General features: G+C 41.8%; 4 protein-coding genes across 4 annotated transcripts; 3 read left to right on the forward strand and 1 right to left on the reverse strand.

Annotated features, from left to right (window-relative positions):
* Positions 1-75,436: 75,436 nt before the first annotated feature.
* LOC135873072 (G-protein coupled receptor 183-like) lies at positions 75,437-76,504 on the forward strand. The gene has a single exon (XM_065397545.1). The coding sequence runs from the start codon at positions 75,437-75,439 to the stop codon at positions 76,502-76,504; it is 1,068 nt and encodes a 355-aa protein (XP_065253617.1).
* Positions 76,505-96,289: 19,785 nt separating this feature from the next.
* On the reverse strand, positions 96,290-239,211 carry UBAC2 (UBA domain containing 2). Its single transcript, XM_065419733.1, has 9 exons — positions 239,131-239,211; positions 210,395-210,522; positions 207,707-207,826; positions 206,968-207,074; positions 141,467-141,590; positions 138,760-138,807; positions 120,050-120,295; positions 100,378-100,500; positions 96,290-96,592 (listed from the first exon to the last, which is right to left on the reverse strand). Exons 1-9 carry the CDS (start codon positions 239,159-239,161, stop codon positions 96,485-96,487), a joined length of 1,035 nt encoding a protein of 344 aa, XP_065275805.1. The 5' UTR covers positions 239,162-239,211; the 3' UTR covers positions 96,290-96,484.
* LOC135895550 (G-protein coupled receptor 183-like) lies at positions 167,986-169,086 on the forward strand. The gene has a single exon (XM_065423666.1). The coding sequence runs from the start codon at positions 167,986-167,988 to the stop codon at positions 169,084-169,086; it is 1,101 nt and encodes a 366-aa protein (XP_065279738.1).
* GPR18 (G protein-coupled receptor 18) lies at positions 203,942-205,313 on the forward strand. The gene has a single exon (XM_065423790.1). It carries the CDS (start codon positions 203,942-203,944, stop codon positions 204,932-204,934), a length of 993 nt encoding a protein of 330 aa, XP_065279862.1. The 3' UTR covers positions 204,935-205,313.
* Positions 239,212-243,793: the final 4,582 nt, after the last annotated feature.

Consider the following 243,793-nt stretch of genomic DNA (forward strand, 5'->3'; position numbering starts at 1 on the left):
GCCCACAAGCATAGCATATCATCAACTCGGCCTCCTACCTCTTAGGCCCTGGAGGAGTTTCTGTGGCTCTTCCTGTAGTTTGCCCCAGCAACTCTGTCTTTTCCCCTGGTTCACCCAGGAGGCAAGCCCTACTTAATGTCCCCTCTGTCCACAATCATAACATCTCCTTGGCCGGGCCTCAGTCCTTCAGCCCACTGAAACCCTCTTATCTATCCCGTACCTATAACCATTGCTGCTGCTTCTTTCCTGCAGAATCTGTAACAGGCACTGCTGCTTTTCCTTTAGCCTGGCAAGCCACTGTTGCAGTTCTAGGCTCACCCACAAGCTGCCACCCCTTGGCGGGACCATCCCACCCCTTCCTTTTTGATGTCTATGACGGTCATGCTTAGTTGGATGCTGTTGTGGTTCCAGGCTTGAGGTGGGTGTTTCTGGAGCTGTTGCTGCTGCAGCGGAAGAACCGCCTGCTGTTGTTGGGAACTCAGCTGGGCCTCTTGTTGCCTTTCTGCTAGTACCCTCTGGGTTTCAGCAGAGCTATGCTGCAGCTGGGCTAGCAGAGTCTTCTTAACCCCTCCATTGTCCTCCAACAAAGAAACTGTTGATCATGTTCCATGGCATTGTGGGCAATATTCTATGGAAAAGAATGTTTATATTTGAAAAATTGAGTTGGCTTGGAATCAAAGATTTTTCCCTAAAACGACTTGTGAGAATGTCAGGAAAATGGAATAGTGCAAAAAGATCCTTGCTACATTTCCTTAAGGATACTAAACTAAGTGAAAGGATATTAAATAATAATAATAAATGTAACCCTTCTGCCCATCAGAGTTAGCAGCAACAAGGGCCGGGTTCAGTATCTAGGAGTTCCTTTTCAATAACACAATGCAAAACCGGCTCGAGCCCCCACCCAGTGACCTGGGATAATTACATACCACTCCCTGGGCACCTCTAAGAGGCAATACTTCCCCTCTCGCAAGCACAGAGTCTGAGTGTAGCAAAAGCCTTTTAATAAAGGAGGAAAACAATGTGGCATTATGTGGGGAAACACCACAAACCATGAGCAAAAGACCCACCCCCCAAGTAAATTTGGCAGTGTCCCTTTCCCCTCAGGGTCTTAAATCCAGCAACCCAACAGTCACCCCACCCATGGTTTCTGCCCTTGGTCAGTGCAGCCCCAGAGTGGTTCTTGAGTCCAGCAACCCAAAAGTCACCCCTCCCACAGGTTCTGTCCTTGGTCAGTGCAGCCCCAGAGTTCAGAAGTTCATCTGCAGAGTTTACCTCCCAGCCCAAGTGGAAGGGCGGGAGGTATGGGGGCACCTTACATGCTCCGCTGCTCGGGTCGATGGCTGATTGCCACATCTCTCTGTAGGGTTCTGCTGCAGTCTTCACCGCCAGCCGCTCCTCTCCGCAAGCCGTCCTGCTAGCCACACCTCTCCAGCAACTGTCCTGCTAGCCGCTCCTCTCTGCCAGCCATCCTGCTAGCTACTCACCAACATGTCTTCAGGGCTCCCCACTTAACACAGCTCTCAGCTCTTAAGTGATTTCAGCTGTTAATAGGGGAGCCTCAGTGCTAGCACACTCAGAACCACTAGCCTAAAGTAGGTCTAATACTTAGACCTAGGAATCAGTGATTTCAGCTCTGCAGTACATAATAAGACTCCCAATAGAATCAAAATTAGCTGTTATTATATCATAGAGAGCTCAAACTGATGTTTGGGGCCTATCCTAGCAAGTACACATACCTGCCCCCAGCTTCTCTCAATTCATTGGGCTTTGGAACCCATGTCCCTTGCCTAGCGAGTGCTACTTAGTTGAGGGTGAATCCCTCCATCATAAAATGCCAGGTACAGTTCTACTGTCCTTGATTCACATAACCAGGATAACAACACTTTATTACTCCTGCCCCAATAACTGGGGATCCCACAGCAGCCAAAGTGACCATTTGGGCAAGCAGTCCATCGTGCTGGGCAGGGTGGGTGTGCCCATGCAAACGAGATCAGCCCCTGAAGTCCTTTTCCACAATTCATCACCAGATGTCAGGATAGAGCTCATTCTGATTCTGCTTACATAAATAATCATCATTATCTTGGCTAAAATGAATGAAGAAAGTGCTGGTCATAGCCTCATATGATGAGGCTGCTGTGCGAAAAAAACAAAGAAAAAAGAGGAGCTACAGGGAATGGGTCTGCAATCGCTCTCTAGAGAGAAAGGGAGGTGGTCAGGGACAAGGAGGAAGTTCAGGGGAAGAGTAAGCCCTGGGATCCTGCCCTATATTAAGGAGTCTGGTAAGAGACTGAGGGGGGCTAAAATAGGCATGGAGGGCAGAGGACGCTCCAGGAGTAAATGGAGAGCTGGAGAGGTGGGGTAGGAAGGAGTCCAGGGAAACAGCAACAGAGAGTGAGCTCAGCTGGATTGCTAGTCATAGGGTCCCTGGGCTGGAACCCGGAATTGTGAGTGGGCCTGGGTTTCCCTACCAGCCACTGGGAAGTGGCACAGGAGCTAGAGGCAGAATGCAAGATCTTCTGAGGTGGCATCTGGACAGCTTCTCTGGTGGAACTTTGATACTCTGGATGAGGGGACTGTATAGTGACCTGGCTGGACAGCTGAGTCACCAAGAGGGAGCACTTAGACTTGTGAAGAGAGAAAGGGACCACAGCGTGAGCAACCAACAAGAGGGATACCATATGGGATGAAAGTTAATTCCCAGACCTCACCACAAGAAGGCACACTTATGGTGAATGGAGCTCTTTACATCCAGATTCACCTACATGCTTCAGCTGCTTTGCCTTTCAAAGACAGACGTACAGCATTTGCTGAAGGTCACATGGCAAACTAGTTGCAGAGGTGGGAGTAGAATCCAGGTTTCCTGACTTCCTGTCTCTAAGCAGATAAGGCTGCCTCTGCTTACACTGGTCTACAGTTTTTGAGAAGTCGTCTGCTTCAGAGATAAAATGTGCTATTTATTATGTATTTTGATGTGCTGAATTCAAATATGACAATTAAAACAACTGATTGGCTACTGTTTCTAAGATATTTAAGTTTTTACATTTTATGTCTATGTATATTGTGTAGATAGTAGAGTTTTAATCATAAATTGTAAACCTAGGTCTTTTCATGTGTTTATGGTTGCTTTACATGATAATATTTCACCTGTCCTGTTTATGTAACACTTTAAAAATCAGCAAAAGGGTTATATAAATACAATTTATTATGAAACAAAAGGCAAAAAACTATTATGTACATAGTTTAGTCCTATTCAGTGTCTACTCGGCGCTTCTTGGCTTGTCTCTTGTATTCATTAAATGGAGCATCTCTTGTCACTGTCCAGCAATAGTCTGCAAGCATTGATGGGCTCCATTTGCCCTGATAGCGTTTCTCCATTGTTGCAATGTCCTGGTGAAATCACTCGCCGTGCTCGTCGCTCACTGCTCCGCAGTTCGGTGGAAAAAAATCTAGATGAGAGTGCAAAAAATGTATCTTTCGTGACATGTTGCAACCAAGGCTTTTGTATGCCTTGAGGAGGTTTTCCACCAACAACCTGTAGTTGTCTGCCTTGTTGTTTCCGAGAAAATTTATTGCCACTAACTGGAAGGCTTTCCATGCCGTCTTTTCCTTGCCACACAGTGCATGGTCAAATGCATCATCTCGAAGAAGTTCACGAATCTGAGGACCAACAAAGACACCTTTCTTTATCTTAGCTTCACTTAACCTTGGAAATTTTCCACAGAGGTACTTGAAAGCTGCTTGTGTTTTGTCAATAGCCTTGACAAAGTTCTTCATCAGACCCAGCTTGATGTGTAAGGGTGGTAACAAAATCTTCCTTGATTCAACAAGTGGTGGATGCTGAACACTTTTCCTCCCAGGCTCCAATGACTGTCAGAGTGGCCAATCTTTCTTGATGTAGTGGGAATCTCTTGCACGACTATCCCATTCGCAGAGAAAACAGCAGCACTTTGTGTATCCAGTCTGCAGACCAAGCAAGAGAGCAACAACCTTCAAATTGCCACAAAGCTGCCACTGATGTTGGTCATAGTTAAAAGTTGTTTCATGTTGTCATAGGTTTCCTTCATATGGACTGCATGACCAACTGGAATTGATGGCAAAACATTGCCATTATGCAGTAAAACAGCTTTAAGACTCGTCTTCGATGAATCAATGAACAGTCTCCACTCATCTGGATCGTGAACGATGTTGAGGGCTGCCATCACACCATCGATGTTGTTGCAGGCTACAAGATCACCTTCCATGAAGAAGAATGGGACAAGATCCTTTTGACGGTCACGGAACATGGAAACCCTAACATCACCTGCCAGGAGATTCCACTGCTGTAGTCTGGAGCCCAACAGCTCTGCCTTACTCTTGGGTAGTTCCAAATCCCTGACAAGGTCATTCAGTTCACCTTGTGTTATGAGGTGTGGTTCAGAGGAGGAGGATGGGAGAAAATGTGGGTCCTGTGACATTGATGGTTCAGGACCAGAAGTTTCATCCTCTTCCTCTTCCTCGTCTGACTCAAGTGAGAGTGATTCTGGTGCATCAGGAACCGGCAGTCCTTCTACGTGGGGTACTGGGCGTATAGCTGATGGAATGTTTGGATAATGCACAGTCCACTTTTTCTTCTTTGACACACCTTTCCCAACTGGAGGCACCATGCAGAAGTAACAATTGCTGGTATGATCTGTTGGCTGTCTCCAAATCATTGGCACTGCAAAAGGCATAGATTTCCTTTTCCTGTTCAACCACTGGCGAAGATTTGTTGCACAAGTGTTGCAGCATATGTGTGGGGCCCACCTCTTGTCCTGATCTCCAATTTTGCAGCCAAAAGAAAGGTGATAGGCTTTCTTAACCATAGTGGTTATACTGCGCTTTTGTGATGCAAAAGTCACTTCACCACAAACATAGCAGAAGTTATCTCACTGTTCACACAAGTACGAGGCATCTCTGCTCACTTTGGCTAAACAGAAATGTGTCCCTTTGCAAAATCAAACACTGACAAATAAGAGAGCACGACACTGTATGATTTCTAGAGCTGATATAGGGCAATTTGTTCAGCAGAGTGATGTAAGCTTCGTTATGATTGCATCATCCATGACTTCTAGGAATAACATGATGCAATTCATATCATGTATGACGCAATACCAGCTTCAGATTGCGTCATTCATTGTTTCGCCTAAAAAGCAAGTACTGTCCAAACCCAGTCATAGATTTATTCATAGATCCAGTCAAAGATGTATTTTAGTCATTTCTGGTTTAAATTGAGATCCCTTCCCTTTATAACTCACTTATCCTCCACCATTCCCAAGTCAAGGGTCGTATATACTGACCCAATAGCATATCTTGAAAACTAGAGCCAATCAACAATTTTAAGCATCATTTTCGTTCTCAGTGACCCAGAATTAGTAAAGTTTGACTACATTTATTTCAGAAGCATTTTGGCTGTAGAGCAGTGTACTCTCTCTTTGATTTCTCCCCTCTAAGGTTTTTGCTAAGGACAGCAGATAGGGTTGTTTAGAAACTGAGTACCAGTCAAGAGTCATTTGTGATGGTCACAAATTAAATTAAGCCAATGGTAGGCTAGGTAGTTAAATACCCAGTCTAGCAGTGGACATCTATTTAATACTTAATATTCAGAGCAACCAGGACGACTCATTTCTAGTTACTGTCTATTACTCTATAGTAAAATAATGGTTTCTGTATTATACATTATCTGGTCAAAGACCTGGAATCCCAAGGATATTACTGCAAGGAATAAAGTTTACAATTTCACAAAATAATCGCAGTGCTTTGATAAAGATTACTTTACAACAGGAAGCTGTAAAGTAAGAGAGCGGATTTTATTGACTTCCTGTTCAATATAATGCGTCTTTCTGAATGGGTGTGGTTCCCACACAGTACATCCAGAAAGTTTTTATTGAAAATTCTTCTATTTTCTGGGCTTTCCTTATAGCTTTAGAAATAAAAAAAGTAACAACTCTAAGGGAGAACCATATGTACAAACAGGGAACCCAGGCCATTACCCGATTTTTTTTTCTGGCTGGTTTACTCCCAGAACCTCTTCTGTTCCCTTCCTCGAGCTCTTTCTCCTACTTCATAAAGCCAATCAGCCTTTTATCTCAGTGAAATAGCTGCAATGTGATGTAAACAGCAGGATAACTTTGTGCCACCACAGAAGGTCCTAAAGTCTGAGATGCTATGACACAGTCTCATACATAAGTCTTATGAGCACCTACAGAAAAATATTCCAAGAAAAATGTACAGAAAAGATCATACTTGTATGATATTTTCACAGAAACTTTCTTTATGTGAATATAGTGCTTTTGAAAGGAACTGTCTTGACAGCCCTGGTGATTAAAGGCTTCTTTTCCCATCAAATAAATGTTGTACCAACAACAGCCATGCAAGCCTCCACACATTATCCCACTAATGAATCCCACTATTTCTCTGTATGAAAGGATATTTCAAACTCTATGCCCATTTAGTCCTTGGCCTTGCCACTGACACTGCCAACAGGTGTGCCTATTAATGGCTACTGTGGTGTGTTTTGTGATTTAATTAGGGCCAAATCCTACCACTTCCTTTACCACTGCAAAAGGCCCTGAACCGAGAAGAACCTGTAAATTTCTGCTGTGAAAGAAGGGTCAGGATTTGGAGACCCAGTAAAAAGGTGTCATGTTTTCCATGAACATTATGCTGAACATCAGAACCCGCCTCCTCTGGTTCTGTGAAGTTGATGCAGAATTCATGGGTTACATTATGTTTTTCAATACAGCCACTCTCCCCTGGGCAGCCACACCATGGGAATCCCTAGTAGTGCAACTCCAATAGATGACCCTGGCCCTCAGAATCCTCAGGTTGCCTGGGTGGCTCTGTCTACAGCTTATTCTGTTAAGGGTCAAACCGGTCTTCCCGCATGGAACAATTAGTGTGGATCTGCACAGGGAATTCTCTTGATGATTTTTCCTTCAGAGTCCCCAGTTGTAGGTTTCACAACAGAGGTTATGATGTAGTCCAAAGTCTGTAGGAGTTTTTATAGAACAAACAGAACAAGCCTCACAGGCTTTACCAGGAGAGACTTTAAGGTTATACAAAACAGCATGAAATAAAAACACAGAAAATTTTACTGTTTCAAAATGGAAGAAATCAGCAGAAGCTAATGTAAAAGAACGACCTGAGATTTATTCTTGAGACATCCTTGTAATAAAATACATAAAAAAATACAGCGGCCAAAAAAACTGAAAAAAGAATTCAGCTAATTGAAAATGTTTTAGTGTTTACCCTTTTATTATTATAAACTCTTCTGATCGACTTTTACTATTACTATTCCTTTTTTGCTAAGCCATTTCAATTACCTCCTGATTTATTGGTTTACACGTACCTTGGGAGTCACTGACCCCAGTCTCTCCATGGGAAACAAATTTTAATTTAGTTAATATGGCAATAAAAGACATATAAAGAACTAAAAAACCTCAACAATATTAGAAGTTGTACCCCATTAGTAATGGGCAAGTCATAAGATTTTTTTTATGACCTACTGGTTTTATTTGCTGCTTACAAAAGATGTCAGCTGTCTAGCTGCAGTACAAACACTGCAGGTTCAGTTTCTAAGAAAGAAGTTTATATAAGTATAAGGAGAACAATAAAGAAAACAATGCAAAATAAAGCTCAAAGTCAAAGTACTTTTACAAACTATAAAATTTCCTCATTTCTTCCGTTTAGTTCTCGGGCGGTGCTACAATTTTGCTGCATAATAGCTTGAAATCTTTGACTGTCCTGATGGTTTTAGAAGAGAATTCCTGCCAAACTTATGCATTCTATCAAGCAAATTCACCATTCCCTAAAAAAGGAGCACAGCCAAACCTTCTGTTCCATTAGCAGCTCATTGAACAACTGACTTAACATACTGCAGAGCATCTGGCTACAGCATCTTGCAAGCTTGAGAGGTTTTTGAGGTCTTCTAGACAGAGCATTGGGTCCATCTTCATATTCAGTTCTTGTTTTTCCTTTAAATAGTTCAGAATGCCCATCTACCACAGATGGGGATTACCCAAATTCTATGCATTAGGTCATCTTCTGAATACCCCTTCATTTTAGGAGTTTCAGAAAGGCCCATAACAGGGTTATCCCCTTTGGTTATTATTTCAGGAGTCAAACATCTGTGTAAAAATCTACAGTTGTCTGGTTTTATTTTGAGTTGTCAGGTTACATGGATTTTAGGGCTTCATCAGTTTGCATCTGCAGGAATATGTACACTAACGTATATACTTGATTTAGGGATATATCCAAAGCCCACTGAAGTTAACAGCGAGACTCCTATTGACTTCAGTAGGCTTTGGAACAGGCTCTTAATTAGGTGGTGGTAAGATTAGGTTAGGTATAAAGTCCCTGAAACTTCTTATCATACAAACATAGGGCCACATTGAGAGCTAGTGCAGCTTCGTGCACCTTCTGGCATATGTTCATGTAGGTGGGGCCAAGGTATAAAAAGAGGATTCAGAACTGACATAACTGGGATAAGGATGGGATAAGCCCATATCACAGGAAGCGTGTAAGTGGTGTGAATGGAAATGGAATAATTAGAGGTAGTGCATGATGGCAGAAAAGTGTCTATCAGTTGGTATAAAATAAAACCGCCCCAAGCTGATTTAACTTTGGCAGAGACTACTCCAACCATCCCTCTTCTTCTCAGCAAATACTGCAAAGCTATCACATATCTATATCTGACTATACCATACACAGGATGGAAAGAGAATTATAATCCCTAAACTCCAACAGAAAGAAAATGAGGAGAGCAGAAGAATATAAGAGATTCAATTAATGTGAACTTGTAACCTTGCTCATCTCCTTGAAATGTAAACAGTACTACCAGCCCCAAGAATTCCAAAATCATGAGTCAAAACCTCAAAAAATCACCAGATTGGTTCCATACCTATGATATTTTAAAAACAATAAATATTGGGTTCTTTTAATTTGCCTTCTGGTTTTTCAACCTTCAGAACACCCATGGTTCATGTTTTTCAGCTTTTCTCTGCAACCAGGAGGGCTAGAAACTTACTTTTTCTTTTAAATGAAAGCTGAGATACTCATGACTCCAAGATCTGGGACTTACAGTAAAACACCAAATATTGCAAGACTCTTCATAAAATCACAAGAGCTGACGACACTGTACAAGTTTGGTAGAGTAAGGAATACAAAGCCAGGCTCTCCTAACAAATAGGGTTTGTCTACATTGGAAAATTACATCATGTTAGGATGCAATCTTGAGGAGTAGTGGTAACTAACACAATGTTAGAGAGAATGGAGCTCTCAGTCATGAGCTCTAGGGTCAGCCACATGACCTGGTGACATGATGTTAAACATGACAGTCCCTGTCTACCCTGAGTGTTTAATTTAATGTTAGTTACTATGACTGCTCAAGTCTGTGTTCTAATATAATGTAATTTTTCAGTGTAATTTCTCCTGGGTCTGTTCAGGAGTTTTGTGGTTAAATGAGAAATGAACTCATGACAAAAATCAGATTGAGATCCCTGATCATTGATCAGTTCAGATAATGAAGGTTGAATGGCTGAGGTCAGAAAATGAGGTTATGGGCCTACATTCCTCTTGGCATGTCCAACAGCTGCTCAGAAGAGTCCATGAGGATAGTTGCCAATAGGCTGTGGAATCAAACCCTCACAGCTTATTGCATGGTGGCATTTGGTAACTACAGAATGAGGTGGCTTGTGGTGAAAATTATCAGTTATCAGTTTTCTGGAAATACAATACTGTTGGCAAACAGCAGAAGTAAACTGGATGTATTCTAATTACAAATCTGTACAAATCATCCCATACACTGGACCCACTGGCCTTTCTGTAAAGGTACTGAGGCAGGGCACATTAATGATGATCAAAATCAGGCACTTAGAGACATTGTTTCTCAGTTTCACTGAAGTGCTCTTGGCAGTGGAACTGATGTAGTTCTGCTGCATATAGAACTTGTGGGGAGCTCCGCTGTGTGGTGGCTTTCTGCACATCAGGTAGCAGCAGTGCCAGAGAATCTGCTGCTACACAGATCCTATTGTCCTTGTCCCACACACACAACAAGCAAAGGGACAAGTGTTAGGCTATTGCAGCCTCCACATTGCAACTCCACATCCTCTCTGCTGGTTTTGATGGAGGGTAAGTATTCCTTCTCCTTATATATTGCTCTAACTGACGTCAGGCATCAATCTCTGATACAGTATTATACCTTAATGGAGGACTGGAATTTAACACTGTCAGAGTGCAGGAATATGTTGCATTTATTTTGCAGGAAAATTTTAACACTGAAAATTAAAGCAACAATTCATACATTCCACAAACATGAAACTCCAGTTTCCCATGTAGTCTACAAGAACTTCATTTGGAGTTGAGGTTACATAGCACCTCACAGGATAAGGTTCCAAAGGCTCAAAAGAGAATCCCCAAGCAGTGGAAAGCAATGATTACAAAATAAAGAAGTGGTAGCTGAAAGGCTACATGTCTTTTTTTGCTTTTAAGTGTAACGTTGTCATTGCTATAGTATTCAAAGCTGCTTAGGGGAAGCATGTCCTTTTGAATAGAAGCACTTCGCATTCACTCAGTAGATAAATATTAGTTGTGCCCAGTTGGATGAATCAGGCAGCATACAGATACCAAACTGGTAATGTCACTCTTCTTAGCGTAGTTTTATGGCATTCACCATTGGTTTATGAATCCTTGTTCAGTTGGATGATTCAGAATCTCTGTAAGTTATGACTGACTTCAAATTAATATTTAACCTAGTTACTTATGTTTAGTTTTGGATGTGAGTAGACTAAAGCAGAGGGCTATTTCCTATTTTATATTACTTCATGCAGCTCTAGAATTCTGTAATACATCTGAGCGTCTGACATGCCAAATGTAGAAGAGAAGAAAACAGAAATTACTATCTAAATAAAACAGACAAAGCAAACTATGTGCTGCTGTACTGGGTGAAGCCTGCTGCTAAATTACATCCAAGAAGATGAAAAAGGTGATAAAGAGATTAAACTGCCATTGCTGTATATTTATGGCTAAATTCACCCCAGAGCCTATGCTGGCTTCCTGTCGTGGAGTTGATGGTTCAGAGTCCCCAAAGCACAAAGTCACATGTCAAAGGGGAAGTTGAAATGACGTGAAAAAGCTACAGTGACTGCTCGTACAGGGCAGAGGAGAAAAGCTATACAACTTAGTCCAGACCAAAAAATAGTGACTCTGGCTGGAGAATAGTCATCTTCACACGATGTGCTGAATTAATGCATCATCTAAGCAGCTTCTACTTGAAGGGTTTCTGTGGAGTCTCTGGGGGATTTTAAACCTGCCATCGCCACCATAGAACAAGAAGGGAAGATGGCTGTAATGTTGCTTGTCCTGCTTGATTCTCCCCATACTCTGGAGATAGTTTAGCTCAGGGCATGTTAATTATATTATATTATAATTATATTTTTATTAGCATTAATAGCAGCAGTATGAGACTGAAATAAAGAAACCTTTTTTACAGGGGAAAGTGGAGTCTTTTTTTGGCTGAGACAAAGGGGAAAGGTTTCTTTTCTCCAGGCCTTAAAACAATCCAAAATTAGTTGCCATTTGTTAACTCTTTAGCAGTCTATGTGACATGAATGGAATAGTCTCAGTTCATTTCGCAGTGTACAAGTGTCCAAAAACCTACTATCACAATTAACATTATCTAAGAGGCTAATTGTTATGTTTCATGGCATACAAACAGGGAAGTTAGATTTTAAAAAAAACCCATAAAATACTCTTGCTGGAAGGTTGCAATGTAATACTACATTGTTTCTTAGAATTCAGAATGATAATCCATAAGAATCCCAAAACAGAGAGAGATAAAGCAGGCTATGCCCTAAAACACACAACGCACCCCCCCCCACCTTACTCTAAACTGGCTGTCTGCAGACTCACTCTGCTAGGCCGAGATTAAGTGTTTCACTACAGAGTGCCCTAGCCTGCAGGCAAGACCAGGAAAACTCCCTGAGCATTTAAAGTAATATTTATCATTTTAATCCAGATTTCAATGCACCATATTAAAGTGACCTGGAAACTGACCTATTCTATAAACTCTAGGGGTTGGCCCCAAAATTATTGTTGAGGCACATTGTTCGGACAGTAAACAGGAAGGTTGCTCAGCCAGTGCCCATACAGTACCTGTTAGATGTCTAATCCAAAACATATATCCCCCTTTCTTTGGTGGAATTGTACACCTAAAATTAAGTTTCAGTGGACTACCAAAACGCATTTTATGTTAAAATTAAGATATGAACACATGGTCATAATTAGAAGAGGGAGTACAGTTTCCTCCACTTTCAGCTAAGTAGGGACAACAATGTCTTTGCCTCTGATGGAATTGCCAGATAAGACATTCCTTTTTACTAGTTTCCTACAGCCAACATTTTCAGAAGCATTCACTAATTTTGAAGTCCTCAGTTTTTTGGTGCCAAACTTGCAAAAAATGTGTGTGTGATTTTCCGAGATGTCAAGGATCCGCAGTTCCCATTGACTTCAGTGATAGGCACCCAAAGTTTGGCATCCAGAAACTAAAACGCCCAAAATTAGATACATCTGCATATTTGACTCCATGTTACTTAAGTAATTGTCTATTGGATGCCAGTTGAAGGGTGAGTTACACCTATGTGTCCCTACTGAGGGAACAGAGACAATCAAAATTGGGGTGGTGTGCGTTTTGCAAAATTTGATTGGTTTACTTTTAGTTAGCAAAATCAACAGCAAGGATGGTTCAAATGTGGTTTCATTTTATCTAAACCTTCAAAGTTTCAAAGTTAGGGGAACAGATTGTATAAATAACTGGCTTTAATAACTGGTTTTAGCCCATCACTAATTTACAGGTATTTTCATATATTGGTCAGTGTGCAGTGCATTACTAAGCATAATGCAAACTGTAAGAACAAATTTCTCTTCCTGAAATCAGAGTGATATAGGGTGGAATTTTCAAACACACTCAGTGTTGGCATAACTCTACTTCCATTGAATTCAATGTATGCCATGTCAATGGTAAATTGAATTAAATGGGAGACTTAGGTCAAACTGAACACTTTTGAGAATTCCACTCATAATGTTTGTAAAGAATTATTGCTTAGGTATATTAACTGTCTCTGGGGTCTGTCTGAAATGTTATACATTAAGAGAAAAGTGCCTATACTGAAAGTTAGGGCTTGTGCCACTAAAGGAACTGCATATAGAAGATTTATGTTTAGCAAAATCTAACAGATAAATGCTATTCTTCTTTTAAACATTTGAAATAGTATCTTAAAGCTCTTACCTGACAAAAATGGGTAAGTTTGTAAGACTCTTATGTGTTGTGTGCTGAGGATTTTATTTGCTAGGTGGTGAATCTTAAACATCTATTATTATCTGGGTCACAGTCCTGAGCACGAAAAGCTCAAGAGGTTAATCAGGTCCTCAAGGAAAATGGTGAGTTTGCCATGCACAGATACATGCACTCAGAATGTCAGGAGATTATCTTCCAAATTAGCCATGATAACAGTGCAGCCCAAAGCAGGAACAGCTCACCAACCTGTGCTGGATCCATGCCTTGACACCGGCTGGAATGGACAGAAGTAAGGAACATGCAGAGCTGGAAGTGCCTCAGTTGAATATGTTGGTGGACTAGGAACACTTCTGCACAGGAAGGACAGACCAGTTCTTCCACAACACACTGTGAAACAATTCTTAGGGTGGCTCAGGTAAGTGATGTTAAGAACTCTAGGATACACCTCCAGAAATCCTAATGCCAAACCTGGGTAACTGCAGCACCAGTGTGGACACCACTATGCAGTAATGAGTCATGTGTGGCACTACAGTGTGGATGTTCCCAGATGGGCCTGGAAAGCCTGGGTGCCCATGTCTGGGCACCCAGACCCAAGTACACTCTGCAGTGAAGACATACCCTATAGGACTAGAAGTGAGACTAGAGCTGCCTGCTACTACCAGGAGCCATCTACACCAGAGGAGGTAGGAGTTGACAATGAGACCAGAGCCACCAGTGGGACAGCAATGTCAAGGGAAGTGGGTAGTAGGGAACTAGGCAGCTGAGAGGCTGAGCAATTTGTGCATGGGGGGGGGGGGAGAGAAACCAGCCACCAGTGGGACAGCAATGTCAAGGGAAGTGGGTAGTAGGGAACTAGGCAGCTGAGAGGCTGAGCAATTTGTGCATGGGGGGAGGAGGGAGGAAGAGAAACCAGAGGAACGTGGTAGGGGAGTATGGGCAGGAATAATGGGGAGAAAGAGACCAGGAAGCAGACAAGCATGTGGAAGGGACAGAGGAGGAGAGAGAAACAGAACAGATGGGCAAGGGAAGATGAAATGAAGACAAAAAGGAGATAGTGTGATTTTTTTCCCCAAAGGGCAAAACACTTATCATAGTTAACAATAAATACATCAATATTTGCCTAATGTTTATGTGAAACAATAACAATTGTGTGACTGTGAATGGGAGTTTGGGAAGGAAGCAAGACAATTAAATAATAATAATAATATTTATTATTATTAATTAATTAATTAATTAATAATAATTAATAATAATTAATAATTATTAATAGTGGGGATTTCAATTATCCCCATATTGACTGGGAACATTTCACTTCAGGACGAAATGCAGAGATAAAATTTCTCGATACTTTAAATGACTGCTTCATGGAGCAGCTGGTACGGGAACCCACAAGGGGAGAGGCGACTCTAGATTTAATTCTGAGTGGAGCGCAGGAGCTGGTCCAAGAGGTAACTATAGCGGGAATGCTTGGAAATAGTGACCATAATACAATAGCATTCAACATCCCTGTGATGGGAAGAACACCTCAACTGCCCAACACTGTGGCCTTTAATTTCAAAAGGGGGAACTATACAAAAATGAGGGGGTTAGTTAGACAAAAGTTAAAAGGTTCAGTGACTAAAGTGAAATCCCTGCAAGTTGCGTGGGCCCTTTTTAAAGACACCATAATAGAGGCTCAACTTCAATGTATACCCCAAATTAAGAAAAACAATAAAAGAACTAAAAAAGAGCCACCGTGGCTTAACAACCATGTAAAAGAAGCAGTGAGAGATAAAAAGACTTCCTTTAAAAAGTGGAAGTCAAATCCTAGTGAGGCAAATAGAAAGGAGCACAAACACTGCCAACTTAAGTGCAAGAGTGTAATAAGAAAAGCCAAAGAGGAGTTTGAAGAACGGCTAGCCAAAAACTCCAAAGGTAATAACAAAATGTTTTTTAAGTACATCAGAAGCAGGAAGCCTGCTAAACAACCAGTGGGGCCCCTTGACGATGAAAATACAAAAGGAGCGCTTAAAGATGATAAAGTCATTGCGGAGAAACTAAATGGATTCTTTGCTTCAGTCTTCACGGCTGAGGATGTTAGGGAGATTCCCAAACCTGAGCTGGCTTTTGTAGGTGACAAATCTGAGGAACTGTCACAGATTGAAGTATCACTAGAGGAGGTTTTGGAATTAATTGATAAACTCAACATTAACAAGTCACCGGGACCAGATGGCATTCACCCAAGAGTTCTGAAAGAACTCAAATGTGAAGTTGCGGAACTATTAACTAAGGTTTGTAACCTGTCCTTTAAATCGGCTTCGGTACCCAATGACTGGAAGTTAGCTAATGTAACGCCAATATTTAAAAAGGGCTCTAGGGGTGATCCCGGCAATTACAGACCGGTAAGTCTAACGTCGGTACCGGGCAAATTAGTTGAAACAATAGTAAAGAACAAAATTGTCAGACACATAGAAAAACATAAACTCTTGAGCAATAGTCAACATGGTTTCTGTAAAGGGAAATCGTGTCTTACTAATCTATTAGAGTTCTTTGAAGGGGTCAACAAACATGTGGACAAGGGGGATCCGGTGGACATAGTGTACTTAGATTTCCAGAAAGCCTTTGACAAGGTCCCTCACCAAAGGCTCTTACGTAAATTAAGCTGTCATGGGATAAAAGGGAAGGTCCTTTCATGGATTGAGAACTGGTTAAAGGACAGGGAACAAAGGGTAGGAATTAATGGTAAATTCTCAGAATGGAGAGGGGTAACTAGTGGTGTTCCCCAAGGGTCAGTCCTAGGACCTATCCTATTCAATTTATTCATAAATGATCTGGAGAAAGGTGTAAACAGTGAGGTGGCAAAGTTTGCAGATGATACTAAACTACTCAAGATAGTTAAGACCAAAGCAGACTGTGAAGAACTTCAAAAAGATCTCACAAAACTAAGTGATTGGGCAACAAAATGGCAAATGAAATTTAATGTGGATAAATGTAAAGTAATGCACATTGGAAAAAATAACCCCAACTATACATACAACATGATGGGGGCTAATTTAGCTACAACGAGTCAGGAAAAAGATCTTGGCGTCATCGTGGATAGTTCTCTAAAGATGTCCACGCAGTGTGCAGAGGCGGTCAAAAAAGCAAACAGGATGTTAGGAATCATTAAAAAGGGGATAGAGAATAAGACTGCATTTCTGACTTCTTGTTAGCCAGTGTGGTAAGACAGAAGTTTACTTTTGTTGTTGGTTTGGTATATCTTATGGGAGAATAACCACCAATTTTGCGGTGTGTCTGCCCTATTTCTCAGCAGCTTGTCCCGAATTTGATATTCTCAGTTGTGACCCACTGAGGCACAGTAACAAGGCCACATCCACATTTACATAAGAACATAAGAAAGGCCGTACTGGGTCAGACCAAAGGTCCATCTAGCCCAGTATCTGTCTACCGACAGTGGCCAATGCCAGGTGCCCCAGAGGGAGTGAACCTAACAGGCAATGATCAAGTGATCTCTCTCCTGCCATCCATCTCCATCCTCTGACGAACAGAGGCTAGGGACACCATTCTTACCCATCCTGGCTAATAGCCATTTATGGACTTAGCCACCATGAATTTATCCAGTCCCCTTTTAAACATTGTTATAGTCCTAGCCTTCACAACCTCCTCAGGTAAGGAGTTCCACAAGTTGACTGTGCGCTGCGTGAAGAAGAACTTCCTTTTATTTGTTTTAAACCTGCTGCCTATTAATTTCATTTGGTGACCCCTAGTTCTTGTATTATGGGAATAAGTAAATAACTTTTCCTTATCCACTTTCTCAACATCACTCATGATTTTATATACCTCTATCATGTCCCCCCTTAGTCTTCTCTTTTCCAAACTGAAGAGTCCTAGCCTCTTTAATCTTTCCTCATATGGGACCCTCTCTAAACCCTTAATCATTTTAGTTGCTCTTTTCTGAACCTTTTCTAGTGCTAGAATATCTTTTTTGAGGTGAGGAGACCACATCTGTACACAGTATTCGAGATGTGGGCGTACCATGGATTTATAGAAGGGCAATAATATATTCTCAGTCTTATTCTCTATCCCCTTTTTAATGATTCCTAACATCCTGTTTGCTTTTTTGACCGCCTCTGCACACTGCGTGGACATCTTTAGAGAACTATCCACGATGACGCCAAGATCTTTTTCCTGACTCGTTGTAGCTAAATTAGCCCCCATCATGTTGTATGTAGTATGTATAGTTGGGGTTATTTTTTCCAATGTGCATTACTTTTACATTTATCCACATTAAATTTCATTTGCCATTTTGCTGCCCAATCACTTAGTTTTGTGAGATCTTTTTGAAGTTCTTCACAATCTGCTTTGGTCTTAACTATCTTGAGTAGTTTAGTATCATCTGCAAACTTTGTCACCTCACTGTTTACCCCTTTCTCTAGATCATTTATGAATAAATTGAATAGGATTGGTCCTAGGACTGACCCTTGGGGAACACCACTAGTTACCCCTCTCCATTCTGAGAATTTACCATTAATTCCTACCCTTTGTTCCCTGTCCTTTAACCAGTTCTCAATCCATGAAAGGACCTTCCCTTTTATCCCATGACAGCTTAATTTACGTAAGAGCCTTTGGTGAGGGACCTTGTCAAAGGCTTTCTGGAAATCTAAGTACACTATGTCCACCGGATCCCCCTTGTCCACATGTTTGTTGACCCCTTCAAAGAACTCTAATAGATTAGTAAGACACGATTTCCCTTTACAGAAACCATGTTGACTATTGCTCAAGAGTTTATGTTTTTCTATGTGTCTGACAATTTTGTTCTTTACTATTGTTTCAACTAATTTGCCCGGTACCGACGTTAGACTTACCGGTCTGTAATTGCCGGGATCACCCCTAGAGCCCTTTTTAAATATTGGCGTTACATTAGCTAACTTCCAGTCATTGGGTACAGAAGCCGATTTAAAGGACAGGTTACAAACCTTAGTTAATAGTTCCGCAACTTCACATTTGAGTTCTTTCAGAACTCTTGGGTGAATGCCATCTGGTCCCGGTGACTTGTTAATGTTGAGTTTATCAATTAATTCCAAAACCTCCTCTAGTGATACTTCAATCTGTGACAGTTCCTCAGATTTGTCACCTACAAAAGCCAGCTCAGGTTTGGGAATCTCCCTAACATCCTCAGCCGTGAAGACTGAAGCAAAGAATCCATTTAGTTTCTCCGCAATGACTTTATCATCTTTAAGCGCTCCTTTTGTATTTTCATCGTCAAGGGGCCCCACTGGTTGTTTAGCAGGCTTCCTGCTTCTGATGTACTTAAAAAACATTTTGTTATTGCCTTTGGAGTTTCTGGCTAGCCGTTCTTCAAACTCCTCTTTGGCTTTTCTTATTACACTCTTGCACTTAAGTTGGCAAGTTTTAACTAAAGAAATTCATTGCAAACCAAAGTGATCTTGGAAACCTTTGCAGACTTTTAAAATATAGGACTAAATTGTGTGCTGATTTACGCCAGATGTAACCCCACAAAGTCAGATTGTGCAGGTTATAAATAAACAGAATTTGACCCTTTGGAGAGGATTGGCCCGGGGGAGGGTGATTAGAGCGGGGAGGGAGAATGAGTGTGGGGTATTTAAATAAGACAGGGAAGGGAGGCACACACCACAAAATGCTGCCAACACTATGGAAAACTTTTGGGTAAGTTACGGTGAGGGGATATTGCAACATGATAACGGAGATAACTCTTATTCTGAAAAATAAAGTAAATCTGGGGATTCTGCTTACACATGATGCATGATGGGTAGAAGAAGCAGAAAATAGAGGCTGTAGTTTAAAAAAATCTCACATGATCCTTTAATTTGTTTGTATACTACTAGCCCGACAAATCTCAAGATGTGTAAAAGGATAATCTTGTGGTTTAAAAACTCTCTCATGTAAGGTTGAGATCTGTAAAAGTTACCCTGAACAGACCAGAAAGAGAAAACCGTATTTGCCACTTTTACTGTCACATGAACAGAAATGTCATGTGGTACAATGAGATAAGGAAAGAACAAACTGAAGGCTATCTGTTCCAGAATTTTTGCAAGTTAGCAGCATTTTTCAGGCTAGACAGCGTCTTCCGGGTGTAACTTTGTAATGTACAAAACATTCTTGTATTTTTGCTCCATTTTTGTCTGGTATTAAAAAAACTGTGAAGTACACCTCTACCTCGATATAACCCTGTCCTCGGAAGCCAAAAAATCTTACCGTGTTATAGGTGAAACTGCATTATATCGAACTTGCTTTGATCCACCGGAGTGCGCAGCCCCCCCCCCCCCCCCCGAAGCACTGCTTTACCGTGTTATATCCGAATTTGTGTTATATCAGGTCGCGTTATATCGGGGTAGAGGTGTATAATTACTGCTGATGAAAGGGATGGACTGACAATTCTGAATACTAAAAGTAGCGTGTAGCCACAGCAGCATGAAAGGCTAGCCACCCCTAGGATGACCAGACGTCCCGATATTATCGGGACAGTCCCGATTTTAGGGGACTTGTCCCATGTCCCGACCTTACATCGGTCGGGACGCACTTTATGTCCCGATATTGGGGGACCGCGGCAAGCCAGCGCCGCTCCCCGCTTCTTCCGGGCCCTGGGGCAGCGCAGCTAAGCTTCCGGCGCTGGCTGGCCGGCAGGAGCCTGCAGAGTGCTGCAGCCCCACTCCCCAGACACTCAGAGAGGCAGGGGCGGGGCTTGTAGGCACCGGCAGCCTGCAGCGGGCAGAGAGGGCCCCTGCCCCTGCCCAGTGGAGGGAGCTCTTTGGGGGGCGGCTCTGGTTGCTGGGTGGGGGGCAGGGATGGTAGCCCGGCTCAACTTGTAGCTGAGCAGCAGCAGCTCGCTTTGCTCCTGAGCCACCGGCCACTCGCTCTAGGTAACTGCTCGCCTGCTCAGCCCCCTTTCCTCTGGCTCCCCGGTTCCAAAAGCCTCCAGTCCGGGACAGGGTTTAAAGGAGCAGCCCCCTAATCCTCTGGGGGCGGAGGAGCTCTCTGGAGTTAGGGCAGTCTTGCAGACCCAGCAATCGCTGTTTCCAGAGCCGAAGTCTCTTCCCCTGGAAGGGAGGGGATCTGGGTGGAAGGAGGCATTTGTAAATGCACCATAGATTGAGTGGCTCTTGTTGATATACACAAGTACTACTGTGTGCTCTCTTGAACGGAGTGTGTGTGTGTTGGGCTTTGGTTTCTGCTCTCTGCTAAACAACGAAGGCTTAAAAATGTGAAGAGGAGGACCAGAGGAGAGGAGGACCAGTCTGAGGGGAGCAGAGTCTCAGCCATAGGTGTGTTGGGGTATATGTTAGGTTGAAAAGTACCTCCCGAGTCCCACTATACAAAGAGAATTGTGGGTTTGTTGTTGCTGGCTGCCGCGCCTCCCCGGCCCGCCCCCGCCAATTTTTCCTCCTATGCTCCAGCGGCGTTTTTTTTTTTTGCTCCGTCCCCCCGCGTCCCGATATTTCACTTCTGTCATCTGGTCACCCTAGCCACCCCAAGTACATGCCTGGGGTCTCAGATGGGTAGGTACTCAGAGCGGCTAACCCATCCCACCACTTGTGCTGTCATGGCTAACTTTATTTTTAGCACACTAGAAAGATGAGAGCTAGCTCAATCTGTCTCCTTGAGCTGGGAGATTCCCAGCTCTAAGTGTAGATATGCACATATGTAAGAGGAGCTGAAAGAGGAGCTTGGGTTGATTTCCATGGTCATTCAACTTAGTCTCTCATCTGCATTGTCATTTAAAGCTACCACTTTGCACCTTTTGGACACAACTCAAAGAAATAGGCCATGTCTACACTACGGGGCTTATAGGGGCATAGTTACAGCATCATAGCTATGCTGGCATAACCCCATTGCATAAATGCAGAACGCAGTGGTAGAAGGGGTTTTTCTGTTGGTGTAGAAACACCACCTCCCTAAGTGGCAGCAGCTAAACTACATCTACACCGAGAGTTAGGTCGGCATAGCTACGGCGGTGGATTTTTCACACACTGACTGCCGTAGCTATGTTGACCTCAATTTTAAGTGTAGACCAAGCCCTAGACTCCAAACTCATTTCTCAGAGAGTGCCACACTGCCAGTAAATAATAGTGACTTTCAGGCCCCTCTTTGTTGGTCAGGGGTATGAAAAATCCGTATCCCTGACCGACATAGATGTGTCTACGCTGGGGGTTAGGTTGGCCTAGCTATGTTGATGGAATAATGCTCCCGCAGACTTAACTAGTGTTGTTTGGGTAGATGATATGCCTGCACCGACAGGAAAACCCCTTCTGTCAGTGTAGGTGGCATCTACACCATGGGGTTATGCTAGCATAGCTACGGCATCATCTCCTAACCTCAAGTCTGGTCTACGCTTAAAACATGGGTCGACATAGCTATGGTGCTCAGCGGTGTGTGTGACATTCCCGAGTACCGTAGCTATGTTGACCTGACCTCTGGTGTGGAATGCTTCTGTCGACCTAGCTATCGTCACCTGAGGTAAAAAAAACCCTTTCAGCACTGTATGCTGTGACTATGCTGTCAGTTTACAGCAGCATAACAACAGCACCATAGCTAAGCCACTATAGCACCTGTAGTGTAGACATGGCCTCAGACACCCACAGCCTGGGCCACGTTTAAACCAGTTACTTAATAAATAAAAGTAATACAGGATAGCTCTTTACACACATTAACGAAACTTCACAACACCCCATAGGCCAGCAGGCATTGGTGTCTTTGTTTACACTTGCCTAAGGCCACACAGCAAGCAGTGAGAAAGCCAGGATTTGGGCATACCTGGCTCTAGGTCTGAGCTCAGTTCCTTAGAATGTGCTGCTTCTCAGACTTGAAAGGGATTTCTCAGTGAGGTAGGGCATCTGAACCAGCTAGCGTGCCACTTACGTCATTGTTTAATGTAAAAATTATTGTTAATTAAAAAAATAACTGGGGGAAAAAACCTTGACATTTATAGAGTTAATTTAGGGCCTGTTCTGGGAAATCCCTCCTACTGAAGTCAGAGGAGCTATTTGTGTGACTCACGTGAATAAGGACTTCAATAATGAGTCCTTATTTTTTAAAAAAGCCAGGAGGATTGGTCCATAGAAACTTGAAAACTCAGTGGTAAAATATCAAAGGCATCATTACAGGTGTTTGTTTTGAGGTCTTGATGCTTTATTTTAGTGCAAACTTATTCCTGTTTTAAATGGCTCTGAAAAATAATATTCAGGTGTCAGATTTATTACCCTGATCTCATACCAGCATAAATCAGTAGTAACTCTGCAGAAGTCAATGGGCCTGCGCATCGGCTCCATTAAGGTATTGGCACAAGGCAGTCTTAGCATGCATAGGGGAATCCCCAGGTGGTATAGGACTAGCAGCTCCTGTGTTACCCCTCCCAGCTCTCCCTGGTGTAGGGGGACACAGACAGAGCATCTTTGAGCTCCAGCTATTCTAGCTGTAGGAGTTGTCCTTGGGAACATTGGGAGCTCATAAACCTGTACAACCCCTAGCCCATCAAATTTGCTCACGAGGACTGGATCAGCAGCTGGGGGGTTTGGCGTCAAAGGGGAAAGAGGGCAGCTTTCTCTCCTCCCACCTCCCCTGAGCTCAGATGGATTCTAAACAGCTGGTCCTGAGTTGATATTGGTGTGAGATTAGAATCAGGCTCTTAATAGTGCTGCAGAGAAAGAAGCTCAGCATTTAAGCCCAGAACAGATGTTTCCAGAAAGGACAAGTTTCTCACCATTAGAAATTCTAGATCAAAATTCTAGATTAAAAACAAATCTCATTTGGTTTGATAACTAAGAAACATCAGACTAAACAAAGATTTTAAAGTTTTTAAATAGTTCTTTTTCTTTTTTCATCTAGCCAAGAACATGGAATGAACATGAGCAAGTTATGAAGACCCGATTTATGCTAATAGAAAAACCAGGTGAGAACATATCCGAGCACCTATGCTGGGTTCCCGTTTGTGAAAAGTAATCTTTAAAAATCTGGTGTGTACTATGTTTTCAATTGATAAATTAAATGTATTTAAAATTTATGGACTTTGACTGCATGAGCAACTACTTCCCTAGACTTTAAAGCCAAATGTTTCCTTGTTTTTTTTCCTCTGGATAAAGTAAACCACATTTCTAATAAACATGGAAAGAGCTTTCCAGATAAAGTCACTATTTTTATGTAAAGTACCCTCCAGACTCATTATAAAAAAGTTTACAACCTAAATTGTGCAAGTATTTTGTAATTGTTAAACTTATATAACCTGTACTATAAAAAAAAAAACAGCCTATTGTAACATGTACACCTCAACATCAATGAGCAACATACAGTAAAAGTTGAACTATAAAGGAAATTAGCACATAAAACTATGTGTTTCAGTTAAGCTGAGCATCTAACACAGGGGTCGGCAACCTTTCAGAAGTGGTGTGCCGAGTCTTCATTTATTCACTTTAATTTAAGGTTTCACGTGCCAGTAATACATTTTAACGTTTTTAGAAGGTCTCTTTCTATAAGTCTATAATATATAACTAAATTATTGTTGTATGTAAAGTAAATAAGGTTTTTAAAATGTTTAAGAAACTTCATTTAAAATTAAATTAAAATGCAGAGCCCCCCGGACCGGTGGCCAGGACCCAGGCAGTATGAGTGCCACTGAAAATCAGCGTTTCACTCTGCCATTAACTCTCCCCAATATATATATATTCAGATACCTAGAGGAAAGATCTAATCTATTTCAGGGTGTTTCTGTTCACCACTGCAGCACAGGAGCATTTGGGGAAATCAGTGGTATTAAAAGTTACAGTGAAGTCCAGCAGTATGGATGTACACAAAATTGAGTATACAAATTTAGAGATTGTTTTGAAAATGTGGCCTTTATGGCAGTAGCATTTCCCCTAGGAGCAGGCATGAAATCTAGGGGTTTTATTTCAAATATTTGTATTCACATTGTTTCATGGACTTTTAATGCTTCAAGTGGTCAGTTATGGAACTGAAATAATACAAGATCTAGTCTTACCACAATATTTAAATGCCTGGAGTAAAAATTCCATAGCAAGTCCATATCTAAGGTTATTTTAACTTTGTAATTTGCCCATCAAACCATCAATAAGCCTATGAAAAATGCAGACACAAATGCAAGAATATTCAGCTTTATTTGGGTTTACTCAAATACAGGTAATTTGGGGGTCAAGTGTGGTTCTGTGTAACGCTCAGTCAATTACATGGAATGCTTACAAACACTGTGGAAGACAATGGAAAGGCAAACACATATGTTATAATTACTGGGATTGATCTTTATGTGAAGCATTTGTTAGTTTAATCTCTAGATGGTGCCAAATATGTATTTATATCTTCTCAGGTGATGGAATTTCTCTTCATGTGGATCCGAGCTTCACCTTTGTCAGAAAAACCTCTTTCCTCAGCTTTTGCCCCTGTGGCCTCAGCAAATTCACCCCCAATTACCCTTGGCCAAGGTTTGCTGGGTGAGTCCTTTTGACCTCTTCAAAATCACTCCATGTTGGGCCATAAGAATTGCTCAGAATAACACAGGAAATCTGATTTAATGACTTTCTCACATGACACTAAGCAGCACTAACCACTGAACAAAGCGTGAAAAACTGCAGCAATCCTATATTTGCAAGGGATAGGCTGTGAACTAATAGATCTTTTCCATCTCTAACTTCTATGATTCAATGACCATGTGGGCCACAAGGCTGGTTCTCACTCTCTGAAGTTTTGTCTTTTAGGTATATATTAAACGTTCCTTTAAAAAAAAAAAAGCAAGCAAACTCACTAAATGAAACAAGTAGGTAAAGTCATGCTGCATATGGTACTAGTAAAAATGTAATAGTAAGAGTTGGCTACAGCCAAGCAGCCTTTGTATTACTTCTCTGGAGCTTAGAATATAGTCTAATGTAATTACCTGCTCTACTTTTTAACATTTTATGAGAAAAGTGTGTGTTTTAAAAAGTTATATTTCCATATAAAACATAAAACAGACAGGTCTGGAGTAGACAAAGGTCCTGATTCTGTTCTCATTGAAGTCAATGGCAAAACTTCCATTGACATAAATGAGAGCAAACCCATGAAATAAAAGTGAATTTATCAATGTTCTTTTTTAATTTGGTGACCAGAGAATCAGGTTTTATTAATAAGGTTTCTCTAATTTATGGTTTCTCTATGTTTTCCCCCTACCCACAACCCCCAGATAACCCACTTTTTTCTTTTGTGATCACAAACCACCCTATATTTTCTTCTGCAACCCAATATGCCAGATTCTTGGATGTCTCTATCCCAGAATCTCTTGCATTGTTTCAGTCAAAAAAAATTAAAATATAAATACATTTAAAATTATCAATTTTTAAAAGTGCATTTTGACATAGATTGCCAAAGGAGGAATTTACATTCATACATTCTTATTGAAAAATGTCATGAACTGCACATTCCCTGGCACAATAGATTCAAAAACCCTAATGACTGAAGCGCTTTTCATTTGGAAAGGTATCTGTGCAAGCAAAAGGGGTGGAATGCTTCTTTCTTTCTTTCTTTCTTTCTTTCTGTGTGTAATAAATGGAAGTTTAGATTTTATAGAGACGTTGGTGATCCCTAAAAAATAGTCTTCTGACCTGCGCTGGGGTCGTCATCCCGAAGGTTGAGAACAATGGCTCATACTGAATTGTTTGTTTCTCTTAGCATGGGTCATGCAAGGAAGGAACTTCTCCTGCCAGCTGCCTCACCTCATTAGTGACATGTTCCCAGCACATTGCTCTTTCTATATGATGATGGTATTTCTAGCATTTTTATTACATACATTTTCTTTGACCAGTTTGTAATTTCAGGGTTTTTTGAAAATATTTCGCATTACACCTAGACTAAAGGTTTCCAGGTTTTACTTTAAAGTCTTGAAAGGTAGAAAACATACAAACGCTCTCCCTCACCTCTCCTTTCTTTAATCTTACCACACTGCTTGTCAGTGTCATGGCCAGGAGTGAAACAAAGCTGAAAGTGAGAAGCGTGCAGAGCCTGGCTCTACATGAACACTTGCTGAAAAATACTCCCCCAAATCATGCCTTGTTATACTTCAACCAGGGTGTGAAAGAGACCTGATGTATCCATTTTGTGCCAGAAGAAATCTTATGTCAGTAACAATTCATCCTCTCAGACAATTTCTATGCGAAATACATTTTCCACACGTTCTGTCCTCTTGTTTATTTTCAGGTGTTTACAGTCTCTAATAAACACCTACCTTTACCATACTGGAGTGTGTCCCCCAGTTGTGCTAGGTTTTTCATTCCTAGTTCTTCTAGCCTGCTTTTCATCTACTTAGTCATGTCTTTAGAAGGAGATTAAAAACAGATCTTATTAAATTGACATAAAATTCAATAAAGCTGCACTAAATTGTTTATTCCTATCAGATTCAGTGTTTATTATCAAGGTTTGCTTATTGAGTCTCTGTGGGAGACTTTTAAGCATGGAAGGCGGGATAAAATGTGGTCTGCTGCTCACAACAGGCGGCTGGAGGTCAAGACTTCTGGGTTCTATTCACACTTCTGACACTGAATCTGCGTGACCTTAACCAAGTCACTTACAGCCAGATTCTGCCACCATTATTCACTTTAGGTAGCACCCACTCAATGAGCAGTCCCATTGAAACCAACAGGACTAAAGCCCCAATTCAGCAAAGCATTTAAGCACATATTTAAGTACTTGGATGCAGGGCCGGCTCTAGGTTTTTTGCTGCCCCCCCGCCCCCCCAGCTCTGGGCTCTCTCTCCCCCCCCCACCCACAACTGCACCCTCCTGCCGCCCCAGCCCTGGGTCACTGGTAACTCGCTCCCAGGGCGGATCATTCAGCAGGAATTTTGGATGTGCACAGAACACAGATAGGATTGGTTCCCATATGGTTACAGAACTGCAGTAAAGTGGAACAATTTTCAGCTTGTGTGACTGGAGGATATCTGGATGCATATTATAAGATTGTCCTACATAAATGAGGAAAAGTTGAGGTGCCTTTATTATTCTTTTGTTCCATTCTTTGTTTCTATGGGGAATTTGCCAATGCAATATCACTGTCTTCCTTTTAAACAACTAAAACTAAAAAAAAAACCAAAACAATGGCTGTTGAAAATAGCAATTCTAGTCCTAATAACCACTGGGAAGCATTTCTTGCTCAATTTATTCTACTTTTTCTACAGCAAGTTACAGTGGATCAGTATATTTGGTTTGGGGGAAATGAAGTAACAGCTGCCCAAATTGAGCTTGAGCACTCCTGAATTTTGAGGGTGTTCAAATCTGGAAGGCAGGTGCTAGATTCCCTTTCTGAATATTAGCTAAATCTGGAAAAGAAAAGTCAGTTTCTGCTTCCATTGCTCAGAAGTGTAAATCCTCCTATGTGCCTGGTACTGTATCTAAAGCTGCCCAGGTCCTAGTAGAGCCTCCCCTCCCTTACTTTTCATTTTAAATTCTAGTGGGATCCACATACCTCCCTTGCTAGGCTTCAGATAGAGAGGTGCACTGTCCATTTAGTCCACCCAATTCTTTCTTTGGGGGAGAGCCCAGGGCTGGGGCGGCAGGAGGTGCAGGTGGGGGCCAGAGCTGGGGCAGCAGGGGGTGCGGGTGTGCGGGGGGGAAGAGCCCAGGGCTGGGGCGGCAGGAGATGCGGGTGGGGGGAGAGCCCAGGGCTGGGGCGGCAGGAGATGCGGGTGGGGGGAGAGCCCACGGCTGGGGCAGCGGGGGGGTGCAGGTGGGGGCCAGAGCTGGGGCAGCAGGGGGTGTGGGCGGGGGAGAGTCCAGGGCTGGGGCGGCAGGAGGTGCAGGTGGGGGCCAGAGCTGGGGCAGCAGGGGGTGCGGGTGTGTGGGGGGGGAAGAGCCCAGGGCTGGGGCGGCAGGAGATGCGGGTGGGGGGAGAGCCCAGGGCTGGGGCAGCAGGGGGGTGCAGGTGGGGGCCAGAGCTGGGGCAGCAGGGGGTGTGGGCGGGGGAGAGTCCAGGGCTGGGGCAACACGGGGGAGCGGGGGAGAGTCCAGGGCTGGGGTGGGTGGCGGCAAAAAACCTAGAGCTGGCTCTGTCCCTACCATTCACAGGAAGCTGCAGCATGAGGTTTCAGTTCCACTCCTTGCCCCTCCCTTTCCTGTTAATTGCGGCCAAGGGAATGCTGGGAAATGTAGTTCTTTCCCTGCTCCAGGGCTGGCTCTATAGGCAGGGAGCTAACCAAGGAACTACAGCTCCCAGGGCCCCCTGTTGGTTCTCAGCTCCCATGCTGGATTCTTGCGCCCCTGCAAATTTGCCGCCCCAAGCAACTGCTTGCTTTGCTGGTGCCTAGAGCCGACCCTGCTTGGATGAATACAGATGGACTTCTGAATTGGGACCTAATTGCTGAATAAAATATTATTCAACATGTGAGAAAGGAAGATTCTAGGCTTTAATCTCTCCATGCATTAAATTTCCCATCTGTAAAATGGACATAATTAATACTTCATGAGGATTGCAAAATGTCTTGAGAGCCTAGAATGAAATTGTATTGTATTTATTGTAATTGTAAACTTTTATTTTTAAGATCACGTGAATTCTGAAAATGGATGAGTATTCACATAACACGCTGACGTACTGAAAGCATCTGGCTTGTCAATAGGACTATATTTCTTTCAACTTACAGCCTACGCTACTGCTTTCATCTTTGCAAGACTGAAAACCTCTAATACTACTTAATAGAAAGTGCATCACTTCTGAAAACATCAACAGCTTTTTGTTTACCCGGAAGTAGCAAATAAAACCTTCCCACAATAACAACCAAGATAATATCTGGGCAAATACTGCAAAAAAGTAAAGTGTGACTAAAAACCATGAATTCATTTCAGAGATATTCACAACCCATTTTTTGGTTTTCCGGACCATTTGTACAAGTGATTGTTTGTTTGCTAGAATGTGTTCAGAAAGCAAAAGGCTCACGAATACATGTGCGAATACTTTTGCAAATTAATGCTGGAAGCATTTGCAGAGTCCAGGGGACGCTTGTTGTTTCGTAGTTAGGGTTCAGATCCAAGGCATATTTTAGGCCGGATAAAAGCCAGCTGTGATTTTTTAAGCATCTGTTCTGATAACGTTTATCAGCTTAAGCTTAAATAGAACTGTGCGTATGTAAGAAATTGCAGAGTAATCATGTTTGTGGGGAAAACGAAAAGATCAAGTAATCATAAAGCTAAACTTGTTTTGAACGAACACAAAACTTACCTATTGACAGGTGGAGAAGTGATATGAAAATGAGAAACTAATCTATATGAATGAGAAAAGATAACAAAAAAGTTATAAATAGATCAGCCTAAACTAAGGGAAGCTGAAGCAGTGTGTTGTCCGCTGCTGGAGGTGACTGTGTGGTGACCATCCTGATGAGTGTCTTACTTCTGAGTAACTGATCACTACTTGCTGAGCATTGTGCCTTACTAAATATTTGTTAGACCAATCTGCTGAGCAGTGAATTTCAGTCCCAAGAGTTAGTGCCAAGGGAGTGAGGACTACCATACTCTGAGCTCTTCTAATCCAGGTTGACCCTCTCCCCCAGTGTGGGAACTGTATGACCTTGGCCAGTCAGTTGGCCTTATCCTAGTCTGATCAAGTCAACTCAGCTGAGAAACTAGGTGAAAAACAAAGATATCAATGTCAACCAAACGCTGCAGCTGAGTTAAGCTTTTCTGAATAAAAAAATATTTGCTAAATTAAAGAACTCACGCCCTTTAAATGCTCTGCTGTGATGCAAGCAGTGCAACTTCTTAATGGGCCACATAACAGGGAAAATGATTTATGCATCCCAAAGCTAGGGTCTTGCTTGCCAGCACTGCAGATATTAGCATTTACCTACAGAACCCAGCCAAGTTTCTGTAGCAATTTTGTATGCAGGATTAGGAAAGGACCCTCATGAGAGACTTCTTACAGGTAGAGAACTCCTTAACTGCACACTGATTTAGTCAGTTCACTGCCAGCTTCCCACTGTTCATATCATATAAACTAGTTCTTGCTCATTTGTCCCCAACTCTCCTTGTTCTTTGTCTTTCTGGAGTGCTCCCTGGTTTCTCAGCAGTCCTGGTTATTCCCTCAACTCTCTCAGACACTGCCCAAACCAGTCCACTCTTTTCTGTTCCCATTGCTCTTCAAGCATCCCCTAGCCTCCCAGACATTTCTTGGAGATGATCTTTAATTCTACACTTTCATAAAGAAGTTCTTGTGTGAGAAAGAGACCACTCGATATTACCAAGCAGAAAACCAGCTCCTGCACTATTACGAGAGAGAAAGAGAATGAATATATAGAAAATGAGTATGTGGTTTAAGCGTGAAGATCAAATTTTGTTGACATTTCCACTACAGTAAATGTGGAGTAAGCCTACTGCAAACAGATTCTGATCTCAGTTCTACCACTGAAGTTAATGGAGCTACTCCAGATTTACACTGACAGCAGGATTTGGCCCTCACCCTTTATGTATTAGGAATAATTTTGTTCTAGTAATGAGCAGAGCTGTGTGAAAGTCCGAGGTTTAAGTTCATTGGGGTTAGTCCACATTTTTTCTCAGTTTCGCTTTGAGTTCATTTGACCTAACCCTGAAATTCAAAGTGGAAACTTGCCTGAAACTATTACGGTCACTTAAAAAAATTTTTTTTTACTTGTACACTACCCAAAACATGTGAGGCATTTTACAGAATAAGGAAATATCAGGTCCCTGCCCCAAAGAGATTACAGCCTAAATTTTAGGCACAAAAGTAAGGGGGGAAGTGATAAGGTAAAACAAAACTAACAACATGATCACACATTTACCCCCTTTAAGCAGGTGCATATCTTAATGACTGTATTGCTTTCATTTATTTTAACTCACTCCTTGTATAGTAAGGGGCAGGGTGCTTAAGGGAAGTGGCCAGATTTCCGTAAGTGCTCAGTGCCCATTGTTGTCAATTAAAACTGATGAACACTGAGCAATTTTGAAACGCTGGTAACTCCATTATGTGCTTAGGCTGTTTAGTACTCAGCCTTTTTGAAAAGCTGATGATGCTAGGTGCTGTGGCAGAAGAAGAGTTTTATTGGCTTTCCTCCACAAACCACAAAATAGCCTAGCTTCATTCATAAATTGGCCCAGGCTTGAGAAGTTCAGAGAATCTGGTTTGTGTTTTGAATCTGTAACAAAATCTCCAACCAGGGGAGTGGAATTAGGTTTTGTTTGTTTGCACAGCTCTATTAATGACTGTTAATTGTTGAGCACAAATCATAGTAGGCTCTGTAAAGAACAATGAGGAGATAAGGCCCCTGGGCTCAAATAAATTTACAATATAAAGGCTCAGTTCTGCCTCCCTTAATCATACTGAGTAATAACTTACTCCCCATGTTTATTTAAATGGCCCAGTCACAGAGTAAGTATTTGTAAAGATTGGGGATATGCCCCTACTTGTTAAAAGTCCTGCACTTAAACATAGAAGAGATTCTATATTTTACAGATTTTATTTCTTTCCTGCTGTTATAGATGTTTTTTCTTTGTATTTCTGTAGACTTAGTCCTGTAAAAAGGGTGGAACCAAGTGCAAAATTTCACTCACAATAATTTGTTTAAATGCTGAGCTCTGTTGGCATTAGGGAAGAGCTTTACCTTTACTTTTTCTGCCCAAAAGTTGAGAGACGAAATATTATGCTGAAATGGTCACACAACTTACTGAACAATTTGTTGTATTTATAGACACAAAACAATGTAAGATAATGATAAAGTACAGATGAGAAGTGAATGGTTTTGTTATGTGTTACAGTAAAGAAAACATGTCATAGGGGGATCAGTTGACCAAGATCTGGGTCTCTAGTCTCCTGGCTCAGGATATAAGTACCTGTACAGTAATGGAAGTTACTGGTATTCTGTGGCAGGCGAATCAGGCCCTTGGATGGTTTACTCATGAATCAAATATTACACTTCCAGTAGCTGGAGGTTAACAACATTCAGACATGTGCAATCAAAAGAGTCCAAGGGTCAGATTCCTTTGCCAGATTCCTTTGATTACATGTTTATGGAAAATTATTTTTTTTCAAAAACATGTACAATAAACATGTCATCTACCATTAGGGATTTTACATATTTGAAATGTTAATTTAAAAGTAACATCTGATGTTTAATTAACACTTCTTTGTTGTCTTTATCAGTTGCCACAAGTGGTGCTGGAACAATTGTTATAGTAGGGGTGATGTAAACCCTGTATATAATGGAAATCACTTCAAGCTAGGGGGTGTGGCAGCACCCCTACTTCCTGCACCTGTGACTGCCACAGATTTTTATAGCAGCACTGGATGTACCACAATACTACACTATAAAGCAGGGGGTCAGCAACCTTTCAGAAGTGGTGTGCCGAGTCTTCATTTATTCACTCTAATTTAAGGTTTTGCGTGCCAGTCATACATTTTAACGTTTTTAGAAGGTCTCTTTCTCTAAGTCTATAATATATAACTAAACTATTGTTGTATGTAAAGTAAATAAGGTTTTTAAAATGTTTAAGAAGCTTCATTTAAAATTAAATTAAAATGCAGAGCCCCCCGGACCAGTGGCCAGGACCTGGGCAGTGTGAGTGCCACTGAAAATCAGCTCGCGTGCCGCCTTCGGCACACGTGCCATAGGTTGCCTACCCCTGCTGTAAAGCCTTTGTGTGTGGGTGGGGTGTGGGTGTGGGTGCGGGTGGATGGTCTCAAGCCTGTGTAAATGACCCCACTGGAGGGCAGCGCTGCGAGTGCTGTGGTACACCAGTCCCCTCGCTATCTAGTACCACTCTGGATGTACCACACACTCAGAGGCAAGCAGTGTAGGTGCTTCAAGCACTAGGCCTTGCAGGCTGTAGCCCTTGGTGGGTTTCCATACACACTCATTGCAGCGGAATAACAAGGATTGCTTTAGTAGCCCTGCCAGGAAGAAACATTGCAGATACCCAGGGCAAGATGACTTTAAATGATGAACCAACGGTTCCTAACTCAGCCCGTAGGGCCAGTTCAGGACAGGAGTATGAAGACAGAGCTCCTCAGACCTAGTGCCAGTGATAGGCACTCCAAGCCACCCCTCTCCCACAGGCAATCATGCACTGCCCTGCAGATCCCCAGCCAGAGTCAAGTTCCCATGTCTGGCACCTGTAGTCTCATTCAGCCCTCCTGTTTGCAGCCTACTCCTGACAGTTCATCAGCCATGGCTGCCAGTGGCTCCCTTGCAAGCAACAGGCTGCTTCCCATCTCTCAGCTCTTCAGTCCACACTCCTAAACTGCTCAGTCTTTTTTCCCTCCAGTCAACTCCCAGGCTGCTATCTCTGGCCTGTTGCTCCTGCTCACCAGCAACCTACCCTGCATGTCCCCAGTCATGTGCTTCAGGAGGTGAGGGCAGCCCTGCCACCTGCTTCTCTTGCTTTCCTCAAGCAGGTACCGTGGGAGGGTGCTCCCTGCCCACCCCTAGCCCTGGCCCTCTAGGGCTCGTCATTAGGCCCCTGCCTCACAAACCTCCCTGGCTACCCCTGACACACCACATGAACTGACTGCATGACATCCAGTGGGTCCGCCTCTGAAGCACACCCAGACAACATCTGTACATGCTTGTTCTGCATACCAGCCCTTTCCTCACCCTCATGTTGTGTCCTGACACCAAGTGGTGGGACCAGCTACCACCTCAGGAGGGCAAGGACCCCCAGTAGGCCAGCCTGTATTCCTCTCTGGTTCCACAGCCCACAGGGGATATTAGTTGGCAGCTCCTCCATGCAGCCGTGAGCACAGGTGTGTACCTGGCACGGTTCATGAACTCCCCCGACAGCTGTCCCTTTTGCAGCAAGGAGACCCTGGCACACGTCTACCTACGTAGGGTGTGTCAAGTTGCATCCACTCTTCCAGCTCCTCCAGAACCTCTCACTGAGCCTCTGTCTGTGCTTTACCCCACACCTCCTGATCCTAGCGCACCCCAGTCATGGCCCCACAAAGTCCGGGGGCCTCCTCGTCAACCTCCTCCGGCTCTGGCCAAGAGGAGGCCAGCCATCATACCAGGAGGAGGAAGCTGGATGAGGGGGTGGGGTGTTCTGCAACTATGGGGTCTATTCCCATTCCCTGGTTCAGTCACATCTCCAGGCAGCGTTCCTCTGGGCATTATCCACTGACTCCTTCGATGGCTTTGAGGAACAGTGGGCGCTGTCTGGGGTTCTCTGCTTGGTGCCCCGGTCTGGCTACCTCATTTTTAATCCCTGACCTCACTCCAGCCCCTGTTTTTTCATGTACTGTCCCAAGAACTTAATTATAATCTGGGTTTTGTGGTTCCTCCCCCAGCTGAGGGGGTAGGGCCTTTAGTTATGGGATGCCTAGATCACCTGTCCCAGATAGTACCAGCAGCCTCGAGCTCCCTCTTGAGAGGGGTCCCCCTCACCTCTGGCAGTACTTCCCTTTCTTATGCTGGAGAGAGATTACAGAACTCTCTGATGGCTGGGTTTTGCACGGGGGAGGGCGGGGATGTAACACAGTACCCAGTAAAAAGCCACCAGGATCATTTACACCTGGTTCAAATCCTCAGCTAACATGGGATAATTCTTTTCCACAAAACTGGTTTGGCTCGTTTAATTTTGGTCCATTGACTTCCCCTCCCCGTACATTTCTAAAGTGCCCATCTTGTGCTACTTCACTACAGAATTATACAATTGACCTGCAGAGGATCATTGACAGTTCAAAGAAACCACTTCCTCTCCCCACTGTCAACATGAATCTGCAAAAAGGAATGTTGACAGCAGCTTGTTATAACACCCAAACAAAAACAAGTCGAGCAAAAGTAACGGTCATAAGAAACATGGATTTGTTTCAGCAAACTACTTAAGCACATGCTTAACTTTGAGCATGTCAGTAGTCCCATTGACTTTAATGCGACCACTCACATGCTCAGAGTTAAGCAGGTGTGTAAGCTTTTTGCTGGATCAGGACTTGAAGCTGTTAGTTATCATACAATCTGCACAAAGTTGTAATAGCCATTGATGAAGGAGCCAACTTTTCATTGTCTGGTGGGTACTCAGGTGCAATATACACAAGAAGGCCAGGTGCACAAGGATGGCACAGTATTGCCACCTCTCTCAAAGCATGTGATTTTGTCCCCTATTTTAGCAGCTCTCTTAATGTCAGGAAGAGCACCTGCACACACATGATTTGGGAGGAGGTAGCTGCATGCTCCTCTCACCCACTTCCAGCAACCACCTGATTCCCCTCTGCCTGTTTACAAAAGCCACCTGCTCTCCTCCTCCTCCCTGCTCCTAGGGGGTAGCTGCTTCCTGCCTCTTTCCTTGCCCCCAGCTCACCCTACTCATGGCTCCCTTGAGTTCCTTCTCTCCCTAGTCCTCTCACTGCACTCCAGCCCCAGCTGGTACTGGCTATGTGGTCTCTTCCCTCCAGCTCCCAAGCACTCCTGCTTCTCTCCTCTCCCTTCCATCTCACTGACCCAGCCCAGGAAGGTGCCTGCAACCTGGCCCCTAAATTCCATCCTCTCTCTCCCACAGCTCCAAGACCTCCCTGCTTGCAACTTCCAGCCCTGACAGATACCTACTACCTTCCCCTCCCTCGACCCCAAGTCACACCGATTCCCGATTTTCAGTTTCTGCTCTCCAACGCTCTCCGCCCTCACCACTCTCCACCAGCTCCCTACTACCCAGATCCTTCCCTCCTCACTCTGGGTTCCAGGAAGGTACTTGCTGCCCTGAGCCCTCCCCACCTCCTGCAGCCACTAACCCCTCAGAGCGTCTGCCCTGCCCCATTCCCACCAGCTCCCCGCTGCCCCACCTCCCAAACTGCTCCTGCCATTCACTAGAGCCATCTTGGAGGGGGCCTGTTGGTACTGACATGCTCCCCTCCTCTCTGTATGCTTCTGGGAGTGACTAGCTGGCCTATGCCCATCTTTCTGTGAGGGGGCACCTGCAGGGCTGTAACCAGGCGGGGCAAGCAGCGCAGTGGGGGTTGGTCGGACCAGCCTCACACAGCAGGATGGTGGTGCTTGGTGGGGCCAGGCAGCCCCACATGGCAGGGCTTGGGGCAGGAGCACTACTTCCACCCCCTGGCTCACCTCAGTAGGCCACTCAGCCTGTCTGGCTTAGGGGAGGTACAACCAAAAAATCCCTGCCCCACACATCGCCTCTAGTAGGGGGTGCAAATATGCTTGCTCGCCCCAGGCAACCAAAATGCCTAGTTATGGCTCTGCATCAAGGGGAACCACTGACCCTCCTCCCTCCCCCAGCCGATATACAGTAGAACCTCAGAGTTACAAACACCAGAGTTACAAACTGACCGGTCAACCACACACCTCATTTGGAACCGGAAGTATGCAGTCAGGCAGCATAGACCAAAAAAAAAAAAAAAAAAAAAAAAAAGTGTACAGCACAGTACTGTGTTAAACAAACTATTAAAAAATGAAGGGAACGTTTAAAAAAAAAGATTTGATAAGGTAAGGAAACTGTTTCTGTGCTTGTTTCATTTAAATTAAGCTGGTTAAAAGCAGCATTTTTCTTCTGTATAGTAAAGTGTCAAAGCTGTATTAAGTCACTGTTCAGTTGTAAACTTTTGAAAGAATAACCATAACGTTTTGTTCAGAGTTACGAACAACCTCCGTTCCCGAGGTGTTCGAAACTCTGAGGTTCTACTGTAGTACCTCTGTTATCAGGGGAGTGGCCCTTCCCCACTTGCTGGGACAGTACAACCAGCCCCCACTCTGACCCAGCTGAGCTCTAGACCGCAGCCTGCTAAAGGCAGAGCCAGGAAAGCCCAATCTTAGCAGTGTGGGGATTCCCTCCAGGAGAAACCCATATATGCTCTGGGGGAATCCCCTGACACTGACTTTCCTAGCTGACTGACCAAGGGCTTCTTCAGTGGTTTCCCCAGGAATTGAAATTGGGGGGGTGTTCGAATTTACAGGGGGGGGTTGTCAGGGCCCATGAGATATATAAAAGAGATATGAAGAAAGTACATTTTTTGTTAGGATAATGCAAGTTACACCAAAACACATAACAGGTCTAGATTTCTAAAAAAATACAATTTAAAAAAAAAAATGTATTTAATTTAAATTGACTTTTGAAAAGTAAGCCATCATGGGATAAGAGGGAAGTCCTCTCATGGATCAGTAACTGGTTAAAAGATGGGAAACAAAGGGTGGGAATAATCAGTTTTCAGAATGGAGAGAGATAAATAGTGGCATCCCTGAGGGGTCGGTACTGGGACCATTATTGTTCAACATACTCATAAATGATCTGGAAAAATGTGTAAATAGTGAGGTGGCAAAATTTGCAGATGATACAAAACTATTCAAGATAGTTGTGGAGGAAAAGACACCCCCCCTCCCCCAATTACATAGGCCTTGATTTGTTAACATGGGCGCAGCAGCGGATTTACCATGGAGCCACTGGCGCCATGGAGCCGGGCCCACACTCCAGGGGGGCCCCGACCAGGCCCACTCTTCTCCACCCCCCGCTCTCTCCTGCGGGGGGCAGAAGCTTGGTGCTCCTGGCAGTGAGGCTCCTGCTGCAGTACAAGCTCCCCCTCCCCTGCCTCTTCTCACAGCTTGCTCCCTTCCCACCCTCCCCCTCCCTGCCGCCGATCAGCTGTTTGCCGGCAGGAGGGTGGGGGAGGAGCACAGCCACAGCATGCTCACCTGGGGAGCGGAGGCAGAGAAGAGGCGGGGGTATCCCTTGGGGAGGGGGGTGGAACAAGCATACCTACTCTGACTGCAGAGCTGCACAGCCAGGCTGAAAAAAGAAGGTGCTGCTCAGCTCCTGGGACTTTGCAGCTGGCCACCACCTTCTGGGTCCTAGTGCTGGTTGAGCTCCCTTCTGTGTGCTGGGAGCCATCCTTCGTCTTGTACAACAGTGAGTGCCCGTGGTGGGTCAGGCAGGGCAGGGGGACAGAGGCAGTGGGGAAGGAAGGGGGTGGGATGGGGAGGAGATGGAGTGGTGAGAAAGGGGCATGGGATGGGGAAGAGAAGGGGATAGGGCAGGGATCGGCAACCTTCGACATGCGGCCTGCCAGGGTAAGCCCCCTGGTGAGCCGGGCCAGTTTGTTTACCTGCCACATCCACAGGTTTGGCCGATCATGGCTCCAGGCAAATGGGGGGCTGCAGGACGAGGGATGTGCTGGCCGCGGCTTCTTGCAGCCTCCATTGTCCTGGAGCGGCAAACCACAACCAGTGGAAGCCGCAATCGGCCGAACCTGTGGATGCGGCAAGTAAACAAACTGGCTTGGCCCGCTAGGGGGCTTACCCTGGTGGGCCACGTGCCGAAGGTTACCGATCCCTGGGATAGGGGAAACAGGGGCCTGGGATGCGGATCCCCTTGGCAGCACTGGGGCTCCCCTGTTAAGCAGGCCCATCAAACCCTCATCCTGACAAGCCCCACCTCCCCTGCATCTGTACCACCCCGATGAGCCCCCCAGACACCCTCCCCACTGAGCCCCGACCACCTACACCTAGACCCCCACGCAAATGAACCCTGTAGATAAATCTCTGTATTAAGCATCTTCACGTAACTTTCATATGACTTTGTATTATGCCTCTTCATATAACCCTGTATTAAGCTATTTTCATACAACTTTGAATCAAGTCCTTTGATATAGGAACTTTGTATCAGATCCCTATGTTGAAAAACTTATAGAAAACTTTGTGTTAAGCCTTGGTATAATGTTATAGCCCCCAAGGATAGTTAAAGTAGAAGAAAAATGTCTTTTTGCTAGGAGTAGAATAAGATTCCCCCCCTCCCCACACTTCCTTAATCAATTGGCATGTTGAATGAATGAGGTGTGAATGAGCAAGGCGTGGAAGGCAAGCACCTCCAGATAGCTAGTTGGAGAGGGGATGGAAGCCAGACCCAAGGACAATCAAACTTGTCAAGTGGGCTCACTAAAGAAGAGCAGACATATTGATGGCCTCGGGGGGGAGGGGGGGGTTAGAATCAAGCACCTTCTTTTGGAAACACCCTCTTTGAACAGTATTGGGACAACACCCAGAAGGAAGCAGCACAAAGGACCAACGGACACAGATTTTGAATCTGGTATAGATTTGCATGAGAGGGAAGCTGCTATAAATGTGAGATGTCTTGCAGAGGACCCTGGGTCTTGTCAACATGGGAGCATTGATCCAGATCGGCAGAAGCCCGGCTCCACCCCTCCCCTAACTCACTCACCTGGCCAGTGAAGTTAAGGGGAGCAACTAGTTGGTAACAACAACAAGACGGAGTGTGTTTATGTGAGTGCATGAGTGTAATATAGATCATATGCATATGATACAGTGTTGATTGATGCATGTATTACCAATGAATGTGGCGTTTGCCTTATTCCCCCTGAAAAGATCCTGTGCAGTACTTTAAGTACAACAACCCCACCTCCCCTGCACCCAGACACCCCCCCACACTGAGCTCCAACCACTTTCACTTGGTCCCCCCTGCAGACTCCCATTGCCCCTGCACCTGGCACCTCCCTGTGCATCCAGATCCCCCATTGAGCTGCCTGCACCCAGACTGCCCCACACAGAACCCTCTTACCCCCATCTGGATACCCCCACACTAAGTCTCTCTGCACTTGGATCCTGCTGCTGGGCTGAGCCTCCCTGCCCACATCTGGTGCGCCTGGCACAAAAGGGGCAGGGCCCCAGGGTGTTTCTGTGGCAGGCCTGGCCCTTGTGCTGTGTCAGGGTCAGGTTCAGTCTCACTGTCAAGTCCCTGTCCCAGGGGAGGGGGGCGGCTGCAGGGTATTCTCCCACCTCCATGCAGCCAGTGGCCTGTGCTCCCCACTGCCATGGTGGAGCTTCCACATTTATTTATTATAAAAAAAAAATCAGAATTTTAAAATATTATGCACAGAATTTGATGCAGAATTCCCTCAGGAATATGGGGCGTTGTACAGCTGTGATGGTGGGACTGTGAAGGGGGTGCTGGACAGTAGGGGATCTGTGGGTGTGGGAGCTGGGCAGGGGGTATGGTGTGCAGGGTGCTGTGTAGTTGTGGTGGGATGTCAGCAGGAGGGGTTTCTAGGCAGCGGGTGCTGGGCATAGGGATCTGTGGGGGAAGTCTCTAGGTGAGGGGGCACTGGCATAAGGACAGGGCACTGGGCAGGGGGCAGTGTGGAAGGGGCACGCTGGCAGCGCAGGGCTAGGCGGGCCAGTGTGCGTCGAGCAGTTTTGGGTTTGTAAACAGTGCCCTTGTGCTGGGCTGAGTGGGGCCACTCCTGCTGCACTGCGTCTCATTGCCCCCAACCGGCCCCGCGCTCTGCGGACCACTCCCAATCACATGCCCTATTTCCCCAATGGGGGCCCACAAATATGTTTGGCACCGGGCCCACAAAAAGTTAATCCGTCCCTGAATGGGCCTGTCTTGTTTCTAACAGGCCCTAAGCCTGAACCAAAACAGCTGTGTCCCCTGGCTGCGGGGGGAGGGGTGGGGGGTGTGTGCAATAGAAAGCCCCAGAAGCAGGAACTATTTGTAATATGTGCCTAATGCTTATAAAATATAACAACTGCTTGTGTGAGATAAGATTGTAACCAATAAGTGTGAAGCATTTGTAACGGTAACCTTTACGATTAAGCAATGTGTAACTGTAACCCATGCCCTCCCTTACGCCTGCTGTGTAACTACCCTGTGAAATTGCTGTACCTCGTGACATGCTTGGTGTAATGGTACCCCATAAAAGGAATGGTTGCTAAACACTGGAAAGTACCAGCCGAGACCCTAACCCTTATTACTTCCATAAAAGGTATGTGAGCAACCACATTGGAAAGTACCAGAAAGACCCAAGAAGACCCTAACCCCTGTCAGGTGTTAATTCCAAATAAGGGCAATTATTACTTAAATGTATGACGTATTTGTGGTTTTCAGCTTTATATACTCGGGTGATGCTTCGTATCGAGGGGCGCAGTATCCAATCTGCTACCCCCCAACGCGTTGGTGTGTGTTCAATAAACGGGCCTCAGGCTTGAGTCTCTGAGCAAATTACTGCCTGGGTGGCTTTTTCCACGACAGTTTGGGGGCTTGTCCGGGATACACGTCGCCCCACCGGACTGGAGGACTGCGGACCGTTTTCACACCGATCCCAGGCGCCAGGTCAGAGACCGTTGTCTCTATTTGGGCTTCGGTGGGAAGCTGCCCGTAGGCTCTGGGTTTAGGTGAGGACGTGTTGTATCTGAACCTTTGTTGCTAGACTAATTTGCCTGACGCTTGTTCGTCTTGTGTGTGTTAAGGTCTGTTTGTTTGTTGACCCGGGGGGAAGCAAGCACCCTGGTTGAGACCTGGGCAAGACCCCAGTTGAGAGTAAGACCGGCCGAAAGGGCCATTGAGTAAGACCGGCTGTTGAGTAGGACCGGCCGAAAGGGCCGTTGAGACCAGGGGAGTAAAGACAACCCCTGTTGTTGGTTGGCCAGCGAAAGCTGCCGTCAGTACTAGGCTGGCGGTGAGTGCCAGGTAGGGTTGTGTGCCAACGAACGGAATGAGTGAGGGTCGCAGGATTCCCTTCCCTGTTTCCCTCTTGGAGCCCTAGGTTCCCTCCCTTGCTCGGAGAGCAGGGGAGTCCCGGGAAACCGCCCACGAACTCCTAGGTTGTAGGGTATCCTACCCCGTTCTCTTGAAGGCGGGCTGGTGCCCTCTGCTGGGGGAGGGGTGTGCGGGGACCAAGCCCTTCCTTGACCCTCCTGTTGTGTGCCCTGTGACCGAATTTCCTCCCCAACCGGAGTGCCGGTCCCACCCGGGAGCCTGGAGCTTTAGGCTCCCTCCCCCGCTCGGAGAGAGGGGGAGCCCCAGGAAACTGCCCGCCGTACCAGAGGCAATAGGGTATCCTACCCCGTTCTCTTGAAGACGGGCCGGTGCTCTTTGCCAGAAGGGGTGTGTGCGGCGACCGCCTCTTTTTCCCTGACCCTTTCTGGTGTGAATGTTGGGATGAGGGCATGCAAGAAGAGCACACGGTAAATGTTATATGTTTTGTCCACTGTATTAGCCAGTTTGTTAAGTGTTTTGTGTTTAGTCCTTTGTGTATGCCTGTCCACCCGGCTGTGGTTGTCTAAGATGTCCATAATGGGGACAGGGGAGTCTGGGCAAATTCCCATGCCAGAGAAGGGCATTCCTGCCGCGTACATGTACTCTGCTCCAGCACAATCTATACAAGCAGCTGCTGAGGCAGGTCGCCCAAACGAAACTTCGTGGGAAGCTGCTGCCCAGCCCCCACCGGCCCCAAGGGCAAGAAACATTAAGCGCCTTAAGTATCAAAAGCCCTTACACGTACCCCTCAGACAGTGCCAGGACATGCACTGCGGGGGGGAGGGATAGCTCAGTGGTTTGAGCATTGGCCTGCTAAACCCAGGGTTGTGAGTTCAATCCTTGAGGGGGCCACTTGGGGATCTGGGGCAAAATCAGTACTTGGTCCTGCTAGTGAAGGCAGGGGGCTGGACTTGATGACCTTTCAAGGTCCCTTCCAGTTCTAGGAGATGGGATATCTCCATTAATTATTATTATTATTATGCAGAGGGGGAGAAGGGAAAAGCCAAACGAAGGTCCCCACCGTCCACCTCCCCGGGGATCCAGTAAGAACGCGTGTCACTATTGTAAACAGATGGGCCATTGGAAAAGGAAATGTCCCTACTGCCCTGGCCGCTCCCCAAGCGGTAGGGGTGGGCAGCATTCTTGCTCCCCACCCCGTCTTTTCACCTCTGACCATTTCTGTCGGTCCTCTGCCTAACTATCATGCTTTCCTCCTCAGTTCTTGTTTACTTGATGACCTTTTGGGAAAAGATTTGCTGTATAAATTAAATTGTACAATCTGCTGTACCCCAAATGGTGTGTATCTGGATGTGCCTGATCCAGCTCACAATAAGGTCCTGGCAGTTTTGCAGAAGGACACTCGAAAGGAGGAGACTGACCCCAGCCCTTCCTCGTTGCAACAGGAACTGCTGGCTGAGGTCCCCCCTCCCCTTATTGTGGGCTGATCATGCCAACCCGGTTGGGCACATCGCGTCTGTCCAACTGGCTGAAATTCGCCTAAACTCAGCAAAACTCCTTCCTAAAGTGCAGTAAAACCCTCTCTCAAACTAGACCAAGAAACAAATTTAACCTGCAATTACCTCCTTAATTCAACAAGAAGTCATTATTCCTACGGTCAGTAAGTTTTACCGTGCTGTTCATGCTCTTGTTCTTCCTTCCTTTCCCATTGTCCCTAGTCCTGCTACCATTCTTTCCTACAATGCACCGGTGCTGAGGGGTTGTTACCTCCTCAAGAAAAAAAATTGTATTAAGTCCAGACATAAAAAAAAAAAATTAAGGTTATTGTTAAATAAGATGCATCTAAATATAAAAAATAAATGTGTGTATGTAAATAGGTGTGTATAAATGAATAAAAGGGGGGTTAGCCAAAAAGCCCACCCTCCTTGCTTACAAGGTTGATCCAAAAAAAAAAAAAAAGAGGGATGGGGGGGGGGAATTACGCTTAGAAAACTGTTGTGGAAAAAGCCACCCAGGCAGTAATTTGATCAGAGACTCAAGCCTGAGGCCTGTTTATTGAACACACACCAACGCGTTGGGGGGTAGCAGACTGGATACTGCGCCCCTCGATACGAAGCATCACCCGAGGATATAAAGTAATAATTGCCCTTATTTGGAATTAACACCTGACAGGGGTTAGGGTCTTCTTGGGTCTTTCTGGTACTTTCCAATGTGGTTGCTCACATACCTTTTATGGAAGTAATAAGGGTTAGGGTCTCGGCTGGTACTTTCCAGTGTTTAGCAACCATTCCTTTTATGGGGTACCATTACACCAAGCATGTCATGGGGTACAGCAATATCACGGAGTAGTTACACAACAGGCATAAGGGAGGGCATGGGGTACAGTTACACATTTCTTAAGCTTAAAGGTTACCATTACAAATGCTTCACACTTATTGGTTACAATCTTATCTCACACAAGCAGTTGTTATATTTCATAAGCATTAGGCACATATTATAAATAGTTCCTGCTTCTGGGGCTTTCCATTGCCCCCCGCCCCCGCAGCCAGGGGACACAGCTAGTTTGGTTCAGGCTTAGGGCCTGTTAGAAACAAGACAGGCCCATGTTAACAAATCAAGGCCTATGTAATTAGTCCATCGCTGGTAATTAGTATCAATGGTCAATGTGGGTCTGGCTGGAGAATCTTGCCCGCATGCTCGGGGTTCTGCTGATCTCCATATTTGGGGTCGGGAAGGAATTTTCCTCCAGGGTAGATTGGCAGAGGCCCTGGAGGTTTTTCGCCTTCCTCCGCAGCATGGGGCAGGGGTCGCTTGCTGGAGGATTCTCTGCGACTTGAAGTCTTTAAATCATGATTTGGGGACTTCAACAGCTGAGTCAAGGGAGAGAATTATTCCAGGAGTGGGTGGGTCAGATTTTGTGGCCTGCATCATGCGGGAGGTCAGACTAGATGATCATAATGGTCCCTTCTGACCTTAAAGTCTATGAGTCTATGAGTCTATAATTGGGGGGGGGGGTCTTTTCCTCCACAATCCCCCCATCTGATGCCGTTTAGGCATCACTAAGACCACCCTCATCAAGGTCTATGTTACTGAGATCCGTTTTTATGGGGTGCATAGGGCAGTAACCGTTGCTGGACACTGAGGCGGACTGCAAGCTAGCCTGTTTAGGAGTGTTGGGGTCGGTGTTGACACGCTCAAGGGTGTTGATACTAGCAACTACTAACAGAGGTGCTTTCACGTGAGTACACCTCCCAGGTGGGGGACAAGAAGGCACCTTGCTCGTTCCTCCAGCTGCTCACTGTTCGCTCTGGCCACTGATGTTTGTTGTGCCACCGTTCACTCCACCACTCTGTTGCCAATGGCCCTTCACAGTCACCTTCTACTGCCACCTGGCACTGTGACCTCTGCGAGTTGGTCTCTTGAGGTTCCACCAGCTCTCAGTGATTTCAGCTGAGCTCTCAGTGGGGGAACCTCGCTGCTAGTGCAGTCTGGGCCGTCTCTTCCACAGAAACACTGTCCCCACAGCAGGACTAAGCACTTAGACCTGATTATCAGTGATTTCAGCTGCAGTGGTCACTTAACAGAACAAAAGACTATCTATGGAGACTAATCAGCTCTGTCTTTAAACAGTGGAGAGGGACAGGTCCCCACCCTCTCTCTTGATGCCCTCAATCAGCACAGGCTAAGTACAGTTCTACTGCCCTTTACTCATACAATAAGAACAACATTTCATTCCCTTCCCCCCCCCCACCCACCCCCCGCATTCAAGTGATTTGTAACCCAACCCCAGCCAAAATCTATCACTTGGGCAACACAACTCTGTTTGCTGGATACCTAGGTAGATCAGGACCAGATTGTATTTACATTCACACCTAAAGCCTTTCCCCCCAGCCCCCAGCTCATCACTAGCTGTCAGAGAGAGCTCATTTAGGCTTTGCTTACAAATCATCATTTGAAATTATTAGGTTGGCCAACATCACCGAAATGAATGCACTGACATTGTCATAAAAAACAACAGCTGTATAAGGAAGCTAGTCTATGTTTATACTTTTCAAAATCTATTATACTTTTTCAGATACACGTGTTTTATCATACACTGTATATGCTTTTAAAGTGTGTATTAATGTTTCAATTTCAATTCAAATTTCCAAACAGTCACTAAATTGGCATGTTTCAGAGTAGCAGCCGTGTTAGTCTGTATCCGCAAAAAGAACAGGAGTACTTGTGGCACCTTAGAGACTAACAAATTTATTTGAGCATAAGCTTTCGTGGGCTACAGCCCACTTCATCAGATGCATAGAACGGAACATATAGTAAGAAGATATATATACATACAGAACATGAAAAGGTGGAAGTTGCCATACCAACTGCCCATTTAAGACAGTTTGACAAGAAGGTGTGAGGATACTTAACATGGGGAAATAGATTCAATGTGCGTAATGGCTCAGCCATTCCCAGTCTCTATTTAAGCCTGAATTGATTGTATCTAGTTTTCATATTAATTCAAGTTCAGCAGTTTCTCGATGGAGTCTGTTTTTGAAGCTTTTCTGTTGCAAAATTGCCACCTTTAAATCTGTTACTGAATGGCCAGAGGTCGAAGTGTTCTCCTACTGGTTTTTGAATGTTATGATTCCTGATGTCAGATTTGTGTCCATTAATTCTTTTGCATAGAGACTGTCCGGTTTGGCCAATGTACATGGCAGAGGGGCATTGCTGGCACATGATGGCATATATCACATTGGTAGATGTGCAGGTGAACGAGCCCCTGATGGCATGGCTGATGTGATTAGGTCCTATGATGGTGTCACTTGAATAGATATGTGGACAGAGTTAGCATCGAGCTTTGTTGCAAGGATAGGTTCCTGGGTTAGTGTTTTTGTTCTGTGGTGTGTGGTTGCTGGTGAGTATTTGCTTCAGGTTGGGGGCCTGTCTGTAAGCAAGGACAGGTCTGTCTCCCAAGATCTGTGAGAGTGAGGGATCATCTTTCAGGATAGGTTGTAGATCTTTGGTGATGCGCTGGAGAGGTTTTAGTTGGGGGCTGAAGGTGACGGCTAGTGGCATTCTGTTATTTTCTATGTTGGGCCTGTCTTGTAGTAGGTGACTTCTGCGTACTCGTCTGGCTCTGTCAATCTGTTTTTTCACTTCAGCAGGTGGGTATTGTAGTTTTAAGAATGCTTGATAGAGATCTTGTAGGTGTTTGTCTTTGTCTGAGGGATTGGAGCAAATGCGGTTGTATCTTAGAACTTGGCTGTAGACAATGGATCGTGTGGTGTGTCCTGGATGGAAGCTGGAGGCATGTAGGTAAGTATAGCGGTCCATAGGTTTCCAGTATAGGGTGGTGTTTATGTGACGATCGCTTATTAGCACTGTAGTGTCCAGGAAGTGGATCTCTTGTGTGGACTGGTCCAGGCTGAGGTTGATGGTGGAATGGAAATTGTTGAAATCATGGTGGAATTCCTCAAGGGCTTCTTTTCCATGGGTCCAGATGATGAAGATGTCATCAATGTAGCACAAGTAGAGTAGGGGCGTTAGGGGACGAGAGCTGAGGAAGCGTTGTTCTAAGTCAGCCATAAAAATGTTTGCAAACTGTGGGGCCATGCGGGTACCCATAGCAGTGCCGCTGACTTGAAGGTATACATTGTCCCCAAATGTGAAATAGTTGTGGGTGAGGACAAAGTCGCAAAGTTCAGCCACCAGGTTTGGCATGTAACTAGTTCACAAAACTGGGGGAGGGTGTTGGGGAAATTCAGGGGGGGTGTAGGGAAATCACTGGGCTTCTTGCAGGAGACCAGCAGGCTCAGGAACAGAAGCAGAGCCCACAGAAGATAGGGGGACACTAATTGTTTTTTTGGAGGGAAAGGGGTACCAGTAGCCATTGACTTTTGGGAGGAGTGAAGTTTTGTGCAGCTCCGTGTGTGATGTGTTCCTCATCTCTAAGGGCTTGTGTACACAGGAAGTTCCTGGGGATGGTAAAACAAAATATCTAGGCTGTGAATTTAAAGTACAATAGCTATTCTGTGCTAGCTCCCTATTTGGACACTCTTATTCCTCACTAAGCGTGCCCATGTGCAGTTTAGTGTAATCCACTGTCAGAATGGATGAACCTAATCTATACAAGGGCATGGGCAGTGGCTATCATAGGCTGGGGAAAGCTGTGCCTTCCCAAGCAGCCAGGCGTGGCCCCCGCCCACACTCCACCCCCAGACCCCCTCCTGCAGTGCTTCCCACTCTGGCCCACTCTTCCCAGTTCCCCTGTGCAGTGGCCCCGGCTCGGGCTGGCACTGGGGCCAGGCGTACCGCCCACCCACCTGCCTGGTGCTCTCGGGCTGGGGCCGTGCCACCCCTCCTCCCGGCACTTCAGGGCTCAGGCTGCTCCGGGGCTGGGGGCACTAGCCTGGGGCAGTGGCCGGCAGCTGCAGTCGGGGGCTCTGGGCTGCGGTGGGGAGGTGGAAGGGGCGGGGCTTTGGCCAGAAGGGGCCGAGCTAGTTAGTGCAGAATAAGTGTCCTCATAGAGAGCTAGTATGGACTAGCTATTCTGCATTAGCTATTCCAGGCTTTATCCCCATGTAGCCAAGCCCTAATTGTCACACTTATGCACTGGCCTGGGCAGGGGGAGTGCAGAAGTAAAAAAAAAACAGACTAAAAACCACAATATCATATTTTTGTAAACAAAATTCTCATGATTTTGAGGGGATCTCATTAATGATCTTTTGAGGTTGGCAATATTGATGTCAGGAGGGAGGAAATATGGCTTTCCCCTTATAAGCTAATATGCCTCTTACTATATGGTGTAAATCAGGAATAACTCCATTGAAATCCCTGGAGGTGATACTATGTGATATTCAGTGATCACTTGGTGCATTGCTTAAGGAGCTTGCAAGATAGCTGGTTTATTCTGTGTATGGTTTCAACCAGCTGTGCATAGCAACACCACCAGCTTCATAGCACCCTGCCCAGACTCTGGCTGGGAAACTTAGCCCTGAAAGGCACAATCCCCACTACCGCACACTCCTATAAAACTAGTGTGACAGGAGAATGAGATCTCTACATTTTAAATGCCTGATGGCAGTGACTGTTTTAATATTTGTCATGGTTACAGGCTACTTGCATTTCTGTCCCCTGTCTGATCTCCCTGAGTGCACGTGCTTAGGGGTTAGGTGTTCTCTGTCTTGGGGTGGGTTTTTTCTGTTCTCCCACTCTCAGACCAGGATCTGGGTACAACACCCCCTCTATACCAACCACTTGGTACTGTGCAGAGCCAACTTGACACCCACATTTCTTCCCTTCAGGAGCCAGTGACCAGAGCTATATAGTGATGAACAGCCTTCTAATACGTATGTTTATTAGTAAAGGGAACAGAGCATTAGAGAAAATGATTTAAAAAACAAACAGCCTACATGCATGTTTAGACTAATCTAATCTTACATTTTACCATGTGCTTAGTTAGCGTTGGAGATGAAAAAGTGCTGCTAGACCCCTGGGTCCATCTCCCTTCATATGCAGGATATACAGCACCATAGAGAGGCTATCAAACTGATAGTACTGGAAAATAAAGTAGAAAGGGATTTAGTGGACTGGGAGTCTTGCTGCCTGGTTTCTATTCCTGGCTCTGCAATTAACCTGCTGTTTGACTTTTGACAAGTCACTTAACTTCTTTGTGCCGCTCTATCTGTGTATAGAGCCTAGGCAATGGGACTCTAGGTATGGTCTGGCTGTCCCAGGACAACCTTATAGGTTATATCAGCAGGGTGGGCAGAGAAGAGGAGAAAATAAAATGAGTTTCAGGTAGGCCTTATTTTGATTGCAAATATTCAACTGCAAAGTCAAAGAAGGGGATATAATAAGCATCTTTATCTAGCCCCTCCATATAGCAGCAAAAACTAGCTATCAAACCATTGAAATCTACAGTTATCTCCATTCTAGTAAATGCTAATCTTACTGATTTGCAGGAGTTGGTATTTAAGTCAGATCCATTGAGGAGAATGAATCTATAGTTACAGTTAACTCAATTGAATGTTTTCTTTTAAATCTAATAAGATCATGACAATTGGGTCATCTCTAGTGAAACTGATTAAATAAATGATTTTTTAAGGTCAGTTCAAATAGTCAGATGACTAGTGCACTGAAGAGATGGGAAATTTCTGGGGCTTTTGCATTTACCTCAACCTGTGAAAGCATTACCCTTCTTGTCCTTTTGTATTCCCATTTTCTATGAGATAATTATGACTCATTCCAACACTGACTAATAAGGACATCTGGATACTCCAGAGTGAGTACATCTTTTTATAAATGGTGAAAAGAAGTTTGGACAGTAATAATACACACTTTTAATAAAGGTTTCTAAATATAATATGAGAGTTACTAGCCAAATATTATTTAAATGTATTTGAGGTTGATCAACAATGTAAGTTACTATACCAAATACAGAAGTGTTACATCACATTAAATATGATTGTAGTAAGGAATTGTTTTTGTAGAGAAAATACAAGAAAGATAGAAACAGAACTAGATGTGAAGGGGTGGGTCTGTACGTCAAGAGTATTTACAATGTCAGCAAGCTATGGAGAATCTGGTGGTGAAATTCTTTGAATAAAATACGAGTGAAAAATAAAGCAGAAACAACCATCTGATTGAATATTTCTTAGGTATGCATCACTATAGTAGCCAAGCAACCATGGACTTCTGCTACAGAATATGAATGTTGGCAGACAGCAAGAACACAAAATTCCTGGACTAATTTCCATGGTGCTCTAAACCACAGGACATGGGGCTAATGGGAGAGTTTAATGGACCGTGGTATCTGTTGAATAACAAATACATAGAAAAACATCTCTTCAAAAAAGTTTCTAAATCACTCAATAGGACCAATTCTTTGTTCTATCTATTACTTGAAACCTAAATCCTACTTTTTATACTTAATAAAATCACTTTTGTTTATTAGTAAACCCAGAGTAAGTGATTAATACTGTGCATATCTCTCTATCAGTGTTATAGAGGGTGGACAATTTATAAGTTTACCCTGTATAAGCTTTATACAGAGTAAAACTGATTTATTTGGGGTTTGGATCCCATTGGTGGCTGGGTGCTGGAGTCAAGTAACCTGCTGAGCAGTTTTTAGTTAAAAGTCTGCAGCTTTGGGGGTGTGGACCAGATCTGGGTCTGTGTTGCAGCAGGCTAGCATGTCTGGCTCAACAAGACAGAGTTCTGGAGTCCCAAGCGGGCAGGGAAAATGGGCTCAGAGGTAGTCTTAGCATGTTAGGTGCGGTGCCAAGGGGGTCTCTGTGACCAAACCCGTCACAGATACGATGCTGATGAATGCCATATAAGTACTTAGGCAGGTTGATGTAAATATTCTTTACCCATGTGAGTAGTGTCATTGAAGTCATTTGCAATTATCACATAATAAGCAGTACTTATGTAAGTATAGGCTTGCCAGAACAAGGTCAGTGTCAGTATTCTGAGCTGAGTTTTTTAGAGCGACAAGGTTGGTGGGGCTGGGGGTGATTATTTTATTGGACCAACTTCTGTTTCTATGCTTGAAAGCGTGCCTCTTTCACCAACATAATTTGGTCCAATAATAGATATTACCTCCCTCAGCTTGTCTCTCTAATGTCCTGGGACTAAGGTGACCATATTTCCTAAAGGGAAAACGGGACACCCCCAGCTGCTTGCCTGAGTGCCCCCTCTCCTACGTGAGGCTGTTGACAGTCACTGGAACCCTGCCAGCCCCCCGCATGCTGGAACCCTACCTCGCCACCAAGTCCTGTCTCCCCCCCACCCTCTTTTGAAAAAAGAAGTTGTGACAGACGGGACAGTGTTTAAAAAAAACGGGACTGTCCCGGCCAAAATGGGACATATGGTCACCCTACCTGGGACGGACACAACACTGAGTGTTTTAAACATTGAGTCTGACTCTGCAACTGCTCCGTGCTCATAGCTCCCACTGAAGTCAATGGATGTTCAGCTTGCATAGCCACTGCAGCATCAGGCTTGCAGCTTTTCATTGTTGCTGAATGGGATGTGGGTTCCTTGTTTTATTGTGTTGTGTGGTTTTGATTTCTGCGTGCTGCTCCACTTCTCTGAACATAGGCTCATGCAACCAAGAAAAGCTTAATTTTGCATTCTTCTTTAGAACCATCTCTCTCAACTGTCACATGTTCGGAAAATGCCGATGCAGGGGCTCTTACAATTTTCTTCTGTAGTTTTGATGGGGCGTTCTTAAATGTCTTTGCTTGGCATTACAGTAATATGAGAGTTCCCTTTTGGTGCAGTACTGTTTATTGACAAAGAATGTCCAAAGTCCAGCGTCCTTGAACACAGGAGGAACCAGAACAAAGAGAGAGAGGTTCTTTGCTTACAGCCCCAAGCCTCTTTAGCCAGCACCAGATTCAGAAGCCCCTTCACCAGGCTTCTCTCACGTCACACACCATGCGTGTCCGCATTGCATCTGTATCTATCTCAGTCTGTCTTGCTTCTGTCTACACTTTCAGTCACTTCTTTACAGTCAACCTCAGTAAAAGGTCTGGTTTAGCCCACCCCATAATAACAAGGTTTAACCCAACCCACAACAATAATAATATGGGGCTAAGATTTGGCCACCCTATATGAGTGCACTAGAAGTGACTACTTTCCCCCCGGGAACCTAGGCAGAAACAGCCATAATTTGGTTGCTAAAGCTCTGGGAGTATTAGGAGGGAGACCAACAAACACTCCAGGCCCCAGAACACAAGAGTGGGGAAGTAAAGACATGTCTTAACATAATATTTAGCCAAATTACCATAACATCCCTGGATATTTAATATAGTTAAAATCCCACTGAAGCCATTTTTATGTATGAGCCCTAAATGGCATAGTTTGTTATAATGTTTGCTAAAACAGTACAATACAGTAATTTAAAGCATCGCTTTTTAATGGTTTGTATTCAGTAAATCATATCCCAGTCCTTGGCCTTGTGTGTACAAGAAAGTTGCACCAGTTCAACTAAACTGATTTTAGGTACAAGCTTCCTATGTAGGTGCTCTGAAATCACTTAACCCTTACTTAGGCTGGTTTACCTTGTGTTGGTAAAATATGGAATTAAAGTACATTGATTATAAGCCAGGGTCAAACCAGTTGCACTGGTTTAACTAGATTAAGTTGAAATGGATTTACTTAAATTGATGCAATGTGTTTCATGTAGACAAGCCCCTGGTGTTAGCTACCAGAAGATGGCTATAGTAAATGAACATTTAATAATGACAACCTTAAGGAACCAGTTGATGTTTAAAAGCCTGAAATGTACAGCTATAGGTAATTCATTCAAAGCTCAGAGTAAGTGCAGTTAGCGCAGTGCAGGAAGGGGGTTGATAAGTCAGGAGTGTATATGTATTTGTGCATCCATATGCTTGAAATAGCAGCTGGTGGGGAGCGGGAGGGTTGGTGATTGCAATGGAACAAGGAGCTAAACTCCAGTAACAACTTGGAGGAGGGGAGAGATATTATGTGGAAAAAAGTGGAAGGAGAGTGAGATGAGGTGGCAGCTGGGAACCACAGAGGAAGGGGTGGAAGGGATGGGAAGTGAAATTCAAGTGGGAAGCTGGGGAGAGTTGGATGGGGAACGGGCAACCTGGAGAAGGGGGTCAAGTGTGACTGCTGTTTGGCAGTGGGGAAAGAGGAGGATTCAGATGGAGCTGTAAACCATGGGAGGTTGTGGGGAGAGTTCGGTGGCGCATGATGCTAGGGTGAAATGAGCATCAGGGATAGGAGGGAGCTGGAGGAAGATACAGATCATTGGGACCTAAAGCAAGAGGTAGGAGAAAACACCAGAACAAAGGTTCTGCCAGAAAAAAAAATGATAGGATTGGCTCAGAGAGGAGTGGGGGATGTGGAAGAACAAGGGACCATGAAGAAGAGACAACTACTAATCAGGGCGTCTGTTAAAAAGACTTTGGCACCATCAGGAATGCTAAACATTTTGATCTCAGTTGCTCACTGCAGTAGTGAATAGGAATAAGGAGTGGTAAAATGTAACTTTTCCTAGTCACAAAGGAATATCAACCTACTTAGGGTTTATTGGAAAAAATATTAAATTAAACAAAATAAAACCAATATTCCCAGAAAAGTCACACTGCAGAACTGCCAAGTAGTTTCTTTGCAGTCTTGAGGTAATTTTTTTGTATGAATTGCAAAGCAAAAATGAAAAGTGAGAGATTTCTGAGCTGTAGTTTCTTAGCCATTTAGCACAGAACAATATTTTAATTCCAGTTTTTCCTTGCAAAATCCTTTTGGTACCTAGAGAACTTTGTGTCTAACTGGATTTTCAGTTTGCTTCAGTTCACTTTTAAAATGGTGGATTCTGTTTCATTTCCAACATACGCTTAGGGCTTGTCTAGAGTAGGGAAATTTATCCCCATGTAGATATAGCAGTGTAAATCCCTATTGTAGATGCACTGCTCCTGGACAAAATGGTGTTTGCTCCAGGTAAGTCATGTTTGGGCATGCCCCATTTTACTCTGGTGAGCATTATAGTTGGCACTAATAGCATCACCTATTGTTAAGGTTGCACAACACTTTCCATTAGAAGAACCTGTTTTCAGTTGTGTCTAACTTTGCCAAACTTTGACTGCATGTGCTGAAATTTTCTGGGCTGGGTGTATGCCTGAGGGTGAATGTTTTTGAAAAGTTTCACTAAAATGATTTATCATTTCTGAGACCAAGATTAGGGAGAAATACAATGTTTTATCCAGGTTAAAAAATCTGTACAACCATTTTTTGAGAAAATATTGCACCTCCATGCTTTGATGCAGGGACTTGACTCCCCTGGTGTTAGGGATCTGTTTTTTGCTGCCCAAACATGGCCAAGAAATAAGGCTCACAAAAATTGCTTGGCACAGTTTGTTAAAGTTTGGCAGCTTAACTCCCCAAAGATTCCACCTGTAAAGTCAAGCTCCATCCCAGAGCTTCAGAGGTTGAGCAGGACTTTCAGCATGATTGCCAGGGCAGGAGGGGGCAGCTGTGGTTTGATGCCAGGCACAGGAATTGAGAGCAAGGACACTCTCTCTCTTGTGCTTCTCCTGCTGCTGCTCAGGCAGCTTGGAAGCAATGGAAAAAACAGCCTCGTTGAAATGCAGACACACGAGAAATCAGGTAGGGGCCCAGACATATATGTTTGCCCGTGACGGGTTAATCCGGCCTTGCTGAGCACTCATAATTGCAACTGAAATCGATTGGAGTTATGCATATAAAGTGGTATAAAAATGCTAAGTACTCTGGAATATCCTACTCTAGGGGTCTCAAACTGGACAATCAAAATTAGTGGACACATCTTGATCTTCATCTCTCTGTGCTTCAGTTCCTCAGATGTAAAATGGGAATAATCCCACCTGCAGATTCCCATCTCACAGGGAAGACCTTAATACTGGCATTTTGAATTCTTGCCTTTGCATCCTGGGATTGCTTTTAAAGAAGTTTTTTGGATGTAATATATACATATAGGGCACACAGCACCGGTGCAAAAAAAAAAAAAAAAAAAATCCCCTAGTATAAACAGAGCCTCAATCCTCCACCGTTGATAAGCATTTAACTGTCTTTGTCAGAAGGGTTCAACTATTTTTTATACCACAGGGATCAGATAATGAGAAACTTTCATCTTATTTCTATAGAATCAAAACTGAGTGTCTAAGTATTATTGCAGTTCAGGAATGACTAACTTTCGTGCTCACAGGAAGAAGTTATTTCATAACATGAATTTCTTTGGTATTTCTACAACTGGGGTGCCCAAACTTTGCTTAACTAAGGGCTGCCACTAATTTGCATAACATGGAGCCAACTGCAGCCACGTTTATCTAATACAGAGGCAAGGAGATCACAAGTCCCAGTATGCAATATGGCCTATCTGCTAATGCTCAGGTAGAGCACAGACCTCTATTCTCTGCAGCCCACACAGCTGTATTAAAGGTCAGAGAGACCAAGGGCCTCATTGTAAAACTGTTTGAGTTGCACTGCAGCAGCCTTTAATTTTCAAGAGACAAGGTCGGTGAAGTAATATCTCTTTCACCCACAGAAGTTGGTCCAATAAGAGACTTGCCTTCAAGCTTACACAGCGCTCTTCCTCAGGTCTGGGAAACATACTCAATTTTCAACAGCTTGTGCGGGAACATTTTGGAATTAAAATAAAATCAGCTACATCACTACCTTGCAGCATTGCCAGATCTTGCAATGTCTTTGTGAATCTTATGATTTTGATCACAATTTTCAGTCTTGCTGCAAACACAAAGAAAGGATGGATAGAAACAACTTTTAAAACTTTATTTTAGATGTTTTATTCCTAAATGGTCTAAGGCTACGATGTTTGGATTTGGATCCAGATTAGGTTTCAATGGTGCCAAAATCTCAGGAGCTGTTCGAGTGCGTTTTTTTCTCAGCAAATGGCAACGAGAGCTGCTGTTCCTGGGAGATTTCCACTATCTTGAGCCAAAATCTCTCAGATACTGTCCTCCCAAGATTTCTGCAACTAGATCTGAAAATCGGCTGCCTTCGAGTTTTGATTTTGTCACAGATCCAGAGTTTCAAATCTGATAAACCCTTGTCCTTTCCCTTCGAAATTTAAAGTATTTGGATTTGAGATTCCGATTCTGGCCAGTCTCCAGGTTTACTGCAAAAGCTTTTTGTTAGAAGTAAAAAAGTGAAAGAGGAAGAGAAAGAAGAGATGAGGCTAAGATGGAAAATATCTTGTACAAACTTCCAGCTGTCTCTTGTACACAGTATTACTGCAGTATTTGACAAGTTAGCTAGAGATGAGTATGAGCCAGCTCCCCCAGATCCAAAATACCCCTGAGTTTTGGGGAATCCTGTTTGATCTGAACTAATTCACTGTGGTCTGAATCAAAATCCTGGGTCAAAACACACCCAAATGTAGGGTGAGTCTTTATCTGTTTCTCAACATGGTACCTTGGACCAACTCTGATATTAGCAATCACAGCCTGGAACCACTTGTACAATAAAGCTAATCTTATATTTACATATAGTCTTCAGTACACATGGATCTCAAAGCACTTTATATATTTTTCTAGCTGATTATACAAACCCTCTTCATCCACCAATAAAGTACAGCCACCGGCGATGAACAATAGCAACTGTTAATATTGCATTATGTTATGTTCACAGCATACACACAGAGAAAACAGAACAAAGTACTCTTCTGGAAGGCTGCAACATAGCATTACTTTATTTCTTAGAATCCTGGACCCTAGCCCACAGCAACCACAACAAAGAGACAGACATAGCTGGCTGCTGCCTAAAGCAGATAGGCACAACTCAACTCACCTTGCTCCAGACTGGCTATTTCCAGCCTGCCCAAGCCCCAGACAGATACAGATCACACGGCTTTCCCAGAATTCCATAGTCTGCAAACTGGACTCTTACAAATTAAAGTCATAGCTTATACTTTTAACACAGTGTTCAATACACCACACACTAAACTGAAACAACAAAAAATGTAGCTAGCAGAACGTAACTGTCTTACACAAGTTCAGAGAAGGGCTAAAAAATCAGATCAGAGTAATTGAAACATGGATAAAACTAGTTGGAGGCAAAAGGTTCAGATCACTAACAGTCAGACCATTGCGTAATACCCTCGTACATGGCCATCATCTTGAGCCATATCCCATCAACTCCACTGAAGTTCTTTTAATGATAAATTGGTATTAATTGGTTGGAAACTGACTTATAGTGTCCGCCATAGGACTTCTCACAGTCTAATAAATGGTATCACTTTTCAGTGAGACTGGTACCACCACAAGCAAGAGGGTCAGAAATGCAAATAGCTGTTCCAAAAGTCAGACAGTGTTATTGAACCTTTTTACACCAGGTCCGAATCTGGCCCTTTTGTAATATATCTCAAAGTTTATTCATAATGAGACATGCTCCTTACTTTATGAACTTTGGCGAGGCTGCCGCAAATAGGTGGAGCTTACTTTCACTATTATAACAAAGTACCTGTTGATCGGCACATAGGACCATGTTTTGTTCAAAAGAAGAAGCCACTTCCTTTGACTTGCTTTATTTTTTTTAATAAAGCAGAAAAGATTTTTTTATTTTTTTTTTTGCAATTCCTCTTTTACTCCAGTGCCTGGCAACATTGTATGTGTACATGCTTGTGAACAGTTCCTTCTGCTCATCATTTAGTTCTTTATTCTACTTTCTAGGTTGAGTTTTCCCAAACATATGAGCCTTAGGGCCTTCCTTGCCCTTGACAAAGGCGCTCCCATACCATCTGACACAGGGATAACTTGTTTTGCTCCTGCACCTGTTGAAAGGAAAGCATTTCACAAACACAGGCTAAAACCACAATTTCATCTCTGCTCTCTTATCTTCATCTGATTTCTGATCTGAGGCACACTGCTCCATAACAAAGGTACTACAGAGCATAATGTTCACAGTGGTGTTCAGCAAGCACAAAGGGGCATTTTTTCAGTAATCATTGATTGTGGGACTAAACAATACCACTAGCAGCATAGATCAAAGTTTCATAGATTCCAAGGCTAGAAGGGACCATTATGATCATTTAGTCTGACCTCCAGCCATATAACACAAGCCATCGAACTTCACCAAAATAATTCCTAGAGCATAGCTATTAGAAAAATATCCAATACGGATTTAAAAATTGTCAGTGATGGAGAATCCACTACAACTCTTGGTAAATTGTTCCAATGGCCATTTACATTCACTGTCAAAAATTTACCCTTATTTCCAATCTGAATTTATGTAGCTTCAACTTCCAACCATTGGATCATGTTACATTTTTGCTAGATTGAAGAGCCCATTATTAAATATTTGTTCCCATGCAAATATTTATAGATTGTAATCAAGTCATCCCTTATCCTTTTTTTTTTTGTTAAACTAAATAGATTGAGCTCTTTGAATCTATCAATGTAAGGCATGTTTTCTAATCCCTTAATCATTCTCATGGCTCTTTTCTGAACCCTCTACAATTTATCAACCTCCTTCCTCAATTGTGGATACCAGAACTGGACACAGGTTTCAGAGGGGTAGCCGTGTTAGTCTGTAGCAGCAAAAAGAACAGGAGTACTTGTGGCACCTTAGAGACTAACAAATTTATTTGAGCATAAGCTTTCGTGGGCTAAAACCCACTTAATCGGATGCATGCAGTGGAAAATACAGTAGGAAGATATATATACACAGAGGACATGAAAAAATGGGTGTTGCCATACTAACTATAACTAAAATAATCAGTTAAGGTGGGATATTATCAGCAGGAGAAAATACATTTTTGTAGTGATAATCAGGACGGCCCATTTCCAACAGTTGACAAGAAGGTGTGAGTAATAGTAGGGGGGGGAAATTAGCATGGGGAAATAGGTTTTACTTTGTGTAATGACCCATCCACTCCCAGTCTTTATTCAAGCCTAATTTAATGGTGTCCAGTTTGCAAATTAATTCCAATTCTGCAGTTTCTTGTTGGAGTCTGTTTTTGAAGTTTTTTTGTTGGAGTATTGCCACTTTGAGGTCTGTAATCGAGTGACCAGGGAGACTGAAGTGTTCTCCAACTGGATTTTGAATGTTATAATTCTTGACGTCTAATTTGTGTCCATTTATTCTTTTGCGTAGAGACTGTCCGGTTTGGCCAATGTACATGGCAGAGGGGCATTGCTGGCACATGATGGCATATATCACATTGGTAGATGTGCAGGTGAACGAGCCTCTGATAGTGTGCCTGATGTGATTAGGTCTTAGGATGGTGTCCCCTGAATAGATCCTGGACACAGTATTCCAGCATTGGTTGCATCAGTGCCAAATACAGAGGTAAAATAACCTCTCTACTCCTACTCAAGATTCCCCTGTTTATGCATCCCAGGGTCTCATTAGCTCTTTTCACCACAGCACATTGTTGGGAGCTCATGTTCAGCTGATTATACACCACGACCCACAAATCTTTTTCAGAGTCACTGCTTTCCAGGATAGAGTCCTCCATCCCGTAAGAATGGACTACATTCTTTGTTCCTAGATGTATACATTTACATTTAGCCCGATTAAAAATCATATTGTTTGCTTGCGTCGTTTACCAAATGATCCAAATCGCTCTGAGTCAGTGACTTGTCTTCTTCATTATTTACAAACTTTTGTATCAACTGCAAATTTGCCAGTGATGATTTTATGTTTTCTTCCAGCTCATTGATAAAAATGTTAAATAACGTAGGGCCAAGAACCAATCCTTACAGGACCCCACTGGAAACTCACCCACTCAATGATGGTTCCTCATTTACAGTTACATTTAGCCAGGTTTTAATCCATTTAATGTGTGCCATGTTAATTTTATATCATTCTAGTTTTGTAATCAAAATGTTGTGTGGCACCTTCTCAAACTCTTTACAGAAGTCTAAGTATATTACATCAACACTATTACTTTTATCAACCAAACTTGTAGTCTCATAAAAAAAAAGATATCTAGTTAGTTTTACATGACCTATTTTCAATATACCCATGTTGATTTGCATTTATTTCATTACCCTCCTCTACTCCTTTATTAATTGAGTCTCGTATCAGTCGCTCCACTATTTTGCCCAGGATTGATGTCAGACTGACAGGCCTATAATTACCCAGATCATCCTGTTTACCCTTTTTAAAAATTGGCACAACATTAGCTTTTTTCCAGTCTTCTGGAACTTCCCCAGTGTTCCAAGACTTGTTGAAAATCAACACTAATGGTCCGTAATCTCCTCAATCAGCTCTTTTAAAACTCTTGGATGCAAGTTATCTGGACCTGCTAATTTAAATATGTCTGACTTTACGAGCTTTTGTTTAACATCCCGTTTAACATCAACATTGTTAAAATTTCAGCAGGTCTTCCAGGTCACAGGTTTGTAGCAATCTTTTATTAAAAACATATTTTGTTATATTAGTTGTGCACAGAATAACTGAATTATAACAACAAGGAGTCCGGTGGCACCTTATGCCCAAATAAATCTGTTAGTTTTTAAGGTGCCACTGGACTCCTCATTGTTTTTGTGAATACAGACTAACACAGCTACCCCCTGATACTTGAATTATAACAGGAAGGTTTCATATGTCAAGCAAGTTCCTACTATGAATTACCGCTGCACAGTATCACACAATGAAAGTTATATATTCTAGAGAGAGCAAGAGAAATCATGCTGTCGTTACTCAAAGTTTAATCTTGCAAGGTACTGAGCAACTTTTGTAAACTGCTGAGACTCTCTGTCTCCCATTGATGTATGGAACCAAACCTTCTCTTTACTCCATCAATGTTAACTGCCTGAGTAAGGAAAGCACAATTTATGCTGTGAAATGTGGGTGAAATCCTGGCTGTATCAAAGTCAATGGCAAAACCCACACTGACTTCAGTGGCGCCAGAATTTCAACTTTTTAAAAACACATTATGTGAACAAAATATTAAGGCTTCACAATTAATCACTTGATAATCAGTAAGTGCCAACGTTATGGTTTCAAGTGCACCCTAGCTCTGTTTCTTGATGGGTGTGTATGGTATAAAATAGACTTTAGTTATATCATCACAGATTTCTTCTGAAATATAATCTAATAGATCATTTATTGTACAACATTCTTGTAATTTTTATGCTTCTATTCTTACAGTATTTTCATTGCCATGTAAAGTGTCTCTCACATAATGCAGCACTGTACAAATAAAAACAATAATATATTTACTGACAGAATTTGTATATGGTAAGTTTCCTTCTCACTAAGATATGGGTTTTTCAGAATTTAGTCAGCAGTTAATCAACCACCAGCAGACTCTTTCTTAGATTCAATACCATGATGAGGCATTTAACTACAAAAACATCTTCGTTAGGAAGATGCAGTAAATGGCATATACACTGCAGCAAATTTTCGATATTACTCTGAGTGGTAATATGTAACCTGCATTGTATTAATTTGTGTTGAATACCATTAACTGTTCAGTTTTTATATAAATGACTCATGGATCCGGTCATAGACAGAGTAGTACGTGGTAGTAAAAGATGTTACATATAGGCATCTAAGTTTGTACATAAAATGATATATTGTATTTCAGAAGCGCTATGTGGCGCATGTAATTAACAACTGTATCATGCTGTATGTGCACAAAGGGGCAGAATTGAGGTTGCATTTGTAATCTTCACTTTGACATTTCATGACTCGAGTATTTATTATGCAGCCATAATGTTCTCTCCATGTAATTTTTTGTCTAGAATTTCCTGCTTTGCAGGGAGGATTTTAAAGACAAAGAACAGAAATAAGACAAACATAAAGAGAAGGAGTTTTACTCTTTTTAATTTCAAAGTTCTGCTGACTTGCCAAAAATTCTAGAAGCGCAGTATTTCGCTAGCCATCACACGAATGCCCGACTCGCATGCACCTTAGCATAACCATGGGGGAGATTTCTTCTCCTGCAAACTTTCAGAGGTATGCAACTGTGGAAAGTGCTCTCCTCAGCTACAAAGTTCCTAAGCTGCCTCAGGTTCCTAAGATGTCTCCCTTCAGCCTGCCTTATAAATGGTACAGGAATCCTCTCCCTTGCCCCTTAAAAGATATGCAGTTCCTAAAGATAGCATTCCTGAAGTGCCCTCAGAGCTCACACCTCAGCTTCCACCCACCTTATACAATGTGCAGCAGCCCCTCCAACCCCTCATTCTTTTAATTTTCACTACACCGATAAGTTAGCCACAAGCCTGGGTGCAGTGAGACAGTGATTAATAAAGCAACAAGCCCTGCTCCAAATTATTTTGATTTTTTTGTATTATGGCAGCACCTAGAGATCCAGGCCCTGTTGTGCTAGGTCTTGTACAAAAGAACACAGAGACAGTTCCTGTCTCAAAAAGCTTACAATCTAAATAGGCAAGTCAGACTAAGTGTGGGAAGGAAAATAGCCAGAGGTGCAGTGATTTACCCAAGCTCAAACAGCAGTTCAGTAGAACACCCAGGAATACATCCCAAGTCTCCTGACTTCCAGTCTAATGTATTAGCCACTAGACCATTCTGTCACTCATACATGCAAATGTTCTGCTCCTATGCAGAATAGAACTGTCAAATCAAAGTCAATTTTCCATTGGAACACAAAAGCAAGAATTACCACTCATCACAGTTATTTATTCTGTGTGAACAGGCCAGTGCAGTGCCCACTTAGTGCTGTGGGAAGTTTCCTCTCCATTTGCACGGCCTCTTGCAGCTGCTTCTTTCTCTTTTCTCTAACATATTTTGCTGTGTGTCATTCTGAACGTGCCGGTTGCGTTGGTCTGTTGATGACACACACTTCCTAAAATAATAAAATTAATAATACCCAGCATGTATCTAGCACTTTTCATCAGTCGTTTTCAAAGCGCTTTGCAAAGGGGTCAGGATTATTATCCCCAGTTTACAGTTGGGGAAACTGAAGCACTAATTAGCTTCACTATAATTAGGAGTAACCACAACTGGACTAGAATAACTGAAGGAAGTAGCCTCATGTCAAGGCTTACTTAGCAGATAAATCCCACTGAAACCCTATTTTGAAGGCTTAAATGGGACTTAGGTAGTACACAAGTCTTGTGCTGATATTTCCACAGGTATACATTTCACCGTAAGAATGGGAAGCGATGCTATGATCCCCTAATATTCAACAGTTGGTCAGTATTTCCATTACAAATTCTCTTTCAGGAGTTTGCAATTTGCTAAAAATATTCTCCAGGCTGAAACTTGGCATGCAAAAATTCTCAGCCATTCATTTATGTTTATTAAATTTTTCAAAAATATTTTGACTGGTTTTTAACACATTTTCATTGTTCAATCCCCAGACATGTACTCAAAAAGGGGCAGATCCTCCAGAGAGCGTTGAGAGTTTATTCCAGCTGAGAGTTTACTCAAAACTGTCTTCCTTTTTAAATTAAATGTTGTAGTTGAATAAGCTGTAAAAAACCATTATTAACCTTCCATAACTGTTGTTCTTTGAAATGTGTTGCTCATTTCCATTCCCATGTAGGTGTGTGCATGCCATGTGCACTGCTGCCGGAAAGTTTTCCCTCGGTGTCATCTGACGGGTTGGCTCTGGTGCCCCCTGGAGTCGTGCCCTTATAGCACCGGTATATAGGGCCACGCCGACCCACCTCCCCCTCAGTTCCTTTTTGCTGGCTAACTCCAAAGGGGGGAGGGTGGGGTTGGAATGGACTTGAGCAACACATCTCAAAGAACAACATTAACGGACAGTTAGTAACTGTTTTTTCTTCTTCAAGTGCTTGCTCATGTCCATGCAAATGTAGGTGACTCTCAAGCAGATGTCTGAGGAGAGTTCAGAGTTCATTAATGAGCAGACTGTAGCACTGCTCTGCCAAATCCAGCATTGTCTCTGACCTGCTGAGTGATGGCATAGTGCAATGCAAAAGTGTGGACTGGCGACCACGTAGCCACTCTACAGATGCCCTGGATTGGGACCTGTGCCAGGAATGCAGCTGAAGATGCTTGTGGCCTTGTGGAATGTGTCGTTAGGGATGGGGCAGGGACCTTTGCTAGGTCGTAGCATGTGCGGATACAAGAAGTGATCCACAATGAGATTCTCTGGGCTGATATTGGAAGACCTTTCATCCTGTCCGCCACCACCATAAAGAGTTGAGTAGTTTTCCAAAACGATTTAGTCCTTTTTATGTAGAAGTCAAGCACCCACCTGACATCTAGTGAGTGAAGTCTCTGTTCATGGCTATTGGCATGTGGTTTCGGATAGAAGACCAGAATAAAAATGTCCTGGTTACAATGGAATTGTGAAACCACCTTCAGGAGGAAGGCTGGGTGAGGACCCAACTGGACCTTGTCCTTGAAGAATACCATGTAAGGAGGTTCTGAAGAAAGGGCCTTAATCTCCGAGACCCTTCTAGCCAAAGTAATGGCCACCAGAAAGGCCACCTTCCAGACGAGTAGAGGAGAGAGCACATTGGCAAGGGTTTGAATGGCAGACCCTTGAGCCTGGATAATACCAGAATTGGTTGCCGTACTTGGGGGTACAGCCTGTCCTGGCCTTTGAGGAAATGACTACAGATTGAACACCAACAGCTCTTGCTGCTTGAGGTGAAGTAAGTAGTCCAGAATGAATGACACTGATGACCACGTGGGTGAAACACCTCTCTGTGCTGACCAGATCAAGAACCTGCTCCCTAAAAGGACCCCTCAAACCATGGACCATCCAGGCCATGAGATAAATGGACTCATGACAGATGAGGTTCAGGTGACGTAGGCAGCCATGATCTGAGAGATCAGATCTGGAAATGGAGATAGGCTGATTGGTGTTTCCACCGAGAGATCCAGAAGGGTGGTGAACCAATGCTGACCTGGTCAGGCCAGGGCTATCATGATCAGGCTTGTTCCTTCCTTCTGACCTTCAGCAGGATCTTGTGTAAAAGCGGAATGGGAGGGAATGCATAAAAGAGATGGTCCTTCCAAGAGAGAAGAGATGTGTCTCTGAGCGAGCCCGGGGTGTGATTCAGGAAGGAGCAGAACTGCAGATACTTCCTGTTGTGCCTCGTCATGAACAAGTCTATCTGGGGAGCTCCCCACCTCTGGAAAACATCCTTCACGATGTCTGAGTGAATAGACTACTTATGATTGGAGAAGGATCTGCTGAGACGATCCACTAATTCATTCTGTGCCCCCAGAAGATTGAGTGGGTTATGCAGAATTCCCACTGGTGAAGGGCTTCGTGGCACAGGTGAGAGGAGCACGCTCCACCCTGTCTGTTTATATAGAACATTGCTGCCATGTTGTCAGTAAGCACCGACACGCACTTGCCTTCCAGTTGGGGCTGGAACGCTTGACAGGCAAGGTGCACTGCTCTGAATTTCCTCACATTGATGTGTAGCGAGAGCTCTGCCTGGGACCAGAGGCCCTGGGTTTTGAGTATCCCCAGATGAGCCCCTCCAACCCAGAGCAGATGTGTCGGTGACTAGAGATATTGATGGATGTGGTCTTGAGAATGGGACACTTGCATCAACAGTCCTCAGGTCCAACCACCAAAGGAGTGTGGTGATCACCAAAGGGGGAAATGTGACAACCATGTCCAAGGGATCCCGACCAGGCTGGTACACTGACACTAGCCAGTTCTGGAGAGATCTGAGTCATAATCTCGCATGCTGCACCACGTAAGTGCATGAGGACATGTGCCCCAGGAATTTTAGGTGGTTTCCAGCCGTGGTGGTGGGGTGGTTTCTGAGACTCTCTATGAACATGCCTAGGGCCCGGAACTGGGTCTCCAGAAAGAAGGCTCGGGCCCGGACCAAGTTGAGGACCTCCTCTATAAATGCAATTCTTTGAACAGGTGAGAGTGTCGATTTCTAAATGTTTATCAACAGGCCTAGCTTCTTGAAGGTTGACAGTATTAAACTTACATATGCCTCCACTTGGGTCTTGGTTTGATCGTAGGCACTTATTCCATGGGTGCTCCAGGGCTGGAGCACCCATGGGGAAAAAATGGTGGGTGCTGAGCAGTGTTCCCACTGACTTTTCCCACCCATGTGCGGAATGAATTTTGTTATGTGCACCAATATGGAGGTGATGTGTGACAAATCATCTTTATATTGGTGCACATAACAAAATTCATGTGGTGGAGGTGGGGCCGAGGGATTCGTAGTGTGGGAGGGGGCTCAGAGCTGGGGCAGAGGGTTGGGGTGCAGAGGTGTGAGGGCTCCGGCTGGAGGAGTGGGTGTGGGATCAGGGGTGGGGCTGGGGATAAGGGGCTCAGGGCTGGGGCAAAGTGTTGGGTGGAGGAGATGAGGGCTCCAGCTGGGGGTGCAGACTCTGGGGTGGGGCTGGGAATGAGGGGCTCAGGGCTGGGGCAGAGGGTTGGGGTGCAGGGTTGTGAGGGCTATGGCTGGGGGAGTGGGCTCTGCGGTGGGGCCGGGGATGAGGGGCTCAGGGCTGGGGCAGAGGGTTGGGGTGCAGGGGTGTGAAGGCTCTGGCTGGGGGTGTGGGATTGGGGGTGGGGCTGGGGATAAGGGGCTCAGGGCTGGGGCAGAGGATTGGGTGCAGGGGGTGAGGGCTCCGTGCAGACTCTGGGGTGGTGCTGGGGATGAGGGGTTTGGGGTGAAAGAGGGTGGTCTGGAGCTATGGCGGGGAAAGAGGACTCCCCCAAGCGCTCTCTCCCCACAGCAGCACTTGGGAGGAGTGCCTCTCCCTGCTGCGGGAGCTCTGGGGCTGCAGGATAGGTACCCCTCTCCCAGCCCCAGCAGGTCTTGGCTGGGGGAGGGCCACCCCGGCCGTGCCTGGGTCCGGGCCGGGCTGCTCCAGGGTCGAGACAGGCTGCGCTGCCCCGACCACGCCTGGGTCCGGGCCGTGGCTGCGCCGTCCCGTGGCAGCTTGGGGGCTGGGCCAGGTGGGGGCTTCCCCGGGCGGGTTCCCTTAGAGCCTGCATTGCGCTAAATAGGCTGCTGCACGGTTGCCCAGATTACAGGGAATTTAGGTGTTGAGCACCCACTGGCAGCCCCCGTATCAGCATCTCCTCCTCCCCCCAGCACCTCCTGCCCACCGGTGGGCCCTGCCGATCAGCAACTCCCTCTCCCTCCCAGCGCCTCCCACCCATTGCAATCAGCTGTTTCGTGGCATGCAGGAGGCTGGGGAGCGAGGGGCAGGAGTGAGAATGCGGCGCGCTCGGGGGAGGAGACAGAATGGGGCAGGAAGAGGCGGGACGGGGGTATGGTGGGGGTGTGGCAGTGAGGGAACAGGTGGAGTGAGGGTGGGGTCTGGAGCAGAGCCGGGGGGTTGATTACCCTCCGGCACAATGAAAAGTCGGTGCCTGTGGGTCTGACCCTTGATCAGCCAGTCATTGAGATAAAGATAAACCTGAACCTTTTGCTTCCTAAAGATGGTTGTGACAACTGCAGGCTGAATGGGAGCAGGGCAAACTGGTAGTGTACCTGGTTCACAATGAATCGGAGGAATTTCCAGTGACCTTGGAAGATTGAGATATGAAAGTAAGTGTCCTTCAAGTTGAGGGTAGTATACCAGCCTCCTGGATCCAGGGAAGGGATAATGGAGGTCAAGTAGACCATGTGGAAATTCAGCTTCTTCATGAATCTGTTGAGGTTTCGCACGTCCAGGATGGGTCTGAGACCACCACGGGCCTTCAGGATTAGGAAATAGTGGGAGTAGAATCCTCTGCCCCCTTAGCTCCAGAGGAACCTCCTCTACCACTCCCATTTGCAGGAGTGTTTGCACCTCCTGGATTAGAAGTTGCTTGTGAAAAGGGTCCCTGAAGAGGGACGGGGAGGGAGGGTGGGAAGGAGAAGAAGAACTGAATTGCAGGGTGTACCCTAGTCCTATCATGTGTAGACCCAGTGGTCTGAGATGATATGGGCCCACACCCAATAGAAGCGTGATAACTGGTCCACAAAAATTGGGGAAGGTGGATCCAGACACTGTCCAGGTATGCTGTCCTTGAGCATACCCTCAAAAGCTTTTTTAGACCCCCAACGATTGTCTGGCGGGGCCAGTCCCATGAGCCGATGAGAACTGGGGAGGAGGCCTCCGTATAGCTCCTGCCCTGCCTCTTATTGTAGTCTTGCTTTGACTGAGGCTGGTAGAAATGGGGCAATGGTTGGGGCTTAAAATTCTTCCTCATAGGAGCCGGTGTGTGCAACCCTAGGGATTTTAGGGTAGTCCTAGAGTCCTGTAAGCTATGGAGCTTTGAATCTGTTTGCTCTGAAAAGAGTGATGTGCCCTCAAAAGGGAGGTCCTGGGCAGTTTGCTGAACCTCCTAAGGGAGGCCCGAGGCCTGTAGCTATGAGCTTCTTCTCATGTCCACAGTGGAAGCCACAGTTTGAGCAGTAGAGTCCGCTATGTCCAAGGCTACTTGATGGGATGCTTTTGTCACCGCTCTCCCTTCCTCTACTAGAGCCGAGAATTTGGCCCTGGACTCCTGTGGTAACAACTCTTTGAACTTGGACATCACGCCCGAAAAGTTGAAGTAGTAGCAGCTCAGGAGCACCTGTTGGTTGGCAATCTGGAGTTGGAGCCCTCCTGGTAGAGTATACATTCCTGCCTAGAGATCCAACTTTTTGGCATCTTTGGCCTTGGGGGAAAGTCCTTGCTGCCCTTGTCTCTCCCGTTTGTTGGCCGCTGACACCACTAGCGACCCCAGCGGAGGATGAATATATAAAAATTCGAACCCTTTTGTAGAGACAAAGTACTTTTTCTCCATCCTCTTTGCTGTGGGTTGCAGCAAGGCTGGAGTCTTCCAGAGGGCTTCAATGAGTTCTAGAATGGCATCATTCAGGGGCAATGCCACTCATGACAGACTGGAAGAGGCCATGATGTCCATCAAGGCATGGGAGGTTTGAGATATTCTCTGCCTGGACCCCCAGGCTTTGAGCAACTATTCTGAGGAGCTCCTGGTGAGCCCCATAATCGTCCTGAGAGGGCTCAATTGAGTCCCTGCTACCGTCTCATCAGGTGAGGAAGATGAAGATGCCTGCATGGGTACAAGGCCTCGTTCTCCCTTGGCCCTAGAAGGATCTCGCGGAACTGGGTCCTGGGGTCCCTTGCTGGGCCTGGTACCGGCTTGAGGTTTCTGCACCAAGGATGGTAGCGAGGGAAGCTCAAAACAATAGAGAGTATGATCTCCTCCACTGTGACCCCTCGACTGGTTGAAATGCTTAGGGCTTCAAGAAGGGCCACATTGCACCAGCATTTGCCACTGTGCTGGCCAGGCCATTGGCGGGAACCCTTGGCTCATGTCAGCCATCAGGTAATGGCAGTTGGATCAAAGCTGGCTCCTGTGGGAAGTATAAGACTCCACCTCGGTGGACCAGTACTGACCCGTGCCAGAGAGCAGAGGACGGCAACCGGCTCTGTGCCATCATTGCTGGTTTCCCTTTCAGAGGCACCTGAGGCCTCTGTGCCGCAGGAGCTCTTGCCTCTGGTGCCAGTTCACGCCTGGGGGATAACGGTACCGGGTGTGATAGTAGCTTCTTTAGTAGCTGCCTCGATTGCCTCTGGCGTAGATGGTAGTGCCAGAGCTGTATCCCGATGGCTCGGGCCCTTCCTGGGGCCAGAGTGAAAGGTACTATGCTGGCAGCTGTTGAGTCTGAGTGGCCTGGCATGGATCGCACTCTGCTGACTTCCCTGTGAGCAGCAGACCTTGGAGTTGGTGAGCGCCCCCCATCCATCTTCCACTGCCTCCTCCTCGGCACCAATGATTGGGAGCAGGCTGAGAGTCCCGTTGAGGTGTGGACCTCCTCTGCACCGGAGATGCCTGATGGTGCTGAGAGTCCCAGGATGCAGAAGAAGAGTCCTTTCTCGGTCCCGGATTGGCAGAGCTGCGCTGTCTGTCCCTCAGAGAAACCAGAGAGCTTCTCACCAAGGTGGAGGTGCTCAGTGCAGAGTCAGCATGGCTTGGCTCTGACGGGGGACAGAGAGCTGCCTCCATAGGAAGTAATTTGAGTCTTTGATCCCTGTCCTTGGTATGGGGCTTGAACTCCTTACAGATCCTGCAGCGTGCTGGTCAATGAGACTCCAAGGCAGCTAGAATGGGATCACTAATGGGCATGGGCATGGGCTTGTGGCAAGCCACACACAGCTTAAACTCTGGGGACCAAGGCATGCCCCAATGCTGGGTAAGGGGGAACCCCAGTAAGCAGGGTTCCAATCTACTAAACGAACTAAATTCTAAATTCCAACCACTATAGTTAACTATATACAAGTAGAGAAAACTAAAGTCCACTGAGAGAAATACTTGTGTGAATGCAAGGACAAGCTGAAGTTCCAGCGACCCTCACGGGCAGCAAAAAGGAACTGACGGGGAGGCAGGTCTGCAGGGCTATATATACCAGCGCTATGAGGGCGTGACTCCACAGGGCACCAAAACCAAATCAATGGATACCAATGAGGGAAAACTTTCTAATGTGTGCACACCTACACTGGAATGGACACGAGCAAGCACTTGAAGAAGAACAGCGTTGACATCCTTTGGTTTTTTCAAAATAAAAGATGGCTAAGATGTACAGATTTTAAAAGCCACTACAGGGCAAGCACAGTTATTTCCCAAAAAATTGTTCATGTCAAGAACACTACACCATTTGCAGCTAAATGCCTGTCGCACTGTGTAGTAAGTTAATACAGACTGCACACTTTTATTAGTACAAAGAATGGACCATGTAGTGGTCTTGTGCTATGAACGAATAGTCAGGAAAATTACTAACATACTTGAATCCCTTGAAAGAACCTCAAACCCAATTGCATCTGAAGGACATGCACATGTGCTCACGCACACACACCTTGCTTCTTCCATTTTTTCAGATTAAACCCGAGCTACTGATCCCGATTCTCAATTCACACAGGTTTTGCATTGGTGTAACACTAGAGTTTTCGACTGACTCACAGTCCTAATGGCATCTCACAGCAGTGTCGGGGAATCAGGGAATTCTTGGGGCAATCACATTTAAGGGTGTGATTTAAGAACACAACTATCCGAAAATTCAGCATAAAGGCACAAATTACACCTTTAACTCACTTCATTGATCTTCTAAGTACAGCACATGTCTCCAATCATTGTCTTACACAGCACACATGCAAGCAAAACCCAAGCACAGTGTTATAGATAATATATAGTATTTTAGTCTTTCCTCACTTTGGTGAGTTTAGAGCCTTTAACAATACATGCTTGTGGTTTAGTGTTCTGGTATAAATCACTTCCTTAACTAGTGAGCAAGAATGAAATCTATTTCTTGTAATAAAAGAAAAAGGAGGTGGGGGGGGGGAAGAATGATGAAATCTTCAAAATATTCAGCTTGGGGAATTTGCTGGGTTTTTTTCATTCCTTTCTCACCAATTGCAAACAAAGAACTGCATAAATGTGATTGTGCTTCAAAGAGAAGCCAGATGAAAGAGCACCATCTTGTCTCATAAGGCTCAGCCATGTGTGCATGAAGCGGAAGGGGAGTACAAAGAACCATTTACCTGCTTTCTCCAGCAAAAAGTATCTCACTGCTGACAAGTGATACATGGACCGTTTGGCTCTCTTTCAGTCACCACCCAGATGATGATGACTAGATTAGGAAAGGCAGAGCATTCTTCGTTTTTGGTCTTCTCTCTCTCTGTTTCTGCTCGCTGCAAGGCACAGAAGGGTTTTTACTGAAGCACTAGAAGGGGACTTTTTCAGGGACTATTAGAAGAATATTACATTTAATAAATGTACCACTAATATAGCACAGGAGAAAGAGCTGAGACAAGAACTTCTCAACAGCCACCACCTCTTGGCCATCAGCCCCTGGTAAGCCACCTCTCCTTGTCTTATTTTCTTACCGGTATTGTACTTTCAGAGACTGACTTGGGCAGTGCAAGGAAAAAAATGACTAAGTGGTTTTTTAAATAGGACCTTATCAGAAAAGCATCTCTAACTAACTAATTGTATTTTAGCTTCTTTGGGAACAGACAGCGGTCCAGTTTAAATAAGCCAGAGTGTCTATTTTCTGCAGAATGACTGTCTTTAAACAAGTTTTCTACTAGGCTGTACTGTAACCATCGTGATTAAGAGGTAAATTTACCTACAAAATTACTTATGTAACACCGCTGGAAAGTTTCATCTGCTGAATTTGCACAGGCTAGACTACAAGGGATTTTCGTAGAGCATTTCTCCCAGTTTGATCTTGGCTTGGAGAGGGTGTGTGTGTGTGTGTGTGTGTGTACATGCTATTCCACAATGCTAGTGAATTACTGTACAGCACTGCTCCTCCCAAGTAACCAGGAACGTGTCAACTCTGATTTGCCATGTTTTCAAAATGTTTCAGGGAATTTTTAGTAGGCTTTGGAGGCCTATACAGGGTTCCATCTCAGGATGGGCCGAACATTTGTCCACACCTCACAACCATCGAGTTTGATAGCCTTCAGCACGATTCACCAGCTCTGCTCTGGAGAGGCTGTTGCTTTGGCAGAGCGGTGTGGTTAGTTTGCAGAGTGCCTACCTTTGCTATGCCTAGCCACTGTTACATAACCACCTACTCACTATTGATTGAATTGAGGCATCTACGTGTGGAGTCAGGCTAGGAGCGGGGGGAGAAGGTGCACTGTCCGAGTGGCAGTGGCAGCAGCAGGCATCCTGGCTGCAGACGTGCTCCCCAGCAGCCCCCTGCAGCACCATTAGTAAGTGATGAAAACCAAACCACAAGTGTGGCATGATAAAAGGATCTAATTTAATCCCAGCAAAGTCAGGAAATGGTCACATTCTGTGTATTGTCTAACACTGGGCTCATGTTTTCCTTCACAGACCCTCTGTGACAAGACACAGTTTCTAAAGACACATGCTATTGTAAAGCCATTGTGCTTTGGCACAATGAGGGAGGTGAAGGGTGAAATTCAAGTTTAAAGATGCATTTCTCTGACATCGACTTCTTGTTTGGCTTTGGGCAAGTTTGTGTACCTCAGTTTCCCCATGTGGAAACTGGAAATAATACTTATCTACCTCAGAGGGATGTTGTGATCATTATTATGTAACATGCCAGATAAATATTGAGGAGACAACATTTAAATATATAAAAAGGCAGAAGAGAGAGAATAAAATGAAGGGTAAATACAAACAAAATAGTGGTGCCTAAGAGTTCCCTGTTTAAAAGGAGAAAGATAAGGAAATAGAGCTAAAGCAAGAGAAGGAACCAAAGAAACAGCCCTTCTCCCACCCATGGAGCCGCTCAGAAAGATGATTTATTTTTCGTATGTATTTGTATTACAGTAGTGTTTAGAGATCCAACTGAGATCCATTGTGCTAGGCACTGGCCCAAAGACACTGAGGTCATGATAACAGACAGGCCATGATAACAGACATGATAGCAGACAGGCCAAACCAATGCTGGGAGGAGATACAGACACGTAGGGCAGTGAAGTGACCCACTTCCGCAAGGTCTGGAAACAGGTCACTGGAAGAGCCAAGAAAAGAACTCAGGTAGAAAGACTCCCCATCCTGTGCCCTATACACTTGATCATGCTGCCTCCTGTTGCAGTAACAACAGTAAACAAAACAATATTAATGCCTCACATTTGCTCCCATAAAATTAGAGATTGGTGGAACTTACAAAACTGGGATCTGGATTTACAACCTTCAGAGTTCGGGGTGCATGGATCTGGAGTTTTGAGCTAGCACGCTACTAAGATAAAAGAGGTGTGAAAAATCTGGGTTCAGATTCTGAACACTGCTGACCCAAAATTCAGGGGGAGGAGGGGGCTAGCTGTAGGTTTTCGGTTCAATCCCCTCTCTGCCTACTGAGGACACAAGGAAAAAGGACATGCAGTAGAAGGTATTGTGTTCAATGACAGATTTGCGATGTAGATCTTTCCAGTGGGCTTGGGACCCAATCAATTGTTAAGAACCAAAAAAATACATATCCCTGCAGTATGACAATTACAGTACCCTGTAATTATATTTTAGCAGCAATACACAAAGAATAATAGCAGTGTGGAGACATGACTTCCCATTACAGAGACCCTCACAATAAGCAGATAGAAGGCAACTTTCTCAGTGTGTTGGTTAAAAGGCAGGTAAGGACCCATCCTATTTCAGAAGCATCTATTGTGAGAGGAAACCACAACAAAAAAGAGGGAGTGCCAGGTTCATTTTATAATGTGTGCAAATAAACAGCCTTACTTCTGTAGTGCAAACAAAGGAGACTGGCTGTAACCAACGTTTGAATTTGTCTCCTAACCTTTATGTGTTGGCAAAATGATACCAACTAGTTTTATTTGGCACCTAAGTATAGGTAGGAGCTACTGACTTCCAAGCCAACCTTAAACCCTTGTGTATTAGAGCAGCAAATGGAAAATCAGGGACTGTACTAAAGAGAGAACAACATTATTGTCTTGGGGTGCTTGGGTGAGTAAGGACCACATTCAAACTGAGTGGAGAACCCAGGATTTGGCCATATACGCTCATCTCAGGAATAGGGTTGATATAATCTATAGGTATTACAGTTTGTAATAGTAAAAGGTTTTTAAACAGCCACAAATAAATGTGGAGATATGTAAAAAGCAACAGAGGGTCCTGTGGCACCTTTGAGACTAACAGAAGTATTGGGAGCATAAGCTTTTGTGGGTAAGAACCTCACTTCGGTGTGAGTTCTCAATACTTCTGTTAGTTTCAAAGGTGCCACACCCTCTGTTGCTTTTTACAGATTCAGACTAACACGGCTACCCCTCTGTAGAGATATGGTTCTTCAAATGGATATTTTTCTCCTTGCTCCCTTTTCTGGCACAGGCTGTCAAAATGAAAGAAAGTTATATTTTATTGACCTTCCCCTTCTAAATTTCCCCTCCTCTATCATGTAATTTTCTATTTGAAATTCCACAACTCCCTCTCTATAATGATACCATGTCTCGTCCACCAAACATGTTTAACAGGCAGCAACAATTTCTGACACACTATGACACAACACCCCCTGCTATTGGTTTCCAAGATAAAGAGTTTTGAAGAAAAAAATAAGTCACAGTCTTTGTTCAGAATGTTACATTAAGATCACTAGGAACTGAGTTTCCCAAATGACTAAACCTGCTCATCATGGCTCAGAACGTACTCAGCGTGTGGAAATTCGCTGTTCAAATGAGAACTCTCACTTCTTTTAGTATGAGAGTCTACTAAAGTGCAAAGCCTAAGTAGTTTTGTTATCTGTCAAAACAGATAGTGCACATTATTAGTAAGCTGCTAATGTCATGTCTTTTCTTCTGCCAAGGAGAAGTCCACAGAATGGCTGCCAGTGCTGCTACAGCTGCATCTCAGCTAACTGTCTTCACTTACAGCAATGAAAGCAGCTGCGACGTGTATAACCACCATTTTGCATCAAAAGTAATTTTTTCATTCTTTTACACTGTTCTGCTGGTCTTTGGCTCTTGTGGAAACGTCCTTGCCCTTTATGTCACCTTCCACCGAGGGAAGAAAATCAACTCAACTGATCTCTACTTAATCAACCTTGCTGTGTCAGATGCCCTTTTCACACTTGCTCTGCCTGGAAGAATTACTTATTACATCTTAGAATTCAACTGGCCTTTTGGAGACTGGTTCTGCAGGGTGACGGCATTCATCTTTTACATGAACACCTATGTGGGCATCTACTTTATGACATGTGTGAGTGTCGACCGCTACATCGCCGTGGTCCACACTCGACGGCTTGGCAGATTCAGAAAAGTGAGCCGAGTGAAGTATATCTGCATGCTGATATGGTTCATTGTGTTCCTGCAGACAATATCATTGCTCTTCAGGCCCATGACCAAGAAGATAGGAGATAAGCTGACCTGCATGGAATATTTCAACTTTGAAGAAATTCCTAAGCTGCCATTTATCCTTCTGGGCGCTTGCATGATTGGATTCTGCCTACCAGTGGGGATTATATTAGTTTGTTATGTGCAGATCAACCTAAAACTATGCAGAGCAGCCAAAGAAAACCCTCTGACGGATAAGAATGGGCACCACAGAAAGGCTTTCACAATCATACTGGTTGTGCTCCTTGCAGTTTTGATCTGCTTTAGTCCTTACCATTTAAATATCATTCAGTTCATGATCAGAAAGATACTGTACCAGCCATCTTGCTCAGCACAGAAAGCCTTCAAGATGTCGCTTCAAATCACAGTGGCTTTTATGAACATGAACTGTTGCATTGATCCAATAATTTACTTCTTTGCATTTAGAGGGTATAAGAGAAGACTCCTAAGACTATTTAAAACCAGTGGCTCAGCTCCATCCTCCTCCACTGGAAAGTCATATTCAGAAAGCAATAGCAACAGCCACAACCAAGGAGTTTGCTCATCCTCAGCTTAGCTATAACATTTTCAATTTGTCCACGTGTACTCAGAGCTCTTATCTTAAAATTACCCATTGTTGCACTGGAGAAATTCCATAGGTGGCAGCAAAGGTGGGAGCATAAGTATAGACAAGTTGCTGGTGTCTTTGCCACTGTATCATCTAACACTCGCCAGAACAAGATGGCATGGTAGTAAAACCACCAGCACCTCTTCCACACTTATATTCCCTCCATTCAATGGAGCTGACCCAGTGGCAGGAGAAGGGTGGAAGTCTTAAGAAAAGAGCTGGGTATCGACAAGGTCTTAGACCAAGATACATATTTTTACACACACACACACACACACACACACACACACACACACACACACACACACACACACACACACAATATCAGAAGTCTGAGCAGTCACCATTTTATGATTTCTGAAACTTGTTATAACAGCATGGTATTAGAAATTCATTACAATTTGAACATGTATTTCTTATAGAAGTTTATGGCTTGGAATTCAGTAGATGTACAAACTGTACAAACAAATGGACAGAGTGAGATCCTCATCTTCTCAGTAGTCGTTAAAATAAACAATTAAAACATATTCACAGTCCTTTGGAAATGGCACGCACAAAACTGTGCTTTATATAGAGCACAGCTTCTTGAAAATGGTCAAAAGTTTGTATGTTTGTTAAATCTGGAATGATGCTCTGAAATAGTAAATATTCGGGTATTAATCCAGTTAAATTAAAGTGATGAAGCAGTACTATGAAACAAGTAATCACACCCAGTGTTCTACAGATATTTGACATGAAGCCAGTCTTCCATTTTCCTGTCTTGTGATTGAAATTTTACTTATTAGCATCCACTGGACCCTGGGAGATGGTTAAAATCAGTAGCAGGAATGTCCCTCTTTCAAAAGTCTGACCTCATCTGTATAATCCCAGAGTATCTACAATATATTTTAAAACTGAAACTGACTCAAAAATTTCTCAGATGATCTAGTGACTTGATATGTCTGTACTGTGGAAAAAGACAAAACAGAACTGCAACTGGCCACAACAATTCCTGTAACAAGTGAATGTAATCTAATAATTAGCAGTGGTGAGCTGCTAAAAAAAGAAGTTTGGACATGAGGGGAGCTAAATGTTTTCATTCTACTTTCAAATTTAAGATTGTAAATTTATTTTGAAGATTAAGGGCTAAGCATATGTTGGATTGTCAAGTGTGGAATATTTTAACAAAACTTAAAGGTTTTCAGAAAAAAATAGGTCCCTATTTCTGCCCCATTCAAAATGGTCAAAAGCAGTTTCATTGTCTCAAATTATTCTAGACAAACCATATGTGATAGGAGGTAACATAGTGCAATACTCTGAAGAATGTAGATTTTATAAATTATTTGGGGTCACGGATTCATCAAAGATAGGAGCTCACCTTACAGAATACACAAACAGAACTTTCCATTCTGTTTGATGTAAAACTGGCCAGCTAATTTTGTTGGAAGCTATTTTAAGCTATAGATGTCTTTGCAAATGAGAGTCATGACAAAGAGATAGAGACAAAGAGTTTATGGGTTACATATGGTTCTAGATGTATATAATCATTGACAGTAGAATAATAAAAATGTAGATCTGGAAGTGACTTGGTGAGGCCAGCCCACAGGACCTAAGTACCTAAGAGGCAGGACTAAGTATACCTAGACTACCCCGACGGAAGTTTGTCTAACCTGTTCTTAAAAAACTCCAGTGATGGAGATTCCACAACCTCCCTAGTAACCTCTTCCAGTGCTTAACTATCCTTATAGTTGAAAGTTTTTCCTAATGTCTAACCTCAATCTCCCTTGCTGCAGATTAAACAGATTACTTCTTGTCCAACCTTCAGTGGACATGGAAGACAACTGTTCACTGTGCTCTTTATGACAGCCTTTTAACATATCTGAAGACTGTTATCAGGTCTCCGCTCAGTCTTCTTTTCCCAAGACTAAACTAATCCAGTTAAAATGCCCATTATGAGGATAAGATCCCTAGAAAGACTTTGGCCCAATCTCAGAATCTGAACAAAGGAGGATAGGTAGTAGTGTATGCTTTGCACATTGCCGGTCTTTAACCTTTTTAAGGAGGAGGGTGATTGAGATCTTTGAAGTTCCTCCATAGAGTTAATTTATGGCCATTCTCCTGAGGAGGTGGAAGGGTAACATTACAATTTTTATCAAACATCAATATTTTAAAAATGTATATGTCTAGCTGCTTTTCAAGACTTTACATTAGAAATGTCAGATTCTGTATAAGATCCAGTGTCTAAATTACTTTGGAAATCCATTCAAATAGTTGTGTACAACAGAGAGCACAAAACAATGTGCACATTTTCTCTCATACACACACACACTAACTATAAGAAGCCTGAGGGAATAAAGAGTCTTAAAAATTCTTGGAAAACCTCACACACACTTTGCTTTGTCAAACAAGATTTTTGCCCCATGATTCTTAGCGATGAGCAAGATAATATTTCCGCCCCTCCTCCCCAAAGAAGCCTTGCTTTTCAGACTGGCTCTGTTCTTCATTGCATTTTCTTCTTCAAATAAAAACTTGGTTTTGTGAATTGCAAACTTTATTTTTGCATGTAATAAAGCTTCCAGGTGTTCTTAAAACGATCTCAGTTGTTGGAACAGTAGTTAGATCTGATGTCCACGTATTGCTCTTGCACAAAAATCCTCCTTAAAATGCACTTCTTCCACCGAACCTACTAAATTTAATCCCTTTAAATTAGAAGCACTATTACACTTTTTTTTAAAAATTGCAATCAGCACCTAAGAGGCTCATGATCTAAATGACGAACCAAACCAAACCGAGGTGATGATTACCCTGTGCAAGGGGCACTCTCTATTCTCACTGAAGTCAACGGGAAGTGAAGCGAACAGCACCTTGCAAGACTGAGCCCTCAGCTCGTAAAATCAGTGAGGTAAGGACAGCACTTTCCTCTGTGTTTTGTACCTTGCTGATGGAGTCATTGGAGTTTTGTTACAGCTGAATGCCCTGTTTTGGAGCAAACACTTATGAGATTACAACACACCTGTGATGGGTTGGGTCACAGAAACCCCCTTGGGACTGCCACCTGATGTGCTGGAACCACCCCTGAGCCCGTCTTCCCTGGCAGCTTGGAACTTCAGTACCCTGTCTTGTTGAGCCAGACACACTAGCCTGCTGCAAACACAGACCGAGGTCTAAACCATGTCCCCCACAAGCTGCAGGCTTAACTGAAAACAGCTTAAGAAGTGCTCCTGTCTCCAGCACCCAGATACCCAGTTCCCAATGGGGTCCAACCCCAAATAAATCTGTTTTTCTCTGCTTCCACAACTCTGTATAAAGCTCATACAGGGTAAACTCATAAATTGTTCACCTTCTATAACACTGATAGAGAGATATGCACAGCTGCTTACTCCCCCAGGTATTAATACTTGCTCTGGGTTAATTACTAAGCAAAAAGTGATTTTATTAAATATAAAAAGTAGGATTTAAGTGGTTCCAAGTAATAACAGACAGAACAAAGTAAATTACCAAGCAAAATAAAAAAAAAAACACACACGCAAGTCTAAGCCTAATACAGTAGGAAACTAAATGCAGGTAAATCTCACCCTCAGAGATGTTCCAATAAGCTTCTTTCACAGACTAGACTCCTTCCTAGTCTGGGTGCAGCAATCACTCACACCCCCATAGTTACTGTCCTTTGTTCAAGTTTCTTTCAGGCATCTCTTTGGGGTGGAGAGGCTATCTTTTGAGCCAGCTGAAGACAAAATGGACGGGTTTCCTTGGCCTTTTATATTCTCTCTCTTGTGGGTGGAAACCCCTTTTTTTCCTGTGCAGAATCACAGCTACAAGATGGAGTTTGGAGTCACATGGGCAAGTCACATGTCCATGCATGACTCAGTTCTTTACAGGCCGACACCATTGTTTACATGTTAGTTTGAACGTTCCCAGGAAAGCTCAGATATGGATTGGCGTCTCCCAAAGTTCATTATCAGTTAAGTGTTTCTTGATTGGGCCCTTACTGAGAATAGTCCTTTCTCAAGAAGCTGACCAAATGCTTCTCTGAGTCTACTTAGAATCAAAACACATTGAGATACAAGTACATAGCAAATATTCATAACTTCAACTACAAAAATGATACACACATACAGATAGCATAATCATAACCAGCAAATCATAACCTTTCCATAGACACCTCACCTGACAACCTTTGTACAATATTCGCTGCAAATATATAACAGTGGTTGCAACAATGATCTATATGATCAGAGTTTATGTCAATAACGTCACAACACCTATTTATTATTTATTTCTGCCCCAAAGAGCTCAGATTCAAACAGACAAAAGGAAAGGGATAGGAATTTTTTACCCCAGATGGGACATGACCCCACAATCTCTGGTTTAGGAAGCCAATGCCTTATCCGTTAGGCCACTGGGGTGCTATACTACATATACTACATGTCAAGTGTTCAAGGTACTAAATTGGCCAAATTAAGTAACATAATGGTGTGATAACACAATTAATTGTCCTGTCCTATTGTAAATATAAAGATTATCCCAGGGTAATCACAATTTAATCCTAGGGCTTGATTCAAAGCTCACTGAAATCTATGGAAAGATTGGCTTTGGATCAGTTCCATAAATCATTCTGTTTTTAGACAGTAAAATACTCTGAGAAAAGGCACAAATTTCAAGAGCCAGTTCTGTTTAGATTGTACAAGCTTTGGGATGCATGCTGGGTCTTCCTTTTTCATTTGTAAAGATGTAACGCAAAAACACTTTGCTGAGAAGCAGTCAAGATGGCTACGTGCACAACATACCTGACATAAACCCACAAACCCAAAAAATGTTACACCATTCAACCCTACATATCCTCTACTCCACCCACAGACATACTTCTTACCATTACCACAACGACCATACACCAAAGAGCATGCAGCACAACCTCTCAATTCTGCAGGCCTCCTGCACACTTCCGTTTACCAAACTACGCCCTTCCGGCACTAATAGTTGTAGATCTTTTGTATCTTGGAATAGGGTAGTTTGGTAGAGGACATGATGAAAAGCTGTCATCACTAGAGGTGTGTATTAATTTCCTATGGTGTCTACAAATGCCTTGTGGGGGACTCGACAAAGGACCCTGGGACCCTGGAGGTTGGTTCTGAAGCTGTGCCACGGAAGTACAGCATCATAGAAGTGTAGGGCTGGAAAGGACCTTGAGAAGCCATCAAGTCCACTCTTCTGTGCTGAGGCAGGACCAAGTAAACCAAGAACATCCCTGGCAGGTGTTTATCCAGCCTATTCTTAAAAACCTCCCTTGAAATTCCATAACCTCCCTTGGAAGCCTATTCCAGAGCTTAACTACTCTTATAGTTAGACAGTTTTCCTAAACCTAAATCTCTCTTGCTGCCAATTAAGCCCATTACTTCTCGTCCTACCCTCAGAAGACATGGAGAACAATCGATAACTGTCCTCTTTATAACAGCCTTTTACATATTTGAAGACTGTGACTGGGTTCACCCTCAGTCTTCTTTTCTCAAGACTAAACAAAAACAGGTTTTTTTAACTTTTCTTCCTAGACCACGTTTTCTAAACCTTTGATCATTTTTGTTGCTCTCCTCTAGCTATTCTGTTTTATCCAACTCAAGTTCTTTTATTGCTCTCATAATTGGGGTATCTGAACACCTTCAGAAATGACTTGATCAATGTAACTAACATCTGTTACTTGTGGTTTGTCCTTTCTCCCATCCTCTGCCTAGGAGGAAAAGTGTGTGAGCTGATGGAAAAAAAGACATTATCCATCAGCAGCTGCACTTCTTTGACAACTAAAATCTCCTTTGTCAGAAGTTGAAAATAAAACGTCTTGTTGTTGAATAAAATTCGACAGAAGAATGCAGCTTTTATGATGTTATGCACTGGGTGCTCAGGGTGCATAAGTTTTCAGTGGTTGAATAACAGCAAAAAAAGGCATTTAATTTCTAACAATTTCTACTCAAAGACTACAGAGTGTACCAGATCTACTCAAGGTTCTTTTGTATGTCCATTTGTATGCAGTTTTTTAGAATATATCAGTTGATAAAAAAGTGGGGGGAAAGGATCAACCTGACATGGACAAATTTCAACAGCAGACCAAATTCAAACAGATCTTATTAAAAGTTTATGAAAAGAAATCAAACAAACAATACTTGGAAAATTGAAAGGGCATAAACGCTAACACTGGGTGAAATTTCACACTGAAGGGCTACCTACATGTAAAGAAAAACAGGCATTTAAAATTATGACCCATGTTAAGCCCATCTCAGGACACAACCCTAACTAAGGAGCCACAGTAAATGCCTCTATAATAATGAACTAATAATTATGTTAAATGCCTCCCTGAGTGAGGGATCAATTTCCTATACCACACAATAGCAGTTCAGTGTCAGTTAAGTAAAAGACTGGGAGGTTTACATTTTGATACTTATATGGTAAACTTTTTGCATTCTAGTCATGTATCCTCCATGTCCAGAAGTTATAGATTTCACACGGGAAAGCAGAAAATATCTAATGAGGTACTTATCCAGTCTCCATCTGCATAGCAACTAACTCCTCCCAACTACTGAAATGCATAAATGAGAAATCACCATCTCTCTCTCTCTCTCTCTCTCTCTTTCCCTCCCACTCCTTAGAAGAGAGAGATTGATTAGTGTATGGATTTTGTGAATAAATTGGTATGTTGTGTGCCTGTGTGTGTGTGTGTGTCTCTGTGTGTGTGTGTGTGTACATACGTAAAGAACTTAGTGGAGGAAAGCTAAGTTGAAGAAATGTGTTTTCCATTGAATTCTGATAGAGGTAGTTGCTCCTCTGTGACTCTTGTAGGAATGAGTCCCATGGTCCTAGCTGTGAAAGTTCTGTGTTTTGCTCCATTGCAGTTGATCTTTATGGAGAAAGAGAACAAAACCTCCTTGTAGTTAGTGGTGCTAGATCAGAGGTGGGCTAACTACGGCTACGTCTTCACTACCCGCCTGAATCGGCGGGTAGAAATCGATCTCTCGTTGATCGAATTATCGCGTCTCGTCGGGACGCGACAATCGATCCCCAAATCGATGCTTGTACTCCATCAGCGCAGGTAGGAGTAAGCGCCGTCAACGGGGGAGCCACGGAGGTCGATTTGCCGCCGTCCTCACAGCGGGGTAAGTCGGCTCGGATACGTCGAATTATCTTAAATCGACACCCCCCCCCCCCCCCCGCAGTGAAGACATAGCCTATGGCCTGTGGGCCATATCTGGCCTGCAGGACCATCCTGCCTGGCCCTTGAGCTCCCGGCCGGGGAGGCTAGCCCCCGCCCATCCCCTGCTGTCCCCCCTTCCCTGCAGCCTCAGCTCGCCGTGCCGCCAGTTCTCTGGGTGGCGGGGCTGCAAGCTCCTGCCAGGAGCTGCGGGCGTGATTTAAAGGTCTCTGGCTCCCCTCCCAGAGCTCTTTAAATCCCCGCCGCGGAAGCCGGTGCAGTCCGGCACGGTGTACTGGCTCTTGCCGGTACGCTGTACCGGACCGGACCGGACCAGCTTACTTTCACCTCTGCAGGTAAATATGCCCAATGGCCTGTGATGGGATGTTAGGTGGGGTGGGATCTGAGTTACTACAGAGAATTCTTTCCTGGGTGCTGGCTGGTGAGTCTTGCCCACATGCTCAGGGTTTAACTGATCTCCATATTTGGGGTCGGGAAGGAATTTTCCTCCAGGGCAGATTGGCAGAGGCCCTGGAGGTTTTTCTCCTTCCTCTGCAGCGTGGGGCACGGGTCACTTGCTGGAGGATTCTCTGCACCTTGAGGTCTTTAAACCACGATTTGAGGACTTCAATAACTCAGACATAGGTTAGGGGTTTGTTACAGGAGCGGGTGGGTGAGATTCTGTGGCCTGTGTTGTGCAGGAGGTCAGACTAGATGATCATAATGGTCCCTTCTGACCTTAAAGTCTATGAGTAACACATTAGCACAACAGTTATTCTGTGGAAATCTATTTCCTGCTATTCAGTTTGTATGCTAAGTATATTTACTAAGAATTGACTTAATCCCTATTCTTATCAGCCACTATATGTAACTGAATCTCTTCTGCTTTTGCTCTGAGCCTGACATTTTTCAGTGCAAACATACCTTAAATTACCATCGAGATTCTGAGATTAGATATAGGATACCTGCACAGGGACACATACAAAGGCACTCATACTAAAGCAGCACAGAGATAACATCTGAAGAACAATGTTCGGAATTTGTAAACCACAGGGTTATATGTATAGTGTGCATATATAAAAACTCCACACTTGCAGGGAAAAAAATTAAGTTTTTTTAAAACAAGATACATACCGTACTTGTAGAGTCTAAATACCTGTGCCCAGCCACCTTACTCACTATGTGACTTTATAAACTGTCAGTCTAATCCTCCACCAATAATTTTTACATTCCTATGCTGTGGTTTGACGGAGGTAGAGAAAAATTTCTTCTCTATAAGCATCCTTTCTGTAAAATCAGTACGAATAGAGCATTTTATTATCTTATTTGCAAAGGTTTGAAGCAATGTGTAAAGGCAAATGGGGAGTGGAAGGCTGAAAGAGCTAATTAAAACCTAATATAGATATCACTTTACCTTTAAAACCTTGTTTCTTCTAGGTAGTGAACCTGAAATAGAAGTGCAACTATTATTTGTGTTTCAATGTCGCCAGAACTAAGCCCTAAAACAGTATTGCCACCTAGTGGTCATGCTTGAATCTTTTAAGTAACAGCATAGTACAGTAGACTTCTTTAACTGGAGAATGTAGGGTACATTTTCTTTTACCATTTTTTAATTGCTAATTTATAGTTAATCATAGCAATCTGACAGAAAAATAGGTTCTTACCAAAACCATGATAACTACTTAGTATGAATTGAAAATATCTTAAACATGATTTTCATGGACTGCAAAATTTACTTGTAAGGAACCCTGGTCTCATATAAAAAAAATACCCCAATTATATCAACTTCATATTTTTGCTGGATAAGAATTAATCAAAAAAAGTAAGAGTTTTAAAAGGCATGCCATCAGCATGAAATCTAGCCAATGAAATAAAAAAAGAAAGAGAGAAAAGGTAGATTGAGATATTAGACCTTTCACCTGCTAAATTTGTGATTTTACAACCGCTTTCCTTATTTGGGAGGGTTATAAATATTTCCCTATTGAAAATCTTCCGACAGAAAGTGATTTTTAAAGTTGACAGTGTCCCTTTAATTTTAAAAAATACTAGTCTATATTCAAAAAGTATTAACAATTATAAATGATGACTTTCATATTAAGATTAATTTACAATTTTAATTTATAAAGTCATATTGCAGTTGGACATTTCTAAACTAACTTGTTAGGATCTAACCTATTGTAATACTAAATTGTGTTTTAATAGAAAGAAGGAAAAAATTTTAGTTTTTCAAATTAGGTTAGAGCATAGACTTTTGGGTGTGTGTATACATATATATAATTGTATATATTTTATATGCACACATTGTGCAAATTGATATTTCCTTTAGCAAATTTGTGGAGTGAGAGTCCAACTGCATGACTCGTATGCACCAACAACTTCCAACACAACATAAATCTAACTGTTTCCTGATTTTTTTCCTGCACTTGACGCACCCATGACAGCAAAGCAGGTAAGAAACTGTCAACTGGTAAGTTGCTTGGAGGCAGATCCAGTTTGGGTTTCCTACTGGTCTTTTTAGACACCAATCAGAACAGACTTTAAGACAGGGAGATGTAGTATTTGTGCTGTTTTTGACCCAGACTCTCAGTATTCACAGGATGAAATTGAAAATGAGGAGGAGTCAAATGCATTGGACGAATTCAAGAGGCATTTCAGCGTTACATGATTTGTACTGCTTTGATATAGTTAAAATTAAAGATGACTTAAGGAACTCATGCACGGTAGACTGGCAGATGAATAGAGCAATAGCATCAGTGGGTACTACTGAGGGTGAGTACCATACTTGAAGCAAAAGGAGTTTTTTAAAAGAGGAAAAAGAAGTTGGGACCCTCCAAAGTCTTTGTGGTCATGGAGGGAAATATAAAAGTGAGGGCTACCTAAGGAGGAATTACAATGGAAAGAAGTAATTTGCAGTACCACAGGGCCTCCAAGAGGGGGTTATAGATGTTTAGGCAGAAGGCTGAAGGAAGAGAGTGTCTTTTTTGTCATCTGATCAAATTAATTTAGGGCTGGGATGTTTCACTAGTGACTGACAGACAGGCAGTTGATTTTTATACGATACACATGAGAACTCTGTTATCCTGTTTAGGTGAGGAAGCAAAGGTGACTAGTTAATGGAGATGGGTAGGGTTCAAACTGGGCCGTTATGCAGTGGTGTAGCATATTGACTCCTCTCCCACGCTGCAATTTTGTGCTTCAGAATCTCAGAGGTGTAATAATAATAATATATAATAGTTTTAATAGTAAGTCTCTAGCTGTTATGATTGCAAAGAAAACCTTGAAAATGTGAACCAAGTGTAACTAATGAAACAACATCTTCCTGAGTCTAGAAAAATAGTTCAGTGATGAGAACTGCACCATGAGGTGTGAGTTAATAATGTTGACATTTAAATCATCATCTCTGGGCATTTGAATTATTTTATTGCTCATGAAAGGAAGTAAGGAAGGAGAGGATCATAGATCTGCACCAGAATATCTTATTTTGTCACCATGAGTGGGTGACATTTTGGAGATAACACCAACTTCCCTACAGTCAAAGCCCAAGTGACTTAGCAAAGCATAGTGGAGCATCTAAGACTAACCAAGGGAGAGCCAAGCCCCGCCTGGAACCCAGCGGAGCACTGACAGCATGCACAATCATGTCTGAACATCTGCACAACATCTGAACCCATTCCTCACTCTGGCAGCTCGCATGGGTAGAACTTAGAGAAGTACGACCACCTTTCAACCCTGCCCCCTTCCCAATTTTAGCCTTGGAGATGGTTCATGCTATCAGCTGAGAGCACAGCTTGAACAGGGAGGTCTGGGGATGAGACAACATTATCTGCTGGAAAAATAACTTCTGTACAACACCCACTTATCCCACTATTTCAGATGTTTTGAATTAAAAATGTTTAATTTAGAGCAGGGGTTCTCAAATTTCATTGCACCATGACTCCCTTCTGATAACAAAAATTACTACACGACCCCATGAGGGGGAACCAAAGCCTGAGCCTGCCCAAGCCCCGCCGCCCAGGGTCGGGGAGGCCAAAGCCAAAGGGCTTCATCCCCAGGCAGGGTGCCTGTAACCTGAAGCCTAAGCCAAGGTGGTGGGGCTCAGGCTTCGGCTTTCGCTCCGGATCCCAGCCAGTCTAACGCCAGCCCTGGTGACCCCATTAAAACAGGGTCACAACCCACTTTGGGATCCTGACCCACAGTTTGAGAATCGCTGATTTAGAGACACCACATTTCTTGTGAGATGACAATAAAATGCTGCCATCTAAAAACACACAGCTACACACAATGTTTGTTCCTCATCACCAACTAACGAGCCCCTATGCTACTATTCTGGGCAGGTGAGTGGGGGCGACTGAAGGAAATATTTCCAGTTTTTCTGAGGTACATATGAAAGTGGCAAAGGTGGCAGCCTCTCACCCTACACTCCAAACAAATCCTCTGAAACAGCCAGGGACAAAAGAGTAGGTCTTCTGTGTCCTTTGTATAGGAAATTTGCTCCAAAACAAAGCTAGCACTTTAGTTCCCTCTGATCATATATGGACTGAGAAATCTGCCACATTTCTGCAGGAAGAACGTTGGCTTGGAGGAGTGGCCTCAGGCCATCTATGTAACGGGCCTCTCTCCCTTCAGTCTGGGATAGAGTGCCATAAAAGTACCCACGCTGGTAAGGGTAACAACACAGTAGAAAACCTAAGTTTTTTTTGTTTTTTTTTTACTTTCTTTTTGCTACTGAACCCTGTGATGGGTCTAGCCTTTGTTTTATTGTGGAACAGTGTAAGTTGTGATTTCTCTGTTCATTATCTTCTGGTTAACCCTTAGCATCCCTTATACAAAGTAATGGCATTTGAAACTGACATCATGAATAGGTTGGAATATGAATGACAGGCGTCTAGGCAGCTCTCTAACACCACATTCTACAGGCCATTACCCTCTGATCCCACTGACGGTTACCAAAAGAAACTACACCATCTGCTCAAGAAACTCCCTGAAAAAGAACAGGAACAAATCTGCACAGTCACACCCCTAGAATCCCGACCAGGGGTATTCTATCTGCTATCCAGATACAATACCCCTATCTGGTAGAAGGTAGAAGCTCTCTACACCAACATTCCACACAAAGATGGACTACAAGCCATCAGGAACAGCATCCCCAGTAATGTCACAGCAAACGTGGTGGCTGAACTTTGTGACTTTGTCCTCACCCACAACTATTTCACATTTGGGGACAATATATACCTTCAAGTCAGCGGCACTGCTATGGGTACCCGCATCACCCCACAGTATGCTGCCAACATTTTTATGGCTGACTTAGAACAACGCTTCCTCAGCTCTCGTCCTCTAACTTCCCTACTCTACTTGTGCTACATTGATGACATCTTCATCATCTGGACCCATGGAAAAGAAGCCCTTGAGGAATTCCACCATGATTTCAACAATTTCCATTCCATCATCAACCTCAGCCTGGACCAGTCCACACAAGAGATCCACTTCCTGGACACTACAGTGCTAATAAGCGATGGTCACATAAACACCACCCTATACCGGAAACCTACTGACCACTATACTTACCTACATGCCTCTAGCTTTCATCCAGGCTACATCACATGATCCATTGTCTACAGCCAAGCTCTAAGATACAACCGCATTTGCTCCAATCCCTCAGACAAAGACAAACACCTACAAGATCTCTATCAAGCGTTCTTAAAAACTACAATACCCACCTGCTGAAGTGAAGAAACAGATTGACAGAGCCAGAAGAATACCCAGAAGTCACCTACTACAGGACAGGCCCAACAAAGAAAGTAACATAACCCCACTAGCCGTCACCTTCAGCCCCCAACTAAAACCTCTCCAGCGCATCATCAAGGATCTATAACCTATCCTGAAGGACGATCCCTCACTCTCACAGATCTTGGGAGACAGGCCAGTCCTTGCTTACAGACAGCCCCCCAAACTGAAGCAAATACTCACCAGCAACCACACACCACAGAACAAAAACACTAACCCAGGAACCTATCCTTGCAACAAAGCCTGTTGCCAACTCTGTCCACATATCTATTCAAGGGACACCATCATAGAACCTAACCATATCAGCCACACCATCAGGGGCTCGTTCACATGCACATCTACCAATGTGATATATGACATCATGTGCCAGCAATGCCCCTCTGCCATGTACATTGGCCAAACCGGACAGTCTCTACACAAAAGAATAAATGGACACAAATCAGAGGTCAAGAATTATAACATTCAAAAACCAGTCGGAGAACACTTCAAGCTCCCCGGACACGCAATTACAGACCTAAAAGTCGCAATTCTTCAACGAAAAAAATTAAAAAACAGACTCCAACAAGAAACTGCAGCACTGGAATTAATTTGCAAACTGGACACCATTAAATTAGGCTTGAATAAGGACTAGGAGTGGATGGGTCATTACACAAACTAAAAACTATTCCCCCATGCTAATTTTCCCTTACCGTTACTCACACCTTCTTGTCAACTGTTTGAAATGGGCCATCCTGATTATCACTACAAAAGTTTTTTTTCTCCTGCGGATAATAGCCCACCTTAATTGATTACCCTTGTTAGAGTTGGTATGGCAACCGCCATTTTTTCATTTTCTCTGTATATATATATCTTCCTACTGTATTTTCCACTCCATGCATCTGATGAAGTAGGTTTTAGCCCACGAAAGCTTATGCCCAAATAAATTTGTTAGTCTCTAAGGTGCCACAAGTACTCCTGGTTCTTATTCCTCTGTCAGACATCTCTGAATTAACAAGAGAGGGCTCCTCTTGAACACTGAATTAGCCACAGTGTTACATCTTACCAATTCTTATTGACAAACAAGATTTAGCTTTGAACTTCTGTAATTTAATAGCTTGTCTTTGAATAAGGGGCTATACTTTGAGGTCTTCAGCTGTTTGATTTTGCAACCACAATCAAAGCAGTTTTCAAAATGAGAAATATTTGGCTGCAACTCTTTAGACCAAGAGTAGAAATCCATTTTCTAAAGCTAAAATACATTTTATAATTTAATCCTTACAAAAAGTAAACTTGAAGTGTTAATGTATACAATAAACACTAATATACCAACTACTACCAGATAACTGAAAATGTATGAAATAAAGAGCTTGATGGGAAATTCTTGTCCCATTGTGAAAAATTTTTGAGATTTAAAAGCTTTTTGTCCCAATTGGGATGAGAAAAAGTCAAAATCATGAAAATGTTCAGAAACTAGAATAAATAAATTTGGGGCCAACAAAATGTTTCATTTCTACCAATTTGAAATGTAATGTTTCAATTTTGACCTTTTCATATTTTTAACTTTATTTTTTAATACAAATCACTTAAATTTAAAAACAAAATGTGATCTTGAACAAAAAATTGAACTTTTCATTTGGAAAATTTTGAAATGGGGTATTTTGACACTTTTGAAACTTTCCTTTACAAATGACTTTTTAAATGGGAAATGTGTTAAACTGACTCTTCCCTGCAAAAAGTTTTGGTTTTGACAAATCTAACTTGAGGAAAAATGTTTTGTTGAAAAATTCTTGATGGACTCTAATAAAATATTAGTCCAAGTGTAAGAGGGAGAACGGTCCCGCTATTGTGGGGAACTTTCCTGGCTTATACACTACCCGGTGAAGTGGGCTAGCGAAAGGATCTGAGTCCTCGCTCCCACTTCCTTTACCCTGAGGCCTGCCTGACCTCGAGGGCTCCCCTTCCACTCTCCTGTGTGGCAGAGTCCTCATAACCCCAACAAGGCTGGGCCCAGGACTCCTGGGGAGCTCGACCCCCAGCCTTGTCGTGGCCACTTAGGGCATGGGCTAGGGTGTCCCCACTCCGGGATGCTCTCTCCACACTGGATGCTTCCCTGACCCATTGATCATTACATACAGTTCAAAGCAAATACAATTTATTACACAGCAATCAAATTTTAAAAATAAGGAAAAAATGGGAAAGGTTAAAGGAAAACACAGAACCCCCCTCTTTGGCATGGGGACATCACAACCAGCGTCTCTGGAATGTAAGGGAAGTTCAGGCTGTTTGTCACAAGTACCAGGCCTTCTTCTCAGACCCTGGCTGTACTGCAGGGATGCTGCGGGTCGGACACTTGCTCTGTTGGTGGCCACGCGCCCTCAGGCTCTAGGTGGCAGGGCCCTTCTTACCAGCGTTGCCCCCACCCATCGGGGTTACGATCCCCCTCCAAGTCTGGCCTGCCAGGCGTCTTGGTTGGGGGCATCTCCCTGCGCTGGGCCTGCTGTGCAGAGTTTCCCTCGCTTTCCCCAGCTGCTCACCACACCCGGCTCTGGACTGCTCCAGCCCCATCCCGCCTCAGCTCCAGCTCCACTCTGCCTCAGCTCTGCTGCTGCTCTGCCTCCAGCTCCCTGGGCTGCTTCTCTGGCCCCTCTGGCTCTGATTTCTACAGCTCTTCTCCCAGCACAGGTCTGCTCTGTGGGCTGCTTCTGTGACTCTGCTCCCAGGGCTCATTTTCTGGCCCCTCTGGCTGGCACGGCTCTGCTCCCCAGCTCAGCTTGGGCCCCTGCTTTCTCCTTAGTTCGGCCCCACTCTGTCTGCCCCAGGCAATTCCAGCTCACACGGAGGACAGGACCCCCCTTGTCTCCTGACTCTCTGATTAGCCTGCCTGCCCTGTCAATCAGAGTGACCTGAAGCATTGACCTCTCCCCATTGTTCCTGGGGACTGTCAGTCTCAGGGTTCTGATTTTCCATTGATCCCTTCCCCTTTCTTTTGGTACTGGGAGCTAGCCAACCAAAACACCACCACTGAGTTTTAGTGTCCCCTTACACAAGGGCCATCTCTCCCTGAAATTATATGGTAAAATCAAGCTAATCAATACCAGATTTTTCTCTCTAGTGAACTGGCAATTGATTTCTATTCATTTATCAAGGTAGGTACAAATACAAAAAAATATTGTGCATATTCATAGACAAACTAGATTGCAAAGTGCCAATCGTGGTTCCTAGTGCTGTAAAGTTTGGACACCTCTGATATATAGTTAAACATAAGTACAATAAATGCGCACACGCACTAAAAGAGAGAGGATTCCTGGAATGTATCTTTTTAATTTTCTTTTAACAAACCCATATTATAGCCACAATGAGACTTTCCAGAGTTATATACAGCATCATAACCACATGTAAGATGGCTGAGTATTTTGCCAAGTGTCTTGACACTCCTAGGATGTATTTTGCTTGTTTTTGTACAAAAATAACTGCACATAATCTTTTGCTTAAATAATTAGTTCCTTAAGGCATCAATAGGCACTATATACCACATCTATGTATATAAGAAGCTAAATGTTACTGTAAATTTAATCATTTGAGAGGTAGCAATCTCTGTCCCCTATGCTGTGAGAGGAGGACATTTCTGACAAGTACAATGTCTTCTGTAAAGAGCTCCACCATATTGCACCTTAAAAGAAAGGGAAGACCCTGGGAACCTGCCGTTCCCACTGTAGAGTTCTGCAGTCATCCCATGGAAAGCTCTGTGCATTTCCCAAATACCATACAACAATTAAAGATCTCACTCTGATAAATTATTCTGCTCAACAGAAGCTTCATCATTAAAGAATGTTCTTAGCCTTATTGAAATCTGTAATAGCAACCACTACTTGAGACTCTTAGTCTATATGTCTATACTGCAGCTGAGAGAAAGCCTCCTAGCCCAGGTGGTGGACTCATGTTAGCAGGACTCAAGTTGGTGCACTAACAGCAGCAGCATGGACATCGAGGCTTGGACGGCACTCAGGCTCCCAACCCACCCAACACCCTGGGTCTGAGCTCGGGTGGCTAGCCCATCTCTGCCAGAGCCATGTCCACCCTGCTATTTTTAGCATGCTAGCTCAAGTGAATCTAGTGCAAGTCTGTCTACCTGGGCTGGGAGGCTCTTAGCTGCAGTGAAGACATATCCTCCGGGTGAGACTATGGCTTTAATAAAGTCAATGACAATTTTGCCACTGACTTCAACAGGGCCCGGATTTCATCCTTGCAGCCTTTCCCTATAGAAAACTGATTTGTATTCTGCTAAAGGGAAAGGGCAGACACTTTCTTTTGCCTCTTCAAAAAATGTCTGGAGTGCACTCCACATGGAAACCAATTCCATTTCTGAGACATTTAAAATTAGACTGGACAAAGCACTAGTAAATATGCTCTAAGGAACTATCTTGCACATACATCATGGAGATGGTCTACAGCAGGTGACCCAACAGATTTTTTCCAGCTCTAATTTCTACAAGTCCCACTTTGCTGAATGAATCACCTTGAAAACTTCTTCAGTAGTGTCTGGGATCAAAAAGAAAAAAAAGTTTTTGTCTGAAGACTCTAGAAGACTGCAAGCATTTCAAGACAGGGACCATGGGTGAAATCTGGCCCCTTTGAAGTCAAATGGGAGTTTTGCCGTTGACTTCAGTGAGGCTAGGACTTCATCCAATATGTTTGTACATTCTTAGAGTGCCTACCACAATGGGCCTAGGTCTGAACTGGGACACCTGGATACCACTGCAACACAAAACAACAAAAATAAAATATTTAGACCTACAGAATATTAATCTGCAAATACTCTAGTAATGTCCTGAATTGCACTCTTAATTACATACTTGCAAATTCTGAGTGTAAAATCTGTATGGAATCTGGATGCAGCTCTATTGGCCCTTGTTTCTATAGTAGGACAGTATCTGGAAGTGTATCTGTTATATTTAATTTTTTACTTTTACTGGGTAAGATATAAATAAATAATTCTGTACATGGGTAACTGATTCTATCTGTAATTATTTATCACCCTCTATGGCCACCTATTATACAATTATTCTGATAGTGATGGGGAGACTTTACACGTATTTTAAAATAAAAAAGTATGACCTCTTAGACGTATACTCCAAAAGTTTTAACTGAGCTGCAAATCATCATACCATTTTTGAACAGATTCTTTTTAAGGTTCCAGGGCTTCTCTTTGTGATCCAGTCAGTTTTCAGACTTAACTGACTCCAGACATCTCCTTAACCCATGCAGGAAAAATGTCAGTCATCTTTATGTGAACAAAACAATCTTTCACTTAAAAATGCAGGAAGAGTCTACAAAAAGACTGTAGCTGCATGCAAATACCTCACGTTACAATGTTGACAAGCTAAAATAATGGCCTCTCATTTCAAATCTCTTAACCAGTCCAATGGAAATTAAGACATGAGCACAATAATCTGTATTATTGTAAGTACATTATGTACCTAAACGTGAACAAAATCTGATATTATTTTCTGTTCATTTTGCAGAATACAGTAAAGCTGCCATTTTTAGAAATCCCAATTGTCCCCTCATTTTGATTTCTAAAATATAGTTCTCCCTCCTCTCTCTCCCCTCTGTTCCCTTCTTTCCTTCCAACTTCTTACTCCTCCCACTTCATTCTCCCCGACATCTTCAGTCCGGTTTTCAATCATATATGTATAATACACATACCATGCACATATATAAAATAAATGTATAATATATACATGTGTAACATGTAAGTGCAAAACTCAACTTAACTTTAATTATGGAGCCAGAACTGGCACCTCCATAACAACTGGCTTGATTTGCAGAGGTGCTGAGTACCCAGAAACTCCCAAGCTGGGAGGCACAGCACTTCTGAAAAAGAGGTGAAATAGGTAGATTTATCATTTTAAACTCTAAAACCCATTTCTTGCTCCCCTGCCATTAGACTCCGGTTGGCTTGAGTCAATCCTTCCAAAGGCTAGCCTTCCAGTCAGTGACTGACATTAAGTGCAGCCTCCAACAGTACACCGAGGGTGGTCTGTATCTATAACAGCGGAAAACTAAGACCAGACAGAACCAGAAGAACGGTCTTTTCCTCTGCCTGGTTTGTATTTTTCTTTTAAAGAAATGTATAGGCTGCTCAAAAAACCAAAACTAACACACAGCATACTAAACACATCCATCATGTTACCATGGAAATGTTCCCAAATCAGATTGATGATGTAAGGCCTGATTTTATTGTAATCAGCAAATTCCCTTTTACTGCTTCCATTCAAGTATTTTCATGCTGTCTGATCTGTAAAGTCATCTACACAATTTGTATAGTTTAAATTTATACCAGTCACTTAATGTAACCTGCAATACGCACATAACAGTTCTGGTATCCTACATGAATTATGGTACTGAATTACAACTTCTATTTAAAAAGGATTTTGAGAGAGATAAAATATTACAAACATTAATAAAACTTATTGATGAATGACATGTTAGTCCCATAATTCTTTATGGAAATGACATTACCCACCACATCTGAACATTTTCTCATTACTGTGATCAAAAATCAAAATACTGTAAAATAATGTAGAGTTACAGTTTTAGAGCAAAGAAACTGAGAAAAAAATAGAAATATAATTTTTCCTGATAGGTAAATTTAACTGTTTGCAGTAGTTTGAGTTGCTTCTGTATTTCCTAGTTATTAGGAATGATAATATGTCTAATACTGATTTAAAAGAGAAAGACACCAATTTTTTTAAAATAAATTTTGATGATATCATATAACATATAGAGATAAAAGTTACTTTTAAAGAATAACCAGAACAGTAACCACCACTTTATTTGGGGGTTTAGGAACAGTCAGTGTCATCCATTAACACTACTTTGAAACATCGCGTATAGTAGACATTTCTTCTTCTTGGCTTTTGCTCTTTATGAGTCTATCCAGCAGGTGGCTTTGATCCTCTTGCTGATGGTAGATAAACATATCAACTAAAGTTTTTCATCACAGACAATCATCAGTGCTGCAGTAGGAAGTTGGTAGCTACATTAAGGTCATTATTTGAAGCTCTCAGAGCTTCCAAAGCATCTACCCTGGAAAATCCCATTTCCATAAGTCGTGCAACCTGTAGGAGAAATAGAAAAAAACACCTTTAATCACAGTTTTATTCATTTTTCCTTTTAGAGTTATCATATAGCAGCAAAACCGTTCGGTTTATTACTGAACACTCTGTGCAATGGTATATCTTTTTTTTTTAAACATTAAACACTTATCTGATCTGGTGTGGTTGGATAAGCCAGAAAACATTACTGCAGTTGAGAAAATACAGTTTGCAATAAAACAGTAATTCCAGTGGTCAGTATGTACTTGAGAAGCATCTTTCACATGTTACAATATAATTTTGATGGTTAACTTTTTGTCTGCATGCCAACTTTCTTTTACACATGCTGACTCAAACAGTACTGCATTTAAATCCAATTTTGTTTTATGTTATAACACAGTGTGCCAGCTTCAATACCCAAATGGATAAATCATACCAATTTCAAGCCGGAGTAATTGTAAAACCTACATTTTTTTTTAATTGTGTTTAGTTATAAGTGAAAATCTGACTGATTTCTTTTGAAATAGTTTTATTTTTATTCCAATCACAGCTGACAGTAAATTAAAATTTTTGGCAAAATTCACCAAATAGTCATGGCAGCAGAAGCACTTACTATTACCCCCTTACTGGGGGATAAGGTCTGAAACCAGACACCATAGCCCCAGAAGTGGGCAGCCATGAGCAGGCTGGGAGATACTTTGATTCTTCCTCCTCCACTGGCAGGTCCCTAATGAAGCCTGCAGTGAAGATTAAAACTGCCCTTCCCCAAAAGGAAACATTGAGAGAAGGGTAGATATCAATACAACTGCCTGTTCCCTCTAGGGCACAACGGCAAATATGCATTTTCCTGCGTCACAAGATTAATAGATTTCCAAGGGACATTGTGGTCTCTAGTCTGACCTCATGTATAACACAGGCCACAGAACTTCCCCAAAATAATTCCTTTTTAACTAGAGCATATTTTAACAAAAAAAATCCAATCTTGATATAAAAATTGCCAGTGATAAAGAATCCACCATGACCCTTGGTAAGTTGTTCCAATAGTTAATTACCCTCATTTTAAATATTTATGTCTTATTTCTAGTCTGAATTTGTCTTATTTCAACTTCCAGCCATTGGATTTTGTTATACATTTCTGTTAGACTGAAGAGGTCTTTAATAAATATTTGTATCTAGTCACTGCTTAACTTTCTCTTTGTTAAACTAAATAGATGGAGCTCCTTGAATCTACTGTATCACCATCTAATCTTTTAATCATTCTTATGGCTCTTCTCTGAATCCCTCCAATTTATCAACCTCCTTCTTGAATTGTGGGCCCCAGAACTGCACACTGCATTTCAACAGCAGTCCCCACAGTGCCAAATACAGAGGTAAAAATAACCTCTTTCCTCCTACTCGATATTCCCCTGCTTATGCATCTAACAATCACATCAAGCCCTTTTGGCCACTGTGTTGCACTGGGAGCTCATGTTCAGCTGATTATCCACCATTACTCCCCAATTTGTTCAGAGTTACTGCTTCCCAGGACCCGCCATCATGGTAGTACGGCCTACAGTCTTTGTTCCTAGATGTGTATTTTTAGCCATATGAAAATGCAAATTATTTGCTTGTGCCCAGTTTACAAAGTTATCCAGACCTGTCCTCTTCATTACTGATCACTTCCCCAACCTTTATGCTGTCTGAAAACTTTATCAGTAATAATTTTATGTTTTCTTCAGGTCATTGATAAAAATGTTAAATAGTGTAAATAGAGTGAATCTAGCATTTGTATCTGGAAACGTAGACTGTGCATATTCTGAACATAGTTTTGACTGGACGTTGGCAAGAAAGCTGCATTTTGTTTTTTTGGTAGTACTTTCAATATTGTAACATTTATCCTGGATTTCAAAAATCTTTTTCTCTGATTTAATCTATGCATATATTACTCAAGGTTTTGAAAACTAATACATTGTCAGGTTGTCAAATAGGATACTGATCATTTTTGTGTGGGTTTCCCTTTTAAATCCAACGTTTATGTCTCATCTTTATGGGAAGAATGAATTATGCTACTTTTGACATCTTTGCAACAATAGTCTCACATCAAACTAGATTTCATAACCAGCGGCATCTAAAAGTTCCTGTGCAGGGAAAGGTGACCAGATAGCAAGTGTGAAAAATCAGGATACTTTTCCCCCCCCAGATTGGGTGTGTGTGTGTGTGTGTGTGTGTGTGTGTGTAATAGTTGCCTATATAAGAAAAACCCGTAATATTGATCAGGACGGGATAATATCAGGACGTCTGGTCACCCTAGATGGGGTTTAACAGGTCTTTGTGACCCCCTGCTGGAGCATCCACTGCTCTGCTACATCCACCCCAGGAAAAAGCTTTCTGAGAGGAAAAGGGCAACAATTATTAGACCTCTGGGCATAGGCACCAACTTTTACGTTTCCCAGGAAGTGCTCAACCCCCACTGTGCCCCAAAGCCCTGCTCCCACCTCGCCCCTTCCCCCAAGACCCCACCTTCTCTCCACCTCTTCCCGCCCCACTCCCCCGAGGCCCCACCCTCACTCCACCTCCCGCCCCCAAGGCCCTGCCCTTGCTCCGCCTCTTCCGGCCCCCACTCCACCCCCTCCCTGAGGCCTTTGCCCACCCACCGCTCACTGCTCTCCGCAATCCCCAAGCCGCCAAACAGCTCGGAAGCACGCACAGAGTTGGTGCCTATGCCTCTGGGCTTGCTTAGAGAAGCATCCCAGGAGCAGCCATTTTGGGAACCACTGAGATCTGGTCCTCCAGCAACTAGAAGGGCAAGGATCAGCAACAGCCAATCAAGGCCCAGCAGGCTGAAATAAAGCGAGCTACCTGCTACTACCAAGGCAGTTCTGGGCTGGAGCTTGTGGAGTGAGGAGAGATGCTCCCTAGGCCAAAAGCCAAAGGAACCAGGTCAGGTCAGGGCCTATTGCTGGCCATGATCAGTGACAGGAGTAACCTTGCTGATTTATTTCTGGAAAGGGAGTTAAACCCAAGCAGGGTAAAGAAACTATTTTATTTATAATGGCCCAGAACGGTCAGGTACTTCTTCTATTTGACTTTGTTGTACCCCAGAAGGGGTTTGAACTGACCCATCCAGAAGGCTAAGCCATGGAAGACCCACAGAGGCAGTCTGACAGCCTGCAGGAGGCACTGGGAGCTAAAGAAAGCAGCAGCACCATGTCCGGACACTGGGGAAGAGGGAACTAAAAACTGGTGAATGCAATACAACCAGTTCTTACTTTTTCATTGGAGATTGGTCCAATAGGCAGGAAGAGAACATAGCAATTCCTGTCTTATGTTAATGAAACAGAACTGTATTTACTGAGTTTTATACTGCGCATGTGTAGCCATTCACAGCTGGCATAAAATTTTTATTTGTGTTATTTATGTGGCTTGATGTGTATATATGATGGAGTGTGGAAACTTTAGAGGGCAAACTCAATGAAAGAATCAAAACTTCCATAATAACAGCTCCACCCATATTCAACATGAATAATGCAAACTATTTGCCAGTCTCCATTTGTTTACCATATTTTAATAGTAAAACTAGCTGGTTGTTTTTAAAAAAAAGCTATATACAAAGCCAGAAATTCTAAAATAAATTTGCAGCTCTAATCCATAAATGCAATTGCATTAGTTCAATCTGTCTTCATGTTGTAACTGTCATTTAGTATTCTAGTTTGAGCTACCAACATATTAACTGTATAGAAGGTTACCACAGGTTACAGATTATGATAAATAGTACACGTAGCCAACCCCTCATCCATTTAAATTATGTTTTAAAATACAAAAATATTTACCTGTTCCTCAGAAACCTCAGCAGGTGGAGGTGCCTCTTGCTCAGACTGGCCATTATCTTGATCATTTGCATTATGTCTACGACGTAAAGGAGGAAAGAGTCGATTCCAGTTAATCACCCTGCCCTGAAACCAGATATTTATTATTATTAGTTCTTTAACCCAAAAAGGATATCAAAAACTGACAGTTTTGTATAAATTGTATTATAAGTAAAATGTTTATTTCAAACAATAATTTCTATAATATCATAGTCTTTAATGATTACAGTACTCAAAAGGGTATATTTTCTTGCTTTACTAATTAATCAAAATGTTTTTGCTACATTAAGGAAACATATACTAATAAATAGGAGCTATTTGTCATATTTATTTCCTGTTTAAGCCTCATGTTAGTGTTCCATATGTGTTGAAGGAGGTGCAGCCCACTACCATGAAGGAGAGCAACTTTGAGTTCTGGTCTCTTGTTCCCCAAGTACACAGAGGTTTGACTGCTTCTGTTGCAACAGACATAAAACCTGAGCTTTTTCTTGCTCTGTGTAGTTGACAGGAGTTCCATTCACTGACTGCAGTATCAAGCCCATAACCTCAAGATGTGTGAGCACTTTGTATTACTTAACAGCAGCTCTGCTCACCAATTAAGGGTTGGCATTGAAGTCTAGTTCTCCCTAGGCAGAAGGATAGTGGCTGAAACATTGATCATCACAGATGGGAAAGGCAAAAAATGCAGGGGATTAAGGAGGAGGAAATGAGTGGATTTCTCAGGGCACCAACAAAATCACAGAGGTAAACTCAGAATAAAGCCTACTGAGGATGTCTATGTAAAAGTTTTCTACAGCCATCACTGTACATCTAAGTGAGTGTATGAATCTAACACCAGTTGAAATGACTTTGAAAACATCCTCCTCCTTGCCTAGATTTACTCTATTAAATATCATGTTTCACATTTTGGCATTGTTCCAAAGTAAATGCATTTTGTACAGAGTGTGTTACAGAAACAGAAATTTAATTTTATAATGTAAATGTAACCAAACCACAGAAAAAGAATGGTAAGGTGCTTACTTTTTACAGTATAACAAATACATACAGTAATGTCAAGTGTTATTTACATAATTGCCCAGAGGTAACACTGATGTATCAGCAAAGTTTTTTTGACGGCTTATGGGTAATATTAGAACTACTGCCCATGAAAAAAACATCTGTTCCTTTACAATCTCTCTGTTTTATGTGTTTTTTCCTGATGCTTCTGTGTCTATAAGGCAGCTTGTTAACCCCCCACTCCCTGTGTCTCCCTCTCTCTCACTATTGTGGAAAGCATTCCGTCTTCCTTTCAGTTTGTATGGGATCTGGGCTTCCTTCCTGCAGCTGCTCTATTTTGGGCCTAGAATTCTTTTTCTCAGAAGACCTTCCTCTTAAAAAAAGAGTTATGTTTTCTCAGCTCTGCTTTTCTCTTTAAGCTTCTTTGGGCTGGGGCAATTAACTTAAAATCTAACCAGAATATTGCATTAATGCAGTTTTGTTTGTATTTATTTCCTTTAAAAGATGAAGGGAAAAAAAGACACCAGTGTATTTAACTGAATGTATTTCAAGAAAAATTGATGTATTGAAGAAGGTTGTCTGTTTTATGACATTTTTCTTCTATGCACTGGAAACACTGGTCTACAATTTTTGAGAAGTCGTCTGCTTCAGAGATAAAATGTGCTATTTATTATGTATTTTGATGTGCTGAATTCAAATATGACAATTAAAACAACTGATTGGCTACTGTTTCTAAGATATTTAAGTTTTTACATTTTATGTCTATGTATATTGTGTAGATAGAGTTTTAATCATAAATTGTAAACCTAGGTCTTTTCATGTGTTTATGGTTGCTTTACATGATAATATTTCACCTGTCCTGTTTATGTAACACTTTAAAAATCAGCAAAAGGGTTATATAAATACAATTTATTATGAAACAAAAGGCAAAAAACTATTCTGTACATAGTTTAGTCCTATTCAGTGTCTACTCGGCGCTTCTTGGCTTGTCTCTTGTATTCATTAAATGGAGCATCTCGTCACTGTCCAGCAATAGTCTGCAAGCATTGATGGGCTCCATTTGCCCTGATAGCGTTTCTCCATTGTTGCAATGTCCTGGTGAAATCGCTCGCCGTGCTCGTCGCTCACTGCTCCGCAGTTCGGTGGAAAAAAATCTAGATGAGAGTGCAAAAAATGTATCTTTAGTGACATGTTGCAACCAAGGCTTTTGTATGCCTTGAGGAGGTTTTCCATCAACAACCTGTAGTTGTCTGCCTTGTTGTTTCCGAGAAAATTTATTGCCACTAACTGGAAGGCTTTCTATGCCGTCTTTTCCTTGCCACGCAGTGCATGGTCAAATGCATAATCTCGAAGAAGTTCACGAATCTGAGGACCAACAAAGACACCTTCCTTTATCTTAGCTTCACTTAACCTTGGAAATTTTCCACAGAGGTACTTGAAAGCTGCTTGTGTTTTGTCAATGGCCTTGACAAAGTTCTTCATCAGACCCAGCTTGATGTGTAAGGGTGGTAACAAAATCTTCCTTGATTCAACAAGTGGTGGATGCTGAACACTTTTCCTCCCAGGCTCCACTGACTGTCGGAGTGGCCAATCTTTCTTGATGTAGTGGGAATCTCTTGCACGACTATCCCATTCGCAGAGAAAACAGCAGTACTTTGTGTATCCAGTCTGCAGACCAAGCAAGAGAGCAACAACCTTCAAATTGCCACAAAGCTGCCACTGATGCTGGTCATAGTTTATGCACCTCAAAAGTTGTTTCATGTTGTCATAGGTTTCCTTCATATGGACTGCATGACCAACTGGAATTGATGGCAAAACATTGCCATTATGCAGTAAAACAGCTTTAAGACTCGTCTTCGATGAATCAATGAACAGTCTCCACTCATCTGGATCGTGAACGATGTTGAGGGCTGCCATCACACCATCGATGTTGTTGCAGGCTACAAGATCACCTTCCATGAAGAAGAATGGGACAAGATCCTTTTGACGGTCACGGAACATGGAAACCCTAACATCACCTGCCAGGAGATTCCACTGCTGTAGTCTGGAGCCCAACAGCTCTGCCTTACTCTTGGGTAGTTCCAAATCCCTGACAAGGTCATTCAGTTCACCTTGTGTTATGAGGTGTGGTTCAGAGGAGGAGGATGGGAGAAAATGTGGGTCCTGTGACATTGATGGTTCAGGACCAGAAGTTTCATCCTCTTCCTCTTCCTCGTCTGACTCAAGTGAGAATGATTCTGGTGCATCAGGAACCGGCAGTCCTTCTCCGTGGGGTACTGGGCGTATAGCTGATGGAATGTTTGGATAATGCACAGTCCACTTTTTCTTCTTTGACACACCTTTCCCAACTGGAGGCACCATGCAGAAGTAACAATTGCTGGTATGATCTGTTGGCTCTCTCCAAATCATTGGCACTGCAAAAGGCATAGATTTCCTTTTCCTGTTCAACCACTGGCGAAGATTTGTTGCACAAGTGTTGCAGCATATGTGTGGGGCCCACCTCTTGTCCTGATCTCCAATTTTGCAGCCAAAATAAAGGTGATAGGCTTTCTTAACCATAGTGGTTATACTGCGCTTTTGTGATGCAAAAGTCACTTCACCACAAACATAGCAGAAGTTATCTGCACTGTTCACACAAGTACGAGGCATCTCTGCTCACTTTGGCTAAACAGAAATGTGTCCCTTTGCAAAATCAAACACTGACAAATAAGAGAGCACGACACTGTATGATTTCTAGAGCTGATATAGAGCAATTTGTTCAGCAGAGTGATGTAAGCTTCGTTATGATTGCATCATCCATGACTTCTAGGAATAACATGATGCAATTCATATCATGTATGATGCAATACCAGCTTCAGATTGCATCATTCATTGTTTTGCCTAAAAAGCAAGTACTGTCCAAACCCAGTCATAGATTTATTCATAGATCCAGTCAAAGATGTATTTTAGTCATTTCTGGTTTAAATTGAGATCCCTTCCCTTTATAACTCACTTATCCACCGCCATTCCCAAGTCAAGGGTCGTATATACTGACCCAATAGCATATCTTGAAAACTAGAGCCAATCAACAATTTTAAGCATCATTTTCGTTCTCAGTGACCCAGAATTAGTAAAGTTTGACTACATTTATTTCAGAAGCATTTTGGCTGTAGAGCAGTGAAATCATAAGGCATCAGACAGTCAAATAAATGTGCTAATTTATAAATGTACTGGTCTATCTGATGATTGAAATAAGTGTAGCTGCCTTTCCAGCTGTACCTATAGCATCGTTAGTGAGTTATTTATTCTGTTTGTCTATGAAATCTTCACAAGTTCATGTTATTTGTCAACTGACACTACCAAGGGTCACCCTTTCCACTCAGAAATGAGCCTTCTAGTTGGCACCCGCAACACTCAAAAACATAGTGTTTTCAATCTTTAAAAAAGCAGTTTCTATACTAACTATTTAGACCATCACTTTTGCAACAGACATCTTACTAAACTATGGATGCAGATAATGTAGTAAGAACAGATTTAGGCAGATAACAGAGTGACACATTTCCTAGAAATACTTACATCAGATCAGACAGATCAGATAATTTTTCACAGCTTTAAATTGCCTTTAAAACATTTCACTGGCCTTTGGATCTAGGTGCCATTACCCAGTATTCTTTATTTATTAATTATAGGGAATACCATAAATGCAGCAATAATATGATCAGGCAAATCTGCAAAGTGTTTAAGGTTTAGCACTGTATTTAACTAAATACAGTCCCAGAGCAGGTAGGAGAGAAAAATCATCATGAAGTCAAGTAATCCCACATATACCAGTTTTTAAAAATAGACAAAAAGGGGGCGGGGGGGAAGACTACTGCCAAGCCTTATCTTACAGGAAATCATTTTCAGACACTCCCCCCACATTCATACACAGTGTTATGGCAAATGTTAAATTGCAGTGTATTTTATGCCCCCTAACATACTTAATATGCAAATGTCCAGGTACACTTCAGACGAATATCTGCACTATGGTGGACTGACCTGACTGAACAGAGCTTCTAATTTTTTTAAGGGTCATCTACTGTTTATTAGCATACAATTTCTACGCAAAAGGAGCATATTTCATGGTAGATTTGCAATTGGCCTCTCCACCACTCTCACTGACAGTGACATCTGGTCCAAGCTGTCTGGTGACATCCAAGCAGAGCTTGTGAATTCGCTATTTATTATGTGAACTTAATGAAAATTTAATGATAAATAAGAGAGAACGTAAGAGGTTTCAGACTAGGCAATTCTAACCGTGCCACACCGCTCACACCCAGAGTCAATCCCAACAACTTTTTGAGATCTCCCAAGTGTCTTGGAAAATGGTGATATCAAGACTGTTCCTAGGAAAATGTATGCAAAATCTCTCCCACCTTTCCTCATTCATGGCTCTCAAAAGCAGCTGCTGCTAGTGTTTTCAACAGGGGAGATGGGACTACCAGCTTGTCCCTCGTTTCTTAGCTCTGGTTTTAGTGCTCTACTTTATCAGTGGATGGCAGTCATGAAAGAATTACTGGAAGGAAGGAAACTTTCCCTTTGACCTCCCTACTGGTGCACCCTCTTCCTCCGAGAGTCCGTGGGATGGCTTTTTCCCCAATCTGGGTCTCAAAGCAGCAGAAAGTTTGTCACAGTGAGTAGGCAGGAAGTCACCATCAGCTTTCAAACATTGGTCCCTAAAATTGGATGCTATGAAGAGAGGAGCTGTAGAAGGTCTATTCCCCACGTCAGGAGCCACCCCTTTTCTCTTACGGTTGACCTGCATTATTTAGAAACTGTTTTAACTAAAGCCTAGCTTCTTAGGCCACAGCAGAGAAGACAATTAAATTGCATCACCACTAAAAATCAATGTTAGGGCAGAAATGATCAAGTTGCTGACAGTGCCCTCCCCACCACTGTCTCATAGCTGGGAGAGGTTTCGTCTAGGCCAGCAGGGGGGAAAAAAACCCTTGGCCACTTTAAGGAATGCACACACCCTCCTCATGGCACTCAGCCTCCTCATAGGTTTGAGGAGGGGAGCTCTTTGGCTGATTGGTTGGATAGAGAGATGCAGCAAAAGTCTAATGGCTCCACAAACAAGGGGAGGTCTTATGAACCCTTCCTCATGCCGAGGGCACCATTCCTCACTGGGAATGAAAGCTCCTCCTTCTGCCCACCGGGATTAGAATAGGAGCGGGTTTGGGGGGCTTGCTGTGGGCATCATGCTAGTTGCCCTTTGGGGGCTGGGAAGGATTTTTTTTTCTCACTGCCAGATTGACCTGGGCAGTGTGGGTGGTGGTGGTTGGTTGTTTTTTTCCTTTCTCTCAGCACCCCAGGGACCCAGTGGTGATATTAGGTTGTGAAATTTATTTTGTCACAACTTGGCAGGTGCCCAGTGCAGGTACTCTTTCAATCGGGGGTCCTGTTCCCTGATAAACTGGAATTGGAAGCAGATTAGGAAAAGGCATCTCCTAGAGGAGGTGGGGAATGGGTTTGGGGCTCCAAATGGCTGGAACAGCAAGGAGACAACCCTCTAGATTGTGACAGGAGAGTGGTGGGGTCCCAGCAACAGTGCTGGGAGCGTATTAATGGGATGAGGGCTCATAGCATCCCTCCACAAGGTGGTACAGATTACAAATAAAGGATGACCTGCACAGGACAAGTCATTGCTGGATAGTTCCCAGATGTGTTACTTAATAAAGCTGTGATCTAGTTAAACCACTTTCCTGGTATCTCATCTTTCTGCGGTATACAAGACAATGCATGTTGCATATAAAAGACATACACACCTTTTTTGTATAGACTCAGGTAGAGTTATTTATAGTAATGAACCTGTTTTGTGACCGTATGTAAACAAGCAACCTTCTGGCTGCATAACCTACTAGCTCTCATTTAACCTTCTAATTCATACAATCCCCTTAGTCTCTTTTAGGGAAGACAACTGTATTAGTTACTCATATCACACACACACACACACACACACACACACACACCAAAAAAGCACAAAAGAGCTTTTTACTCAGTGTTTGCAAAATAAAAAAAATTATATTTTGGGCAGCTACTAATTTTCAACTAAAGTAACTAAATAGCAATTAAACGTTTGTCAATCCTATTCACTTAGATAAGAGGTAGGCAACCTATGGCACGTGTGCCAAAGGCGGCACGCGAGCTGATTTTCAGTGGCACTCACACTGCCCGGGTTCTGGCCACCGGTCCGGGGGGCTCTGTATTTTAATTTAATTTTAAATGAAGCTTCTTAAACATTTTAAAAACCTTATTTACTTTACATACACCAATAGTTTAGTTATATATTATAGACTTGTAGAAGGAGACCTTCTAAAAACATTAAAATGTATTACTGGCACACGAAACCTTAAATTAGAGTGAATAAATGAAGACTTGGCACACCACTACTGAAAGGTTGCTGACCCCTGACTTAGATAGAGAAAGAAAATGTATTTTAAAAGTTTTCTTGAAAGCTCTGTAAGCACTCAGATATTTTGATAATGCTAACGCATGTGCCTGAATTAATGCCAACTTGCCATCTGTTTGCACAAACAGGAAACACCTCCTAATATCTGACCTCTACACCTTTTCTAAAGATGTAACCACATAGTGAGAGATGGAAAAAAGGAAACAGCTTTTGCATTTCATTTTTTAAATAACACACAATCTGCCCCGTAGTGATAATCTACACAATAGTAGATATTTTGGGCAGGGTCAGATATTCTGACTGTCCCAGTTGTTTTATGTAAGATTAAAAAAAAATATTAAGGCATCTAACGTGCTAAAAGTAATGTTTCAAATACTTCCTTTCTGATAAAACTTGATACAAATTTTGAATTCTACTACTATCTCATTCAAGGAGAGGGTAATAATCCAGGGTGGGGGGGGAAAGAGACTATATGCTTTGCTATAGAGTGTAAGTTTTAATATTTCTTGTTTTAAGACAGATGTAAAAATAGTGGCATTAACTCTGGCTAAGAATTTTATACTGCCACCCACCATGGTGTCCAATTACCTTCCATGAATAACAATAGCAAAGTTTCCGGTGAACTTCATGCAGTCTCTGGCACTTCTCCCATTTCAGGGTCAAAACTTTGCTTGGGATAGGATCTTGGCTTTGATTTTTTTGTACCCTAAGCCTGTAGAGGTTTAGGGTACAAGGAAGTGTCAGTGTTTTGATTGTCATTCTTATGGTAAAAATGCTTTTTGAAAGAGGAAAGTTTTACCGTGATTCCTAAAGATGATCAGACTGAATTTGCCTGATCTCCTCTGGAAGTTCATTACATAGCTGGATCCCTTTGAATAAGAATGCTTTGTCTCCAATGCTCACATGCTTCATCCTGGGTTTTGTGATCAGTGTTGCCCCAGACAAATGCAACTGTCACATAAATTCACAGATCAACATTCGGTCTTTGATGTAGCTGGGGTTTGATCAATTGATTACTTTGAAAATTAGGACCAAGGCCTTTAAACTGGCTGAGAGCCAGTGAAGGGACTTGAGCACAGATCTGATATGCTTACAGTGGCCTAAGCCTTGGAGACGGTAGGCAGCCACATTCTGCAGCACCTTTGGAGTCTGTCCATCATCTTCACACTCAATTCCAGATACGGTGAGTTACAGTAATCCAGACCAGAGGTGACAAATGCATGGACCACTGTGGCCAGGTCCTTGTCCAGGAAGAAGGGATGACTTTTCCTAGCAAGTTGGAGGTGAAAGAAGGCATTTTGGGGAACTGCTGCTTCCCAGTCATCCAAGCTCAGTGTGAAGTCAAACAGGACTTTGAGGCACTGCACCACTTTGACAAATGGGGGAGACAATATCTTGGCTATCCCGGAAAAGCATTTCTCTTTGCAACCAGCATCATTTGGGTTTTGCCAGGGTTCAGTCTGAGCCAGCTCATCTGCACTGAGGAGTTGATTTCCTGTATGCATTCTGACATCGTAACAGTGGCAATGGTTGCATCAGTTGAGAATGAGACATAGTTGAGTGCCATTGGCATGCTGTTGGCAGCTGAGCCCACAGCATTTCATTCTCTGCCCCAGTGGCCTCATGTATATTGAAGAGAAGAGGTGATAGTATGGATCCCTGGGGGACCCTGCAGGTAAGGGCCTTTTAATAGGAAGAGGAGGAGGAGGAGGAGGAGGAATTGCCTACCACCACTCCCTGAATTCTGCTGGAGACAAATGATTGGAGTAACTGTAGTGCTGGGCCATCTACTTCTGGTACGTCAGCTACATGGATCAGCAGCATCTTGTGGACTAGTGCGTCAAAGGCTGCTGATAGATGCAGCAGTATGCACAGGGAGATTTTATGTGTTCAAGGTCATAAGGAGGTCATCTTTTAGTGCTGCTAGATCTATCTCTGGGCTGTGCCCCGGTCTGAATCCTGAAATATGAGGCAGCCAGGATGTTGACTGATGTCACATGTTGTTGAAGCTTGGTGGTTAGATATTTAACTCACCTCTACTCACTTCCTGTACACAAAACCTGTTCTTTTAACAGAAATAAAGACTGAGAAAAATTGAAAAAAGTAGATTCTACAATTGTGCTTTGAGGAATAAATTTTGTAAGACACTACCAATGAAAATGGAAAAACAAAATACATTGCAATAAACGTGTACAACTGCCGTGTGCATATACAGGGCCTGTAAAAGATTCAATGAATGGGTGCATTAGCCTTTCAGCTCTGGAAACCTAGATTCTAATTCTGTCTTAAGCTACAGATGGAAATAAACGTTGCAGTCTCATCCTGGTTGCCCAATGGTTCATATCAGAAAGCCACCGCAAAATCTGATATGAATGGCAGTCTCTGCTCAAGAGAGGCATACAAGCAGAATAGCCAGGGGTTGCAGGTCAGAATTAAGACAGCTGTCTGGGGAAGCATGCATAGCACTTGCCTATACTGTCCTTCTTCAGCCAGTGCTATTACTGAATTTTATATATAAAATCTGACACATTTTTCAGAAAAATATAAACTAGATAAGTGACAGGAAATAGAAAAATACAGATAATATCCATACCCTGTATAAAAAGCTTATTAACTGCTAACATAATTGCAGGGGTAACAGTTTTAGAAAGACAGTTACAGCATGAGTTGATGCGGAAGTTCTTGATTCCTCTAACTATATTTCTATAAAAAGCAAAAGGCAAACTTAACTATTCTATCCCATCTAAATTCCAAATATTAACTTATTAAATGCTGGGAACCTATACATATCTACTAAAACAAATGAGAAGCAAACACAGCACTGTACAAGGCAGAAAATAAGCTTCCTAAATAAATCTGATGATGAAAAGGTTTAAACACTTAGCAGAAGAATGACCATAAAAACCTAGCCATAAATTAAATCAAATTATCACCTATCAACATCGTGAGGCAAAGCCCTGCAATTTGTTGAAAGTAAGAAGTGATTGGTGTGGCAGATGAGGAGCTGCTATATAATAATTTTATGAATATTGTATGTGACCTAGTTATTGAGATAGACTGTATAGCTATACTAGGGTTAGTGGAATGTTTATCATATGCCTATATTGCTTTAATTCAATGGGGGCTGTCACCTGGAATGGAAGACAGTGGCTCCCAGATAGGAACATCCCACAACACACTTGAAAGGCAATGGGGAAAACTGTTAGATTTGAGGATTCTACGTCCTATCTCCAGCAAAGCTGCAAGCCTTGTTTAGTCAATGCTGGAAGCTAACAGATCAAAAGGTTATAAACAGCTAAAAAGCTATTTGGTTGCTGCAAGGGCGTATCAAAGACTGAGCAAGATTTGAAGATACTCTCCCCAAAGCAGTGAGAGAGAACTGGTTTGTGAGTTAAGGGATCAGATTGTGCCATCCAGACCACAGAGGTTTTGGGGTATCTAGTGGAATCTTACACCTACCAGGAGCCCCATGTGGTAGATGGATAGACACCTGGTAAGCTAGACTTATGTAGAGAAACCAGGAGAGGTAGAGGTGCAGTAATCCTGGTAATTGTGACAACTGGCTACTAATTTAGAATATTTTCTATGCACTATAGTAGCACCCACTAGTGCTTCTATACTTATGGGTTTGTCAGTTTTCATGAATAAGGTTTAGAAGAAAGAGAGAAATCAGCAGCAGCCTCATTACCTGCATCAGTACTCAGAAAATTTAATATTTTTAATGAATTAAGCACCTAAATTTTTTAATCTATGAAAACGTGTCAATAAATTGTAATCGGAAAAGTGGGGCACACAGATCTGTAAAAATCACCTTCTATGGACTTTGACACATTTGAACAAACAGGTAAGAAACACCTGAGTAAAACTGAGTTATCTACTGTTGGGAACATTTTTATTTAATATGGTGCATTTTAGAAGCAAGCACAAAAGAAGCCAACCTCAATAGCACCCGAAGAGTTTTCATACTTGGCAAGCTTTGAGTAGCAAGCCCCTTTTTGGAAAAAACTTCTGCTAAAAAGAGAGGTCAGGGAATAAATTTTTACACAGCTGGATAAGTAAGGAGGCAGCACCACTGGTCACACAAATTGATATTAACTACAGTTATTAGAATGTATAGTTTGCTCCTAAAGCTCTATATGTTATAGTACTCAATGCAATGATAGCATATGAAAAGGGTTAAAAGAATGAGTGCATGCCTCTCACCCAGAGTGGTTGTGAGCTACAGTATTTAAGATTTTATTGCACGCTCAGCTTGGAGGCACCCAAGTGTTTTATTTGCACAGGATAGAATAAAGTCCTTCATGTACTCTAGATTCCCCTGGAGATAGCTGGTGCATGCATTTGACTATCATCGTTTCAGTTATTGTTGCTGTAGGAAAGGCAGGCCCAAGTGGTGAGTTTTGCATTTCTCTCTGAAAGTAGAGAGAAATGCAGTCACTCTTCTGGAAGGTAGTTCCATAGTCTTGGCCCTGTAGCTGAGAAAGATTTGTCTCCTGCTCTCATGAACTTCATTCTTGAGGATGACAGATTTGCAGTTCCCGCTGCTGCTGAGGGAAAGACACCAAAAAGGCCAAAAGGCTGGGTGAGTGAAGAGCACATTGGGGAGTGATACAATCAATGAGATGAGGCATGGAGTGTTACTGTGCAGGGAGAGAATGAGAAAGTTTAAATTGAAAACAGGAGGCAAAGTGAGAATCAGTGGAAGAATCTGAAGAGGAAATCACATGCAAGCAAGACAATCTTTGCATCAGGCTTTTAGAATGACTGAATTAAAGCAACATGGGTATCAGAGAGGATGAGATTACAATAACCAAGAAGGATTATAAACGAGGTGTGAAGAAGTTATTAGCTGCGGGGATCAGATTTCAGAAAATCTGTAGAGAAGGAAAGCAGCAAGATCTGTTAACATATGAATGTGCTGGAAGGAGCGACAGAAGACATACTAAGGCGTGCAGGTCTGAATGGTAGGAAGGATGGCGGTCTTGTCCACAGTAATGCAAAAAAGTGAAGACAGAAAAGGGTTAAGGAGGGGAAATAATAAACCTGGTTTCAACCAAGTTGCGCTTGAACCTCAGCATGCTGCACTGTATGCTGAAAAACCAGTCCTTGTTCTCCAGGGCTTTAAAAGTCTCCCTGGTCCCTGCAAGTTTTGGGCCTCCACTCTGCAGTTTTCTATCTCTTTGCTACATTTTATGTGCCTGTTTCTGTGTTCAGAAACAGTGTCACAAGTGGCTGGTTGAAAGGCAGAAGCTTCTCATCCAGCTATTTGCGGCTCAGCCACCTGTCTGCCTGCAAGTTTTTCAGTGGGAAATGAAAGTCATATCCAGTCTCTGTTCAGAGGCTGATGTACAGATGTGGTAGCTCTTCCCCTCTTCCAACCAATTATTTCACTTGAGCCTCAAGGGGCTGGAAAATGGAAGATATGACGGAGGAGGAGAGCTGGCAAAGGGAGAGAAAACAAAGCAAGAAGATGGAATAACCATAGGAGGGGCCCTTAAAATCCCAGAACCTATCTTGTGTAGAGGGAGGAGAGAGGCTAAAGAGTTAGAGAAGCAGAAGCAGCCACCCCTTCAATCCTAGAGCTCCAGAAGGCACCAGCCAATGGACCTAAAAGAACTTCCCATGCTTGCTGGTTCTGCAGAGTGACTTTGTGGCAGGAGGAGGACACTCAGGGAAAGGAGGGAAAGGAAAAGAGAATGAGAGCCAGAGAGTAGCTGGGGAGAAGAAAGATCCAAAGAAGAACCAGAGATTAAAAAGTAAGTGTGGGGTCCAAAGGGGACTCCAAGATATGGGAAAGACTGGGGATGGGGACAAAGACACTCAGATAAGGGAAAAGAACACATGGGGGCGGGGGGGCTGTGATGGGGAGTACAAGCCCCAGACTATCCATGAGAGGACTGTCTCAACTAGCCCCACTCCGAGACACCTGTAGCATGTGTCAGGAATGGAAAGGGGAGCTAAAAGAAGAGGACTTAATTAAGTTAGAGGCTGACCAGGAAGGAGAGCAGACCTCCACTTCTCCCTCTCTGAGAGAAACCTGGGACTGCTGGCCAGCTAAGCAAGCCGCCCTGCAAATAGGGAGACCAGGCTCAGGAAGACCGACCGAACAACTGCCTGTTTGAAGACAGGCCCTGGGTAGAAGGGCAGGGTCCCACCGAAGACTTGCCAGATTAATCTCTTTTGAGTTCCTTGTTTCCTGTTGTTCTGGGACTTAAGGGGTGGAACTGGAGGGTGTTGTAGCCAGAAGGCTAAAGCTCCACAGCACTGGATCCACAAGAGGCAGTGGCTGCCTATGAGCCCCCAAGGCAGAGTGCATACTGCCCTGTCAGTCACAAGCAGCATGAGAGAGATCAAGGGGGAAAAATATCGACTCCTAGAGAAAAGAGGAACAGAAGAGAGAAACAGGACAACCTACTTAAAGAGTGAGGGGGAGAAATGGACAGAAAATCAAAGCAAAGTAGAAGAAAAAGTGGGAGAGAAAAGAAAGAAAATATAATAAAGAAATGGAAAGAAAGTAAAAAGCAATAAGAGAACTTGTAGGCTAGTACATTTTATTTGTTTTCAAGAGTGTGAATATATACAACAAAGTTTATATTAATCTTTCAGAATTTTGGTGAGGAAGGAAGCTAAAGAATTCTTCATCTATGGAACAAGTTCACCAACAGCCAGCATTATGGGCGTGAAAAAACAAACAGAAAATGCTGCGGTAATTGTATAGAAAAGAAATAGCTAGCAACTGACATAGCACCAGTTGTTTAAGCACAGTAGCCATAGTAACCAGCAACCAAGACAAGACCAATCATTTAATTACCATAACAACAACAGTTTTTAAACAAATGCAACTGAATTCTCCAGACTGCTATATGCAGACACCAGTATCAATCTATCAGTAACAATTTATACCACCATTCAAAAGGAGGTACATCAGGTAGCAATCTTGATGATCCAAGCTCAAACCCTACTGTGGGTTCATTCTACTCCTCCAAATGTTTGAGTGTCCAAGAGTACAGAAGTTCTGTGAGTTATTCCACTGCACTGCATGTTACCCTGGGTTTGGGGCATAACAGCTAGAGAGAATGGGAAAGGAAATGGAAATTTTCAAAGAATAAATGGCCAGTGAACATAACTGTTTCCATAGAAAGTGCTACAAGAAAATCCTGCTTTAAACAAACCATTGAACAACATAGGAGGAAAGAATAAGGAGTTGAGAAAATCTTTTACACTCCTAATTTTTGGGGTAGTAGAGAGTAATCAAACATATTTGCCAGCAGCTGAACACTTTTTTTTCCAGTCTCTTCCATTGTGATGTTCTCTTTTTTCAGTTCTTCCACTCTATTTTTCAATTTCTCTCTCTCTTCTCTTATTTTTTCTTCAGGATTATTTTATTTTGGCCCCTTTGGTACTTACTCTATAGGCTACTGCATTATCCTGTTGTTCGCTAATTTTGCTTTGGTTAAGTCTCTCTTTCCCTTTTCCCTTCAGATTATTATTCTTTGAGGTACTCAAACTTAAAGAAGAAAGATGAATTCAAACTCCCCCTTAAATCTCCTCCTAAATTTTGGGATTTAAAGTTGAACCTCTTCTCCCACCTAAATTGCAGTCTTATTGTGTTGGATTGTCTCAACTTGCTGGACTCATTACAACAGTTTCTGTATTTCTTCTAGAGAACTGAAGTATAGATTTTCTATGAAAAGTGATAATAAAATTGGTGCCTTCTTAGGGATCGATCATAGTTTGTCCTGTTTGCTGGGGTCAGGGAAAGAGCATAAGGCAACTCCTTACTCCCTCAATCTGGTACATCATACCTTCCTGCATGCAAAGGGAAATCGGCTACACCGAACTCCTGTGTTCCCCACCTTAGGCAAATGGGTGGGAATGGGCAGGTAGGGTCAAGAAGTGCGTGGAGCCTTGACTCCACTTCCCCAATGCACCTGGTGATGTAGCTATACTGGTATGTAGGGGTGAATATGCTGCAACAGGTCACACCTGTCACAGTTTTTCTGTGACGCCTGAAGCAACATGGAGATCAGGAGGGGGATTGAGAGTCCAGGAGTCAATCTTCCTCTTGGGCTGGTTTGGGGGCAGCATAACAATGTGCTTGCTCTAGACTACCTCACGAATTGGCATTCTCCCAGTGTGTATTCAGAGTCATATTTGCTGACTTTAATTTTTTTTAAATGTATATGCTACCTTTTATTACTGTCAACCTTACAGAGCCAATACTGCTCTGGGAGAGTGAACCAGATTCTCTTATAGTTTGTACATCACAAGCAGAATTATTATCTAGGTTCTAACTGTAAGGCCACCTGTGCAACCCCACTGTCTTCAGATTACACACTCAGTTACACCTGTGCAACCTCACTGTCTTCAGATTACACACTCAGTTACACCTGTGCAACCTCACTGAAAGCAACAGGTTTGCACAAGAGTAACGCGAGGACAATGTTAGACCTCAATCTTCTATTTATTTAGGAAGTTTTAACAAGTTTACAAATCACTGCTATGTAAATATCAGAAACAACAATCATTACAGCAATTAGCTTTTTTTCAGAGACATTATACAGGAATATAGCCCTCAGATCTTTCTATTAAACAGGATGTTACTATATTACACAGTAAGAATCATTACAACACCCATGATACGTTGTTTCTAGCAATTTTATTAAACTGAGTGAAATTGCTCTCTCTCTCTCTAGAATTTATTTAGCAGATCAGGTATATCTATCAAATGTTAACGTTCAAAAATATTGGACAGATGTGCTTTTTTTGTTGCAGGTTAAAGTAGTTTGGTTATATTTTAAAACATTCAAGTATTCAATCATGAATTGGACCATTTTTCATTTTTGCATCAACCCCCATACTGGAATCTCTGAGCCCTGCTTTTGGTGATTTGACTGGCATCCAGTAAATTGTATGAGTCAAGAAAAACTGGTTACTAGCTTTGCATACCAGACCTTTCTAAAGTGTTGATAGATTAACACCATCACCTTCCCTTCGTTGACTTTGCTGGGCATTCACTAATATAGCAATAAGGGACTCAAGGATATGAGTAGGGTATCAGTGAATGCGTCATGTGCATTATGAAGAGGTAAGCCAAAGGCTAACTGCCTTCTTATTTGACTGAAGTGCACCAATAACCTGGTAATGGGAACAGTGGTTGTAGTGGAAGTGTAGGGCAAAGAAAAATTAAGATATGCTATTAAAATATGGTTCATTTTTGTTTTTTTAAGAACTTTTTCAAAAACTATTTTTGGCATGAGGTGGATAATTCAGTGCATCCTTCCACAATAGAAAACAGTTCTTAGGAGAAGGACAGGACAAAACAATAGGGACACATTTTTTCACCTACTATTTTGAATGTATTTACTATTTCTTTTTAATTTTTTAAAATCCTTTTTAAAGTTCTCCTGATTATTTGGGTCCTTTCTGCCTCCTCTTATTTCCCAGAAGTTTAGCTACCCCTTTTACAGCAGTTTGTGGCCAAACAGCCACTTTCAGTTTAGTACCTATTACAACAACTAACTTTGAAGCATTGAACAGTTCCCAGTTTAGTTTTGACAATAAACACTAGGTTAAAAGTGATTGCTGGAAGGGCAGAGAAAAGGTCATTTGCAACTGTCTGGGTTGTACAACAAGGCAATTTAATAAAATTGAAGTGAAGCTAACTATGAAGAATAGAATTATGTTACCAGGAAGGTAAATGAAGGACTGACACTAGAGCTGTTTTAAATTGCCTTAGGTAAAATTCATATAGTGTTAACACACAGTACAGGACAACCCCTCAGTACATTTCTGCAAAGGGAATCATAGAATATCAGGGTTGGAAGGGACCTCAGGAGGTCATCTAGTCCAACCCCCTGCTCAAAGCAGGACCAATTCCCAACTAAATCATCCCAGCCAGGGCTTTGTCAAGCCTGACCTTAAAAACTTCTAAGGAAGGAGATTCCACCACCTCCCTAGGTAACCCATTCCAGTTCTTCACCACCCTCCTAGTGAAAAAGTTTTTCCTAATATCCAACCTAAGCCTCCCCCACTGCAACTTGAGACCATTACTCCTTGTTCTGTCATCTGATACCACTGAGAACAGTCTAGATCCATCCTCTTTGGAACCCCCTTTCAGGTAGTTGAAAGCAGCTATCAAATCCCCCCTCATTCTTCTCTTCTGCAGACTAAATAATCCCAGTTCCCTCAGCCTCTCCTCATAAGTCATGTGCTCCAACTCCCTAATCATTTTTGTTGCCCTCCGCTGGACTCTTTCCAAATTTTCCACGTCCTTCTGGATGTGGGGCCCAAAACTGGACCCAGTACTCCAGATGAGGCCTCACCAGTGCCGAATAGAGGGGAATGATCACGTCCCTCGATCTGCTGGCAATGCTCCTACTTATACAGCCCAAAATGCCGTTAGCCTTCTTGGCAACAAGGGCACACTGTTAACTCATATCCAGCTTCTCATCCACTGTAACCCCTAAGTCCTTTTCTGCAGAAAGACTAGCTTACCCAGGCGTCCTTTTCAACCCAAGCTGTGATTTTTATCTAGCATTTTATTTAGTGTATTCCCTCAGCTGAGTCATTCTTCTCCTTTTTAAATACAAAGATCTCTCTGTTATAAACTATCTTCCCTTGAAAATGATACCCAGAATGCCAGGAGAGCCGAACCCCTCATGTTTTCCCCACATCTTCAGACAGATATCATCCTATTGACTCTTTTAGGCTAAATTAAATTCAATAGTAGATATAAGAGAAGTCTATCAGTGTTTTCAACCCTAATGCAAACCACACTTTTAAAGCAACTAGTTTTAACTTTTTACATTAGCACATCTTGTTCATTCAGATCAGATCTTTCCCCTCCCTTCCTTTCCATACTAGCTCCACCCAGCACATAACATAGCAGCTGAATGTACTACTATCTGGCTAAAATTCACAGGAATAAAATGCAATTCAAATCTCACACAGACGATTATTCATTCTTATGTAGCTTGTAGTTTAGTTACAGAAACCAGAGGTTCATATGGAGCCCACATGTTCACCTGGCTTTACTAGACTGTCAATATATACACTCTAGGATCCTAGGAGAAATACAAATCGAGGCATCAGCTGCTTTATTTTACTGTCTTACAGGGACAAGTAGGTGAGCACCTGCCCTTGTCCACTCCATCAAAACTGAGAAAAATAAAGAGACTAACAATCTAATTTATAGGCAATAAAATGTAAGCACTAAAAGCAGTAACAGGCAAGCACTGTGGTTGACATCTACAGGAAAATTAGAGATCAAGAATTTTGTGTGCTTTCATAAAGAAACAAGCGTGCAATATGGGTGATGTAATTCCTCCCATTTACCCATGCAAAACACCGAACAACAGAGCTGACTTTCAAACTCGCTGAAGAGGATGGTAACTTTTCTGACTGCCAGCATGGTCTGGAGCATCAGGACATGCTGAGTTTTAATTGTGGCGCTGTCACACACCCTGGTCAGCCAGGCCTACTGCTCCAAGTAGTAGTGGTCAGAGGCCAGGAACAGCACCAAAGGTCAGAGCTGTAGTCAGGAACCAGGAATCCGAGCCAAGGGTCACAGCCAGGGCCAGGAGAGCGAGCCGAGAGGCAGGTCCATTGCTACGGCTGGCAGGGGAGTCCACCTTGTTGCATGGACATTTCCTGGAACTCCTTCTGGGCTTAAATACAGTGCCTGGACCAATCCGGAGCCATGAAAGAAGCTGTCAGTACAGCCTTCTGAGGTAGTACTTCCTGTGGTCTTTATCTTTGCAGGATCATCTATGTGACAATGTACACAGGTCCAACATGGCTGCTGGGTAGCAGCACAGAGGTAATGGCCATCAAACAACCTGCAGTCCTGGGTTCTAGTCCCCGCATAACCTCACAACTGTGGGCTTTGTTAAATCACTTCACACCTCAGGCATACTTTGCTACTGGTAAAACAGTGCGATGCCACCTACCTACCCCTAAGTTGTTTTGTGAAAATTAGTTCATGTCTTGTAATGAACTTTAATAATATAAAACCTACATAAATGTTCACTAACATTACAGAAGTCTATGAAATACTAATTACATAATTCCAATAGGGAAATTTTTTAAAAACAAAACTATACTGGTTCCTAAATTAGATCCACAAATTATGATTAACCAAAACCCCCTTCCCTCCATATTTCCATTACTCAGCATAATCATACACTTTAACAAATAATTTATTTATACCTGCTGTTGTCTTTGCCGTCTCATTTGTGCAAACTGAGATATCATGATTTGACGATCCAGTAACTCCATTCTCTGCTGTCTCTGGATGTCCACTGTTGCTCCCATTCCTACTCGAATCTCGTTGGATGGTTCTGCAGATGAGAATATTGGTTCAAGAGTCCAAGAAAATATCTTTGCCAGCCAGCTGGGAACACAAAGCACCTGATGAACTTTTAGCACACTACTGCTGTAGCACATCCCAGAAATCTGAAAGCAAAAGCAAAATGAAAAAAAAAATATTTTACCACACAAAGCCTTAACTGGCTGACAGAGGTATGTTGTTCTTTCACTTTTTCAAGGCAAATTTCATCTGGTGTATTTAGCCAGAGTCTTCAGTGGAGAATCCATGTCTCAGTGAATACGGATATAACACTATGGGATTTCTTCACCCTAAACTTCCACTACAACCACCAACTATTATTTTTAAAAGTCTGCAGATTGGATTACTTGTGACTCAAGTGTATTTCTTGTTTAGGGGTAAAGTCAAATACCAGCTCAGTGACTTAGTTATAGGCAAAATTCAAATAGCTAAAGCTTTTGATCTCTGGTAAAGCAAATTATCCTGGCTGGCCCTAAAATGGATGTGGGGAGATAGGACCTTGATACCACAGTACTGTGATGATTTTGGGCACTTGCTTTAAAAAACACCCAACAGTAACACCCAAGTTAAATCCCTGGAGCTGGGGAATGTGAGCCAATAAGCATCCCTCCTGCCCCTCGCTGACCAATGGGTGCCTTAGCCTCCAAAAGGGGGAGGGAAAGGGGAGCTCCTTGGTGCCTCCCAGAGTCTCTCTCCCTCCCTTTCGCCACTGGCTCCATCAAGTTCCCCAGCCTGTTGAGACAGATGGGTAGCATTTCTGCTTAACTACCCACCCCCTCACCCCCACACAGAGAAAAACAGATATAGTCAAGTTGAAGCTTTAATAGTGGGGATTTCATAGCGTCACATAACTAAATTGTTACCTGTTTCAGAGTACACAGACTGTTACTTAAAAATAATTAAATCTAGCAATTTTTCTAACAATTTTTTTTTAAAAGTTTATCAAAACCCTACTAACTTTTTAAATGGCAGCACTAGAGAGGTTAATGAGTTTAACCGGAAACTTCCTCTTCCTAAGAGATTCCTTCTGTAATACCCTGTTAATGGGCCAAGTCCCTATCCCACTTTCAACAAAGTGCACAGCCTATAGGGTCCATATTTACCTCCTCTCTGGAATTTTTAACTTCAGCCTATGTTTCATCTATAAGAATGGCTGTTTTTACGGTTTTCTCCAAGGCCACCTCTGTCCTAGCTCCTTACATCCCTCTTGGCACTAACTCAGTGGTTCTCTAACTTTTGTACTGGTGACCCCTTTCACATAGCAAGCCTCTGAGTGACACCCCCATTATAAATGAAAAACACTTTTAATATATTTAACACCATTATAAATGCTGGAGGCAAAGTGGGGTTTGGGGTGGAGGCTGATAGCTCGTGGCCCCCATGTAATACCCTCACGACCCCCTGAGGGGCCCCGACCCCCAGTTTGAGAACCCCTGCACAAGTCATCATAATTGCCACCTTGAATTCCATTACAGGGCTTTAGCCCCTGCAGCTAAGATGACTCAACAGAAGAGGCCACATTCCTTCAGAGAATCTTAGAGTCTGCATGACCCAAGAATCTCTGGATGCCAACTGGCAGAGGGCACTGGGGTGTAGAGAGGTACAGAGATTTCTAGGGTTCACCAAAAGAATGTCATGTAAAGTCTCTAATGAAAGTCACCGGTCATCATAAACATTGTGAGATGTATGTATGGAGAATATGTGAAGAATTATGTATATATTTAAAGTTTATGTTCTCTAGGTCACAGTTAAAAACAGGTCACTCAAAAGTAGTCTGTCTTGAGAAAAATTCTTCTAGCATTTGATGGGAGACACTTATCTCCGGGGGAAGTGGGGGGAACCACTGTGTAATGTGTCCTACAAAAGGAGTCTACTAGCATTCTAAGATAAATGCTAATTAAGAGATGGTGGAGACTTCAGAAAAAATCTAACAGGAAGAAATAAACAGGTGATGGGGGAACCTTATCTTGAGGTTAACATCAAAGGTCTATTCTGGTATATTTAGAGGAGCAAAGAGACATCCTGGTATTCTTCATCTAGGAAGTAAATGCACAGTTTGCTTTATGAAAAAAGGATCTCTACCCAAGCTTGGTGGAAAACACTAGAGAGAAGTTAGGGTGAGATAAACTTCTTTAGACTGGAGGATAACTTCTTAGGGCTGGTCCACACTACCCGCCCAATTCGGCGGGTAGAGATCGATCTTCTGGGATTGATTTATCGCATCTCATCTGGACGCGATAGATCGATCCCAGAAGCGCTCCCCCGTGCCGCATGGACCCGCAGTAAGTAAATTTAGTTCGATCTAGGAAACGTCGACTTCAGCTACACTATTCTCGTAGCTGAAGTTGCGTTTCCTAGATCGATCCCCCGCCCCAGTGTGGACCTGCCCTTAGTTAAATTTAGGCTTTAGAATATGCATTGTGGTATGTTGTTTTACATATAACTTTTTGTTCCCATCTCTCACTGCTTTTTATTTGAATCTCTGTTTTTTCTTAAATATATTTCCTTTTGTTTTATATCTGAACTCAAGTGCTGTGCATATGACTTGAGCGGTGGTGTAAGGTAAACCCTGTAAACTGTGGTATAGTGTTCAAGTACCACCCTCCCCTCGAGAAGAGCACATCCCTTTTCTCCACCTTTTGTCTCTTTTTCTAGTGCATTCTCAATGCAATTCTCATTCTCAATGGATGAACAACAGACATTTATGTCAAGTATCAGAGGGGTAGCCGTGTTAGTCTGAATCTGTAAAAAGCAACAGAGGGTCCTGTGGCACCTTTAAGACTAACAGAAGTATTGGGAGCATAAGCTTTCGTGGGTAAGAACCTCACTTCTTCAGATGCAAGTAATGGAAATCTCCAGAGGCAGGTATAAATCAGTGTGGAGATAACGAGGTTAGTTCAATCAGGGAGGGTGAGGTGCTCTGCTAGCAGTAGAGGTGTGAACACCAAGGGAGGAGAAACTGCTTCTGTAGTTGGATAGCCATTCACAGTCTTTGTTTAATCCTGATCTGATGGTGTCAAATTTGCAAATGAACTGGAGCTCAGCAGTTTCTCTTTGGAGTCTGGTCCTGAAGTTTTTTTGCTGTAAGATGGCTACCTTAACATCTGCTATTGTGTGGCCAGGGAGGTTAAAGTGTTCTCCTACAGGTTTTTGTATATTGCCATTCCTGATATCTGACTTGTGTCCATTTATCCTCTTGCGTAGTGACTGTCCAGTTTGGCCAGTCATTTTTCTGATTACATAAACAGACATTTATGTAATCAGAAAAATGCAACAAAGTTGATTCACGTGTACTTTTTCCTTTACTTGCATCAATAAATTCTACATTCCATGCAGAGGTTAGTAGTGTCCAAGCAAGTAAATATTGAATGAATGTGGGGTGGTTATAATCCTTTGACATCCTTGTTGTGATGATCATGTTTACTGTTCTCTTCTGCCATCACTGGTCTCTTCCTGTCTATGTGTCACAGCGCTATCACAGTTTATTGCTTGTGGCATAACAGATCAGAAAGGCATGTCACAAACACTGACATTTGTGATGTCACAAATGCTGAAATGACTGTAATGCTTCTCAGTGCATGAAGGGCTGTGCGTCATCTTGTTACCATCTGCCTGCAGAGCAAGGGAGTCTTACCTGTACCTGCTAGCTCCTTAACACAACCAGCCTGATCACCACTTAGGCAGTCTAAGTGTATCTAGCCCCTGTTCACTGGATACCCATAGAAATCCCATATCCTGTGTTCCCAAAGGAATCAGAACTGGAAGGGACCTCGAGAGGTCATCTAGTCCAGTCCCCTGCACTCAAGACAGGACTAAGTATTATCTAGACCATCCTTGACAGGTGTTTGTCCAACCAGCTCTTAAAAATCCCCAATGATGGAGATTCCACAACCTCGCTAGGCAATTGATTCCAGTGCTTAACCACTCTGACAGGAAGTTTTTCCTAATATCCAACCTAAACCGCCCTTGCTGCAATTTAAGCCCACTGCTTCTTGTCCTATCCTCAGAAGTTAAGAACAATTTTTCTCCCTCCTCCTTGTAACAACCTTTTATGTACTTGAAAACTGTTATGTCCCCTCTCAGTCTTCTCTTCTCCAGACTAAACAAACCCAATTTTTTCAATCTACCCTCATAGATCATGTTTTCTAGACCTTTAATCATTTTTGTTGCTCTTCTCTGGACTTTCTCCAATTTGTCCATATCTTTCCTGAAATGAGGTACCCAGAACTGGACACAATACTCTAGTTGAGGCCTAATCAGTACAGAGTAGAGCGGAAGAATTACTTCTCGTGTCTTGTTTACAATACTCCTGCTAATACATCCCAGAATGATGTTTGCTTTTTGCAACAGGGTTACACCGTTGACTCATATTTAGCTTGAACTGAAATTAACTTCCCCGTAATCAAAGAAAGGTTTTGATTGGCTTCCAAACCTAGACCAAGATTGGGCATGGGAGTGGAAGCTTTTTTATTTCCTCTCAACTATGTCCCACATCGCTACTAAAAATCTATTATAAGGGAACTAAACCTATACCAGAAACTTGCCAATGTCAGTCAGAAACTAGCCTATGGCTATAAGCACCATAATATGAGTACCTGCTCAACATTTTTCTTTACTATCCAGAACAACTAGTAGAAACTATTGAGCACTCATCTGTCCATTTTTTAAAAAGCATTGATTTTCAAAACAAGCTAGAACTTAAATGAGCTCAGTAGGTAACAGCATAATGTTACATCCGCAACAAGAACAAAACAAAAAGCAGTTAAACGAAAATACATATCAGGCTTGACAAATCCTGCAGTGTGACTAATGGTGTTTTAACCACAAACCAGAATAATCTCCATGCCGATTTCAGATACAATCATAGCTCTGAGTCACTAACAGCACACAACCAAGGGACAACATGTATAGTTTCGGTACCTTAAAATGTTTTTGTCCCAGAAGGGATAGAGTGCACCAAAGAGGGTTAGAAATAACTATCCTGACAAAATTTTATATAAATTTATATATTTTTATAGTAAATGGTTATTACCATAATGTAAGATCTATACTAAACCACAGAACAAAAAGCACAGAGTGAGAGAGAAGACTAGTAGGTGAGGGAGCTAGAGGAAAAAGAGTGGCAAAAGAGCATTCAACATCCCTGTGCTGGGAACAACATCTCAACAGCCCAACACTGTGGCATTTAATTTCAAAAGGGGGAACTATGCAAAAATGAGGGGGTTAGTTAAACAGAAGTTAAAAGGTACAGTGACTAAAGTGAAATCCCTGCAAGCTGCATGGCGCTTTTTAAAGACACCATAATAGAGGCCCAACTTCAATGTATACCCCAAATTAAGAAACACAGTAAAAGAACTAAAAAAGAGCCACCGTGGCTTAACAACCATGTAAAAGAAGCAGTGAGAGATAAAAAGACTTCCTTTAAAAAGTCGAAGTCAAATCCTAGTGAGGCAAATAGAAAGGAGCATAAACACTGCCAAATTAAGTGCAAGAATGTAATAAGAAAAGCCAAAGAGGAGCTGGAAGAAGGGCTAGCCAAAAACTCCAAAGGTAATAACAAAATGTTCTTAAAGTACATCAGAAACAGGAAGCCTGCTAAACAGCCAGTGGGGCCCCTTGATGATCATCGAGATACAAAAGGAGCGCTTAAAGATGATAAAGTCATGGCGGAGAAACTAAATGGATTCTTTGCTTCAGTCTTCACGGCTGAGGATGTTAGGGAGATTCCCAAACCTGAGCCGGCTTTTGTAGGTGACAAATCTGAGGAACTGTCACAGACTGAAGTGTCACTAGAGGAGGTTTGGGAATTAATTGATAAACTCAACATTAACAAGTCACCGGGACCAGATGGCATTCACCCAAGAGTTCTGAAAGAACTCAAATGTGAAGTTGCGGAACTATTAACTAAGGTTTGTAACCTGTCCTTTAAATCGGCTTCTGTACCCAATGACTGGAAGTTAGCTAATGTAACACCAATATTTAAAAAGGGCTCTAGAGGTGATCCCAGCAATTACAGACGGGTAAGTCTAACGTTGGTACCGGGCAAATTAGTTGAAACAATAGTTAAGAATAAAATTGTCAGATACATAGAAAAACAAACTGTTGAGCAATAGTCAACATGGTTTCTGTAAAGGGAAATCGTGTCTTACTAATCTATTAGAGTTCTTTGAAGGGGTCAACAAACATGTGGACAAGGGGGATCCAGTGGACATAGTGTACTTAGATTTCCAGAAAGCCTTTAACAAGGTCCCTCACCAAAGGCTCTTACGTAAATTAAGCTGTCATGGGATAAAAGAGAAGGTCCTTTCATGGATTGAGAACTGGTTAAAAGACAGGGAACAAAGGGTAGGAATAAATGGTAAATTCTCAGAATGGAGAGGGGTAACTCCTAGGACCAATCCTATTCAACTTATTCATAAATGATCTGGAGAAAGGGGTAAACAGTGAGGTGGCAAAGTTTGCAGATGATACTAAACTGCTCAAGATAGTTAAGACCAAAGCAGACTGTGAAGAACTTCAAAAAGATCTCACAAAACTAAGTGATTGGGCAACAAAATGGCAAATGAAATTTAATGTGGACAAATGTAAAGTAATGCACATTGGAAAAAATAACCCCAATTATACATACAATATGATGGGGGCTAATTTAGCTACAACGAGTCAGGAAAAAGATCATGGAGTCATCGTGGATAGTTCTCTGAAGATGTCCACGCAGTGTGCAGAGGCGGTCAAAAAAGCAAACAGGATGTTAGGAATCATTAAAAAGGGGATAGAGAATAAGACTGAGAATATATTATTGCCCTTATATAAATCAATGGTATGCCCACATCTCGAATACTGCATACAGATGTGCTCTCCTCATCTCAAAAAAGAAATACTGGCACTAGAAAAGGTTCAGAAAAGGGCAACTAAAATGATTAGGGGTTTGGAATGGGTCCCATATGAGGAGAGATTAAAGAGGCTAGGACTCTTCAGCTTGGAAAATAGGAGACTAAGGGGGGATATGATAGAGGTATATAAAATCATGAGTGATGTGGAGAAAGTGGATAAGGAAAAGTTATTTACTTATTCCCATAATACAAGAACTAGGGGTCACCAAATGAAATTAATAGGCAGCAGGTTTAAAACAAATAAAAGGAAGTTCTTCTTCACGCAGCACAGAGTCAACTTGTGGAACTCCTTACCTGAGGAGGTTGTGAAGGCTAGGACTATAACAGCGTTTAAAAGAGAACAGGATAAATTCATGGTGGTTAAGTCCATTAATGGCTATTAGCCAGGATGGGTAAGGAATGGTGTCCCTAGTCTCTGTTTGTCAGAGGATGGAGATGGATGGCAGGAGAGAGATCACTTGATCATTGCCTGTTAGGTTCACTCCCTCTGGGGCACCTGGCATTGGCCACTGTCGGTAGACAGGATACTGGGCTAGATGGACCTTTGGTCTGACCCGGTACGGCTGTTCTTATGTTCTTATATACCGCTTGTGTGTCCAAAATGTGTGCGTGTGTAACCTGTGACTAGCTTAGTCATTGGGTGTCATTTTTATGATGTTTCAACAGGTGGTTTTTATCCTGGCAGTTCCCATCTTCCTCCCTCCCCCAATTTGCAGGTGGGGTACTGAGGCACAGAGAGGCTAAGTGACTTGCCCAAAGTCATACAGAAAGTCTATGTCCCAGGCCAGTGCCCCCACAACTGGGTCATCCTTCCTCCTGTGTCCAAAATATACTTCCTGGCAAATATAAAATTTGAAGGAAGAGTTCTCTGCAGCACAGTGAGCCTGCATAGTTGATCTGTCTCAAAAAGCATAAATGCATGGAAGAATGCATTCAATTGTGAAAAACACTGTTTAAATGTAGACTGTTAATTCATCCTACCACTTCCATATTTGTTAATTTTTTCTTTAGTGTCACGTCAGATCCTTCGTGGTTTACTACTGCAGTTATAAAGCTATTAGCTGGACGTGCACGCACCTTTTAACACATCACTCACTTAGTTCTAAAAATATTTTCATGAAGTCTAACCTTTTGAGGAAGAGATTATTTGCATATTTCCAACAAACTCTTCAAGAGTGAAATTAGGGACAGTGAATATATCTTGTGATGCAGCTTGGTTTAATGTCATGCCCACATTTTAATGTCACATATTTCTAAAGAACTTCCTCTTCAGCTAATTCACATGCAGAGTTTGGTTTGTATCATCTTAAAAACAAGACTTGAAAAAGGATAGGTATAGAAATTTTGAGTTACTCTTCTTTTTGTAAAAAAATATTTTATTTTTGTTACTGACCTTTTGAGAATCTCTAGTGGTTAAGGTATATTAATTTACCAGTAAATTATATTAATTACAGATCATTCAGTGATCAAACTGTATGTATCTGACATTAAACAATATATGTCTCATTGTTGAAAGGCTATTGCCCACATAGCAACAAGTATTCAGAAGTTAAAAAATTTTAAAAAGCAAAATCACTGTGCAAGTACTTGCTGGCAGTTGCTAAAACAAAACAAAAAACAGTAGGAACATAAAACATTTGGGATTTTGATCTGCCAAAGTAAAATTTATCTGGGTTGATTGACTTTCTGGTAGTTTGAACATCATCACTTACAATGTTTTCCAACACAATTTTAGGACCCACTTCTACAGCGTGCTGAGAGGACACTCACCATGTTACAAAATATTTGGCACATTGAAGATGTGGGGCCCTTGCTCTGAAAAGATCTTTTATTATTTATTATCTTTTACAATTTCTTAACTTTATGTCTTTCTGCTAGTCCTTAACATAAATTTCTAAATCCCGCCCCCAGACACACACACAAAGTCAACTACCTCCTAATGCCTCCCCCCAAAACATTAGCCCTTTAAGAAAAAGGAAGTAGCTGTGGTTTCTTTTACATTTGGTAAAACAAACACAGAAGCTCTAAGACGACACTCTACGAGACAGACATTTCTGTACTATTTTACTAAGTGAAATGTTTACAATTTAACGAGCTTTATCTGAAATCCATTAAAAAAGGAAAACTAAGGGAAATAAGCAATGGATAGACCAGTGTGGAAAGTTCTGCTCATGGAGAGTTTTTCTGTTTAATCGTCCCGCGTTTACATAGATTCAAAGATTTTAAGGCCAGAAGGGAACATTTAATAATGTACTATGACCTCCTGTATAACACAGACCAGAATTGCAACAGTAACTTGTGTGTGACTAAAGCATATCTTTCAAAAAGGCATCCAGTCTCGATTTGAAGACATCAAGAGATAGAGAATCTACCACTTTGCTTGGTATTTTGTTCCAGTGATTAATCACATTCAGTGTTAAAAATGTGTGCCTTGTTACTAATCTGAATTTGTCTGGATTTAACCTCCAGCCATTACGTTAAAGAGCCCTTTATCTTCATGGGGAAAAAATACCAGGTCCTACTTATACACCATAATCAAGTCACTTCTCAGTCTTCTTTTTGATAAATTTAAAAAGCTCAATTAGTTTAGTTTGTGATTGTATGGCAGCCCTCAAATCATTTTTGTGTCTCTTTTGTTCAATATCCTTTTAAAAATGTGGACACCAGAACTAGTCACAGTATTCCAGTATCTGTCTCGTCAATGTCGTATACAGAGGTAAAAATCACCTCCCTACTACTCACTACTCCCCTTTTTATACATCCAAGTATTGCATTAACCCTTTTTGCTATAGCATCATGCCAAGTTTTTCCACTATGACCCCCTAAATCCTTTTCAGAGTCACTGCTTTCCAGGATATAGTTCCCCATTCTGTAAGTATGACCTGCATTCCTTGTTCCTAGATGTATGACTTCGCATTTAGCTATATTAAGAGCCATTTTGTTTGAATGGGCTGAGATTACCAAGCAAACCAAACACTCCATGTGACTGCCTGTCTCATCATTATTTACCACTCTGCCAATCTTTGTGACAGCCGCTAATTTTATCAGCAGGGATTTTATATTTATTGATGAAAATGTTGAATAGCATCAAGCCTAATACCAGTATCCATGGATCCCCATAAGAAACCCCTAGATTTGATGATTCCCCATTGACAACTACTTTCTGAGATCTATCAGTTAGCCAGTCCTTAATCCACTCAACATGTGCTTTATTAATATTGTATAATGCTAACATTTTAAGCTGAATATTGTGTGGTACTAAGTCAAAGGCCTGACAAAAGTCAAAGTATATTACATCTATGCAGTTGCCTTTATCAAATTTGTAATCTCAAAGAATGAAATCAGGTTTGTTTGACATGATCAATTTTCTATGAAACCAAGCTGACTAGCATTAATTATATTCCTATCCTTTAATTATTATCAAATGAATCGTGTATTATCTTTTACATTATCCTGCCTGGAATTCATGTCAAGATAATTGACCTATAGTTATACCTTGATCATCCTTTTGTCCTTTTTGAACATCAGCACAACATTAGCACTTTTCCAATCTTCTGGAATTTTCCTGGTATTCAAAGATTTATTAAAAATTAACATCAGCAGGCCAGAGGTCCCCTCAGCCAACTCTTTTAGTACCTTGGGTTCAAGTTATCTTGGGCCTGCTGATTTAAAAATGTATATCCCTTGCAAATGTTGTTTAATATCCTCCCTAGTCTAATGGAATAGAAAGTATTTCTTCATCCTCATGTGATACGAGTACATCATCCTGCTACATCCCAAATACAGAACAGAAATATTTTCTGAACGCACCTGCCTTTTCTGCATTATCATTAACAATTTTACCATCTCCATCTAATAACTGGCCTGTATCACAGCTAGGATTTATTTTGTTCCTAATACATGTCCAGTCCTTTCACCCTACCCTTATTGCAGCCACTAACTTCCCAGACATGTGAGTTTGTTCTCTTTGGAGTCCATTCTTTTTGGAATCCATTAATGTAACTCCTTTAGTGTCTGGGGGTCACTACTGAAAGACCAATGCAATCCCTGAGCTCAATGTACTGCCTCCACAGCACATTCATCCATTCGTAACCTGTACTTGAGACCAAAAGTGGTAGTTTAATTTAGATTTCTTCTATGGCAGCACAGAGCACTATCCGCATACCTCTTGGCCAAGCCTTCCTTAAATAAAATCTTGTTGTCTATTCAACACAGGTTTTCCTAAATGCACATTTCTGTGGGCTCCTCATTTTTGTTTTGATGTAATTACAACAGACATTGATGACTAGAAGGTGTTTCCTTGGGAGGTGAGACTGTATCTGTTGTCATCTGCCTTGTTTGCCCTTTTATCCTTTAGTCTTCCAATGATGACTTCCAACTCTAACACTCTCACTCTCTTTGTTGACTTTCCTCTCTCAAGTCAATAGACATCTTTCCTATATAAAATGTTTATAATGTATAAACCAGAAAAACCAACAAGACGCTGGTACTGTAACAAAGCATGTGTGTGTATTTTAAGGTTGTGATGCCTTTCCTTCCCCATATCTGACTTACTCAACTTTTTCCATGACTTATTATTCTATACATTTCTCTCCGATGTACTTCCCATTTGGTTATTCCACTTCCCCCAACACTCCCCTCATTTATTTTTTCATTTCCCTGACCTTTGATTTGCTTCCTCCTCTCACACCCAATTATTTCATACATTGTTTTCACCCATCCCTTCTATTCTTCTGTTTGTGTTCAAAATGCTAAGTTACCAGTTCACTGCTCTAAATCTCTCCTAGGCAATACCTTCAGAGGCTGGAGACCACATAAATCACTCTTTACTGCTTAAAAATAGACGTTCCAATTTAGAAAAATACATAAGCACGTACATAACTTTAAACAAGTGAGAGTAGATTTTCTGACTTCAGTAGAACTACTCTCATGCTTAAAGTAACATATACAGTATTGCCAACCTCAGGCCTTCAAAAATCAGGAGATTGGCTAAAAAACATGATCTTTTTAAAAATAGTAAATTTGGGGTTCTTTTCTGGTTTCTGAAGCTTTCATATACACATTGCTTCACATTTTCAAGCTTTTGTCCACAAGCATAAAGGCTAAAAACTTACTTTAAAAAAAGAAAGAAAGCTGAGGTTCTCATGCAATCCCTAGATTCCAGCAACTGGGGCTTTAAGAACTACATAAAATATCGCAGACTCATGATAAAATTGCAAGAGCTGGCAACATTGCCTATGTGCTTAACTACTCTCCTGAATAAAAGCCAGAATAATATACACACACAAACAAACAAGGGCTAGTGCACTGTACTGTTGCATATTGGCCTACTTTAAACTTTAACAGAATGAAAGAATTGTGTGAAAATGAATCAATGTCAGAGCCCTAAATATGAATCTCCACATATGTACCTTTTCACACCCTTACTATATACATAAATAAAATCTGCTGCCTCAGTTTTCAGTGCACTATCCACAGCGATATACAATACCATTTAACTTTGGAAAATAGGGCCAATATTGTGCCTTCTGTTACATCAGTGTAACTCTAAAGTACTGAAGGCAAATGTTTGACAAATAGTTTCTAGAACATACCCTCATCCTGAGCTGCACCATTAAAGCCAATTCAGACTCCAATGCAAATTTTGTTTGGCTTCAGAAGTCAATGACATAAAACATTATTAATGTATACTTTACTGTACATTTTGATAACCTAAGCCTATTGTTATTCAGCTGATGCTTCTGTAAATGACCTAAGCCTAAAAGGCTGCATAGAATACCTACCTAAATGCAAGTAGAATTATCTTAAGCATAAGTCCTAGAGAACTCCAGGAAAATTCATAGCTACATGTGTTCTGATTTTCCACCAAGATACACATATATAACTAACTCTGAAATATTTGATTTCAGGCTGGGGTAGGATTTGGGGCAAGACTTACTTGTGGGGGTAGATTCAGTCTTTTAAATACACATTAAATAGCACAAACAGCCTAGTGTATTATTTTGTACCATAATCAGGCCTCCATTTTAGCAGTAGTTTTAGATTTGTTGAAGGCACATTGTAAGTATGGTCATGTCACTAGAAAGTACTAAAAATGTGTATGAAACCCACTTGGAAAAATAATTCCTCTTCTTATGGAGAGCATAAACAAGTGTATTAAAAAACAGTATCTCCTTCCCTCCCCAGCTACAAAGACATGCCTTAGGTATGTACTGTTCAAGGTGTAATTTCAAGCCATGACAAATTTTCAGTCTAAGGCTTGGTCTACACTTATGCCGGTATAACTATGTCACTCAGAGGTATGGATTTCTCACACCCCTGAGAGACGTAGTTATACCGAACCTAATCCCCAAGCTCTCCCCTTGGTGCAGGTAACATCTTCACTAAGCACTACAGCAGCGCAGCTGCAGCCCTGCAAGCACAGACAAGCCCTTAGTAAGGTTTATGCTTTCATCTTCAGTGCAAGGGAAACTGTATTACATCATAGTCAAACTATTTTGAGAACTAACCATTCCCCAGATCTCTTCAAATAATTAGTTTGATGATTTCATTCTTACTACCACAGTAAGAAGTCTCAAAACATGAAAGCACTGATTAAATGTTTTGCTTCTCACCCTTCCCAGTCTCCTCCAAGAAGGACAGACCAACCACTAAAGTGAACACCACTAGAAAAAGAAGCCTTGGCACACTGGTTACTAAATAAACAGAAAAACCAACCCAACACCCATCCCTAAATATTTAATCATTTTTATTTGTAGTCCATGCAAAAGAATACTATTAATGCAATGTCAAGGTTGAGAAATCAAGCATTCAGAAGTCAGAAAATGCAGAGTTAAGGTAGAACTTTCTACCTTAATTCTGTCCCCTTGTGCTGATGTCTTAAAATACAGTGTTTATATCATTTCCCCAAAACATACAATATATAGTACAATACAAATATAAAGTAATATAAGAACGTTCAATTTAGTAAATTATAATAGAGTACACACAGACTTCAGAGTAGGTTTGGTTTTTAAGTTTCAATGATATCTACAAAGCAAGTCAAATTTCAAGGAAATTCAGTACTTTTAAAGTTAAGAATGTTGAAAACTAAATGCCCCAGAGTCTGAGACAGTACCCAATTTGGTGATGGCATAGAGAAGACTCAGACTATCCCAGATACTGAGATGAATGTAGTACAGCCTATTTTGAAAGCAAACTACTATGAAATTGACACACATTACACTGGGTGAAAGACAGACAAGACATTTCAACACTTACACCACAAAAAGGGAAGAGGCTCTAACAGACTCAATTTCCCACTAAATACAGCCCCTTGCAACATAGATAGCAGAAACCTTGATATGTGGAACTGTGTGATGATAATGTTATGTATATGTACAGAGGGAACGCCATGTTGCGGTTGGGAAATCTCATCTGTTGGTACCAACCTGAGTTTAGCTCTTGTCGCAGTTATGCTGTAGCTAATATTGAGGGAGCCTTGACATGCCCCTCATATTTCAATCCTGCAAGAGTATAACAATGAGAAATATAAACTGATAGCCAATCAGAAATGTACTTCTTTAGAGAGAAGCTGATTTTCACGTGTTTAATGCAACATATAAGTAGACAGGCCATTTTAAGAAGCTGTACTTGTTTACAAAAAAAAAAAGAAAGAAACCTTTTTGTTTCCAGGCTTAACTTGGTTGGGCAATGAGATTGGATAAACCAGTTGAGAAGACTGTTGGTTGAAAGTAAATGTAACAAAGACAAAAGTCCATGTTCTAACGTTAAAAGTTAGTGTATGGTGTATCACCCGTATAGCTTGCAGCTGCCTGTTTTGATGATATAAATTGCTACCAGAAATATGTCTATCCATATAAAACAGTTTGATGCAAGTTTCAGCGCTGTCAAGTGGCAGTGTAGACAGTGCACAGCGCTGGGAGCTACTCCCCTCATGGGGGTGGTTTTTTTAAAGCGCTGGGAGAAGTGTCTCCTAGCGCTGGTGCTGCGACTACACAGCCATGTTAAAGTGCTGCTGCGGCAGCGCTTTAATGTTGGCAGTGAAGACATACCCTAAGTATTTCTTTTTTGGATGCACCAAACGTATCACACCCCTGACAAAGCCAATTACAAGAAACTAAATTAAAAAGTAGGTCCCTAAGTTCTTGAAAGATTAGCATTATATGTTAATTTTTATGTCAACACTGTGTAAGTGTTTACAATACTTTTTTCCTATATCGTACTGTTTGCAGAGAAACTTCCATGAAACTTGTTAGTGACATTCTTTGCACAGCATTCTGTCCTCTCAATAGCTGAAATGACCAGGCACATACTGGTATACAAGAGATGTGAGCAGGATTCTGTATTTTAATAGTAATTACAAGCAATGGTACTGAGAAATACCTATTTTGATCTTGTAGGGTAAAAAAGTAGCCTCTAATGTGTATTCTACACTGATACAAATTCAACAATCCAGAAAGATATACTTGAAGCCAAGCTAGAAACAGGATTTTTTTCCCTTCGATTCTGATGATAGAACATATACCCAACTCGCAGATACTACACCAAATCTGGGATTCTGCTATTAAAGATGTTGGGAGCAATCCAACTTCATACTACAAACTTTCCAAAATTTTCCAGTAACTATACATGCCATATCTATAGATATATTTGTAGATATGTGTATTTTTGTCACTACTGGGTCCCCCTCAAACTATTCAGTAGCCACTGAGAAGGGACACAGGAGGAGGAACAACTCAAAGTTGTATTACTTCCAGTCTGTCTTTTTTTACTCAGAAACCTAAGAGTTTTGCAGGGAATGATGGTGCAGAGAGGAATATCCTCCCCTACTCCAGCTCAAGTATGAAGAGCTCCAATCAAATAATATCCAGACAGGCCAAGGAGAGGAAGAAACAGAGTTGCATAGGGTAGCACTACTCTCACTTCCACATGGAAAGAGGGAAATTTGTGTGTGAAGTGCACCTGCGCTTGTAGCTCTTTGGGGGCTGACCTGGCCCAGAGTGAGAAATTTCCTTTAGAAGGGACCCAGCTCATCAGTTTTGCTTGGTAACTTACACATGTATATCATCAGTCATCATTTAGTTGAATGGACTCATTTGGTTTTGTACTTGATCTTTAACTTGTAAAAGAGAACTTAATTGGCCGAAACAAAATATATGAGAACTTCACAACTATTCAGAAATGAAGCAGAACACATTTTGATGCTTGATGAGAGCAGAATTTCAACAAGAGCCAGATTTCAAAATGACACTATGCTCAGGCATTTGGGTGCCTAATTTGTCTTTTTAATTAACACAATGGGCACTCAAGTGCAGTAACTGTGTGCAAATGATCAGTTACACATCTAACTGGCTGTCATGACTACGGACTCAAATACATGACATTTTGCATGTGCAAGTCTCCATGCACAGTTCTGAAAATCTGGCCCAAACTGACTAATGAATTACACAAAATCAAGAGTAGTACAATTGTCACAAACACACAAATATATAGTTTGCCAAATCAAAATATTAAATACCTTGCAGAAATATACACACATGTTATAAAAAGTTTTTGCAGTGTTAAATGGTGAAATCTGAACCACTGTAAATGCAGACTTTACATTTAATGTAATAACATTTTACTCTCAACTGTTTTCTAAGCTGCAAAATTACCACTTTTCTCTCTCTTTTTCTAAAAAAAAAAAAAGGAAGCAACTGCTTATATACAGCAGAGTGATGGTTATGTTATGCAAGAGACATCTGGAATACAGGAGATGTATTTGTTTTCTGAATTACAACACTGATCTTCTGATCAGTCCTTCAGCCGACGACACAGGCAAAGCATGTCTTGTATAAGTATTATGGACTGAAAAATATCAATTTGTACTAATGACTTGATTCAGAGCTATAAACCAGGTGTTGACTTAAAATGACATGAAAAGTTAAATGATATTTTGAAGCATTTATTCTAACTGAAAGTTCAGTTCAACTTGCTACCAATGAAAATCAGACTTGATCAACTTACATTTTTTTAAAACATTTTGTTTCTGAAAAAGAACTGAAGCAAAATACACAAGTACATTTTATTACAGATGTCTCAGTTTAGAGAAACTGTACAATTTTTGAAAATGGATATTCTGTTAAGTATTACATCACGCATTCTAAAAAAACAAAAACCCATCAGGCAGTAAGTTTCCTTCAAGATCTGTATGACAGGGTGCAAACACATTGCCCTACTGTCCAGTACATAAGGTGTCAAATTCAGCTTCCCTTTCCTCCCCCGAACACCCGTGCAAAAGGAAGGGCTATAAAAAGAGACTCTGGAGTAACAGGAAGACAGCTTTAGTCATAGCTCCTTACTCAGGCGCTCAGGGTGGGGCTGATCTCCAAAATTCAGAAGCTTTGGTTTGTTAGTTACTCTTTTTGCTTATGTTACCTTGTGTTTAGTTACATTTATAAAAATATTGAACTGCTGAACAGATTTTGCTGCCTGTAGCTGCATTTTGTTTCTGCTCAGTCATCCTACCAGCTCACAGTATAATTTAGAATAGGCTTTGGAAATGGTTACATGTTTACTGGGCTGTGGAAATGATACCTGGCTTGTCTTATATATTTAGGCCTGTGCTTACCTATCTCCTGAGAGTTCTAGTTGATAGGACCTACCTCTGAGCATAAGTCATTGCCAAATTTCTGATCTACCAACAAAAGGCGTACCTCAAAATGTTCATGCTGAGAACATGAGCATGCTATTCATGTTCAAAATTAGGTGGTCTAATGTTGAGCTGCTTTGAGAGAGGTTCCAACTTTCAGTGAGTCATAAGAGCCATTTCACAGAGCCAGCATTTTAACACCAGAAAGCTGTGTCATTCTTAAAGAAATTTCGAGGACATACGAAGTTTAAAAGAAGAATCTCAGTGTCTCACTTCTGGGAGCACAGGATGTTCAAAAAAACATATTTTAAGAAGCATCTTGATTGCACTGTAAACTGTATCATCATTTAAAAGTGTCCCAGTGTTAACAACTAAGGTGAAGAGGATAACAGAGGGGCAGACTGCACACCTCACTGAGCTAAGATGGGGAAACTTATTTCACACCTTTCTTACTGCTACGATATGGTGGCAAACAGTTATTTTACTCACATTCTACAAGGAAGGCAAAACATGAATTTACATCATCACAATGAAAAGGCTAGAGAACTGAATGTTAAAATAAAAGCCTGCAGTCTCTTAAAAACAGATAACAATAAAATACTTGGGTGAATAAATATAAACAAATACTTTATTAGAATTAACATTTCTACTGTATTGTGAATATTAATCATGATGCGTCTAAAGCTACACACACTGCACTAAAATGATATTCTGAGAAAATGATGCCAACCTGCAAATTTTAGCCAAGACAGTCTGGTTACTCTTTATAAAGAAGACACTTCTATTGTCAATCTGTCTTTAGCATCAGTCTAGCCAGTGTCCTAGGACTTCTGAATTTAATACTAGAATTTTAATTTCCATTATTGTTCATAATTTGCTGCTGCTCAGAAACTGGATAATTTGCACGAATATGTTTAGTAAAAATAAAAAATCTCCACGCTTTTACAATAAGATACAAGGTTATTTTTAGAGCATCAATAGGTTGGAACATAAATTTATCAAAGTGCTCTAAAACATCACACACCATTTTTGAAATGGTAATACTTACCAGTCCACTTACGGCTACAATCCAGATGTAGGAACCAGAGGTTACGAGCTGGAAGATATAAGAGTAATGATTTTAATATGGGTATTAGTATTTACACAGATGTTGTTTTCGGATTTACTATCCCCTAATATTATGGTAGGACTTGTGTCTATCTCCTCAAAGTAAACAGTCAGAGTCATCCATTTTTGCATAAATTCAGTTCCATAATAGCAGTGGCACACTCCAGAAGTAAAAGAGATGGAAAAAGCAGGTGGGATCTGACAGCTGTTCTTTTCCCACAATACTATGCATTTTCTTTTCATTTATCATTATTAAGTTCAACATAATGCTTTGCAGGAAGTCAGTTTATAAGCTACAGAGAAAAACAAGTTTGAAAGACAGATTTAAACAAAGGAAGTGACTCAGCAGCTCAGAGGGAGAGGGAAAGGAGTCCCAAATAGAGGAGGCAGCATAAGTTAAAGGAGCAACTCTTAATTGTGTAGTCATGGAGGTGGCCCAGAGTGGAGGTCAAGTTTTAAGAAATGAAGTTACTCCATCCCTCTCCACCCAAGAGAGGGAATCCATTATTTGAATTAAGGTATAGGTATTTAGTCACCTGGAGAACGTCAGTCTCAGTGCAAGAAAAGGGCTGAAAACCAGACTGAAATTGGTAAAGGAGGTTGTTCTGTGAGAGGTAGCCAGAATGAGGCCACTTTCTCCAGAATTTGTCTGCAAAAAGAGTGACTTGAGATGAGATCATAATTCACGAGTGAAGAAAGGGCAAATGAGTGCTCCTCACTCTTAGTGTGGCGATAGCAGTTGTGAATGCAACAGGGAAAGTTTGAGTGAAGTCAGAGTGGTTGGCAGCAACAGTGATCTATTTGTTAGGAAACTAAGGTAAGAAAGCAAAAGCCAGTGATTAAGATGGGAAAGGACTCAGTGTGAGATGTTTTTTTCATATGGTTTTGATGGAGGCAGAAAAGAGAAGCAGATAAGGATTCAGAGGGATCAAGGCAGAATGCGGTGCTTGAGCAGAATGCAGAAAAACCCTCCAAGTGCTCAAGGACAGACAGGACGGAGGAAGGGTTGTTAGAGAAGTGGACATGAGTCAGTATTCTGAAACTGGCCTATTCATCCCAAAACACACTTAACCATGTATTATACATTTACTGGTACTTTCCATTGGTAGTTTGAGATATTTTTGAGAATATGTCTAGAATGTATATAAATAGGCATCGTTTCTTATAAATGTGCAAGTCTCCTGTTATATAAATCACCCATTCATTTTTAGAACTTTTTGTGGCTACTATATTCATCTACTGAACACTTAATATTTTCTCATTAATTTTCCTCTTTATGCTTTTGATATTATGTTCCACATAAGTTTAATGTCAGATTCTTATTGACAAATTACCAATTTTATTTGTCAAATGGTAATGCTGTGTATGAAAATAAAATATAGCTATCAAAATCTTTAATCAACCAGATTCTTACTGCCGTCAAACACTGGCAGAATCTTGCTGTGAAGTTACATTAAAGTTATATATACTCTTTCTTGCTTCGCACGGCAGGAAACAAGGAAATTAAGAAAAATTCAGTTAATGTCACATCAATACAGTGGTTGAGCTATCAGGATTTTTGTTTAAGTAAAAAAGATTAAGCAAAATAAGAGATATTTCATAACTTAGAGTTTACCCCTTTTTTTCTGGGGAATGACAGAAATAGAAGTTAATGAAATAGCAGTAATCTTGCATACTGGCTCATTTCGTCCTACTACAGCAGGTCACTGGCAATAAAAAATCCCTATTGTACATATTTGTCCCCCTTGTTTTAGGTGGTGTTATAAGGCCTGAGGGCCCAGATTATTTGGGGTATTTAGGCGTTGATATGTTCAGTTTTGCAATGCCTAACTGATTTAGGAGACTAAATCTCATTGTCCGGCGATGCTGGAAGAAACACAGGAGCCAATGGATGTAGTTTAATTAGGCAGCAAATTTATTTATGTAAAATATCTGGGAATAGCCAGCAATAAATTGTAGTGTGTACGTCGTCATTATTTCTTTAATCGTTTCCATGTGTTTGGGAGGGCTGCTGTCAGACCTCCTTTCCAAGCTGGGCCCGCTTGCCCTCCCCTTGTATGAGGATTAAGGGAGCAGGAAAAAGAGGGGAATTGGCCCACTCTGATTCTATGTTTAGGAGGGTAGGTGTTGCCAACCCAATCCCAGTCAGAGAAGTCTTCTCTGGAACAGCCTGGAGTACAGCGCCCTCCCTCTCTGGTCACCTGGAAAGGCAGTGCCGACCTCCCCTTCCTGATCTCTCCAGGTAAACCTTCCCCTTCCTCCATCTCTGCCACCAATTGCAGAGGGAAGCCCTTCTAAGGGCAACAACCCCTTTTCTTCTAGCCAATTAAACAAAGGACCCACCACATACATTTGCAGTGAACATATTTTCAAAAGTGATTTAGGCATTTAGGAGCCTAAATCCCATCAACTGTCAACGGGATTTTGGCTCCTAAGAGCCTAAAACCCTTTTTAAAATGAGATTTAAGCTCCTAAATCAGTTAGGCTTTGCAACGCTGAGCGCAGCAACACCTAAACACCTTTAAAATGTGGGCCTAAGGTGAAATGTATGGGTGGAAATATTACAAAATTAGCTCGAGGGCATGCAAAATTATAAACTGCTACACTGCTAATTCAATGAAAGGTGAACAAGGAAGCACATACTGTACCTGTAAACCCAGTATATAGACCAATGTCTTGTTTGTGATGGGAAATTGGCCTAATATTTGTGTCACTTGCATCCTTGGAATGGAGCAAAAAAATGGTACAAACAGAGCAAATACAGGACCCAAGCTGTGAAAGAAAAAAAAATAATGTAGACAGTAATTAGAAATGATTTCAAAAGGTCTCAATTAACAAATTAATTCCAAATAACTTAATTCCTATCCTAATTTCTTAAATACAAAAATGTCAATTGCATTATGTAGGTTATTTTCCCCAATAGTTTAGTTGGGCTTTTTATACTGTCATTCTTTTTTGTTTTTTCCTTATTTGTCAAACTAGCAACAAGGACATTTTATTTGGCAAAATACGCACTTTGCCTTAAAGATATTATATATGGTTTGAGGACTGATCCTGCTCATATTGCCATTATTCATGTAGCACCCAAAGTGTAATTCGTGCTTTACAGACAAAGATACAGACAAGGTCCTGCCCTAAAAAAATACAGTCAAAATAGATAAATGATAAGGGACGGAGTGATGGAGGCATCAGCAAATAATTTAACAGTGTATCTTCCACAGCATGGGAGAGGCAGAAGACAAAGAAACCACACACCTTCCTGTGTGTACGGTGGGGTGGGGGGAAAGAGACTCAAAATTTTCGCTCAGTTCACCCACAAGGGGCACGGGCAGAAGTTTTATATAGATCACCAACAGGAAGGAAAATAACATCACCTTACTTCAGGACAAAGATGCTTTTTTGCTCCAAACAGGTGAGTGGCAAGTGAAGAGTTATATAGCACGAGAGAGAGGAGAACAGTGCATTCTCCAGGGCTGCCTGTTATCCATAACTCAAAGTGCCTACAGAGTATGTAAACCCTAAAAGGCAAATCTCGGGCAAATACTCCTGACTATCCAGCTTTGCTGCTTCACGTTGCCAAGCGCTCTGTGGAGCATGGAAGCTCTTAACGATAACCTGATCCCTGCTTCCCAAAACTTACTAAACTTTTCAAATATAGAAAGAAAATCTACACAAATTACCTGACTAAAACTTCATTATGCTGAAGTTAAGGTTGAAAATACATATCTGTAACTTAAGGGTAAAAAGAAACTTAAAAAAAATGTAGTTGAAAAAACCAGCAGCAACCAGAAAGTCAGGATTTTTAGGGTTAAGGTGCATCTTGTAGGAAACAAGCTTTGGAACTGTGGAATTTAGATACACAAATCACAACAGTTCTTTACAAGCCATTCTATTGTCTATACTTTTAAAATTCATTAATAAAATAATAAATACAACCATGTTAAATAAGTAGACAGGAATACCCACAGGCTTGCTGAATTATAATCAAAGCTCCTATTTCTGCAGCCCCTCCCAAAGAGAACTCTCACGGAACACAATGGGAGTTCTATAAGCAGATCAGCAGCATGGTCAGGACCCAAATAACTTGTTGAGATGCTCACTCCACTTTCATTTCACTGATTAGGTTAATTAATGGTGGAAATGTATTTATGAGTTAAACTACTATGAACAACCAACACAGAAGATTCAATATATATGGTCAAAATACAATTTTTGTGCTCGCTCAAAGAATTGTGGCTATGAATATTTCCTTTGGTTTATGCTCTACCAGCTAAAGACCTCCCCTTTCATCCTCTCTGAAGGTTTCAGTTCTTTAGTTTGGTTACGGGGGATAAAAGAATAAGGAAATTTTTAACGTCTTCTATTTTATGCATATGACAAAAATACGTTACATAAAATTTTAACTAAAGGAGAGATGCTGAGCAAAATACATTGATCAGTTTTACACATATTCCCTCACATATAAAGAAAATATATCCATATAAACATAATATACAACATCCTAACAGAAATCTGAATTGTTTAAGTTGTGAGAATTCAAAAGCGGGGCTAAAGGTGTAACATGTATAAAGACTCGCTCTACATGACTGCTTGCATAACTTCCACTGGATCCAATGTACCCTGCAGCACATAAGGTATAAGAGAGAAGGGGGGGGGGGGGGGGGGGGCGGAAGAAAAAAAAAAAAAAAAGAAGAGTCCTTCCCTCTGTCAAGACCACTCCCTGCCAATAGTGCATCAAAATTTGTTTTGTCTTATCACTGTCAGAGAAAAGAGTAGTTTGGATACCTAGTTTAGGAATATAGGCTCAAGAATGGAAGCAACAGTTCCCTTCTCCAAAATTTCTTTCTTCAGTACAAAAATATCATATGGAAATAAACTGTGTGCTTCACCCACACTTGAGAATAAGCATATCCTGTACCCTTGGAAAATTACTTCTCTGCTTCACCCTAGGAATAACAAAATACCTTTGTAGGGCAGTAACTAAAGGAACAATCCAAATGGACATATCCTGCAAATCAGAATCTATGCACCCTCACATCTTTATTAACATGAGTGATAAGATTTTTAATGATACTTCATAAATCACTGTCTACTTTAAACTTCTGAAAAGAACTTCTGCAGAAACATTGTGTATGCAAAGGTGTGAGCAAGACATTTTCCAGTTCTGGCTAGAAGGTCTAGAAACTTCATTTATTTATTAGCTTTCAATACAACTATGTAAAGTTTTATTTTTAAAATGTACCAATTTTTATTATTCTTTGTTGTATTTTAACACTGTTTCTGGAGTCTCAGTTAACTCTGCTATCTTGCACTTCTGCAATAAAATTTATTCATAGAATCATAGAAGATTAGGATTGGAAGAGACCTCAGGAGGTCATCTAGTCCAACCCCCTGCTCAAAGCAGGACCAATCCCCAACTAAATCATCCCAGCCAAGGCTTTGTCAAGCTGGGCCTTAAAAACGTCTAAGGATGGAGATTACCTCCCTAGGTAACCCATTCCAGTGCTTCACCACCCTCCTAGTGAAATAGTGTTTCTAATATCCAACACAGACCTCCCCCACTGCAACTTGAAACCATTGCTTCTTGTTCTTATTCTCTCTTTATATCCGTATAATAAACTATATCAAATCACACAATACATAATATAAACTAGACTATGTTACACAAACTTATTAGCCCACGAAAGCTTATACTCTAATAAATTTGTTAGTCTCTAAGGTGCCACAAGTACTCCTGTTCTTTTTGCGGATACAGACTAACACGGCTGCTACTCTGAAACTTATTTTAAAAAATTACAGTACAGTCTTGATTTAAGTTTCAATAATATCTACAAAATAAGCCAACCTGGGGTTACATCCCTGATCATCCTAATAGTCATTGATGGACCTATGAACATATCTATTTCTTTTTTGAACCCAGTTATAGTTTGGGCCTTCACAACATCTTCTGGCAACGAGTTCCATAAGGTTGACTGTGTGTTGTATAAAGAAGTACTTCCTTAGGTTTGTTTCAAACCTGATGCCTATTAATTTCATTGGGTGAGCCCTGGTTCTTGTGTTTCATGAAGGGGTAAATAACACTTCCTTATTCATTTTCTCCACACCATTCATGATTTTATAGCCCTCTATCATATTCTCCCTTAGTCGTCTCTTTTCCAAGCTGAATAGTCCGAGACTTTTTAATCTCTCCTCAGATGAAAGCTGTTTCATATCCTTAATCATTTTTGTTATCCTTCTCTTTTCTATCTCTAATATATCTTTTTTGAAATGGGGCAACCAGAACTGCACACAGTATTCAATGTGTGGGCGTATCATGGATTTATGTAGTGGTATTATTTTTTGTGTTATCTATTCTTTCCTAATCGTTCCTAACATTCTGTTAGCTTCTTTGACTGTCACTCCACACTGAGCTGATGTTTTCAAAGAATTATCCACAACTCCAAACTTTCTTTCTTGGGTGTTAACACCTAATTTAGACTCCATCATTTTGTAGGAATTGTTGGGATTATGTTTTCCAATATACATTACTTTTCATTTATCAACACTGAATTTCATCTGCCATTTTGTTGCTCACTCATTCAGTTTTGTGAGATCCCTTTGTAATTCTTCTGAGTCTACTTTGGACTTAACTATCTTGAATTATTTTGTATCATCTGCAGACTTTGACACCTAACCCATTTATCCCTTTTTCCTGATCATTTATGAATATGTTGAACAGTACTGGTCCCAGTACAGATCTTTATGGGACACTATTTACCTCTCTTCATTCTGAAAACTGACCATTTATTCCTACCATTTGTTTCCGGTCTTTCAACCTGTTACTGGTCAATGAGAGGACCTTCCATTTTATCCCATGATTACTTACTTTGCTTAAGAGCTTTTGGTGAGCATCCTTGCCAAAAGACTTCTGAAAGTCCAAGTACACTATGTCCATTAGATCACCCTGTCCACATATTTGTTGACCCCCTCAAAGAATTCTAATAGATTGGTGGGGCATGAGTTCCCTTACAAAAGCTGTGTTGACTCTTCCACAACAAATTGTGTTCATCTGTGTGTCTAATACTTCTGTTCTTTACTATAGTTTCAGCCAATTTGCCTGGTACTGAAATTAGGCTTACAGGCTTGTAATTGCCAGGATCACCTCTGGAGCCTTTTAAAAAAATTGTCATCTCATTCGCTATCCTCCAGTCATCTGGTATAGAGACTGATTTAAGTGATAGGTTACATACCAAAGTCAGAAGTTCTCCAATTTCATATTTGAGTTCCTTCAGAACTCTTGGGTGAATACCATCTACTCCTGGTGACTTATTACTATTCAATTTATCAATTTGTTCCAAAACCTCCTCTTCTGACACCTCAATCTGGGACAGTTCCTTAGATTTGTCACCTAAGTAGAATGACTCAGGTGTGGGAATCTCCCTCACATCCTCTGCAGTGAAGACTGATGCAAAGAATTCATTTAGCTTCTTTGCAATAGCCTCATCTTCCTTGAGTGCTCCTTTAGGAACTTAATTGTTCAGTGGCCCCACTGTTTGGCAAGCTCCCTGTTTCTGATATACTTAAACAATTTTTTTGCTGTTAGTTTTTGAGACTTTTGCTCATTGCTCTTCAAATTCTTTTCTGGATTGCCTAATTATATTTTACATTTGACTTGCCAGAGTTTATGCTCTTTTCTGTTTTTCTTAGTAGGATCTGACTTCCAATTTTTAAAGGATACCTTTGTGCCTCTAACCACTTCTTTTACTCTGCTAGCCATGGTGGCATTTTTTTGGTCTTCTATGCTTTTTTAACATGGGGTACACATTTAATTTAAGCCACTAATATAGTGTTTTTAAAAAGTTTCCATGCAGCTTGCAGGCATTTCACTCTTGTGACTGTTCCTTTTAATTTCCATTTAACTAGCCTCATTTTTCTGCAGTTCCCCTTTCTGAAATTAAATCCTGCTATGGTGGGCTTCTTTGGTATTCCCCCCCCAACAAGGATGTTAAATTTAATCATATTATGGTAACCATTACTAAGCAGTTCAGCTACATTCACCTCTTGGACCAGATCCTGTGTTCCATTTAGGATTAAATAAAGAATTGCCTCTCCCCTTGTGGGTTCCAGGACCCAGTCAATATGTGGATAGTTGAAATCCCATATTATTAATTATTATTATTATTATTATTATTATTGAGTTTTTTATTTTTAAAGCCTCTCTAATCTCCCTAAGCATTTTGCAGTCACTGTCACCATCCTGGCCAGGTGGTCGGTAATATATCCCTACTGCTATATTCTTATTATGAGAGCATGGAATTACTATCCATAGAGATTCTATGGTACAGTTTGATTCATTTAAGATTTTTATTATATTTGACTCTATGTTTTCTTTCACATATAATGCCGCTCTCCCATGAGCACAACTTACTTTGTCATTCCTATACATTTTGTACCCCAGTGATTGTCATCATTCCACCAAGCTTCTATGATGCCTATTATATCAATATCCTCATTTAATACCAGGCACTCAAGTTCACCCATTTTAGTATTTAGACTTCTAGCATTTGTAAGCAAGTATTTATAAAATGTGTCACTTTTTAATTGACTGCTTTCATGTGGTGTAATTGAATGGGATTCTTTTTCATTTGACTGTTTTTCTTCAGTTCCTACATGTACTTTATCAACTTCTATCCTCTCCTCTTTACTAGGATATAGAGAACCCCTGTTAATAGATCCTTCCCTAGGGGAGTGTCTGTCCAAACCCAGTGCTCCTCTGTACCCATCAGGTTTTTCAAAAAAACCCAAAACAAAACAAACAAAAACACATACCTTTCAATTTGCCAACTTTTTCTTTATATTTCACATCTTATTATCTAAGGAATCCATAATCACAGTATACATGCATACATCCATCATAAAATTGCATGCAAAAGTAGTATTCATAGAATCATAGAATATCAGGGTTGGAAGGGACCTCAGGAGGTCATCTAGTGATCATATATAACTTCCAAATGTTCTCTGACCTGTGAAATTATAATTCCCTGCATTTTGAGCAAATAATTTCACAGTTTGCCAAAACTGTAGTGTACTTTTCAGGTTTTATTCCTTCTGTACTAAATAATGACTCAAAACACACACACGCTTTACAATTAAGAGTGCACTTAAGAAGGGAAATTACAGAAAGGAATTTCCCATGACCACTACTGCTTTTTAACACAGATAATAAACATTAAAAGTTTCCTTAAATGCTAATATCCACTGCAAACTGCAACAAACAGAAAATGTCATCTCAAGATCAGGCCGGTGACACATCTAATCCAGTATCCTGTGTCTGACGATGGCCAGATTGCAGATAACTGAGAGGATGATGCAAGAAACGTGAAAGCAGACAATCAATTATTGGTGATAGCAATCAATCAGTTAGCAACTGGTTTATGCCCTGAAAGATTTGGGGTGATGCCCCTTAAAAATCATAATTAATGTAACTGCAGATGAGATGCTCTCCTTGTCCTTATGTCTTTCTTTTTTTAATATTACTAAAATGTTGGTCTGAATATCTTGAGGCACTGAGTTCCACAGGCTAATTATCCATTGTGTAAAAAAATTTCCTCTTATCAGTTTTAAATTTGCTTCTTTCCGATTTCATTTGCCATGCGTATGTTTTTATACTAGAGCTTCTGAGTTACTTTCTTTACACCATCATTATGTTCTGTACTTTTATCATGCCCAGTTTTATTCATTTCTAACTCCACTCTGTAACACTAGTTTTATGTCAGATTAATTCCTCTGAAATTCAGTGGAGTTACCTCAACCTAATCCAGTGCAATAGAGAGTAGAATCAACTCTCCCGCACTCGACTGTTCAATTCCTTATAACAGACACAGTAGCTAATATCAATCCATTAGAAGATCTACTGCAAACTCGGGTTGTTTTTTTTAAAACGTTTGCCCCAACAGCAAATGTAATTTTCACACGATACCATAACTGACTACCTCAATATTTCTTCACTCTAGTTGCCATCAGAGTTTAGCAACTAACTATTGCATTGTCTGTCTTTTTGGTTAAGTAATACATGTTTACTTTAAATAGAGAGGATGACCTTCACAGCAATGTGAGATTGAAAAGGCCTATTCACTCATCTCATTAACAATGAAGGATTGGTCCCTACATTTTTTACTGCCTTGGTCAGCTCCATTTCAAATGTTCAAAACACAGATGGTACACAATTTCATTGGGAGACTACTCCCCATTGTTAGAACTTCTGATATTTACTCTAAAACTTTATTTTATTTAGTTTCAATCCATACCTCCTACTTATACTAATCTGGACTTGACATGGGTTCTGAATGAAGTTCAGTTTCTCAGAGGAACAAAATCCTGACATTGTGAACAGCTCAGTACAGATACAGACCAATACAGAAATCGTTTAAACTCACTCTGATCAGGGGTATGAAACTCATTTTGTGCAAAGGGACATATTCTGCACTTTTAATTATGTTATATGGTTTGGGCATACATTTAGGACTATACACTTTCATTGATCTACAACTGTTCTTCCAAAGATGTCAATGGGAGTTGAGCACATGAATCAAAGGTTGAATATGGTATTTATATCTGACTAAGGCCCGGATCCTGAAATTTATAACACACAAGTAGATGTCTGTGTCCACTTCAATCCTTACAGGCACAACAATCCACCCACACCTTGTAAATTACAGGACTGGATCCTAAAACTTTGAATTAATGTAATTGTTCAATAAGGTATTATCCCAGTCAATATCACTCAGTGGGAAAACATGCTCTCCTTCAGGACCACTTCTGTTTCTGGCCTTTCCTTCTCCTCCTTCACCATCTTCATTTTCTTTCCCTCTTTTCTGTCTTTGTGTCTCTCCTTTCTTCCCTCCACATTTCCTTTCCTACAGTAATTCCTAAACCCCCTCCCACATGGATTCTTTCACAGCCCCTACCCCATTCTATCCACAAAATAATCAGCTGCAAAATAATTTATGCTGACCTTTCAGGTGTCATCATTAGAATTTAGAGTCAATACCACAATCAGATAAATTGGGAGTTTGGGGGGAGGATGGGAGAGTGGTTGTGACAATTTCTCAAAGCCAAAGTTTCAGACTATCTACAAACTGAGTTCATGTTCTGTTCAGATTTGGATCATTACCTTTGCAGCCATGGGGGCTAGAAACTTACATTTTCAAAAAAGTGAAAGCTTAGAATATGAATATGAACAGAACAAACTTTGAACATGCCACACGGATAACATATCCAGGCCACAGACCTACTGTAACACAATGCTCTACATTTACACGATCATCGCTTAGAAAAGTACATTCAATTTCGGTACCCTCATTGCAAAACAAACATAGCAAAGGTTTAGGAGAAAAGCAATATGTTATACATGTTATGTTATTGGTGTTATATATTTAAACAAATGGAAAGGAGGGTTTTCATAGCCTAAAAGTTTAAAGTGACTGGACCTATTTTGTATGGAACACAGGGAAACAAAACCCAGGAGATTCTGTAATGCAGAGGTGTATAAACTATGAGCTGATATAGAAAAGATCAGTCGGACACTCCTACCTATCCTTTTCCTCAAGAGAAAAAGACAATACTCAAAATTTTAAAAAAATTAAAACAGTTGCAAATTAAATACTTTTAAAATTAGCAAATGTCAGTGCAAAGTTTGGGAAAAGAGATCTGGTTTACAACCGATAAAGTAAAGATTAGGGAGCTGATCCTGCAGAAGTACATCTGCAAAAATCTTCCCTGTAGTTAATGGAAGTTTTGTGGGAGTAAAGTTTGCAGAAATAACCCTTAAGTGATTTCACTTGGAATAACCCATTTTACTACTACTATTATTAACTACTACACATTTTTCTTTAGTACATACAGTACAGACCCGTTTACGCACGGATGTCGGGAGTCAAGCCATCACGACCGCATGTTAACGGACCGCGGGTTAAGACGGCCATGCTGAAATAGCTTAAGATATCTCTATATACACACGTATAATCATCTAGGATTACATACGTATTCACAGCATCCCAAATACTGCAGGCCTATCTATTAACAGTGCTTTGCAAGAATATAAATTCAAATGTGTAATCTAATAAAAAGATTATTATTACTACACAGGGGTGAAAGTAAGCAAGACACTTACCGGTAAGGGGTGGGGGCGGCTCTGGCCCCCGGAAGGGGCAGGGCCTGGGGTGGAAGGGGCGGGGCTAGGGTCAGCATCCCCCAGCCAGCCCTTCCAGACCGCCTGGTCCATGCCGCCCGGGGTTCCCGTAATGATTTAAAGGGCCTGGGGTTCCAGACGCCGTTGCTGCGGTAGCGGCATCCAAAGCCCCGGAACCTTTTAAATAGCCAGCCCCGGGGCAGCTGCTCCCTTTGCCACCCCCCCGTCGGCGGCCGAGGGAGGGCAAAAGGGGCAGGGACCTTAAAGCGCTGCAGGGTCCTTTGCCGCGGCAGCGCTTTAACGTTGCTGCCCCTTCCCCCCCATCGGCAGTAAAGACGTACAACACGTTTCCGCTCCGCACTTCCTGTCGATTTCTATGTCAGTGAGTTAGTGAGCAAATCTGTAGCACTACGTAGCAAGTTCCTGTACCGCGTGTTAACGAGTCTCATGTGTTAAATAGGTAGCACTGGGAGGCATGACGCTACCGCGCTTTAAGCCGATTCGTGAGTAAACGGGTCTGTACTGTACTGTCTACAGAGTGCCATGCAGAAACATAAGCTAAAACAACATTCATGTCAATTAAATTTATTTGGGCTTGAGAGCAAGAGCCCTGAGAAAACTGCAGTTAATGCAAAATGCAACACTACGCCTCCTAAGTAACACAAGTTACCAAGAGCAAATCACCTCAATGCTCTGCTCTCTGCTGACTGCCCACAGAGCACCAGGTTAAGATTAAGGGGTCAGTCCTTATTCTGAAAATGCTAAATAGAATCCAGAAAACCTAAAGACTAGCTCACCAACTGGGATCCTCAGGATAATGGAACTGTTCCCAGAAGAGTGAAGCTCACCTATACACGAGATAGGAATCACTCAGGAACTGGCCCCAGACTATATAACTCTTCCTCAAAGGAGAGGACCTGATCTTGGGAGGAAGGATTACCTCACAGTTATGGCCCAAGACTAGGACTCAGGAGACCTGGGTTCTATTCCTGTCTCTACCACAAACTCCATGTGTGACCTTGGGCAAATCACTTCATAGCTCTGTGCCTCAGTTCTCTCTGCAAAAGGGTGATAAAGATACTTCCCTTACCTCACAGAGGCACTGTGAGGATAAATTCACTAATGCCTGTGAGGTGCTCAAATATTAAAATGATGAGGCCTTTATAAGTCAGTAGGTAGACAGAAGTACCACAACTGCTCAAAATACAAAGTGTATTTCTTAGATCTTGCCTTCTCTAAGAACACATAAGCACATTAGCCTACATGCAACCCTCCTACATACCAAAACCCCCAAACAAACAAGCAATCTACAATGATGATTTGGGAAATCTGTCTGTACAACTTACGAATTCTGTCTGAGCTCTCTGTATGCGTCTTTATCAGACTGCAAACTGGGAGCTGGCTGTCTTCTCCATTGTCTCTCTACCTCCACGTTGGACAGAAATTCCCAGGGGTAGTGGTACAGGGCTGTCAATACAGAAGGTCATTAAATTGGGACCATCTTCTGAATGCTCTAGAATGGTGAGGAAACTGAGGCAGGGAACATGTGTAGGGTTTATTTTTGTATAGATCTGTGTTTTTCTCGTGCTATTAAAGAGCAATGGTGTTCTGTGTGTTATGTGTTACAACCATCACATGCCCCTTTCAAGACTTAACCTGTCGATTCAGAACATTCACACAGCTGGAGTTGTGGGAGAGGAGGTCTGAGCTCAGGGAGAGCCTCATGGGTCAACACTAGCGACAAGAGCTAGGCAACTGGACTGCAAGGTTTCAGTTTTCAGGAGGATCTGCACCCTAAGAATATGCCTAAAGTCCCCAAGACAGGGGGAATGCCCGGACTTGGCTCAGACTCCAGAGGCTTAAAACACACTGGGTCCAGTGGTTGAATTCCCTCACAGCAGCCTAGTGAGCGGCCACAAAAGGGTGCTTGACCAGGTCTGTGATACTTATGCGTACAAATGGAGATGAAACCCTATTTGACAGACTTTTACCTTCTTGTTTCAATGTCCTAACTCTGGAACTGGAAGTCAGATACTGCAGTGATAGGAGTGGCATAATAACAGAAACCAAGTAGTGAAGAACTCCAGCACTGTCCCTTCACCCCAACAATTACCATACTGCCACATTGTGCTAGCTGGGGACCCTGGATAAGCTTTCTGTGCGGCCCAAGAAAGTACATTCTAGTAATCCAATTTATCAAAGATATGCATGACGGTATCAGATCAGATGTGAGAAAGGGGAGGGGCCATTTTGGTGACATTTTCAATGGCAAAAGCAACCTTGAAAAGGACAGTTAATAATCTAATTATTTTGACATTATTATTTATCCTGCACTGGGACCCACTGTGCTAAGAAGCTGTACAAACGCAGGACAAAAAGACAGTCAGCCCTTGCTCAAGTATCACACCCAGACTTCATATTTAGAAATTTCTGATGGCATACTAAGTATTTTTACTGCTGGGCACAGAATAGCGTGGCAGTATTGCTTTGTCTAGTCACGTGTAATTTGTGTAATTTCCCTTCAAACATTACTTTCTCTCTCAATTCCTCATAGAAATGAATTCTGCTCTATGGTAAAGCATGTAATGATGCAGCTTAACTCCTCCATCCCCGCCCTCACAAAGAAAAAGAAAAAAGATATATCATCCCAAAGCTCTTCTGAATCTGGTGCTGGAACAGAAATACACCACAAGGGCCTGATCTAATGAGGTGCTGAAAGGCCTAACCAACTACTCAGCTCCCTGGATCTGAGGGGGCTCAGCATCACTGAGGAAGCATTCAGTATCTTAAAGGATCAGACCTTTTAGTAATCTACTTCCTAACTATGCCTACTCACTCAGATTTTAAAACCAGGTCACTAAATCAGGCCACTAAACACAGCCCAGTTTTTGCAGAACTGATCAGTAGGAGTTTCTGGGGAAAATCCCAGGTAATTCTAGATCACAGTTGTAAAAGCAAGTGACAGGATTTTCCACCTGTCATTGATCTCAATAACTTTGTTAGCAAGTAGATGATTTAGCTATTTGAAAAAAAAAAAAAAAGTTATACCAGGTGACAATAGCTTATCATAAAATTCTGAAACACCATTCCTTTCATGCTTCCTAATGCATTCCAATAAAGCCAATTTTTTGGGATGTTTTAATTTTTTACAATTTAATTATTTGTGGCACTTTTGACATGTGTATCTTATACACCTCCACCCCGATATAACGCGACCCAATAGAACACGAATTCGGATAAAACGCGGTAAAGCAGTGCTCCGGGGGGGGGAGGAGGGCTGCGCACTCCGGAGGATCAAAGCAAGTTCGATATAACGCTGTTTCACCTATGACGCAGTAAGATTTTTTGGCTCCCAAGGACAGCGTTATATCGGGGTAGAGGTGTACCTGTGTTGTTATTTATTATTTGTATTGCAGTAGTGATCAAAGTACAATAAGCGCTCTGCAAACTTAATGAGAAGGCACAGTCCCTAGAATGACTAGAATGCTTACTCTACTACAGTGGTTTTCAAACTGCGGGTCGCGACCCAGTACTGGGTCGCATACTGTAAGGCACTGGGTCGCGGCAGCTCTGGTCAGCACTGCCGACCGGGCCATTAAAAGTCCCATCGGCGGTGTTGCCTGGCTAAGGCAGGCTAGTCCCTACCTGTTCCGACACTGCGCTGCGCCCCGGAAGCAGCCGGCAGCAGGTCCGGCTCCTAGACGGGGAGCCACAGGGCTCCATGCACTGCCCCCGCCCCGAGCACCGTCTCCTGGCCAATGGGAGCTGGGGGCGGGGGGGGGGTGGTGCCTGCAGGCGAGAGCCATGTGGAGCCACTTGTGTGTGCCTCCGCCTAGGAGCTGGACCTGCTGCTGGCCACTTCCGGGGTGCAGCGCGGTCCGTGATGCCAAGACAGGCAGGAAGCCTGCCTTAGCACCCCTGCTGTGCCACTGACCAGGAGCCGCCCAAGATAAGCCCACGCCCCAAGCCTGTGCCCCAATCCTCACCCCCCCCAACCCGGAGCCCCTTCCTGCACCACAAACCCCTCATTCCCGGCCCCACCCCAGAGTCTGCACCCCCAGACCAGAGCCCTGACCCCCTCCAGCACCCCCAGCTCTGAGCCCCCCCTGAAACCCAGAACCCCCTCCTGTACCCCAAACCTCTCATCCCTGGCCCCAGCCCAGAGCCTGCACCTCCAGACCAGAGCCCTGACCCCCTCCTGCACCCCAATCCCCTGCCCCAGCCCAGAGCCCCCTCCCACATCCTGAACCCCTCATTCCTGGCCCCACCCCGCAGCCCTTACCCCCATACCCCAACCCTCTCCCCCAGCACTGAGCTCCTCCCACACCCCAAACCCCTCATCCCCGTTGGGTCGTGGGCATCAACAATTTTCTTCAACTGAAAAAAGTTTGAAAACCACTGCTCTACTACATGTAGTGTTGTAGCCGTGTCGGTCCCAGGATATTAGAGACACAACGTGGGCGAGGTAATATCTTTTACTGGACCAACTTCTGTTGATGAGAGAGACAAGCTTTCAAGATACACGAAGAGCTCTGTGTAGCTCGAGAGCTTGTGTTTCTCACCAACAGAAGTTGGCCCAATAAAGGCTATTTCCTCACCCACCTTGTCTACTCTACTATAGATAGTTTCAAAGAATATCTTTCTAAAAATCTGCTCTCTATGATCTCGAAGCACTGATGGTATGAACATGGACCACTGAGAGTACTACTTTTATATAGTACCTATCACCATGTCATTTAGTTGAATAATCTGCAAAACATTTTTAAATAAGCACTGATTCTTAAGTACAGAGCTCTTTGCCACACACAAATTTAAAATGCATTCATTCTTTTGAAAGTAACATGAAAAGTTTTTCTTTCTGGAATTTTTAGTTGGTTAAAGATTCAACTAAGCAAAAGTCTTGGTAAAGTCCCTTCTATGGAAGTTAGTGATACATAACTTCTAGGGGCTTTTTGTTTCTAGTTAATCTCTTTTTTGAATAGATCAATTTAAAAAGAAGCAGAAAGACACCTCAAATAGAGAGGTGCTTTCACTTCCCTTAAAACTCAGGTAGCGAATCAACATCAGAGTACAGAAAAAATACTTCAAGTACAAGGGGGAAAAAAAATATCACCACTCCATAAAAGGACAGTCTCACGTAATCACTCTTAAAAACAATGAGCAAAGGGGAAACATTCATAGTTAAACTACACTGCCATATACAATTACTGCACAGAGGATCTAAAAAGCCACTGATATGTAAGTACTAACAAATAATTTGCTGTTTTAATTGAAATACAACAAACAGTTCCAGGAAGTTAATGTATTCTTGTATTGTACTGAATTTTCTCATGTGGCAGGATAGATATATTCTTTTTGGGTGGGAGAGAGAAATGTCAACAGGAGTAATTCTATGCCACTAAGACAGTTTACTCAGGCAAGTTACAACAGAGAGACTATCAGTTATTTTTTAATCCAGGTGTCAATTCATCTTTGGGTCCAATGATAAACAGGTTGAATTAAAATGTTTTATTTATAGTATAGCCTTTCGAAAAACAAAATGCAAAAGTTCATTGCTGCATTAGGATGGAGTTTTTGCAAAATAATGTAACTTAAACCATACTAATGTAGAGACTAATGTGGAAGAAAATATTTTTCAGTAAATATTTCAATGTGTCAAACAAAGACTTCATATTTCTAAGTTAAAATCTCTCTCTCTCTTTCTGCATAAGTCACTCAATGAACCTGGTAAGATACTTCAATAGTTTGAGAGTTTCTGAAAGCACACTTGTACTGCGGCAGCAGATAGCCTGGAAATATTTGTGATACTACAACCTATGAAACAATTTTTAGGCTATTCTCAACCCAACTGCTTCTCAATCACAACTCTACTCATACTTAAAAATAATATAGTAATGATAATTTGCCAGGATGCATGTAAGAATTTCTCCTTCATCTTTTGACATGTATTGTCTTTTCAAAGCTTTTTCTGTATAGTTACTCCTTTTTCCAAAATGCAATTGCTTACACTTTTTGCCCCAAAATATCTTCATATGCTGAAGTTAATGCAATGTTACCGGCTATTTGATTTTTAAAAATATCCCCTATTGATAGACTGATAACTTTTTATACTGCAGTGGAACATAAAAAAATAACAACATTTTTCAAATTTAGCAACTCTTAATTCTCATTTAACTTTTCAAACAAAACAAAGACAACCCACAAATCTTTGAGCACATGGACAGTAAAAAGATCAGAAAAGGTGAGCTTTGGTAGCTATATGGATTATTAACCCAACAGTTCATATTGCTAGCACTTTAATCAGTTCCCTTTGAATAGAGAGACTGAATGCTTCTCGATAACTGTTCTTTAACAGACAGTCATTACAGTTATGTAGCTTTTAATAAATAAAACAGATTAAAGAGAGACTGCACCAGGACAGATTACACATCAATAATGTATTAATTATAAGGCAGAGTGCTTTCAGTGCTAAAGCACAAGTTGCCATTTGAAATGTTACTTGATTTTAGGAGTGTTATTTCAGAGTTTTTCCAATGCTACATTTTTTGGTTCTTTCCTTATTCAGTTTAAAAATTTTAAGCAAGTGAAAGGAGTTTAGTTGTCTCGACATCAGCTTGTTCTAAGCACTAAATCGTCCTAACAACTATAGATGTTACACCAGAGTACTCGCACATTTTTCATAACCCACATAGACCACATGCAGAAAGAGAAATTCGTTAAGTGGACACCTTCTCTCCCATTCAGCCAGACCACACACACTACCCTCCCCTTATTCACAACCGCAGAGCATCACTTGTTTACATGCAAAAGTAAAGTATTTAATATATTTTTAAAGCTGTCTTAATCCAATATAATCACTGAAAACAAGGCGCGCCAGCACCATGTAACCAGCTAGCTCTTTGTGGAACAGCAAATGATCCACACTATGCAACAGATAAGTTCCTATGCCTTTAATGCCCACTGTCCCCACTACTACAGGCATCTTTCCTGCACCAACGAAATGGGATGTGCATATGAGAAACCACTTGGGCTTGTGCTCTTTTTCCCTTACTGACACTTTCTCTCTCCCCCCTCCCCAGACGATGCCAGGACTTTTCAGACTTATTTAAATCTTTTATGCACTAGTGGTTTATAAGTTACCTTTGGAAGCTGAAATGAAATTTATTTCCTTTCCAACATGTTTTTTGTCCATCACTCATCTATCATTGTAGAGTGGCAAATGAATGCTGGGCAGACAAATCTTACATATTTATTTTAAAGAACAAAAAAAAATAAGCAAAGATTTGGATTTTATTTCTAAATATAAAAGGGGAATGGTACATGACCAATAACTAGGCAGTAGACATTAGACATCCTACTGCACCTTCATTAGCTTGTTGAACAAGCAGTACTTCTGTTCTTCCCCTTTTGTTTACACTAATTTTATTGAAGTTTCTATTACTTTAGAATGCAAAAGACTACTGTCATAAAACATTATCCAATGTACAGTTAAAATAATCTCCCCAGGAAATAAATATGATAAATTTCCTACAGAAACACCAACTCAGCCATTTTGCACATCCTGAGTACCGTTAAGCATTTAACAATATAATAAATTAAAAATTTAAATATGGAAAAACAGGAATAGAAGATACTACAGTACATATTTCCAAGAGACTAGAGTTATCTTTACTATGGTAACCCTAACTTTTGCATTTTCTTACTTTTTATTCTAACTGTGCAACATTAGCGTTCTGTTAACATAGTGTTTTGCATTTATTTCCTAGAAGCATTTTAAGAGAAACAACTCTCAAATAATCGGCATGAATGTGCACTCCCTGGAAGCAAAACACATATCTTGTAACTAGTGTACTGGTGCTCTTTGTGTGTGTACTTCTTCCATGGCACTATTAATTAACGTGTACTTCAAGGAGCATATACTCAATCAATGTTCTGGTGTATTGCTTACAAGATCTGCGTTGGAGCCTCTGTTGAAAGGATGGGTCCAGGGACTGGCCTCAAAACTCCCTCACAAAACACCGAGTACAAGGCCCAAAAGGTGGCTATGGACCTGCTTACCATGCCCAGGCAACAACTTAGGGATCCACTCCTCAGTCAGAGTTCAAATTTCACTGGATCTAGACATATCACTGTATTTTGGGCACAGCTCAACAGCCCTGAGAAATTTGAAATCAATATAATATATTAAAAACACTACATAAGAAGGCTGGGGTGTTAGAAAGAGGCAGGATAGTCTAGGGCAAGCCTTCCTGCAGCCCCTCAATCTTTTTTGAAACCTTGCACATTTTCCAAACTGCTAATGCACACCAATCTCTCTCCTAAAATGTTCTCTTGCACTCATTTAGCATGCAAATTTCTAACATTCATAACTTTGTTAAAACTAATATATTTTGATCAGCAAAAATGGCTGATCAAAAAAAGATGGCCGAGGCTAAAATGGGGTGTGAGGTGAGAGTCCCTCAACCTAGGTCAGGGAAGGAAGGAAGAAAAGAAATCCATCATGTTGACAAAGGTTAAATAAATATACTCAAACCTTTCATATTATTTCTTCTCTGTCTTCAATATAGTGCTAAGACTGCCACCAGATCCCAAAACTTTTCTCTCAACTTTTCCTGCAACTTAAGTCACCCTTGCAAGAAGCAGACAAATTAGGAAATTTTATAAGGATAAGAGCAATACATTAATTAAAACAAAAAACAAACAAAAATCCCACATCACTACAGTGTCTAATCATTAAAGCTCCATACTGAAAAAGGTCTCCTGACAAATCTCAAACCACAGATCATTGGAGTCAAGCCAACAGACTCTCTCCCTTCCTCTCACCCTCCTTCTATTCTCTTTTTAACCAATTATAAAATAAATTATTATTATTCCTTGCCTTTTTGTTAAAGAAATATTACGTGTGCCATATTAGAATAAATAAACCAGTCTTATATACAGAGTAAATAACAATTGTCTTTCCACTCTTATAATGCTTACTCTCCTCCAAACAATAAAAATTATAAAGACAAAACGATGCACAGATCACTTCAATTTGTGGATAATGTTTTATATGTGGTTGTAGCCATTTACACATGCCATACCCATGTGAGAAGATAGATAGTAGATTATTTTCATTCATCCATATTATAGCAAAAAGAGAGAACAAAAAAATTAAAATTCAGTCAGCTAGGCCAGGATGGGGGAGTAATCGTTGCATCTCTTGTATACAGTCCAAATGTATGCAATCTAAGGCCTCAATCCTGCAAATACTTACACATATATTTAATATTATGCACATGAACAGTTCCACTGAATTTAACGGGACTGCATGCATATGTATAGTTAATCATTTGCATAAGTGCTTGCAGAATCAGGGATTTTGAATTACAAACTTCTCAAGGCAGAAGTCATGGCTTTTTTAATATAGAAATAGCACAATGGGGATCTTATCCTGGCCAGGACCTCTGGGTGCTACAATAGAAATATAGAACAAAATATTATATTATCATTTAGTAACAACTGTCTAATTCAGTGAAAGAGTGCTAATGTTATGCTAATATTTGAAAAGAGCAAGCAGGATGACCTGGGTCATAGGCTGGTGAGTTTGACATCAATCCTGGGCAAAATAATGGAAAAGCTGATATGAGAGTCAATTAATAATGAATTGAAGGACATTAATATAATGAATGCCAGTCAACATGGTTTTATGGAAAATAGTGCTTGTCAAATAAACCGGATTTCAGTCTGGGATGAATGAAGGTAACTGCACAGATATCATATACTTAAGACATGTCTACATTACAGGCACTACAGCAGCATAGCTATGGCACTGTAGTGTGGATGCTTCCTACAATGAAAGGAGGGATTTTTCCGTCGCTGTAATTCTTGCACTCTTCCACTGACCTAACCTTGGCTATGCTGGGGGTTAGATCTGCTCACACCCCAGAGTGATGTAGATCTGTCAATCTAAATTTTAAGTGCAGACTAGGCCTTATACTTTTGTAAGGCATCTTAGTACGGCATGGCATTCTAATTAAAATATTAACACTATACAACATCAATAAAGCACTTGTTAAATAGATTAAGAACTGGCTAACTGACAGATCTCAAAAAGTAGCTTTTTTAATATCATCAAATGGCGGGGTTTCTAATGGGTTTCTACAGGGATCAGTTCTAGGTCTGATGCCAGTGAACATTTTTACCAATGATCTCGAAATAAATGCAGAATCACTGCTGATAAAATTTACAGATAACACTCATACAGAGCGATGTGGATAATTTGGTAAACTGGATCCAATCAAACAAAATGCATTTTAATACAGCCAAATGTAAGGTCATATATCTAGGAACAAGGAATGCAGGCCATACCTACAGAATGGGGGGCTTCAGAGTAGCAGCGTGTTAGTCTGTATCAGCAAAAAGAACAGGAGTACTTGTGGCACCTTAGAGACTAACAAATTTATTTGAGCATAAGCTTTCGTGGGCAACAGCGATTCTGAAAAGGAATTAGGGCTCATAGTGGACAAGCAACTCAACATGATCTCCCAGTGTGATTTTGTGGCAAAAAGGGTTAATGCAATCCTTGGACGGATAAGTAAGGGAGTAACTAGGGAGGTGATTTTTACCTCTTTATACAGCAACCGTGAGACCAACATTGGAATACTGTGTCCAAATCTGATGTCCATATTTTTAAAAGGATATTGAAAAATTGGAGAGGGTGCAGAAAAGAGCCAAAAATGATTTGAGGGCTGCCTTACAGTCACAGACTTAAAAAGCTCAATCTGTTTAGTTTATCAAAGAGAAGACTGAGAAATGACTTGATTATCGTGCGTAAGTATCTTCAGGGGGAAAAAATAAGGTACTAAAGGGCTCTTTAATCTAGTGGAGAAACGCATAACAAAAACCAATGGCTGGAAGTTAAATCCAGACAAATTTAAATTAGAAATAAGGCACACATTTTGAAAGAGCAAGGGAGATTAATCACTAGAACAAAATACTAAACAAAGTGGCAGATTCTCCATCTGCTGAAATCTTCAAACCAAGAATGGATGCCTTTTTGGCAGGGCTTTGGAGCTGTGCTCCGGCTCCGCTCCAGCTCCAGGCAAAAACACGCAGCTCCACTGCTCCGGAGCTGCTCCGCGCTCCAGCTCCGGGCTCTGCTCCAAAGCCCTGCTTTTTGGAAGATATGCTTTAGTCAAACACAAGTTATTGTGATCAATACAGAGGTCACTGGTATAATTCCATGGCCTGTGTTATACAGGAGGTTATAATACATTATTAAATGTTCCTTTCTGGCCTTAAAATCTATTAATCTATGAATCAATGCAATCAAATTATTTGCAGCCCACAATGCACCCGCATATACCCATTCCCATGTATTGTCTCATTCAGACAAAACTAAATCAAAACAACCATATCACTATAACTTTCTTCACTATACTGGAAAAAGAATATGACTTCCAGTAGCATGAAATATCCATTTTGTATTCTAGGAATTGGGACAGTGTGTTCTAAAGTGGTAACTTAATAGTTATGTTTTTCAAACCTCTACATTAAATTAACTTGACAAGAAAAGCATGATTAAAAATTGAGAATCGACAGTTCATGCAGGTGTAACACTGACAAACAATTAAAGTTTTATTCACATTTATCAGCCTAATATGCAGAGCAAGGAAGCAAACCATTGATATGTCAAGGGCATCAAAGTGGTTGCTGAAATTCTCTGATACAGTTTTCTTGATACATCTTTCTAATAAGGTACAACACAGTTTGTAAAACCAGAGTTCATCTCTATTATTTTCTTAAAAAATTAACCACAGGGAAGGACTATTTCAACATAGGTGAAATGAGGGGGACATTTGGTTTAACAATATAATTAAGTAAAAGCATTCCAGTAGCAGTTGTTGGAGGTTGCTTAAAGACATATCGTGATTCATGACAGACAAAAAGAACAGGAGTACTTGTGGCACCTTAGAGACTAACAAATTTATTTGAGCATAAGCTTTCGTGGGCTACAGCCCACTTCTTCAGATGCATAGAATGGAACATATAGTAAGGAGATATATATATACATACAGAACATGAAAAGGTGGAAGTAGCCATATCAACTCTAAGCAGCTAATTAATTAAGATGAGCTATAATCAGCAGGAGGGGAAAAAAACTTTTGTAGTGAGAATCAAGATGGGCCATTGCAGATAGTTGACAAGAGGTGTGAAGATACTTAACATGGCAAAATAGATTCAATCTGTGTAATGACTCAGCCCATTCTGAGTTACACAGATTGAATCTATTTCCCCATGTTAAATATCTTCACACCTCTTGTCAACTGTCTGCAATGGCCCATCTTGATTCTCACTACAAAAGTTTTTTTTCCTCCTGCTGATTATAGCTCATCTTAATTAATTAGCCTCTTAGAGTTGATATGGCTACTTCCACCTTTTCATGTTCTGTATGTATATATATCTCCTTACTATATGTTCCATTCTACGCATCTGAAGAAGTGGGCTGTAGTCCACGAAAGCTTATGCTCAAATAAATTTGTTAGTCTCTAAGGTGCCACAAGTACTCCTGTTCTTTTTGCGGATACAGACTAACATGGCTGCTACTCTGAAATATGACAGACAAAGTCGTTGGGGTAAATCATCAATTCAGTGCACAGTGCTGAATTGAACTAGTGGCTCAATGGGAGCACAATGCAATCATACTAAGGTGTGGGAGTCAAGTAATTGCTTAATTAGGCTGAGGCTTGGAACACTGAAGAAGTGATCTGCTCCACTTTTGTTCAGGCAAGAACACGTAGAACACTACTGCCCTTTTCTACCACCTAGTGGATTGTGATAGAGGTTTGGGAGAAGGAGTCATGTACTCTAGTCACATAATGAGCTAAACAATAATGATTACTGCCAAGAAACAGACGGCAGCCTGGATATCAAGGAACAGGGAAAGATCACTCTTGGACTAATTAATAATACTGTAGACACCTTCCTCTAGGAAGTAAGTTTCCCCTTAATGGTTGCCAGTCCAGTGTTAGCAAGAAAAGGCAAGACCAATCCAGCCAAGATTCTCTCTCTGTATATCTATGTTTTTATACCAGGCACATCAGCCTGATATCTGAGCAATAACAGAGAACTAACAGCTTCAGTTCAGCATAAGAATGCAAGTAATATTACACTGTAACATAGCAGCAGAAGTCACATATTTATATTTCAATTTATATTTTAATAAAGGCTACAGATACAATTTATGAACATCTACTCTTGCTTAGCAAAAACAATATTTTCACTAGGAAAAAACTACTATGTTTTTTCTATATTGCAGTTATATGTATTTGCATAGTATGTACTCTGTATATTAGAAATATTTATAAAATTTGTTTTAGGCCGGACTCTTCATTTTTGATTATTACATCAAGAGTACAAATCCCACAATTCCTCAAGAATAAAAAGTAGGACACATAATTATTCCCTGAATATATTTTAGTTTGTTGCCATACCGCAATGGGCTTGATTATCATAAGTTAAGGATTTTATATATTCTTTTGCAGTGGGTAATGTCTAGTTACTTGAGGGAGAGCTGGGTGGAAGAGGAGTACCATAGTGGGATGGTGAAGATGTGGCCAGAAAAGATCAAATACAAGAGACAGAAATAAGAAACACCAGTTTCCTGTATTTAAATGCTTTTAGAAGCACCCAGGAGATTAGATAGATTCTTTTTTGCAACAAGGGAATTTTATAACATCAAGAGGAGAGAAGTAGGAGGAAAGGAAATCAGAGCAATCCTCATGAAGATAAATGCATTATTAAATGACCACTCACACCATGCCAAAATGCTCTGAATGATCCATAACCAATTCAAATAAAATTATAGTCAGAAATATAATTATAGAGCAATTCTTAGCAAGTGCTTTTTCATAACCAAACAAGTAATGTCTGTAAGTTTGCTTTCATGAACACTAAATAATGGACATTACTTTACACCAGGTTTTCCTATTCAAAGCTTACTTTGAAGCTTACTTACACAAATTCAAATTAGGCTCTCCACTGAAAGCATGAAGAAGCTATTACTTCAAGTTTATTACTTGAAAAGGCTCAGCAATCCCTAGGCTCAAACAGGGCAAACTAAACCCCAGAAAAGCTCTAGCCAAGTGTCTTAACCAAGATATAAAAATCCATTTCCGATTTTAATTCCAACCCAGAATGAAGTATTCTGATCTCTGATATCTGGTACATATTTTATGATGAATCTTCAAGAAAAAGCTGCCACTGCTTACCAGTAATATTTATCAGTACCAGCTGTCTGACCATTCTCTCTCACGTAGTCTTCTGTAATAGTACAGCTACGGAGCTGATATATTACCTGGAAGAGTCTCTCTCAAAGATGATCTAGCTTAATATATCTACCTTGACATTAGGAACTATATGGAGATGTTTATAGCTTAATTTAAGATCTGAAATATGTGATCCACACATCTACAAATTTATTCTTTATGGAGAACTGTATAAACTGCTGCTAATCGAGCCAGGACTCAGTGACCAGACTAATACTATGATACAGTATGTACTACACCTCTACCCCGATATAACGCGACCCAATATAACACAAATTCGGATAGAACGCGGTAAAGCAGCGCTCCGGGGGGGCGGGGCTGCACACTCCAGTGGATCAAAGCATGTTCGATATAATGCGGTTTCACCTATAATGCAGTAAGATTTTTTGGCTCCCGAGGACAGCGTTATATCAGGGTAGAGGTGTTTAAGTAAACTGAATTGTGACCAACTTGAAATAAATAGGACATTCTGATCAAAGAGTCAGAGTGAAGAATATCAATCTTTGAATTCTTCTGCATCTTAATGGAAGGAAACTGTACATTGTAAAACTAATAATCTGGAACATTTTAGAAATGTGTTTTGATATTTTCTATATAATGTATTTATTCAGACACAGAAGTCTGAAATTGTTTTTAAATGTTGTGTACTGAATAATACCTCAAAGGGGACACACAATACCTCCAAAGCACTTGCAACCCCTCCCACCTTGGTATCATCCGCAAACTTTATAAGTGTACTCTCTATGCCATTATCTACATCACTAATGAAAATATTGAACAGTACTGGACCCAGGACCAATCCCTATGCGACTCCACTAGTTATGCCCTTCCAGCTTGACGGTGAATCACTGATGATTACTCTCTGGGAACGGTTTCTCAGACTTGAACAGTCTGCCCCGCGAGGTCACACTGGCTTCTCAACAAAAGAGCTGTCTCAGCTACTGGAAGCTAGCCAGGACAGAACTTGTGAAAGTTCTAACACCGCCAGCAACACTACTCCCCATAAATCAATTATATCCTGAGGCCAAGGCATTCGTAGGCCCCAACAGCCAGCCTTGAGTGGCTACAAAGAAAGTGCGAAGGAGACTGTGGTCTTTATGACTAACTTTCAAACCCTTTTATTAATTATTATTATTATTATTATTACACTGAGAAAAGTGTGCTACGCACTTCATGGAAATGGAGACAGACACCGTTCTTGAAGCGTTTTTAAACTAAATTCAGGCATGACACATAGGGGTTATAGACTGACAAAAAGGGGGAAAGGAGAGGAAGGAAATGAGTTATAATAATCAGATCACTCATGAGTAACGAGTAAGGCCTGTTCACATAAAGGTGGCTCCTCCATTAAATTAGAGTTGGTTTGTTTTTTTAAATCTCACTAGCAATAGCCTCAAAATGCAAACCAATCTTCTAGTGCTTTACACAATGAAATCTGCTTTAAAAAACTGAACTAAAATGTCATGCATAATTTCACTAAGCAACAACTAACGAGGAACATAGCAAAAGTACACACATATTTTAAGGGTAGTGGTACCAAGGAGGGAGAGGAATTATTTTGGGTGGTACACTTAGGTGTAGTTAGGTGGGACAAGAAAACTTTAAGAAACTTTAGTCTGCATGGCAAGAGAAAATTCTTGTGGAACAGTCTCTCAGAGAGAAATGGTGGAAGCCCCATCACTTAGGGCATTTACAATTAGACTAAACAAAGCACTAGAAAAGCATCATAGGGCACATTCTGCATTCACAAGGAGATGAATTGAATGATGTTATAGGTCTTTTCCATCTCTAATTTCTATAATTCTATTACATTAGCTTTTATATTTATAGGCCCCGAAAATCAAGAGTTGCAGACTTTGAGTCCCAAAGGCCTGCTAGGTCAATCATGTCCTCTCATATTTTTAAAAATATATTTAAAGCTATTCGGAATTTGCTGTATTCCCATTTAGTCAACAAGTATGATATATTATAACTAGATTACACACTGTTCCAAGAACCACTGAAAAGCAGCTTCAGTGACATTGTGAGTAACCATTTGAAATCAACTATACTTGGACTACGTCGCAGAAAACAACCTTTTTGTTCTAGAGTTAAATGAGTTTGGAAGGTTTCAGTTCAATTGTTATAGGCAATACTAATGTTGAAAAGGCCAGGTCTCTATAAATAAAGTTCTAGTTACATGTTAAAATAAGTCACAAATTTCATATCACTGCCAGAACCTCTTAGCAAATTAAAAAGAAACAAAAAACAAATAAAAACTCCCTAAAATTCACAGAAACAACTTTTTAAAGGTTTCTGTAGTTATCTGACCTTTGGTGACTTCACATGATTATGTGTCATTTTACTTTTAAACAAAACTGAGGGCTTTCCCCCCCCCAGGCTTCTTTAAAAGTTCTCTCTCTAACCTCAAACATTTATTTTCTACAAAAAGATATTCTTCTAACCCAGGAATTCCCCAATTCACCCAAGTTTTGCTTTCTGCATGGTTTTGTTTTCTTTTATCAAAGCAAGAGAGACGAACTTTTTTTAAACCACCTTAAAAAAACAATTTCATCATAATCAAATATCCTTTCAGGTTTTACAATGTTGGCCTGATGCAAGATCAGCTGGCTGCTGCTAGGGGGAAGAAGTTTGTCTATATTTATTACAAAATGTTCCCTTTTTTTTTCTTTTTCTTTTTTGTAGAGCTATGGCATTTCCTCCAGAAACACCAGTTGTGAAAATGGTCACTGTCACCACAGCTTTTGCAACTCCTCAGACAAACTCCTGCGACCTGTATGAACATCAAAATACAGCAAGGATCTTATTGCCTGTGTTTTACAGCTTTATTTTAATTCTTGGTGTGTTTGGAAATGGACTTGCCCTCGTTGTCATTTTTAAAAACAGAAAAAAGATCAACTCTACTACCCTCTATTCCACAAATCTTGTCCTCTCAGACATTCTTTTTACTACTGCCTTGCCTACACGAATAGCATACTATGCACTAGGATTTCATTGGCCATTTGGAGAAACACTTTGCAGACTAACTGCTCTCATATTTTATATCAACACATACGCAGGTGTAAACTTTATGACTTGCTTGAGTATTGACAGGTTTTTTGCCGTAGTCCACCCTTTTCGATACAACAAAATCAGAAGAATTAAACATGCCAAGTATATTTGTATATTTGTCTGGTTTCTTGTATTTAGCCAAACACTTCCATTGCTCCTACAGTCCATGTCAAACGAGGAAGGAGAAAGGACTACATGCATGGAATATCCAAACTTTGAAAAAATTCCACATCTACCATGGATACTTCTTGCTGCCTGTTTAATAGGGTACATCATTCCCCTTGGAATTATACTATTTTGTTATTCTCAAATTAGTTGCAAACTTTTTCAAACTGCTAAGGAAAACCCATTAACTGAAAAATCAGGGATAAACAAAAAGGCCATCAACACAATCATTTTTGTAATTGTTGTGTTTGTCATCTGTTTTACTCCTTATCACATTGCAATTATCCAACACATGATCAAGAAGCTTCAATATAATCCTTTGTGCAGTGAACAGCAAACCTTCCAGAAGTCCCTCCATTACACTGTGTTTCTGATGAATTTTAACTGCTGCATGGATCCTTTCATCTATTTCTTTGCATGTAAAGGATACAAGAGGAGGATAATGAAAATACTGAAACGTCAAGTTAGTATATCAGTTTCAAGTGCCGTCAGGTCAGCTCATGAAGAAAGCTCACGTGAGATGGTTGAAACACACATGACTATACTTTCAAAACCTTCAAATGGAAAGTTATAAACTGAAAATAAACATTCCAATAATGCAAGATTAAAAATACTGGGCCTACAGTAAATACTGTTTATGCTTCCGTGCAGCCAATTAAGTAAGATTGTTTCACAGTATCTTAGGAAATCAAATGTGATGTTGGACTAAAAAATAAATGGTCATGTGAAAGCAAGAAAACTCAAAATGATTATTTTCCAAGCTGAATCACTTTGACCTGGCTTCATGAGTTTTCTAGATTTCCACCACTGATTATGACCTGCACCTTTCCATTCCTGGATTTTAGGAAAACTTGATCCACACTATCTACTAGTTCTCTAAGAAAGGAATAAACTAAAAAAAGCTAATAGCTCAGAGTGACTAAAAACCAACACATCTGAAAAGAGGTAAACATCTGACTGAGCTCCAATTTAAGCACTCTTGACTAATATGGTGTGTTATGTGCACTGGACTGACAGGGCAAGGGTAAAGACATAAAACAAAGGAAATAACTTTTGAAGGAAAATAAAATGTATATTTTTCATGGATAATTATAAATGTGTAATTTAGAACTTTTTGGAGGCAGGGTTGGATTACAGTATTCAGAACATGAACATCTTATCTAAATGTATCATGGATAACTTTATGAGAATACAAGTGAAAAAGAGTTAAGACACTGTTAGTTTGTAAAATTTTGCATGTGTAAGTAAATCTAAAGAACAAAGAGAGCATTGTTTCCCACAACTATTCAAGGGTCTTCCAGGTTCCTGCTAAAGTCATGGGTTGCAAAACAATAAGATAAAAGATTCTAGAAATGGGCAGAAATGTTTATAGTTGAAATCACCACAATGTGTTAAATTTGTTCATTTTAATGGGAGGAGTGACCACCTCTTCTTGGACACTGTTTATGTGGAGGGCTACTAAATGAGAACAGCAGAAGAAGGAGCAAGCTTCACCATCATGGTTGCTGCTGCCCACATCATCTTCTGGGATGCATCACACCACCATGGGGCCTTCATCGTTCTGAACCTGAAACATGCCTTGACAAGACCAAGCCATAGTGGGAACAGATGGCACCACTATCAAAGGTAGTGGAACAACTTTTCTAGTGGGGGTGCTGAGAGCCATTGAATCAAACTGTAAACCCTGTATATAATGGAAACCACTTCAAGCCCGGGGGTGCTGCAGCACCTCCAGTACCCCTAGTTCCAGCACCTATGACCACTATCCTATACGCTCCTCTGCCCTCACCTTCCCCACCCCAGAATTGGCTGACTCTGGACCACCACCTAGGATGCCAGTTTTTGGTTCCTGCCATCATACCCTTCCTAATGTGTCATGTTCTTTCCCACCTTATTTCTCCCTTTTTTCTATTTCTCGTCTTCTGTCTAATGAGACTCTGCCTTAGCTGGGCACACAACTTTGCAACACTGCTGTGAACAAGAAAGGCAAGCTAAAAACAATGCCTTGAACAGCCCAATGCTGGTAAAAGATTGCCAGATCTCAGAGTGGCAATAAGACCATGTGCTGTGCCTGTGTTTCCCCAGCAGTGAGGTTGCAATTGAAAGTCATCACCAGAGAAAGAAGCTACATTTTCTATCTTTGCTATTCTTTATCTCCCCTCATATGTGAGTTCACCATGTTTTCCCTTAAAGGAACCAGGACCATACTTGAACAGCACAGCAGCAGCAGCTCAGGATCAACTAAAGTAACTTTTTGCTCATTTCTCCACAAAAAGTGCAGTTAATACCATCTTTAATACTATCTAAAGACTATCAGCCGGAGATTTCCAACCATAAAAGACACTATACACTGAAGAGAAATGGAACAAGGAAAACGGTTACAATGAAAGACTTACTTCACTGTTTAAGTTGTAAATGCTTCCACTGTTTTTTCTTCTTTTCCTGTCTTTTTATTAAAAAGTTAAAAAGATGTTTAATGATAGCTGTTAAAATGGCAGTAAGTTAGCAATAACTTGTCACAAAATCACACTTAACTGTTTAATGTTGTAACAGAAAACATGGGTTTTATTAACATCTTATTCCTGTTGGGCATGTGACACCCCCTTACCACTACGGATTCCATACTATTAATGTCTATCTTTCTACTTATGCCATGCATTTGGTCTAGTTTTAGATGGTAAGACTCTCAGAGCAAGGCATTTCTGTATATTTGTGTTCATTACATTTTATAGGCAAACAGTATGTCACCATATAAGCAATCACTTATGTATATCTCTATTTTTTTAACAAATAAAATCAAATCACAAATTAGTATTAAAATATTAACTCCCTCTTTTCTCTATGTTCTCACATCTATGATTCTGTTATTTTTAAATCTAAATATATATATTTTAAAACTAAACAACTAACTTCATGTCAAAATGCTAGTTTTCCTTGAGTAAGGACTGCAGCACTGGTCCAATTACATAATAGTTTATTTAAGAAAAGTCTTATATAATGTGCCCCTTAACTCTATTTTCCTTATTTTAATACATTTTCTCAAATATTTAATGAGACACCATCTTTCCATAAAATAAAGCTCTAGCGCTGAATTACATGGTCTATTAAAATACCTGCTTTAAACTTAATTTCCTGGTGGCATTTTACCGTGAGTAACAACTGATTGTTTTAATGATTTCTTACATAGTAATTTAATGCATTATGTAAAGAAGGTTATGATTAGTTCTAATGCAGACTAAATTCAGATGAGAAGCAGCACCCAATTTGTAGACCTTGAAGTCAAATTGAAATATAATATACTTGGAGAAAAAACTTCCAGTGTTCTCTGTCTATTAGGTTCTTCTCTAGCACCCACCCATCACTTTAGTATCTGAATATGCCCCGAAACAAACTGGAAATAAGAAAGAGCTCAAGAGGTGGATGAGAATTCTTCCTCCTCCTCCCCAAGAGGTTGCAAGAATATTTTTTAGTGTGTGCATGAAGAGCTTCTCCTCTTCCTCTTTTCTGACATGTTGCTGATGTTGTGGAAAGGCAAAGCTAAAGGAGTGAATTTCATACTCATTATAAAGGCAGTAAGGTCTGTGGTCATCCTTACCTCCTCTGGTCTTAGTCTTGGGTCAGATGCCAAGAAAGCTCTGTTTCCCCACCCTCACAAGAACAATTTGTTGATAGTTTCTTCTTTTCTGTAGGGCATAACTCTGGAAGAAACTTGTGTTTCCTTAGCAAGAGGCATCACTCTTTTAAGTGGTTTAGTTAAACATCTGGAGGGCCTTAAAAATCACATTTGTCATCTTTAAATTTACCTAATGTCCTATGGGGAGTCAATGTAGCAAGCAGAGCACAAGGGTGATGTGTTCTTAGCAGCCATTGCTGCTGAGGTGGGCTGCTGTGTTTTGGATTAGGTAGAGCTTTAACAGTAGTGTACTAATTCCTAAATACAAGTGAGCTGTAGTAATCTAGTCTGGAAGCTGCAAAGGCATGGATCACTTAAGAACATAAGAACATAAGAAAGGCCGTACTGGGTCAGACCAAAGGTCCATCTAGCCCAGTATCTGTCTACCGACAGTGGCCAATGCCAGGTGCCCCAAAGGGAGTGAACCTAACAGGCAATGATCAAGTGATCTCTCTCCTGCCATCCATCTCCATCCTCTGACGAACAGAGGCTAGGGACACCATTCTTACCCATCCTGGCTAATAGCCATTTATGGACTTAGCCACCATGAATTTATCCAGTCCCCTTTTAAACATTCTTATAGTCCTAGCCTTCACAACCTCCTCAGGTAAGGAGTTCCACAAGTTGACTGTGCGCTGCGTGAAGAAGAACTTCCTTTTATTTGTTTTAAACCTGCTGCCTATTAATTTCTTTTGGTGACCCCTAGTTCTTGTATTATGGGAATAAGTAAATAACTTTTCCTTATCCACTTTCTCAACATCACTCATGATTTTATATACCTCTATCATGTCCCCCCTTAGTCTTCTCTTTTCCAAACTGAAGAGTCCTAGCCTCTTTAATCTTTCCTCATATGGGACCCTCTCTAAACCCTTAATCATTTTAGTTGCTCTTTTCTGAACCTTTTCTAGTGCTAGAATATCTTTTTTGAGGTGAGGAGACCACATCTGTACACAGTATTCGAGATGTGGGCGAACCATGGATTTATATAAGGGCAATAATATATTCTCAGTCTTATTCTCTATCCCCTTTTTAATGATTCCTAACATCCAGGTCAGTAACAGAAAGCAAGGGGTGTAAGCCTTATTACCAGCCACAGATGGCAAATTTAACTCTGTGCATGTCCAGAAGGAATGAGGAGCCTAAGAGAATTCCCAGAGAACAAAGCTATTTGGTAATCTGAGGACAGACTCCTTCAAAAACGTAAGATGCTACACTGTTTTCCAGCTCTTCAAAAGGTGTCCCTCGTTCCATCAAAATCATCTTGATTTGGTTTAGCTTCAGCCAACTGCCTTTCATCCACTTGCTAAGCTTGGCCAGGCACCAGAATAGTTAAGTAACATTGCTATCAGCACTGCAAGTAAAATAGAGCCTGGTGTCATGTGCATATTGCTGACTGTTGAGACAATGTCTCATGACCTCTCCTAGCAGCTTCACTATAAAAAGAACAAGTTAAGTGATCAAATAGAGTCTGGCAAGTGGTCTGTTGGAAACAAGACGTTGCCCATCGTATTCATAATGTGGCCTGAAAGGAAGGATCTCACTCAGTGCAGGAGTAATCATATTAACCCTTGCTATGTCTCCAAAGCAGAACAATATACTGTGGTCAATTTATCAAATGCTGCAGAAAGAATTATTATTATGAGAAGTATACATCCTCCATTGTAATTTCCATTGCATGTTGCTATCTGAAAACTTGACTATGCCAATAAACTCAAATCCTGATACTCCTCTCATGTTGGTGAGAATCAGGAGTAATTCTAGTTTCATACCAGTATAAATGAGAAAAGAATGAAGCCATATGTATGTATTGGCATAAGAAGATATTTTATATGATTCACTTCATTAATGTAATAAATGTCATCTTTAATTACTCTTAACCATGATTTAAATTATAATCAAGTTACTAGTAATCAGAATTGTAATTCTACAAATTGTTAATGACTTATTTTTTGTTACAGGTAAAAACATTACTGTAATTAATTTAAACTAGGGTTGCTAAGTTCTATCTTCATTTGGACTTTCCTCTTTATGGAGGTCTTTATGGAAAAAAACAGATGTTAATCAATGTTCAGTTTTAAATGAATTATCTAGGTTTAGGGGAGTCTTTATTGGATAACTTATATGATTTATAAGAGTTGCTAAGGTTACAACAGCAATGAGATGCGGTCTGTGTTTTGAAATTGTTTCTCAAACAGCACAAAGATTTTCACAACATCACCCTTACAAGCTCTAACCCGATTAGCCCCTCGCCTTTGGAAGTGCTGGGTATGAGCTACTGTCTATCTCTCCATCTACTGGTCCATTGCTGGTGGCTGAACCTTCACTCACTTTGCAGTAACAGAGGCCAGACAGAGGGCATTTTGAAGGGAAATAATATTGAGTAGCAGCAGCAGGCCATATTACAAACTGAGGAGGAGGGCTACAAAATATTACTCCGCAGGAGGAACAGACAGAACCCTTGTCACTTGTTTACTGTAATCCTTTTTTGTTTAGCATCCTACTATTGAGGAATTTGGGGAGGGAGCAGGATTCAGGCTGGTAGCATACTCTTTTGGAGACAGTTTCTAAGGATTTAGAGAGGAGAGTAAAGAGAAAAAAAGTGACGTTGCCGGCACACTGCAGAGTGTGGGGAACAGAAGAGTGAACCCCCAAAGTCTCAGGAGGCAGCAGACGGCCCTCTGAAGTTGTCTGGAAAAGAAATGGTTGCAAGAAAACAGTAAAAAAGTAAACAGTTTCCAATGCCTGTTTGGAACAAGGAAGAGGGTAGCACCCAACATACGGTAATGCATGATTTTGACACCTCATATAAAAGGTGAAACAAGCAATTTTAGTAGTATTTCACTTTGTGGTTTTGTGTATCTAAGGCCTTGGCTACACTTGCACGTTATACTGCAATAAAGCCTCTCAGAGCGCTCTACCTTACTCCCCGTCCACACTGGCAAGACATGTAGAGCACTCTGACTCCCTGGCTGGAGCACTCCTGGTACTCCACCTCCCTGAGAGGATTAACAGCTGTTGCATATTGGGTGAGACGCGTCAGTGCCAGTGTAAACGAGAAGTAACGTTACAACGCTCTAATTGACCTCCGGAAACGTCCCATAATCCCCTTAACTGAAGTGGCCTCTCTTGTCTTTGTTGTGAACTCGGGACGCGGAAGTGCCCTTTCAAAGCTCTGTTTCGGAGTGCCGGCTGCTTATCTGGTCTGAGAAAAAAACAAACAGCTAATGTTTGCTTTGAGTGAGTGAGAGAGAGGTGGGGGAGGGAGGGGGGTCTGAACTTACAGGACAGCGTGCTGACACACTCTCAGCACCCCATAAACCCACTCTCTCTCCCCCCACACTCCCTGTCACACTCCACCCCACCCCTCCATTTGAAAAGCCGTTGCAGACACTTGAACGCTGGGATAGCTGCCCATAATGCACCGCTCCCAATGCAGCTGCAAGTGCTGCAAACGTGGCCACGCCAGTGCGCTTTCAGCTCTCCGTGTGGACAGACAGGAGCGCTTTCCCTAGTGCGCTCTCCGAAGGCAGGTTTAACTTAAAGCGCTCTACAGCTGCAAGTGTAGCCAAGCCCTAACTCTGGATGATAATCAAAACTCCAAATGTCACACAGCTCCACTAACTACAAACCTATTAGAGTTACAAAAATAGTGTGTGTAACTGAAATAATGATTGGTGACCAACTGGTGTGACTACCTGGGTTAATGTATGCAACAATTAGTTCAGCCTAATCTTATGAAAGAATTGGAGTCATAAAGGGAATCTACTGTCCTGTTTAATAACTTACATTTTGCTTCTGCTGTAAATCTCTCTGCTTATCCACTATGATAATCCAGTGGTTTAAATTTTAACAGCAGAGAGGCACATTCCCCACTCCTACATCTTCCCCCGCTCTCAACCTCCCCAAAAAATGAGCATGAGGGGAGAGAACAAACTTGAATAACTAAAACATTTTTAGATGTCGGTGTTTACCTGGAATAATACACCAATACACAATATTTTGCCTTCAGCTGATGAACTTGTACTCTAATTTTTGCAGAAAAATTGTGGGAAAAGATAATCATTAACTTGATTTTTTTCTTCAAATTAGAATTCCTTTTTTAAAAGTTCATATACGTAAAGACAAACAATTTTCCCTTAAGGCTGTATATCATCTTTCCATAACACTTCTATTTCCTCACAAACTGGAGGTCATGCATCATTACAACGGAACATGACAGCTAGGAATATGAGACTTGCCATGCCAGATCATGACATCTAGTCTGCTATCCTGCTTTAAATAGTGGTAAGTACTAAGTGATTCAAAGGAAGATGAGATGCCTCATACTATAGCAATGTGCTCATAGGAGTATTTTCTTCCTAATCCCAAATAATCCCAAAAAATCTAGATTGTAAATTGCACTTTCACGACCAAGAGATTGCACTACAGTATTTGTATGAAGTGAATTAAAAAATACAATTTATTTTGTTTACAAATATTTGCACTGTAAAAATGATAATCAAAAATAATATACACTTTGATTTCAATTACACAAAATACAATATATATGAAAATGTAGCAAAACATCCAAAATATTTAATAAATTTCAATTGGTGTTCTATTGTTTAACAGTGCGATTAATCGCGATTAATTATTTTTAATCGCATGAGTTAACTGCGAGTAATCGACAGCCCTAGTTCAAATAATTTCTTCCAGTATATACCACTTGGCATTTGCAAACAATAAATTTAATCCATCATTCTGCCCATTCACTTAACTTTCTTAAATTCCTCACAATCTTCTCTAGTCTTTCAACAACTAAATACTTTTGTCAACTTGAAATTCTGCTACCTTCCTGTTCACCCCTTTTCCAGATCACTAATAAATATACTGAACAGCACACATCTTATTACAGTTCATTGGTGCAATCACCTGTTAACCTTTTGCCAGGCTGAATAATAGACTATTTATTCCTACTCTCCATTAAAGAAGACACTAGTACAGAGTGAAGCAACAGGAAGACATCTTCTTGGTAAGCTGTGTCACTAAACATATATGCTCTTGTGTTTTGTACAATCTGGCACTTCATCATGATGTATCATCACTTTATCATCCTACATACAAGTTGGTACTTATTACCCATATAAGACTCACTGATCTGCAATTTGCAGGATCATCATAGAGCATTTTTGCAACATAATGTATTTATCTATCCTCGAATCCTCCAATACAATAAATGATATTTTATGCATTTTTTTGGTAGCTCAGTCACTTCACTCTTAAAATATATTCGTAACTCTTGGATGAATACAATCCTGTCCTCATTACTTACTACATTATAACCAATTTCATTTTATGGTAATACGGAATATCTCCTTGAAAACTCTGAACTACTGTTTATAAAGTTAATTTACAAATTTGATGCTACAAAGTCTTGTTCCTATTAAAGTTGTTTTTGTACAGTGTGGGTTTGGTTTTACACTTACTGGTATAGTTGCAATGGAAAATTAACAGCTTTTTGTAGCACCATCAGTTTTTTCAAATCAAATATCTTCTTCTTTTTTTATCTGTGACAGTAACTTTTGTTTTAAGCCAGCAACTAACAGCTCTGTGGTCCCGGCAACGAAATCACTTGGCTCCTCTGCAACATCAAACAAGATAGATAAGGATGTTGCAGAACAGCTTGGTGATTTCTTTGCAACTGTCTTCATCATAAAAGTCCATCCCAGAGCTATTCTTTGTAGTCAGATATCAAAATAGAAGATGTTTGAACAAAGTGATGACTTCTCAAAAAGTGTGTGCTCATTTTTATCACAAATATAACTCTGAGCATAAAAACAAATCAAGCAAAAAAATGAACAAAATTAATACTAAAAAGCCTTGTTACTTACACATACACTGAGTCTGCAAATTCCCTTCCTGATCAGTAGTTTAAAGACTTGAAGGACAGGTTCTAAATTTCCTAGTAGTCTACTGGAACTACGGTCTTGCTAGCTGCTTCTCATATACTTAATAACTTTGTTCTTTGTCACCTGTCTTTAGCTATTTGCTCATTAAAGCCCCAGTCATACAATTGCTCCTACCTGGAGCTCCACTGAACTCACCGTTATTAAGCAGTTAAACAAAAGGAGGTAAGTCAAGAGTAGTCGCTTCTCTTGTGTGCGCCTGAGTTAGCTATTCCAATAATTTATTTATGAAGTCATCCAATCCCCTTCTTCACATTTGTTTCAACAGACTTTTCAGTCAAACAAAGATCAGACATTCTTTAAAGCAGTCACATTTATAAGATTATGGTTAACACAGGAGCTGAATGGGAAGACTATTGTTACTCCTGCTCTGAGGAGTTCTTCCCCAAGAACAGGTACCTAGCAGTACTGTGTAATTTGGAAGAGGGAAGGTGTAGTGGTAAGGAATTCAGTCATGAGACATTTAGAAAGCTCAATCTGTGAGGACCATGAGATGAGAGAAATGATTTACCTACTTCATACAAGGATATCAGATTCTAAACAAAGAAGGTAGACAAATCAGTGAACACCAGAGAGAAACTTGTCAGCATGATGCAATTCTTGACTTCAGCATGGGGCTAGAGGGTGACCAGATGTCTTGATTTTATAGGGACGGTCCCAATTTTTGGGTCTTTTTCTTATATAGGCTCCTATTATCCCCCATCCCGATTTTTCACATTTGCTGTCTGATCACCCTACATGGGGCACTTATTTTAATTGTGCTATTTTTCTTCAAACATAAGATGATAGAAGTCACCATCAACATTAAGCCAAATTAAAAAAAAAAAAGCTAAAACTATCATCTTTTCAGAAAAGTTCACCCCAAGCCTTTTAAAGTGAACTGCAGGATTTCCTTCTGCATTCCAAGGGGATTTACACCTCCCCATCTTCCTCTGCTCTGGCTATGCATGAAGAACACTTCCCCACAGAGGAAGGAAAGGAAAAATCCCGGTCTCCAGGCTTGCTACCAACAAGAAAAGCTAGTCTCCTTACAACTAACCCCTAGGTGGACTGAAAATATGGCCTTCTAGAAATCTACTACAACAGCAAGTGAAAAAGAGATGCCCTCCTTGCCATTCCCCAAAGTGAAAAGACTCTCTTGCCAGAAAGGTTTTCTCCTCTTTCAAGGAGTCAATTTATTACAAAGCTTTTGGCAAAAGAAAAAAAGTCATAGTAAGAGTTGTCACTATACTGTGTCCAATTTTGTTTGCATCACCTTGAGAGAGCTACAGTAGAGACTGGATAAGTGGTTACAAGTACAGTGGACCTTCCACAGGAGTGTGCACAAAGTAGATTATTAAGCTTGACAAGGAAGAATTGACTTGACTGACGTACAGTGAAAAAGTGACTGTGACAGAATACACCCCTGCGTTCATCCCTTACAGACTACTGTAATAATGTTTGTACAAGGTATGCTTTGTGAGATATTTAAAACTCATAATTTGCTGAATAATAATATACACCTCTACCCTGATAGAACGCTGTCCTCGGGAGCCAAAAAATCTTACCGCGTTATAGGTGAAAACGCGTTATATCAAACTTGCATTGATCCGCCGGAGTGCGCAGCCCCCCCACCCCTCCCGGAGCACTGCTTTACCGCGTTATATCCGAATTCGTGTTATATCGGGTCGCGTTATATCGGGGTAGAGGTGTAATAGCAAAATGCCCACAACAACATTATATGTGAAGTTATAAACAAACTGAGATCATGACTACAAGTATGCTTTCCAGATAAGTTTGGGGAGTGGCCAAACCAGTTCCTCAAAGACAAACTGATGTCTCAGCCAGGTGTAAACAACGCTGATGGACCATTACCTGCTAAGTGGCCATTCGTTGGCAAGAAAGAGGGTAAGAGAAAAAAAAAATCTACATCTTAGCAAAGAAACAGCAGGGAGTTTCCTTCCACACAGCCTGCCTGTCACCTTGCTCCTAGCTGAAAATGCTTCTCAAAGGGGGGACAGGACTATAAAAAGGGGCAGTCACACACACACCTCCTCTCTCTGCCCACTGCATTCACCTGAAAAAGACAAAGGAAGCAGCTGTTGGACTCTGGAGAAGGGGTCCTGACCTAAAGAGCTTGGTCAGTAAGACAGCTGAGAGCACGTGGTGAGAAAACTTTGCTTTGAATCTAATATAGTTTGTTAAATTAGCTACTAGTTGCATTTTATCTTTAATTTTCTTGCAACCATTTCTTATTTACACTCACTTAAAATCTCTCTCATCATAGTTAATAAACTTGTTTTATTATTTTATCTAATCCAGGAGCTCGTCCCTGGCTGCTGCATCGAGAGAGGGTGTGTGTGGGGGGTCCTCTCCCCTCACCGCAGCCCCGGAGCAGCCTGCACTCCCAGCCAGAGCCCTCACCTTCACCCCTATGCCCCAGCCCTGAGCCCCTCCCACATCCTGAACCCCTCATCCCCAGCCCCTCCCCCAGAGCCTGCACCCCCAGCCAGAGCCCTCACCCCCCTGCACCAAGCCCCCTCCCACACGCTGAACCCCTCAGCTTCACCCCCACCACACATCACCTCCATATTGGGGCACATAACAAAATTCATTCCGCACATGGATGTAAAAAATTAGACGGAACATTGGACTTAATGTACCTTTGGCACGCGGCACGGGGCTGCGGGAAGTGGCGCGGGCCGAGGGATGTCCTGGACACCGCTTCCTGCCGCTCCCATTGCCCTGGAGCGGCAAACCGCGGCCAGTGGGAGCCGCGATCGGCCAAACCTGCGGACGCGGCAGATAAACAAACCAGCCCGGTGCTTACCCTGGGTGCTTACCCTGGCGAGCTGCGTGCCAAAGGTTGCCAATCCCTGCTGTAGCATAACTAAGGCTGGTAAGAGCCAAGGTGTGGCTGGCTGGCTGTAGCACACACAGACATCTTTGGGAGTGACTTATATGCTGGAGGCTGTTTGTGAGCAGTCCAGTTGGAGGCTACAGCAGCAAGGCATTGTAAAGGGCAGGAGTGACACAGCTACCCATCAGTCTGGATAGTGCCCCAGTATGTCACAGTGATCACTCTCCTTTTAGTTTTATCACATAATATGAGAACAAAGACTATGAAATTAAAGATTAAAAATTAAATTCAGACTATAAGAGCATTAATATTTCTATATATTATAGTTAATTAGTGACTTTTTGGAAGTGCCTGCATCTTGCTATGGCAAGTTAAACAGACTACTCCAGTGGTCTGTTATACTGGATAGTGGTCAGTAGATGGCAGCATTTATGTGATCATTACTCTAGTCTTTCACTGCAAGGGAAAAATTTTCACTGAGCAGAATGAAACGCCCTCATACATATGCTGTGTTCTATTACGTATACTTTGTTTTACTAAATTGAGATTGCACATAGCTGCAAATCATTAATAATAAAGTCTTCTAACTTCCTCTCACCAATGTAATAAATAGTCTAGTTTTTTAGTTTTTATTTAAAAAAATAATGGAGATGTCCTATCTCCTAGAACCTGAAGGGACCTTGAAAAGTCATCAAGTCCAGCCCCCTGCCTTCACTAGCAGGACCAAATACTAAAATATGGGCTTAGTTTGCTGAAATATGTACGGGGGTATTCACTGCTCAAAAATGTAATGCAGATTCAAGATTGACTGGCAGTGCCTTGTACCTTTGTAGCATGTGAAATGCACCTATACTTAAAACTCTGAAAACTAGGAAATATAGATTTAAGGTAATGTCTCCCACACCACACTTGCACACAACCTTAATTTTGCCTCCCTGGAGTTAGCAATTGCCATAGGGACTAAATCAACCCTGACATCTCTCTAAAATAATCTGCCAATTTCTGTATTATGTTCAACAAAATGCTGTATCAATATTCCTCTTCATACACTCCTGCTGACTCTAATGACTCTCACTGTGTTAGGTCAGGTGTACATGTGCTGATCCAGAGATTAGTTGCAGCAAGGTGCCAGAGCTCACAGTACCATCTGAGGAGAGGTGCAGTTGCTGCTAGAAGGATCAGGGATCCCCTTTTTTCTTTGCTGTGCGATGTTGGAGGCTTGAGTAGGTAAACATAGTTGCCTCTCTTGGTTCTAAAAATCTAAGGGTATGTCTTCACAGCAAAAGATCTGCACAGGCTAGCCCACCTAAGGTAGCCTGAATCCAGCTAGCTAGAGAGGGTAACAATAGCAGTGAAGACAGTGGCATGCAGGCCTCAGGTAGTACCAGCCTGGCATAGACCCTGGGTACGCACTCGGCTCGCTAGCCGGTTCTGAAGCCTGAGCTGCACTGTCTTCACTGCTATCGTTACCTGCGCTAGCTGGATTCAAGCTAGCTTGGGTAGGCTAGTCCATGCACAGTTTTTAACAGAGAAAGTATGAAAGTTTCAAATAGTCTATAGAGTTACTGGGATGCTAGTATGGCTGTCACAGTGACCTTCCCATGCTCACATGTCACTAGGCATGTCCAGAATTAAATGGAATATGAGAGTGCTTCACCCCTTTCTTACACTCTCTGTACTGCCATTAACACAGAGATGCACCCTCTCTGCCTTCTGTGCAGCACTGTTGCTCTTGGAAGTTCTAGCATTTTGGTGGCTCGCATCACTATGCACTACAACAGTGGTTCTCAACCCTGGGAGACCGTGAGCGGTCCACCAAGCATGACCAGCGTTAGACTCGCTTGGGCCCAGCGTAGAAAGCTAAAGTCCTGTGACACGTGAGTCTGAAGCATCGAGTCCCACTACACGGGACTGAAGCCAAAGCCTGAGGAACCTACCTTTGCAGTGCCCCCCATGGTGTGGGGCCCTGGATAAGTGCTCTGCTTGCTTCAGCAAACTAAGCCCATATTTTAAATAAAAACCAAAAAACTGGACTATTTATTACATTGGTGAGAGGAAGTTAGAGGACTTTATTATTAATTATTTGCAGCTAATATGTGCAATCTCAATTTAGTAAAAGTATACTTAATAGAACACAGCACATGTCTAAGGGTATTTCATTCAGCTCAGTGAAAATTTTTCCCTTGCAGTGAGACTAATGATCACATAATTGCTGCCATCTACTGACCACTATCCAGTATAACAGACCACTGGAGTAGTCTGTTTAACTTGCCATAGCAAGATGCAGGCACTTCCAAACTCTCAGAAAGGTGAAAAATCCCCATTATGCACCTAGCCAGTTTAAACAGTTGTGCAGTGCTGCACATTGCAGAGAGTGAAGAGAATTTCTGTTTCTCACAGGGAATTAGGTTATGTTGTGAAATGTGAGGTTTGATTGCCAATATGATTACAGAATTACAAATATTGTTAAAGGTTCTAACATCATTCATTTCAATTTAAAATCTAGCCATGCTGGTTTTTTCTCTCCTTTGGAACAAAAACGTCACAAATTAACTATAATATATAGAAATATTAATGCTCTTGTAGCATTAATATTTCTATATATTATACATATATGTTTACATTAGTAATACAAGTTTATATTTTATTCTCCTAACTCCAGACATAGAAATAATATGCACAAACAAGGAGGATGAACACACTCAGTAGATCATAAGATTTGTAATGATACCTTACAAGAGACCTTTTGCATAAAGCAGGGATTGGCAATCGTTGGCATGCAGCCCACCAGGGTAAGCACCCTGGGGGGCCAGGCCGGTTTGTTTACCTGCCGCATCCGCAGGTTCGGCCGATTGCAGCTCCCACTGGCCACGGTTCGCTGCTCCAGGGCAATGTGGGCTGCGGGAAGCTGCAGCCAGCACATCCCTCAGCCCGCGCTGCTTCCCGCAGCCCCCATTGGCCTGGAGCGGCGAACCTTGGCCAGTGGGAGCCGCAATCGGCCGAAACTGCAGACGCGGCAGGTAAACAAACCGGCCTGGCCTGCCAGGGTGCTTACTTGGCGGGCCGTGGGCCAAAGGTTGCCAATCCCTGGCATAAAGCATATTCCAATTACCTTATATTTACACTCATAAGCATATTTCCATAAACATATGGAGTGCAATGTCACACCCTCCTCCTGAACTTACTGCCAGAGTCTTGGACACTGTCCATGGAGGAGGCAGTACACGTAAAATTCCGGTTTATCTCTGGTTACACACCCTCTCTGTACCTTTAAACCCTATGATGTCATTCATAGGCGTCCTAGCAAAGTTCTGGGTTCCTGGTCCCTGGGTGCCTGAAAACATGTTGGGGTGCAGTATTGCTAACAGTATGCAGATAGCAATATCTGTTAAAGTGTAGGTGTCTTGGCATTTAGCCACCAATGCCATGAGGCGGTGTGCCTCAGTTTCCTCCTCCACACAGCAGTGTAGGCCTGTTATGCTTCTGCTGCTGTGACAAGCTCCAAGCCTGTTTACAGGCATAAGCTGAAAAGCAACATGCTTGTGGGACTGTCTTGTTACCATTCCTAGCATGTACAAAAGTTTTTTCCACAAATGAGGTAAGTTACACATCTTTAAAGGGTTTACTGATCTTGACCCAAAGATGAAGTAGCAAAAGACACAAGATTAACAGCCAATTTATGATAGACTTTGTTCACACAGTTTGGTTTGTTCAGGGTCTATTCCATTTTTCAATCCCTTTGTGTACCATGGTAGGTACTCAGATACAGATTCTTCTGCCTCTTTGGAAAAGGCTCTCAATTCAGGCATGTGTTTGAGGTTTTGGCAAGGAAAGGGTACACTGCAACCATGGCTGCCCTCAGCCCCTCCCTCTGGAATCTCTTTGTGTTGGACCCCTCCCCCCTTGTGAAGCTTCCCAAATGCAAAGTTTTCCTTCTTGCAGCCTTGACGAGACAGTGTTATCTCTCACAAGGGTAGCAGGAACAACATTTTTCAATGGAATGCTTTGGATTGGTAAGATTCCCTCCGTTACCCCACTCTCTGTTCCCAAAAGTTCAGCTGGGTGGACTCTCCCCTCCAGGAGATCTGACCCTCAGTCTTCCCTACAAACCTGATTTACAGGTGAGGAGTCTGGGGAAAAGCCTCCCTACAAAAGGTGGGCAGACCCTCCTGTCCCCCCTCACCTTCCCTCTGGGCTCCCCTCTGAGGCAGACAATCCTGTGTCCCCCAAAAGGGAAGTTGACCCTGATCCAGCTGTGGGCTCACAGCTACCAGCTATGACAGACCCTTCACTAGCCAGCAAAATCCCCCCCGCCCCCTTCACTCAGGTTGGGCTTGCTTCCAGCTACAGAGTCCTTGGGGTCTGTTCCCACTGCAGCAGTCACCAGGACCCCAACTTCTATCTCCAGGATACATGTCTCTGGGCACCCCAGGGCAGAACCTGTCCCCTGCTGACCTGCAACTTCCTGGCAGTCAGCAGTTGGGAAGGCCTCCCTGTTACAAGGTTGAACATCCCCCTCTCCAGGGAGATGATCACAGGACAAGAGCAGGCTCTATCCAGTCCTTCCCGCAGGGACCTGTCTTGAGCCCCGGGACTACAGGAACTGGTTACGACCATCCCTGTCCCCAAAGCTGCATTCTCCATTGCTACAGAGAAATTAAAGAGACATTCTCCTATTCCCCCAGCAGAAAATGTGACTTCAGCCTCCCCCTGGGGCTTTTAGCACAAGATTCCTTCTTGCTGCTAACAAACCCTGAGACAGATTCTGCCACATCAAAAAAATCATTTCCTAGTAGAAACTGTGCAAAATTTGTGTCACTGCTGCAACAGTCAGTTTAGCCTGCAAATCACCAGTTACCATGTGTACCTCAGCTAAAGGTGCAAGGACTTTGTAACCTCCCACCAATTCTAATTCGGCCATTTTTCCTGGTAACAAATCCTTCTCCTGGATCAGGTGCCTCCTGACCACAGAAATTTCTGCACCAGTGTCTCTCCATCCTTGGAGCACTTTGGCAGTAAGCTTAACAGCATGCATATGCTCACTGCTTGGTTGTGTAGAAGCAACGTTTACAAATCCTGTGTGGAAAGAGGCAGCAGCCCGGGATACTCCTGTGCTCTGAGAAGCAGCAGCTTCATTAATTACCTGCTGCCTGTTCCCACTCAGCCAAGGACATTTATTCCTCAGGTGCTCAGTGGACTTACAATGATAGCACCTTCTGGGCTCTTCTGCTTGTACAGGAGACTTGGGATGAGTAATAGGGAGATGGGGAGGTGAACGCCCAGTCTCCTTTTTCCCCCAGGGGTAAAATGGTGATTTTGCTTTCCACCAACCCTGTACCCTCTGCCAGTGGTTTATGTTTAATTGCAGCTTGTGACTGCTCGTAAGAGTCTGCAAACCCAGCTAATTCCCCCACTGCATTCACCTTTTTGTCCCACAAACACTGTTTTGCATCATCACTGCCCATATTCAGGAACTGTTCCTGAGTAACCAAATCACACATTTCTTCAAAGCTTGTAATGCCTTTTCCCCTCACCCACTTGCCTAACAAATCTCTCATTTCATTTACATAAACCACATTACTCAATCCAGATCCCCTTTTAAGACTCCAGAATTTAACACTGTAGGTTTCAGGTGTAATCTGAAACTGTTTCAAAACCAGTTCCTTAAATTTACCATAGTGTGAAGCATCATGAATAGGGATCTTACTGAATATGTCCAGAGCTCTCCCAATCAATTTTGCAACTTAAGTGGTCATTTTTTGATCTTCAGGAATTGCACGGAGAGTGCACAGTCTCTCAAAGGTGATGAAATATTCGGCAATATCACTGAATTCATCATACTGCGGACATAACTGCTCCCATTTACGGATTTTTAGGGAAGTAGAGCCAGCTGTTGAAGGGTTTTGTCTCTTCCACTCCGTTACAGCCAGTTCATGCTTCTGTCTCTCAATTTGGGTCTATATTTCTCTGTCTTAAGTCCAGGGCTTGCTGGTGGGCAGCTTTTTGTGCTTCAATTTGAGCCTGTTTCTGGACCTCCATGGTTTCCCTGACTACAGCTGCTTCTTTGAGCCTCATTTCTGCCTGCCACATTTGAAACTCACGGTCCTTTTCTTCCACTTCCAGTCTGGCCAGCTCTAGTTTTGTAGCTGCCTCACTGGTAGTCATTTTCCTGCTTTCTTGAGCTTATTTCCCTCATCCGAAATAAACATGCATGGTGTTCTTAACACATGTTCCAAAATGAGATTGGTATACATGCCTGTCTCAAACAAAGGAATGCGTGTTACCGCCTAAATGCAAATCAAGCAGGAAGGGAAACAAAATAAGCTCCAATAGGTGAGCAAAAAACAGTAGGGAACATCCTTCCATATGGACTTTGCCTCCTGAATCTCAATTGGAAATATTTCCCAAGAGGAGTCTGGCACTATTAAAATGAGGGACAGACACCCAAGGCATTCCCCCTCCCTGCCCATATCATTCATGGCATCTAGAAGACAAAGGAAGCAGCGTTCGACTAGGGGAGAGGTTTCCAACCTAGAGAGTTTGGTCAGTAAAACTGCTGAGCACATATGGTGAGAAAACTTTGCTTTGAATTTAACATAGTTCATTAAGTTAGGCTCCAGTGGTGTTTTATCTTTATTTTTCTTGTAACCATTTCTGACTTTTATGCCTCATTATTTTTACTCACATAAGATCTCTCCCTTTGTAGTTAACAAACTTGTTTTATATAATCCACTGTGTTTAAACTGAAGTGTCTGTGTAAGATTCCATTTGGGGTAACTAGGTGTGTGGCATATTATTTCTATTAAAAGAAACACAGACTTTATTTGAATTTGAATTGTCCAGGAGAGGGCTGAGCAATACAAAAGGTAGGGGTTGTTGTTTTTTTTTGGGGGGGGGGTGAGGGGAATTAAGACTGGGAATGTGTGGGGGTCACCCTGCAGTATAACCAATGCTGGTAAGAGCCAAAGTGTGGCAGGCTGGCTGCAGCACCCACAGAGACATAGCTGGGAGTGACTTGCATGTTGGAAGCTGGTTGTGAGCAGTCCAGATTGGAGGCTACAGCTGCAAAGCACTGTAAAGGGAACCCCAGGTTAGAGGGCAGAGGTGGCACATCTACTCATTAGTCTGGATTGTACCCTGGTATATCTCAGACTTCTACTCACACTCATTCCAGGTTCAATCATCAGGTAAAAGAGGCAATGACCCTGGTGGGAACAGTCCCTCTGGAGTTCATGTGGTCCTTGTCTGGTGAGCAGACCTACCGGAGTCAGGCCTATAGGAAGTATAAATGAAGTCTGGCAAATGATGTCATATAAGTACACGAGGCCATGTGGCCTGTTAGGGAAAGGCATACTTTGACCATAGTTTTTGGTTTCCAAGTAATCTGTGTTATCAGATGGCACACTGCTTGAATTTTTTTTTTGTGTGGGAAAGAAAGTTCTTGCTGAATTTAAGACCAGTGTTGCTCCAATAAAGTTTACTGTCTGCATGGGAGTCAAAATGGACTTTTCTTTGCTCATGTGGATGCCCAGCACTGCTGGCAGATGCAGCAGAAACAAAGTCATTGACCTGACCTCATGGTTGGAGCGACTTGTTAGGAGCCAGTCATCCAAGTTTGCATAGCCGTGACATCTAATTTGGGCTGCACACAGAGAAAATCTTCATGAATACCCTGGGTGCTGTTGCTAGTCCGAAGAGAAGGAGTCTGAATTGGTAGTGTGTCTGAACTACCAGGAACTGAAGAAATTTTCTGACTTTGAATAAAGATGTTTAATTGTCGAAAGACCAGAATGGGTCTCCACCCTCCATCTTTCTTCGGGGGCTAAGAAATATGGGGAATAGAACCCTCTCCACTGATAGTGAAGTGGCACTCATTCTGTTGCCCCTCACTGGAGAGGAGAATCTGCTTCACAGCGAAGAATCTCCTCGTGAGAGCAGTTCCTGGAGCAGGACCAGAAAGGGAAGGCAATTCGATGGAGTAACTATCTAGAACCCACCTATCATGACAGAGTCTGAATTGTGGGCAAAAAGTGAGAGACAGCCTGAAAGATGGAGGGGACAGAAGCGGTTGGCATCAACAAAGGTAGGCATTTCTCAACTGAGACATCAAAAGTAGCCATTAGTGGGTGGGTGGAAATGGGTGGAGATTGTGATAACAGAGGGGACCAAAAATCAAGGTCTCTAAATTCTATGATGCTTGCGTGAAGGCTCAGCTGGATGCCGGTAGTAAAATATTTGTGGCGGGAGCAATCTTGGCCTATATGCCTGCCTGTGGTTTTCTCTCTTCGGAGCTGGGATGTAAATTCCCAAGAGAAGGAGGATCGATCTAAAGCAGTGGACCCCAAACTTTTTATGTCATGCCCCCCCCCCCTTACCCGTAATGCAATCTGTCCATGCCCCCGCCAGGGCTGGGAGCCGGGTCAGGGGCCAAGAGCCAAGGCCAGGGCCAAAGCTGCAGCTGGGGCCACGGCCAGGAGCAGAGCTAAGCCAGAAACTGGGGGCAGGTGCCGCTGCTGGGAGTAGGGCCAGGACTGGACTGTGGTCGGAGGCGAAAGCCAGAGGCTAGGGCCTCAGCTGGGACAGGGCTGGGGCTGGAGTGGAGTGAGGGCAGAGCAGGGCTGGGTGGCACTCCCTCCTTGCCCCCCATTACGAGGGTACACGCCACACTTTGGAGACCACTGGTCTAGAATCCTTCAATGAGTACAGACACTCATCAGTATGATCACTGAACAAGTTTGAATCAAATCCTAAATCCTCTGTGATGTTCTGCACCTCCCTGGGGAACCTCAAAGAGTGAAGCCAAGAATCACACCTCAGAACTATACCAGTGGCTAGCCCTCTAGATGCTGTGTCTGCTGCATCCACCTCAGCTTGCAGGGATGTTTCTGCTGCTAGTCTGCTTTCCTGAATGAAGGACTGAAATTGGGCTCTGTCTTCAAGGGGAGGTTTGTCCTTAAAGTCTTCCAATCTAGAGTAATTGTTAAAATCGTATTTCACTAGCGATACAAAATTGCAGGCTCACAGAGGAGAATATTTTTCTTCCCAAAGGGTCCAACCTCTTTGAGCCCTTGTCAGACGGGGTGGTCTTAGGAGGTTGTGACCTTGCGCTTTCCATGATGCAGTAATCATCTTAATGCATTGCAGGATGCCCCATGTAGATGCAAAGATTGGATTTTTCCTTAAGGATGTGGGTAGCCTCTTGAGACATAAAAGAAGAGAGGGAACCAAATGGCATAGCTAAGCTTTTTTCAATCTCAAACCAGGCTTGTGCGTATACAGAGTTACTGGGGGAAGGGGGCACCACCTTTCAATAGGATACATTTGGAATGCTACACAATATAGATACAAATCTGGCAACCCCATATCTCCAGTTGCCCAGGATTTTTTAAGGGTCTTGTGTGACAAGCGAAGCTGTGTCTTTTATCCCATATAAATTTCATGATAAGCCTATTGATTTGAGCAAGGAGCAAGGGAAAGACTTTGAAACATAAAAGGCTAATGATTTAAGTCAATCTTGGGCAGATACTCATTTTCGCTATTTCTGTTCTCCCCAGAAAGGACAGAGAGAGGAGATGCCACCTCTTTACATCCTTGGAAATTTATTTTAATGTATAGTCCACTTTTGGGAAGATTAGGACAAATTTTAACACTTAAATAGTTATTTTCTTGCATATTTGAAATGGAAAATGCCAAAACTTTTGGATAAATCCATTGCGAGAAATCTTTCCAAAAATATGAGCTACATTCAGTAATGATGAGATTGAGGAGGATGAATTCTTCAATAGTACAAAAATGTTGTCAGCATATAAACGGATTTTGTATTCTTTCCTGTTTATGGTCACACCTTCAATGCCCGAGGGCTGGCATATGTTCATTGTCAGTGGTTCAAGAGAGACATTAAAAAAGAGGGGCGAAAGGGGACAGCTGTGTCATGTCCCTTTTTCTAGATGAAATGTGAGAGAAATAATTCTATTAGTTGATAGTGAATTGTGGGGACAATTGTATAATACATTGACCCAATTCAGGAATACTGGTCCCGATCTCATATATATATATATATATATTTAAATCAGAGGCTCTCTTTGCATCTAGAGATAAGGCTATGGAGCAGTGGTTCTCAACCTATTTACCATTGTGGGCCACGTATGCGGTCCACAATGTGTTATGTGGGCTGCAGATTGAGAACCACTGCACCAGACACATAGTGGCCCGCCCAGCATTGCGCTGCCAGCCTGCCCCTTCCCCTCACGGTCAGACCCGCACCACACGCCACACCAACCCCCTGCTCCCTGCCAGACCGGAGCAACAAAATTTGGGTCACAGCTGTGTGCTAATTGGGGCCACAGGTTGAAAACCACTGTTATGGAGGGAATATCTGATATCGGAGCTTGCTGGATCAAGTGAGCAATTTTTCCTCATATTATCAATAGCCAATCTTCCTTTAATAAAACCAGCCTGACCTGTGTGTATAATTGATACGATGATGGCATTCAGTCGTGTCGCTAAAATTTTTGCAATTATTTTGCAATACGTTTTATATAGAGATATAGGGCGGCAACCACCTTTGTTATTCTTTAATATGAAGGTAATTAAAGCAGTTATGTCACAAGACATGGTTCCTTTTTGGAATGTTTAAGTGAAGACTTTTGAAAGAATAGACAATAGCAGATTACAAAATGTTACTAGACTCTCTGGACAAGGAACTAGATGAGTTGCAGAGAACGCACAAGACTGAGCCCAATAATAAAAATCTCCTACATTCTCTAATCAACGCCAAAATATAACTATAGTGAATACTTATCCAGCCAAGTCAAATTTGACTCAACAGGGTCAAACAAATATATTATGAATGGAGAGATAAAGCAGGTAAACTGCTTGTCAGAACACTAAGATGGAACTATCCACCAACAATATTTCTTCCTTATTACAAGAAGATGGGAGTGTTGTCCTTGAAACAACAGATATAATTAATCAGTTTAAACAATTCTATCAAGCTTTATATAAAGCAGTTGACCAATTTGATCATTTCATCGAAAACCTACCTTTTCATACCCTAAGTTCAGAACAAGTGTAGTTTATGGATAAAGCTATCACAACACAAGAGATCAAACAGGCTATAAAAATATGGATTTCAGCAAGGCCCCTGAGATGGATGCCTTTCTGGCAGATTTCTACAGAACATTTTGTAATCTGCTATCGTCTATTCTTTGGGAGGCATGCTTTATGCACTCACCCCTTATGGTAGCTATCAGAGCTTCCCAAAAGATGGTATCTGAGGTAAATGGGTGCTTATTTTCTTGTATAAAATTAGAGATGACTGAATCAATTGTGGAACAAAACTTTGCATCTTTTAGTAGCAGAGTGCTCAGATTCCACCTAGAACAGCGGTTCTCAAATTGTGGGTCGGGACCCCAAAGTGGGTCATGACCCCGTTTTAATGGGGTCGCCCGGGCTGTCATTAGATTTGCTGGGGCCTGGGACCAAAGGTGAAGCCCAAGCCCCACCGCCCAGGGCCAAAGGCGAAGCCAGAGAGCTTCAGCCTTGGGTGGCAGGGCTCAGGTTACAGGCCCTCCGCCTGGGGTGGGGCTCGGTCTTTGCCATTGCCCCTTTCCCCCTTTGCGCGTGCAGGGCAGCAGGGTTTGGGTGGGCTCAGGCTTCAGTCCTCCCTCCTGAGGTTGTCTAGTAATTTTTGTTGTCCGAAAGGGGTCGCAGCACAATGAAGTTTGAGAACCCCTGACCTAGAAGATTTTAATGATGTGTTACCCAGCATCTATGGTAAGTATAACTGGAGCATGATCTGAAATTAATTTATTATCAATAGCTACTTTTAGGCATCCTGCAATCAGTTCTGAAGACACAAGAAAAAGTCAATTCTGGAATAAGATGAATGTAATGTAGAGAAATATGTATAGTCATCCTCCTTGGGGTGTCCCCATTTCCACATATTTTTTAAATAAAATTCATTCATTAATAAATGAGGGTTGGCCTATTGTGCTTTGAAAGCTGGGTCTTATGTAATTGGATTTGTCCAGATGTCTATCTAGTGTAGTACTCCAATCACCTCCCAGTATTACAGGAATGCCTTTTTAATTGGAAAGAATGTCTGCAATGTCTTTAAAAAAATTCAGAATTACCTTCAGTTGGACTGTAAATACTTTTTAGAATTAACATTTTTGAGTTGAAACAGCCTTCAAGAATGTATCTTCCTTTGTGATCAGACCAAGACTGTACATATTGAAAGTCATATTTTTATGAGTTAAAATGGACGTGCCTCTGCTCTTAGAATTCAATGATGAATGATACTCAACACCTAACACATCATCTTGATTCTATCGGCATATATTTCTGCTACATGAGTTTCCTTAAATAAAGCTAGTTGGCACTTTTTTTTTTAATCTGAGATGTTTCAGGATTTTAATTCTTTTGAAAGGTTGATTAAATCCTCTTACATTCCAGCACACTCTACGAGAATTCATGGCAAAGTTTTAAATGATATATTAAGACATATAACCTAATTCTAAAGAGATGCATTTTCCCATTGATATTGTAAAATCACATCTCTAGGGTACCATCTGTATTTATACATATTAGATACTGGTTAGTTTTAAATGAATGTATGCCTTCATTTAAGCCTCTAAGAATGTCGGGTATACAAAAAGACTTATAGTTAAATATCATGTGTCTTCCAAAGTTTATTTGTAATAGAAAACAAAAAATTAGACTTAAAATATATTTGCATGTAGAGATGTTTAGACTATTATTAGATAATATAGGAAGGGGAGGAGCGGATGGAACTGAAGGCATCAGGGATCTGAATGTGCCCACATTGGCTTGTTTTAAGTCAAATATTACCCTGTAAATATCACTGGGTGTTCTAGAACATGGATAATATATTCCTGCCTACAGAAATTTTTATGTATTCATAAAGACTCATCACATGTAAATTAACAACTGATTTGGTAAATCAAATATAAAATAGTATAAAATCTAAAATATGAAAAATACAATTTAAAAAAATCTTAATAGTATGTCAAATGCCCTGCACAAAATTGAATAACTAGTGCTATTTAAGATTTAGGTTATAGTCCACTTTGTGTGTCAGGAGTATTGACTGTTCCAAGGGACTTGTGGTTACCATAACACAATCCATCAGAGACAGAGCTAGCAAAGATATTCTGTCTAGCAGTGCAAGTTGTGACGATTAGTGCAGATAATACTTCGGCCAGTAGATGGTGCTATATATCCCAGAAAAATGTTAAACTGTTACTCAATGCATTGCAGAGCTATACAGTTGTTATTGCTCAATTCCAAAGGAGATCAACAGAAGAGTTCAGCCTAACTGATTATCTGCTAGGAGCTGGAAGATTATATAAGCAAATGTTACCATATCTATAAGGATACATAGAAAAGCAAACAGATTTTTAAACTTGAGGTATGCTTTTTATGATAAAATCATTCTGCTATTTTTCGTCAAACCTGGTCTCAGTCTTTCAGGTATCTGCCAAGCTACATATGGATTTTTACAAACTCTTGTGGAGCCTAATATATCCATAGTGAAGGTGGATGGGTACTTGATGCTCTTTTCCAGCTCTCTCCACCCTCAACGCAGAATGCAGGTGGAAAGTAGAAACACGTACAGCAGACATTCTCAGAAATCTGCCAACAGCAGAACTCAAACTCACAGTTGGAGAGTATGGTTCAAGTTCAAAGGCTGCAGGATATTGCCCTTGGCTACTCAGTGACTCTGTCATGTGTATCTCTTGCTTGCCACAGATAAGCAGTCCTATAAAGCACCTATAAATTATTAAAGGTTAATACCTAAGGCAGTCCTATAAAGTCCTATAAAGCATGCACAAATCACACTCTGGTTCATCATCCAAACTTGAGCCACCCTGGAGATACAACGTTCATTCCAAATAACTTTTGAAATATTTAACCACTAACCCCGCACCTATCCCAAGCCCTAATGAGGCACAGCAAATTTCAAGATGATCTGAGCATGCATGTGGGTTACAATGCACTTAGAAAAATCAGCTGTTAAACAGTAAACTAATCTCAACCTCAACTACAATGGTGCTTACCACCCCACTATCATATAAACTTAAACAGATTTCAGGTTGTTTTCAACAAGTAAAAGCTGTGGTTAGTGCCCAACGAAGGCATGTGAACTCACCCACAACAACAAGGTTGGTAATAGTTAACAGATTGGGATATTGGAGACAGGCATTTCCTGCACAGTTGGAGAACTGGCCTGAGTAAGAAGTTTCAGTCCCCCTTTCTTTCTGATGGACACATTAAGCCTAATGGTGGTAAACTGAGAGAGAAGGAAAACATGCAAGATACGGCTTGTTTCCTACTAAGCTGAAGCTGTGGATAATTCCTCTCTCTGAAGATGCAGGGCTCTCTGTATCCCCTGCGAAGCTCATACAGTGCAACAAATGGGCCAGGTGACTAACCCATTATGAAACTACTCCCCTTTTACTATGCTAGGAATACAGCAGTATGACAGGGAGAGAAAGAAACTAACCATGAGTTGCTTCCTGTTACCAGATTTGCCCGTTACTTTGGGGTACGCTCATTTATTCGGGTTACTCTTCTGGGGGCGGGGGGGGGGGGAATTCTGTAATTCTATCAGTGTACTGCTTGTGTCACTTATGTTTTCATATGGAGCTCTACTTCTCCCTTCTGCAAGTCCCCTCCCAATGGAGCTATCCTGCAGGACCTAGGTTCCCTAGGGCTGGGTTTCTCCAGCCCCAGAACTGGATGAACACACACACACACACACACACACACACACACACACACACATTAACAGAGCAAGTCTGAGCGGACCGGGTCAATCAGCACTTTCAAGCTGTCACCCTTATGTGTCACAGATTCAGCACGTCCCTATCCCCACTCTCACATCACAATTGTACTGGCAGTAACCTACTTGATGAGCAAACCCCACAGTATTTTGGGTGCTGCAGGGATCTTTAGCTTAGGTAAAAGAAGCGTTGCTGTAGAATGAATAGGGGAAGCTAAAAACATTAAAGAGTAAAGTTCAGCAAGAGAGAGAGAAGCAACCAGCTTAACCATAGAAGTTATTTATTGAATAATAGTGATAACTACACAAGGAGAGCCTAAACCAACATAACATACATTATTAAAGGTTAATACCTAAGGTAGAAAGGAAAACCGAGAGAGAGAAAGAAGGGGGATCTCACCCACTCCATGAGGCTTGAACTGGTCGGGGTTCCCAGGTGATGATGGTAGCTCAGGGTCCTGAGTGCTGGAGACAGGCAGAGCCCCAGCACGATCAGTCAGGAGAAGATGGAGTCCCAGTGGAACTGATGCATAGTTTGGATCTAAGCATCAGAACACTTACTGGAGGGTGAGTAGGGATTTTTGTAGAGAAAATACAATGGTTCAAGGGAGAACATTAGATTTGTTTATAGGTAAACTTATGACTCAAGGGATTTCTTTAGGCTAGACAATAGGAGCTGATCACTCTTGGCTATGGGTGGTGTTCTCTTCCAGGGAGCTCACAATGCAACTAGGCTGCTTCAGTATTTTGGATATCAATCAAGGATTCATTACTAGAATTGGTCTGATAACTGCTGAGCTGGGTGTGGGCAGGCATAGGTTCATTAACATCTGGAGCAGAGATTCCCATGATGCAGTGTGTCCCTGCTTTTCTGGTCCCAGAGTTCAGTGCGGTTCTCTGTTCTCCATTCTGTATGCAAATTGAGATGTCTCCCTGTCCCATCTTTCATGCAGATGAGGCTAGGGGAGTTGTCTCTGTTCTTCATTCTGTATGCTAATGGAGATGTCTTAATCTTGTCACCCTTGTCAGGAGGGGTCTAGGTGTGTCTCCCAACGCCTTTCACTGCTCTCTGCAAGTTTTTTTCCTCTGACGGGTTTTGGTTTAAGCAGAGGCTGGGGGGGGGGGGGTGTCTTTCATGAGTCAGGCTGGATACTGCACCCTGGTTCCCCAAGAACACAGAGCTGACTGGTATCATTCCTTCCAGTGAGAATGACGGCATAAAGATGACCCACAACAAGACCATATTCTTCCCTTCCAGTAATTTCACAATCATGACGACAAGGGAAACAAGACTGAGTGGGGACCTGATAACAGTCTTCAAATATGTAAAGGGCTGTTTTAAGAAGACCGAGATCAACTGTTCTCCATGTCCACTGAAGGTAGAACAGAAAATAATAGGCTTAATCTGCAGCAAGGGATATTGAGGTTAAATATTAGGAAAAACTTTCTAATTATAAGGATGGATAAGTACTGGAATAGGCTTCCAAGGGAGGTTGTGGAATCCCCATCATTGGATGTTTTTAAGAACAGATTGAACAAACACCTGTCAGGGAAGGTCTAGGTATACCTAGTCCAGCCTCAAAGCAGAGGCTGGACTTGATGCCTTGCATTTCTATGATTCCATGAAACACATAATAATGGGCATTTATTTCAATAGGAGCTGGAAGTAGTGGTAGGCAGCCAAAGGATGCGCTTCTTCTCTTCTTGTTGACAAGACAGTGGACCAAAAGAAGGAACCAAAACCACGTAATTCCCACAACAGAAGCAGAACCTCTGGGGGCTAAAACATAGCCATCAACCCTCTCACTCTTAGCACATCACCACATTTATGGTATGTCTTCACTGCAAAGTTAACCTGGAAGATTGGCAACCTGATCTGAGCACCCACACTAGCCTAGCCCAGGTCTGAACAGCCACACTGCAAAGCCATACCAAAGTAACTGTGTCTTCACTGGTGCTGCACTCTCCTAGGGCTCACTAGGGTTTCTGGGGGCATATCCCATGGTGCCTGGTGCTGCAGTAAACTGAGCCACTCTGATTTTTCCCCAGAGAACTGTGGGAGAATTAGTCTGTCCTTCTGAGTACATGCGGGGAATTAAGGGAAGGCATTGGAGGACTATCAGCACTTGAGTCGTTTTGCCTGCATCCTCACTACAAAGTGGGCTGGTTACCAGCCCAAATTATAGCAGCACCTGGATTTTAGTTCCTATCCTAGGATGGGCCAGGAAGCCAAGTTGAAAGCACCACTAATCTCAAGTTAGAGGCTTGTGTGTGTCAACAGGACCCAGGTTAGAGAAAACACCCAGACATAGCTAACGTAGGCAACCTGAGCCAAGATGTCAGTCACTACCCTCCAACAAAGTCACCATCACAAGAGATGCCAATTAAATCCCATCCCTTTAACCATCTCTTGGCACTGTAGCACAGAGGAAGACGATAACCTGAGACAAGGTCTCTACACCCTTCACTGGTAGTCCAATGAGACAACTACATGGCATCTTCAATGGCATCTCCTGTTCATCAGGAGAGAGAGCAAGGGCAGCCATTTTCCTCTAACATGAACAGCAACATGAGGGAGCTCACTGCACAGCATCCCTCCCATCGCGAACGAAACACACAGCTGCTTTCCATCAGAGCCAGAATTAATTCTGTACTTGTTTTGCTAAGTGCATTCATTTTCCATTTGTTTATATGGTGTACTGTATGTTACTTCTCAAATAATAAAGTATTCTTTTGGGGGGGAAGGAGGTGCTCGGCACCCTGGATACTCTTTCCATGAGTTCTGCATAGGATCCATAGTGGCATAATGAATGCCAGAGACCAAGAAAAAGCATTTCAGGGAACTTTCACTCAGTCTGAAGATATCACACAGGTGATTCGCTCAACTGTAAGTGAACTCCGGTGTTTTAACATTGTTGGACTACAACACCAACCGCCACCTTGCAACCCTTAAAACACACTAGTGTTCTTAAGATGTTTATGTTTTTAGGATTCAGCAGTGTCTTAAAAGATACAATTTTACAAGCAATCACCACAAAGTCATTTTTGAACAAAAGCTGCAGCATCCTGGGAAGCTGGGATGGGTTAGGTGTCTGGGGGGTTGGACTGGCTAGAGTTTAATGCTTGTTTCATTTGGAATGACTTTGAAATTAGCACATGCGTAGCTCAAGATGAGTTCCTCTAAACTAGTTCCATACTAAATGGTTAAAGATATCTCACTCTCTGACTATACAACCATGCACACTGATGTGAGTGATGTAAATACCTATCCACTAAATTCAGACTGAGGCCAACAACCCATTTTCATAGAGAAGTGACAGGACTCTAGGTCTCAAATAAAATGCAGTGGTGCAAATTAGGACTTTCATTCCACTTCACTAAGGCCCAAATCCTGCAGGTCTGGCTTGATCCTTACTTCTGAGAAACTCCCACTGACCTTATTGAGAGATTTGCTAGAATAAAGACTGAGTAAGAACTATAGATTTTTTCACTATATAAGCATCACTGTAATACATACAATAATTGCCAAATATCTAAAAATATACAAAACATTTCCAAACAGATTTTATCTGGCCCTGATAAAGTAGTATAATTAACATGGGACATACTAAAAGGCTCATAACATTACATTTTAAATTTGATTTAAAAAAAAGAGATGTAATTTCTCTGGAAATACTGAAGTTTCCCTTCATGTGTCTTTTATTTAAAAAAAAATTGATCCCCAGGAGTAAGAATAGTTTATAGTGGTTTTCTGGTAAGCACTCAGATGATGGATATTTTGTATTATTTTAGAAAGCTATTAAGATATTAAAGCACCATTACTTTGCCAACAAGAAAATATAGCTATAGATACACAATAAGAAATGCATACAAGTGATTCAAGCTTTCTATTTCAAATGTAATGAGTTTCTTTCATTTTCAGGCTGACTACCAGTTCAAAACAATGCAAGTACAATGGGGATTTCCACAAGAGGAGATTATGGTCTGTGCAAAATGTTAAAACTCTATTTATCAGAAACGTCCTTTTAACCAAAACTTAATTATTTCCCTCGTGCAAATAATGTATTCAATAAACATCAATTATCCAAATATTTTTGATATTCCCAAAACACTTCAGCCAAAGGGAGTTGTATTATGTATTCTCTACAAAGAAACTGATTTGGAAGACAGAAATATTAAAAAAGCATACCTGCTGAAAAATGTTAGAATTCTGTGAGCCAACAAACCTGGCAAGTTAAAGGACATGATCTGTCTACATATAAACTAACAAAAATATTTAAAATACATATAAACCAATACGAGAACCCAGAGCTGGCTTCATTACGTCATCATTTCCTGACTATGCAGGAGCGTTTCTATTTTAGTAAGTTGAAGCTGTACAGACAGAAGCAAGTCTAAACCTTCTGCAGATCTGAGGGTACAAAACAAGCATCACTGAAGTAACTTTATAGGGCATAAAGGTAAGTAATGTTTGATCAATTATTTTCATGTTGAGCATAAAAGTAACTTAGATGTCAATATTTATTATTAAGACTTCCTTCTTTAAAAATATGAATTGTTCTACAACTAATAAAAGGAAGTTTAATTCCACTCCTAATAAGGAATTTAAATAACAGCTGCATTATATAACTGTAAATTCAAGCAAACAGATTTTGTTTTTTAACACATGCAGTCACATACATAGGATGTTTGCTCAGTATTTTAAAAATTAATTGAACCCTTCCCATAAGTAATAGCATCAACATTGATTTTTACCTAAAGTAGTTTATATAGTAAAATTATTTGCATATATTGAATGGGCAAACATGCTGGACCTTGCTGATGACCATAAATACACCCAAACTACAGAAAATCTATGCGGACATTAGATGGAGGCACAGAGATGGTAACAAAAGAAAATGTATACATCAACAACCCCAAAATCTGAGCAATCATTCCAAAAGTAGTTTAGCTCTTTATAAAAAAAACCAAGTGTACTAGCTCTCAGTCAAAATCAGGAAGAACCAATTCTGCCTTTGTCCTGAATGTCCCATAAACAGCATTCAGGTGAGCTTATGATCTTTACTAATTGCTCAGACACCACCCACAATTTAAAAAAAAATAAAAAAAATATATATATATATATAGAATGACAATACCTGTATGGATCAGCAACAGGAAAGTCTTTTCACAATACTCTAAAAACCTCCACTAATCATTAAATCGTATCAATCAGACATTTGGAAACCAGTGCCCCCTTTAAGACCTTTTGATAAATCCACTTATTCAATTTAAACAGCTAAATATTCTCATCACTAAATATAGTAATGGGGGCAAAATTCTCAGCTCAGATGCACACAATGAAGATCCACATATGCTGCTCTCTCATTGGTATTAATGGATATCCATGCATGCAGCAATGGCTTGATTTCAGTCATAGTTGCATTTATTTATACATCAAACCTCCCCATCCCCTCCCCCCCATCCCCAATATACCTAGGTATTTTTTACCTGTGTAGCATCTACATGCCAGATTCCTGACACCCATTTTAAACCAAATAAGGTTGGGAATTAGGTCTTCAACAATTATTTAAAAAAAAAAAAATTTGGTGTAGGAGCTCAGAAGTAATACATTATATCACAAGCACTTAATCACTACAAAGAGAAATCTAAAACCCATAAAGAGAAAGAAGGAATGAAAAGTTTGAGGATACATACTGCCTAAAACAATGCCTAAAACAATGTTCTCTAGGTAGAAAAATGATGGTATTGGATATGGTGACAAATGTAACTGTTGCTGGGAGTGTTTTGGGGGGGTCAGTTCCATGTTTGTATATTTCCCATAATACTGATTCATAGTTATACTTATGGTATTTTATTAACAAAATTTTTGTTATACTTTTTTTTTGTAACTTCTGAGAAAAAATATCTTTATGAAAACATGATCAAAATTGAACTGATTGTTAGATAAGTTTTCATCACTATGCTGCACATTAACAGAATCCCACTTTTGGGATGTGGCCCATCCTTCCTTTGATGTGCCTCAATATCTTTTAAAAATATTACTTTTAATTTGACCCATCCTCTGGGCTGACCACTTCAGAGGCATTTCTGAATCTCCCTCCAAATCTCCTTCCTTGTCACTATAATACACTCCATATTTTTTCCATTCCAAGTGTAATAGTCCATTTTACTTTATTGCCCTTATACTAACATTTTCACTTTAATGACTAAATCATCCTCAGAGAATCAGCAAAATTTTGTATAAATGAGAAAACTTAATTCAGACCAAGAGTATAGGATTAGACATTTATGTGTACTAATGAAATAAACTACAGTTCCATTATATAGAACAACAACAAAAAGTAAGAGATATAAAACCTCACATTTCAAGGCAGAAGTTAACCCTAACTGACAGAGATTAGGAAGAAATTTCCCATATAGACAGGTCATGCCATTATTGTTCAATAGAGGGGTACTCTCCTCAAAAGCATCTGTAACTAGTCATTTTCAGCCAGAATACTGGACTAAACAAACCACGGGTCTAATCTGGAAGCTCTGTATTAGTAAGTAAAGTAGATGGCAGACATTACAGTGGAAAGATAAAAAAAATACAGAGAGTAACAGTGAACTAAGTTACTCTTTAAATGCTTTCTTCACTTACAAGCCTAAAATGGAAAATGTCCTTTCGTCACTTACAAGCCTAAAATGTCCACTGACCTCATGGATATTGCATTCGCTGCTGCTTGGGAAAAACATGAGCAGTAACAGTCAGGAACTGGGAACTATTCAATTATTGGGGGTAAGGAGATCTCACACACACGCACACACAACTGGGGGAGGAATAAAGTAGCAGTGATCCCACCTCTCCCCTCCCACACAGAAGTGCCAGGAGGCTGGGTCAAGGGTCGAGTAATAGAGAACCCTGCCATACACAAAGCAGCCAGGAGGCTGCAGGAACACTAGAACACATTCTTCTTTCCTTTTAGGAAGCTGGGGGAGGGGCACAGTAGCACAGGCACACTGGCAACCACCAAGAGGTTAAGGAAGTCACATAGTAGACCACTGCACCAAAGTAGGGTGGAGAAAGAGACAAAGCTTCTTGTTCTCTTTCAGCAGCTGAGGTAGCAGGATGAAACTTCAGTTTTCAAAACACTTATGACAAAGAGGCTGATACAAAAAATGCCGACCCTTTGCCCAGCAGCTTCTCATAAGGACACTGTTGTGAAGTTTGCGTGGTTCATTCTCCATTGCGAATTTTTGTATTAAAATAAAAGTTATAAATGTAGTCCTCTCACTAGTATGTATCTGGCAAACATTTTTCAAACCCTGGATATGGATACTATACTTAGAGTCTAAGTAGCTATGAAGATACCTTTTTCTTCTTTTCATGCCTTTCATATGCAACACTGTACATATGTTCTATTGGGAACTACGCAGTTTGTGCCTAAGATTCACAACTGATATTTTTCCTTGTGTATAGGAACTACACTAAATTTCATGTTTATTTATTCTTTTTATTAGTCAGTTTTGGTTATTTTTAATACAAATATACTATCGAGGAGTATATTCTTTAGAAAAGGCTACTTACAAAATTTAAGGACAAGTAGAAGAGTTCTGTTTAATTTGCAACTATTTAAAACAGCAAACTTCGGATACTGTAAGTTCATTAGGGCAGGGACTGTCTTTTTGTTCTGTGTTTGTATAGCGTGGGTTTGGTCCCTGGCTGGGACTGCTAGATGCTACAATAATACAAACAAACAGAAAGCCAAACATAACTACATTCAGAAATCCTGGACTTCACATTTTCTCATTATATTTAGGAAATCCTTTTACAAGACACATTTTTAATTAGTTATTTAAAAAAAAGCACCTATAATTATATTTTAATTATTAAATAACACATCGTGCCCTACAAGTTTGATACTACGTATATGTAATATCTTTGGGGTAGACATTATGTCTATAGACAAAGTAAGCCTAGCACGTTTTGGGAGTTACAATAATGTCTTTTTATTTCTTGACTGTAATTATTTTTAAATGTGTTTTAAAAATAATTGTGGTCAAGAAATAAGAACTACCTGTTTTGCTTCTATACAAATGTCCAACTCTAATTTTGATTGTAATTTCATTTCTCATTATTTACTTCATTTGTTTTTAGGGATCATGTTTTAAGAGGAGAAAAAAATGAATAAACACAATCAAAGTCAAAACATTATGCCAGGAAACTTGCACCCAGAAGAGTACAGGATTGCATCACTTGTCTTTTATAGTTTTATATTCATAATTGGATTGCTAGTGAACATCACTGCACTATGGGTCTTCAGCTGCACCACCAAGAAAAGAACAACTATAACAGTCTATATGATGAATGTCGCATTCCTTGACTTAATTTTTATATTTTCCGTACCTTTTCGGATAACCTACTATGCAAAAGAAGCTTGGCCATTTGGAGATATATTCTGTCGGATTCTTGGTGCTTTCACTGTGTTTTATCCAAGCATTGCTCTGTGGCTGCTTGCTTTTATAAGTGTTGATAGATATATGGCCATTGTCCAGCCCAAACACGTCAAAGAACTTAGGAATACACGGAAAGCTCTTCTAGCTTGCATTGGTATCTGGATAATGACCCTTGCATCGACGTCCCCTTTGCTATTTTTATATTCGGATCCAGATAAAACCTCAAATTTTACTACCTGCATGAAGATGCTCGATATCATCCATCTAAAGGAAGTCAATATGTTAAATTTTTCTCGTTTGATTTTTTTTTTCTTGATTCCCCTGTTTATCATGATTGGATGCTATCTAGTCATTATTTACCATTTTGTCCATGGCAGGACTTCCAAACTGAAACCCAAAGCTAAGGAAAGATCCATAAAAATTATAGTTACTCTGATTGTGCAAGTGCTTGTCTGCTTTGTGCCCTTCCACATTTGTTTTGCCTTCCTGATGCTGCAAGACGAAGACCAGAGTTACAATCCATGGGCAGCCTTTACCACCTTTCTCATGAATCTCAGTACGTGCTTAGATGTTATTCTGTACTATATTGTTTCTAAACAATTTCAGGCCAGAGTCATCAGTGTCATGCTTTATCGCAACTATCTTCGAAGCGTGCGAAGGAAGAGTTTTCGATCTGGGAGTTTAAGGTCACTAAGTAATATAAACAGTGAAATGATATAAACAAAATCAGAAGATTCTTATAATGGGGCCAAGTGACTTTCACTGAAGTTTTGACATTTCAACTTGGTTGTATTCAAGAATGCTCTGGAGTTGGCAATATTGGGACACATTAGATCTGTGGTAGCATAATTGTGGGACAAGTGGAATACCAAAGACTTAAAATATTAATGTTTCATCAATGTGTTTTACATTTTTCATAGTAAATCCAGGAGAACTAAGATATTTATGATCTACCATCTGGGTGAAGCAGGCAAATAAATATATTGTCCGTGATGTACTGCCTCTCAATCAAATGTAAATATTTCCCAGTGTAAAAAAGTCAATGTCCATGCTAGTGTATATACACTTTAAATAAAGCACATGCAGAATTTCAGTGTGACCACTAGTTAACACATCTGCTTATATATGATGCATTAAGATTTTATATTTCCATGCCAGATAGTATATGAAATCAAAGTATCTATTATATTCATAAGTTCAGCTTTTTCCAGGAGAACAAAAACATGAACTGAAGCGAAAGTTTAACTGATATTTACATTTGGTTTACATAAAATCTCTTTTATGTAGCAGTATTTTGACACCCTAAAACTAATGAAATTCTGTAATTATAAATAAAAAGTACACTGAATAGAAGAAGAGATAAATTATTCAAATTGTTAATTATTTCCTGTAAGTATAATATACAACATTACTAATGTCTGGAATACTCCAAAGCTTAAACAGATAGTATATACTTTGTTCCTGAATAATGGATTTAGTTTATACAAACATACAAATAATGTACGTCCCACCTCTAATCTTTCCGAATACTGACACACTACAAGACTCTTATAATAGCTAACCTTAGAAAGTCTAACAAAAACACATTTTTTTAATTAGGCTAACTACAGTATAACTTTCCACATGCTTATGAGAATGTCTAATGTTTTTTCCATCAGATACACTAAGGATCAGAAACCGAAAGCCCTTACATTTGTCATTAGAAAACAGTGTCTATAAAATCTTTTCTTAATATCAAAGAGCATGCAGCATATGGAAACCCCTGACTATGTGAGGTTGACCACACTAAAGCATAAACCTAAATGCAAATACTCAGTTAGCCATCTAGTTTTCTATGTTCTTTTTATTCTACAAATCTCAAAAGCAGCTTATTTGAAACTGAGCTCCTGAAGAACCTTAATTTTTAAACACTTCACTCTTCAAATATGAAATGCAATACATATAGACATGATGTCCTATAAAACTCAAAGGCCTGGTCTACACTAACCCCCAAATTCGAACTAAGGTACGCAACTTCAGCTACGTGAATAACGTAGCTGAAGTCGACATACCTTAGTTCGAACTTACCGCGGTTCAGACGCGGTCCACACGCGGCAGGCAGGCTCCCCGTCGACTCCGCGGTACTCCTCTCGCCGAGCTGGAGTACCGCAGTCGACGGCGAGCGCTTCCGGGATCGATATAGCGCGTCCAGACCAGACGCGATAAATCGAACCCGGAAGTTCGATTGCCAGCTGTCGAACTACCGCGGTAGTGTAGACCTGGCCAAAGAGTTTTGAAATGTGAACTAATGAAGTACCTTCCAGTATGAAATGCATATAGTTTTGCATATTTTAAAAAGTGAGTTACAGTAACATTAGTTTTGTGCTTTCAGCAGCATAGTTAACACTTAAAAGAGTGTGAAATCAAAACAAATATTCAGGAACACTATACTGGGTAAAGCTTAAAAGATGCCAGCACTGCAAGGTAACTCCTTTCAGTTACTCCAAGACAGAGAAAAAGACAATGTTGTGGAATTGAAAGTCATCACAAAGTGGAAGTGTAATACTAAAAATATTTCAACTCTACTACAGGTCATATTTGAAAAATAGTGTTATACAAATGAATATTCATGCCAAGAACATTTACATTTTATGTCAAAAAGGATATACTGCATTTGAAGGGTTACATTAGTAGGTTATTTTACTCAAATCTGTGCTAAGTAATCCCTTGAAATCGTACCTAAGACAAAGCCAAGCCCATTAAGAACTACTTACAATCCAGAAGGCAAACTACTGATGGTGATGCCAAATGCATATTGCATAACTTCTACAAGGAGAAGATCAAACAAAGCTGACAGCATCCAGGAGCCCAATAAAAAGGACTGAAAAGGAAAAAACAAAACAGATAGGTCCCAAACATGAATTAATTAATTTAACTGGAGCTAGTTAATTCTATAAGAATAAACATATGGATGACATAAATCTCTGAGGCAGAAGCTCTAATGTTTAAAGTTGAAAAAATCCATGTTAATAGTTCAATTAAGCTCAAGTTTATTTCCTTGGACATTACAGTACAATTTTACAACATAAGTTTACCAGACCAGTCTCTCTCATCTTAAAGAACTATAAAGAATTGGATTGTTCAATAAAATTCACTTTCATGGACCACATAAAACTTGCTGTAGCCTACCAACATTTTTTCTTTTAGCTTGAGCCATTACTTATTAAATGAAAAAAGCTAAAAATGTTCTTTGGTTATTCAATTGTGATTTATGGGTAAAAATACCAATTAAAAATACATTTTGATTAATGGAAATAAAATCTCAATTAAGAATAAACCTTAACATAATCTTTAAAATCAAACATGCCATTTAAAAAAATTGGTTAGCATACATGATATGAAACAAAGTATCTATCCAAAAAGACTACAACAATATACATATCTGACAATATTGTGAGACCAGAGGATTTAGCAATCATTGTGGGTATTGAAAATGATAGAAGTGACACTTACTGAAAATTTTCGGCTGCCATATCTTCTTTCAAATATCCTAAAGTTATAAATGAGCAAACTACTGCAGAATGTATCTTTCAGATCAAGACATACTGTTCTCCCAAATACAAGTCTCCAAATCTAGAATATAAAAGCACCAAGATATTTAATTCTCTCCCATCCTTCACAGAAATTCTTCAGGGGATTTGTATTCAGGTTTAACATAATACAAAAAAGAGGAGGAAACGTTTAGTGACAATATTCAGAGTAAATAGAGTGGTCCACATATATCTGTAATCATTTTTCTAAAGTGATTAGTAGATATTAGAAAATGTGTTTAAAAAAATAAAACATTTCCAAGTAAGATTTTCTTTTTTAAACTACCTTACCATTCAAATCAAATCAATTCATCTTCAATAGTTCACATTTACAAATACTAATATACCGTGCTTTCCACAGATACTTGCATATAGCAGCGCTGATAACAGAAAAAGATGGTTCCCTTCAACAGGGAACTGCTACCATTAACCATTTTTCAGCAGCATAAAGAAAATCAAGTGATTTTAGGACTCCCTTTAGGATGAACTGCAGAGCAAAAGTTAAACAAAATATGGGTTTGCCCTTACTGTTCTTTATAATGTAAAAAACTTTTTCTCCAATTTTTTATTCTGCTTGATTCTTATATTTGAACTATCAGAAACATCAGGTCCTCATTTCCCTCTTTTTATATAGGACCTTAACCAGATATTTGGAAGTCCTGAATAGTATTACATGAAGCTGTAATCTGAGCTGCTGGGATGAAGCTCTCCCTCCCCACAACTGAATACACAGAGGCCATGTCTATAATTCAGGGACTATAGCAGCATATCTATGGCATAGCATAAATGCAACCAACAGCGATGGAAGAGTGGTTTCCATTGCTGTAGAAACTTTACCTCCCCAAGTTCTTTCATCAACCTAGTTGCATTTAAACTGAGGGTTATGTTGGTATAGCTATGGCTATGTGGATTTTTCTAACCCCTGACCGCTGTAGTATGTTGTATGTCAACATAAATTTTAAGTGCAGACCAGGCTGAAAACAGCAATGGCATAAGGAATCTTATCAGCTTCTCCTCCTGCCCAGAGTGGGATTTGGGGTAGCGGGGGTGGGGGGGGGGATAACTAAGTTATAATCTCATGTGAAACTACTGTTCAGGTCTCTCAAAGCTCTTTGGAAAACCTCCAGGGGGGAAACAAAAAACAAAAAAAACCAGGACAGTGACAACCTAGTATTTTTAACTTAAAAAACAAGCAGAAAATACTGGAACTAAACAAAAACAAACAAAAGTCCTTTGAGACAGTTTTTATAAAGAGCATAAAGAACCAGTCAAGGGCACACTTTTTGGGGCTTTTCAGTTTACCTTTTAGGGTCTGAAGACTAACACATTTGGGGAAGATAGTAAGAGTCACTTGTTAGCTCTTTTCTGCTGAGCAATGGTATGCAGCCTCCAAAAATGAAGAGCACTTTACAGTAATGTTATTTAAATACAGAATATTGTATTGAAGATTAATATTGATACTAGAAGGCTCTTTAATTAAGCAGACAAAGACATTACAAGATTCAGTGCCTGGAAGCTGAAGGCAACCAAGTTCAAACTGGAAATAAGTTGCAATTTTTTTTAACTGTGAAGGTAATTTGCCAATGGAGCAGACTACTCAGGCATATGGCAAATTCGCCCTCATTTGGAATCTTTACAATGAGATTTTGTGTCTTTCTAAAAATGATGCTCAAGTTATTGGGCTAGATGCACGAATCTCTGGGTGAAAATCTATGTCCTGTGTTATGCAGATCAGGCGAGATGATTACAATATTCCCTTCCACCACAAAATAAATTTATGAACACAACAAAATTATTCCTATTCACATCAAAAGATCATATACTATTAAATGTGCTTGGCCATATCTACACTAGCAAGCTTACAGTGGCACAGATGTACCTATGCAGCTACACTTTTGTAAGATCTCTCATGTAGCCGGTCTATGCTGATGGGAGAGAGCTCTCCTGTCGACATAATAAAACCCTCTCAATGAGCGGCAGTAGTATGTTGGCGGGAGAAGCTCTCCTGGAAACATAGTGCTGTGCACAGTACCCCTTATGCCAGCAAAAATTATGTTGCTCGGGGGGCGAGAGGGGGGTTCACACCCCTGAGCGACACAAATTTTGCCAACATAAGTGGTAGCGTTAGACATGGCCATAATTTATGCTCAAGTTATACAAGGCTCACACTTCTCCTCTGTTGAAAGACAGATGATGAAATAATATCAGCGTCCCAGCAGAAGGAAATGAGAGCTACTCTGATGGTTTGTTTTAGCAGAAGTGAAAAAAATCTCTCATGGGTGGTGATACGGCCTAAATGGGAGTAGTGATGGTAACAGATTGGTGATTTAAGGGCGTGCCTACATAGGAAGTTAGCACAGCAGCTAACTAACTAGCCAGGTGGACACACTTATTCTGAACTAAAGTGCCTTTGTGCAGTTTAGCTAAACAATTGTGCTTTAAATTCACACCCTATCTTATTACAAACTAACTTCCAAAATAAACAAGCCCAGAGTCCAAGACAATGGGGGGGGGGGAGGGGAGGAAAAGAACTACAGGGGAAATACACTGGGGAACAGAGTTAATATTTAGAAATCCCCTCCCCCTTCTACATAAATGAATTAAAATTTACCTGAAAATCCTCTTTTACAGCTTGTAGGTTATATGTGAAGAACTTCTGATAATGTTGGAAGAGCAGAGTCAATAGAACCGACAGGGCACTTGGGACTAATAAAAGACTCTTTGACAGAGGTGCTTTATCTTTAAAAAAAAAAAAAAGAACACAAACCTCAGAGGGAGAGACCTCAGATTTAAAAAGCAACTTAATAAAACAAGTGAAAGGAGGCTGAAATAGCACTGGAATCAGCATGAAAATTCATAAGATGTCACAATAACCTATAATGACAAATATTGATGGGAAAAGGTACAAAAGGGAGACAGAAATATTGTATTAGTCCAAACAAAAAGTCCTGCTGATATAATTCAAGGACTGTGTTAAGAACAAGAAAAACACGGAATGGGAAATAAATGAACCAAAACTGGTTTGTCGGAAACTAGGCCTAAATGGTGGCCAACATAATGAGGGGAAGGGCTATTACATCCATCATTCCTTTATGGGGTCATTAAAGAAAGAGACTTTGGGAGAAAATTTGGCTACTGGAGCGAGTTCACCATCATGGTTACCACCCTGGCCATTCTTAATCCTGGTCCTGAAAGATGTTCTTTCTGGTCTGGGTCCAGTCAGAAGGACCACAATGATACCATCCCCTCTACCAGCTCCAGCTCTACCCCAAACACCATGTGGGATGTGCAAGTTTCTCTCTCTTCCCCATATTCTATGTATCCTTTTCCTTCCCCACTTAATTTATTTTCTTTCCTATCTCTCTCCTTTTGTCTTCTGATTAATAAGAACCTAGCTTAGCTGCCTAACACTGTATATTCTGAAAGCCTATGGCCAGAAGAGGCAGCTAAAAGCAATGCCCTAAATAGCTTGATGCTGGAGTGAGTTTGTCATATCTCTGAATGGCTGAAAAGATCATGTCCTGTGCCTGCGTTTTTCCAGCAGTGAGGTTGCAAGTGAGAGTCACCACCAGACACAGAAGCTGCATTTTCTCTCTGCTGTTCTTTTCTCTCCCCTTTTGTGCGCATTTGTCTTGATTTGTCTTCTAGGAAACGGGATCAGACTTTAACACAATCACCGCCAATGAAGGCTCCAGCCCAGCTCTGCTAATTTTTTCTCTTTTCCCCAAAAGGATGTCTTTATTAGCATCTTTAATACCATTCAAGAGACTGTTAAACAAGGTTTTTTCCCCCCTTCTAAATATTCTTGTCAGCTAAAGGAAAAGGGAACAAGGGATGTTGTTAAAATGAAAGTCTTATTTAATATTTTACATGTCCAATGTTTTAACTGTTTTTCCTTCTTTTCTGTATCTTTATTAAAGTGTTTAAAAGATTTCTAATGGTCTTTTTGCTATGGTTCTAAGCAAGTTGAGGTTTCTGTATACCAAACCCCACACCTTGTTTAACACTGTTTAACACTGGACAATGACAGGATCTTGTTAACACCTTTGACTCTTTGGGCCTATATATTCCAATTAAATTAATACTACAATGGTTACTTGCCACTTGTACTTTTACTAATCTCTCCCCGAATTAGTAATTCGAAGATTATTAAACCACTGTGCCAATGTGTCTACAACAATCCCATTCTATGTATTTATCTGCCTAACAAGCAATATGAAACACATCTTCCTATCTCACCATGTACAATCCACAACAAGTAGGACAGACATTTTGTTGTTGTTTGAAGCAGATAGAGTGTTTTATTTTTGCACTGTACCATGGTTTACAGAAATTATATAAAATATTTCATTCTAATAAAAAATCCCATTATAAATGCTTTAAAAAGGGAATTGATACTATAATTACCCAAAAACATCATAACACAGAGTTAAGGTTGCCCAGTAGTGCCTCATGCCTTTCCAGAACGGAGAGTGGCTGACCTTTTGAAAATTAGCAAAAGACTTAAAGTACCCCCACAACACAAACTTAATTCTGGCTACCATAAACTGGCAATAGCCACTGGGTTAAATAAGGGTGATGCACAGGTTAAGCTACCAAGAGAAGTGGTGGAAGCAACTGCATTAAATTAAAAAGACAAAAGGTTGGAGGCAGTACAGATGAGAGTTTTTCAAAACATGGCAGGTGTAAAATGGAATAATTTTTAAAACAAACCAAGAAGTTAAAAGGACAGTAGGATGTGAAATCAGAGTACAGGACTGGCTATAAATCTAAAAGATTATGATGATGCAGAGACTGCTGAAAACAACAGGTGATGGAATGTCAAAGAAAATAATGCAAACATAACCAAGATCAGTCTGACCTACTACACTGCAGGACATCGTACACAGGGACACAACCAGGCTGGGTTTAATGAAGGAACAAGCCATGGACAGGAATGAATGGCGACACTGTACTACTCTGTATCTGCAAAGATGATCTGCGATGAAAGAGAGTGAGAGAGTGAGTGAGTCAGCGAGCGAGCACAGAGGTTCACAAGAGTAAAGGGACGATAAGATATAGCAAGTCTGAGGAGGTTTGTGTGGAGTGGGCACAGTGTTTGAGTGTAGGCAGCTCCTGTTTGTTACGCCTGACCTAAACTCAAGTTTTGCTCAAGCAAAGAGGTGTTGTTCAACTTTATCCTACAATGCTCACATGTTCCAGTCTCTGAGTGTTCTGTAGCATCTGCAACAGTACATTGCTAATATGTGGTTAGGACAAAATTAAGGATGCACTGTGGCGGGTACTGTAACTTTTCATTTTTTGGTTTTCAGAGGTTTAAGCTTAGCCCTCTCCACATTCTGGAAGGACAAGAATGCCAGGTGCCACCAGGCAACCTTAACACTGTGTTAATGAAGGTTTGGGGCATTTAATTTCCTTGATTTAAAAAAAAAAAAAAAAAAAAGTTTCTCAGCACCTTCCCACATACTACAGCCCAGCTCTCCCCCTCCACTGCCTCTGGCTCCTCAGCAAGGATTACCCCACCCACAGAATGCACTGGCTACATGGCCATCTCTTCCGTGCCTTTGCATCATCTCCTTGTCTCCCATTTCTCTGTGTGTCCACCACACACTAGTTCGTCCCCCTCAACCATCCTCGCCAGGAAGAGGCAGGCAACAGCACAGGGTGTGCAGGTTGAAGAGCTGTGGGGAGGATTCAAGAACAGCACAAGGATTAGCATGAAGTCAGTGGGGACATTTTTGGTGGGCAGGGGACAGACATGGAGAGGCGTGGATGTGGGGACTTTTGGGGGACAGAGGTGAACCTCACCAACTCCTACTGCACAACTCGGACCCCCTCCTACTCACCCCAGATTCCACTGCTCTGACCCCTCATGTATTATCTTCAACTGCTCAGACTCTCCTAGCACTACCTTGACTCCTCTAATATTCCCTTCATCATGCCATTGATCGGACCACCCCCACCCCACTTAGAACCCTCCATACACGCCACCAACTCCACGCTCCTACTTGACCCTACCCGCCCCTGGTAAATTTAGAGGGGTCTTGGGGCTGTGAGGAGGGCCTCTACCAGCTAGAGGCAGGAAGGAACAGGAGAGTGGAGCATCGTCTCTCGTCCAGATCAGGGCCTAGTGTCCGGAACAGGGCTGTACACATCTATTTGAGGTACAAGAGGCTCACAGAGGTGTGAAGGGAACATTCGGTGAGCTATTCTCAGCTAAATGAGAACACATGATGGAGATGGATACAGCCTGAAACAATAACTCTGAGACATTTGAATTGCTCCCATTCGTCTCAGTGGGCATTGTCATTCCCCTTCCATTGGGCTTTTAGTATCCTGGCTCACACATGCAGGGCAGCTAGAAGGGCTCAGACCATCCCTACAGAAGGGCAGGGCCAAATCTCAGCTCACACACAGGGGGTAAAGATCCCCCAGATCTTGGTTCATACATGTGGGATCTCTGCCCTTCCCAGGGCTGGGGGTCGCTGCTGCCCCATTCCCCTCCACCATTCCCCTTTACGTGAGGCACATCCTCCTCCGATCCCCAACCGCTGCCCTGAGAGATGGGGCTGTGAATGGGAGGAATCTCCCACCCACTGCCAGGCCCAGCCAGGACAAGGGGAATGAGGCAGAGAGGGTGTGGGGGAGAAAGCCTTCAAATGGAAGGAATGACATGGCCCCTATTAAATTACTAAATAAGAGAGGGGGGAGAAAGAATATACCAATATACCCTGAAAAATGTCTAGTATGCACCAAGATGGATCCACTGTGAGAATGCCCCAAGCTACAACACCTGCTGCACACTAGAAAGGTGCATATCTAGAAAGAGAGTATGGTGATGAGTGGGGAAGAAGATAGTACTGACCAGTGGTTCTCAACCGGGGGTCCACAAACCCTTGGGGGTCTGCAAGCCCTTTCAAAGGGGCTGCGGGTCCCTGCGGCTGAACCCTGGATCCCTGCGGCTGAACCCTGGATCCCTGGCGCCGCACGGGGCTGAAGCCGGGAGGCGCAGGGCTGAAGCCCCGATCCCCGGTCTCCCCCGATGGGGCTAAACCCGGGAGGGATGAGGCTGAAGCCTCAATCCCCAGTGGCCCCGCGGGGCTGAATCTCAGAGCCCCAAGCCCTGGTGCTCTCTGTGGGGAAGAAGCCCTGAGCCCATGGACAGAGTTGGGGACATGGAGGGCATCCCCCCCCAAACTGCAGCGCAAGTGCAGGGCAGTCCGGGGGCAGCTCCATACCTCCCCGCCCCCTGGCCAGGTCGGAGGCGGGAAGCTGGAGCCGGACAGTGTGGGGCAGCTGCTGCTCTGGCTGGTGCCAGGGAGCAGGCAGCGGCAGCGTTCCCTCCTCTCCTGCTGGTGCCCCAGGTTGAAGCTGCTCCTCAGTTCCCAGCCCCCTTTGCTCCTGCAGATGCAGCTGGTAAGAGCGCCCCAGGTGGGGAGACCCAGCTCCGTGGCTGGCAGACCCCTCTGGGAACAGGGACCGCAGGGGAATCCTCCCAGCACACAGCCCCTAATGCCCCTCTCCCTACACTCTGTGCTACCCCCATGCCTGCACACAGCTTCTAGCTACCTGCCTCCCTGCACCCTGAGCTACCCTCCTGCCCGCACACAGCCCCTAGCTACCTCCTCCCTGTACCCTAAGCTGTTTTCAAACTTTTGAGCTAAGCTCCCCACCTTTGAGTTATAATTTTTGGTTGCGTGCCCTCCCCACAACCCAGACAGTCTGGGTGGCCTTCTGAGTTGAGTCACGGGGTGGAGGTGGCACTCCCTCTCTGGACCCCGCCATATGGAGGTGGCTCGAGCCCCGCTGGCCCCAGCCCCCCCAAAATAGAAGTCAAACTACGCCTTTGCCCTAGGCCACTGCCCCCAAGGGCCCCCCCGCCGGGCCATGGAGTTTTGATAGTATGTCATGGGGGGCCTCGGAGAGAAAAAGGTTGAGAACCCCTGGTACAGATGATCTCCTTCCTCTGCACAGGTAGCACACATGGAGAAAAAAAAATGTACATTAAGCACATAAATCCAGAATAGTTCTAAAATGAACCTCAAGGAATGGAAGAACCCCAAATTATATGCAATCTGTTCCACTGTACTGCATATATGTGACTACTATCAAGAGCATGGTTCTTCCTACATCCTTTAGTCATGAACTTCATACATGGCCTTTGAGTGTCAGCCAGTTGGTGATATGATTAAGTGTTGTTGCATGTTACTTATGTTGGATAGAGGTGAAACCTGATACAGCTCCTCCTCCACTTGGCATCAGAGATTTAAGAGAGAGTTTATATATAAATTATTCTATCAATATTAATTCTACTTTATTACAAATATGACTTCTTAACTTACTAACACTGATCTTTCATACTAGCTTTTTTCATTACGGGGTTTCCTCTGAATTATCTTGTAGTGGCCACTGTCAGAAAAAGGACAGTGTTCCTCTTTTCCTGCCAAAAACAACAAGGAGTCTGGTGGCACCTTAAAGACTAACAGATTTATTTGGGCATAAGCTTTCGTGGGTAAAAACCTCACTTCTTCGGATGCATAGAGTGAAAGTTACAGATGCAGGCATTATATACTGACACATGGAGAGCAGGGAGTTACTTCGCAAGTGGAGAACCAGTGTTGACAGGGCCAATTCCATCAGGGTGGATGTAGTCCACTCCCAATAATAGATGAGGAGGTGTCAATTCCAGGAGAGGAAAAGCTGCTTCTGTAATGAGCCAGCCACTTCCAGTCCCTATTCAAGCCCAGATTAATGGTGTTAAATTTGCAAATGAATTTTAGTTCTGCTGTTTCTCTTTGAAGTCTGTTTCTGAAGTTTTTTTGTTCAATGATAGTGACTTTTAAATCTGTAATAGAATGACCAGGGAGATTGAAGTGTTCACTTACTGGCTTATGTATGTTACCATTCCTGATGTCCGATTTGTGTCCATTTATTCTTTTGCGGAGGGACTGTCCGGTTTGGCCAATGTACATGGCAAAGGGGCATTGCTGGCACATGATGGCATATATAACATTAGTGGATGTGCAGGTGAATGAGCCCTTGATGGTGTGGCTGATGTGGTTGGGTCCTCTGATGGTGTCGCCAGAGTAGATATGGGGACAGAGTAGGCAACGAGGTTTGCTACAGGGATTGGTTCCTGGGTTGGTGTTTCTGTGGTGTGGTGTGTAGTTGCTGGTGAGTATTTGCTTCAGGTTGGTGGGTTGTCTGTAAGCAAGGACTGGCCTGCCTCCCAAGGTCTGTGAGAGTGAGGGATCATTTTCCAGGACAAGTTGTAGATCGTGGATAATGCGCTGGAGAGGTTTTAGCTGGGGGCTGTATGTGATGGCCAGTGGTGTTCTGTTATTGTCCTTGTTGGGCCTGTCCTGTAGTAGGTGATTTCTGGGTACCCGTCTTGCTCTGTCAATCTGTTTCCTCACTTCCCCAGGTGGGTATTGTAGTTTTAAGAATGCTTGATAAAGATCTTGTAGGTGTTTGTCTCTGTCTGAGGGGTTGGAGCAAATTCGGTTGTATCTTAGGGCTTGGCTGTAGACAATGGATCGTGTGATGTGTCTTGGATGGAAGCTGGAGGCATGTAGGTACTGTGACAGTGTACCCCATAAGGCTTTATGGGGAGGGGGTGCTTATAAATGTATGTATGACATAGCTGGAATATGTTTTGTGCTGCCTGTGCCAGGTAACATATCTCCGTAAAGGTTATGGTCTACTATATCTATTCATCCTATTTGTACATATATATATCATTTTCTACTTGAGGTTAAGAATATGGGCTGTATGCTTGCTTGGTTTCTAAGTAAGCTTTGGGAGGCATTTGGTCAGCTTCTTTAGGAAGGAATTCGCCAGGTTAAGTACCTGATCAGGAAACACTTGGGGAACAATGCATCTTGGAATGCTCCAGTCCACATAAGAAGTCTTCCTGGAGACATGCAAGATACCATGTGGACAATGGCTTCAGCCTGTAAAGACTGAGTCATGCAGGGACATGTGACTTGTCCAGGTAACTCCAGAACTCCATCTTGGAGCTGGACTTTGCATAGGAGGGAGGAGGGGGGTCTCCTCCCACAAGAGAGAGTCTATTTAAACCTGGGGGAGACCCCTCCATCTTGTCTTCAGCTGGCTAAAGAAGGAGCCTCTCCACCCCCCCAGGATACTTGGAGGAAACTGAAACAAAGGACAGTAACTACAGGGGTTGTGAGAGATTGCTGGACCCAGGCTAAAAGGAGATTAGCCTGTAAAAGGGAGCATTCTGGAACTGGTGAGGAACTTATCTGTATTTAGTTTGATTAGACATAGATTTGCGCATTTTATTTTAATTTTACTGGGTGACTTACTTTGTTCTGTCTGTTACTACTTTGAACTACTTAAATCCTACTGTCTGTATTTAATAAAATCACTTTTTATTTAGTAATTTACTCAGAGTATGTATTAATACCTGGGGGAGCAAACAACTGTGCATATCTCTCTATCAGTGTTATAGAGGGCGAACAATTTATGAGTTTGCCCTGCATAAGCTTTATGCAGGGTAAAACGGATTTATCTGGGTTTAGACCCCATTGGGAGTTGGGCATCTGAGTGCTAAAGACAAGCACACTTCTATGAGCTGTTTTCAGATAAACTTGCAGCTTTGGGACAAGTGATTCAGACCTTGGGTCTGTGTTGAAGTGGACTGGAGTGTCTAATTCAGCAAGACAGGGTGCTGGAGTCCTGAGCTGGCAGGGAAAACAGAAGCAGGAGTAGTCTTGGCACATTGGGTGACAGCTCCCAAGGGGGTTTCTGTGATCCAACCCGTCACAGGTACGTATAGCGGTCAGTAGGTTTCCGGTATAGGGTGGTGTTTATGTGACCATCACTTATTTGCACTGTAGTGTCCAGGAAGTGGATCTCTTGTGTGGACTGGTCCAGGCTGAGGTTGATGGTGGAGTGGAAATTGTTGAAGTCCAGGTGGAATTCTTCAAGGGCCTCCTTTCCATGGGTCCATATGATGAAGATGTCATCAATGTAGCGCAAGTAGAGGAGGGGCACTAGGGGATGAGAGCTGAGGAAGCGTTGTTCTAAGTCAGCCATAAAAATGTTGGCATACTGTGGGGCCATGCGGGTACCCATAGCAGTGCCACTGACTTGAAGGTATAAGTTGTCCCCAAATCTGAAGTGGTTGTGGGTGAGGACAAAGTCACAAAGCTCAGCCACCAGGCATGCTGTGGCCTCATCAGGGATCCTGTTCCTGACAGCTTGTAGTCCATCCTCATGTGGAATATTGGTGTAAAGTGCTTCTACATCCATGGTGGCCAGGATGGTGTTTTCAGGAAGAACACCAATGCATTGTAGTTTCCTCAGGAAGTCGGTGGTGTCTCGAAGATAGCTGGGAGTGCTGGTAGCATAGAGTCTGAGGAGAGAGTCCAAATAGTCAGATAATCCTGCTGTATGAGTGCCAATGCCTGAGATGATGGGGCGTCCAGGGTTTCCGGGTTTATGGATCTTTGGTAGCAGATAGAATACCCCTGGTCGGGGTTCTGGGGGTGCGTCCATGTAGATTTGTTCCCGTACTGTAGCTGGGAATTTCTTGAGCAGATGGTGTAGTTTCTTTTGGTATTCCTCAGTGGGATCAGAGGATAGTGGCCTGTAGAATGTGGTCTTGGAGAGTTGCCTGGCAGCCTCCTGTTCATAATCCGACCTGTTCATTATGACTACAGCACCTCCTTTGTCAGCCCCTTTGATGATAATGTCAGAGTTGTTTCTGAGGCTGTGGATGGCATTGCGTTCTGTACGGCTGAGGTTATGGGACAAGTGATGTTGTTTGTCCACAATTTCAGCCTGTGCACGTCTGCGGAAGCACTCTATGTAGAGATCCAGTCTGTCATTTCAACCGTCAGGAGGAGTCCACGCAGAGTTCTTCTTCTTGTAGTGTTGGTAGGAGGGTTCCTGTGGGTCAGTGCACTGTTCAGTGGTGCGTTGAAAATATTCCTTGAGCCGGAGACGACGAAAGTAGGCTTCCAGATCACCGCAGAACTGTATCGTGTTCGTGGGGATGGTGGGACAGAAAGAGAGTCCCCGAGATAGGACAGACTTTTCTGCTGGGCTAAGTGTGTGGTTGGAAAGATTGACAATGTTGTTAGATGAGTATCATTTTAATTTGAGACGAGAGAAGGAAAAGAGAGAAAACATCATGCAAAAGAACATAGTGAAACAGATTTTATGTCATAGGGAGATACAAACAATATCTTATTTTTAAAAATACGTTGTAATGTGAAACAGTAAGCTATGCAAAAGCAAGGAGCAAACATGTACAACAACTATTAGTCAAAATGGAAGACATTCCTTAACCATTACCCAAAAACACGCACCTATCATTTTGATACCAGTGAGCTAATCTTTAACAATGAATACTTAGATTACTTTATGAGTTTAAAAACATTAGAAAAGTTCTCAAAACCCTGTAACAATTTACGGTTAAGTTGATGTTACCAAACATCTAGGTAACAACTGATAGATAGCTGGCTGGACAGTAGTTAAAGGTGGTCTCCCACTGTGATTTATATTTTCCTGTAATGATTTGATATTTGTCTTTGAATTTCAATAATTTTGTGAGTTTAAAGCAAATTTTAACACCTTTTCACAGTTCAGTTCAATGCAATATGTAGTGCAGAAAGGAACTAAAAACTCTCAAGAAAGAAGAAGTTTCCATAATGGCAAACTATTTTTATAATGAAGTTAATGCACATTAAGTATTTTACTATCAAATGACTATGCCCTTGAATGTGCCACAAAAGTAACTTTCAGAATGTGTTTATTACCTGCATGAAGTGTAGCTAAATATTTTTACTAATGCTCTGCATTTAGGTTTCACTTCAGACTTTCAAACCTTACCATAGAGGAAACAAGCATTTAGTTATTTTTATAGATGTCACAAACTGAAAAAACCACAGTAGCAACTAACCCGTAAATGTGACAGGCACCCACAGGGAAAGTCACATGAATAACAGTAACCTCAGCTCTCTGTAAAGTCCTCAAAATGTCATCATTGCCTGGTCCAAGTAAACTATTGAGAAAGACAAACACTTCTAGATTAACCATTTTACAAGTTTACTGAAAATGTTAGAGAACCAGCCGGACAGTGGCAGTATATATTGCCCTGCCATTTAGCAGCATGTGGGTTTATAACCAAATATCCTTGTCATAGGGCAGGCCTGACTGGAATGCCTTTGAGTGGCAGACCATGCCATGACAAGCATGCCTACCTCCGTTTCCTTCCTTCAGAGTCCCCAGAAATAGTGCACAGGGTCCTCCCAAGTACAAATATTGCCCTTGTAGGGTTCATTTATTATGAAGTCCCATGCACATATATCATAACAAAAGTCCCACAACCATAGTCCAGATTTCCACCAGCATATTCCAAACAGTACATGCAACATACAGCCCCAGCATTCCTCACCACACCTCACTCTCTAGTGCCTTGCACTAGGAGAGCTACCACAGCCCTTCCAACTGGAGTGCAACCATCTTCCCAGCAGGAAACCCCACAGCCTCTCTACTGGGAGATCATCCTTGCCAAGGGAGCATCCCTCACTCACCACTATTCCTCTGGGTCCAGCACTCCAGCCCTGGACTGACAGCAAGTAAGCGCCACTGCTGCTCCAGTCTTCAGCCCTCTCTGGCCCTTGGCTCCAGCTCTCTAGTTTACAGAGCTAGCCTGCATCTCCCTCTGCTACTGTTTCTGCCTTCAACCCTCTCCAGCTCTCTGGCATGGGGATGCCAGCCAGCAAATGGCTCTTGCTGTTCAGCCTTCTCCCAGGTCCCAAAAATATAGTCTTCTAGTCAATTCCTCCCTCTTACCAGGGAAGGTCTGCAGAGAGCTTTCTGCACTTGGCAGCTTATCCCACAGACCTGCTCTAGTCTTGACTGACTGACTCAGCAGGACACTCTCTCACTGGACCTCTCCCCAAACTTGTATAGCCCCTCAGTGCTGCCCTGCCTTCTTAACTGGCCAAATGTGAGCACCTGTCCTGGCATAGGGTAGCTGGACCTACTTATTTACTGGGAGCAGACCACCTGTGATGGTTTTAACAATGACTGTTTAGAGGAAATTGGTGAAACAACAGTCTCAGGCCTGGTCTACAATACAAAGTTAAGTCGATGTAAGTCGCCTGGCATTGACCTATTTGTACATGTCTACACTTAAATTTGTCTCTGGCCAACGTAAGTGCCACGTTACAGCAATATAATAAAACCACCTCCCCAAACGGTGTAAAGCCATGACTGACCTACTTAGCTTAATGTAGTGTGAGTGTAGACATTGCATGACCTGTGTCGACCCTAGCGGTCTTCCAGCAGCTATCCCACAATGCCCCATTCCCTGTGACTGACTTCTCTGGACATAATTTTAAACTCTATTGCCCTGGAGTCAGAGGCCAGAAGCCACCCCACACCTTGAAAACCCCAAGTGTTTTTGCAACCTTTTTTTAACTGCCTACCTCAGCAAGCACACCTAGCAGCTCATTTATGTTGTGTGCACCTACTCAATTGACTATACTGCCTCCACGCACACAGAGAGGAACCCCATGTTCTCCTGCCTGGAGTAGATAGGAAATACTGACTTTCCTGGGCCTGTGGGGAGAAGAGGCTCTGCAGGCATAGCTACGGGCCAGCTGTAGAAATGTAGACATCTGTGAGTAGATTGTCTGTATCTCCCATGCAAAGGAATACGACAGGAATCAGCAGCAGCAACACTACGTGCAAGCGAAAAAACTTTGTGAGGAATAACACAAGGCCAGGGAGCACAACAATAGATATGATGCTGCACCACAGATCTGCCACTTTTACAACCGATTGCTTGCCATACTTGGTGGAGACCCCAACAATACCATACAGATTCTGTATGGTATATACATCCTATATGCATCCGAAGAAGTGGGTTGTAGCCCACGAAAGCTTATGCTCTAATAAATTTGTTAGTCTCTAAGGTGCCACAAGTACTCCTGTTATTTTTGCGGATACAGACTAATACGGCTGCTACTCTGAAACCATACAGATTCTGGATACCTCAGAGGAACAGCATGACACCCCTGCCAGGAACAGCAAGGATGAGGAGGAAGGGGACAAGGAGGACGTGGCAGGGAACCCCAGTCATGCCATGAGCCAGTGCCTGTTCAAGACTCCGCCAAAGTCTAAACAGACCCATCACGCGAAGACAGATAAAGGGGAAGGGAATTCCCATGTGACTGTAAATCCATGGGACAATGGTCTGTTTTTATCAGCAGCGTCTGGCATGGCATCTTTGACCTGTGATGCCACATGGTATGTTGTGGGGAGTAGTGAGCAGCGAACATGGAGTTCTCCAAAGACTGCAATGGGTGGAGAGTCTGGGACTTTTGATCCTGTACGTCAACCAGGGTCTGCAGCATTTGGAATTGCTGCCTGAGAAGAACCTTCATGTCCTCTTGTATTTTCTACTGCTTGTCCTGTTAGCACTGCCTTTTTCCTGTCCTCTGTTGTTCTCCACGCTGTCGGTCATATTGGCCCTTGTAGCCCTTGGTTCATCATCTGCTGCAGTACTGGCTTGCAAACCATGTCATTCCTAGTCCTCTTCTTTCTCCTCATCAGGGTCAGATGTTCTGCGGGCATATATGGGACACCCCCATTACCCCCACCACTCCACGCCAGGGAACAGCAAGGAAAACCACAGCTTCACATACATAGACCTGTGAGAACCACGATTGAGAAAACAAACGTAGTTCGTTGTGGCTACACATAGGCCAAACAGACATAAACCCTTACTTTCTAATTTTAAAATTTTCACTGTTAAATTATGCTAAAAATTTGTATAACATTGCATGTGGGGGTTTTTGCACATGGATTTTCTACACTGTTTTTCTCTACTCCAAGTTCTATTTTGGGGATAATCAAATTATCTTTATTAGTTCACAACAAATATTGCAGAATGCAGAGTGATTGTCAAGGCAAACAGCTAAATGCACACCAAGCACCACAGAATTCATAGTTTCATGAAAACACTCAGCCATATTTATAAATGTACAGCAAACATCACACAATTCATAGAAACGCCCAAAGCTCCAGGCCCAACAGAACAGATACCAGCAGACAAAGCCTCACAAATATATATTGTAGATTATCCCAAACAAATCCATCAAAGCAGCAGAGAACATTACTGTGGTTGACTGTTAAAAATGCTCTTTCAAAGCCTGTCTCAACCACATAGCTCCATGTTGGGCTCTTGTAACAGCACTTGTGTCTGGCTGTTCAAAGTCACACAGCCGCTCAACCTCCAGCTAGGTGGTAGATTTTCCCCCTTTGCCTCCGATATTATGCAGGACACAACAGGCAGCTATAATCACTGGGCTGTTCTTCTCAGTGAAATCCAGTCTAGTCAGTAAGCACTGCCAGTGTCCCTTCAGCCTACCAAAAGCACATTCAACTGTCATTCTGCACCTGCTGAGACAGTAGTTGAATCTTTCTTTGCGGCTGTCGAGGTAGCCAGTATCCAGCTTCATGAGCCAGGGGAACAAGTGATACGCCTGATGCCTCAGAATCACTATTGGCATTTCAGTATTGCCAATGATAATCTGCTGGTCAGGAAAGAATGTCTCTGCTTGCAGCTTTCCGAACAGTCCTGTGTTCTTAAGGATGCAAATGGCGTGCGTCTTCCCTGATCAGCCCACGTTTTTATCAGTTAAGCATCCCCAATGATCCACCAATGCTTGCATAACCATAGAAGAGTAGCCCTCTGTGGCAAGGTGGGCTAATGCCAAAATAAGGATGTGTGTGCCATCTATCGCCCCACCGCAGTTCAGGAACCCCATGTGATGGGTTGGATCACAGAAACCCCCTGGGAGCTGCCACCTGATGTGCCCAGACTACTTCTGCCCCTGCTTTCCTGCCCCGTCAGCTTAGGACTTCAGTGCCCTGCCTGGTTTGAGCCAGACTCGCTAGCCTGCTGCAAACCCAGACCCAGGTCTGAATCACGTCCCCTAACCGCAGCAGGTTTACCTGAAAGCAGCTAACAGAAGTGTTCTTGTCTTTAACACTCAGATGCCCAACTCTATAAAGCTTATACAGGGTAAACTCATAAATTGTTCGCCCTCTGTAACACTGATAGAGAGATATGCACAGCTGTTTGCCCACCCAGGTATTAACACATACTCTGAGTTAATTAATAAGTATAAAGTGATTTTATTAAATACAGAAAGTAGGATTTAAGTGGTTCCAAGTAATAACAGACAGAACAAAGCAAGTCACCAAGCAAAATAAACTAAAACACGCAAATCTATGTCTAATCAAACTGAATACAGATAAGATCCTCACCAGTTCCAGAATGCTCCCTTTTACACACTAATCTCCTTTTAGCCTGGGTCCAGCAATCACTCACACCTCTTGCAGTCACTGTCCTTTGTTCCAGTTTCTTCCAAGTATCCTGGGGGGTGGAGAGGCTCTCTCTTTAGCCAGCTGGAGAGAAAATGGAGGGGTCTCCCACAGGTTTAAATAGACTTTCTCTTGTGGATGGAGACCCCCTCCCCTCTCCTATGCAAAGTCCAGCTCCAAGATGGAGTTTTGGAGTCACCTGAGCAAGTCACATGTCCATGCATGACTGAGTTCCTTACCAGCCAAGCCACATTCCTGGGAAAGCCCAGATGTGTATTGGTGTCTCCAAGTTCATTGTTGGCTTAAGTGTTTCCAGATTGGGCACTTCCTGGGAAAAGACTATTCTCAGTAAGCTAACCAACTGCTTCACTACAGCCTACTTAGAATCAAACAAGTATGCAGCCAATATTCATAACTTTGAATACAAAAATGATGCATGCATACAAATAGGATTAATAGATTCAGTAGATCATAACCTTTACAGAGATATGTTACATGGCATATGTAGTATAAAACACATTCTAGTTATGTTATATATATACATTCATATGCATATTTCCATAAAGCCTTATGGGAGGTACCGTCACACCCCACTCTTACAAATCCATCCATTATATCCTGCACACTGCCGAGACTCACAGTCCTGCATAGCGAGAGACGATTAGCAGCCCTACACACTTCCATGACAGCAGCTCCCAATGTAGATTTTCCAACTCCAAAATTATTTCTCAGAGTGGTAGCAACGTGGCATTGCATGCTTCCAGACTGCTATCGCCACTTGCCTCTCCACAGTCAGTGCAGCTTTCATTCTGATGTCCCTGCACTGGAGGGCTGGGGCAAGCTTGTCACACAGATTCAGGAATGTGGCCTTTCGCATCTGAAAGTTCTGAAGCCACTACTTGTCATCCCAAACCTGTATTACAATGTGATCCCACTGGTCAGTGCTCATTTCTCAAGCCTAGAAGCTGTGTTCCACCATCTGCAACTGCTCCTTGAATAACACTAGCACTCTTGAATTGTTCTTTGCTATCTTCAAAGAAACGCTCATGAACCTGGTTGTTGCAGTACTTCTTGCAGGTCTGCAAATACTGTAGGATCATACGTCTTGTATTTGCAGCATTCTTGAGAATAGTGCAGAGTTACGTGAGCGCCATACCCCTATCAAAGGCCAAAAAGCCCCACATGGGTTTGTGAGATTTTTAAAAAAACAGCATGAAAATTATGGAATATGGACTCCATTATGGGACAGAGGAAGTTGCATGCTGAGAACTTGACCCTTAGCTCCTAGGGATCCCAGGGCGAGTCGTTACTAACCCACACAACAATGCAAAAATGTCCCAAAAGATATTGCACTGGATGGTGGCATGTGGCACACTGTGATATCTATCCGTGGTCCACTGCACTTTGCACACAAACATTCCTGGTGATTACACACAGCTCCAATGCAAGCAGCCAAGTATGCACACACCTGAGCGGTATACAAACTGCAGCAGCTGTAAACCAATGTAACTTCCATCAACCAACGTTTATAATGTAGACACGGCCTATGACTCAATTCTGCTGCTCCTATGGCATGCCACCGCTCTCTCAGCAAGTAAGTCCATCAATTAGCACTAATGTCAATTACTAAGAAAATCCATGTACTTTTTCTTCCAACCCACCAATAAAAGTTAAACAAAAAAGAAATGTGAAGCAACGAATTTAAGGCTAAAAATAAAACAAAAACAACATCCCCCTCCCCAAGAATCTGGTCTAGACAGTGGCTCTGAAACACTGCACAGCATTCCATCTAAATAAACAAGTATATCTGGGAGTCAAGGTCTCCCAAATATAGAAGTAAGGTATGGCACTAAGGCTAGTATTCAAAGAAGAAGGTGTAGAATGCTTTTTGCCATGTGAATGTCCAGTATGAAAGCAGGGGCGGCGAGTTATATGGGCCCATGGTGCCTGGGCTCCAGGAATATTCAGGGCCCGGCTCCACCAATGTTTGGAGCCGGGTCTCTCCCCCGGCCCTGCCCGGAGCATCCCTCAGCCCCCGAAGCATCCCTGCCTGATTGAAAGCGGGTCGCTGCCTTGACGCTCTGCGCTGCTCTCCCTCGCCTGCGTTGCCAGCTGCTGCTGCCTAAGGCTAGGCTACAGCACAAAAGCAGCGCTGGTGGCAGGCTGAGGCAGCTGGCTGCTGCTGCACCTGAGGAGGGACCACTCCTGACCCACTCTGCGCAAGTGGCAGCCCCATCCCCCGTGAGGGGCAGCAGCTGGCAGAACCCCCTCCCCCCCCCCCCCGGCACCGACCACAGGGGAGGCAAGGGGACTTCCTAGACCTGAGAGGGGCTCTAGGAGCACGTGCAGTGACAGCGGTGCGAGGTAAGTGTGCTGCTGGGGGGGGGGGGGGAGGTCCCTCCCCCAGAGCTCGCTGATGCCGGCAGGGAGAGGGTTGGGGGGAGTCCTCCTCTCTGGCCCTAGCCCCGGGGCAGCCTGTCTAAACCCCAAGCTCCTCATCCCTGGCCCCACCCCACCCCAGAGCCCACACCCCCAGCCAGAGCCCACACCCTCAGCACCCCAACCCTCAGCTCCAGCCCTGAGCCCCCTCCTGCACTGTGAACCCCTCATCCCCAGCCCCACCCCAGAGCCCTCACCTGAGGGAAAAAACATGCAACTTAAATTTGGCAGTCAGTTTTGGGTATGATCATGTTTAGCACAATACTTGATTATTTTACACCCTTGATTATTTTACATATAACTGGTTATATAAGGGTACAACAAAATATAATATATTGAAGCAGGCGAGTGCTGCTTCTGACTTTCCACTTTTATTTGTCTCTTGTAATCTTATGGCACCGGCGTGTTGTAGCTTCATTTTATCCCAGCAACAAATTCTTGTTTTGTAGGACCAGTAATAATCAACAATGGATAAATTCTTAATAAAGTTACCCAAAGAAAGAGAAGAAAAGGATAATTCATCAAGAAAAAAGATTATCACTTCAAAAGTTTTTTTTCCTCTTACTTAATTGGCCTCTCAGAGTTGGTAAGACAACTCCCACCTGTTCATGCTCTCTGTATGTGTGTATATATATCTCCTCAATATATGTTCCATTCTATGCATCCGAAGAAGTGGGCTGTAGCCCACGGAAGCTTATGCTCTAATAAATTTGTTAGTCTCTAAGGTGCCACAAGTACTCCTGTTCTTTTTGCGGATACAGACTAACATGGCTGCTACTCTGAAACCAGTCATTTCTGAGTAAAATTTAAACACACACATGCATACCCACACCCACTAACCAGGGACATAAATCAAAATATTTCTGCCAAAAACAAAAGAAACTGTGGAATAGGCAGTGAAGCACTGAAGTCTGCATGAAAAACTCCAGTTCAGAATAAGTCCACTGAATTTTACACTAATCTAAGCATCAGGGCCTTACCCTCCATAAAAATAGTAAGAGAGCTTTGTTGACACACACTGAATCAATGAAATATTCCACTAGTCAGACAGGAATATGGTTCCAGGATCCGGTTCAGAACTGAAATTACTCAGAGATAACTAATGACTTTCCAGAATTTGTTCAAGCCAGCAGAAGTGTCCTCCTATTATTAAAGGGATGGGATGAAACATAAAAGACATAATTCCCACTGACCCTGCAAAAACTAAACCTACTGCTGCCACAAAACATTACCTGGCCAACTGAAATACCCGGGTTCAGAAAGTGACTCCTGCTCCCAGTTCCTTAGCTCCAGGCATAGAGCATAGCCACACTACAAGAATACAGGTGCTGCTGGTGTCACCACTTTACAGCATATTTTGAGGACTGATTCACTGTAGTGTTGGCAAATGCAAACAGTGAGAAGTGACACAGTTGCAACAGGTTTTTTCAGCAAAAGTTTGTGAATTAACTATAAATGTGGGGAGCAGCATAGTGACCTAATGGTTAACATCTGCACTATCACGTCAAACATCTAGGTTACATCCTGCTCTTGTGTTCCCCAGGTCAGAAGGGCTTGGGAGTAGAGCTGTCTGAAATTTGGGGATTTTGGTTCACAGGGAATTTCAGAATTTAATAATATGCTTTCATTCCAATTTTGGAACAAAAGCAAATTTCCCAAAAATGTCCTGGAAAACCAGATATCCCCAAACTTTTCATTTAAGAAACACTGAAATATTCTGTTCCTGAAATGAATGTGAAACTGATATTCTTGACCATTTCAGGGCTGTTAGTCACTCAATAGCAGAGGTGGAACTGACAGCAATATCAATTTCACAGCTGGCAGGCTCCCTTAATCCTAGCAGGTCCCAGAGTCTCCACTCCAGCCAGGGATCCCTGCTGCTGCAGTGCAGGGAGTCTGCCAGCCTCCAGAGCCCTGGCTCCCACCAGGGACCTATAGGCTGGCAGAGTTTCTGCGATGGTGCGAGGAGCCTGCCAGCCGGAGGAGTGGACCCTGGAACACTGACAGGTTTCCAACAGAAACCTGCCTATGTTTTTGTGAAAGTTTTGTCAAATTTGTAACAGATCTGGCAAAACATTTTACTATAACTATGGATATGATTTTGTCAGAGTAAAATTAAGCAAAATTCACAGAACAGATCATGGTAAAAATGTACAAAATCAAGGTATGGTCGGGGCGACAAAAAAATGTGTAACAATTTAACAATAAAGTATTACAGTGTAACGAAGAGGCATTGACACTGACCCACAGGCTGGGTGGCCTGCTAAGATGAGTCAGACGGTGAAGGTGGCACTCCCTCCCCGAGCCCTGCCTCCTGGGGCTGAAGCCCAAATGGGGATGACGCCAAAGCCAAAGAACTCACGGACATCTCTTAAAGATACGGAATCCGGGACCTCCATGAGAAAATCGTGTCCATAACTATAACAAATGGGCATTTTCCAACTATACTATGTTTCATTGGAAAATTTCTGATCAGCTCTACTTGGGAGTCCTGCAGAGGCAACAGATTTGACTCCTGAAGAGGTGATCATTTTTATCCATTCTTTAAAAGATACTGCCAAGCTTAGAAGCAAGTCCCCTCCCATTTGTTCCTTGTTTAGAAAGTTGTAGACTACAACCAAGGCTACCAAGTGGCAGGATTAAATTGGTAAGGAGCTGAGGGAGCGGCCATTTAAAAAAAAAAAAAGAAGAAAGCAGAACCCTCAGCATTTTGTTATTAAAGAAATTTTTTTTCAATGGAAAATGGAACAGAGCTAAATTCAGCCAACACACAGAAACTCATCTAGGCATCCCCCTCTTTGTCTCCAACCACAGAACATATCATTTTCTTACTATTCGCATGCACTGCAGGAAACATGGGGTCTAACATGTTCCACACTAGCTTCCTGGTAGTACTGAACAAAATATGAAGTAATATTAAATCAAGCAATAACCTGATGTTTTAGGTTTAGGGGGATTTTATTATTTGCATAGCTGCCTCTCAGTATGCATACTACACTACAGCTTTGTGTGTGTTGTGCAAGTAGCAAAGCACAACAATCTATTCTAGCTGTGGGGATTTTTAGCAGCCTGGTAGCACACATGTCAGAGCACTACAGGGCTCACTTGTTATACCAATAGAATAAAAACCAGCAGGATCTTATTAAGAGGGATAAGGCAAAGATGCCACATTTATTGTAAATATAATAATACTATAAAAGATAACAGTAAACAACGTTGTTTGGCTACTTATTCCCATTACTACTTATTTCTTATACACACACATTATACCTAATATATACACACACACACACACACACACACACACACACACACACACACACACACACACACACACACCAGATGTTCTGCAGCTGCTGCATAGTTACCAGTCCTGCTTGAGTTTGCAGCTTGGGTTCGTAGCTTGTCAGGAAAGCCGGGCACAAGGACGAGCTGGGTCTCTGTTGGGCATGCACCGATGCCCTTCCATGTTGGCAGCAGAATGTTACCCTTCTCCCAAAGTTTTTCATCTCACCCATCCTTTTTGTAGGCTTTAGTTTGAATCCAGAGTCTATAGGTCTTGCTGTGTCACGCTGCCTCTGGGTTTGGTGATTGATCACCCGTCAATTGCAGACATGACTTTCAGCCTCGGACCGGGCTTTGATCTTCCTTCTATTGTACCTTTTCTTTTTAGGGTGGATTCTTCTTACTTTGTTAGGGCTCTTGTCTGCATCTTCAGCCGTTGATGTCTGAACTCTATTTAATCAGGACAGGCTGGGGCTGGAGGTTGATTCCATCATCCATACATACCTCATTCACACATCTAAACTAAACTAATAAGATTACAGCAGGGTTTGCAAAAATGAAGGTTGCAGCAAGCCCTTACAAAATGGAGTAAGCGTTTTAAAATGGGGTTTGAATTACAATATGGCAAACAGTGAACAGAAGTTACAATATAGACAAGTATAATGGATGGCAAACAGTGAACAGAAGTTACACTGTAGGCAAGTGTAATAAATGGTGAACAGAAATTACAATACTGAAACAGTGCAAGTCTCAGTGATTTAAGCAGGAATTGGATTGATAGTGAAACTCACAAAGGCAGCTGACTGAACAGCTATGGCTCTTAACAAGCATCTTAACTGTTAATTAGCCAGTTATTGGGGTAACCGGTTTTATGAATGAATATTGTTTCATTCATAAAATTTTACTTATGAAGTTACATTAATAAAGCAAACAATTAAAAACAATTTCATTCATCAGTCCTACACACTTGGGGGTAAGTGCAGGTGATGTTCCAGTAGGAACCCTTAGGAAAAGGTTCAAAGGATAGTAATATCTGGGAACACCAGAAATATCTGAAACTTTTAGCAACAGGTCCTGTATCTTAGGAACCCCTTTGTCAAATGACCCCAAATTCGCCCCACTAACCTTACCCAAGGCCCCAGTGATGCACAACAATTTTCAAGACAATCACAATACTCACATGGATTTTTTTTTTTAAATGCCTCTTACACAGAAAGCTTGGCTCCATCTTAACTATAGTGTGACAAGAACTGCCCCATAATACAGTAATTCAGGTTGAGCTACAATCACCATTTCCTTACCTTACTCTACGCCTGGTCTAGATATTTGAAAATGCAACCACTCTGTACCTGGCAATCAAGGTAGATTAATCATACAACTGAACACTTCTTAGGGATGGAATCAACTGATCTCTTTTAGGAAATAGGTTTCAGTAGTAGCCGTGTTAGTCTGTATCAGCAAAAAAAAATGCGGAGTCCTTGTCGCACCTTATAGACTAACGAATTTATTTGAGCATAAGCTTTCGTGGGCTAGAACCCACTTCATCAGATGCATCCTGTATCTTTTACTTCATACACCTGATGAAGTGGGTTCTAGCCCACGAAAGCTTATGCCCAAATAAATTTGTTAGTCTCTAAGGTGCCACAAGGACTCCTCGTTTTATTTTGCTTTTAGGAAATGTACTCAAGCTCTTCAGTTTAGCCACCAGAAATATCTGAGACTTTCGTAATGCTCTCAGTAACAGATGCTCTCAAACAAATTTTAACTGCTTTTCCTTCCATATCACCAAGAAAACCTATAGAATCTACATCCCAAGCTTACTTGGAAACAGCATGTGGGCAGCTTACAGTTCAGCAGCAACTGCCCATTCAAATTCACACTCATCATTATCTCCTCTTCTTGATGACTGAATTGGTCATTTTAAATATTTGGAGTGTTTATTAGTAGTTTAACTTTTAATAGAGCATTTAATTTGTTATATTTTATTTGAATTTTATTATTTTTAAATTACTTTTTGTTAGGCACCCAGAGGCACTGGGATGTGAAATTCAATATAAATAAGAACTAATTACGAGTGCCATTCCCATGAACATTTACAATGACAGGAATAAATACAAAAATCAAGCAACCTCCTTAAAGCACAATCAACAATCCACAAGATAAAGTCTTCAATTTAGATTTAAAACAATGGATTTTGACAGACATATGAATGTAATCATCATTTGTTTTAAATGGATATTAATTTATCCATTCCACCACATTTGATGGTTTTCTGTAACAACTCTTTTCCTTTCATTAAAAGTTTGATATTCTGATTGCATTATTGTATATAACCAGGGCTTATGTTGGGGGAAAAAATAACATTTTTTAGCACGCTACTTTCCAAAAATTTAATTCTCTTCATGCTCTCCCTATGATTTGCGGCACAATTTTGTCTGATGTTTAATTATCAAACGTTTCTGCTAGAGAAGGCAGAGGCTGCAGCATGTGAACTTGGAGGGACAAGGTTGGGAGGGATGAGGGGGGAAAAGGCAATATTAGGATAAAGGTCATAGGTAAGCCTGAATAAGGCATGGATTAAAGACTTTGATCTATATATTATGTAAAAATAAGAGGGCCAAGGATTCTTGGGCTGTATTTTCACTTTGGAGCTTTACATAAGCTACTTCACCCATGTTATATGTTGTCTACAGATACCAGGGATGGAATTACAGCCTTATAAATGCAGTCTTCTGTTATTTATTCTGTTTTTCTCTAAACTAGTTAAGGAAAAAGAAAGGATTTAAAATACAAGGAACATACACATTAGTGTTTTAATCTAAAAGGAATCACTCAGTTATCTAATGTTATAGATGGAGAGAACAGTTTAAAGTAACTAATTCATAAGCACTAATTACCGCTAGCAAGAGTCATTGATTATCTTCCTGTAACTATCACAGAAATAATAAAAAATTGCAGCACAGAGCAACCACTTAGATTTACGGGGAACATATTTGAAACATATTTCAATAATTATTAAACCATTACATTATACATTATTTATACAGACTAACATGGTTTAAAATAACATGTGAATGAGCCAAAACTCTATTTGAGTGTGTCATGGGGTGACACTGGCCCCTTTCAGACTTGTCAGCTGACTCCCGCACTTGCCCCAGTTGGGCTATAAGAGAAGGCACCTGGGCAAATCATGCCCGACAGTCAGTCAGGAAAGGGGCAGAGAGAGTATACAAGGGGCTCTCACTACTTGCTCCCTGGAAATAGGGAGACAGGTTAGAAGCCAGGAGGCTGGGTAGTGGGAACAGGATCAGCAGAAGCAGGAAGTTCCCTAGGAGTGGCTGCCAGAGTCCCCACAGAGGGGAGGCCTGGGAACCTGTTGGGAGAAAAGGATCTCCGGGGAGAGAGCACTGGGAGGCAATGTTTCTCAGTTAACACACTATGGGAGAATCCTGCAATAGGCCCCAAAGCAAAAGGAATTGAGAGAAGCAAAAGGGAAAATTCCCGAAGAACTACTGCCTCGGGGGATGAGGAACTGTGTTTGTGAGAAGAACAGGAGTACTTGTGGCACCTTAGAGACTAACAAATTTATTAGAGCATAAGCTTTCGTGGGCTACAACCCACTTGTTTGAGAAATAAAGCACCTGGAAAAGACTTTGGGTGTAGCAGTGGGTCCTTTGTGGGGACGGGCCAGAACCTTACAGTGTGGTTCTTAGAACATTTTCTAGTCTCCTATCTACACAAGAAAATGATTGTAAGGAACTGGTCTAATAGGTTCTCTAGACCAACCAGAACAGCCATGTTACCAAACTGTTACAACCCCAGTCTTTTTATGGCCATGCGTACACTTGGAATTAAAAAAAAAATTTTCCCATCAGTGATAACTCTAAACTAGAGAAGGCTCCAGCAGCTCCTGGCATTTTTACCACTGTGTATATGCCACAAGCTGTTAGAGCCTTTACTGCACTAGAGATGTCACCGATGTGAATTTTTCTCTCTAAAAATCCCAATTGTATCCATGGCCATAAAAAGACACAGGTGGTAACATAATTTGGTAAAATAGTAATACATGGTTTAGTCTCGTCTACACAGGCAACTCCAAATCATTAGGGAACTACCACATTCCTAAACTGACAGAATCTGTAGTGTGGATTTTCCTTTAATATGTGAATAGTGTCACAGGCATAACATTCCATTTTTGGTTCAGAATGCCTTTTCATTCTAACCCCCTGTTTTCATTCACTTGATACTTTCCCAGAAAGTTAGTTATGAGTCTAACATATTCTCAGTCCAAGATTATCTTAGCTTTAGAAAGTCAGAAGGAATTTTATTAATCAGATTTAAAGTTATTCACCCATATGAGTGTTTTTACTAGCTGATGCACTTCTCATGGGCTCTTTAAAAATGTTTTTACTTCATCAGATAACTAACAGCAGTGCATTAAAAACTTCAGCATTGAAGTATTGGTTAAAGATAACTATTTTTTGCTTTAGTTGATTTCAAAACAGAAATTTAACCTTATATTGTTGTGACAAATGCAAGAACATCACCATCAGCAATCACAAGCATTGAATAGTTTTTTGTAAAGCCTTGTCTACAGTAGACAGCTATACTGGCAAAGATTTCTAGAAGAGACTCAGCTTATAACAACAAAATAGTTGGTTTGCTACGCCCTCAAATGACATAAGATACATGACAAAAAACTTTTTTTGACAGTATAAACTGCATCTATAGTAGGGCTTTTGCTGGCATAGCTATGTCAGTTAGAAGTGTGATTTCTTTCACACTCCTAACCAACTATGCCAGCAAAACTTTTAAGTGTAGACCAATCCTAAATCAATAGTCTAACACGTGCACCATCTAAGAAAAACATATATGCATAGTACTTCTCTTAATTTAACTCAGGAAGTACATAAAACGTGTGTGTGCATGTATATACACACACACCTTCTTTGTATGCATATGTCTACGTGCATACACACACACACACACACACACACACACTACATCTGAAGGCTCTCCTTGTCTGCCCTCTATCGGTGATTTGCAACTTCTATTTTTTCAATAAGTAAAGCAGTAAGAGAATAAGCAGGGAGAAATAATTTCCCTACACCCTGCAATGCCAGTTACTGAGCCTATATATTCTGTACTTCGAAACAACTGCAGTACTCATCTGCTCACACTAAGGGCTTGTCTTCACTACAAAATCTGAGTATGGTTTAATGTGGTTGTAAAGAATACAGTTAGATGACACAGTCCTGACCATAATTTGTTCTGGTCTACACTGAGCGTAATGACAGGTTTCAGAGTAGCAGCCGTGTTAGTCTGTATCCGCAAAAAGAACAGGAGTACTTGTGGCACCTTAGAGACTAACAAATTTATTTGAGCATAAGCTTTCGTGGACTACAGCCCACTTAATCGGATGCACAGAATGGAACATATAGTGAGGAGATATATATATATATACACATACAGAACATGAAAAGGTGGGAGTTGCCTGAGCGTAATGTCATAATCCACATTGTGTCAGCTAACCGAACTCTTTACTGTCATTTTTAAACACAGTTAATTTTTTGTAATGTACATTAGCTCTGAGATTGTCTTCAATGTCTATAGAAATTTGTTTAAAATAACACATCAACTTGACGTGGTGTTATAGCAGTTTTGGTGCCAGAATATTAAGAGAGACAAGGTGAGTGAGGCAGTATCTTTTCTTGGACCAGCTTCTGTTGGTGAAAGAGACAAGCTTTCGAGAAAAGCTCTGTTTAAGTTTGTAAGTTTGTCTCTCTCACCAACAGAAGCTGGTCCAATAAAAGATATTACCTCACCCACCTTGTCTCTCTAACATCAACTTGACATCTAGTCACTTTAAAAAAGTTAGTAGTTACAAAGACTACATTTGTGCCTAAATTACCCTGCCAATTACACTAGTTTTTATAATATTTTCCTATTTTCAAAAATATTTTTCTATTCCTTATTACATGAAAGATTCACACAAACATCAGGGGAATTTGCCTAGGCAGGGCAATGGACTCTTTATTGGTGGACTCTTGAACCCATGTACAGTCAGTTGCAAGATTGGAAATAGCTGATATTTCACAGGAGGAAACTGTGGAACCAATTGTACAAAGTGCAGTCAAATGCAGAGTGAAACTAAGAGACCTGCCCCCTCTAATGTCATAGAATCATTGAATCATAGAACTGGAAGGGACCTCAAAAGGTCATCTAGTCCAATCCCCTGCACTCAGGCAGGACTAAGTATTATCTAGACCATCCCTGATAGTTATTTGTCCAACCTGCTCTTAAAAATCCCCAATGATGGAGATTCAATTTATTCCAGTGCTTAACCACCCTGACAGTTAGGAAGTTTTTCCTCATGTCCAATCTAAACTGCCCTTGTTGCAATTTAAGCCCATTGCTTCTTGTCCTATCCTCAGAGGTTAAGAGCAGCAATTTTTCTCCCTCCTCCTTGTAACAACCTTTTATGTACTTGACAACTGTTATGTCCCCTCTCAGTCTTCTCTTCTCCAGACTAAACAAATCCAATTTTTTCAATCTTCCCTCATAGGTCATGTTTTCTAGACCTTTAATCATTTTTGTTGCTCTTCTCTGGTCTTTCTCCAATTTGTCCATATCTTTGCTGAAATGTGGCGCCCAGAACTGGGCACAATACTCCAGTTGAGGCCTAATCAGTGCAGAGTAGAGTGGAAGAATTACTTCTCACGTCTTGCTTACAATACTCCTTGTAATACATCCCAGAATGTGTTTTTTTTTTTTGCAACAGCGTTACACTGTTGACTCATATTTAGCTTGTGATCCACTATGACCCCCAGATCCCTTTCCACAGTACTCCTTCCTAGACAGTCATTGCCCATTTTGTATGTGTGCAACTGATTGCGCCTTCCTAAGTGGAGTACTTTGCATTTGTCCTTATTGAATTTCATCCTATTTACTTCAGACCATTTCTCCAGATTGTTCAGATCATTTTGAATTTTAATCCTATCCTCCAAAACACTTGCAACCCCTCCCAGCTTGGTATCGTCCGCAAACTTTATAAGTGTACTCTCTATGCCATCTAAATCATTGATGAAGATATTGAACAGAACCAGACCCAGAACCCATCCCTGCGGGACCCCACTCATTAGGCCCTTCCAGCATGACTGTGAACCACTGATAACTACTCTCTGAGAACGATTTTCCAACCAGTTATGCACCCCACCTTATAGTAGCTCCATCCAGATTGTATTTCCCTAGTTTGTTTATGAGAAGGGTCATGAGAGACAGTATCAAAAGCCTTACTAAAGTCAAGATATACCACATCTATCACTTCCCCCGTATCCACAAGGCTTGTCAAAGAAAGCTATCAAGTTGGTTTGACATGATTTGGTCTTGACAAATCCATGCTGACTGTTATTTATCACCTTATTATCTTCTAGGTGTTTGCAAATTGATTGCTTAATTATTTGCTCCATTATCTTTCCGGGTACAGAACTTAAAATGACTGGTCTGTAATTCCCCAGGCTTTCCTTATTTCCCTTTTTATGGATGGGCACTATATTTGCCCTTTTCCAGTCTTCTGGAATCTCTCCTGTCTTCTACGACTTTTCAAAGATAGCTGAGCCATTAGCAATTATCTCCTCAGTCAGCTCCTTGTCAACTCTGAACAACAGTAAATTACTTTATTTGCAGAAATAAGGTTTTTTTTTAAGCTGAGAGTCCCTTTACATACAGCTGAAATGTGGTTGCAAAAGCAGTTTATAACCAGCTTGTCTGGCATATATAGATCCAGGCTAAGCCATGGTTCACCCAGTGTTTTAAGATCACGTCAATACTAGATGGGAGCTAGTTTTCCTGTCATAGGAGTTACCGTGGTACAGCTGGTCGGTAACACACAATTAACTTCAGGAAGAGAGAGGAAGGAAAACGGAGAACTGGATTAGGACAATTAAACCGAACTGTGCTCCGCTTTCACAGCAGTAGCTCTGAGGGGAGGCTGTTTCCATCGACGTTTGTGCCGAGAGGGAAACCACGCGTGATCGCGCACCCAGAGTGAAACGCGGCTCCAGTGACCACGGCAGGGGCGAGACACAGAGCAGAGAGGAGAAACGCCTTCGCTAGATGTCCCAGAGGCTCCTGCCTGCCCGGGGGCCGGGGCTCGCGGCGCCCCCGACACAGCAACCCCCGCCCCCGAGAGAGGGCGCCGCCCCCCCAAGCGCCCCGGGCCCGCCCCTCTGGCCAGGGGCTCCCGATACTTACACAGCCCGTTGGAGCCGGTGCTGGGGAACATGGTCCACGGCGTTGGAAGGGGGGCGGCGCCCGGCCCGGCCCGCCGGGGAGTCTCCCGAGAAGCCCCAGGAGGCCGGAGCCAGCCCGAGGAGGCTCGGCGGGTCCCGGGGACGAGTTGTAAGGCGGCCGGGATGGGCCAAACCGGGCCGTCAGTGACTCCCCGGCGCCCTCTACCGGTCCCGCCGCCTCCCTGCAGGCCGCCCGAGGCGGAGAGGGCGGGAGTCGCCAGCGCCGCCGCCGCAGCTCACTGCGCGCTCACTGGGGTTAAGCTGCTGAATCGCCCCTGCCCTGGGGCTAGTTTCCCCCTGCCCACGTCCAGCTATTCCCTGAGGGGGACTATTTCCCCGCTGCTGCCCCTGCCATCGCACCCCCCCCCCCGTAGTGCTGTGGGCACCCTTGCTTTGGGCGGGGGTCGGCTGCTTTTAGAGGCTCAGGTAAGCTGTCTGTAACTATACTTAATATATTAGACAACAGATTTGTACACGGACTAAGGCCCCATCCTGCAAAGACTACACAGGTGCTTAACTTAATGCACTGTGACTAGCCCCACTGAAGTCAAATTAAGTTCTCACAGGATCAGAGCCTGAAGATGGAAAGATATTTACATATTGAATAGGCCTCTTTTAAACTTAAAAAGACAGTAATTGGTAAGAGCATAAATTATTGTACTTTAAAAAGAGGAAGCAAATTGTTCATGGTGCCGCCCTGTTAACTTCATTATTGGGGTTTTCATAAATGGTAAAAAGGATGCAATAATACCCTTTGTAATTTACCACATAATATGAAATTTGTTTTTTAAAAATCAGTTCCCCATTCAAATGCCTGTAATAAATAGAAAATACTGAATAAAACTGTACTTGCTTTATCAATGACTAAACAGTTGATAGTTTTTGTCTGTAATTGCAACTATGCACATGTACATTTGAATGCTGGACTTTATGCGGTATGCCCAGATGTCTTCCCTGTTTTAGTTTGCTGACAGCAAAGCAGAATTGTACAAAAGTCCTGCTCTCTGTCATCAAACACACTGAATTATGTTCTGGTGTTCATGCTTCCCATTATAATCAACATACAAGTCAAATCTTTGGCCTATCAGCCTTGATAGCCTTTTCATAGTATTGCAAGTAAGTGAGAAAAAAATGTTTCACAGTTAGCTTTGAAAAATGAGAGGACAAAGATGATAATACTGGCATAAGTAGGAATCTTTGTTGTTGTTGTTGATAGACCAGGCCATAGAGGTAATTTAGCCTTTGCATGCAGATAACCTGGTGATGGGAGACTATTAAAAAACCTATCTAGATATTCTCTCTCTCTTGAGTTTTGTGGTTGTCAAGGCTGATTCCTCACTCTGGCACTTCGAGTGCAGAAGGCGGGGGCCCACAAGGATTCTAAAAAATAAATACTGGCCACTCCAGGCTTGTATTAAACTCCCAAGGTTACAGCTTCTCTCTGACCTTGGATGGGTAGATACTGCCACCAGCCAAGTGCAGAACCCCTTTGAGCACCCAGGAAGGCACACTTGGGAATTCCTTCCTGTGGGGTACCCTCAAGCCCTTTCACCCCCCCTCCCCCAGGGAAGAGCTGAGAAAGAAGAAAAAAAGAAATCAGCTGCTGCCACCAGCTAAGTTGTGCACAAACCTCTTAAGACACAAAAATCCAATTCCGTTCTTTAAAAAGTAAATTTTATTAATAAAAAAAAAAATACATCTGAGAACTCAGGCCATTGCTAGATTTTAAAAAAGAGCAACTACAAGGATTAAGCACCAAGAATAACTTTCTTGAGGTCCAGTTTAAAGGTTACAAGAAAAACAAAAGCATCTGGGGTTAACACAGAGAAACCCACAAACCGTAAAGAAATAAAAGGAATAAACCTAATCATGTCTTTCTAGACATTTCCTGATCTACTTACATATCTGGGGTTTTAAATTAGTAGTTTCTAAGTATGATACTGATGATTTTTTCATATCTGGCCCAAGCTTCTCACAGCATAACTGCTCTGTCCCTTCTCTCTGGGAGTACAAACGCAGACAGACAAAAGGGGAGTCTTGTTTCAATTTTAAAAAGTTCTAGCCTTCCCATTGGCTCTTTTGGCCAGGTGACCACTCACTTCCTTTTACCTATGCATCGCAGTGAGACTTTTTAACCCTTTACAGGTAGAGCAATTAGAGAACAGCTACTAAGAGGGATTTTATAGCTACTGGCTGGCTGGGTGTCCATAAAAGGGAGCTACCCCTGCCCTTCATTTATCACAGTGGTGTTGTATGATCACTAGTCATATGAATTAAGCAGATATTCTACATTATTTAAATGTAAAGTATTGTCCACTTTGGAATTAAATTAGGTGGCTGAAATTATTGGATTTAACACTTCTCTTGGAACTGATCCCAGAATAGGAAAGCTAGTACTTATCTGCTAAGCCACTCAGTACAAGCTTAAAGGGGTTTGTCGCTGCCCAAGTGTCAGTTTAAATTTCAGCATTTATGGATTATATTTAGCTAGTGTGAACAATTTGGTAGATTCAGAACAAACATTTAAATTACCTTATCCCCCAAAAATGTAGTTAGAAGTGATCTTGTTAACCCTTCTAACATGGCTAGCTGAACATTTTCTAGCTTGTTTTTCCCTTACATATGCAATGTTTTTGAACCAAATGTAAATACTAAGGCACCTAAGCTCTAAGGGCCAGAAGCTACCCCTGCAATACATCACAGAGGATAAAAAAAAAGAGTAAGACAAGGTGGATATGCCCCCAAAGGTCTCTGTGCTACCACCACATGATTGGAGCCCTGCAGCTGCGTGGGGGTGGGAGAATATTTGTGCAGGTGAATGCCATAAGCAGCTGTCTTGAATCCCACGATTCCTTCTGAGAAGAAATCCATGCCAGAGCTAATGCTTCAAAAAGCATCATCACCTCCCACTATGGTTTCACACACTCATTCCCAGTTGGAAAAGGTGTGAGGAGAAAGGATGTATTGTACAATTGCAGGGCAGAAACCCATGGTAACTCAGCTTGCTCCCAGGAAATTGTAGGAAATTAGGGGAAAACATTAAAGGCAGGCTCTCTGCATGGATGTTCACTGGGTGGGAGTCAAGCAGAGGACAAAAATTCAGATCACTTGTCCACAGGCAGCTAAGTCTTCAAATTGTGTTGCCCAGCAAGGAAATATAGTTGTCTCCATGTCTGAGTTGTGGTATCATTCTCTCACAGAAATTGAATGGAAATATTATTGCTGCTGTGATTGTCTAAAGCAAAGGTTCTCAACGTGGTGTTCAAACTAAAACTCCAATGCAAAATCCTAACAGTGATCTCATATGGTTTATGTCCGCTATCTCAACAGATCAGCACATCTGACTGACACACATTCCATGCATTTGGGGCATTATTTTGCCTTCCAGGGAGGAGGTCAGTGTTTAGGTTTTGCATTAGAGTGCAAGTTTGATAAAGTTGGAGTAGATATTGCTTTTAAGTATCTGTTGGAGATGAAAGAAAGCCTTATGGAGCGTTGGCAGTTTTTTTTGATAGTGTTGTGGGAAACATGAAGGGAGAAAAGTATGCACAAGTCTTCCCATTAACTTCTTATTTTTGTGCTTGTAAAGTTCTGCATAGAGGTGGTGTGCCCTACCACAACCTTTACTGTCACTAAACATGGCTTTTGTTTGTTAATTTCCTAATTTTTTTTATAAAGCTTTGGTGTAGCTCGGTGGATAACTCCTCACAGTCAGGGAGAAAGGGAGCTGCGCCTGCCTGGGGATCAGAGGGAGAAACTACTACAGCCGCTCCTGACTATGTCAACCCTCCTGAAATGTGTGAGAGGCTGTGGCCTGCCTCTGTAAATTCTCAGTGTGTCTATAACATTTTATCACCATTTAAAACTAAAGCACCAAGAACAACCCTCCAAGTTTAGCAATGACAACATAACCTCTCAGTTGGAGGGAACATCACTCACTTCCTGAAACACTCTGTAGTTTCTCATGGACTTCCAGTAATTGGATACAGCCACGAACAGCTAAAGCTTGCCTGCTTTACACCAGCAGCTCTGCCTATGCGCTCCCCCTTCCTATGAGCCCCCCACCCCCAACCTCTCAATATAAAGTACACTTCTCAACATGCCAATGTGGGGCACCTGCAAATGTGATGGCCACCACCTGGGATTGAAGCTACGATTTCCAAAGCTATAAGTCGTTATAGCTTGTGCTAAAAAGAGTCTGCGTCTCAAGCAGAGAGCTAGCTCAGACTTACATATATCCTCTGTGTATTAGGCACAAAGGGAAACACAATTTACACTGAACAGTGGCTTAAACAAGCAAAATGTGTGACAATGACTGAAATGTGTATTTTGGTGTTTCACAGATTTCTCATAGTTTTTAAGTAAAAACCTGTTTTAAAGTGATCTTCTCACTGTACGAATCATATGCAACTATACCATCTTCCCACACAGATCAGCAGCAGGATCTGAAGTCTTTGACCTTCAGATCCTTAGCTTAGATCCTTATTATTTTTGAGATACAAAAGTATTTGCTAGGTAGACCAGCCACTGGAGGAGGACTTGACACATACGTGTAACTCACTGTTAAAAACTATTTACTAGTCAGTAGTAGAATATCGGTGACAGGAATCCTAAATACTATTCCT

The sequence above is a fragment of the Emys orbicularis genome, chromosome 1 (assembly GCF_028017835.1).
Source record: "Emys orbicularis isolate rEmyOrb1 chromosome 1, rEmyOrb1.hap1, whole genome shotgun sequence".
Lineage (NCBI taxonomy): Eukaryota > Metazoa > Chordata > Testudines > Emydidae > Emys > Emys orbicularis.

What these genes read in the sequence shown, in the direction of transcription:
- LOC135873072 (XM_065397545.1), top strand. Translation starts at nt 75,437, where the DNA reads ATGGCTGCCAGTGCTGCTACAGCTGCATCTCAGCTAACTGTCTTCACT.
- LOC135895550 (XM_065423666.1), top strand. Translation starts at nt 167,986, where the DNA reads ATGGCATTTCCTCCAGAAACACCAGTTGTGAAAATGGTCACTGTCACC.
- GPR18 (XM_065423790.1), top strand. Translation starts at nt 203,942, where the DNA reads ATGAATAAACACAATCAAAGTCAAAACATTATGCCAGGAAACTTGCAC.
- UBAC2 (XM_065419733.1), bottom strand. Translation starts at nt 239,161, where the DNA reads ATGTTCCCCAGCACCGGCTCCAACGGGCTGT. An exon ending in CACCGGCTCCAACGGGCTGT is followed by an intron (nt 210,523 to 239,130) that starts GTAAGTATCGGG and finishes TTTTTTTTAAAG; the next exon opens with ATAAAGCACCTCTGTCAAAG. An exon ending in GACGGCAAAGACAACAGCAG is followed by an intron (nt 100,501 to 120,049) that starts GTATAAATAAAT and finishes ATCTGGTTTCAG; the next exon opens with GGCAGGGTGATTAACTGGAA.